General features: G+C 43.2%; 1 protein-coding gene and 1 long non-coding RNA gene across 5 annotated transcripts; both read left to right on the forward strand.

The window, feature by feature from the left end:
* The first annotated feature begins 4,195 nt into the window (after window positions 1-4,195).
* On the forward strand, window positions 4,196-14,249 carry LOC123726080 (uncharacterized). The gene is made up of 2 exons (XR_006758353.1): window positions 4,196-4,859; window positions 13,915-14,249. It is a non-coding gene; the product is annotated as an uncharacterized lncRNA (long non-coding RNA).
* Window positions 14,250-16,288: 2,039 nt separating this feature from the next.
* LOC106567946 (UV radiation resistance-associated protein) lies at window positions 16,289-189,169 on the forward strand. Of its 4 annotated transcripts, XM_014137861.2 has the most exons (16): window positions 16,580-16,713; window positions 24,351-24,468; window positions 25,065-25,099; window positions 31,313-31,347; window positions 34,454-34,615; window positions 34,764-34,838; window positions 34,953-35,038; window positions 59,364-59,469; window positions 78,053-78,179; window positions 83,203-83,287; window positions 86,474-86,573; window positions 86,993-87,053; window positions 90,307-90,472; window positions 104,455-104,530; window positions 158,190-158,281; window positions 178,048-179,323. In XM_014137861.2, the coding sequence occupies exons 4-16, from the start codon at window positions 31,321-31,323 to the stop codon at window positions 178,856-178,858; spliced, it is 1,974 nt and encodes a 657-aa protein (XP_013993336.2). In that variant the 5' UTR covers window positions 16,580-16,713; window positions 24,351-24,468; window positions 25,065-25,099; window positions 31,313-31,320; the 3' UTR covers window positions 178,859-179,323. The 4 variants fall into 4 exon arrangements, with proteins under 4 accessions (XP_013993335.2, XP_045548191.1, XP_013993336.2 ...); XM_014137860.2 differs by lacking the exon at window positions 31,313-31,347 and having other exon boundaries at window positions 16,289-16,713; XM_045692235.1 differs by lacking the exons at window positions 31,313-31,347; window positions 178,048-179,323 and adding an exon at window positions 189,036-189,169 and having other exon boundaries at window positions 16,303-16,713.
* The last annotated feature ends 89,292 nt before the right edge of the window (window positions 189,170-278,461 follow it).

Here is a 278,461-nt window from a genome sequence, read left to right on the forward strand (position 1 = left end):
ATTGAAATAAATTCATTAGTCACTAATCTATGGATTTCACATGACTGGGAATACAGATCATCCGCTGGTCACAGGTACTTTAAAAGAAAGGTAGAGGCGTGGATCAGTAAACCAGTCAGTATTTGGTATGATCACCATTTGCCTCATGTAGCACAACACATCTCCTTCACATAGAGTTGAGCAGGCTGTTGATTGTGGAATGTTGTCCCACTCCACAGGAGGTTGGTGGCACCTTAATTGGGGAGGACAGGCTCGTTCTAATGACTGGAGCAGAATTGGTGGAATGGTAACAAATACATGGGCTCCTGAGTGGCGCGGCGGTCTAAGGCACTACATCTCAGTGCAAGAGGCGTTGCTACAGACCCTGGTTCAAATCCAGGCTGTATCACAACCGGCCGTGATTGGGAGTCCCATAGGGCGGCACACAATTGACCCAGCGTCGTCCGGGTTAGGGTTTGGCCAGGGTAGGCCGTCATTGTAAATAAGAATTTGTTCTTAACTGACTTGGCTAGTTAAATAAAGGTTAAATAAATAAACATCAAACACATGATTTCTAGGTGTTTAATGCCATTCCATTAGCTCCGTTCCGGCCATTATTATGAGCCGCATCCTGTGTCCCATTCCTCTTCAATGGCTGTGCGAAGTTGTTGGATAATGGCGGGAACTGGAACACACTGTTGTACATGTCGATCTAGAGCATCCCAACATACTCAATGTCACCACATGTCTGGTGAGTATGCAGGCCATGGAAGAACTGGGAAATTGTCAGCTTCCAGAAATTGTGTACAGATCCTTGTGACATGGGGCCATGCATTATCATGAGGTGATTGTGGCGGATGAATGGCACAACAATGGGCCTCAGGATCTCGTCACGTTATCTCTGTGCATTCAAATTGCCATTGTTAAAATGCAATTATGTTCGTTGTCCGTAGCTTATGCCTACCCATACCATAGCTCCACTGCCACAATGGGGCACTTTGTTCACAACATCAAATCAAATCAAATTAAGCTTTATCCAGCCCATATCAGACATAGAATGTAATGCAATGTGCTTTACATGAAAAAAAACATAAAAAACTATGAAAATAAAAGCTGAAATATTTACTACACAACAAACATAAAATAATAAACAAAAGAATGACACAAACTGAACTAAAAAGCACCCTAAGGAAAAGCAAAGCTAAAAATATGTGTTTAAAGATCTTTTAAATATGTTCACAGTTTCAGCCCCCCCTCAGGTTCTCTGGCTATTCCAGAGGCGGGGGGCATAATAACTAAAGGCTGCCTTTCCCTGCCTCGTGGTCCTAGGCTTTGGGATAGTTAAAAGGCCAGTGCCAGAGGACCTGAGGGACCTACTGGGTACATAACTTAAAAGCATGTCTGACATGTATTGGGCTGCACAATTGTGGATTGATTTAAAAAACAATCTTAAAATGAATTCTAAAACTCACAAGCAGCCAGTGCAGAGACCTTAAAAGGGTGTAATGTGTGCTCTCCGTCTGGTCTTGGTCAGTAGCCGTGCTGCAGCATTCTGTATGTTTTTCAGTTGACCAATGGCTTTCTTGGGTAGACCAGACAGGAGAGGAGAGCATTACAGTAGTCTGCTTGTAATAAAAGCATGGATGAGTCTCTCTGTATCAGCCTGAGAGAGAAACGACCACACGTGGCAATGTTCCTCAGGTGGTAAAAAACTATTTTGGTCACATTCCTAATGTGTGATAAAAAAAAATGTTCAGAATCTAAAATAACACCTAGGTTTTTTTTACCTGGTGTTTTACCTTTATTGCCCGTGAATTAAAATGTGTAGCTAGATTCTCTCACTGTGCTTTGGCTCCAACAATAAGTACCTCGGTCTTGTCTTGATTTAGCTGGAGGAAGTTGTGAGCCATCCAAGTATTTAAATCACTAATACAGTCTAATAATTTATCCGTGGAGCTAAAATCATCTGGTGATACAGAAATGTAAGGTTGTGTATCGTCTGCGTAGCAGTGAAAACCAATGCTGTGGTTTCTGATAACGCTGCCAAGGGGTAACATATATAAACTGAACAGTACCGGACCCAAAATCGAACATTGTGGAACGCCACATGTGATATGGATTTTTTCTCAGTTATGTTCACCAAGGTTGACAAAAAACCCTCAACCGGTTAAATAGGTCCTAAACCAATTTAGAACCGGACCGGAGAGGCCAATCCACCTCTCCAGTCTGTCCAGAAGGACATCATGGTCAACAGTGTTGAATGCAGCACTTAAATTTAACAGTACAAGGACAGAGAGCTGTTTTGTAACTGGGTTGTCTCTAAGATAATTTACCTCTTTAACTAAGGATGTCTCTGTGCTGTGGTGGACACGAAAACCGGATCGGAATTTTTCTAAAACACAGTTGGCACTTAAAAAATCATTAAGCTGTTTGAACACCAATTTCTCCAGAATTTTGCTTAAGAATGGAAGGTTGGAGAATCCCCCAAAATTGCTAAGAGCTGAAGAATCTAGATAATTTTTCTTCAGAAGGGGTTTCACCATAGCAGTTTTTAGTGCAGTGGGAAAAGTGCCTGTGAACAGGGAGTGATTAATAATAGCTTGCACTTCTTCAGATATGCAATTAAAACTGTTAAGAAGAAGGTTGTGGGGATAGGATCGACAAGGCAGGTAGAAGGCTTAAGTTGTGATATCACCTTCCTGAGTATGTCTGTGTCAACCAGGGAAAATAATTCCATGATGTCTTTGCGTGGTAGGCTAGGGCACATATCATCAAACTTCTCATCAGGTCTTGCTTGACTGATACCCAGCCTAATGTTGGTTTATCTTATCTCTGAAATATGCAGCAAACTCATCACATTTAGAAAGTTCACATAGGTCTGCGTGTGTAGGATTTATCAGGCCATCAATGGTCGAGAAGAGCACTCTCAAATTATTCTGATTAATAGTTTGAAAAATTTGCCCGTCTGGCTAAATGCCTTGTTATATATACCAAATTGCTCTCTCAGAATATCATAATGGACCTGCAAAAAAAGTGGGTCAGTGCTTTGGTGGCCTATACAGGGTTATGGCCAGCACTGGTGGCTGACATTACAGCTGAGAGCATTAGTAAAAAATAGAGGATGTCCCCCCACCCTTTTCTGATAGAGTGTGAAAAGCTGTAGTCAATAAGAGCGGCAATACAGTCTGATGACAACCATGTTTCAGTGAGAAACATGCAATCAACTGCGCTGAGTAATGAGGTCATTCACAAGAAAGGTTTTACTTGTGATTGCTCTAACATTTAAAAGTGCCATATTCAATGAGTGTGGGCCACTCCGCCGCCGGAACATCTGCTTCAAGGTAACCATTACAATAACAACCAAATTATGAACGGTACAACCATGTTTTCTGTCTCCAATCTATCAGAATGGTAGGAGATGACAGTTTGTATAAACTCACTAGAAGGCGGAGTTAAAGGAACATACATTAGGTTACTCACAATCACCATAGTGCCATTTCTACCGGAATTGATATGCTTTCCATGTCCTCTGTTGCTTTTTCTGACAGGGAGAACTGGAGCACTACCAGACCTGTCTGTCAGTCTCTAAAAACAGTTTGCGATGTTGCTGGAAATAATAATGGAACCCCTTGCGGTTAGGGTAAATCCAGTCTCTTTTAAAAAGTACTGGTTGCTCCCACAGTAAATTAAAGTTGTCACAAAAAGAGACATTCCTGTCGTTGCAACCCTGATTCAAGACGAGACCAGAAAAATACAAGTCCAATTCAAGACCATGATTGTAATTTTGTCAAATTGCCACCATAATAACAGTTCAAAATGTCCAGTATTTCTGTGTTCATATTTCAGAAGAACATTTGGATTCATATGGACATTCAGAATGGTGAAGAAAATGCATGCTGAAGGCAAATAGAGCAACATTACAAGTTATTACTAACCCAAACACAGTGGGGAACAATTTGGGGCTTCTACGCTCTGAGAGAAAAGCTAAGGATTTATAAAATAATACAAATAGTAATAATTATATTATAATTTTCAATTATGTTCTGATTTAATCGCTCCCGTGTTTGTTAGAAAGGAAAGGGTTAACACTGAAGAGAAAAAAATATCCAATCAGGATTTTTCTTTGGTGGTCTCTGGGGAGATAAATCTAGCTATCTAAGTCAGCCATTGGCTAGGCCAGCAGACGCATCTGCCATTCAACTGTATTAGGGCAAAATGTTGGAGTGACAGTGGAATCAACCAATCACATTGACTTGTAATGGGTGAGACCGTTTTTACAAAAACGTATGGAAACTTCTGCGTTCTCAAAGGCCAATAGGCCACTGTGCAATAGCGAGCAGTAGTTTTCACACGGTCTAGCTAGCTAGCTTTTGTTGTAGACTAGTTTGTAGCGGCTGCAGCAGGTTTTGTCGAGGATGTTGTAGTAAGATGTCCCTTGGGGGTATCCGTACCTATGTATGACATGCGCAGACTAGGCTAGTAACATGCTGAAGCTAGAACGTCATTGTCGTGCCTCCTTATTTTAGATAATACTACATGGTGTCAGACGTGGTTTTAATAATCACATAAACGTGAAGGACATACCAAGTAAATCATACATTGAGGCTGTTTCAAAACAGGGAGGGCAGTGTTGGAGATAAACAGCGCAGATCATTATTGTGCTAGCTAACGAGCAGGGACTAAGTTACTGTTAAGCAACATGTTGCAAGAGGAAGAAACTGGCGGGATTTCAGGGTTTGCGACTCCAAGTTCAACTGGCTCTGGCGCAAACACGGACAGGCCAGTGGCTAGTGCTGACGGATTTCACATTAGTCCCTCTGGGATAATTTTGATTATATGGACATTCAAAACTGGCCGCAATGGATCGGGCGCTTTGAAAGGTACAGAGTAGCATCAGGCTTAAACGTGAAAAATTTGCTATTTCAAGTTAATACACTGATCTACTCTATGGGTGATGAAGCCGGGGATATATTAAATGCTTCACCGTTGACTGAGGAAGAAAAACTTAACTACAGTGCCATTAAAAACGGTTCTGAAATGAATTTAGTAGGGAGACAACATTATATTTGAGAGAGCTAGGTTTAATGTGCGCAAACAGGAGCAGGGTGAAACATCCGACAGTTTTATTACAGCTGTTCACAAGCTAGCAGAACATTGTCTGCACTCAGAGAAGAGCTGATCTGAGATCGGATTGTAATGGGAATAAGAAATATATCACTTTCTTAAAAGTTAGTTGGATTCCTAGTTTATCCTGTCCAAAGCTGTAAACCAGGTTAGGCAGAGTGAGACAGTATAAAGACAGCAGATGATGCTGCACGGCAGCAGCTCCTTGCAGAGTGAAGAGAGTGAGGAAATAAATGCCATACCTTGCTAAAAAAATGGAGGGGAACACAGAACAGAGACAGACTTGGAGAAAACAATCACAGACAGCACCAGTAGCTAGTTAAAGTGTTTACGCAAATGTGGGAAATTCCCTTTCCACAGCTGGAAAGATTGCCCAGCAAAGTATATGGAATGCAGGCAATGTCACAGGAGAGGACACTTTTCAGTTTGTCGATTAAAGCAAATGCATGAGGTCTCAGAGGAGATACAGCAGGACAGCATCTTTCTGGGAGAAGTAAGGGAAAACAATGCTGGCTGGCACTCAGACATTAAACTCAATGAGGAGGTTGTGTCATTTAAACTAGACACAGGGGCAGCAGTGACAGCAATCCCAACTAGGCTGTATAGCTATAGTCGAGATGGCCCTTTGCTCTCTACAAACAAAACACTTCTACGGGCCCAGTAATAAGATATTACCAGTGGTAGGGCAGTTGGTGATTAAAATGGAGAGTAAAGACAAAAGTACCATCCAGCCTGTCTTTGTCATTGACTCTCCGGCCAGACCGTTGCTGAGGCTGCCAGCAATTGAAGCATTGCAACTCATTGAGAGAATGAGCGAACTGGAGGACCCAGGTGAGGTATTCAAAAATAAATTCCCCAAAGTGTTTTCTGGCCTAGGAAGGATAGAAGGTGACTACAAAATAAGCCTGAAAGAGGATGCAGCCCCCTATGCCCACCACCCCCTGCCGTCTGCCTATCCCTTTATTGGCCAGAGTAAAGGAAGAGTTGGGGAGGACGGAAGAAATTGTGGCGGTGTCTAAAATAGAGAGTCCCACAGACTGGTGTGCAGGGATGATGGTGGTCCCAAATGCCAATGGGGACATAAGGATCTGTGTGGACATGACTACGTTGAATGAGGCACTCTGCAGAGAGAGACACATCTTACCATCAGTGGAGCAGTCACAGTTGGATGGTTCACAAGTCTTCACATAGCTGGCAGATACCGCTGTCACCAGAGAGTAGGGCGCTCACAACGTTTATAACACCGCTTGGCCGCTACTGTTTTAATGTTTTTCCATTTGGAATCGCTTCCGGTCCTGAGCATTTCCAAAGATGCATGTCCCAGCTGTTGGATGGTCTGAGTGGTGTCATAGTCCACGCGGATGACATGCTCGTGTGTGGATGGGACAGAGCAGAACATGATGTAAGGCTCACAGCAGTTCTGACCCGACTCCAGGAGACTGGCCTGACACTCAATGGAAAATGCACTTCTGCACAGTCAGAGGTCTTGTTCTTGGGACACAAAATCAGTGCAACTGGAATTTAGCCGGACCCGGAGAAGATCAGCGCCATCACAGATATACCCATCCCCCAGAACGTGGCTGAAGTCAGGACCTTCTTAGGCATGGCCACATGTGGGTAAGTTCCTCCCACAGTTTTCAGATACAACCAAACCCCTGTGAGTCTTACTAGCCAAAGAGAATGACTGGTCATGTGGTCACGTGCTACAGATGGCGTTTGACAAAATCAAAGGAGACCTGGCCTCACAGAGAGTGCTGGCCCAGTACCGTCCCCACGCTAAGACAAAAGGATCAGCAGATGCATCATCCTTTGGACTAGGGGCGGTCCTCACACAGATGCAGGACACCATGGAGTGGCGTCCAATAGCATACATTTCCCGAAACTTATCTGACACGGAACAAAGGTATGCACAAGGGGAGAAGGAGGCGTTGGCTGTCACATGGGCATGTGAAAGGCTCAGCCAATACCTTTTTGGCCTGCAGTTTACAGCAGAGACTGACCACAAACTACTGTTGGCTCTGTTAGCAACAAAAGCACTGGACGACTTGCCTCCCAGAGTTCTGCGCTTCCGCCTCAGATTACTGAGGTTCATCTACAAGATGGTGTATGTGCCAGGGAAGGCACTGATCACAGCAGATGCTCTCTCCAGGGCCCCAATTAAACGTCCATTATCAGAGGAGGAGCGATGTCTAGAGGGTGAGGTACAGGTGTCCATTAATGCAGTAAGAGACAGCCTACCTGCATCTCAGACCAAACTGCAGCAGATTGCATAGGAGCAACAACGAGACCCCATCTGCCGACAGATAGTGCAGCAGTGCGTAAAGGGATGGCCCAGGCAGGAGGAACTGCTGAAGCCCTATTGCGTGCACCAAAGTGACTTCCACTGTAATGGAGACCTTCTCATGAAAGGACAACGGATAGTTATCCCAGAGACTCTACAACCAGAAATGCTAGACAGAGTGCATGATGGACACATGGGGATAACCAAATCACACTGGGCCCCATAACCAAATCAACAGTCAGTGTGGTGGCTTGGTCTGAGTACTCAGATTGCCAAGCTGGTGGCCCAGTGTGAGGTCTGTACAAAATGTCAACCTTGTCATCCGGAGCCAATGATGGCAACAGAGCTGCCAAAACGGCCATGGCAAAAGGTAGGGGCAGATATGTTCTATTGGAAAAATAACACTTATCTGCTAGTGGTAGATTACTATTCAAGATACATTGAAATAGCAAAGACACCCATAACCACATCAGCTTGTGTTATCAATGGATTAAAGTACATTTTTTCCAGGCAAGGGGTTGCTGAGGTCCTGGTTACAGATAACGCTCCCCAGTTCTCTGCGAGCTCCTTTTCTGCTTTTGCCGCAGAATGTGACTTCACATATGTGACCAGTAGCCCCTACCATGCACATAGTAACAGTGAGGCAGAGAGAGCTGTGAAAACAGTCAAGGGACTGCTGAAAAAGAACAAGGATCCATACAGGGCTCTGTTAGCTTACAGAGTTACACCACTGCATCATGAGCTGCCTGTTGAGCTCCTGTTGGGCAGGAGGCTGCGCTCCCCATTGCCTTTCTCGCCGGCTCAGCTTAAACCCCAATAGCCTAACAGGAAGGACTAAGCTGAGAGCGACAAACGACTGAAACAAAACCAAACTGGAGACTTTAATCGGAGACACCGTGCTACGGAGAGACCAGAGCTGGCAGAAGGTCAACGTGTGTGGATTACAAACTCAAAGACACCAGCAATAGTGCTGAGAAAAGCGGATGCCCCACGCTCCTATGTGGTGGACACAGGCTCAGAGGAGGTACGGAGAAACAAAACACACCTCAGAGCTCTTCCAGATCTACCAGCCACACAGACAGAGGCCACAGACAACGCACAAAAAGAGGGGGAAGGAGAGAGAATGCTCCCAGAGCCACAAGCTCGCCCAAAAAGGGATGTGAAGCCACCAGGGTGGCTGAAAGACTATGTTATGCGAAGAGAATACATACTGTTGGGGACCATACCCAGCAAAAAGAGACTGTACCTAAGTTCATACTGTGTAATTGAATGCTTTCATACTATTTCAGGATGTGAAGTAGCATGCTAGAGAATAATACTGGTTTCCAAATTGCATTTCAGTTATGCTTCAGTGGTTATTTGCTAGGGACTCTTTTTGGAAGATGCTAGCTAGCTAACGAAGAACAACAAAGAATATCTAGTTAACAGAAGAAAAGAAAGAGAAAATCAGGACAGAAGAAAAAGGATATCAAAGTGAAACAGTTCTCTAAAGACACAGGAGACAATAATACAAGAAACAACACTTCTGTAGCTTGTCAACTATGTGTCTGTCTATCCCTGTTCTCTCCTCTCTGCACAGGCCATACAAACGCTTCACACCGCGTGGCCGCTGCCACTCTAACCTGGTGGTCCCAGCGCGCACGACCCACGTGGAGTTCCAGGTCTCCGGCAGCCTCTGGAACTGCCGGTCTGCAGCCAACAAGGCTGAGTTCATCTCAGCCTATGCTACCCTCCAGTCCCTAGACTTCCTGGCGCTGACGGAAACATGGATTACCACAGATAACACTGCTACTCCTACTGCTCTCTCTTCGTCTGCCCACGTGTTCTCGCATACCCCTAGAGCATCGAGCCAGCGGGGTGGTGGCACTGGAATCCTCATCTCTCCCAAGTGGACATTCTCTCTTTCTCCCCTGACCCATCTGTCTATCTCCTCATTTGAATTCCATGCTGTCACAGTTACCAGCCCTTTCAAGCTTAACATCCTTATCATTTATCGCCCTCCAGGTTCCCTTGGAGAGTTCATCAATGAGCTTGACGCCTTGATAAGTTCCTTTCCTGAAGATGGCTCACCTCTCACAGTTCTGGGTGACTTTAACCTCCCCACGTCTACCTTTGACTCATTCCCTCTCTGCCTCCTTCTTTCCACTCCTCTCCTCTTTTGACCTCACCCTCTCACCTTCCCCCCCTACTCACAAGGCAGGCAATACGCTTGACCTCATCTTTACTAGATGCTGTTCTTCCACTAATCTCATTGCAACTCCCCTCCAAATCTCCGACCACTACCTTGTATCCTTTTCCCTCTTGCTCTCATCCAACACTTCTCACTCTGCCCCTACTCGGATGGTATTGTGCCGTCCCAACCTTCGCTCTCTCTCTCCCGCTACTCTCTCCTCTTCCATCCTATCATCTCTTCCCTCTGCTCAAACCTTCTCCAACCTATCTCCTGATTCTGCCTCCTCAACCCTCCTCTCCTCCCTTTCTGCATCCTTTGACTTTTCTCTGTCCCCTATCCTCCAGGCCGGCTCGGTCCTCCCCTCCTGCTCCGTGGCTCGACGACTCACTACGAGCTCACAGAACAAGGCTCCGGGCAGCCGAGCGGAAATGGAGGAAAACTCGCCTCCCCTGCGGACCTGGCATCCTTTCACTCACTCCTCTCTACATTCTCCTCTTCTGTCTCTGCTGCTAAAGCCACTTTCTACCACTCTAAATTCCAAGCATCTGCCTCTAACCCTAGGAAGCTCTTTGCTACCTTCTCCTCCCTCCTGAATCCTCCTCCCCCCCCCCCTCCTCCCTCTCTGCGGATGACTTCGTCAACCATTTTGAAAAGAAGGTTGACGATATCCGATCCTCGTTTGCTAAGTCAAACGACACCGCTGGTCCTGCTCACACTGCCCTACCCTGTGCTTTGACCTCTTTCTCCCCTCTCTCTCCAGATGAAATCTCGCATCTTGTGACGGCCGGCCGCCCAACAACCTGCCCACTTGACCCTATCCCCTCCTCTCTTCTCCAGACCATTTCCGGAGACCTTCTCCCCTTCCTCACCTCGCTCATCAACTCATCCTTGACTGCTGGCTACGTCCCTTCCGTCTTCAAGAGAGCGAGACTTGCACCCCTTCTGAAAAAAACCTACACTCGATCCCTCCGATGTCAACAACTACAGACCAGTATCCCTTCTTTCTTTTCTCTCCAAAACTCTTGAACGTGCCGTCCTTGGCCAGCTCTCCTGCTATCTCTCTCAGAATGACCTTCTTGATCCTAATCAGTCAGGTTTCAAGACTGGGCATTCAACTGAGACTGCTCTTCTCTGTGTCACGGAGGCTCTCCGCACTGCTAAAGCTAACTCTCTCTCCTCTGCTCTCATCCTTCTAGACCTATCTGCTGCCTTTGATACTGTGAACCATCAGATCCTCCTCTCCACCCTCTCCGAGTTGGGCATCTCCGGCGCGGCCCACGCTTGGATTGCGTCCTACCTGACAGGTCGCTCCTACCAGGTGGCGTGGCGAGAATCTGTCTCCGCACCATGCGCTCTCACCACTGGTGTCCCCCAGGGCTCTGTTCTAGGCCCTCTCCTATTCTCGCTATACACCAAGTCACTTGGCTCTGTCATATCCTCACATGGTCTCTCCTATCATTGCTATGCAGACGACACACAATTAATCTTCTCCTTTCCCCCTTCTGATAACCAGGCGGCGAATCGCATCTCTGTATGTCTGTCAGACATATCAGTGTGGATGACGGATCACCAGCTCAAGCTGAACCTCGGCAAGACGGAGCTGCTCTTCCTCCCGGGGAAGGACTGCCCGTTCCATGATCTCGCCATCACGGTTGACAACTCCCTTGTGTCCTCCTCCCAGAGTGCTAAGAACCTTGGCGTGATCCTGGACAACACCCTGTCGTTCTCCACTAACATCAAGGCGGTGACCCGATCCTGTAGGTTCATGCTCTACAACATTCGCAGAGTACGACCCTGCCTCACACAGGAAGCGGCGCAGGTCCTAATCCAGGCACTTGTCATCTCCCGTCTGGATTACTGCAACTCGCTGTTGGCTGGGCTCCCTGCCTGTGCCATTAAACCCCTACAACTCATCCAGAACGCCGCAGCCCGTCTGGTGTTCAACCTTCCCAAGTTCTCTCACGTCACCCCGCTCCTCCGCTCTCTCCACTGGCTTCCAGTTGAAGCTCGCATCCGCTACAAGACCATGGTGATTGCCTACGGAGCTGTGAGGGGAACGGCACCTCCGTACCTTCAGGCTCTGATCAGGCCCTACACCCAAACAAGGGCACTGCGTTCATCCACCACTGGCCTGCTGGCCCCCCTACCTCTGAGGAAGCACAGTTCCCGCTCAGCCCAGTCAAAACTGTTCGCTGCTCTGGCACCCCAATGGTGGAACAAGCTCCCTCACGACGCCAGGACAGCGGAGTCAATCACCACCTTCCGGAGACACCTGAAACCCCACCTCTTTAAGGAATACCTAGGATAGGATAAAGTAATCCTTCTAACCCCCCCCCTTAAAAGATTTAGATGCACTATTGTAAAGTGGTTGTTCCACTGGATATCATAAGGTGAATGCACCATTTTGTAAGTCGCTCTGGATAAGAGCGTCTGCTAAATGACTTAAATGTAAATGTAAATGTTATGCATGTTGAGTTCTTGTTCATTGGAGAGGGGAAGATGTAGTAGGATGTCCCTTGGGGGTTTCCGTACCTATGTATGACATGCGCAGACTAGGCTAGTAAACATGCTGAAGCTAGAACCTCATTGTCGTGCCTCCTTATTTTAGATAATACCACAGATGTTGTTGCTAATTTGTTAGCTTTTCAAGAATAACTTTCAAATGATCATCATCTCGTGAGTGGAACTGTGTTTTTTATTGCAGTGCGCATGCTGTTGTATTTAAACTTTAGGTTACTTTGTGTGCTAAACGTTTAATGTTTTTTTGCAATGGGAAGTAATAGTTGTACATTTCGATAAGGAAATGCTTAGCCTAATGGTTGTGTTTTTGTATTCTTATGATTGGGACCTACTGGCTTATTTTGTCCAAGTGAATGGACTGCTTATCCTTTAATTAACATCATTCTGTGTGTGACTGCTGTCTTTCCATCGGCCCTATGCAGTGGTGTAGTGGTGCCTGGAGAAGTGGGTCCTGTGGGAAGGAAAGGCGCCCTGTGTGAAAAATCCTATGTTTTCCTAGAGACTTTTCAGATGTCATTCTCAAAACCACAACAACAACAAAAAGTTCTAAGTTCACAACAATCCTTAAACCACATCAGAAGACCATGTTTGAGATCTGGGAAAAATTGAAAAACTATATTTTTGGAGGGTGTAGGTGCCCTTTAATTCAAATGAGCAATACAAATGCTCTCACCATTTTTGGGAAAGCCATGAAATATTTATGCAAACAGTGTATGATTACTAAATTGCGCATCGCAAATAGCCTACTAACCAACACTACGGACCAAACATTTTCAATATCTGTTTTGCATACCCATTGTTGCCTTAGTTATCATTTACTGGTAGATATGTTAATGGTCTCCTACTTAAAAACTCTACACCCCCAAGGGCTTAATGAGGAATAGGACCTTGTATGTTTCTTGTAGTGTTGTCTACTCACACTAGGAGTCCCTCCCCATCCCCAAACTGTTGTCTCTTCCCAATTATATGTGACATATGAATGGTCCATTTTTGAAACTCTTCTATATATCCCTTGTTAATATGCATTGACTCCCTATTTTCCAGTCTCTAATTAACTATCTGCTTGCAACGGTTGTGCCTGTTACGCACAGCAGGTGTTTTAAGCACAGTACCTGTCAAAAGTTTGGACACACCTACTCATTCCAGTTGTTCTTTATTTTTTACTATTTTCTACATTGTAGAAGAATAGTGAAGACATCAAACCTATTAAATAACACATATGGAATCATGTAGTAACCAAAAAGGTGTTGGAGAGTGATGGAGTGCTGCATCAGATGTGCTGGCCTCCACAATCACCCAACCTCAACCCAATTGATATGGTTTGGGCTGAGTTGGACAGCAAAGTGAAGGAAAAGCAGCCAACAAGTGCTCAGCATATGTGGGAACTCCTTCAAGACTGTTGGAAAAGAATTCTAGGTGAAGCTGGTTGAGAGAATGCCAAGAGTGTGGAATGCTTTTATCAAGGCATTGATACTTTGATGAATATAAAATAGATTTTGATTTGTTGAACACTTTGTTGGTTACTACATGATTCCATATGTGTTATTTCATTGTTTTGATGTATTTACTATAATTCTACAATGTAGAAATAAAGAAAAAGTTTGTAATGAGTAGGTGTGTCCAAACTTTTGACTGGTACTGTATGTGTTGTTAATATGTTTGTACAGCGCTGATGACGGCATAAGTATGGCCTGTTTCTTTTTATTAGCACCTTGCACTTCCACTTTTTGTATTATTTTGAGCATGGATTGAATGAATTATATTATTTTTGCATCTCAGCCTCCCTGGGTTATTCCTCTTCATGGTTTTGAGTGTGACTACTTTTTTAAATCTACAGATATAAGCTGAAACATCTTTCCTACCTACCAGCTATCGATGCCATTCTTCTGTGAGCTGCTCCATGAGACAACCAGTTGAGAGCTGGACGCTTTTGCTGCCTGCAGATGATATTCCACTGAAACTAGGCTATGTGTGCTGTGCGCATGTTTATATACACTATATATACACAAGTGTGTGGACACCCCTTCAAATTAGTGTACTCTCTGACCTATGTGAGTGCGCTGATATTAGGGTTGCTGTCCTTTCAGTATCAAAGCCTGTCACATACTGAAGGCCCAATAGGCTCGACACTGCACAAACATGTCTATAATAAATAAAGACTGTTACAATTTCCCCCGGTCTCCGCGTAGTAATAATGAGCGTGCAAATTTCAAACACATTTCCCCACTCTTCCCTACCAGTGAGTCAAGGAAATAATGACAAAGTTTGAGGATATTTTTCAAAGATAATAGTAATGTTACAAGTAAAATAGAAATCCCAGGTTTCAATAGGCGATAACATAGGCTATTGATGTTTCAAGAAAGGAGTGTATATATTTGGCCTGGTGAAGTGGTTTTATGTGCTGACTTAATGGAAGCGGATAATTCTGAGTTTTTTTACTTTGCTGGTCTCTGGAAGAAATTACACGAGTCCTCACTGTCCAAGACGTAGTCAAGACCAAGTAAAAATGTATCCGACACCGAGACAAGACCGAGACACTCAATATGTGGTGTGTCTGCCGAACCCCTTCGGTAGCACGGGAGAGGGCCAGAGATAATTATTATCTTCCCTGTGCTAGCGAGGGTGTTTAAAAAAATGTTGTAGTTCTCCCTCAGATCGCCTAAAATGAAGGTTGTTAAAACCTACGGTGAGTGACGATGGTGTCAATATTGGATTAGTTGGCCAGAACCGTGGGCAGGAGGGAGTTGATGTCATGGACACGGGCTCCTGGGTGACAGTGGACCTTGGTCGGTCAACAGATCGTAGGCAGGACAAAATCTCACCATCGAGCTGCCAACAATGATGGTGGTCGTGATGGAATCCGATGGGGAAGCGACCTGCTGAACTTCAGTTGCTGTGGGGGACGGTCCCACTGGGCTGCCACCTGCTGGGACAAAACTGCACATTTTAGAGTGGCCTTTTATTGTCCCCAGCACAAGGTGCACCTGTGTAATGATCATGCCGTTTAATTAGCTTCTTGATATGCCATACCTGTCAAGTGTATGGATTATTTTAGCAAAAGAAAAATGCTCACAAACAGGGATGTAAATAATATTGTGCACAAAATTCGATAGAAATAAGCTTTTTGTATACATGCAACATTTCTGGGATCTTTTATTTCAACTCATGAAACATGGGACCTACACTTTATATGTTGTGTTTATATTTTTGTTTCTTGTACATTTGATGTATGGACACATAGGCCAAGTATGTGTTGATTTGGCTTGATTGATGTGAAAATATTTACACGTTTGTTGTAAATATGTTTGGCCTTGACCCATGTAATATGATTGTGTTCTAAACTTCAGTTGACAAAATTTATAAAATAAATGTTCTATCACCATTCAGTTAATTAGCCAATTAGGCAATCAAATGCTTAGGACACACAAAAAACACTCCTCACCAATTACTCTCCACTACTGTACTTGAGTGAATTGTCACCAGCAGGTCACGCGATAGATACATACATGCAGAAACATTCACTTCATCATATTTGGAGGAAGTCTCTTTCCACAAGAAAGCACAGCCACAAAGTCAAAATAGCCTTTTGGTCCTAATTTAAGATTAGGCATACGGTTAGCAGTGTGGATAAGGTTAGAGTTAAGGTTCGGTTTTAAATCACATTTGAAGAATATACATACAGATTTTGTCAAATTAACGTAACAATTACATTTTGGGGGAATTTTAGCTAACCCTAACCCTTTTCCTAACTTCAACCTAATTATCCTAACCTGCTACATTAATACTCCTAACCTGCTGTGAAAGGTCAAATCTGGCGTTTGTCGTAAAAATGCATGAAAACAAAAGGATACTTTTTGGTGTTGATTTAAGGTTAGGCATATGATTGGCAGTGTGGTTAGGTTCAAAATAAAAATGTAAGAAGATAAATCGGGCTCCCGCGTGGTGCAGCGACCTAAGACACTGCATATCAGTGCAAGAGGCGTCACTACAGTCCCTGTTTCGAATCGAGGCTGTATCACATCCAGCCGTGATTGGGAGTCCCATAGGGCGGCGCACAATTGGCCCAGCGTCGTTAGGGTTTGGCCGGGGTAGGCCGTCATTGTAAATAAGAATTTGTTCTAAAGTGACTTGCACAGTTAAATAAAGGTTACATTTAAAAAATATATACATTGTAGGAATAGGCGGGGTTTATGACTTTGTGTTTGTGCTAACTAGTGACGACACCTGAGCGGAGTCCCCATATTAGTTTTTTCAGTAGAAACGGAAGTTAGGTTGAAAACCGGAAACATCCGCTTTGTCTCGACCCCGCGTAGAGTGCCCTTTGACAGACGGATGATAGCTTCCTGAGCAAGTCCTACTTTGTTTATGTCACGTAGCTAGCTAGCTTGCTTGCTAACTGACGGCTAGAAAAGTGCTTTGTTTTCTTATTGAACGGATTACTGCACTGATACATACATTTCTGGCGTAGAAGGTTAATCTAGATTTACATGATCCGGGGTTGTTTGGTACGAACGCCTCTGGTGCCGTTAGGAGAATGAACTCCATCACCGGTCGGGATCACACTGTACCCGCCTCCTCTGTCAACTCTGGAGCCTCATCTTCTCGAGGCTTGCACGTTGAACTCACATCTCAGCAGGTAAGGACAAGGACCCTCAGCTCGGTGGAATGTTGACTATGATTGACTCTCATTCTGTAATTATGCTTTGTGTCACATGTCATAACTGCAAGATGAATAGAGCAGGCCTATTACAGCTCTCTTGGGTAGCGAGACAGTTATACATCGTCTATAATAGCTAGTTAGATACCTGTGCAAATGTTAGATATCATTGTTAGACATTTAGTTTGCAAGTAACAGACGAATATGCTAACTAGCCAGCTTAGTTAGCCCTAGCCTTGTCGCAAACACTGCTGGAAGCCTGGGGAAGTTCCATGGCAGAAATCATCTAAAGAGGGGTTGGAAGTCGGTGCAAATCAGTGACACGTCAAACCAATCAAATGCCTCGTTATGGCGGGGATTTTCTTTCAAAAACAATCATTTCTAAGTGACACCAAACTTTGTGTGTGTGTGTGTGTGTGTGTGTGTGTGTGTGTGTGTGTGTGTGTGTGTGTGTAAGGGTTGAATGTGTGGGTAATCAGTGCAAATCATTTCAAAATTGCATATAGTCTTTAAGGTTCATGTTTTCAAATCTGGAATTATTGAAGTTGCCTTTACTGGCTGCTGAGATATACAGTACTTCCTGCTTATTGTCATATTTTTAAACAACATCCTACATTGCTACTTTGGGAAGAAACCGTCTTTATGAATGACTTGACAGGTGTCCCGCCACAGGTCTGCCAGAACATTGAGCAGTATTGTTGGGAGGTAGCTAGCTGTGCTGGAAAACACCCAGTGTCAAGGACTCATTAACTCAGAATATGAGGAGAATATGGCTTGTGAATCTCTTCTCATTGCAGGCTTGTTAAAGTTTCACAAGATTCATAAGTGACTGCGGAAAGTAGGCCTTGTTAGATAATTACTGTTAACCAGGCCTCTCACCTAATGAGCAGAGACTGACACCGGACAGCCATGGATGTTGAAAGTAGTTGAAATTTGACTTCTGTTTCATAAGTTTGGACTGTACAGCACAGTATAGATCAGTAGGGTAGAGTACAGTATAATGTACTCTATTGTTCTGTACTGAACTATACTCTGTACTGTACTCTACTATATTGTGCTCTGCTCTACTGTACTGTGCTGTACTGTGATTTGGTCTATGATTGGTACAGATGTGGTCCGGACCAACGACATTTGGTCTTGTTTGGGGGCAGAGCTCATTAGAATAATAGCCAGTATTATTTTAGTTATGACTTTTCAAGCATGTAAAGTAGATTTTGGTGGAAAAGGACAAAGAAGCATATGATATACCTGGTTGTATTGATAGCATGCAATTTGGCGGAGGCCTATATGATCAACTACTCTCCTTTACTAGATAAGATTGAATCTGATGTTCAGAGATGGAAAACCTTCCTTATTTCTATGTTAGGAGGGTCAACATAATCAAAATGAATATATTACCATGGTTGATGTATTTATTCCAAGTTTTACCAGTTTCAATTCCATTCAACTTCTTTAAGAATAAATGACCTACTCTCCAACTTTATTTGGAATGGAAAGCCTTTAAGAGTCAAATTGAATGTTTTACACTTACCTTATGAAGCTGGACAATAACCACACCGTTAAGTCCTGGTTCCAAAGTGGCATCATTCATTTTTAGCATATGTATTATAATGGCTCTCTACTGTCATTAAATTAATTACAAGAAAAATGTGGGTTATCCAAAACCATTTTCTTTAAATTCTTACAACTCAGAAATCTTATTCAATCGCTTCAATAGAATCTGGATGAATCTAAAGCTTCTAGCTTTGATTTAATTTCTACCTAATAGCACAGAACTTTTATAAGGAAAAAATGGGAAACAGATCTCTAAGAAAATGTATGAGACTAATATTCACAGATATGTAAAAATTAGAGGTCGACCGATTATGATTTTTCAATACCGATACCGATTATTGGAGGACCAAAAGAAGTCGCTGCCGATTTTTAAATGTTTTTATTTTTATTTGTAATAATGACAATTACAACAATACTGAATGAACACTTATTTTAACTTAATATAATACATCAATAAAATTGATTTAGCCTCAAATAAATAATGAAACACATTCATTTTGGTTTAAATAAGGCAAAAACAAAGTGTTGGAGAAGAAAGTAAAAGTGCAATATGTGCCATGTAAAAAAGCTAACGTTTAAGTTCCTTGCTCAGAACATGAGAACATATGAAAGCTGGTGGTTCCTTTTAACATGAGTCTTCAATATTCCCAGGTAAGAAGTTTTAGGTTGTAGTTATTATAGGAATTATAGGACTATTTATCTCTATACGATTTGTATTTCATATACCTTTGACTATTGGATGTTCTTATAGGCACTTTAGTATTGCCAGTGTATCAGTATAGCTTCCGTCCCTCTCCTCGCTCCTACCTGGGCTCGAACCAGGAACACATCGACAACAGCCACCCTCGAAGCAGCGTTACCCATGCAGAGCAAGGGGAACAACTACTCCAAGTCTCAGAGCGAGTGACATTTGAAACGCTATTAGCGTGCACCCGCTAACTAGCTAGCCATTTCACATCGGTTACACCAGCCTAATCTTGGGAGTTGGCAGGCTTGAAGTCATAAACAGCGCAATGCATTGCGAAGGGCTGCTGGCAAACGCATGAAAGTGCTGTTTGAATGAACGCTTACGAGCCTGCTGCTGCCTACAACCGCTCAGTCAGACTGCTCTATCAAATATCAAATCATAGACTTAATTATAACATAATAACACACAGAAATATGAGCCTTAGGTCATTAAGATGGTCGAATCCGGAAACTATCATCTCGAAAACAAAACGTTTTTCTTGTCAGTGAAATACGGAACCGTTCCATATTTTATCTAACGGGTGGCATCCCTAAGTCTTAATATTCCTGTTACATTGCACAACCTTCAATGTTATGTCATAATTATGTAAAATTCTCGCAAATTAGTTCGCAACGAGCCAGGCGGCCCAAACTGTTGCATATACCCTGACTCTGCGTGCAATGAACGCAAAATGACACAATTTCACCTGGTTAATATTGCCTGCTAACCTGGATTTCTTTTAGCTAAATATGCATGTTTAAAAATATATACTTCTGTGTATTGATTTTAAGAAAGGCATTGATGTTTATGGTTAGATACAGTCGTGCAACGATTGTGCTTTTTTTGCAAATGCGCTTTTGTTAAATCATCCCCCGTTTGGCGAAGTTAGCTGTCTTTGTTAGGAAGAAATAGTCTTAACAGTTCGCAACGAGCCAGGCGGCCCAAACTGCTGCATATACCCTGACTCTGTTTGCAAGAGAAGTGACACATTTTCCCTAGTTAAAAGAAATTCATGTTAGCAGGCAATATTAACTAAATATGCAGGTTTAAAAATATATACTTGTGTATTGATTTTAAGAAAGGCATTGATGTTTATGATTGGAGCAATGTATAAAGTGCCTAAGCGATTATATGCAACGCAGGACAGGCTAGATAAACTAGTAATATCATCAACCATGTGTAGTTAACTAGTGATTATGATTGATTGTTTTTTATAAGATAAGTTTAATGCTAGCTAGCAACTTAACTTGGCTTCTTACTGCATTCGTGTAACATGCAGGCTCCTCGTGGAGTGCAATGTAAAGCAGGTGGTTAGAGCGTTGGACTTGTTAACCGTAAGGTTGCAAGATTGAATCCCCGAGCTGACATGGTAAAAATCTGTCGTTCTGAACAAGGCAGTTAATCCACTGTTCCTAGGCCGTCATTGAAAATAAGAATATGTTCTTAATCTCACTTGCCTAGTTAAATAAAGGTACAAAAAATAAAAAATAGGCCAAATCGGTGTCCAAAAATACCAATTTCCGATTGTTATGAAAACTTGAAATCGGCCCTAATTAATCAGCCATTCCGATTAATCGGTCGAGCTCTAGTAAAAATGTTCATATTTTCTCCTACAACCTTAGACGTAAATTATTGCAATTCAAGATAATCCGTTGGATTTACTACACTCCTGCCAGAATGCATGTAATGCACCCAGAAATGTTGGAGAAAAGGAAACCTATTACATATGCTGTGGTCCTGTGACAAACTGACACCATTTTGGGATCATGTCTGTGCTATCATATTATTGTGTTTAGGAATTTCTATCTATCGCCACAATTTATGTCTGTTGGGAAATGTAAATATTGATGACCAATATCATTTTTTTTTTTTAACCTAGGTATAATTGCTGCAATTGTTTTTAGAGCTATCAATTGGAAAGCATCATAATCACCATCAATAACGAACTGGAGGACTGAACTATGTAGTTACATTTCTTTAGATTGTGTTTTATGAAATTTAAGCAACAAAAAAAAAGGACATGTTTGATCAAATCTGGAAACCTTACATTGACCATCTTGAGGAGTGTGACTTTTCCCAACAGACATAATCGTGTTTGAATTTTACATGTACATTATATGTGTATTGAAAGGGGAGGCTGCTGTGTGTTCATGTACAGGTGTGGGCATGTTGTAGTGTGTATCGGGTGTGGTGCTTGTGTTTATAGAAAAATATACAATACCAGTCAAAGGTTTGGACACGCGTACTCATTCAAGGGTTTTTCTTTATTTGTTTTACAATTTTTTTTTTATTTGTAGAATAATATTGAAGACATGAAAACTATGAAATAACACATGGAATCATATTGTAACCAAAAAAGTGTTAAACAAATCAAAATATATTTTATATTTGAGATTCTTCAAAGTAGCCGCCTTGATGACAGCTTGCACACTCTTGGCATTCTGTCAACCAGCTTCATGAGGTAGTCACCTGGAATGCATTTCAATTAATAGGTGTGCCTTGTTAAAAGTTAATTTGTGGAATTTCTTTCCTTAATGTGTTTGAGCAATCAGTTGTGTTGTGACAAGGTATGTATGGGTGGTATACATAGCCCTATTTGGTAAAAGACCATGTCCATATTATGGCAAGAACAGCTCAAATAAGCAAAGAGAAATGACAGTCCATCATTACTTTAAGACATGAAGGCCAGTCAAAGCAGAACATTTCAAGAACTTTGTAGGTTTCTTCAAGTGCAGTCGCAAAAACCATCAAGCGCTATGATGAAACTGGCTCTCATGAGGACAGCCACAGGAAAGGAAGACCCAGAGTTACCTCTGCTGCAGAGGGTAAGTTCATTAGTTACCAGCCTCAGAAATTGCAGACCAAATAAATGCTTCACAGAGTTCAAGTAACAGACACATCTCAACATCAACTGTTCAGAGGAGACCGCATGAATCAGGCCTTCATGGTCGAATTTCTGCAACAAAACTACTATTAAAGGTCACCAATAAAAGGAAGAGACTTGCTTGGGCCAAGAAACATGAACAATGAACATTAGACCGGTGGAAATCTGTCCTTTGGTCTGATGAGTCTAAATTTGAAATATTTGGTTCCAACCACCGTGTCTTTGTGAGATGCAGAGTAGGTGAACGGATGATCTCCGCATGTGTAGTTCCCACCGTGAAGCATGGAGGGGGTGGTGTGGTGATGCTTTGCTGGTGACACTGTCTGTGATTTTATTTAGAATTCAAGGCACACTTAACCAGCATGGCTACCACCACATTCTGCAGCGATACGCCATCCCATCTGGTTGGCTCTTAGTCAAATCAAATTTGATTCATCACATGCGCCGAATACAACAGTACAGTAGACCTTACAGTGAAATGCTTACTTACAAGCCCTTAACCAACAATGCGTGATAAGTAACAAAATCAAATAAAAAATAACAAATAATTAAAAAGCAGCAGTGAGGGGTACTGGTGGACTATCATTTGTTTTTTTAACAGGACACTTTTTATTTATGTTATTTTACCTTTATTTAACTAGCCAAGTCAGTTAAGAACAAATTCTTATTTTCAATGACGGCCTAGGACCAGTGGGTTAACTGCCTTGTTTAGGGGCAGAACGACAGATATGTTTTACCTTGTCAGCTCGGGGATTCGATCTTGCAACCTTTCGGTTACTAGTCCAACGCTCTAACCACTAGGCTACCTGCCACCCCCAATGACCCAAAACACACCTCCAGGCTGTGTAAGGGCTATTTGACCAAGAAGGAGACTGATGGTGTGCTGCATCAGATGACCTGGCCTCCACAATCACCAGACCTCAACCCAATTGAGATGGTTTGGGATGAGTTGGACCGGAGAAAAGTCAGCTGACCTTTTCTGTGGGGGGAGGGGGGTTTTCTGAACAAGCTGGATTTTTGTTTCTGAGCAAACTTAATCTTGTTTAGGGAATCCCATGACTTAGATTTATCCCTAATGCCTGTGGTGGTGGAAGCTCAGTGTGGGCTGCTGGAGTTTGAAGAATGCAGATCAGGTGAGGGCCTTGCCCTGCCGTTGATATAGATAGTCCTACTGCTGCTCTGACACTGCTACACCTGAGGGGCGACTTCATTCAATGGCCCCTCTTTTCACAGGTCTCATGTCATGTCCCATTGTCTTTCTCTTGACTTACCCCCCCCACCACCCCACCAGCCCTCCCTCAATTATGAGTCATTTTCTTTGGACCCATTATTTTTTATAAATACAGTCCTCTGTAAAATAGTCTTATTCAGTTAGTCTACTCTTTTTTTTTTTTTTTGATTGGCTGTAACTGAGCATTTCTTTTCAAGCAGGTTCCTTTTATTTTATGCTACTTCTCCATTTTTTTGAAAGGTAGACTTCTGACTGATGTCCAACCATGGTTATGTTCTGTCGGTGGTGTGGAACACATTTTATAGAGCTGAGGCATCATGGGTTTTCTACTCTGAGACGTACTGTACAAATGCTTTTTGTGTGTCATTGGCATGCTGGCTTGGACTTTAGTTGATCAAACTGTGGTGCTCTTTTGTATGCAGAGCTTTTGTGAGAGAAACACAGTGAAGTCAACACATGAATTAACTCTGCTTTCAAATGAAACGCTTGTCTGCAAATTGTATTCTTTTTGGACAAATGTTGATAGTAGATGACTTGTGACTAACCACATACTAGGGTCTGGACGATAACAGTATCGCAATACTCGTTAGTGTCGTGGCAAGGAAACAAAACACGAAGCGGTTTTAACTTCTTTAGGAAAACTACCCAAATGTCAATTGTTGTCATCCAGTCACTTGTTTTCTTTCTCAAGCTATAGCACACAATATGTTACACATACAGCAGGTTTTTAAAGGACCACATCGTTTTTGTCCGCTTCGTGTTTTCATTTTTGCCATGAAAAAAACATTGCGATACCAAATACGCTAAGTTCTCTCCAACAGAGCTACTATATTCTAAAAGGACAGTTTATTTTTAACATGAGGATGTACTTGAGCCTAATGACTTTGCTATCTGAAATTGTGACTTCTGGTTGACTGCATTGTTTACTCCTGTGTGAATTAAACTAGCTCATTGGGTAACAGTCTTGTAAGTCGATCTGCATCGATTTGGATTGTGTAACAGGATGAAACTCTTGAAATCGATAATAAAATTGTAAAAGGCATTGAAGCTGACCCAGACAAGTACAAGCTGCATCGTACGTAATTTAGACTTAGGCTACCTCTGGTTGTGGGCAGTTCATTAGGCTAAATGCTGTCTCCTGCTCCCTGTCTCTGCTCCTGCTTCTATTTCTCGTTTCTTTTTCCTGACTATCTCACCATCTGTCTCTCTCTCCCTAACAGAGGCGGTTACGTCATCTCAGAAGCATCGCAGCCCGCAACATCGTCAACAAGAATGGCTCTCCACTGTTGGACACATATTTTACCCTTCATCTCTGCTTAGAGGACTGGATATCGAGAGGTCAGTACAGTACACCCTCTTCCAGCTGTCTCTGTATCACAGTGTTCCCGGGCCACTGCACTAATAGCCCTTTCACACTACTGAGCCCAGTCAGTCCACACTACAAGCATGTCTTTAGGCCTGAATCCTCTCTTGAGATCTGTGCACATAACTTGACAACAATGCAGGATTTACACAAAAGTCATGGAAAGATGCAGATATCTTAATTACGATTCAGCCCTTAGTGCTAGAGCCCACTTAGGACTAAATGTTCAGCACTAATGTGCACTGCATTAGGCTACTCTCACAAGTGGAAGAAATGTCAGAGTCCCATTACGCTGTGTAGTTAAATGCACAAGGGCTTGGTTTGTTAGGGGACGCTGATGCTCCAGTAAATGAGGTCTTTCACTTTTGGTTTCAGGACAAATCATTTCATTTTAAGTTAATATACAAAATGGCCCAGATCGAGCCAAAACCTCAGGGCCTTGGCTTGCTGTTGTCACGTAATCCTGACAGGTGTTGAATCTTCACAAGTGTTGTTTAAGCTTTTGTGTGTGTGTGTTTATTCAATGTCTGTTTGAGAAAGCTTTAAAATGTTTTTTTGCCTTCTCTTGCAGACTTTTACAAGAGTGAAGTCATCCGAGATTCATTGGTGAGTGTCATTTTTTTCAAAAGAACAAACATGTGTTGGACAGATTCTACACTAATTTGCCAAAGAAGGCTGCCTGGCCTCACACAAAATGACTATAGCACCAGCTATGGAATGTCATAGCAATCCATTTTGTGTGGATTTTGCAGTGTGATTTGTCTGCTCACATCTGTGGAAGCACACTACTGGTTATATGCTTAGTTCCATTCAGAGGGCATAAGAATAGAAACAAGTGACAGCACGGCCAGCCTATAGGCTTATCACTACCCCTGTCAAGGTTTACACACTCCCCCACGCCCACAACGTGTTTGTGTGAGAGAGTGAACAGTGGGCACTTTCTCCAGTGCTGCTGTGTGGAAAGAGGGCATGCTTCCTCCATTTCCCCATTGCAGAGGAGTAGTGTCTGCCAGCCAATACATGGACTCAGGTCAGCTGCCTTGGTGTTTGTTTCTAACACAATCAAGTCAAGTGGCCTACCTTTCACTTCCTCTGATCTGTCAAAACAGTTGCTGAAAGAACACCTAATATTACCTAAAGTAACTCAACCAAAAACGGCACTTGTTTGGTTCGGTTGAATTCAGACTTGGATGTATCGACGTTGCACGGGTTGGCCACACCAGGATGGTGTTGTGACCCTGACTATGACTGCTTGAAATGGGAGTCATCACTGATACACACAGTGTCAGCAAGCTCCCATCTCCTTGTCTCCATAGCTTCACAGAGGGCAAAGCACAGGGGTTTACTGTACTGTATGGTCTCATATTGACAGTTGCGTATGTGCAGTAAGGCCAAGAACAACAGTCCACGTCTCTGTTCTTGGCATGCACTAATCTCTTTCTTCATGTTGTACCCCAGTCATATAAACAACAGACAGGAAGGTGGAAAGCAGCCTTGTAGCAAAACACTGTATGAGACAAGGGGAAACTAACAGGCTTACATCATCAACATACTGTATGGATAAAATATGCACAAGCTTCCATTGTACTATTTCTCGCTCTCTTTCTCTCTCTCTCTCTCTCCTCACTGACAGTTGTTAGATTTGGTCCTACACCCTATGTGGAATAGCAGATGCTACTTGCTCCCTTCTCTGCATGGAGTCTGATGAATGCAGCCAAGTAGAGCAGCAGACCATTACTAACATGCCAAATGTAGAATCATGAGCTGGCCTAAGCTCTTTTCCAAGCCTAGCTTTCCTTTACTTTCCAGGGCCCTAGTCTGTAATGTACTGCAGATTAAGCTCAGGATTGTGTCTGGCAGAGATCTGAAATCTGCCTTTGTATTGAAAACGTCAGCATTCTTCCATGACCCTTGTTCTCTAGTGTTTTTGTCTGTTTCCGTTGTCTTCCCTAGTCTGTCAAAGGAGCCTGCTCCTTTCTGCCTCCCCTCCCACTGCTTTGTAGGGTGGCAGTTTGCGCAACTGCTTACTCTGTTTGCTACAAATATATATGATGTAACTTGTCACTCGTCACTGAGATCTTATAGGGATAGTGCAAGATTTTGGCAATCAAGCCTTTTTTCTACTTTCCCAGAGTCAGATTAACTAATGGATACCATTTTTATGTCTGTTTGAAGGAAGTTGAAGGTAATTTTGCAAGTCACTGCTAACTAGTGTTATTTTGGCTGCTGCATTGGAGTAGGGCTGGGGGATATGGCCAAAAAAAAAAAAAATATATATATATATATATATATATATATATATAATGAATCACCCGTCATAATATGGTCATAACACTGTCATGCTGAATATTTAGACCTATTGTGACATACTCTATATTGTGTTTTTTTTTATGGCTGGTTATGACATCTACATAAGCGGGTCAAAATCCACAAAACCTACCACGATAGTTATTTATGGGTGGTTAGGACATCTATATAAGAGTGCCAAAGCCCACAAATCCTACCACACAAGGCAAACCATTCCATTCTACTTGTAAATAATGTAACATTTCCTAAATTAGCAAGTTTCTATTACCATTGCAATTGTACAAACATTGATGTCAAACATGCATAGCCCAGTGTTCTGTCTCTGATGACTTGGATGAATGCAGGAGCAGGACAAAACACCCTTATTAGCCTTACAACAACAAAACATTTCCTGTGATGGTCTATAAATGTCCATATTTTGGAATCAAAGTTTGTTCACAACATTATTATTGTCCTCAATTGTTTTGCTTTAATATACATGTATACTTAGTGCTACCACTAGGGGGAGACATTTGAACAGTTAGCTGCAGGCGCTCACCTCATACGTTGGAAGAAAAGAAACAGGAAAAGAAGCTCAGTGAAAAAATGTAAATTGTCCATGTCTCCTTATTCATTCTGTTTTCAGGTTTGTAACATTTATAAGTATGGTTTCGTTTCAGAAATCTAAAGATAACATGTTTATCTACATTTTGATGTATAGCCAAGTCAATGAGACGTCTCAGATTAAATACATTTTCATTATAAACGTTTCGGTTCATATTTATTTTATTTTTTTTTACAAACTTTTTTTTACATGCTAATAATAAGTATTTTAGGTTACTTTTTATGAAATGTGAATCTAACTATTGCATGCTAAACGTTAGCTATCTCAGCGTTAGCTGTCCATGGTTTTTTGTTACAGTTAATAAACAGGCCTCTTCTATAATTCGTTAGTACAATTAGCATTGTATATAGATTGAATCATATGAACTGTTACCTCAACAATGCATGGGTTTATTTACTGTAGTTTTGTACACCACCACCATATTCAGTGATAGGGCAGCTAACGTTAGCTAAACAAACACTAACTAGATGGTAGCTAATAGAGGTCGACCAATTATGATTTTTCAACGCCGATACCGATTATTGGAGGACCAAAAAAGCCGATACCGATTAACCGTCCGATTTTTTTTTTTTTTTTTTTTATAATTTATATATATATATAATGTATATTATTTTTTTAATACATTTTTTTTTTTTTATTATTATAATTTTTTTCGATTTTTATTTATTTATTATTATTATAAATGTTTATTATTATTTATTTTTTAATATAAAAAAAATTCTAAAACATTTTAAAAAAAGATTTTAAAAAAAGATTATATATATCTTTTTTTTTTTAATCTTAAAAAAAAATGTTTTAGAATTTTTTTAATTAAAAAATAAATAATAATAATAAAAACATTTATAATAAGAATAAATAAATAAAAATCGAAAAAATAATTATAAAAACAAAAAAATGTATTAAAAAAATAATATACACTGCTCAAAAAATAAAGGGAACACTTAAACAACACATCCTAGATCTGAATGAAAGAAATAATCTTATTAAATACTTTTTTCTTTACATAGTTGAATGTGCTGACAACAAAATCACACAAAAATAATCAATGGAAATCCAATTTTTCAACCATTGGAGGTCTGGATTTGGAGTCACACTCAAAATTAAAGTGGAAAACCACACTACAGGCTGATCCAACTTTGATGTAATGTCCTTAAAACAAGTCAAAATGAGGCTCAGTAGTGTGTTGGCTCCATGTGCCTGTATGACCTCCCTACAACGCCTGGGCATGCTCCTGATGAGGTGGCGGATGGTCTCCTGAGGGATCTCCTCCCAGACCTGGACTAAAGCATCCGCCAACTCCTGGACAGTCTGTGGTGCAACGTGGCGTTGGTGGATGGAGCGAGACATGATGTCCCAGATGTGCTCAATTGGATTCAGGTCTGGGGAACGGGCGGGCCAGTCCATAGCATCAATGCCTTCCTCTTGCAGGAACTGCTGAGACACTCCAGCCACATGAGGTCTAGCATTGTCTTGCATTAGCAGGAACCCAGGGCCAACTCCACCAGCATATGGTCTCACAAGGGGTCTGAGGATCTCATCTCGGTACATAATGGCAGTCAGGCTACCTCTGGCGAGCACATGGAGGGCTGTGCGGCCCCCCCAAAGAAATGCCACCCCAAACCATGACTGACCCACCGCCAAACCGGTCATGCTGGAGGATGTTGCAGGCAGCAGAACGTTCTCCACGGTGTCTCCAGACTCTGTCACGTCTGTCACGTGCTCAGTGTGAACCTGCTTTCATCTGTGAAGAGCACAGGGCGCCAGTGGTGAATTTGCCAATCTTGGTGTTCTCTGGCAAATGCCAAACGTCCTGCACGGTGTTGGGCTGTAAGCACAACCCCCACCTGTGGACGTCGGGCCCTCATACCACCCTCATGGAGTCTGTTTCTGACCGTTTGAGCAGACACATGCACATTTGTGGCCTGCTGGAGGTCATTTTGCAGGGCTCTGGCAGTGCTCCTCCTGCTCCTCCTTGCACAAAGGCAGAGGTAGCGGTCCTGCTGCTGGGTTGTTGCCCTCCTACGGCCTCCTCCACGTCTCCTGATGTACTGGCCTGTCTCCTGGTAGCGCCTCCATGCTCTGGACACTACGCTGACAGACACAGCAAACCTTCTTGCCACAGCTCGCATTGATGTGCCATCCTGGATGAGTTGCACTACCTGAGCCACTTGTGTGGGTTGTAGACTCCGTCTCATGCTACCACTAGAGTGAAAGCACCGCCAGCATTCAAAAGTGACCAAAACATCAGCCAGGAAGCATAGGAACTGAGAAGTGGTCTGTGGTCACCACCTGCTGAACCACTCCTTTATTGGGGGTGTCTTGCTTATTGCCTATAATTTCCACCTGTTGTCTATTCCATTTGCACAACAGAATGTGACATTTATTGTCAATCAGTGTTGCTTCCTAAGTGGACAGTTTGATTTCACAGAAGTGTGATTGACTTGGAGTTACATTGTGTTGTTTAAGTGTTCCCTTTATTTTTTTGAGCAGTGTGTATATATATATATATTATTTTAACTTAATATAATACATCAAAATCTATTTAGTCTCAAATAAATAATGAAACATGTTCAATTTGGTTTAAATAATGCAAAAACAAAGTGTTGGAGAAGAAAGTAAAATTGCAATATTTGCCATGTAAAAAAGCTAACATTTAAGTTCCTTGCTCAGAGCATGAGAACATATGAAAGCTGGTGATTCCTTTTAACACGAGCCTTCAATATTCCCAGGTAAGTTTTAGGTTGTAGTTATTATAGGAATTATAGGACCATTTCTCGCTACACCATTTGTATTTCATATACCTTTGACTATTGGATTTTTTTATAGGCACTTTAGTATTGCCAGCCTAATCTCGGGAGTTGATAGGCAGGAAGTCATAAACAGCCCAATGCTTGAAGCACAGCGAAGAGCTGCTGGCAAATGCAGGAAAGTGCTGTTTGAATGAATGCTTATGAGCCTGCTGCTGCCTACCACCACTCAGTCAGACTGCTCTATCAAATCATAGACTTAATTATAATATAATAACACAGAAATACGAGCCTTAGGTCATTAATATGGTCAAATCCGGAAACGATCATTTCGAAAACAAAATGTTTATTCTTTACGTGAAATACGAAACAGTTCCGTATTTTATCCAACGGGTGGCATCCCTAAGTCTAAATATTGCTGTTACATTGCACAACCTTCAATGTTACGTCATAATTATGTACAATTATGTACATAAATTCATGTTAGCAGGCAGTATTAACTAAATATGCAGGTTTAAAAATATATACTTGTGTATTGATTTTAAGAAAGGCATTGATGTTTATGGTTAGGTACACATTGGTGCAACGACAGTGCTTTTTTCGCGAATGCGCTTGTTAAATCATCACCCGTTTGGCGAAGTAGGCTGTGATTCGATGGTAAATTAAAAGGCACCGCATCGATTATATGCAACGCAGGACAAGCTAGATCAACTAGTAATATCATCAACCATGTGTAGTTAACTAGTGATTATGTAAAGATAAGTTTAATGCTAGCTAGCAACTTACCCTGGCTCCTTGCTGCACTCAGTAACAGATAGTCAGCCTGCCACGCAGTCTCCTCGTGGAGTGCAACGTAATCGGCCATAATCGGTGTCCAAAAATGCAGGTTACCGAATGTTATGAAAACGTTAAATCGGCCCAAATTAATCGGCCGCTCCGATTTAATCAGTCGACCTCTAGTAGCTAATTAGCTAGCTACATGAATAGTTGAGAGCTAGTTAGCTATGTTATGAAAACATTGAGAACGTGATTGTAATGTATTTGAGAATGTGTGAAAGTGTTTTCTATTGCTATAATATATTTGGAATAATTCATTTTCAGCTTTCTTTAGCGGTGTCACTGCATTGTAGCATATTCTGATTTATTTTCTTTATTTTTCAGAGAAAGTAATGCATCTGCTGCGTCCAGGGGTGGAGGTAAAGACCTTGCTGCAGAAACAAACTTTCAAATGAAAGGAAACTTCTTGGCAGGGAAAAAACACATTTGAATAAATAATACGATTGAGAGATCCTTTGTAGTGACGAATTCTTTACAGTCATGTTTTTTTTAAATAACTTGTATAAAATACACTTTATGACACTGTCATGAAGCATTATGACCATCCTGTGTCACTTTACTTGGACTAAGAAAATGCACTTTGACACTGTCAAGCATTATGACCATCATAATTATATAAGCCAGATAGGCCGATCACATACATGCCCTTTATGTCAATCATCAGTCTAAAAGAGGGTGTCTTGTTCTGCTCCTGAAATCTTCTCCTGCGTTCATCCCAGTCATCAGCAACAGAGCACTGGAGTAGGTGCATGTCTGACATCAATGTGTGCACAATTACAATTATAATTTCATATGGTCAATTTCAGAAAATGTTATATGACAAACATACTGTTGACAAGTAGGCCTGGTCTAATGGAATGGTTTGCTTTGTGTGGTAGGTTTTGTGGGTTTTGACACTTTTATTTAGGTGTCATAATAACCAGCCATAGAATAACGCAGTATATGTCACAACAGGTCTAATGTATGTCATGACCGTGTTATGACCATATTATACAACGGGTGGGTTTAATCCTGAATACTGATTGGTTTCAACGAGTGGCGCGGCGGACTAAGTCACTGCATCTCAGTGCTTGAGGCATCACTACACTCTTGTTCGATTCCAGGCTGTATCACAACCGGCCGTGATTGGTAGTCCCATAGGGCAGCGCACAATTGGCCCAGCATCGTCTGGATTTGGCCGGTGTAGGCCGTCATTACGAATAAGAATTTGTACTTAACTGACTGGCCTTGTTAAAAATAAAAAAGCGCATTCCAGCGGTTGTCTATTCCACAAGTTACCACCTGCTAAATCTATTGACGTTAAATTCCACTGTCTCATCGTCCCAGGCAGGGAAGTTATAAACGTGAGCTCTACTATGGGACTATCACATTTTATTTTAGACTAACATTTAGTTTTCAACAGTGGAGATTTGTATAAATCTTAATGTCTGTATCTTCGACATTTGCAACATTATTTCAATATTCAAATTCGATCGCCAACTGTCCCATAGTAAGGAACGTATAGGAGTCGGGACGAGAGAGCGAGGCAGGCAGCGTTAATCAATCAGTCGAATACATGAATCAGCTGGCATTTTAATGGATATTACATTGAAATAAGGTCAAATGAAACGAAGTGCAGCTCGTTTGCAGTAATTGTGTTAGCTGTGTTGTTGGCTAGCTCCTGTGAACAAAAGTGTCCTGACGAGAGAGCATATTTTCTATGCCAGGCGAAATCGTGCCTCATTAACCATAGCTCATTGTTATGGATGTATCCAAATAAATGGCACTAGAAACCAGCTTAAACAAGTGCAGCTACTGTTGTTATTCTTTCTGCACTGTTTCACGTGACTAAGTTATTCGTAGTTGGCTAACTTGCAAGCAAAGGGATAAGAATGTTGCCAGCCAATATGGCAATGGAACATCTAGAACGAACGACTGGGTCGCGTCCATAGATGCAGAACAAAAATACTGAATGAATGGGTCTCTCGCAACCGAAACGACCAGCCGGCTTGGGTAGCAACCCTAGATTTGTTTTGTGACTATATATTGTGGAAGGATGAAATAGTTAGAATAAATTCATCAAACTAATTTTGATTTTTCATTAGTTGAATATGTTGGTAACAGGTTGTATGAAAGTGATAAAGCCGGCACTCGACTTGGTCTCGGGCCTAACAACACACATGCCAATATATCCTCCAAACACCAGCTTCTCGGGCATTAAAACTGTATTATGACAGGTTATGACAAGTTGTCAGCTGTTATGACATGGTTATGGTGTCAAGTAAAGTGTTACCTAGGTTTCCTTTAAATAAGCTTTGTTGTACAGTTTTAAAAGTCAAATATACTGCATTTCTAACAGTCAACAATAGTCTAATGAATTCAGGCCTTGTGAAATTATACCTAGGCTAAATGTAAGCCTTCCACAAACATAAAGACCCCAAAATAATGTAATTGTTGAATTGTTATGATCACACCCTTCTGTCCGTCTCCAACTGTTTGAACAGCATGCTAGCCTGTCTACTTTGTTAAGATGTTGAAATCAAATGGCCTACCTTGTTTCTCAGAATGAGAACGAGTTGTCAATTCCTTGTATAATTGTGTTTTATGGTTATTGCACATTTATAAAACAGACTAGACGGCTAGTGTCACAGTATTTGGCTAAAATGCTGCTAGCGGTACATGGTCCCGCAATAACACGTGCAACAAACTGAGCATTCATTTTCCAGAACCAATGTTCATTGATACTACCATTTTAGTAGTGTCTGTTCTGCGCGCAATTTGAGTAGTTAACCTTTAACTTCTCCTCTATTACAGTAAAATAATGTCTCAATGTGTTTTGGTGTGGCCGATTTCTGTTGTACCAAACCTGAAATGAAAATAGTGATTTGAAATCGCTTGTCAGAGGAAGAAGAGATCTCATCTTTGTGAGTGGCAGGGGGAGGGGCTTGGGGGGAGTGTCTGTGAGAGACAAATGGAAAGGTGCACAGAAGGAGCGAAGGAGACGAGACCAAAGAGACAACTCTCATGAAGAAAAAAAAAAAAAAAAGATTTTTGCCATACAGGCATTTGGAATGTCGCGCTAAAACATGCATTTGAATTAATTCGATATATCGCCGGCTCTAGGTTAGAGCAACCTAGAGCTCCGTCTGAAACCCTGGGAGATATGGTGTTTTGTTGGAGAAGCTAAGCCTTTATGATGACAAATTGCCTCGGGATATTGATGTTGGGTTTGTAAATATTTGTCCAGACTTTTGTAAGTGGGACAACAGTTACATGACAGTTAAATGAACATCCTGGTTCAGCACCATTTTGTGTGCTCGAGTCACTTTCACACACACAACTGACACACATTAGGATTTGTCATTTGAACAAATTAACACTTGGTTGTTTTCAGATGCAATATTACTTGAACTAATCAAAATGTTCCATCCCAGTGGGATCATTCATTCAGCTGTGTAATCCCTTGTCTTGGCCTGTCTTTGTCAGAATCCAACATGGCGGAGCCTGGACTTTGGCATGCTGCCGGACCTCCTTGACACGTCTGTGTCCTGCTTCGTGGTGAGGATCTGGGGCGGTTGGGAGGAACAGTTCACACTCCTCATAGAGTGGAAGGTCAACCTGGATGGGCTCAGATACACAGGGCAGCAGGTCAGTGTGTAAACACACACACGCTCATAAAATGTAGGCTACTTTGGCATGTATGCTGACTAGCATCCATGCAGTCATCTAGACAATAACAGCCTTTCTCTTGTTTTAATACAGACATACTAAATGCCACTGCTTTGTTCCTCCACAGATCCGCTCCAGGAATCCAAATGAAATTATATTTGGATTGAATGATGGCTACTATGCAAGTGACTTTGATCATAAGGTACTGCTGACTTTGATCCAGGAATTATGTCCCTAATATAGACCATGGACATTCTATAATACGTTTTTCTATATTTGGTTTTGTTATTGTAAGGTTTAAATGTGCCTGTTTCAGGACCACTCTGAAAGGAAGAAGAACAGTTTACTCCTTGTGGACCAGAGTTCAGTGAGGAACTCCTACAGTGTCTTCTCTCTGCTGAGGTGAAACAGACTGCACCCACCAAACACTCTCACACACAAGATGCTGGACACTTAACAGCATCTCCCATAGGACAATGTGTCCAGCTAGTATGGAGCGATTTCAGTGCCAACAGAAATTGTATTTGAATTCCATAATTTTGAATTGGTATTATGATATTGAATTTAAATTTCATATTTTTTAGTTTGTAATGCACAAATTGAATCATTTAATTAATAAATTGAACTTGTATTTCATGATTTGAAACTAAATTTAATGAATTTTGCATTCAGTTTTAAATAAATTAATTAATATATTCAATTAGCATTGAGCCCCACAGTGGAGATGTTATAATACCCATAAAATCTAGCGGTCAAGTAAGGAAATTGTTCCAATTGTTTTTCCATAATTCATTTTTTCCATAAGGGATTTTATAAACACTTAAAATAAGGGCTGTGTTTCATGTTGGCTTACCCTGGCTTGACGTTTTGATAACCATGTAAATCTGTTAAAAAAGCTATATCAATATAATTCAGCTCTATTTACTCTCAGATTTGAACATGCTAATTAGCATAAAAGTTGACATCATGCAAAACTACGAATCCCTGCAAGCTCCTGTATGCCATCTCTAGCTAACAGGTGTTGTGTCAATTGAAAACTTTTACAAGACAGTTCACAGAATTGTCAATTTAAGAAATTTAGACTATGTTCATTACTGCATTTAACTAACATTAGATAGTTAATCCAGAGATGATGCCGAATTGAGGTAAAGATAATTATCGTCCAGATCATGGCATTTGTAGTTCTTTATGATGGCCACATTAGCAGCTAATTAGCATGTACTTTTGGGGGGGTAAATACAGGCGAATACAGTGCCATCAGAAAGTATTCAGACCCCTTGACTTTTTCCACATTTTGTCACGTTACAGCCTTATTCTAAAATGGATAAAAATGTATCCCTCAGCAATATATACTCCACAATGACAAAGCAAAAACAGGTTTTTAGAAATGTTTGCAAATTTATTAGAAATAAAAAAATTGACCTTATTTACATACAGTTGAAGTCAGAAGTTTACATACACCTTAGCCAAATACATTTAAACTCAGTTTTTCACAATTCCTGACATTTAATCCTGTAAAATGTCCCTGTCTTAGGTCAGTTAGCATCACCACTTTATTTTAAGAATGTGAAATGTCAGAATAATAGTAGAGAGAATTTATCTCAGCTTTTATTTCTTTCATCACATTACCAGTGGGTCAGAAGTTTACATACACTCAATTACTATTTGGTAGCATTGCCTTTAAATTGTTTAACTTGGGTCAAATGTTTCAGGTAGCCATCCACAACTTCCCACAATAAGTTGGGTGAATTTTGGCCCATTCCTCCTGACAGAGCTGGTGTAACTGAATCAGGTTTGTAGGCCTCCTTGCTCGCACATGCTTTTTCAGTTCTGCCCACTAATTTTCTATAGGATTGAGGTCAGGGCTTTGTGATGGCCACTCTAATACCTTGACTTTGTTGTCCTGAAGCCATTTTGCCACAACTTTGGAAGTATGCTTGGGGTCATTGTCCATTTGGAAGACCCATTTACAACCAAGCTTTAACTTCCTGACTGATGTCTTGAGATGTTGCTTCAATATATCCACATAATTTTCCTACCTCATCATGCCATCTATTTTGTGAAGTGCACCAGTCCCTCCTGCAGCAAAGCACCACCACAACATGATGCTGCCACCCCGTGCTTCACGGTCGGGATGGTGTTCTTCGGCTTGCAAGCCTCCCCATTTTTCCTCCAAACTTAACGATGGTCATTATGGCCAAACAGTTCTATTTTTGTTTCATCAGACCAGAGGACATTTCTCCAAAAACTACGATCTTTGTTCCCATGTGCAGTTGCAAACCGTAGTCTGGCTTTTTTATGGCAGTTTTGGAGCAGTGGCTTCTTCCTTACCGAGCGGCCTTTCAGGTTATGTCGATATAGGACTTGTTTTACTGTGGATATAGATACTTTTGTACCTGTTTCCTACAGCATCTTCACAAGGTCCTTTGCTGTTGTTCTGGGATTGATTTGCACTTTTCGCACCAAAGTACATTCATCTCCAGGAGACATAACGTGTCTCCTTCCTGAGCGGTATGATGGCTGCATGGTCCCATGGTGTTTATACTTGCGTACTATTGTTTGTACAGATGAACGTGGTACCTTCAGGCGTTTGGAAATTGCTCCCAAGGATGAACCAGACTTGTGGAGGTCTACAATTTTGTTTTCTGAGGTCTTGGCTGATTTCTTTTGATTTTCCAATGATGTCAAGCAAAGAGGCACTGAGTTTGAAGTTAGGCCTTGAAATACATCCACAGGTACACCTCCAATTGACTCAAATGATGTCAATTAGCCTATCAGAAGCTTCTGAAGACATGACATACTTTTCTGTAATTTTCCAAGCTGTTTAAAGGCACAGTCAACTTAGTGTATGTAAACTTCTGACCCACTGGAATTGTGATACAGTGAATTATAAGTGAAATAATCTGTCTGTAAAGAATTGTTGGAAAGATTACTTTTGTCATGCACAATGTAGATGTCCTAACCGACTTGCCAAAACTATAGTTTGTTAACAAGAAATGTGTGGAGTGGTTGAAAAATGAGTTTTATTGACTCCAACCTAAGTGTATGTAAACTTCCGACTTCAACTGTAGGTATTCACACCCTTTGCTATGAGATTTCGAAATTGAGCTAAGCTGCATCCTGTTTACATTCATCATCCTTGAGATGTTTCTACAACTTGATTTAGGTCCACCTGTGGTAAATTCTATATAAGGTCCTACAGTTGACAGTGCATGTCAGAGCAAAAACCAAGCCACGAGGTCGAAGGAATTGTCTGTAGAGCGCCAAGACAGGATTGTGTCGAGGCACAGATTCTGGGCAGGGTACCAAAACATTTCTCCAGCATTGAAGGTCCCCAAGAACACAGTGGCCTCCATCATTCTTAAAAGGAAGAAGTTTGGAACCACCAAGACTCTTCGTAGAGCTTGCCGCCCGGCCAAACTGAGTAATCGGGGGAGAAGGGCCATGGTCAGAGAGGTGACCAAGAACCCGATGGTCACTCTGATAGAGCTCCAGAGTTCCTCTGTGGAGATGGGAGAACCTTCCAGAAGGACAACCATCTCTCCAGCACTCCACCAATCAGGCCTTTTATGGTAGAGTGGCCAGACGGAAGCCACTCCTCAGTAAAAGGCACATGACAGCCCGCTTGGAGTTTGCCAAAAGGCACCTGAAGACTTTCAGACCATGAGAAACGAGATTCTCTGGTCTGATGAAACCAAGGTTGAACTCTTTGGCCTGAATGCCAAGCATCACGTCTGGAGGAAAACTGGCACCATCCCTACTGTTAAGCATGGTGGTGGCAGCGTCATATTGTGGGGATGTTTTTCAGCGGCAGGGATTGGGAGACTAGTAAGAATCGAGGCAAAGATGAACGTAGCAAAGTACAGAGAGATCCTTGATGAAAACATGCTCCAGAGCGCTCAGGTCCTCAGATTGGGTCGAAGGGTTCACCTTTCAACAGGACAACGACCCTAAGCACACTGACAAGACAATGCAGGAGTTGCTTTGGGACAAGTCTCTGAATGTTCTTGAGTGGCCCAGCCAGAGCTTGGACCTGATCGAACATCTCTGGAGTGACCTGAAAATAGCTGTGCAGCAACGCTCCGCCTCCAACCTGACAGAGCTTGAGAGGATCTGCATAGAAGAATGTAAGAAACTTCCCAAATACAGGTGTGCCAAGCTTGTAGTGTCATACGCAAGAAGAATCGATGCTTTAATCGCTGCCAAAGGTGCTTGAACAAAGTACTGAGTAAAGGGTCTGAGTACTCATGTTAATGTAATATTTCATTTTTAAAATGATTAGCAAACGTAATTTTTTTTAAAAAATTGCGTCATCATTATGGGGTATTGTGTGTAGATTGATGGTTAAAAAAATATATTTAATAATTTTAGAATAAAGCTGTAAAGTAACAAAATGTGGAAAAAGTCAAAGGTTCTGAATACTTTACAAAGGCAAGTTAAAATCACCTTGTCCTTGAGTGATTTACACGATTATCAAAACGGGTCCCGTGTGGCTCAGTTGGTAGAGCATGGTGTTTGCAATGCCAGGGTTGTGAGTTCGATTCCCACGGGGGACCAGTACGGGGAAAAAGAATGTATGAAATGTATGCATTCACTACTGTAAGTCGCTCTGGATAAGAGCGTCTGCTGAATGACTAAAATGTAAAATGTCACTCCAGAGTAAGCCTGCACGAAACACCAGTTTCTAAAATCCCCTATGGGGAAAATGATTGGTGGAAAAACGATTGGAACCATTTCCCTGTTTGATGGCTAGGTATTATGGGTATGATGACTCATACTGTGGTACTCTATATGGTAAATATTGCATTCATTGTCTGTGTATCAAGTTTTCAAACTATAATTTCAGGTTTATCAAAGTTTTATATATATTCAACTTCTCAGATGCATCCAGAGACAACATCCTAGTACTTTGTCAGACAGGAAAGGTTTCTGGCAGTTTCTGAAGCCTTTGTGGCATGTTGAATTTATTTTCTTCCAATGAATTTGTCTATGAGCTATTATGAATATATTAAACTTTGATTAACTAAATAATGGTTTGTTAACTTGATACACAGACAATTAATGCAATATTTCCATTTTTAAATAATCAATTTTACTTTTACATTTAGAAACTGAATGCAATACTAATTCAATTCATTTTCAAATCATGAAATATGAGTTCAATGATTCCATTTGTGCATTAAACATTCCAAAATATGCCATTCAAATTCAATATCCTAATACAAGTTCAAAATTATGAAATTCAAATGCAATTTCTTTTGGCACTGAAATCACTCCATACGCTAGCCTCTTGGCAAGTACGCTGTTTGACTGCCCTACCAAGAGCATACTCTGCCTGTCTACAGGCCAGGGGCACAACTTCCTTTAGCTAACTGAAATGATTTTAATTGCAAAATATACTTATGGAAGCAGGAGGACATAAAACAGAAAATATCCTCAACACTGTCTGACCCCACTCATTACTTACTCATCGACATTCTTCTCTCAGTAACTATCACAACACTCACTTTCAACTGCAGTTTATTTTGTATTTTTTGTATTTCACCTTAATTTAACCAGGTAGGCTAGTTGAGAACAAGCTGGCCAAGATGAAGCAAATCAGTTAGACACAAACAACAACATAGAGTTACACATGGAATAAACAAACATACAATCAATAATACAGTAGAAAAATCTATATACAGCATGTGCAAATGAGGTAGGATAAGAGAGGTAAGGCGATAAATAGGCCATGGTGGCGAAGTATGACTTGTAGAGATGACTTGCAACCAGCTTTGCTGTTTTATCAAATTGTCACTCTAAACATTCCTCAGACTTTCTGTCATTATATATATTCCCCACATTGTCCATAAAATGGCGCCAGGAAACTGCCTCAAACGCCTTTATTATCATAGTCTGTTTTTGCTCCCAAGTCACTGAGAGCTGCCAAAATTCCTGTCTTTAGTGTTTCTTGGCCATAAAAGGACATACGTATTGAAAGCTATAATCAAGTTAGTTAAATAAAGGAACCTCATCATAATAAAGTAACAGATGGATAATTCCATTAGAATTATTGGGTTTAATATTGGAGATTAGTGGCCGTTTGTACTTCTTCATTCCACAAGGGGGTGCCAAACTATCACTTTCTGAGTTGGGAAAACACCAGGTAGTTTAGTAAGGACGAGGGAGGCAATGTTCCAATTGCTGTTTTTTCTATGTTGCAAAAACACAGCTCTGTTCTATATTTGAATGTGGGGTAATGTTAACACTACTTACAGGGTTTGAGTAGGGCTTGCCTTGGGGAACACCAGTTAATTAGAAGTTGGATCGAGCTACATTTAATTACACTTTTGCACTGCACTGTAAGGGGCACAATGTGTTGGACTGTTTATGATAAGTTCTTATAGTTAGGCTACATTCATTAGTGGAGTATCTGTCCTCTTCCTCAAGTTTTTACTATTTTTCTTGAGTCAGAGGATTCAAGAATAAGATGTATGCATTTCTTTATGTTATGTGTCACTCCTGGCCCCAGCTTGAGGTGAGCTGTACTGTGTCAGGCTGAAGATTCCTCGAGCCCTAGGGGCTTCCTCTGGCCGATTACTGTTTTGTGTCTTCGCCTGACTTGGGAATACAAAATGGCCTCCAGGGTGCGTGAGTGATCTACACATACCAAAGTTTCACACCAATGCTGGGCCAACAACACACACCATCATTTTTATTTGAATATCACTCACAATTTGTGCACAGGCTTTTTTATTTATTATTTAAGAGAAAATAGTGTCCCTACAGATTTGAGAGGGTTGAATCCTATTGCTTGATGGGCTCTGCTCAGTGCTGTTGAGTCCTACATTACTAAACTCCTTCCCCTGCTCTCTCCATCTCTTCATCCCGGTGGGGCTCTGAGGAATTTAAAGCAACTCCATTGTACCCCTCCCTCTCCTCTCCTCTCCTCTCCTCTCCTCTCCTCTCCTCTCCTCTCCTCTCCTCTCCTCTCCTCTCCTCTCCTCTCCTCTCCTTTCTGAGCCTGAGGCTCCTCTACAGGCCTGTAGCCAGGCTGATAGACGCTGATGTGATGTGGCTCGTTGACTCTAACATGGCCTAGGTGTCTCTCCTGCTCCCCTCTCTTTCTCTCTAGGGTAGACCTGGACAGGCTCTGGGTTGTGTCTTGGCTTCAGGCCGCGATGTGCTCACTGTTTAGGGCCTAGAGAGCCTTTTAACAGTGACTCATCAGATACACCCCTATAGAAGTAGTATGTATGTGTGTATGCAGACCAAAACCCCACCTCCATAGCATGGGATTGCATAGACACTTCTGGGTAGTTCTGAGTATGTTCATTTCTCTGAACTCTCATGTTCTGAGTTCTCACTGTGATCTCTGGACTGGAGAGATGCCACAGGATTTCGTTAGTTCAGGTGCATAGATAGCTGTTAATATGTACAGTATCAGTCAAAAGTTTGGACACATACTCGTTCCAGGGTTTTTCTTTACTTTTTACATCAAAACAAGGAAATAACACACATGGAATCATGTAGTAACCAAAAAGGTTTTAAACAAATCAAAATATATTTTTGTATTTGAGATTCTTCAAAGTAGCCACCCTTTGCCTTGATGACAGCTTTGCACACTCTTGGCATCCTCTCAACCAGTTTCATGAGGTAGTCACCTGGAATGCATTTCAATTAAGAGGTGTGCCTTGTTAAAAGTTAATTTGTGGAATTTCTTTCTTTCTTAATGCGTTTGAGCCAATCAGTTGTTGTGATAACTGACAGTCCATCATTACTTTAAGACATGAAGGTCAGTCAATCCGGAAAAGTGCAGTCGCAAAAACCTTCAAGCCCTATGATGAAAGGAAGACCCAGAGTTACCTCTGCTGCAGCGGATAAGTTCATTAGAATTACCAGCCTCAGAAATTTCAGCCCAAATAAATGCTTCACAGAGTTCAAGTAATAGACACATCTTAACATCAACTGTTCAGAGGAGACCGTGTGAATCAGGCCTTCATGGTCGAATTGCTGCAAAGAAACCACTACTAAAGTACACCAATTATAATAAGAAGAGACTTGCTTGGGCTAAGAAACACAAGCAATGTACATTAGACCAGTGGAAATCTGTCCTTTGGCCTGATGAGTCCAAATTTGAGATTTTTGTGGTTCCAACCGGGCTGTCTTTGTGAGACGCAGAGTAGGTGAACGGAAGATCTCTGCATGTGTTGTTCCCACCGTGAAGCATGGAGGTGTGATGGTGTGGGGGTGCTTTGCTGGTGACACTGTCAGTGATTATATTTAGAATTCAAGGCACACTTAACCAGCAATACGCCATCCCATCTGGTTTGTGCTTAGTGGGACTATCATTTATTTTTCAACAGGACAATGACCCAACACACCTCCAGGCTGTGTAAGGGCTATTTGACCAAGAAGGCGAGTAATGGGAGTGCTGCATCAGATGACCTGGCCTCCACAATCACCTGACCTCAACCCAATTGAGAGGGTCAGGGATGAGAGTTGGACCGCAGAGTGAAGGAAAAGCAACCAACAAGTGCTCAGCATATGTGGAACTCCTTCAAGACTGTTGGAAAAGCATTCCAGGTGAAGCTGGTTGAGATAATGCAAAGAGTGTGCAAAGTTGTCATCAAGGCAAAGTGTGGCTACTTCGAATAATCTAAAATGTTTTTTGATTTGTTTAACACTTTTTTTGGTTACTACATGATTCCGTATGTGTTATTTCATAGTTTTGATGTCTTCACTATTATTCTACAATGTAGGAAATAGTATAAATAAAGAATCCCTGAATGAGTTGGTGTGCCCAAATTTTCCACTGGGACTGTTTGCATCATGCATTTGAGCTTTTATGTAGTGCTATACGGGTGGTAAACCTTTTTATTCAAGTGTTTGGCATGGTAAATACTGTAAATAACCCATATAAACAGCTACTGCTGTTGTGCTCATCATAGATTTAGTGAGGTAGAAATTATGTTTGTCACTACATGTATAATAGGAGCATTGAAGCAGTGTGCAAGTGCTGTACACAACATGTATCCCTGCTGTCCCCAGTTAGCTATATATTTTCTCCAGAGTATATATACCAGACCGGTATACATCGTCCTCTGAAATAGTGATACACATACAGTCACAAAGGATCAACAACAGTCGCAACAAATACTGTAACTTGCCTCACCCATTTTGTCTCAGCGTGAGAGCTGCTCAGTGCCTGGCTATGACCGGAATGGCTCTGATTCCCCTTTCCAAGAACACTTGATTGATGATGCAAATTTGTCAGCGAGCGATTCACTGTCGACTTGGCCCCGGTTTGACGAGACCCCTAAGCCTAGGGAGTGTGAAAAACACAACATGGAATAGGGAACACGAGTTTGGATGGGCTGGCAGATGGAGGAGGCCTTACATAGAGTAAGATTTACTGAGAGGAGGGATGATATAGTGTACTGAGCCACTTCCAGTGTTTTCCGTAAGTACATGGCGTACGCAGCCAAGTAGAAAAAATAGCCAGCCAGGGAGTTCTGGGCCTCCTCCACACACACACTCAAAAAATGCAGAGCAAGCTCTCTTTTGGTGGCCTCTGGTACATTCTAATGCCTTGATTCCATCTAAATACAGCTAAATTATTTAGTACTTTAATGACTTTACCTCCCAGATTGGTAATATTAGTTTTGGTATTGAATAGAAAGACATGACTTTACAATTAAAATTACTTCAAATGTATGAATTCAGTGTGCTAGTTGTTTTAGATAACGCCTATGGCTGTTACAGTGACCGTATTACCGCCACACCGGCGGTCACGGGTCATAAAGGCAGTCAAATTACACATGACTGTTTCGTCACGGTAATTAGGCTTCTCCAAATTCTGATGCTGCTGATGGTCATTAGTAGTCTACCAAACTTGCTAACTGCCTGGTACCAGCACTCTATTGTCCCTCTAATTACTCTGACATCAATGCAAATGTAATCGAAAATCTACTCAAACACTTCATGAGAGCCCATGAGCTCATGTTGTGGAACATTTCTATAGGCTATGCAATTGCGCGAGAACAGAGTGATGGCCTCTATTAAAAAGAGGAGGCTCCCCTCAGCTTTCTATAGGCTAGGCGTACTATATTTACATCTAAACTTTCCTAATATTAAGCACATGGAGTATAGCCTACCTGGCTGGCATGAAAATGAACCATGTACATAGATGACATGTATTTTTTCCCCGCTGCCCCTGTTTTGAGACCGCTGCATGATAATGGTCCATTCTAAATCAAAATAAATTGTATATGTAAAGACAAGATTAAATCAAGAATAGTGAAAGATTAGTAGAATCTGTGTGGGTAGCTGGACAGGTAGGATGACTGACAGTGAAGGTGAACAGGTGCGATTTTCAAATACCTTAGAAATGCTATTACTTCAATTTCTCAAACATATGACTATTTTACACCATTTTAAAGACAAGACTCTCGTTAATCTAACCACACTGTCCGATTTCAAAAAGGCTTTACAACGAAAGCAAAACATTAGATTATGTCTGCAGAGTACCCAGCCAGAAATAATCAGACACCCATTTTTCAAGCTAGCATATAATGTCACAAAAACCCAGAAGACAGCTAAATGCAGCACTAACCTTTGATCTTCATCAGATGACACACCTAGGACATTATGTTATACAATACATGCATGTTTTGTTCAATCAAGTTCATATTTATATCAAAAACCAGCTTTTTACATTAGCATGTGACGTTCAGAACTAGCATACCCCCCGCAAACCTCCGGTGAATTTACTAAATTACTCACGATAAACGTTCACAAAAAACATAACAATTATTTTAAGAATTATAGATACAGAACTCCTTTGTGCAATCGAGGTGTCCGATTTTAAAATAGCTTTTCGGTGAAAGCACATTTTGCAATATTCTCAGTAGATAGCCCAGCCATCACGGCTAGCTATTTAGACACCCACCAAGTTTAGCCCTGACCAAAGTCAGATTTACTATTACAAAAGTTTGATTACCTTTGATGTTCTTCGTCAGAATGCACTCCCAGGACTGCTACTTCAATAACAAATGTTGGTTTGGTCCAAAATAATCCATCGTTATATCCAAATAGCGGCGTTTTGTTTGTGCGTTCAAGACACTATCCGAAGTGTAAATAAGGGTCACGAGCATGGCGCAATTCGTGACAAAATTTCGAAATATTCCATTACCGTACTTCGAAGCATGTCAAGCGCTGTTTAAAATCAATTTTTATGCCATTTTTCTCGTAAAAAAGCGATAATATTCCGACCGGGAATCTGCGTTTAGGTAAACAGAGGAAAGAAAACAAAGCATTCGGTCGACGCGGGCACGCGCCTGAATCTCACAGTACTGTAACCAGCCACTACCCAAACGCGCTACTTTTTTTCAACCAGAGCCTGCAAAGCCACGATTCAGCTTTTTGCCGCCTTCTGAGAGCCTATGGGAGCCGTAGGAAGTGTCACGTTATAGCAGAGATCCTCAGTCTTCAATAAACAGAGGCAAGAAGAAGGACACCTTGTCAGACAGGCCACTTCCTGCATGAAATCTTCTCAGGTCTTTGCCTGCCATATGAGTTCTGTTATACTCACAGACACCATTCAAACAGTTTTAGAAACTTTAGGGTGTTTTCTATCCAAAGCCAATAATTATATGCATATTCTAGTTACTGGGCAGGAGTAGTAACCAGATTAAATCGGGTACGTTTTTTTATCCAGCCGTGTCAATACTGCCCCCTATCCCTAACAGGTTAACCATATGTCGATGGCATAATTGGCCTGTTATGATCCGTAGGGCTGTGATCATTGACCATTCGCAATAGGTTTGAAGGCTGCGCTCCAAGCCGCGCTCCGTGGTGATAACTATAAACAATAACTGATGGCCCACTCTCTCGATCGCAACAGATAGTTCAGCTGAAAGGTAACAGATTCGGTGGATTTACGGGTATTCATGGACGCACAAAACTTCTGGATTAGACGGAGTTAAGGAAGAGAAAGCAGCGAGATCGGGCGATGGCGATTTCCTCCTTTTATGGAGTTGAGATCTGTCGGACATTCCCACCTGACCTAATTAAAGCGCCCCTGGCCCAGCTGAGCAAGTGGCCATGAATTAAAGGATTCTTCCACCAACTCCATGGCCCATATCTAAAAATAGTCTGATGGGTGCCAATATTAGCCTATCACTTGTGAATTATCACTTGTCCCTCTGCTGCAGACATATGGTGAGCAGTATGTTTGGAACATCGAATGGCAATCGAATCGCAATGCATATAGAATCGGAATACGTACAAGTATCGTGATATTATTCTGTATTGAGGTCCTTGGCAGTTCCCAGCCCTGCCTTCCAGTATGCAAATTAGGGAGCCAAATCAGGTTCTCGAACAACCATCACTTGGCTACACTGACGAGTCACTTTAGCGGTCTCTGACAAATCTCGACATGGGCTTTGAATCGTAGAAAAATACAAACAAGATCTTTGGTCTACTTGTCTCGATGCGATACCCTAGACATATAACTACATTGTATGATTTATGAATATCAAAGGGATATATGGGAGACTGACTTTATTCAGTCAGTTTGACATCTTTTATAAACTAGTCAACACTTGCTGTTCGGTCGTGAATAAAAGCACAGTAAATGGCCTATGCACCCCAACTCCGTGACTGTATAGGCCTATGAAACAAGCAAAAGAAAACAAGTATATGTGCCACAAAACAATAATTAAGTGGTTTTCAACTCATCATTACCACTTACAAGGGATGTGTACATTTACTCACAGGAGATAATGAAGAAGCATCATGTTCTCCCTCTGTGAAAATACATTTGACTGCAGCCAACCACAGCGTACAAAAATAACACCGGTACCGAGAGGTGCAGACAGACAAACTAACAGTTTCCCTGTCATCGTTCGCTTTGTGACTGTCCTATCAATAGATCAGTAGAAGATGCATATCTTTCGTTCTAGCGGGAGAAGGCTATACAGACTTTTCTGACTAGCGAATTGAAACTTTTAAATGAAAAGAAGCCTAGTTCGTTTATTAAGTGGAAAAAGTAGCCGGCTTACAATAAGTCCGTTATCGGCTATTTAGCCGACGGCCGGCGCTTATGGAAAACACTGCACTTCCTCTGAAGAGCTGGGCCTGGGGGAGCAGATGGAGTGGAAAGCCAAGGGAGAACAGTCAAGATGCACCATGGCATGTGGGGCAATACCTGCTCTGTTCCTTTCAAAATAACTTGAAATAACAGGCAAGGTGATCCCATCTCACCTCAGCTATTTTTGTCTATGGTGCTCCTGGCACAGGCAATTTGACAATCGAATGAAATTACACCGATATCTCTCAATTCTACCGATCACCATCTCATTATACGCCAACGATATCTCACTTTATCGAAACAATGTATCTCAATCCCTCTCAAAAGTTTTGAAGATAGACAAATTCAGCTCTCTCAAGTTCAAAAATAAATCTAACCAAATCTCCCATACTGCCTCTCAAGACCCCGATGGAGGACTTCATCTCTACTTATGGAGTCACAATCCTTTCCCATTTTAAATATTTGTGAATAGATATACAGTATTTACTTCCTTAGATAAAACCATTTCCAGAAACTAACAGAATGCTCAGATCAGTTAAATTCAACCTCAGTAGATGGACTAATATCCCAGTTGCTTTAACCGGACAAATAAACTCAGCTTACTGCCAACTGCATTTATTCTCAGCAAACATTTGCATGAACATAACAAGATTCAACAACTGAGACATAAACTGAACAAGTTCCACAGACATGTGACTCACAAAAATGGAATAATGTGTCTCTGAACAAATGGGGTGTCAAAATCAAAAGTAACAATCAGTATCTGGTGTGGCCACCAGCTGAATTAAGTACTGCAGTGCATCTCCTCCTCATAGACTGCACCAGATTTGCCAGTTCTTGCTGTGAGATGTTACCCCACCCTTCCACCAAGGCACCTGCAAGTTCCCGGACATTTCTGGGGGGGAAATGGCCCTAGCCCTCACCCTCCAATCCAACAGGTCCCAGACGTGCTCAATGGGATTGAGATCCGGGCTCTTCGCTGGCAATGGCAGAACACTGAAATTCCTGTCTAGCAGGAAATCATGCACAGAACGAGCAGTATGGCTGGTGGCATTGTCATGCTGGAGGGTCATGTCAGGATGAGCCTGCAGGAAGGGTACCACATGAGGAAGGAGGATGTCTTCCCTGTAACACACAGTGTTGAGATTGCCTGATGATGCTGTTACACACCGCCCCAGACCATGACGGACCCTCCACCTCCAAATTGATCCCGCTCCAGTGTACAGGCCTCGGTGTAATGCTCATTCCTTCGACGATAAACGAGAATCCGACCATCATCCTTGGTGAGACAAAACCACGACTCGTCAGTGAAAAGTACTTTTTGCCAGTCCTGTCTGGTCCAGCAATGGTGGGTTTGTGCCCATAGGCAACGTTGTTGCCTGTGATGTCTTGTGAGGACCTGCCTTACAACAGGCCTACAAGCCTTCCAGTCCAGCCTCTCTCAGCCTATTGCGGACAGTCTGAGCACTGATGGAGGGATTGTGCGTTCCTGGTGTAACTCGGGCAGTTGTTGTTGCCATCCTGTACCTGTCCCGGACGTACCGATCCTGTGCAGGTGTTGTTATTGTTACACATAGTCTACCACTGCAAGGACGATCAGCTCTCCATCCTGTCTCCCTGTAGCGCTGTCTTAGGTGTATCACAGTATGGACATTACAATTTATTGCCCTGGCCACATCTGCTGTCCTCATGCCTCCTTGCAGCATTCCTAAGGCACGTTCACGCAGATGAGCAGGGACCCTGGTAGTAGAAACGCCTCTTTAGTGTCCTAAGTTTTCATAACTGTGACCTTAATTGCCTACTGTCTGTAAGCTGTTAGTGTCATAACCTCTCTATGGGGTGTGGCACGCCACCGTCCCACCTGGCCAACATCCAGTGAAATTGCAGAGCGCCAAATTCAAAAACATACAAGTGTTATACATCGGTTTAAAGATTAACTTCTTGTTAATCCAACCACGGTGTCTGATTTCAAAAAGGCTTTACGGCGAAAGCATACCATGCGATTATCTGAGAACAGCGCCCAGCAGACAAATCATTACTAACAGTTACCAGCCAAGTAGAGGAGTTACACAAGTCAGAAATAGTGATAAAATTAATCACTTACCTTTGATTATCTTCGTATGGTTGCACTCACAAGACTCCCATTTAATCAATAAATGTTCGTTTTGTTCGATAAAGTCCCTCTTTATATCCAAAAACCTCTGTTTTGTTTGCGCGTTTTGTTCAGTAATCCACAGGCTCAAAGGCAGTCACAACAGACAGACGAAAAATCCGAAAAGTATCAGTAAAGATCGTAGAAACATGTCAAACAATGTTTTTAGTCATAATAATCAATAACATTTCAACCGGACAAAAGCTTCGTCAGTATAAAAGGAAAACAAGAAAGGCGTGCTCTCGGTCGCGCGCATGAAAAACCTCAGGGACACTGAATGGTCCACTCATTCAAAGTGGTCTTACTCCCTCATTTTTCAGAATACAAGCCTGAAACAATTTCTAAACACTGTTGACATCTATTGGAAGCCATAGGAAGTGCAATTTGAGTCCTAAGTCAGTGGATACTGTAATGGCATTCAATAGAAAACTACAAAAATAAAACAATCTCACTTCCTGGATGGATTTTTCTCAGGTTTTTGCCTGCCATATCAGTTCTGTTATACTCACAGACATTATTTTAACAGTTTTGGAAAATTTAGAGTGTTTTCTATCCAAATCTACCAATTATATGCATATCCTAGCTTCTGGGCCTGAGTAGCAGACAGTTTACTTTTGGCACGCTTTTCATCCGGAGGTGAAAATTGTGCCCCCTACCCTAATGAAGTTAATGACCGTTCCACAGGTGCATGTTCATTAGTTGTTTATGGTTCATTGAACAAGCATGGAAAACAGTGTTTAAACCCTTTACAATGAAGATCTGTGAAGTTATTTGGATTTCTACGAATTCTTTGAAAGACAGGGTCCTGAAAAAGGGCCGTTTTCTTTTTTTTGAGTTCATTTATTGTCAAAATGAATATATTGCAACAGCTGAATTTCTGTAGTTCAATTCTTCCCTTTGCTCCCCCTTCTAGCTATTGGGATAAAATCCATAGTGTGGTTTCAAATATGGCAAGGTAAAATTAACAAACTTGCTTAGAGGGAGAGACGTAGCAGGACTATTCATACCAAACATTTAAATTGTATGTCCAGGCATTTGCATTTTGTCCTAAATTGGTTTAGACATGATTATTCTGCCCCCTGGCTTAGTATAGAGAGAAATATCGTGTCTCCTATTGCCTTGGAAGAGGTGGTCTTTACTGATACATCCCTTAAACATTATAAACTACGCTTTGGTCCTATTGTTGTGCACACCATTTCTATTTGACGCAAAATTGAAAAACAATGCAACTGGGAATCAAAATTACATGGCAATACTCCAATATTTCACAATAACTCCCTGCTATATGGAAGGCGGCCTTTTGCAACCCCCAATGGTCCAAACGTTGAATCCGTACCCTTGCCGATATCACGAACAGCAGTGGTTTGAGAAAATTCAAAGATTTGAAAAACAAATACTCATTACAGGGCAAATCTTTTTTTCTATATTTAAAACTTAGGAGTTCCTTGGGAAACCAAACTACCGAACCATCCAATGATGGGATTTATAAATTAATTATTTGGGCTCCCGAAAGGACTGATCTCTATAATATATAAACAACTTTTGGAAAGCTTATATTCTGAGTTTGAACAACCCTTTAACTGGAACAGAATATGAACAAATATGACCTTGGCATCCCATAATCTAAATCATCAATTTAAATATTTGAAGTTTGTTCACAGACTGTATTAAACACCAATAAAGTGTTTTACGATGAGATTGCCCCCAACTGTTCACTGTGTTCCCTAAATCAGGTTGGCACATTCCTCCATATGATGTTGAAGTGGGCGCAATCTTAGTTGCTAGGGGGTGTGCGAAGGGGTGGTAAACATGGTTTCCAGGGGTGGGGGGTTTGGATGGAGACATGTTGGTTGGGGGAATGGGAGGTTGGTGGTGGAGGCCCACTTCTATTTTTTGTTTGATTTTCCTGAATGTATTATTAATGATTAAACTGTATATATTTCTTACTGTTTTTTTCTTTTGAGCTGCAGCCTACGGGTACAGGTTTTATAAACTTATAATTTGAAATGGATAATGTACCTTAGACTGGAAATGTAGGCCTAGTACTCGAGTGGCTCCAGGAATCTTATTCACAGTTGTAAAATGAAAGCGAATTACATCTGTGTATGCGCTGTAACTCTATGTATCATTTTAGCACAGGGTATATACACTGTGGCCAGTTTATTCGGTACACCACCCCGTTCACGAAAATGGTGAGCTCCTACAGATAGTCATGTGGCTTAATATATAAAGCAGGCAGACAGGCATTGAGGCATTCAGTTACTGTTTGATTGAACGTGAGAATGGGAAAAGGCGACTTTGAGCATGGTATGATCATCAGTGCCAGGCGTGCCCGTTCCAGTATCTGAGAAACGTCCATCCTCCTGAGCTTTTCACGTATGGCAAATAATGGCGCATTACAACAGTGGTGTGCAGAACGGCATCTTGGAACGCACAACTCGTTTGTCCTTGTCACGGATGGGCTATTGCTGCAGATGACCACACCGGGTTCCACTCCCATCAGCTAAAAACAAGAAGCGGCTCCAGTGGGCACTCGATCACCAACACTGGACAATTGAGGAGTGGAAAAACATGGGCTGATTCGCCGAATTCCAGTTTCTGGATGTCCTTTGGGTGGTGGACCATTCTTGATACACGCGGAAAACTGTTGAGCGTGAAACTCAGCCGCGTTGCAGTTCTTGACACACTCAAACCAGTGCTCCTGGCATGTACTACCATACCCCGTTCAAAGGCAATTAAATAGTTGGCCTTGCACATTCACCATCTGAATGGCACACATACACGATCCTTGTCTCAATTGTCTCAAGGTTTAAAAACCCATCTTTAACCTGTCTCCTCCCCTTCATCTACACTGATTTGAAGTGGATTTAACAAGTGACATCAATTAGGATCAATTCTTTCATCTGGTCAGTCTGTCATGGAAAGTGCAGGTGTTCCAAATGTTTGATACACTTCGTGTATATTGGCTGATAAAATGTTGAATCTATCGCAATACGATTGTTTCACTCAACCCATAGGCTCTACACATCATTTGTTGAACAAATGATCCACAGTATTCCACATTTGTAACACATTGTCAGATTAATCTTTTTCCCCTCTATCAATGCCACGTTGTTCTTTCTCTGTATTCTCAGATTATTTATTTTACTGACCTATGTGTGTGTGTGTTTGTGTGTTCAGTGTGTGAAAACGAAGGCTCGAGGGGGTCTGCCCTGACCCAGTGTCTAGGGGAGGTGATAAGCCTTTCCTGTAGTTAGTGCCTGGTCTCATAGCAGTCCTGTGGGTCGCCTGCCGGCTCTCAGCCACAGGATATTGTTCTGGGCCGGATTAAGGGGACCCATTTTAAACAGCTGGCCCACTCCAGGCCCAGAGAGCTGACCCCCAGGGTCCCAACGCCACCATTCAGACTACAGAAAACAAACTGGCTACTAAACCCCAAGTCACTTTGCATAATATGGACGTATCTCTGCTATTTTGCTATCACACCTCAGGAGTATACTTGGGCGGTATCAAAACAAGCCCAGTAGGTGCTGAGGAACTCCTGTTGTAAGAGGTGGTCCTCTGGGCCATTTTTTTTGCAGCTATTCACCCTAACATTCCTCTGAGCTCCAAACTTAGTGTGGAAATCTCTTTTTCTTTGATATCCCTAAAATCATGCGTTAGGCTACTATTTCATGTGTTCTATGAGTTAGTTACATTCTCACATTTTCATTATAGACATGTTTTTGTTTGTTTTTTATTTTCAAGGTGTATCAAATGGGAGAAACTAAGAGTCTCACACGCCATGCCAGTAGCCTGCATTCTTTGTTTGTTTCCAGCCACTAGGCCCATGTAGACTCCTGGGTCTTGTTAATTAATTAGTGCAAATTAACATAAATCACGCTTTTCTTATTGGACAATTTCATGTAGTTCCTCTGTAATTCGTTCTGTTTGGTGCCCATGTAGACTGAGTGTTCCAGCTCCTAGTTGTTTAGGCTGTATGTCTTTCTTTCTTCTGGGGCCAACATCGCTCGCTGGCGGTCAGCGAACACTGCTGTCAGGGGAGTAGGCACGCTAGGCCCTAACTTTGATCGTAATTGATGTAACAGTGGTGGTAAAAGGCAAGTCTTCGTGTGGTAACGATATTAGTTGTTTATTGTTGGGTTCATTACCCCCGGCAGCTTTAGTGACCTAGAAGGACACTTTGGGTTTAGGCTGGGGGGTGGGGGGAACCTCTAGTCTGTAATCAAGTGGGAGGGGCCTGGCCTCTCTGTGACCCTAGAAGACTAAAGTATCCTTTCTCAGGGTTGCTCATGGGGTTTCCCAGCATGCATTTCTCTCTTAAGTTGCCATGTATTGTAAACCATACTTGTTGACTTACAACATCTTGGAGGAAGTCAATAATGAGGCATCCATCCATCCACAGAGAGCAGGCGCACCAAAATATTTTCTGTGGGGGGGACAATCTTATCTCCCCTCCATGTACATAGGGGGGGACAATGGTGAAATTTGAGGTGAATAGCAACAGGGTAAAATGTGTTGACATTCTCTGCCCTGCTGTTGAGGTCCAGGTATGCGGCGGAATGGAAGGTGTTTATTTGGTTTTCCAACTATGTCACCCCTCTGCCTCTTTTCCCCTTCCTTTATGTTGTTTGGCCATTGTTGGGTACCTGTTACATATTTCTGTTATCTGTAAAACATACAATCTATTTTTGTGTTTATTTTATTTCTAAGATACAAATGACTAAGGGTGTGAATGTATTCTATTGGTTTCATTTGTAAGATCAAACAGTCATCATTATTTTATGATTGATTTAATCGATATGTTCCGATGAGTAGTTTTAAGCTGTTACTTTGAACTATTAGTCCGTTCAGTAAAAGTGCATGTCTGATCAAGTTGTCTCTCTTCCAGCCTATGTTCCAGGCCTGTTTGTAAGGTGTTTGTGTCTTTCTGTGTGTATGACCTATATCTGTAGACCGAGGAAGTGGAAGCGAAGGTGGAGAGAGGCCCCAATCTCTTGTCACCTGATATAAGAGCATTTCAGAAATGAAACCCATCGTATCACACAGCAGAAGAAAAGTGTTTTGTCAACCTCCTCTCCGTCATCCCCTCCCCCCTCTTATTATGTTTTCTTCGATACCAACTGCACCTCGCTTCCTCGCCTTTTCTCTCTAACACAAAAGATCCACAAAAAGTTTCCATGCCTGCGACGTCAAGCGGTCTCTCAAAACAAAAAGCACAGTGTCGGAACGATATGAGAGGAGGATGAAAAATCAATGATAACGAACAAAAACCGAGAACCGCTACAAGCCATTGTGGAAAGATGGAATGGACCCAGGCTTTAAGCTATCTCACCAACTGCTTTGTGATTGAGGAGAGCAAGACCCCAACCCCCAACGCTATAATAAGGCAATGAAATGTGTTTTGTTTAGATATGCCCCTACTCTATTCTCCAGAGGGACAGAGGATGGGATTTTTTCTTCTTCTTTCAATTCAATTTAAAAGGCTTTATTGGCATGGGAAACATTTGTTTAAATTGCCAAAGCAAATGAAATGGACAATAAACAAAAGTGAAATTAACAATAAAATGAACAGTAAACATTACACTCAAATGGTATATTATGGCTATGTACAGTGTTGTAAAAATGTGCAAATAGTTGAAGTACAAAATGAAAAATGAAGAATCCATTAATATGGTTTGTATTTACAATGCTGTTTGTACTTCACTGATTGCCCTTGTTCTCTTTCTCTCTTTTTCTCTCTATATATTTCTCTCTTCTCTTTTCTCTCTCTTTTGCCCTAGTTGTTTTCCTACCTTTATCTCTGTAAGCCAGATGATACAGCTGCCTTTGCTGTTGCTCGGCACTGATTGCAAGATTGGATTTGCTGGCCTGTTGTTCTATGTATAAACCATGGTAAATGTTTATTTGGAGATCATCAGTTGGGTAAATGAATCCATGAATGGTACAGGCCATCTGAGCCAGTGCTTTGGGGAGGCCACTCTGGAAGGAGTTACTACGTACTGGATGTGTATGAGGTTAGAAAGTCAATGCCATTTTGTATTTATTACAATGTTCATTGATTTTGCACCTCATAAATACATCAACCCTTACTTTTTTCCTCCTTTATTCTGCGAGACGCAGCATCGCAAACAACAATTTTTTAAAGATGGCTTCCAAGCAGCTGTCTGTTTAGGGCAAATGTTCCATTTGAAAGTTCAAAAACAGTGTTGTAATCAACATGCTTTTATCAGGCATTCACCCACCAGCTGATTTAGGGTTTTAAGCCAACAGATGTTATTATTTTCAGATGCCTATCGATCTTAAATCAAGGACTGAATGTCCTTTTGAAGCACATCTGAAATGCGTACTTATTTGAATTGTAACTCCAAGTAATCCCTAGTTGTCATTTTCACTAGTCCTGTTGTAGGGAAGTTGTTATCGTTCAGTGGGTTTTCTGGAGGGGTGTGTGCCAGCCTGGTGGTTGTACTGCCCCAGTGAGGGCATAGTTGCCTGGGACTTGTTCACCCCCCTCCCCCCTGTGGTCCAGGGGCCCTGGCCCTCCTAGCCTCAGACTGGTAGAGCTGATAAGGGTTTCAGACATGCGTGAAGGATTGGGGAGATAACAGCACTCACATAGGGGAAGTGGCCATATCAGATTCCTCCATCGCAATCACCTCGGACTGATAAAGCTGTCAAAATGGCTTTGCTCTGACGTTTTGTAGGACTATCTCCAACGGCTATCGTTGTCTTCCCAGGCAGGTTGAAATGGGAAGAAAAGTGAATGATTGTAGTAGAGGTTTTTTCCCTCCCTCCATTCTTAAAGTGTGAAATCATTAGAAGTTAGTGTCTGACCCCACTTACTGAAGATACAGGAGTGATGAATGATGGTCTGGGCTCCATCCTCCTACCACACACAGTAATATCCTGAGGTGTCTGAGGAACAGTGTTTTAATGAAAAAAACATGGAGGTGGCTGGAGGCACCCTAGATCTGTGGAAATATCTCAGAGCTGGATTAGTGTAAACCAATTTTATGGAGGGTCAGGCATAAAACCCACTAAAAGAGGCAGTTCCAGGAAGGCTCTGAGGGACTGCATACCTAAGCAAAACCCCTTTTCTCAACAGTCCCGTAAAGTTACTAAAATTCCCCACTTCCACTTCTTCCATGACCACAGGCCACATTCTCACTCTGCCATAACCACGTTCCCCACTGCAACCACTATGAACTCAACCACAAGTGGTTGTTGCATCATGAGAGGCGAGTGAATATAGTCCATGGACTAATACCCAGAGCTGCTGCTCACACATGGACCACATTCAAGCGCAAGCAGTGGGAAAGAGCTGCACCCGAGTAAACCCCCCCCACCCTTCACCACCCCGACCCCAAAAGGCCCATGATGTATGTAGCCTAGATGACTTATTGGCAGACAACTAGCTGCCTTGTTCAGCATGGATAGAGGAATGGAGTTTTTAGCCTCACTGATTTAGCCAATTACCTAATTTGAGAAAATTGTGGAACGAATGCAACGGATATGGGATACGTGAGTGAAAAGAGGGACGTTTATCTGAAAAGGCTGTGGCTCCACGCCACCCTGCTTAATGTAACCTTTACTGAGAGAGAGAGAGAGAGAGAGAGAGAGAGAGAGAGCATGTGTGGACCCAGGTGGTTGCAGTCACGTAGTGAAGAAAGATGTCCGTAGTCACAGAGACCAATTTTGTTAAATGTTTTTGATCAATTTTGAGATTGTGGTAAGTTGGGAAAGACCAAAAGGCTTCTTTTCAGATTTGTGCTCCGAAGTGAGGTGTTGAGAATATCTAAGAAAGAAGCATAGTGGGAATTTTAGAAGAAAGTTGTGGTTGAATATTCCCATTATGTTATAAGTACTAGAGGAAACCACCAGCCCTCAGTTTACCTGGACCCTGATGACAGTTTAAAAGGCCCCAGAAGTGGAGTATGAAAGATCGCAGAGTTTTGGCACCAGTACAGGATTATCCACAATCCTGGGCCCTTAAAATACTCATTGTGGCTTCCACCAAGTCCACTGATTCAGCCAAAAGCTGAAGAACTCTGCACTGGTTGTGGCGCATTGATTGACTGAAGACTATGCATAGTGGTTTGGAGCGGGAATCTGCCTTAGCATTATCTCGGTTAAATGCTGCGATATTACTATTAAACACAGGCCAGGCGTCACGTTCTTAGATCATCCTCAGGGTTCACTAGTAGCGAACAACAGACAGAAGGAGGGATTGTAGGATGGAGATGTGAGGAACAGCCTGCTTCAGAAAGAGGTGGAATGATGTGACTGGAAGAATTGTGGGTTGGAAAGTTGGGACAGGGGGGCTGAAAGATAACCGCATCTCTCCATCGGGAGCCCCCAGACCAGATGGTAGAACCATTCATAATGTAGATGAGAGAGAATGGGTCAGAAACTACCAGCCACACTGCCACATCTAACGCTTACCTCCTGTTGAGCGTGTCTGTAAATTAGACAAAACAAGGATGATCTCGAGTCTCTCTGACAATATTATTGCTAATGGCTGCCCTCCTGCGTGTGAGGAGGACCCTCATATCTCAGCCTGGTGTGATGGTTGTCTGTTCCTATTAGACGTGTCCCTGGGGCAGCTCTGTTGTGGGGAGCAGCTCAGTCTCCCTCTCTCACTCACTCCCCATGAGGCCTGGAGCTGTTGAAAGCATACTTGGAGAGTTAATCAAGTCTGTGATTGATAGCTGCAATAACGTTCATTGTTGTCTTTTGGCATTGTTGTTATTGTTCCCTCTCCAGAGAGGACAATGAATGAATGACTTCAGTACCCAAAAGTTTTGGGAATGTCTTCAGTGTTTGTGGTGAGGGTTTATTAAATGGCCCGTTGAGGTTTCTCTCAGTGGTCTGGATTTAGTATCTTTAGGTCCATAGGGCAACATTGAAGCCTTAAATTGTGGTTAGATATATTAGAAAATAAGTGACTAAAATACTGGTGGGTTATTTGTGGTTCTTGGGTATTTGAGAACCTGATATGTCCCCTGAATCTATAGGACTACATCTTAAGAGTCATTTTAATGAGCTTTGTTCTTTCGACGTTCTCAAAGCCTGCTTTGTCCTTTGTTCATTTGGAACTTTCATTAACTTTTGAGACATTTGGAGACAACACAGCACAACAATATAGATTAAACCCCAGTAAATTAGGAAAAGAAACAATGAGGGGAAACAAACTCTCGCCACAAATTAAGAACACACATGTGGTCCATCATAACTCATACCTCCTCCCTCTGTCCTCCAAACAAACCTATATAACATTAACAAATAGCGCAGCTAAAAAGATGGCTGACATTACGCTGTCCGGAGAGGAGAGTCTGACCTCTGTTCGTCTGTATAGTTATTTATTTACTCTCCTGCAGTTGCAATGTAAATCTGTCAGCATCACATATAAGCATCCTCTATTATACAGTACATGTCTGTTGAGTTCCTGTGGTAGAGAGCCTTTTGATTAATATCCTGATGTTCTTCATCCCTATACTTTCTAGGCTCCACACAGCACAGAGAGCCATCAAGCAGACCCAGGTGACGGTGCAGAAGATCGGGAAGGAGATTGAGGAGAAGCTGAGGACGACAGCGGCCTGCAACGAGCGGGTGAGTCAGCCAGCCACATACTGATCTCTGCTCATCCACAACTCATCCTCTTGCAAACCCATTATCTATGTTGTGCCAATATAATGTGCTTATGTGCTTACTATAATGATCGGTTTGTCAGATTAGACTTGGCTATGAGAACTGATGTCATTGTTATTTTTTATTTGACCAAAGATGATTATGCTCGTCCAGATGAGCAGCACTAGCAGCTACTCCTGTAGTCAGCCGAAACAACCACCTGGGATCATCCAGCAAGAATAATCTATGGACAGCACCAAGCTAGCACTAAGGCTAAATGCTCAGCACATTGTAGATAGTGATTTACACAGATCCTTATAAATATGTAATTAGACCCTCAGGCTTTTATCATATCTATTTGGACAGATTAAGCTGTCACCCTCTATCGCCCTCAAACTCAACTCTGGACAGGGTTGGGGAGTAACTGATTACATGTAATCTGTTACATGTGACGGATAAATGTAGTGATCAGATACATTTGAAAAACTAGATGATTACTTCTTGGATGATTTTTAAATTCATAAAGGATGTTTTGTGCCCAAAAATATTTAACACCTTTCTGCTTTCTCACTGACATTAACATCAGCATTGAAAAAAGGCGCAGGTTTAAGTTTGTTCCACCTGAGCGAGTCTGATTACAAGTCAGAGACCACTATGATGACACACCAGATGCGTTTGATGGATTGCGGGAAAAAAAGCAGGAATAGGCTTTTGTAGTCCAAGCTAAGTCTTCCAAAGATAATGCTGTCGGCATTATCCAACTTGAATAAACACTTGGAGGTAAGGATGACAGCAGTGGTGTAGCCTACGGGTAATACGGATATCACTTATTATTGATATCTAGGCTGCATAGCGCATTGATGTGATTCACACTGCTGCTCTCTCATTTAGCTATTTGCGCCTTATGCATTGTAGGTTTTTTGAATGTGGATGGCTGTTCACAAATGTATATGTGTTTTTTACCCCAATAATGGTTTAATTGAAGAAGTTTAAGCTGCCTATCAATCATTGTTTTGGCGACCAGGGGTATATTCATTAAGGAAACCGTTTACTGTTTAAGAACCAAATGGAAGCAAACAGAGTAAAACGGGAGTTTCTCTTGGACAAATTCAGGTAGAACTCTCTCCGTTTGCTTCCTTTTGCTTCCGTTTAAGAAAGGTTTTGCAACAGAATCGGCATAATGAGTATGCCCCAGTGGTCAGCTAGTATAAAATGTGCTCTTGCAACTAGAGGTCGACCGATTATTGGGGGACCAAAAAAGGCCGATACCGATTAATCGGACGATATATATATATATATATATTATTTATTTATTTATTTGTAATAATGACAATTACAACAATACTGAATGAACAATGAACACTTTTATTTTAACTTAATATAATACATAAATAAAATCTATTTAGTCTCAAATAAATAATGAAACATGTTCAATTTGGTTTAAATAATGCAAAAACAAAGTTTTGGAGAAGAAAGTAAAAGTGCAATATGTGCCATGTAAAAAAAGCTAACATTGGTGGTTCCTTTTAACATGAGTCTTCAATATTCCCAGGTAAGAAGTTTTAGGTTGTAGTTATTATAGGACTATTTCTCTCTACCATTTGTATTTCATATACCTTTGACTATTGGATGTTATAATAGGTACTTTATTATTGCCAGCCTAATCTCGGGAGTTGATAGGCTTGAAGTCATAAACAGCGCAATGCTTGAAGCATTGTGAAGAGCTGCTGGCAAATGCAGTAAAGTGCTGTTTGAATGAATGCTTACGAGCCTGCTGCTGCCTTGCACCGCTCAGTCAGACTGCTCTATCAAATCATAGACTTAATTATAATATAATAACACACAGAAATATGAGCCTTAGATCATTAATGTGGTCAAATCCGGAAACTATCATTTCGAAAACCAAACATTTATTCTTTATGTGAAATACAGAACCGTCCCGTATTTTATCTAACGGGTGGCATCCATAAGTCTAAATATTGCTGTTACATTGCACAACCTTCAATGTTATGTCATAATTACGTAAAATTCTGGCAAATTAGTTCGCAATGAGCCAGGCGGCCCAAAATGTTGCATATACCCTGACTCTGCGTGCAATGAACGCAAGTGAAGTGACACAATTTCCCTAGTTTAATATTGCCTGCTAACATGAATTTCTTTTAAATATGCAGGTTTAAAAACATTTACTTCTGTGTATTGACCTCTTACTTCTAGGCGTTCCGCCAGCGGAACCCCGTTCCGCCAGCGGAACCCCTAGCCAACAGCCAATGGAATCGCATGGCGCGAAATACAAAAACCCAAAAAAATCCTATAATTTCTATTTTTCAAACATACAACTATTTTACACCATTTGAAGGATAAACCTCTCCTGAATCCAACCACGTCGTCCGATTTCAAATAGGCTTTACAGCGAAAGCAAAACATTAGATTGTTAGGAGAGTACATAGACCAAAATAACCACACAGCCATTTTCCAAGCAAGCATATATGTCAATAAAACACAGCTAAATGAAGCACTAACCTTTGATGATCTTCATCAGATGACACTCCTAGGACATTATGTTATACAATACATTTATGTTTTGTTCAATCAAGTTCATATTTATATCCAAAAACAGCTTTTTACATTGGTGCGTGATGTTCAGAAAATGTATTCCCACCAAAAACTTCCGGTGAATTTACAAAAATACTCATCATAAACGTTGACAAAATACATAATTATTTTAAGAATTATAGATACAGAACTCCTTTATGCAATCGCTGTGTCAGATTTTAAAATAGCTTTTCGGCGAAAGCACAATTTTCAATATTCTGAGTACATAGCTCGCCATCACGGTGAGCTATTCAGACACCCGCCAAGTTCGGGGCAACCTAAACTCAGAATTAGTATTAGAAATATTGTATTACCTTTGCTGATCTTCGTCAGAATGCACTCCCAGGACTGCTACTTCCACAAGAAATGTTGTTTTTGTTCAAAATAATCCATAGTTATGTCCAAATACCTCCGTTTTGTTCGTGCATTCAAGTCTGTATCCAAACGGTAACGCGCGAGTGCAATTCGAGACACAAAAAGTCTAAATGTTCCATTACCGTACTTAGAAGCATGTCAAACGCTGTTTAAAATCAATTTTTATGGTATTTTTAAATTAAAATTGCGATAATATTCCAACCGGACAATAGAAAAAGAATAAACCAATCCCTTTGTCCTCAGGCAGACCACTCAGTAACTGAGCTCCTATACTCTGCCCAGAGACAGAAGGCTCAATCCACTTTCTGAAGGCTTTAGACAGCCAATGGAAGCCTTAAAAAGTGCAACGTAACAGCACAGATACTGTAGTTTTGATAGAGAATCAAAAGAAGAACTACAATTCTGACTTTCCACTTCCTGCTTGGAATGTTCTCAGGTTTTTGCCTGCCATATGAGTTCTGTTATACTCACAGACACCATTCAAACAGTTCTAGAAACTTCAGAGTGTTTTCTATCCAAATATACTATTAATATGCATATTCTCGTTTCTGGGCAAGAGTAGTAACCAGTTTAAATCGGGTACGTTTTTTCATCTGGCCGTGAAAATACTGCCCCCTATCCATATCAGGATAAGAAAGGCATTGATGTTTATGGTTAGGTACATTCGTACAACGATTGTGCTTTTTTCGCAAATGCGCTTTTGTTAAATTGGTGAAGTTGGCTGTCTTTTGTTAGGAAGAAATGGTCTTCACACAGTTCACAATGAGCCAGGATGCCCAAACTGCTGCATATACCCTGACTCTGCTTGCACAGAACGCAAGACAAGTGACACAATTTCCCTAGTTAAAATAAATTCATTTTAGCAGGCAATATTAACTAAATATGCAGGTTTAAAAATATATACTGTGTATTGATTTTAACCTCTATGGGCTAGGTGGGACGCTAGCGTCCCCCCCGTGGTGCACTCCATCAACAGCAGGTGCATTTCAAGAGCGGCAAATTTGAAACCAAATAAATGTCAAAATTCAAATTTTTCAAACATACAACTATCTTACACCCTTTGAAAGATAAACATCTCCTTAATCTAACCACGTTGTCCGATTTTCAAAAAGGTTTTACGGCGAAAGCATAAAGTTAGATTATGTTAGGAGAGTACATTGACAATAGCTGTGTGTAATGTTTTGTCAATTCAAAGACAGGGTCACCAAAACCATAAAACCAGCTAAAATGATGCACTAACCTTTTACAATCTCCATCAGATGACACTCCTAGGACATTATGTTAGACAATGCATGCATTTTTAGTTATATCAAGTTCATATTTATATCCAAAAACAGCGTTTTACTATGGCATTGATGTTGAGGAAATCGTTTCCCTCCAATAACCGGCAGTCAAGTCAGCACCACAAATTAAATAATTAAAATTAGAAAACATTGGTAAAATATTATATTGTCATTTAAAGAATTATAGATTTACATCTCTTGAACGCAATCAACTTGCCAGATTTAAAAATAACCTTACTGGGAAATCACACTTTGCAATAATCTGAGCACTGCGCCCAGAAAAATACGCGTTGCGATACAGACTAGCCGCCATGTTGGGGAGATCTAAAATCGAAAATACTATGTAAATAATCCATTACCTTTGATTCTCTTCATCAGATGTCACTTCCAGGTATCACAGGTCCATAACGAATGTAGTTTTGTTCAAAAAAGCTCATCATTTATGTCCAAAAATCTCCGTCTTGTTAGCACATGATCTAAGCCCGCCGGACTTCACTTCATGAACGAGGGGAAAAAATATATTTACGTTCGTTCAAACATGTCAAACGTTGTATAGCATAAATCATTAGGGCCTTTTTAACCAGAACATGAATAATATTCAAGGTGGACGAATGCATTCTCTTTTATAACGTATTGGAACGAGGGTACCCAACATGAACTCGCGCGCCAGAGTCTAATCGGCCATCACCGTTCCATGGCTCTTGTTCGGTCAGATCTCACAGTAAAAGACTCAAAACACATTGTAAAGGCTGGTGACATCTAGTGGAAGCAATAGGAAGTGCCAAAACATTAATCAACCCCTGTGTGTTTCAATGGCATAGGCTTAAAGGTAATTCAACACATCAGGTATCCACTTCCTGTCAGAAAATGTCTCAGGGTTTTGCCTGCCAAATGAGTTCTGTTATACTCACAGACACCATTCAAACTGTTTTAGAAACTTTAGGGTATTTTCTATCCATATATAATAAGTATATGCATATTCTAGTTACTGGGTAGGATTAGTAACCAGATTAAATCGGGTACGTTTTTTTATCCAGCCGTGAAAATACTGCCCCCTAGCCCCAACAGGTTAAGAAAGGCATTGATGTTTATGGTTAGCTACACATTGGTGCAACGACAGTGCTTTTTTCGTGAATGCGCTTGTTAAATCACCTGTTTGGCGAAGTAGGCTGTGATTCAATGATAAATTAACAGGCACCGCATCGATTATATGCAACGCAGGACACGTTAGATAACTACACATGGTTGATGATATTACTAGTTTAACTAGTGATTATTTTAAGATTGATTGTTTTTTAGAAGATAAGTTTAATGCTAGCTAGCACCTTACCTTGGCTCCTTGCTGCACTCGCATAACAGGTAGTCAGCCTGCCACGCAGTCTCCTCGTGAAGTGCAATGTAATCGGCCATGATCAATGTCCAAAAATGCCGATTACCGATTGTTTTGAAAACTTGAAATCGGCCCTAATTAATCAGCCATTCCGATTAATCGGTCGACCTCTACTTGCAACAGCGACATAGTGCGGCCTGTGGAATTAAAGTTTCAGCGAGTTTCTCCCTTCTAAACTCACCCATGGTATTGTGCTCCATACTGTCAAAAACAAGTTTCATTTAAGAAGACCATGAATGGGGCTTTTATTACTCAAAAACGGACACATACTCAAACCCACACACTTTTTATAGACTTAGACAGCTGCAAATTATCAACATATCAAAGTGTCACCAACAAATGTAAACAATAGGCAATTAGCAAATGCACTATATGGGGTTAATTTTCCAAATGCAAATAGACCCAACAGGTTAAGCAGGTTGACATTGGCGATATTGTTAAAATTAATGAAAACAAAAATGAGCTTTTTGGTCTTAATTGAAGGTTAGGGTTAGGCATTAGGGGTTAGCAGTGTGGTTAACGTTAGGGTTAAGGTTAGGTTTACGTTTAAAACCAGATTTTATGACTTTGTGGCTGTAATCCAATTACCTTACTGAGTTTGGGTAATCCAAAAGTTACGTTACTGAGTTTGGGTAATCCAAAAGTTACGTTACTGATTTACAATTTTGGACCGGTAACTAGTAACTGTAATGGATACATTTAGAAAGTAACCTACCCAACCCTGACTCTAGACTTCTAAACACATGCCACTGCATTTTTTGTATCGTTCCCCTCTAATCAGGGACTGATTTAGACGGGTGCAATTAATAATCAGGAAGAACAGAAAACCAGCAGGCTCTGGACCTCATAGGGTAAGAGTTGAATACCCCTGCATATCGCATTGGGAAATTTTAACAAAAAAAAGTGTAACTTTATTTCCACCCTCAAGTCAAATCAAAACCAATAAAAAGAAAGCATATTTAAAAATGTTGGAATTGGCTTCCAAACAGCTGTGAAAACGGAGCGGTAATCCTAGGTTTTAAACGTTGTGTTTATTGTAAACGTACACTTCAAAAGCTCCTGTTAAAAAAGCCCTGGGGCTCTGACACTTTCATGTTTTGGGGCTCAAGGTATAGGCTACACTGTTAAGTTAAAAGCTGATTTTTGCACATAAGATTTAGTCGCCCTCCCCGCTTTCCTCCACAGCTTTCTTTACTGTGTGTGTGCGTCTGTGTTCCTACAGTGCCTTCAGAAGGTATTCACACCCACTGACTTTTTCCACATTTTGTTTTGTTACAGCCAGAATTTAAAATGGATTAAATTGAGATTGTTGTCACTGGCCTACACATAATACCCTATAATGTCAGTGGAGTTTTTGAAAAATGTAACAAATTCATTAAAAATGAAAGCTGAAATGTCTTGAGTCAATAAGTAGTCAACCACTTTTGTTATGGCAAGCCTAAATAAGTTCAGGAGTAAAAATGTGCTTAACAAGTCACATAATAAGTTGTGTGTGCATGTGCAATAATTGTGTTAAATGTGATTTTTGAATGACTACCTCATCTCTGTACCCCACAGATACAATTTCAAACACACATTGAACCACAAAGACCAGGGAGGTTTTCCAATGCCTCGCAAAGAAGGGTGCCTATTTGTAGATGGGTAACAATAAATAAAAAAGAATATCCCTTTGAGCAATGTGGAATTATTAATTACACTTTGGATGGTGTATCAATACACTCAGTCACTACAAAGATACAGGCGTCCTTCCCAACTCAGTTGCCTTAGAGGAAGGAAACCGCTCAGGGATTTCACAATGAGGCCAATGGTGTCTTTAACAATTACAGAGTTTAATGGCTGCGATAGGAGAAAACTGAAAATGGCTCAACAACATTGTAGTTACTCCACAATACTAAGCCACTTAACAGAGTGAAAAGGAAGCCTGTACAGAATAAAACAAATATTCCAAAACATGCATCCTGTTTGCAGCAAGGCACTAAAGTAGTACTGCAAAGAAATTAACTGGATGTCCTGAATACAAAGTGTTATCTTTGGGGCAAATCCAATGCAACACATTACTGAGTACCACTCTCCATATTGTAAAGCATAGTGGTGGCTGCATGATGTTATGGGTATGCTTGTAATTGTTAATTTTTTCAGGGGTATTTCATGTTAAAAAAACAAAACAATTTGACAGAGCTTGAATAATTTTTAACAGAATAATTGGCAAATATTGTACAATCACTGCCAAATGTGATTCTACCATGTATTGACTCAGGAGTGGGAATACTTATGTAAATGGGATATTTCTGTTTTTCATTTTCAATTAATGTGCAAACATTTCTAAGAATATGTTTTCACTTTGTCATTATGGGGTATTATGTGTAGAAGGGTGAGAAAATTTTTTATTGAATCCATTTTGAATTCAGGCTGTAACACAACAAAATGGAATAAGTCAAGGGTTATGAATACTTTCTGAAGGCACTGTATGTGTGAGTGTATGAGTGTATTTGACTATGAATGTGTGTGCTCATGTATTCGTGTGTGTTCAGACACCCTGTCTGTAGGATATGAGTGTAGAGGCAGTCAGAGGAGACTGCTCCAACAGTTTCTTGTTGTTGTTCACCTACACACCTCAGTTAGTTGTCCCCTTCTCTCTCTCAGCCTGTTGCTATCTGAGTGCTGTGTTCTTTAACACTGAACTAAACTGACTACTTACTAGCACCTCAGTCAATCAGATGATGAAGACACACACACACACACACACACACACACACACACACACACACACACACACACACACACACACACACACACTACAGCACAATGTTCCCATTGAAAAGGCCTTTTGGCTGATACTTCCCCTCAATGAGACATTCCAAAGCTTTTTAGAGTTCACCTCAGCTAATAAATGATGTTCTATCTCCTTTAGATCAGCCACCGCTGCTCTCTCTGTGTACTGTAGCTGAGACAGATCCTTTTAAAATGATCCCACTGAGTTATTGGTTTTGAAAGAGGGGAGCATTGTGTGTGTCTTACTCTGGGTCTCCCTCTCTGTTTATGAGTGCTCTCCCTGTTAGTATCTCTCTCTCCCTCAGTCTGCCCACCCCACCTCACGTCTGTGTGGGATCAAAGGGTGTGGAGTGGAGCCCAGCACCACGGCCCAGCGTGGCCCTTTCACCCTCTCACCCACACTCTGCCATTGATCTCCAGGGTTACGGCCAGGTTATGCCTCTGTCGCTGTTGACTCAGCTGACCAACTGGCTGTTTGATGTCCGGGGACCTTCAGACAGGCAATACACAGCGCTGTGGCTGTAAGGCACACACACACACATACACACACGCACAGACACACCCACGCATGCATGCACGCAAACACACGCACCCGCGCAAGCACTACGTACATCACACACTGGCCACAGCCTACCTGTCAACTCTGGCATTTGGCAAAAGGCTAGAGGAGGGCGGTAGTTGGTGGTGGTTAACACGCGAGCTGCAGCATTCCTGCACTACATATGGGCTCTGACACTCCGGGAGATGGGGGCTCTATCTAGCCTGTCTGAGTGACTGACACCCTCTGTTTTCCTAAAAAAGCCTCAGAAGACCTTGATAAGAGGCGTATCAGCATTTACTGACCCTGCTGCGATCGCCATCTGTGTGTGTCCGTCCGTGTGCGTGCCTGCATTTGTGCCTGCGTGCGTGTTCATGCCTGCCTGTGTGTGTGTGTTGATACCACACACAGCTGCAGGCAACTGGCAAAATAAATGCTCTCTCTAAATAACAAGGTTAAAATTCCTGGTGGGTCAGAGGATGGAAGAATGCAGGACTGACTGGGATGATCATATCAAGCAGCCAGACTGGAAGAGGAGGGAGATGCTCAGTCAGCTTACTCTCTCTCTGGTCTTCATTAGCCTCCTTGGCGGTGGATTATGATACTGATCAGAGGAATCAAAATGGGTTTGAGTTGGAGGACAAGCTCTATCTCTCCATCCATCCTTCCATCCCTCTTTCTCCTCTAATCTTTCCAACTTTTTGCCCTGCGAAAGAGCAAGCGCTGTTCTTCATTTGGGGGGGGGGGTAGTACATCCAGGGCTGGAGGGGGCCTCCCAACAGGCCTTAAGTGAACCCCAGATAGAGTGAGATGTTAGGGGATGGTGTTGGGGCCTGATAGGGAGGCACCCTGTGGTGGCTGGAGATGTTGACTAATGACTTGCATATACTACTGGCTCTATCCAGGTATACCCAGGCGACGGGGCATGTGGTGAGCTAGATGTCATCTGGTGTTGATGCTAGCCCTGTGTGTGTGACCCTGCACCACCTTCTCCCCACCCCTAAAGGCTGCTATGCTGATGCTGTACTATTTCTGACATGGTAGCACATTTATCTTGTCACCCCCACACTAGTTTGAGAACCTCCAGTCCTCGCGTCTCTCATGATCATTTCTCATAATGCCCCTTCCTCCCCCTCTCCAAGCGAGACCATTTGGAAGCCATCTGGACACACACACACCTAAACACACAGCTCAGCTTCTCTCCTACTGCTCTGACAGTCTGAAGTGTTTGATATGGTGATAAACTGTGACTTCAGGCTGTGTGGTGAATACCACAGCAGGATTCAGTCTCTCTGTCCACTCCGATGTAATCAGAATCTAATGTTTCACTGGCGCAGCCCCCTCCGTCACCCCTGTGCCCCGCAGTCCCATGATCAATCTACAGCCAGCTGTCTGCCAGGGAAGAGAAGTGTTTAGTTCAGTTTAGCACTCATCATGGACTCATCGTCATCTACCTGGCCTGGCATGGCCTTGGATAGTTAGGACTGCAATATAATGGCTAACTCTACCCCACCCCCCCACCAACTCCATTGGCTCGTCTGAATAGGTGATGTTGGTGCTCTCTCATCTTCTCCTCGTACAGTACATGTTTGCCAAAACATGGATAACCTTTGTTTAACCAGCCAAATAGCTGCTATTAGCAAAAATGTGTTTTGAATTCCCTTTTTCAGATAATAGGCTATGTTAGTGTTTACACTTCCTCTTCCAATTACAATGTAGGGAGGTCAAAATAATGAAAACTATCTACCAAATCAAATCATTTAAAATGTTGATTACTTCCCCCTGCAATTATTATTAATTTAATGACAAGACAAGACGTGTGAACATATGATGGGGGTCCGTGGGTCTCCGGTTTGCCTGGGTGGAGGTCCATGGGCAAAAAAAGGTTGAAGACCCCTGGTCTGAGAGAAAAGGTTGAAGACCCCTGGTCTGAGAGAAAAGGTTGAAGACCCCTGGTCTGAGAGAAAAGGTTGAAGACCCCTGGTCTGAGAGAAAAGGTTGAAGACCCCTGGTCTGAGAGAAAAGGTTGAAGACCCCTGGTCTGAGAGAAAAGGTTGAAGACCCCTGGTCTGAGAGAAAAGGTTGAAGTCTGAGAGAAAAGGTTGAAGACCCCTGGTCTGAGAGAAAAGGTTGAAGACCCCTGGTCTGAGAGAAAAGGTTGAAGACCCCTGGTCTGAGAGAAAAGGGCAGAAGACCCCTGGTCTGAGAGAAAAGGGTTGAAGACCCCTGGTCTGAGAGAAAAGGGCAGAAGACCCCTGGTCTGAGAGAAAAGGGCAGAAGACCCCTGGTCTGAGAGAAAAGGTTGAAGACCCCTGGTCTGAGAGAAAAGGTTGAAGACCCCTGGTCTGAGAGAAAAGGGTAGAAGACCCCTGGTCCGAGAGAAAAGGGCAGAAGTGAGGAAGGTCCAGTCAAGACAAGGCAGCTAAAGGCCCGGCCTCGCCTCTCCTGGCTGTAGTGAGCCCCGCTCCAGGCCTTAGAGGGTTCAGCCACAATGTCAGTCCCAGAATAAACCCGTCACAAAGCCCACCCACTTCTATCAGATAACACTGCTACATAACACACTGGTCCTTTACGCCAGTTAGTGCGGTGTTCTCTCTCTCGCTTGGCAGTGACCTCAAACCCATTCACGTCCTTGAACTACAAATTCCATATGGTGTAATTGCATGACATTGGTGTCAACATAGTAGGTTAGTCCAAGTGTCAACACAGGCCACATTGAAGATTTTAAGATTGACACTGGAAGTATGATAGATAATGACAATCTAAGTTGGGATTTTGAGAAAATGCATGAATTGTTTTCTAAATGTGATCGACCGCCTTGGTTCTGTCTTATGTAGCAAAATTTGAAAGTGTTTTTTTTTTTTTACATTGGATAAAGAGGTACAAAATGGTATATAATACACTGAATTTGAGGAACAACTGGAAAGTAATTCTACTTTGAAAGTTGATCAATTTGTAACCTCACTTTTTAGAAAATGGCCTTTGAATGTTTTGGTACCTACTGGAGAGCTCTTCTTTGTCTACACCCATTCCGCATCGTTCACACCCTCTTAAGCTTTAGCCCCACCCATCTCTTTAAGAGTTTATCTGAGCATTCTGTCTAAACAACAACAGTCAAGCACCCAAGCAAACTGGTTAACGTTGGCAAGCTTGCTAGCTACTTCCAGACACAAATGAGAGAACAGCTCACTGACCATTTTCTCGCCCTAGCAGAGCTGATTAGGCTGTTTTTATGTTATCCCGAGTGTTGGTGACTGCAACTGTGCTGCTGCCAACAATTTACGTATTTTTTTGGCAACGTTTACTGACACCGGCCATATTCAGCGGGTGTTGAGCGTTAATTTGTCAGTTACTCTGCGCTCTGGCACACTCAGACGAGAGTGCTCTGAAATCGGAGTAGAGCAAATTTACCAGCTACGTCTATCAACAGTTGTCGCAGTGACATTCTATTGAAAAGGATACTTGCATAGTGGTCTTTTGTTAAGACATGTAGCTAGCTAGGTAAACACTGAACCATAATCCCAATTCCTGACATTACTACCCTGCATGAATATGCAGGTAGCTAACCAACCAGGTTCAATGTTAGCTAGCTAAAATTAGGATATAACTAGCAAAGCAAATGGCTCTGAGATGATACAAATTATAAGATCATACATGCAATATTAGCTAGCTAGCTAACAGTACACTTTAACTTGAAATGAAAAGTACTTTCTGTCAAAATTAGAAAAGAGTAATATCTGAAAATGTAGCGAGGTAGAATATCTTATCCATATACATCACAGATGGACGCTTCTTCCTGTCACGGATGTCATGGTTGTCCTTAGTTTGAAGATGGAATCCGGAGTCAGGTGTTTTCTCCATCTCCTTAGCTATCATACTGTAATTCCACTGATTTCAAAACTCGGTCCTCCAGAAAGTGGAGAGCAACACTTACACAGTTCTACTACACAATACATTTAAAAAAAGCTGCGTTAGACAGAATTACCTACACTTACTGACCAGCTCAAAGAGACAGAAGCGTGCTATATGGCAGACCAATCCGTACTCATCTCTCGGCATGTCCAGCCCACTCATTATCTCAGCCAATCATGGCGAGAGGGAAGGTTGCTGACTTTTTCTGTGGCTAAACCAACTAGGCTCGTAATTTAACAATTGTATTCGTATTTACAGATGTCATACAGGTCTGTTACTAAGGCACATGAAAGGTCACATGTTCCAGAAGGGATTTCTGCCAAAAAACGCATTTTGCTAAAAAAATAAAAGTTTACGTTCAAATGGCTCTCCTGTGAAGTAGTGACCCGCGACATACACCTAGTTTCCTGAAACGAGTCACATATGTATTTTGAAATGCATTTCAGAATTAAATTGTTTAAAAGCATATAATATTATTATTTGACCTGTTTCTGTATCGTACTATATTTAGTCTTTGGACATGTTTCATGATTCAAGTCATGGAAATACTTGTTTAAATGATATATACAAAGAAATCCACACATATTCTCTTTCACACACTCACCCCTAGACTACATGCAGTATTTGCAAATGCAAGTCAATGGATACTGGAGAGTGAGTCATTTCATAGTTTTCCCTCTTTCTCATATCTTACACATGTTCAGATCTTAATAATTGTTGGTATATACACTACCGTTCAAAAGTTTGGGGTCACTTAGAAATGTCCTTGTTTTGGAAATGGAAGGGAAAAGTTTTTGTCCATTTAAAAATAACATCAAATTGATCAGAAATACATTGTAGACATTATTTATGTTGTAAATGACTATTGTAGCTGGAAACGGCAGATTTCTTTTTTAATGGACAATCTCCATCGGCGTACAGAGGCCCATTATCAGCAACCATCACTCCTGTGTTCCAAAGGCACATTGTATTAGCCTTTTAAAATGCTAAACTTGGATTAGCTAATTGATCATTAGAAAACCCTTTTGCAATTATGTTAGCATAGCTGAAAACTGTTGTACTGATTAAAGAAGCAATAAAACTGGCCGCCTTTAGACTAGTTGAGTATCTGGAGCATCAGCATTTGTAGGTTAGATTACAGGCTCAAAATGGCCAGAAACAAAGACCTTTCTTCTGAAACTCGTCAGTCTATTCTTGTTCTGAGAAATGAAGGCTATTCCATGCGAGAAATTGCCAAGAAACTGAAGATCACGTACAACGCAGTGTACTACTCCCTTTACAGAACAGGGCAAACTGGCTCAAACCAGAATAGAAAAAGGAGTGGGAGGCCCCGGTGCACAACTGAGCAAGAGGACAAGTACATTAGAGTGTCTAGTTTGAGAAACAGACGCCTCACAAGTCCTCTACTGGCAGCTTCATTAAATAGTACCCGCAAAACACCAGTCTCAACGTCAACAGTGAAGAGGCGACTCCGAGATGCTGGCCTTCTAGACAGAGTTGCAAAGAAAAAGACATATCTCAGACTGGCCAAAAAAAAAAGATTAAGATGGGCAAAAGAACACAGACATTGGACAGATGAACTCTGGCTAGAAGCGCGCATAGAGGTCATTCACACGGCACTTCACCCCAGTCTGAGGTCCTGAGCGCTCTGGAGCAGGTTTTCATCAAGCATCTCTCTGTAGTTTGCTCCGTTGATCTTTCCCTCGATCCTGACTAGTCTCCCTGTCGCTGAAAAACATCCCTACAGCATGATGCTGCCACCACCATGCTTCACCGTAGGGATGGTGCCAGGTTTCCTCCAGACGTGACGCTTGGCATTCAGGCCAAAGAGTTCAATCTTGGTTTCATCAGACCAGAGAATCTTGTTTCTCATGGACTGTGGGTCCTTTAGGTGCCTTTTGGTAACTCCAAGCGGGTGGTCATGTTCCATTTACTTAGGTGTGGCTTCCGTCTGGCCACTCTACCATAAAAGCCTGATTGGTGGAGTGCTGCAGAGATGGTTGTCCTTCTGGAAGGTTCTCCCATCTCCACAGAGGAGCTCTGTCAGATCGACCATGGGGTTCTTGGTCACCTCCCTGATCAAGGCCCTTCTCCCCTGATTGCTCAGTTTGGACGGTGGCCAGCTCTAGGAAGAGTCTTAGTGGTTCCAAACTATTTCAATTTAAGGATTAAGAAGGCCACTGTGTTCTTGGGGACCTTCAATGCTGCAGGAATGTTTTGGTACCCTTCCCCAGATCTGTGCCTTGACACAATCCTATCTCGGAGCTCTACGGACAATTCCTTTGATCTCATAGCTTGGTATTTGCTCTGACATGCACTGTCAACTGTGGGACCTTGTATAGACAAGTGTGTGCCTTTCCAAATCATGTCCAATCAATTGATTTTACCACAGGTGGACCCTAATCAAATTGTGGAAACATCTCAAGAATGATCAATGGAAACAGAATGCACCTGAGCTCAATTTCAAGTCTCATAGCAAAGGTTCTGAATACTTATGTAAATCTGGTGTTTTTATTTTTAATACATTTGCAAAAATGTATATATAAAAATGTTGTTCCAGGCAATATATATACCAACAATTAAGATCTGAACATGTTTAAGATGCGAGAGAATTTTGTAAAATTACTCTCTCGCCAGTCTCTATTGACTTGCATTGGATTTGCTTATACTGGATATTCTCGAGTGGTGTGTGTGAGAGAGAGTGTGTGGATTTATTTAGATATTGTTGATATATACACTACCGGTCAAAAGTTTTTAGAACACTTACTCATTCAAGGGTTTTTCTTAATTTTTACTGTTTTCTACATTGTAGAATAGTAGTGAAGACATCAAAACTATGAAATAACACATTAAGTATTATGTAGTAGCCAAAAAACTGTTAAACAAATAAATATATTTTATATTTGAGATTCTTCAAATAGCCACCCTTTGCCCTGATGACAGCTTTGCACACGCTTGGCATTTTCTGAAGCAGCTTCACCTCGAATGCTTTTCCAACAGTCTTGAAGGAGTTCCCATACATACTAAGCACTTGTTGGCTGCTTTTCCTTCACTCTGCGGTCCAACTCATACCAAACCACCTCAGCACTCCATCACTCTCCTTCTTCGTCAAACAGCTCTGGATCCAGAGCTGAGCTCAAACAGCTCTGACAAAGACACTGCGATTGGAACCAAAAATGGCTTATTTGGACTAATCAGACCAATGGACAGATTTCCACTGATCTAATGTCCATTGCTCGTGTTTCTTGGCCCCAGCAAGTCTCTTCTTATTATTGGTGTCCTTTAGTAGTGGTTTCTTTGCAGCAATTCAACCATGAAGGCCTGATTCACACAGTCTCCTCTGAACAGTTGATGTTGAGATGTGTATGTTATTTGAACTCTGTGAAGTATTTATTTGGCCTGCAATCTGAGATGCAGTTAACTGTAATTAACTTGTCCTCTGCAGCAGAGGTAACTCTGGGTCTTCCTTTCCTGTGGCGGTCCTCGTGACAGCCAGTTTCATCATAACGGTTGATGGTTTTTGCGACTGAACTTTCAAAGTTCTTGACATTTTCTGTATTGACTGACCTTCATGTCTTAAAGTAATGATGGACTGTCATTTCTATTTGCTTATTTGAGCTGTTCTTGCCATAATATGGACTTGGTCTTTTACCAAATAGGGCTATCTTCTGTATACCACTCTTACCTTGTCACAACACAACTGATTGGCTCAAACGCATTCAGAAGGAAAGAAATTCCGCAAATGAACTTTTAACACGGCACACCTGTTAATTGAAATGCATTCCAGGTCACTACCTCATGAAGCTGGTTGAGAGAATGCCAAGAGCGTACAAAGCAAAGGGAGGCTACTTTGAAGATTCTCAAACATAAAATATATTTTGATTTGTTTAACAGTTTTTCTGGTTACTACTTGATTCCATATGTGTTATTTCATAGTTTTGATGCGCATGCATCACACACGCACACGCATACACAATACATGACCAGAAGTATGTGGACACCTGCTCGTCGAACATCTCATTCCAAAATCATGGGCGTTAATATGGAGTTGGTCCCCCCCACTCTTCTGGGAAGGCTTTCCACTGAATGTTGGAACATTGCAGCGGGGACTTCCATTCAGCCACAAGAGTATTAGGTCGGGCACTGATGTTGGGCGATTAGGCCTGGCTCGCAGTCGGCGTTTTGATTAATCCCAAAGGTGTTTGATTGGGTTGAGGTCAGGGCTCTGTGCAGGCCAGTCAAGTTCTTCCACACCGATCTCGACAAACTATTTCTGTATGGACCTCGCTTTGTGCACGGGGGCATTGTCTTGCTGAAACAGGAAAGGCCCTTCCGCAAACTGTTGCCACAAAGTTGGAAGCACAGAATCGCTAAAATGTAATTGTATGCTGGTGCATTAAGATTTCCCTTCACTGAAACTAAGGGGACCATCCCAAACCATGAATTACAGCCCCAGACCATTATTCCTACTCCACCAAACTTTACAGTTGCCACAATGCATTGCGGCAGTTAGCGTTCTTCTGGCATCCGCCAAACCGATTCCCTAGTCGGACTGTCAGATGGTGAAGCGTGATTCATCTCCAGAGAGAACGCATTGCCAAGTTCAATGGCGCCGAGCTTTACACCACTCCAGCCGACACTTGGCGTTGTGCATGGTGATCTTAGGTTTGTGTGCCGCTGCTTGGCCATGGAAACCCATTTCATGAAGCTCCTGATGAACAGTTCTTGTGCTGACGTTGCTTCCAGTGGCAGTTTGGAACTTGGTATTGAGTGGTGCAACCGAAGACAGATGATATTTACGTGCTTCAGCACTCGCCGGTCCCGTTCTGTGAGCTTGTGTCGCCTACCACTTCGCGGCTGAGCAGTTGTTGCTCCTATACGCTTCCACCTCACAATAACAGCACTTACAGTTGACCGGGGCAGCTCTAGCAGGGCAGAAATCTGACGAACTGACTTGTTGGAAAGGTGGCATCCTATTTCGGTACCATGTTGAAAGTCACTGAGCTCTTCATTAAGGCCATTCTACAGACAATGTTTGTCTATGGAGATGTCTATGTGCTCGATTTTTATACACCTGTCAGCAATGGGTGTGGCTGAAATAGCGAAATCCACTAATTTTGAAGGGTTGTCCACATACTTTTCTGTTTATACCACAAATTATTAAGATCTGATCATTTGAACATGTATTCACATGACTTGATTCATATAATGTGTCCAAAGACTAAATATAGTACAGTATCAAAAACTTGTATTGTAGACAAACACTTTGGCCAATTGAAGAATCATTTTTTCTGATTTGTCCATCAGTAAGCTCAGAGAACAAGTGTACCAAAGGAAATTATACATTTACGTTATGGACATGAAGGGGTTAACTCGTTTTTGCCCTCTGTATGAGGATCTCCAATTTCTTTCGTGAGGGCTTTTGGAAGGGTTATTTTGACAGACCTTGTTTGAGGCCCCACTTGGCTTCATCCATCAAGTATTGACAGTGTATAATGGGTTATGAGAGGCGTATTGAATGAGTTTGTTATGGGATTGGCCCTAGATTGTGTGGCTTGTTCTGAGAGACCTAATGGGGATATGGTGTTGAATAATGAAAAGCACTTGCTGTGGTGAAACATATATATATACTCTCTTTCTTTCTGTTTATTCTTCATTTTCTCCTCTCCACCTCTCTCCTTTCTTCGCTCTCTCTCTCTGCAGAAGAAGGAGCGGGAGTGTAAGCAGCTGCGTCTCGGGATGCTACGAGGTGAGCTGGAGAGACAGAGGAAGGTGCTGGGCCGGGAGACAGACCTGCGGCAGAAGGAGAGAGCACAGCTTCAGAAGAAAGGTAAGGTGTAATTTGGAGTTAGACACAATTGACTGGCATTTGTCCAAGCCACGAGATATTAAAATGTCAAATTGAGTATAGTGTGGGGACTGGGGTCCATATGGGATTGTACTCCTGTTATGTACCTTAAACGGCACCCTAGTATTCTCTGTAGTGCACTACCTTTGACAGATCCTGCGAGACTGGTATGCTGAAGGTCAGCCAACTGCTATTCTTGGACTACTTATTTTACTGCATGTTCCACTCCAGACCATTACAGTACAGTAGAGTACAGTACAGCACCTCACACACAGGAAACCTCTTTCACTGTTGACCGGCTGGAGTCTCTGAGTCACTCCACTACAGTGACAGTTTTCCCCCTGGCCGTGCGACACTCTCAGACAGAGACTTTTCTGTGCCGGCCAGCCAAGTTGTTCTACCAGGGCCGGTAATGTAACCTGTTAGCGTTTTATGGCGTCGTTGAGTCAATTATATGGGTTCAATAACAGAATAACTGTCGGCTGTATCATGTCTGGGATGGGTGGGTTTGTTTTACTGGCATGTTTACTGCTCCATATCCGTTATGTCCGCAGGGAAATAAAAAGCCATGCAGAGTTCGTATTCAACTCCACCACCATGATGCACAGACAGATGCACACGCACAGAACAGTACATACATACTTGTATGGCATTGATATTAATGTCTTGGCTCATATATTGTAGATATATGGGATTATCCAGGTGGCTTAGATAATGAAATTAAGTTAATCACATCTTGTAAGTACGTACACAGCTGTCCTGTACGTAGTATATGCATTCATACATTTTCTGACTGTGAGGTGTGTTATCAACCTTTCATAAAAAATGGCACCTGCTAGTCATAGGAGGAATATGAGCAATTAGGGAAGGCACATCGAATGAGCGTCCAGTTTTTTTGAGAGGTCGTGTCTCTGATGGACCTGGGGCCAGATCATGTTGACCCACCACTCCTTCTGGCAGACCCATCCGTGTCCCTCTCTCCGTCTCCCTCCTCCTTCCTCTCCTGGTATTGTATTTGTTTAACAGCAGGGTGGGGTGGGCAGTGTTGTTTAACAGCAGGTTATTGTAGGGTGTGTTCAAAGAAGACTGGGGGGACTACGTCTCTGATGGATCCAGGTTCTGTGTTTGGCCAAAGGGCAGGAAGCCATGGTGGCTTGGTTCTCCCTAAAATGACTTGTGTTATTGATTTCACTGGTCGTCTGCACTGCAGCCCAGCATCCCTGCACACACTGTGTTCATAACCTCCAGGCTCACACACAGTAGGACACTCACGCACACTCACGCACGCACACACACACACACACACACACACACACACACACACACACACACACACACACACACACACACACTACTAGGAGGGGTCAGGGTATGGTTGTCTTTGTGTCCCCGTCCTGACGAATGACCCTTAATCCTCTGTCACCACTCAGACCACTGCTGGACGGAATTCTTGCAGGCTCAGATTAAGAATGTCCTTTGCGCTGAGAGGACATGTGTTTATTTAAAGAGAGAAGGAAAAGTACCTGGTAGTGGACAAGATTAGGTTAGGTATGTATGGTTTCCATAGTAAGAGACCTGGTCACCTCAGTGAACAAGGAGGACCAGAGTCTCTGATCTCTTCCCACGTCCCCCCCAGGCTGCCCACTAGGCTAGATCACATTGAGCTTTACTGAAACACAGTCTGTGAATGCAGTCTTTAGGATCATATCACATTTGCTCTGTCTGTTTCCGGTCCTCATTCCTTTCTGTGAAGTGATGTTTTTTCAGACGATCCCCTTTACTGTCAAAACAAATGGGGGTCAAACCCAAATATACAGTACCTTCCAAGGGTGTTTGTGAGGGTGCAGGCATGTGAGGAATGCTAGGAAGCTGGCAGACGCCAGCCGGCTCTCACTGGGTGTGTGTGTGTGGGCTTTTGTGTGTGTGTGTGGGTGGGCTTTTGTGTGTGTGTGTGGGTGGGCTTTTGTGTGTGTGTGTGTGTGGGTGGGCGTTTGTGTGTGTGTGGGTGAGCGTTTGTGTGTGGGTGGGTGTTTGGGGGTGGGTGTGTTTGTGTGTGGGTGGGTGTGTGTGTGGGTGGGTGGGTTTTTGTGTGTGTGTGGATGTTTTTGTGTGGGTGTTTGTGGGTGGGTGGGTGGGTTTTTGTGTGTGTGTGGATGTTTGTGGGTGGGTGGGTGGGTGGGTGGGTGGGTGTTTGTGTGTGTGTGGATGTTTGTGGGTGGGTGTTTGTGTGGGTGGGTGTTTGTGTGTGTGGGTGTTTGTGTATGGGTAGATGTTTGTGTGTGGGTGGGTGGGTGTTTGTGGGTGTTTGTGTATGGGTAGATGTTTGTGTATGGGTAGATGTTTGTGTGTGGGTGGGTGTTTGTGGGTGTGTGTGTGTGTGTATGGGTAGATGTTTGTGGGTGTGTGGGTGTTTGTGGGTGTGTGTGCTACACTCTTGACAGTGTGTGAACTTCCAGCTGATAGGACAGCACCAGGGCCAGGGATCATCTGGATGACAGGTTAACGACGGGCTGTCCAATGGCCACTGATTTGCTATGATGGTGGACTGCATCCCTGGCCCTGTTGGCCCTGTGTTGGTTGTGTGTTTTTGCATGTTTGTGTGTATGCATATTCGTGTGAATGCCTGTGTTTGTGTGTGTTTGTGTAAGAGGCTTGAGGAGAGCTGTGATTCTTCACCGAGACAAAGCCCAGAGAAGACGGAGCGTTATTTTAACCTTAACCCCCACAGCCTCCTGCTTAATGTACAGTCATGGCGTCAACACTACTCTTCCTCTGGTTCGCTTTTTTCTTGTCACAATTTCCTCTCGCCTAATATTCCCCTCTACCACCTTGAGCAGACGTTATAAATTAGGGCAGTAAAAAGTCTTGGTTATTTACAGTTATTTTCACTCTCTGCCTCCCCACCGAGGCGACTGAAGGCCAATAAACGTCAGTGGCGGAGTTAGTAACCCAGAGTTAAGAGTCAAGGTTTTTTAAAGTGGCGAGAGATGTGGGGGTGTCTATCATATCAACACTGGACTTAGCTCAGCACTCTGGTCCCCACACTAAACCTAGCACCATTACACCCACAGTCACCAGCTCCCTCAGCTGCACAGTGGCCATGTTGAGTGAGTGAGGGCGACTATCTTACTAATGAGTGATGGAGTGGTATAACTGGACCTGGGCCTAGAGGAGATATAATAGGACCAACCAGAGGCAACTTTCTCACTGTCATTCATTGTCTTTCTCTCTCTCCCCCCCACATCTTATTATAGGGCAGACATCCTGTGATGTTTCATGGCTATCTGTCTCGTACCAACACGGGTCACAGCTCAGTCACTTCCTCCATCGTTACACAGTAACACAACCTGTCCTTGTTTCATGCTTTTATCCCCTTGTACCTTCAGCTTTCCTTTGCTCTCTCTCCCTCCCTTCCACTTTCTCTCTTTACTCTCCCTCTCCTCTCCTCTCTCACACACACACACACACACACACACACACACACACACACACACACACACACACACACACACACGTTCCTCTCACTCACTCTCTCTATTTCACTTTCCTTTCTACTGAGATGGAAAGAGGTAGCTCCTTATATTAGGACGTGTGGCCGTTTTTCCGCTTGTGACATGGAGGTGGTGAAGGTGGATATTATTATTCTGTCTCTGAGGAGAGAACACAACAACATTGGAGGGTGGTGAAAGAATAACATCTCTAAAGCTGTGTGACATAGCTAAACATGGCACCATAGCCTTCTACACACCCACACACACACACACACATTTTTACACACACGTGTCTCCATTTGTTTTAGTTTGGCGGCAGAGGCTTTGAAGCGTTGGCGAGAGGGATGGAGGGGGGGGTGTAGAGGCGGTTACATAAAAGCCTAGGAGAGCTCAGGGCCTATGCAGGCGAAGGGGGACCCAACCTTTTGAACACTGTTTTCGAGACATCGTTTAAACCAAACGGGCTGACTAATCTGCCCAATCACAAACAGTATCTTTCTTGTCATCCCTAATCTGATGAAGATTTGGCCCTGGCACCCGAACCTCCCCTTCTGTCTTTCTCCTTGCACCCCCTCCACCCCCTCTTTGGACTTTCTGTCTGGGCAGACCAGCTTTGACAGGTAACATGCAGTGGAAGAGAGGTTCATTTGAACCAGCTGGGTTTTAAAATGTGTGTAAAGACGAGTGTGTATTGGAGCCTCACTTATCCACTCTCCATTCAGCCTGTCAACAGCAAGGTACATGAGATGGGATGGTTGGGAGAAGTTGGGGTTGGTACTGATGTCTGATAGCCAGATCATATTTGTTCAGGTGAAGATGTGTTTGCCTTTTTGAATGTGGCGCTGCACGTGCTGTACCAAAGTCAAGTGTTTTCTATTAACACACAAAACCATGCTTGTTCATTTAGTCCAAAACTCTTTGTCCCATCGGACGTTGTTCCAGGTGCAGAGTTTGGACTGTGGTTTTAATATGCCTAGGTTCATCCGTATCGCTGTTACATTTGTAATCACTCGTCCTTATCTAAATGCTTTTATTTATTTGACTTTATTTGACTACAAAAGTCAAACAAATCCTACCATCATTATTCATGTGTAGTGGTTTTATATGATGTGTGTCGGAAGGAAATAGTTTTTTCCTGACCAAAGTAACCGTGTGATGTTTCCAGTGTTTAATGTGGAAGGCCTTAGATCAAGAAACACGCCCAGACACCTGTGTAAAGTTACCAGAACAGAACTCACCTGGTAATTTACCAGAACAGAACTCACCTGGTAATTTACCAGAACAGAACTCACCTGGTAATTTACCACCTAATTTTCTCTTTCTTTCTCTCTCCTCTTACTTTCATGTCTCTCGCTATCACTCTCTTTCTCGGTCATATTCATCTCTCCCTTTCTTTCCATCTCTGTCTTCTCATATTTCTCTCTCTCTCTCTCTCTCTCTCTCTCTCTCTCTCTCTCTCTCTCTCTCATCCCCCTTATCTCTCCCTCTCTCTCATCCCCCTTATCTCTCCCTAGAGGAAGCGTTCTCCACCAAACACCACAGTCTGGCGATGGAGAGGGAGTCGTTAACAGAGCAGCAGAAAGAATGCACTGCCAAAAGGTACGTGTCAACCTGTAATTGAAGCATTTATTTATCCATACACACACTCACACACACACTCGCACCCACGCTCCATCCCGTTGGTTCACCACGCCATCTGCTAGAAATTACCCAGGCCCCACAGAATGGTGTGTTCTAATATGCTGTCAATTGTTCTAAATGCTGTGGGGAGATTACATTCTGCTTACAAAGAGGGGGTGTTGGCTCGGCGCTGCCTATTTGTGTTTTTAGCCCTAGCGAGAATAAGCAGATTGTGTCAAAGACCAGTCTGATGTGTTTGCCTTGGCCTGCAGGGGTGCACCCTGGGTACAGAGTTTGTTTGGCTGGGTACCTGGCAGTGATGGGGGCCAAGGCAGAGCAGAAGCAACAGCACTGCTACAGTAAACACACTAGTTATAGCTGGCCGGCAAAGAAACCCACCAACGCATCATGTAACCAGGGAAATTTATTTTGACACTCATGCATCTGCCTAACGTTCATCCCTGGAAAAAAAGCGTATTTAAAGTTCATTGGGCAAAAAAGAAGTGTTTGTTAGGGAGAGTTGCTGAGTTCATGTAATAACCAGGTTTCTGGAAATGTGTCAGTCTTTGATGGTTTGGGTTTGATGTGGGTATTGAGGGTCTTGCGTCTGGGCTTAACCAGAACAGATAAGAGAAAGCCTGCTGGACTGAGATGTGAGGTTTCTATGAAGGAAGGATCAAATGATTAACATGGTAATCATCTGGATCTTCTGAATCTACAAAGCCACCACAGTAAGACCAGAGATTTTCAACTGTGTAATAATGGTGAGGGCCAAGGCAGGAGGCCGACCACAGGCAGAGCAGAATGGGGTGACGAGGAGCATGGAGGAAAGGCTGTTCATATCCAATGATCATTTTCTCCCAACACCTTTTCATCTGTCTGAATTGATGGGCCATTATCCACAAAACTCTACTCCCCAAGTGCTGGTTTAAATAGTTGAATGGGGGACACACACATAGTCACACATGTTCACACACAATGTACACATAGGCCATACTGTATATATTTACACACACACACACACACACACACACTTTTTCATTCTCTGACTTGTCCAGTAGCTGTCAAGAGGTGGACATAAGAAAGCAAACATTATTCCAGACGTTTCCTCTTCTCACCTAGGCAGGTCAGGCTCATGGGTTGTCGCCCCCCCCGCCAAGTCAGCTAATGGAACAGCCCAGGGCTGGTCTAAGGGGCCTGTGGTGATTTTTGGACCTGTCCCGGGGGGGAAAAGAGTGGCTGGTAATTTGGCAGTTATGATAATTGAGTTGCTATTACAATTACTGTGGAGATGATTCAGAGCTGAGCCATTACGTCTCCCTCATCCAGGTCTGGGCCAAGACAAACACACCCTTGCTGTTCTCTTCAACTTCAGTTTCCAATTAACGCACCGTCACCCCTCATTACTAACTGACACCCTAGCTACCCTCCATCCATCCCTCACCCCACCTCCCTATCCCCCTACCTGCACCCTTATTCTCTCCCTCTCTCTCTTCCTCCCAAGCTTTACTGAGATGTCAGGTCTCACCTCACATCTTTCCCCATCCACACTCTTGTTGTTTTTCTCTCTCATGTTATTCATATAGACTGAGTATACCAAACATTAAGAACACTTTCCTTGAGTTGCACCCCCCCTTTCGCCCTTGAACAGCCTCAGTTCGTCGGGGCATGGACTCTACAAGGCGTCAAGCGTTCCACAGGGATGCTGGCCCATGTTGACTCCAATGCTTCCCGCAGTTGTCAAGTTGGCTGGATGTCCTATTTTTGAAACACACGGGAAAACCCAGCAGCATTGCAGTTCTTGACACACTCAAACCGGTGTAACTGGCACCTACTACTACCATACCCTGTTCAAAGGCACTTTAAATATTTTGTCTTGCCCATTCAGCCTCTGAGTGGCACACATACTGTACACAATCCATGTCTCAATTGTGTTAGGTTAATTATGGATTTTTAAGCCTTGTCTCCTCACGTTCATCTACACTGATTTGAAGTGGATTTATAAGGGATCATATTGTAGCTTTCACCTGGATTCACCTGGTCAGTCTATGTCATGGAAAGAGCATGTGTTCCTAATGTTTGATACACTCAGTGTATATTACTGTATTGTACAGTACCTTCTCCCTCTCTCTCCCCATTCCCCCTTCCCCTCTTCATCACCTCCTCATCTTTCCCTTATACCCATTTTCTGTCATTTCCCCCTTTCTATCCTCCTGCCTTTCTATATCCCTGTCTATTTGATCCAGTTGCTTCTCTTCTCTGTCCCCAGTCCTCCCTCTGTTCTCTTCTCTTCTGTCCCCAGTCCTCCCTCTGTTCTCTTCTCTGTCCCCAGTCCTCCCTCTGCTCTCTTCTCTTCTCTGTCCCCAGTCCTCCCTCTGTTCTCTTCTCTTCTCTGTCCCCAGTCCTCCCTCTCTTCTCTTCTCTTCTCTGTCCCCAGTCCTCCCTCTGTTCTCTTCTTCTCTGTCCCCAGTCCTCCCTCTGTTCTCTTCTCTTCTCTGTCCCCAGTCCTCCCTCTGCTCTCTTCTCTTCTCTGTCCCCAGTCCTCCCTCTGTTCTCTTCTCTTCTCTGTCCCCAGTCCTCCCTCTGTTCTCTTCTCTTCTCAGTCCCCAGTCCTCCCTCTGTTCTCTTCTCTGTCCCCAGTCCTCCCTCTGTTCTCTTCTCTTCTCTGTCCCCAGTCCTCCCTCTGTTCTCTTCTCTGTCCCCAGTCCTCCCTCTGCTCTCTTCTCTTCTCAGTCCCCAGTCCTCCCTCTGTTCTCTTCTCTTCTCTGTCCCCAGTCCTCCCTCTGCTCTCTTCTCTTCTCTGTCCCCAGTCCTCCCTCTGTTCTCTTCTCTTCTCTGTCCCCAGTCCTCCCTCTGTTCTCTTCTCTTCTCTGTCCCCAGTCCTCCCTCTGTTCTCTTCTCTGTCCCCAGTCCTCCCTCTGTTCTCTTCTCTTCTCTGTCCCCAGTCCTCCCTCTGCTCTCTTCTCTTCTCTGTCCCCAGTCCTCCCTCTGTTCTCTTCTCTTCTCTGTCCCCAGTCCTCCCTCTGTTCTCTTCTCTTCTCTGTCCCCAGTCCTCCCTCTGTTCTCTTCCTCCTCCTCTGTTACTGTCCTTTTTGTGTTGCTCAGTAATAAGGCAGTGAGTCTGACTGAGTCATCAAGTGACTGTCTCTGTGTCTGTCTCCCCAGAGAGCTGTTCCTCAAGTCCAACGCTCAGCTCACCTTCCGCTGTCGTCAGCTTCTCTCTGAGCTGTCCTACATCTACCCCATCGACGTGGTCACCACGGCAGTGAGTAACCTCCTCCTGAGTAATGCTAGAAATGAGCCTGGTCCCATATACACAGTATAGGCTGTAGTCAGCTGTATGGCATGACAACGATGGCGAACAAGAGAGAAAACCTTGAGTGAGAGAAGAGAAAAGCTTGGGGAGAAATGTTTTCTCAGCCCTTATTAGTCTTTGGAGTGGCCAACCACTTACATTCCCTGTGTTTTGAAATCGGTTAAAGTTTCAATCTGAAATGTTCTGCGACGGAGCTGAACAGCTTAAATACTCAGTGGTCATTAAAATACCATTTCTAAGGAGAGGGCCCTTTTTGCTCCCGAAGCTTTTCCCTTTCCTCTCTCTCTGTTTTCTCTGTTGTTTTCTGAATATGGCATTGTTGGTTCTTGGATTCTCATTCTCATAAAACTTGTTTAATTTCCCTGCAGGCTAATCAATCCGATTATGTCATCTGTGGAGTGAAGCTGCCCAACTCTGAGGATTTCCAAGGTAACCTATCTATTTCAACGGGAAGCGGAAGGCTTTGGAGTGACACAGAGACACTCATAAAGCAGGGTGCATCTGCTTCCTTTTATTGAAGGTTCAAACTTCTGACCTCTCTTTTGGTTCCACATCACCATCTACATGTAGTAAATGTGAGCCAGTACTCCGTCTGAGGTTTGTGTGATATCAGTGGTTCCGTGGATCCGTTTAAGCTGATGCTCTGATCCTCTCCTGTAATTGGGACACTATAGTTCAGTCCCAAATGGCACCCTATTCCCTATGTATTGTGCACTATAATTTGTTGGGGGCACTTCAGCATATAGGGAATGGGGATAGAGTGCAATTGGGACACAGAACAATATCTGCTCTGAGGTACAATGACAATTGTTTTAGAAGTAGTGGCTGGTGGCGGAAACTCTGTGCAAGACAGCTGTGTTGTATGGGCTAGATGTAATACCTTGATATAGAGTCAGAGGAGTTACACCGGAAAGGTTTCGCCATACTCCCTGGTAGCAACCTTTTGTTAATGGAAGCAGGCCCAGGACCCACAGAGTGCTCCCCATCATCCAAGAATGTGGAAATTGCTTCCTGTGTATTTGACCTCTGGAGTCTGTGAATTCTGCTGCCCAGCTACTTTATAAGGACCGGACCCATGGGTGAGAGGGACTGGGAGGTAGTGGAGGGATGAGACTGAAAAAGGGACTCTCTCTCTGAGTTTGTCACACCACTCTGCTGGTCTGTAAGTTCAGCCCACCATTTCTGCGTATTTATGAATACTGAGTAGTATAATCTGCAAAGTACTATATGTCGTAAGTCTGTCTCATTTACTGTGGGTGTTTAAAGGCAGCAGATGAGGATTTGGCATTGTGTTTGTGCGCGTTTACACGGCAGAGATCTGAATAAGATGATGATTCAAGAGGGGCTTACATTTGGAAAGTGTTATTCATCTAATTCCCTCCATGTCACACCCGTATATTTTGTGGAAAATCTGATTTGGCTTTCTCAGCCAGGGAAGCACGACTTCAAAGACATGATGGAGGGGGAAGTGAAGTTGAGGGGCTTGAGGCAGGGGGACTAATGAGAGCCAGGTTTCACCAGTGTGCCTTCTTTTAATACCCCTCCTTTGCTATCCCCCGACCTACCCCAACACTGCCTCGATCTCCAGCCCCCCATTTCCTTGGATGCAGCAGCCTCCCCCTCATCCCCGTCCTGATGGCTCGCCGTTTGTATTTGCAGCGGTGAGTTGGTTCCCATCCCCTGTGGAGCTGTGCGGCTGCCTCACCCCGCGGGGGTGGTAGATATCTAGTGAGTAAACCACGCAGCATGTGGTGTGGCAGTGCAGTAGGAGATGGTGAGGCCTACAGGGGGAGTCCTAACCCACTCACAACCTCCCTCCAACCTGTCCTGTCCTCCCTTCCCTCTCAGCCTTGAGGGACTATGCATGTGGTGTGGCTGTGTAGTAGAACAGAGAGTGAGAGGGACAGAGGCCTATAGGAGGTGAGAAGGAGGGTCTACCTGGTCAGACGTTCCTGTCTAACACCACCTTAACCACTACACCTATACAGCAGCCCAGCCTGAAACTACCCCATCATAGAGGCCTGACCTTTGACACTTCACCCCTGCTCTGATTTCTGTGGGGCCCTCCCTGAGAGCTGGGCCAGCCCAGTATTAAGCCGATCATGTCTGGAACTGTGTTGTTGCTGGGTGACAGACAGGAGAGGGCTGCCTGCAGGGTAGGATGTGGTAGATTAGTGAGCCACTGGGGTCAGGGCTGCACAGCCTGATCCAACCAGCCTTGCCTGGGGAGACTGAGGGGAGAAGGTAGAGGGGTGATGCTGGAGGAGACAGTAGAGGAGAAGGGAGGGGAGGCTTGATAAGGTGAGGGGAGAGAAGAGAGGTAGGTTGGATGAGAGACTGGAGGAGACAGTAGAGGAGAAGGGAGGGGAGGCTGGAGAAGAAGAGGGGAGAGAAGAGAGAGGATAGGTTGGATGAGAGACTGGAGGAGACAGAAGAGGAGAAGGGAGGGGAGGCTGGAGAAGGTGAGGGGAGAGGGGACTTGCTGCTAAGAAGAAGGGGTCGTGGGGTGGAAACAAGCCCCCCAGTGCTTTCTCTCTCTCGGAGGTAACTAAGTCCTCATCTGAGACTACCTGACTTTGGATTTAAAAGGTTCTCCATTTGCCCCAGTACATGTCAGTTAGACTTATGATTCCTTTATCTGACATTCCTGTTGGATAGAACTAGTGTTATGGAAAGTATTGGCATTATAAAAGGTAGTCAGCTTCATGGCCTCTGCTGGTATCAGAGGTGCAGACACAAGAATTGTATAGTTCAGGGTCTTCTAGTTGTACACCAAAGCACTCCTAGTCAACTATTCACTGAGGCAGCGGTCTGTTATTCCAAAGCATTAAGACAAAAGCACTATGATTTGGGGATTTGGAAAGTATAAGCACTTTGCCCGAAGCAATGTCCTGTTGCTCGGCAGTTGAGAACTTGAAACAACTTAATGTGCTGTCAAAGAAAGCAGTTCCTTTACTTCAACGAGGTGGTGGACCTGTTTTCTAGTCAGAAATGTTCATGAAACCAGAACCGTCTAATTTTCCCCTAAAATGCAATTGAGCCCAGCAGGGATAGTTTTACGTGACTCTTTTGCTTTTCACGCACATTTCTGAAATAAATGAAGTATTTTTAAGTAAATTAGGTATTCTACAGCAGTTGAAGTTTTCTTGCGTGTTGCGTCGCCAAAAACCCACTCTATATAATTTCGAAAACACTTTGCCCATGTAAATGAGCCTGCTTTTCATCGGTGTGATTACTTGGTTACCAAAGTTTTTTCCAGTTTGTGACGTCTTTATTATATTACCACGTACCAATTATATTGCCACGTTACGATTTGATCTTTCATTTCAACATAATGAACTTATATGAAACACGTATGAAATACAGGAGTATTGCAGTCAGACTGTTGCTGATCACTTGCTTTCAAGTGGAGCTTCATGAAGCGTTAAAGAAGTTCTGAAACACTGAGACTGCTTAGCTCATTGTTGCCATTTTGACCAACTTTAGTTTCTAGTCGTAGCATTAAAATGTGTTGGATTAATAACCCATTAACCCACAGCCATTGAAGTGATTAACAGGCATGGCATTTCATTATCAGATCCGTTCAACAATGTTTCTTACTTTATAAAACCTTTGAGACCATTTCACAGTAAACCTGTCCAACAGAGACTGACTGACCTCTGTGTTGTGTTTTGTCCTGCAGCGAAGGATGATGGGAGCGTTGCGGTTGCCCTGGGTTACACGGCCCACTTGGTGCTGATGATCAGTTGCTTCCTGCAGATCCCTCTCAGGTATCCTGTCATCCACAAAGGCTCCCGCTCCTCCATCAAGGACACCATCACAGACAAGCTCAGTGAGAAGGAGCGAGAGTAAGGACCCTACACTCCGGTTATTTTCTTTCCTTTTCTTTCTTTTGTAGATGCACATTTTTTCATTGTTACTGTACAACAGTACAGGTTGAATTTCCTTTGTGATGATTAGCCACCACGTCAGTACTCCGATAGAGTAACTCTGTTATATAATGATCAAAATAATAGACCTTGGGAGACGATAAACCGTGATCCTGGTCATAAGAAAGGGCTTACAGGGGCCAAATAATGACAGTAGCTAAGCCTGCTGTAACCAGGTGATGGATGCCATGGATTCCGAGTAGCCAACGGTTTAGCGGTAGAGTAGAGAGGAACTCTAAAGTTCAACGCCTGGAGAGCTCATGTTGATCCTGGTCATAAGAAGAGCCAAATAAGGTCAACGTGTGTGTTCTCTCGTTTACTGTACTGTAGTTCGTTTGTGCAGAGGATTCCTAGTCACCCATGAAAGTAAGGATCAGAGGGAAGCATGTGACCTATCACACAACAACCCTTCCCTCCAATCCAGATCTGTTTGGACAGGTTAAGCCCACTGTAATGCAGCATATCAAATCGTGTGAGGTTCACTCACAGGCCTTTTTTTTTTACAGTCCTCCTCTTTACCTTTCCATAATCACAAACCCCAGACAGTAGACAGTATTATCTTTCATAATGACCAAGCAAATTGTTGGAAATTCCTCTAAAGCATCCAGTGTGTTTTACCCACCCTGGCCTGTGTAGTAGACAGTATTAATTTTGTACCCTGTGGGCTAACCTAGGCACTGTTCTATCAACACTGTATTTAGACAGATGTACATGAATGGAGCGAGGTATTTAAGATGTAGGGATATGTATGATAATATTGTTGCCATGGACACAAGGAGAGGATAACACTCTTGGGGCCTCGCCTCTGGGCTCTACCAGCCTGCTTGTTTAAATCCAGTTTAAAGTGTACTGGGCACCACAATTACAGTGTGAGGACACTTTATTAAAATTATTGTTTGGATCCGGTAACTATGCATCAAGCTTCCAACAAAACTCCTGCTGCCTTGTGATAATTGCATGTTTGGGAATGCACACACATGCTCCCAGGTATGCAATCGTATATTACTTTATATTCTTGTACATTCCGTGCACATTCCTGTACATTTCCCCTCAATCAGGAAAAATAAAGAATGGGTATCAAAATTAATAATTGATAGGATTTTCTAAAACCCAAAGACACTTTGAAAATGGGTATAATCAGTCACTGTAGTGATGGGTATGATAAGGATGTGGGCATATTTGATCCCTTTGGTGCTAGATTGATTAATAATAAATGTAAGTGCCAACTGCTAAGAAGGTAAAAAGTGTCTGGATTGCTTCTTGCCACGCTACATACAGTACAGTTGTAACCTGTGATCTCTGGTTCTGCACAGCTTGCTCACATTTAACTGCCTCTCGTCTCTCCACCGTGGCAGGAAGGCTCTCAACTGTTCATATCAGCAAAATACTTTTGTTTCCCCCCTCATATTCCATTGAGTGATATTCTTTGCTTGTAGCAGATGGAGATGGCCAGCGTTCCATAGACACACAGTATTATACGACGTGTGGTGTTCCCCTTACGAGGCCTCCTGTATAAGGAGCAGCTGTGAGTCCTGTGTTAGTGGTTGTTAATGGCCAGAGTGAGATGGGTAGAGAGTGGCCGTGTGTTTTCTGCTCTGTGCTGTTCAGGTGGTTGAGGGGGTAGCAGGCAGACTGGCCTTTGAAACGCTAATGCATGCAGCCTCGTTATACTCAATGAATGAATAAGAAAGAGAGAAGGGCCAGACCCGAGACCCCTTTATTAACTCATAGTAACTAACAGTTCCCTAGACAGGCAGCAAGCCCCTTGGACCCCAATTAGTACCTCAGTAACCCAGTAAGCCCTGACCAATGCTTCACCTAACTCTGTTGTCTGTTCTGGGCTTAAACTCTATCACCCTGTCAGGGTGAGATGTTCCCAGTGTGTTTATCTCTCCTCTCTTTCTCTCATACTTTCTCACACACACACACATATGGATGCTGCCCATCATTGTGTTAGTCAGACACAGGGGAAGTCATGTCAACAAATACATACATTCCTCCACACACCCATCCATATGGCATACATCCAAACCATTGAACATAAACAGGCAGATGGTGAGAGTGTGAGGCAGTATCAGAGACCACTACAGCTGGCAGCGACCTATCTTCTTCTTCTCCCTCTGAGTGATGTCATCATGGCAGCTGGAGGGGCTCACTGGGGGTCTCTCCTCCCCCGCTCTCCATCCAGCTCTACTCTCCCACTACGTCTACCTCTGTGGAGGGCCTGACTGCACTGTACGCATTCCCATTCCCAGGGCTTTAAAGCAGGATATTTACACCAGGCCCATCAGAGAAAATAAACCAGAAGAGGGGTGGAGGGAGGACCCAGCCCGGCCTCACCACATCACCCTCGGGTGTCCCTGAGCAGGGCCGAACGCTCCTTTCACTTTGACCTTTCACCCCCCCCCTACCTCCCCCTCCCCATGTTTACGAGCCTGCCGGTCCCAGAGGGCCCTACACACGGGGCCAAACGACGTGTGGGAAGATGGAAAGTAACCCGTCTGAGGCTGTGAGTGTACAAAAAGAGTGATTAAAGTGTCGGAAAGGGGCAGTGAATGGAGATAAGTGAGGTGGTACCTGAGCGGTACCTTTTAAAGCATGGCAGAATTAGCAGGTGGGTTTGCGATCGATCATTGCTGAAGGCACGCGTATAGAAACCCTCTGTTGTGATGATGATGGAGGAGCAGGCATGCAGGCAGCACACCGGCCATGCTCCTGGAGGGTCTGGGAAACGTTACTAGTCCACCACTCACTGTGCATCTCTGGTCCCCAGTTGGCTCTTGTGGTGTGTGACGTTCTCTCTCTGTGTATTACTCTCTATGAGTGGTGTGTTCCAGATGCTAGTGACGTCTCAGCACAGCTTGTTCCCAGCTAGATGGAGCGGAGTGTCCCCACTGTGGAGTTGGGGTGTGACTGATTCCTCTGTGGAGGCCAAACATGTGGTGTGTGGTGGATCTCCCATCGCACCCTGCCAGTCTAGTTAAAAATGTGAACGTTTAGCACCATCTACAGTTCATCATATAGTCGAGTAAGACATGTTTTTCCTATCCCTGGATTTATATATGTATATATATATTTTTTGTGCTTGTTAATTGGAGTCTAACAAGCATTTAGGTTCTCCTGACTGTGCCAGCCATATATAAATGTGTCTGACCTGTAGAACGAGGGCATTGCTGTTATATTCCACTCCACGTCGCGGTGGACCTGCGGTCTCCGATAATGACCTTGGCTTTTATATAGGCGGCCATTTTGCCACAGCAAGAGCAGGCAGACCTGTGTACAGCTGAACTGAAGTGCCCTCTAGAGACCTCTCAGTCAGTGTGGAATGAATGAATGGGGCCGCTTGGGGACTGCAAGGAGTTTTTAGGGAAAGGTGGTGAACAGCGATGACTCCACTTTGCCTGTTTGTTGGCACTACGCCTACCTTGAACGCACCGTTATTTGGAATCTCGGAAGCTTTCACCCCCTAAAAACATTCTCAGAATGCAATGTGCTGTAACGACACGTTGCACCCACATTGTGGAGAGCAGCAGCAGCAGGGAGAGCCCAGCATCAGCTCCACAGCTCTAGTGTGTCTGATTGCATGGGGGAGAATGGGGAGATGCGATCCAGATGTCCACTGACTGTATGATTGAGACCAGAGCCCGGCCGTTAAAAATCTAAGTGCTGCCTCATACAGCCTTTTTACTAGGACTATTAAGAGGGAATCCATTTTTTTGGTCTGAGTTTCGTTATGAAAGTGAAGGCTTAAGAAAGAAAAAAAAAAATGTCTAAGAAGGGATTGACACATCAATGCGTGGCTCAAGTGTAGTGTTGTGCGGCTGGGGTGGAACTATGACTGCCGGTGAATGGAGGGAGGGATTCTAAGAGAGGGCCTCGGCTCGGCAGGACCTGCAGCTCTAAAGAAGAAGGTTATTGTTACTGGATTTCAACGCTTTCACGTCCCTTAACATGGACCATGTGGGACCAGGGGAAGGAGTGGCCGAAGCTCCCTCAGTTTCACATAGCAGCCACAGGACAGGAGAGGAGAGAGAGGAGGGAGGGGGTAGAAGAGTTGCTCAATGACAGGACACAGACTAGAGACGGGCAGTCTTTCACACAACACACACCCAATCACGCAAATACTTTCTCACACTCTTTTACCCCCTCAAAGATGTAGTGCATTATAATGGTAAATACTGTAAAGGGTTAGTGAGTTTTGGATGGCCCAGGGGAAAGGGAAGGATTGTCTGGTGTGCCAGACGGGTCAGTTGCATAAGTGGTTGACTGGCCCTGTTACCCTGTAAAACCTTCCTGTGATCCAGAGAAGATGGGCTGAGTGGGCCAGTGAGACCAGGCTGCTCCCCATCCTCAGTGGTCCAATGCCCTGATGCCTCAGGCACCCACCCACCCAGCCTATACTCTTCCATCACTCTGTTAATGCCTCAGCCATTAGGATACATTCCCTTCTATTTTTAGCCCATTTAACAACCAATTGACAAATTTGTCTTTTTCAAGTAAAGCTGTTAATAATAAACATCTGCCTTAGTTGAACGCCTTTCAAAGTCATAACTATGATCGTTAACTCAAAGGAGTGGCTTAGTTGGCTCGGTTCATCTGTACATTATATTTTACACTGCTTTTTCATGGATGGGTAACCGTTGGCCTGACTTGTGTTGTCTTAATGCCAATAGCGGCCGGGTCTCACTCTACATTTACATTTGAGTCATTTAGCAGACGCTCTTGTCCAGAGCGACTTACAGTTAGTGCATTCATCTTAACAACCACATATCACAGTCGTAGGAAGTACATTTTTCCTCGATAAAGAAGTTAGCAGTAAAGTCAGTGCTCTCTCCCCCTCTCTCTCTCTCTCACATTAAGACTCATGGGAGTAGTCAGCTGTATATGGCCTGTGACTCCCTGCCACAAGATTGGGAACACAAATTCTAAATACCGTTCCATGTGTCCGTTTCACTTCAGGTCAGCATCTGGGAGGAAGTTTAGATTCCCTGTGATAAATAAAGAGGCACTTCTGCAGAGGGAGATCACCTAGCTAGCCCCATAGAGAAACCTGCTTAGATCCTGTCCTCTGGGTCCAGCTCTCTGTTTCTAATTAAAAGAATAGGAGGAAGGGAGGGGGGAGGGAGGGAGAGGGGGGATGGAGATCGAGGGAGGGGGGAGAAAGAGGGAGAAAGAGGGATGGAGGGAGGGGGGAGAAAGAGGGAGGGAGAGCAGGGCAGGTAGGGGGAGGGAGGGAGGGAGAGGGGGGAGGGTGATCGAGGGAGGGAGGGGGGAGAAAGAGGGAGGGAGAGCAGGGCAGGTAGGGGGAGAGGTAGGGAGAGGGAGGGAGGAGAGGGGGGAGGGTGATCGAGGGAGGGAGGGGGGAGAAAGAGGGAGGGAGAGCAGGGCATGTAGGGGAGGAGAGGGGGAGGGTGATCGAGGGAGGGAGGGGGAGAAAGAGGGAGGGAGAGCAGGGCAGGTAGGGAGAGGGAGGGAGAGAATCAAATCTTATTTTATTTGTCACATGCTTCGTAAACAACAGGTGTAGACTAACAGTGAAATGCTTACTTACGGGCCCTTCCCAACAATGTAGAGAGAGAGAAAACAGAGAAATAATAGAAAAGTAATAATAAATACCCAATGAGTAAGAACTTGGCTACATACACAGGGCACCAGTACTGGGAGGGAGACATTTTTACAGCAGTGCGTTCGCTCCAAGATGGTTCGTTACCCGAGATGTAAGTGGAGTAGTGCGGCAGTCATTAAAATAGCATTCACTGACATATGCTCAATGTAATCATTTCTCAGATATTGGAAATTACAGCTCGCTGTGATTTATATATTAACCGGTGCCATTAGCCGTGACAGTTGCGAGGCAGCAGGTGTTTTTTAAAAAGCAGGCCTCACATCATTTATGGTCCTGGTGTGTTTGAAATCTCACATTAAAGACGTTCTAGGGAACTTCTGGGGGAATTTTTTTCCCCATTAAAAAAATAAATAAATAAAATTATATATTTTTTTCGAGACGGCTGCGCATAGCTAAGTGTAAGTAATGGTTACGAGTGGCTAACTCCAAACTCCACTATGTGAACCAGAACTGTTGATTTGCACATTTGGTGTATTTAGATAACATACATTTAAATCTATTTATTAGACGTAAGAATGTTGAGTCAAGATGACTCCTCATTGGCCTGAAGGGAGGGCCAAGTGTTAAGGGGAAAGTAGTCCAAAAGTTACTGAAAGTAATCAGATTATGCTAGTGAGTTTAGGTAGTACAAAAGTTACGTTACTGATTACAATTCTGGACAGGTAAGGTAATTTAGTAAGTAACCTACCCAACTGTGATTTTAAAAAATATATATATTTTTTAGGGGGTAGATCAGTTTTAATATTGCAGAAAGATTGTGGCTTCCATCAATGTAATTGTCTGCATAATTTCCAATCCCCAATATATTTATTTAGTAATTTTATACATTACCCGTCAAAAGTTTGGACACACCTACTCATTCAAGGTTTTTTCTACGTTGTAAAATAATAGTGAAGACATCAAAACTATGAAATAACAGATATGCAATCATTTAGTAACCAAAAAAGTAAGGATGCACCGATATGATATTGTTGTCCGATACCGATAACCGATATTTAACATTTTTGCGGCCTTTTAAGCAGTCTAGTAAAGTTAAATAATTAACACAGTTAAATAAAGGTTACACCCACACACAAACCACAACACACTGACCAAAAAGTTATTTTGTTGACATATACATACAGTTGAAGTCAGAAGTTTACATACACCTTAGCCAAATACATTTAAACTCAGTTTTTCACAATTCCTGACATTTAATCCTAGTAAAAATTCCCTTTCTTAGGTCAGTTAGGATCACCACTTTATTTTAAGAATGTGAAATGTCAGAATAATAGTAGAGAGAATGATTTATTTCAGCTTTCATTTCTTTCATCACATTCCCAGTGGGTCAAAAGTTTACATACACTCAATTAGTATTTGGTAGCATTGCCTTTAAATTGTTTATCTTGGTTCAAACGTTTCAGGTAGCCTTCCACAAGCTTCCACGATAAGTTGGGTGAATTTTGGCCCATTCCTCCTGACAGAGTTGGTGTAACTGAGTCAGGTTTGTAGGCCTCCTTGCTTGCACACGCCTTTTCAGTTCTGCCCACACATTCTCTATAGGATTGAGGTCAGGGCTTTGTAATGGCCACTCCAATACCTGGACTTCGTTGGTCATTGTCCATTTGGAAGACCCATTTGTGACCAAGCTTTAACTTCCTCACTGATGTCTTGAGATGTTGCTTCAATATATCCAAATAATTTCCCTTCCTCATGATGCCATCTATTTTGTGAAATGCACCTGACCCTTCTGCAGCAAAGCACCCCCACAACATAATGCTGCCACTCCCGTGCTTCACGGTTGGGATGGTGTTCTTCAGCTTGCAAGTCTCCCCCTTTTTCCTCCAAACATAACGATGGTTATTATGGCCAAACAGTTCTATTTTTGTTTCATCAGACCAGAGGACATTTCTCCAAAAAGTACGATCTTTGTCCCCATGTGCAGTTGCAAACCGTAGTCTGGCTTTTTTATGGCGGTTTTGGAGCAGTGGCTTCTTCCTTGCTGAGCGGCCTTTCAGGTTATGTGGATATAGGACTCGTTTTACTGTGGATATAGATAATTTTGTACCTGTTTCCTCCAGCATCTTCACAAGGTCATTTGCTGTTGTTCTGGGATTGATTTGCACTTTTCGCACCAAAGTACGTTCATCTCAAGGAGACAGAATTTGTCTCCTTCCTCAGTGGTATGACGGCTGCGTGGTCCCATGGTGTTTATACTTGCGTACTATTGTTTGTACAGATGAACATGGTACCTTCAGGCATTTGGAAATTGCTCCCAAGGATGAACCAGACTTGTGGAGGTCTACAATTTTTTTTCTGATGTCTTGGCTGATTTCTTTTGATTTTCCCATGATGTCAAGCAAAGAGGCACTGAGTTTTAAGGTAGGCCTTGAAATACATCCACAGGTACACCTCCAATTGACTTAAATGATGTCAATTAGCCCACCAGAAGCTTCTAAAGCCATGACATAATTTTCAGGAATTTTCCAAGCTGTTTAAAAGCACAGTCAACTTAGTGTATGTGAACTTCTGACCCACTGTAATTGTGATACTGTGAATTATAAGTGAAATAATCTGTCTGTAAACAATTGTTGGAAAAATGACTTGTGTCATGCACAATGTAGATGTCCTAACCGACTTGCCAAAACTATAGTTTGTTAACAAGTAATTTGTGGAGTGGTTGAAAAACGAGTTTTAATGACTCCAACCTAAGTGTATGTAAACTTCCGACCTCAACTGTATGTCCCCATTACCTGTAAAATATAATCAAAACCTATTTCTTTCACTTACTTGCTGTGCTGTTTCGTTGTTCATTTGTTCAGTCTCAACCAGGATTTCATCATACATGTCAAGCAGTGAAGATTCAGCTCTTTCTGTCCGTGACCTCTCTTACTTGGTGCGCACTGTTACTGTGTCCGTTTCCCTCTTGTCCAGCTGCGTATGTAGCATTTCACATAAACGCTGTTTCTTGTCTGCATCGATGTAGCGGTCCTTGTACCTAGCATCGAGCATGGTGGCGACACAGTAAAGAGGCTCAGAAAGAATTCCACCTAATCTCTTGTTCGCCGCCTCGAGTACTTCAAAGTGTTATTTTCAAATGGTACCAAGAATATGCATATCCTTAATTCAGGTCCTGAGCTACAGGCAGTTCGTTTTGGGTATGTCTTTTTAGGTGAAAATTGGAAAAAAGGGGGCAGATCCTTTAAGACGAGGTTAGTCAATCCGGAAAATTAAGAATTTTGCAGGTTTCTTCAAGTGCAGTTGCAAAAACCATCAAACGCTATGATGAAACTAGCTCTCACGAGGACCACCACAGGAAAGGAGTTACCTCTGCAGCAGACGATGAGTTCATTAGAGTTACAAGCCTCAGAAATTGCAGCCCAAATAAATGCTTCAGAGTTCAAGTTACAGACGCATCTCAACATCAACTGTTCAGAGGAGAGTGCGTCAATCAGGCCTTCATGGTTGAATTGCTGCAAAGAAGCCACTGCTAAAGAAGACCAATAAGAAGAAGAGACTTGCTTGTGCCAAGAAACACGAACAATGGACATTAGACCAATGAAATCTGTCCTTTGAGATTTTTGGTTCCATCCCCTGTGTCTTTGTGAGACACAGATTAGGTGAACGGATGATCTCTGCATGTGTGGTTCCCACCGTGAAGCATGGAGGAGGAGGTGTGGTGGTGCTTTGCTGGTGACACTGTCAGATTTTATTTAGAATTCAAGGCACACTTAACCAGCATGGCTACCACAGTATTCTTCAGCGATACGCCATCCCATCTGGTTTGCGCTTAGTGGGACTCTCATTTGTTTTTCAACAGGACGATGACCCAACACACCTCCAGGCTTTGTAAGGGCTATTTGACCAAGAGGGAGAGTGATGGAGTGCTGCATTAGATGACCTGGCCTCCACAATCACCCGACCTCAACCCAATTGAGATGGTTAGGGATGAGTTGGACCGCAGAGTGAAGGAAGAGCAGCCAACAAGTGCTCAGCATATGTGGGAACTCCTTCAAGACTGTTGGAAAAGCATTCCAGGTGAAGCTGGTTGAGAGACTGCCAAGCGTGTGCAAAGCTGTCATCAAGGTAAAGGGTGGCTACTTTTAAGAATATCAAATAAAATATATATTTTTATTTGTTGAACAATTTACTACATGATTCCATATATGTTATTGGCTTCCTCTGCACTTCCCTTGCACTTCAGAGTATTTATTTATTTTCTCCTTTTTACGAGGGTCCCTTCCTGCTATCGTATTTTAGGGTTGTCTGTGAGGTATAGGCCTGGTGGGCTGATGAAACCGAGGGCTGTGTAAATACTCTAACCCTTTAAAGTGAAGGGGCTTTCTGTTAGAAGCTGCTTTTAAGACGTACCGAGTGTTCCCCACTCCGCTCCTTAATAATTACATATCTCTACCCGGCCGTCCGCACGACTCGCAGACAGCTCAGCTTAGACACTACAGGTCCTCCACACAGATTGGCGTGTGAGATAGGGAGGGAATGAGAGTTTTTGATCACATTAAGGAGATGTCAGTGTGGATGACAGTGTTGATCATGGTGCCTGTCAGTGTCGTATTTAGTTTGCCATGTGAGTGTAAAGAGCTGCCAGAGATGGGGTGTGGGAGAGGGTTGGGACATGGTAGTAATAGAAGTAAATCTATTTTAATGAAGGTGAGGAACGGAAGGCTGTGGTGTGTGTGCATACATTTGTGTGTGCATGTATATCTTTGTGTGTTTGTCTGACGAGAAAGGGATTAGAATTGAAACCAGAAAGGAGAGCAACATGTATGTATGTATGTATGTATGTATGTATGTATGTATGTATGTATGTATGTATGTATGTATGTATGTATGTATGTATGTATGTATGTATGTATGTATGTATGTATGTATGTATGTATGTATGTATGTATGTATGTATGTATGTATGTATGTATGTATGTATGTATGTATGTATGTATGTATGTATGTATGTATGTATGTATGTATGTATCTGTGCTCTGTGGATGGATGGAGGGCTCCTGTGGGCCTGAGAGCTGTTCCAAGGACGATTGTAATCCAGTTCATCCCACTTGTGCAACAGATCATTTCAGCACAGACGCCAAGAGAAGACCCATTGGTAAAAATGACTGCTTTCCACTCTAACTCCCCCTCATTTCTCTCTCCTTCCTTCCCTCTCTCTGTCAGTCCCTCTCACCTGTCTCTCTCTTCTTTTCTGTCTCTTCTACAACTGCTCTCTCTTCTTGTCTCTCTCTCTCACATGTTAAACCCTCCCTCTATTCTCTCTTCTCTCACTCCCATCCTCCCTCTCGCTCTATCCCTCTCCTGTCAGCTCTCTACCCCTCCTGTCCCCTCTCTCCTCCTCCCCCCCATCTCTTTGGGACCCCTGACTTCCTCTTCCCCTCCCTCCTGCTGGTGTGTAATAATATATTTAACTTTACTGGACGTTCCCGGGAGGAATTCCTGGTGTTTGGTGAACCGGAGTCCCTTCAGTGTGATTTCAGACGCACTGGACAGCACTCATTAATCACCTCACTGTGACGGCAAACCATGCGCGTGAGGGCGTGTGCACGTCTATGTATCTTCACGTGTTCCTTTGCTTTTCTATATGTGTGCTTATGTGCGCGTGTCAGCCTCTCTCTGATTTCCCCTTCACCAGCAAACGAATCGTATGTTGTCGGGAGAAAGTGATTGTTGCAATGCCTGCTATGAGACTTTGTGTGTTTGATGTGTTATTTCTCCCTCTGTTAGTTATTTCCTGGTCATGAGATATGACCTCTGGCATGCTGCTTCCTCTGGGGTTTGACTAGGCAGGGTATGTAGGAGTGAAACAAGTGTCTCAGGCTGTGTGGCCTATAGTGTTTCCCTCTCTGTCTGTGAAACCAACAGTGTTATTTGTCTACTTTATTTGGTAAAGAGTTTCTATGTAATGCACCTCACAAGAAACTGAATGAATTGTGTGTATGGATTGGGCCGAGGAGGAGAACTGCCCTACAGTCTGTACTAAGGCGTTAAAGCGCTATACCTCATGTCAACCAGATGCATCAAACTCTTTGCGTTCCGGCGGGAACGTTGTTAATGGTGCTGTCCGCAACGCTACGTTGGGGATGCCGCACTAGGCTGCTGTGTGTTCTGGGTACAGCATGCGTTCAATATTTTCAACTCGTGCGTTGCTTTACTGTGCCGTGGTACAAACAAAAGAACACGTGCAGACTGCAGCTTGCTAGCTTTTAGCTAGTTGAACAGCGAAGCACATGTGCATCAAGTACGGAAAATGCGGACTAGAGACATCCGGCAAAACAAACACATATGCATCTGGTGGACATCAGGCATTATAGATAACAGAGCTGCAGTAGCTAGGCTGTATCAGTTGAGGCTACGGTCATTGCCTCATGCACCTTGCCCTGTAACAGTGATGTACAGTACCAGTGGTGTGACAAGAGGGCCATCCCGACTCTTGCTCTGGGCCCCTGGCACCTGAGGGTCAGTTAGCGGGAAGAGGGCATGTCTCTTCTAACACAGGATTACCAGTAGAACCTGTCCTGGCTTCAGGGGCTCAGTCATGTCCACTGACAGGAAGGGGATAGGGAGGAGGGGAGGGAAGGGGGAGGAGGGCCGGATGTTCACTCGCACCTCCTGGCCTTACTGACCGCTGAGCCTGACAGTGGAGGAGTAGTCAGTAGTTGTACGTTCTTAACTCAAGCAGGGCTCTGTACGTGTGCGTGTGTGCGTGTGTGTGTGCAGAGTAAGACCGTGCCCTGGGCGCATCTCTTCAGTACGTCCTCTCAGTTGGGGAGCAGACATGAGCACATACTAACAGGGACTATCATAGGATAAGGCTGACTTGAGCCATAATGGGAGAGGAGAGCGTTGTTGTCACTAGGGGGGGTCAGCAGGCTCAGTCTGGGGCAGTCTCTCCATCTCCACATTAACACTTCCATCCAGGGGTTTTCAGCACTGTGTGTGTGTCTGCCTGCCCTGCCCTACTAGTTAGACATCTGACTGACACCTGAATGCTGGATGGGGCTTTTCCACCGAGCCTCTCCATCTGTCTGTCTGTCTTTGTTCCCTGAAGTGTAAAAGCAGGTCTACAGGCTGTTTGATAGGCCTACAGTATGCAGCCTGGACGGTTTGGAGCTGGGCTGATATTTCAGTTCAGTGTTTCCCCTCTCAGCTTCTGCTAAGATGTTTTATCCACCAAACCCCAACAGCTACAGACTATACTATAGTAATTCCTGGACTGTGACAACAGGGAAGCAATTGATTTCACAGCACTCAGTCTTGTTGGTGAATCTCTCAACGTTAAACCAACAAGGAATGAAAAAGTAATTTCAAGCACCACAGGGTTTATTCTAGCCATTTTCAATCGGCGATGTAGATATGTTATACAACTGAGGTATGTGTGAAATTGCACTCCTATTTTGTTATTACCCTCGTATACAAGTCTGGTTATTACTTTATTTACTGTAGTTAGGGTTACAAAGCTACCGGTAATTTACCAAAGTTACCGGAATACAGGTAATCTATGGCAATCTATAGTAACTTTGGTAAATTATACTTGAATAACTTAAAAAATAAATGTATTCATATATAGTATACATTTTTTATATATGTGCCCATATTGTCCATGACATTCTATTGGATAGACCATATGGTTCAAGAGAAAATTGCATAATTGATGAAAAAAGCATCTTATCAACAATGGCATTATTTTCAATTAACTCTGCAACTCTTCCAACGATTAACTTTTTTCAAAACCACCACCAGTATGGTGCCAAAACATTTACAACAAAGACATATTGACATAGTAAAAAAGAAAAGGAAAACATTTTATTGTTCGGTAGGTGCAGAAATGTTATTTTACAGGGTCAACCATTGAATATTTTTTATATTTTACATATAAATGATGAGGCCACAGAGACGGCCAGAGATACAAACAGAAACCTGTGATAATCGGCAGTATCCAAAAAGGCCTGTCTTGTGATCAATTAAATTAAATCCTTGAAAGTTACTTTAATTCTGGTAGTTTACTGTTAAACTTTCGAAGTTTCTAGTAATATACCCTCCTTTTGCAACCCTAACTGTGGTATTGTTATTACTGTAGTAGAGTCCCATGTCTCTCTGAAGAGCCCAGGAATTGTTTTGATGTTAGAGAGGAGGGAGGGCCTCTGCGCTCTCAACTCCTCAATTTATCAGGATTAGGTTTCTCTCTGCTGTTACCCACAGACTAACCCATGTGTACCACCTACTCCAGTACTGTACACTCATTATCACTGCTCTTCCTCTTCTTCTCACACAGATTCCCACTTTACCCTCGAGGAGAGCGTTTTCAGTTTGAGTACGGAGTCTACCTGATCAACAAGAACATTGCCCAGGTAAGACCGTGGACCACTGTCTGACACATACACACATATAATATATTGAATATATGCCATTTAGCAGACTTTTTATCCAAAGCGACTTAGTCATGCGTGTATACATTTTACATATGGGTGGTCGCGGGAATCGAACCCACTACCCTGGTGTTACAAGTGCCATGCTCTACCAACTGAGCTACAAAGCACCAGCATGTGTCAGGCCGACTCAGATGGTTTGAAGGTGTTAGGTCACTGAACGGTTCCTGTGTGGGGAACAGACATAGTGTTTGCAGTGGTCTGTTGGTTTTTACATATGTTTTGGATTGATCAAGTCATGTCCATTTGGACTGGAGCCTTGTTACTGTGTTCCTCTGATCCTGTTGTTTTGAAAGACCTGCAATCTCACAATACATATGGAGAAACTAGGATGCATGCAAACAGACTGGACTAGAGTGAGGCCCCAGTGTACATACTGACCCTCTGTATGTAATGGCTCAGGACACTGTGAGGGAGAAGGACACACACACACACACACACACACACACACACACACACACACACAGGGGTCAAACTCGATTAAAATGGGTCTAATATGTTGACCTGTGTGAGTCCCCCCTCTCTGCCCCCCTCCCTCCCTTAATCATTGAGCACCAAATATAACAGTTTGCATTCCATGGTGAGAATATGGAATGGGATCTCTCCAGTGTATTGAGCAGGGCAATTAACTGCAACAGGTGGCTGGGTTCAAATGACTGCACTTTGGGAGGTTTGGACTTTGACGCACTGCCGCTGCCGCAACCTGTTAGCTAGCTACTATCCAAACTGCTGCCATCCTCCATCCGCCTTGGTCCAACAACGAGAGAGAGAGATAGGGGGGAAACACTACACACTGCAAATTAAAATAAGCTTGGACTGAAAACCCAAGGAGGTCAAGGGTGCATGTTATGACTTGCATGAAAGAGCAGGACCATTATTTGTTCTGTACAGTATGTATGGAGACCCAGAAAATAATGTTACATGTTTCAAAATGATCGTATTCTGTTCTTTATGCAACCAAACTGAAATTGAGAAAGCTTTTTCTCCCAGTTTGTTTCATGTATTGTTCTGATTTTAATGATCTATGAGGGGTTCAGATAAGTAACATTTCCAGGGGGTTCTTAGAATTATAGACCATTGACCTTTTTACTGTGGTGTGAGTTGCTCTAACGTCAGATCTGATTTTCTTTCCCTCACTTCTGCCTGTCTGCTCTGCCAGGTTTAGAGGTGAAATACTATCCTGGAAGAAGTGTTGAGGATGGTGTCATTTGATTGACTTTACTGTACTGTAGTAACTGTCAGGTAGAAAGGGATATGAGTGTCTGTGTGTATGTCTGTGTGGGGCGAGAGCCAGATAATTCTCATCTCAGACATGTTCTTTTTATGACGTGGATCAACCTCTTAAATCCTCCATGCAGTCTTTACATTTTTTTGTTTTGTTTTATTATCACCGTATGTCTAATAAATCATTGTGTGTGTTTATTTCATGAAAATAACTTATTTCCCTGGGCGGCTGGTAGAGCATTGCTCCAGTAACCAAAAAGTTGTCGGCTCAAGTATTCGAACCAGCAAGGTGAAACATTTGTCTCTGGACCCTGGCTGTGACCCCACTCCCTGCAGGTATCTCAGGAGCAGTTAGGATATGCAAGAAACACATTTCCATTACACATTTGTGTCTAACATGACTAATATAAGCACCCCCAAAGTTATTGTGAGCCTCCTTTTGCCATTGAAATTCTCAGTCTAATGACGTGGGTGTGTAGATACAAATTTAGATATATTTACATACACTACATGACCAAAATATCTGGACACCTGCTCATCGATCATGGGCATTAATATGGAGTTGGTCCCCCCCCCTTTGCTGCTATAACAGCATCCACTCTTCTGGGAAGGCTTTCCAGTAGATGTTGGAACATTGCTGCAGGGACTTGCTTCCATTCAGCCACAAGCAATAGTGAGGTCGGGCACTGATGTTGGGCAATTAGGCCAGGCTCTCCGTCGGCGTTCCAATTCATCCCAAAGGTGTTCGATTGGGTTGAGGTCAGGGCTCTGTGCAGGCCAGTCAAGTTTTTCCACACCGATCTCAGCAAACCATTTCTGTATGGACCTCGCTTTGCACACGGGGGCATTGTCATGCTGAAACAGGAAAGGGCCTTTCCCAAATTGTTGCCACAAAGTTGGAAGCACAGAATCGTCTAGAATGTCATTGTATGCTGGTGCATTAAGATTTTCTTTCACTGGAACTTACGGGCCTGGCCCGAACCATGAAAAACAGCCCCAGACCATTATTCCTCCTCCACCAAACTTTACAGTTGGCACTATGCATTGGGGCATGTAGCATTCTCCTGGCATCCGCCAAACCCAGATTTGTCTGTCGGATTGTCAGATGGTGAATCGTGATTCATCACTCCAGAGAAGGCGTTTCCACTGGTCCAGAGTCCAATGGTGGCGAGATTTACACCACTCCAGCCGACGCATGGCATTGCTCATGGTGATCTTAGGCTTTTGTGCGGCTGCTTGGTCATGGAAACCCATTTCATGAAGCTCTCGACGAACAGTTATTGTGCTGACGTTGCTTCCAGAGGCAGTTTGGAACTCGGTAGTGAGTGTTGCAAATGAAGACAGGCAATTTTTATGTGCTTCAGCACTCAGTGGTCCCGTTCTGTGAGCTTGTGTGGCCTACCACTTCGCGGCTGAGCCGTTGTTGCTCCTAGACGTTTCCACTTCACAATAACAGCACTTACAGTTGCCTGGGGCAGCTCTAGCAGGGCAGAAATTTTACGAACTGACTTGTTGGAAAGGTGGCATCCTATGACGGTGCCACGTTGAAAGTAACTGAGCACTTCAGTAAGACCATTCTAATGTCAGTGTTTGTCTATGGAGATTGCATGGCTGTGTGCTCGATTTTATACACCTGTCAGCAATGTGTGTGGCTGAAATAGCCAAATCCACTAATTTGAAGGGGGGGTCAAAATACTTTTGTGTATATTTCAATTTTGGCAGATAAGATTGTCTAGACTCTAGAGCTTACCCTGCTTCAAAGTAGTTGGATACATATGCAAATAAAACATGATTGGTCATAATAATGCTGTGGGCCAAAAACTCCATCCCACCTGATCAGGCAGAAATTCAAGGTGTTCCTTTCACTCCAAAAAGCTTTGACACTAAAATAACATTATCATAATTTTCGCCATATCAGTGTTTTTTCATCCTCATAGTGTGGAAATACCATTAAAACAACAGGAAATCATGTTTTTGACTGAACTGCCCCTTTAAAAACCTGGCAAGTGCACAGCATATAGGCTCAAACAGCAATATATATTGAGTCTCAGACTTTACCAAACGTTACATTTGTGGGACCCCACCCCACCTCCTGGAATAGCGTATGGCATGTGACAGTGTGTCGGTAAAAAGTCAAATCCTCAGGTTGACTTGCGGTGAATCCTCAAGGTGAGCTCATGAGTTGTTGTCAGTCTAGCATCTTTATACATTCCATATGTGACTGGGGGGATATATCCATGTTGAGAATGAGTTATTGGGCCGACTCAAAATCAACCTATGTGCACCGCATGGATCAGCTCCCTCCAGCTGACAATGGTTGTGAAACGTTGTTGCAGAGCAGCGCAAGTGGTAAACATTTCATAGTAGATGTAGCGGAACCCACCACAAAGACAGCTCCCCCACCATCTATGGGGAATTGCTGTACCTCGCATGAAACTGTGCATTCCTGTGTCTGATCACTCGGTTCCGCCGCCATCACATGTGTTCTAGTAGTTTGGGGGAATGCATGAAGCGACCGACGCAACACTGTCACGCTTCATTTCCTCCTTTTTACAGTCGATACGGGTTTTCCACAACTCTGGCTGTTTCAGACCACTTTATCTGGGAGACCTGGATTGTGTCCCAGTGATGTTTGAGTAGAGACTACGGTATGGTTCTTGTTAATACTCTGAAGGCTTTATTAGGAAATGGCTGCTTCTATGACCCCCCCCCAACCGTATTAGAAACACTGAGCCTGGCTTTTCCACTCACTAGTATAATTGACCAATAGAGCCAGCGCTTTGCTTCACGGCCAGGTTGTTATTATTGTGTTTGTGTTTAGTTCTTTCTTTAGTGGTTTTTATGCGATCCTTAGGTTGAGCCCGGCCGGAGCTGGGCTGCCATGGTGTGTAGCGTCTTGCTGCTGACACAAAGCAGTGCTCTGGTTACACAGTGAAGTACACACTCATACTGGACCAGTGGTGGATGGAAGACATTATACAGGTAACTGTATAATAGGAAACACCAACATTGTCTTCAAAACTTGGACAGAACCCCATTTCCGCTCCTTTTTCCTTCCTTGTGCGCTCTGCAAATATCATGTTTCCACACAAACAACACCCAAATGGATGGTAGGATTGGAGTGGAGACATTTCCAAGTTCCTTAACATGCATCTTTGCACTCTGCTCCCCAGTTGCACCTCCGTAACACGATTTAAGCATTGCCACCCTCTGCTGGGTCGAATCAACCGGATGCATCCGGTTTTCGGAGGAAAAGGAAAGAGCCTGTGACGCGACTTCCGCTTTTGGAAGTTAACAAGGCAACTCCTCCACATTTACAGTGCAGAAGAGAACATTCCACGATAGTATTTTTTTTCTCATCAGGACCAGAAAGAAAGAAATGCTGCTCAGGTGTTTCTTTTACTCCTATGTTAGGTTAAAGCTTTGCTAATGCCTTGCACTTCTCACGGAGAGGCCTGTCCTATTCTAGCCCCTTGGAATGAGTGCACTATGTCATGACGTGCGGTCTGGCTGCTCCTTCTCTCCAGTGCAGGAGGCCACAGGTGAGGGTTTGTAACAGGGGCTGAAAGTCTCTGCAGGGGGCAGAAGAACTGAAGCCGCCAATCCTGCGTTTTAGCCAAGTTAGTGAGACTGGCTCTCAGGGAAAGTGAACGTATGCTCTGGAGCTGAAGCTTTGCCATGCGCTCTCTAGATCTCCGTTATCCGTATGCTCGTTGTGAAACAGGCATGTGAGCCTGATTAGATTGCAATAGACGCTAGATGTAGTTTTGAAGGGAGGTGGGTGAGGCGTTGGGGGGCCCAACAATTAGCAGTAGTGGAAAACTTACCCAATTGTTATACTTGAGTAGCAGAAAATATACCTTGATAGAAAATTACTCAAGTGAAAGTCACCCAATAAAATACTACTTGAGTAAAAGTGTATCAAAAGTAAATGTAATTGATCAAATCTACTTAAGTTTAAAAAGTAAAAGTATAAATCATTTAAAATTCCTAATATATTACGCAAACCAGACAGCACAATATTTTTACATTTTTTATTTATGATAGCCAGGGGCACACTAATTTACAAACGAAGAATTTGTCTTTTAGTTATTCCGCCAGATCAGAGGCTGTAGGGATGACCAGGGATGTTCTTTTGATAAGTGTGTGAATTGGACCATTTTCCTGTCCTGCTAAGCATTCAAAATGTAACGAGCACTTTTGGGTGTCAGGGAAAATGTAAAAAGTACATTTTTTTCTTTAGGAATGTACTGGAATAAAAGTTGTCAAAAATATAAATACAGATATACAGATACCCCAAAAAACTACTTTAGTACTTTAAAGTATTTTTACTTCAGTATTTTACACCATTGACAATTAGCTCTGAATCGCTAAGCCGGGGGTATTGTACAGTGAGGGAAAAAAGTATTTGATCCCCTGCTGATTTTGTACGTTTGCCCACTGACAAAGAAATGATCAGTCTATCATTTTAATGGTAGGTTTATTTGAACAGTGATAGACAGAATAACAACAAAAGAATCCAGAACAACGCATGTCAAAAAAATTATAAATTGATTTTCATTTTAATGAGGGAAATAAGTATTTGACCCCTCTGCAAAACATGACTTAGTACTTGGTGGCAAAACCCTTGTTGGCAATCACAGAGGTCCGACGTTTCTTGTAGTTGGCCACCAGGTTTGCACACATCTCAGGAGGGATTTTGTCCCACTCCTCTTTGCAGATATTCTCCAAGTCATTAAGGTTTCGAGGCTGACGTTTGGCAACTCGAACCTTCAGCTCCCTCCACAGATTTTATATGGGATTAAGGTCTGGAGACTGGCTAGGCCACTCCAGGACCTTAATTTGCTTCTTCTTGAGCCACTCCTTTGTTGCCTTGGCCGTGTGTTTTGGGTCATTGTCATGCTGGAATACCCATTTTCAATGCCCTGGCTGAGGGAAGGAGGTCCTCACCCAAGATTTGACGGTACATGGCCCCGTCCATCGTCCCTTTGATGCGGTGAAGTTGTCCTGTCCCCTTAGCAGAAAAATACCCCCAAAGCATAATGTTTCTACCTCCATGTTTGACGGTGGGGATGGTGTTCTTGGGGTCGTAGGCAGCATTCCTCCTCCTCCAAACACGGCGAGTTGTTGATGCCAAAGAGCTCCATTTTGGTCTCATCTGACCACAACACTTTCACCCAGTTGTCCTCTGAATCATTCAGATGTTCATTGGCAAACTTCAGACGGGCATGTATATGTGCTTTCTTGAGCAGAAGGACCTTGCGGGCGCTGCAGGATTTCAGTCCTTCACGGCGTAGTGTGTGACCAATTGTTTTCTTGGTGACTATGGTCCCAGCTGCCTTGAGATCATTGACAAGATCCTCCCGCGTAGTTCTGGGCTGATTCCTCACCGTTCTCATGATCATTGCAACTCCACGAGGTGAGATCTTGCATGGGGTCCCAGGCCGAGGGAGATTGACAGTTCTTTTGTGTTTCTTCCATTTGCGAATAATCGCACCAACTGTTGTCACCTCACCAAGCTCCTTGGCGATGGTCTTGTTTGTAGCCCATTCCAGCCTTGTGTAGGTCTACAATCTTGTCCCTGACATCCTTGGAGAGCTCTTTGGTCTTGGCCATTGTGGAGAGTTTGGAATCTGATTGATTGATTGCTTTTGTGGACAGGTGTCTTTTATTCAGGTAACAAACTGTGATTAGGAGCACTCCCTTTAAGAGTGTGCTCCTAATCTCAGCTCATTACCTGTATAAAAGACACCTGGGAGCCAGAAATCTTTCTGATTGAGAGGGGGTCAAATACTTTTTTTCCCTAATTTAAAATGCAAATCAATTCATAACATTTTTGACATGTGTTTTTCTGGATTTTTTGTTGATGTTATTCTGTCTCTCACTGTTCAAATAAACCTACCATTAAAATTATAGACTGATCATTTCTTTGTCAGTGTGCAAACGTACAAAATCAGCAGGGGATCAAATACTTCTTTCCCTCACTGTATTTGCCTGGTCTGGGAGCAGGAAGCTCAGTGTTGCACAGTTATTAAAGCAGGACCGACCCGGGGCTATCTAACTGAGGGAGGGGGAAGCAGAAGGCATGGGCAGACCACCGTGCCTAGCTCCGAGGCCCACAGAGAAAAACCTGCCACTCGCTCGGCTCTGTCAACCTACAAACCCCAGGGCCCTGGCTGAGCGCTAACACATTATCCACAATGCACCCCTGACGTTGACTCTGGCCATGCTGGTGGTCTGGAGCGTACATCAGAGTAATGCACCAGCCATTTAGAGAGAGTGTGGCAACTGTGGCTCCATAAAACCAAGCTATGACTCATGGGGGAGCCACTATGTTTAGTGGTTAGTGGAGGTGCCTGGCTGTGCTGCCAGCATACTGCGTATGGAACAGAAACAGGAGCTGGGACATAGCTAGCTATTATTGGTGGAGCTGGGCCTTAGGCGTGCTCTTATTGTTGGAGTCTAGCAGTTTGAGAGGCAGTAAGTGTTCTTGCCTGATTGGCAAGAACACTGAATGATAATGAATGATAATGATGATAATAATGGAGGTAGTTGTTATTGGTGGAGCCCAGCGGTTAGAAAAGGAGGCAGAAGGTGTTCTAGCTTGGCTAGCAGGATTCCCGATTGGAGAGTGATCTTAACCAATGAATGAGGATTATGAGAATGATGTGGCGATGCCGTCAGCTATTTTTGGTTGTTTATTTGTTTACGTGTCCTAGCCATCCATGTGTATAGTATGCACTAGTGTTACAACTGTCTCTTCCCTTCCTCTCACCCTCTCTCTCCACCCTCCTCTTTCCGCCATCCTCTACACCCGCTTCTCCACATTTTCTATCCTCCATGCTCAGAATATGAGTCTCTCTTCTTCACCTACCTTCCACTCCTCACCGCTCAGACAAAGCTCCTTGTGAACCCCAACAGGAGTGGTGTAAGAACTTCTTCTTGGCAGGAGAGTCTTCTGTGTCCATTATCTTACATGGTTATGTTCACTGTGAATAGAAACCAATGATGTGTATAAACCTTGGATTGCTGATGCTATGTATTGGCCATTGAGTTTTGAAGCCACCGGTCGGCCATATTGGCACTCCCCAGTAGGAGCAGTCCTCCATAGGAATGAATGGAATTCTACAGTGTTTCAATTACAAAATTACATATACAGTATTTAAGAAGTTTTGTTGTAGTGGAGACAGTAACATTAGTAATCTCAAAATTCTACTTTAAAGAAAATGTTTTTATTTTATTTTTATGTTTAGCTCAGAATATAATTTAAGTATGCATTAAGGTCTCTAGAAATGTGGCAAAAACGAATGTAGACATTAATAAATGCATTTCTATAGCTTCCAAAATATTTTGTACTAGAGGTCGACCGATTAATCGGAATGGCCGATTAATTAGGACCGATTTCAAGTTTTCATAACAATCGGTAATCGGTATTTTTGGCCACTGATTTGCCGATTTTTATTTTAATTTTTTTAATATAAAAAAAAAAAATGTTATTTATTATAATTTGTATTTTTTTATTTTTTTTATTTAGAAAAAAAAATTTAACATATTTTTTAACTAGGCAAGTCAGTTAAGAACACATTCTTATTTTCAATGACGGCCTAGGAACGGTGGGTTAACTGCCTTGTTCAGGGGCAGAACGACAGATTTTTACCTTGTCAGCTTGGGGATTCAATCTTGCAACCTTACGGTTAACTAGTCCAACGCTCTAACCACCTGCTTTACGTTGCACTCCACGAGGAGCCTGCCTCTTACGCAAATGTAGTAAGAAGCCAAGGTAAGTTGCTAGCTAGCATTAAACTTATCTTATAAAAAACAATCAATCAATCATAATCACTAGTTACTACACATGGTTGATGATATTACTAGTTTATCTAGCCTGTCTGCGTTGCATATAATCGATGCGGTACGCATTTGCGAAAAAGGACTGTCGTTGCTCCCACGTGTACCTAACCATAAACATCAATTTCTTTCTTAAAATCAATACACAAGTATATATTTTTAAACCTGCATATTTAGTTAATATTGCCTGCTAACATGAATTTCTTTTAACTAGGGAAAATGTGTCATCTCTGCAACAGAGTCAGGGTATATGTAGCAGTTTGGGCCACCTGGCTCGTTGCGAACTGTGTGAATACTATTTCTTCCTAACAAAGACAGCCAACTTCGCCAAACGGGGGATGATTTAACTTCTTACATCTAGGTGTTCCGCTAACGGAACCACTATCCAACAGCCAATGGAATCGCATGGCGCGAAATACAAAAACAACTAAAATACCACAATTCAATTTTCTCAAACAATCAACTATTTTACACCATTTTAAAGATAAGACTCTCGTTAATCTAACCACATTGTCTGATTTCAAAAAGGCTTTACAGCGAAAGCAAAACATTAGATTATGTTAGGAGAGTACATAGACACAAATAATCACACAGCCATTTTCCAAGCAAGGGTATATGTCACAGAAACCGAAAACACAGCTAAATTATGCACTAACCTTTGACGATCTTCATCAGATGACACTCCTAGGACATTATGTTACACAATACATGTATGTTTTGTTCGATAAAGTTCATATTTATGTCCAAAAACAGCATTTTACATTGGCGCTTGATGTTCAGAAAATGTATTTCCCACCAAAAACTTCCGGTGAATTTACAACAATACTCATCATAAACGTTGACAAAATACTAAACAATTATTTTAAGAATTATAGACAACTCCTTTATGCAACCGCTGTGTCAAATTTTAAAATAGCTTTACGGAGAAAGCACATTTTTCAATATTTTGACTACATAGCTCGCCATCCCAACTTCGGGGTCACCTAAACTCAGAATTAGTATTAGAAATATTGTATTACCTTTGCTGATCTTCATCAGAATGCACTCCCAGGACTGCTACTTCCACAAGAAATGTTGTTTTTGTTCAAAATAATCCATAGTTATGTCCAAATACCTCCGTTTTGTTCGTGCGTTCAGGTCACTATCCAAAGGGTAACGCGCGAGTGCAATTCGAGACACAAAAAGTCTAAATGTTCCATTACCGTACTTAGAAGCATGTCAAACGCTGTTTAAAATCATTTTTTATGGTGTTTTTAACATAAAATTGCGATAATATTCCAACCGGACAATAGTGTATTCATTCAAGGAGAAAAAGAAAAAACAGCGTGCTCGCGTTAATGCGCATATCCAATCCCTTTGTCCTCAGGCAGACCACTCAGTAACTGAGCTCCTATACTCTGCCCAGAGACAGGAGAAGGCTCAATCCACTTTCTGAAGGCTTTAGACAGCCAATGGAAGCCTTAGAAAGTGCAACGTAACAGCACAGATGCTGTCATTTCGAAAGGGACTAGAAAGAAGAACTACAATTCTCAGATCCTACACTTCCTGGTTGACTTTTTCTCAGGTTTTTGCCTGCCATATGAGTTCTGTTATACTCACAGACACCATTCAAACAGTTTTAGAAACGTCAGAGTGTTTTCTATCCAAATCTACTAATAATATGCATATTCTCGTTTCTGGGCAAGAGTAGTAACCAGTTTAAATCGGGTACGTTTTTTCATCCGGCCGTGAAAATACTGCCCCCTATCCATATCAGGTTAACAAAAGCGCATTTGCGAAAAAAGCACAATCGTTGCACTACTGTACCTAACCATAAACATCAATGTCTTTCTTAAAATCAATACACAGAAGTATATATTTTTAAACCTGCATATTTAGCTAAAAGAAATCCAGGTTAGCAGGCAATATTAAACAAGTGAAATTGTGTCATTTTGCGTTCATTGCACGCAGAGTCAGGGTATATGCAACAGTTTGGGCCGCCTGGCTCGTTGCGAACTAATTTGCCAGAATTTTACGTAATTATGACATAACATTGAAGGTTGTGCAATGTAACAGGAATATTTAGACTTAGGGATGCCACCCGTTAGATAAAATACGGAACGGTTCCGTATTTCACAGAAAAAATAAACGTTTTGTTTTTCGAGATGATAGTTTCCGGATTCGACCATATTAATGACCTAAGGCTCGTATTTCTGTGTGTTTATTATATTATAATTAAGTCTATGATTTGATATTTGATAGAGCAGTCTGACTGAGCGGTGGTAGGCACCAGCAGGCTTGTAAGCATTCATTCAAACAGCACCTTTGTGCGTTTTGCAAGTAGCTCTTCGCAATTCTTTAAGCATTGCGCAGTTTATGACTTCAAGCCTATCAACTCCCAAGATTAGGCTGGTGTAACCGATGTGAAATGGCTAGCTAGTTAGCCGGGTGCGCGCTAATAGCGTTTCAAACATCACTCGCTCTGAGACTTGGAGTAGTTGTCCCCCTTGCTCTGCATGGGTAACGCTGCTTCAATGGTGGCTGTTGTCGATGTGTTCCTGGTTTGAGCCCAGGTAGGAGCGAGGAGAGGGACAGAAGCTATACTGTTACACTGGCAATACTAAAGTGCCTATAATAACATCCAATAGTCAAAGGTATATGAAATACAAATCGTATAGAGAGAAATAGTCCTATAATTCCTATAATAACTACAACCTAAAACTTCTTACCTGGGAATATTAAAGACTCATGTTAAAAGAAACCACCAGCTTTCATATGTTCTCATGTTCTGAGCAAGGAACTTAAACGTTAGCTTTTTTACATGGCACATATTGCACTTTTACTTTCTTCTCCAACACTTTGTTTTTGCATTATTTAAACCAAATTGAACATGTTTCATTATTTATTTGAGGCTAAATTGATAGTATCTATGTTTTATATTAAGTTAAAATAAGTGTTCATTCAGTATTGTTGTAATTGTCATTATTACAAAAAAAGAAAAAGAAAATCGGCCGATTAATCGGTATCGGCTTTTTTGGTGCTCCAATAATAGGTACCGGCGTTGAAAAAAAATCATAATCGGTCGACCTCTATTTTGGTACAATGATGGGGGAGTGCCAAGATGGAGGCACGGTGGCTTCAACATAGCGTATATCAATGATTTATATACACACTAATTTACTGATAGGGGCTATTAGTCATTTAGTGTATATGTAAATCATTGATAGAAACCATATGAGCCTGACTCAGGTTAGCGTGCTAAAGAGGTAGAACACTACCCAGCCCCTGTCCTCCATATCGCCTTCCGTCTTTTTGGAACCCAGCCTGACCTGAATAGCATGTGCACTGCCTGCGCACAGTGCAAGTGAAGAATGTTCACAACGCCCCCATGAAAATGATCACCATATATTAACTTATTTCATTAGTCTGTTATTTTCTTTAATACGGACAGATCTCAGCCAGACCTACAATGGGGTTTTGTGACCAGAATAAACTGGCAGTGATATATCACAGAAATTAAGAGGACAGAACAGGATGGGTTACATTTTTCGCACGTTTTGTCACTGTTTCCATGTACGCATGTTGGCATTTACCTAAACAGTTGTGTGTTTACCCATGGTCAGTCATCGTTCAACCCACAAGGCTCCAGAATAACTCCCTGTACACCACACTGTGTCATGTACTGTTTCATAGGCCTATATAATGTCCTGGCTCAGACTGTAATATGTAATGTCCTGTAATGGTAAATTGGACATCCTCCACCAATTTACTGAATGACATGGTGCTCCCTCACTTCCTTTCAATGTAATTAATCACTATATAGAACTGGAACTATAATCCTCCACTTCCACACTCTGGTCCCAGAGCTGTTCCCATGCCTTCACCACTTTCATCTTATTTGAGTTCCTTCTGTAGGGGAAAGATCAACACAATATTGAATGAATGAATGAATGAGCTGCCTGTGATAACCATCATGGTGTTAGGTCATTTCCAGACAAAATTCCCAGGTTTAGGGATCCTGTTTACTCTTGTTTTAAATAGAAATCCTTGATCAGACGATGGGCCCAGCCCTCCTTGCCGAATCCCAACCTTTCCCAGGGCTGACAAAGATCTCCCATTCATTATTGAAACTAACAGTGTCCTTGAACTGAAGGCAACGCATTGAGCAGAAAAGGGCTGACTGGCCATAGATGGTACTGCTATGTTTACCATCCTTCAATTTAATTAAGATGAGGCAGGTAAATATGAGAGCGAGGAACATTGGTTCCCCTGAGCCATTCTCAGCTCAACCTTTCAGTGGAGAGGAGTAGATTTAGAAGGAACTATTCCAGGTGTCCCCTAGAAAACCTCTCTCCCTGACAGTCTGTCCCGTCACAGTGAAGGCTTGTGGTCAGTGACTCAACCCCACAGTGTGGTCCGGTCAGAGAGCATTCCTGAAAAAGCCATGTGATCACGTCACTCTGCACTCCGCATCGTCCCCTCTAAAACAACCAGTCTCCTTATTTTGTCCCGCCTGGCCCCCCCTGCAAAACCTCATCTCAGTAAACAGGCTTCTGTGTCCTCCCAAACCCTAAAGGCTAATATAGATAATGTGGAGCTTCAAGTGCAGACAGACAGACAGACACAACAACATTCGTTTTCCATTTCACAGGGATTGATATGGTAAACCTGTGGCATAATGGACGGGACAGACACGCCCAGAGATATAGCCTCTCGATGTTCTGTACTTTACTTTGCATTCCACCCTCTACCTCCTTACGTGGAGGGCAGGGGGGGGAGGGAGGGAACAAGTAGAGTTTTCTTTGAGACCGCAGGACAGGTCATGAACATGTGTCTGGTTTTGTTTTAGCCCGGTGGTGAAGAATAGCAGCGAGCCTCAAAGCAAAGTGCCTGCATGCGGAAGAATAAATGGCTGGGTAATTGTCCCTTTACAGTACATCTAATAAGAGGCCCATTCCGCACCCCTGCCTCTGACAATGTGGTTTATATTGTAATGCCATTAAGGTGCCACTTTAAAGTCGATCTCTAACGTCTCAGACTGTAAAAGGCACTTCATTAGCCGACTTGATTTGTCACATTTCAAGCAAGAAATTGTTTTTGGCAGAGTGTAAGTGGGTTAAGTAAACGGTTAAGGGAGAGAGGAGTGATACCGCTGGATTGAGAGATTGTTAACAGTCCAGGAATAACAGGACCAGAGAGGGAGACAGCTCTGACAGCTGTCTAACCTTCTCTCACATGATTTATGAGCCAGAGAGGGAGGGGGAACTCACCAGACCTGGGTTCAAATAGGATTTGGTTTCTTTCAAACACATTCAGCGTTTTATTGAGCCTGCCTGGAATCCCTAGACGGGTGGGATTTACACTTTTGGGACTGTTCCATTGGTTTCATTGTGCTTGGCAAGCTTAATCAATTACAAGTAAAGTATTTGAAAGAAAACGGATACTATTTGAAACCAGAGTCGCTCTGTTCTCAAAGAGCCCAGTCAGAAATGACATCTGTCAGTGTGTCAGACTTCAGTACCTCGGAGTGCTCTGGACATGCCAAGCCTTGTACACTATGTCGTGTACTTTTAAGTGTGTAAGTGCATGACTGTCCATGTTTTAGGAAATGTGCTCTTACTGTACTGTATGGGCAGACATAGAACTGTGCTGAGCTTGTAATTGAGTGGATAGCTGCTGTATTCTTGCTTGCAGTCATACCTCGTATTGTATCTCCTTTAGAATCCCTCCAACACTGTAAGGATGGTATCTTTCCTGCTGTATGTTATGCAGCAGCAACACACTGTATATATCACATAGTTCTGTTTTCTCTATATGAACCAGCCACCCATGGAGCTGGAAGAAATCAGGCACTTGCAGCAGGTCTTCCGTATCGCACCACTTCAGTATTTCATAGTTTAAATAAATGAATAACGTTTTCTTTCCTCAGTGAGTGTAGTGATGAATGTGTCCAGGCATGGAGGGTTATTGGGGGGGAGGAACAACCAGGGTCTCCCCCAGCTTCCCTCCCTCCCTCCCTCCCTCCCTCCCTCCCTCCCTCCCTCCCTCCCTCCCAGAGTTTAGTTTACTGTTCTCTGGCCAAGTCTGAGGAGCAGGAGATGTTTAGGGAGGAGGAGAGGGGAGGCCTGAGCGGCTGGCTGCCCATTTGCTACTAGAGGGAGGGAGTGTGGCTGCTTCTGCTGGGAAATCATGATGCTCTGGTCTGGATGGGCCTGGAGGTGGAAAAACATCCAGAAAGAAGCAGCAAGTAGCTCTGGCCTCTCGGGGCTGTGGGAAGGTTCCCACTGGGCCTCTGCAGCAGCAGTCTAGGGCCTGGGTTCAAATAGTATTGGACATTTTTCAAATACTTTAGCTGTGCTTTATTGAACTTGTCTGGTGCAATGGAAGAAATGGAGTAGCCCCAAAAGTGCAAACCCCACCCATTTGTCACTCCAGTCAGGCTCTAGTAAATGCACAGAATATTTAAAATACTTTTTTTTAACCCAGGCTGTGTTGGAGCTAAATGCAGTGCAAAAACACACACCTCTCTCCCAGGGCTTTTCATAGCCTCTCATTGTGTGGTCTAGTCCCGTTTTCCATCACAAACATTGTTGCTAGCTACGGTCGGTAGAAATCCAGAGCCACTTATTGGGTAGACTGGTTCTGTCTGTGGTAGAACCTTTTACGACCGGGACCAGAAGCACCTGTTTCCCTTAACTCCCTAAAAACATACATTTAAATATCGGATTATAAATGTCACCCAGTGCAGAAATGAGTGGTGTGTGGGTGGTAGTGTGCCCAATGCTACCGTCTTAAGTGTTATCTCTCTTCCCTGATATGGTGTTACATCAATTCACTTCATCATTTAAGGGAGTAGTGACCCTCAAAGCTGACACAGGTTGCCCATACCACCTTTTACTTTTTGTTGTTTTTAGTGTGTCTTCGTTTGTCCGTCCAGCTGAGGCGGGGTAGCACCAGTCAGTGGTCTCTGTTTGCATGACAGCCAGGTCCAGACCCAGACATATTATTTATTATTTAACTGGGACTGCAGTTACAGCGCTTTCAGAAAGTATTCACACCCCTTGAATTTTTCCACATTTTGTTGTGTTACAGTCTGAATTTAAAATGGATTAAATTTAAGATTTTGTGTCACTGGCCTACACACAATACCCAGTAATGTCAAAGTGGAATTATGTTTTTTGAAATGTTTACAAATTAATAAAAAATGAAAAGCTGAAATGTCTTTTAGTCAATAAGTAAGTATTCAACCCCTTTGTTAATGCAAGTCTAAATAAGTTCAGGAGTAAAAATGTGCTTAACAAGTCACATAATAAGTTGCATGGACTCATTCTCTGTGCAATTAGTGTTTATCATGATTTTTGAATGACTACCTCATCTCTGTACCCCACACATACAACTATCTGTATGGTCCCTCAGTTGAGCAGTGCATTTCAAACACAGATTCAACCACAAAGGAGGTTTTCCAATGCCTCGCAAAGAAGGGCACCAAAACATGCATCCTATTTGCAATAAGGCACTGAAGTAAAACTGCAAAAAATGTGGTGAAGAAATTAACTTTGTCCTGAATAAAAAGCGTTAAGTTTGGGGCAAATCCAACAAAACTCATCACTGAGTACCACTCTTCATATTTTCAAGCATGGTGGTGGCTGCATCATGTTATGGGTATGTTTGTGATTGGCAAGGACTATAAATAAACGTAATAGAGTTAAGCACAGGCAAAATCTTAGAGGAAAATCTGGTTCAGTCTGCTTCCCAACAGACACTGGGAGACACATTCACCTTTCAGCAGGACAATAACCTAAAACACAAGGCCAAATATACACTGGAGTTACTTACCAAGACAACATTGAATGTTCTTGAGTAGCCGAGTTACAGTTTTGAATAAAATTGGCTTGAAAATCTACAGCAAGACTAGAAAATGTCTGTCTAGCAATGATCAACTTGACAGAGCTTGAAGAATAAAAAAAAATATTATGTTAAAATATTGTACATTCCAGATGTGCAAAGCTCTTAGAGACTTACCCAGCAAGACTTGCAGCTATAATAGCTGCCAAATGTGATTCTAACATGTATTGACTCGGGGGTGTGAATACTTGTGTATATTAGATATTTCTGTATTTCATTTTGAACACGTTCGTTAAAGTTCCAAGGCATGTTTTCACTTTGGGGTATTGTGTGTAGATGGGTGAGAATAATATTTTTGAATTCAGACTGTAATACAACCGAATGCAGAATAAGTCAAGGGGTATGAATACTTTCTGAAGGCACTGTATACATATGTCACCGTCCTGTGGTTTCCAATTTAGAGCCTGTGAGGGGAGCCTGTGAGGGGAGCGTGGGCTGCCAGGTTTTTACAGGCATTCCTCTGGACAGCCTCCTACGGCTTTATGAAACACTTCAATTCCTCTTATTGAATTTCCACTGTTTGAGGTCAGTAGCTCAGGATCTGCCTATCACCGCAAAAAGGTGCCAGAGCAGCCCACTACACTTAATATATGGGTGGAAGAAGGCCTAATCCTGCTTACTGTTTCCCCATAGACACTTTCTCGCTCTCTTGCGCTCTCTCTCTCTTTCTCTCTCTGTCTCTGTCTCTCTGTCTCTCTGTCTCTGTCTGTGTGTGTGCTATTTGTTGTCTTTGCAAGGGAGACAGAAAGTCAATTGTTGCAAACTGGAAGTTAAAGACATAGATGAGGACAATTGGATCAGTGGGGAGAGTTGGTTCCTAGTCAAGCTCTACTTTTCTTGCCAATTGGAATTCCTACATCAAGGGGAATTTATGGAGAGCAGTCTATTCACAATTGGCCTGAAAATGTGTCATATTCTGTTGACACTGTTACAGTATGATGAGTTATGAAAGGTGTCATGTTGCATCCTCAGTGCAAAGTTGTAGTGAAATCATATCATTATCGAAGTTTTTAACTATGTTCTTTTGAGGATCCCTCCTTTTCTGTCCGATTCTGGCCTGTGGGCTCTGCTCTGTCATTTAACTTAATAGTGTGGCTGAAGTTTCCAGCTGCTTGAGATTTGTAGCTGAGGGTGTTTGTTTGCTGGAGTCTTGCTACAGAGAGTCCTGGGTTCAGATCATTTTTGAAATCTTGAAATTGTTCTGAGCATTTGATTTAGCCTGCCCCGGAGTGCCAGATGCCACAGCTAAAATATTATAGGTATCCTAAATACTATTTGAACCCCAGCCGCTAGGCTACATGTTGGGCCCCTCTAAGCATACAGCCATTTCAAAATGATAACTTCAACAAAAAACTCTCCCAGCCAGTCCCACATCAAAATGCATTTTCATAATATCTGAGGAATGATAGTGTGGTGGGGGGAGGGGCAGAGGGAAAGTAATAATACAACTGTATGATAGGTAGTAAAAGATGAAAAGACGTCACAGTCAGTGGCAATATTTTTTTCTCTGCGTCTGTTGGGATTAGATTGGTCATCTTATCAAAGCCATGTCATAACGTGTAAAACTGACCGTTCGGTTTTTCAGCCCAACATTATTTTTCATTACTTTTTTTGGGGAGTGAGGTCTTAAAAACAAAAGAGAAATTTTGTACTCGTGGGTGTTTGGGCCGGCCAAGCACGAGGCTCGTGTTTCTCCCCCTCGTCGTGTGAATCGGTGAGGAGCAGAGACCAAGTATATTTTATGTCAGCAAGTTTAGAAAACGTGTTGTTCTAGTTAATTCCTCAAACTGCTCTGTGCGCCTTGCCTTTACCGTGTGCGTTCTGGCTAAATGGCGTTCCTTCATCTACAAGGCCTATTCCACCTTAAAGAAATGAAACAGCTTTTGGAATAAAACAATGCTGGTCCCATCTGGTCGATATTTAAAAAAATTGTCAACCATCCTGGCTGGGTTGTGTCGAGCCTGTCTCTCTCTCTCGCTGTCTCTCTCTCTCTCTCGCTGTCTCTCTCTCTCTCTCTCTCGCTGTCTCTCTCGCTGTCTCTCTCTCTCGCTCTCTCTCTCGCCCTCTCTCTCTCTCTCCATCACTATTCACTCATCCTCTCCATGTGGATCTCATTAAGGTCTTTCTTACCTCTTCTCTCCTCAGAGCGGCAGTCTTTCATCCGATTTAACAGATCTGCTCCTCTAACTCTACTCATTGTGAAGGAAGGAACAAACCCCAGCAGAATTAGTCTGATTCTCTCTTAAACATGTATCCCACAAACACAGGCATTATGGGGATGTCAGACTCTCTCCACACTCCCCTTCCTCACTCTCCGTCAAATAAAATCCCACCCCATTAGAGAGTCTCCCTTCCCAGCACCCCTGATGTCAGGCTGCATTACTCTGGACGGGAGAGTGAGGGTTATGGATAGTGTCAGTCGGCCAGGCCTTACTGTCATGTCATCCCTCCGTATCAATCCAAACCCATTTCTCACTCTATTAACCTGTTAGGGCTAGGGGGCAGTATTTGCACGGCTGGATAAAAAAAATGTACCCGATTTAATCTGGTTACTAATCCTACCCAGTAACTAGAATATGCATATACTTATTATATATGGATAGAAAACACTCTAAAGTTTCTAAAACTGTTTGAATGGTGTCTGTGAGTATAACAGAACTCATTTGGCAGGCAAAACCCTGAGACATTTTCTGACAGGAAGTGGATACCTGATGTGTTGTATTACCTTTAAACCTATCCCATTGAAAAACACAGGGGCTGAGGAATATTTTGGCACTTCCTATTGCTTCCACTAGATGTCACCAGCCTTTACAAAGTGTTTTGAGTCTTCTGGAGGGAGATCTGACCGAACAAGAGCCATGGAACGATGATGGCCCATTAGACACCTGGCGCGAGTTCATGTTGGGTACCCTCGTTCCAATACGTTATAAAAGAGTATGCATTCGTCCACCTTGAATATTATTCATGTTCTGGTTAAAAAAGGCCCTAATGATTTATGCTATACAACGTTTGACATGTTTGAACGAACGTAAATATATTTTTCCCCTCGTTCATGAAGTGAAGTCCGGCGGGCTTAGATCATGTGCTAACAAGACGGAGATTTTGGACATAAATGATGAGCTTTTTTGAACAAAACTACATTCGTTATGGACCTGTGATACCTGGAAGTGACATCTGATGAAGAGAATCAAAGGTAATGGATTATTTACATAGTATTTTCGATTTTAGATCTCCCCAACATGACGACTAGTCTGTATCGCAACGCGTATTTTTCTGGGCGCAGTGCTCAGATTATTGCAAAGTGTGATTTCCCAGTAAGGTTATTTTTAAATCTGGCAAGTTGATTGTGTTCAAGAGATGTAAATCTATAATTCTTTAAATGACAATATAATATTTTACCAATGTTTTCTAATTTTAATTATTTAATTTGTGGTGCTGACTTGACTGCCGGTTATTGGAGGGAAACGATTTCCTCAACATCAATGGCGTAGTAAAACGCTGTTTTTGGATATAAATATGAACTTGATAGAACTAAAAATGCATGCATTGTCTAACATAATGTCCTAGGAGTGTCATCTGATGGAGATTGTAAAAGGTTAGTGCATCATTTTAGCTGGTTTTATGGTTTTGGTGACCCTGTCTTTGAATTGACAAAACATTACACACAACTCTTGTAAATGTACTGTCCTAACATACTCTAAATTTATGCTTTCGCCGTAAAACCTTTTTGAAATCGGAAAACGTGGTTAGATTAAGGAGATGTTTATCTTTCAAAGGGTGTAAAATAGTTGAATGTTTGAAAAATTTGAATTTTGACATTTATTTGGATTCAAATTTGCCGCTCTTGAAATGCACCTGCTGTTGATGGAGTGCACCACGGGGGGGGGACGCCTGCGTCCCACCTAGCCCATAGAGGTTAATGAAGCGTCTGTGATGAGCTGGGCTGTAGCTGGGGCAGAGGGCCCCTGACTGTCCCAGGGCCCACATAATAATTTCACAGTTGTTTGAGGAAGAGGATTTAAGTGGCTAATGAAAGAGCCTGTTAAATAAACACTGCCTAGCTTTAAAGGGGGTATAGAGGTGGAGGGATTCTTTCATTTGATTGTGGTTTGAGGGAAACTGCCTAATTGTCCTCGCCACCCTCCCTCCTTCACAACAATACTAATTGTTGTAGGCTGCCACTCAGGGTGCGGGCTGTAGGTCGCCATGGAAATGCCTCTCTTTGGTTTAAACACGTCTAAGCTTCGGTTGGTCGGTTGTTGGGCTCGCTATAGCTTGTCTGGTTGGAGAATAATTGTGCCCCTTGTCCCACAAGCTACGCGCAGCTCCCCGCACGGTGCCCAAAGGTGCCACCCACCCCAATACTTAACCAGACGTGGCTAAGTACAGTGTATTCGGAAAGTATTCAGACCCCTTGACATTTCCCACATTTTGTTACATTACAGCCTTACTCTAAAATGGATAAAATAGTTTTTTCCCCCCTCATCAATCTACACACATTACCCCATAATGACAAAGCAAAAACAGTTTTCTTATATCAAATGTATCAAATTTATATAATTATTCAGATCCTTTACTCAGTACTTTGTTGAAGCACTTTTGGCAGCGATTAAAGCCTCTAGTCTTCTTGGGTATGACACTACAAGGTTGGCACATCTGTATTTGGGGAGTTTCTCCAATTCTCTGCAGATCCTCTCAAGCTCTGTCAGGATGGATGGGGAGCGTTGCTGCAAAGCTATTTTCAGGTCTCACAAGAGATGTTCGATCGGGTTTAAGTCCGGGCTCTGGCTGGGCCACTCAAGGATTTTGAGACTTGTCCTGATGCCACTCCTGCGTTGTCTTGGCTGTGTGCTTAGGGTCTTTGTCCTGTTGGAAGGTGAACCTTCGCCCCATTCTGAGATCCTGAGCGCTCTGGAGCAGGGTTTCATCAAGGATCTTTCTGTACTTTGCTCTGTTCATCATTCCTTCAATCCTGACTCGTCTCTCAGTCCCTGCCGCTAAAAAACATCCCCACAGCATGATGCTGCCACCACCATGCTTCACCGTAGGGATTGTGCCAAGTTTCTCCAGATGTGACAATTGGCATTCAGGCCAAAGAGTTCAATCTTTGTTTCATCAGACCAGAGAATCTTGTTTCTCATGATCTCATGGCTTTTTCTCTTCCTAGAAGGCCAGCATCCCGGAATCGCCTCTTCACTGTTGGAGGCGGGTACTATTTAACTTCTTGGGGCTATGTGGGACGCTAGCGTGCCACCCGTGGTGCACCCTATCAACAGCAGGTGCATTTCAAGAGCGGCAAATTTGAAACCAAATAAATGTCAAAATTCACATTTTTCAAACATACAACTATCTTACACCCTTTGAAAGATAAACATCTCCTTAATCTAACCACGTTGTCCGATTTCAAAAAGGTTTTACGGCGAAAGCATAAAGTTAGATTATGTTAGGAGAGTACATTGACAATAGCTGTGTGTAATGTTTTGTCAATTCAAAGACGGGAGTCACCAAAACCATAAAACCAGCTAAAATGATGCACTAACCTTTTACAATCTCCATCAGATGACACTCCTAGGACATTATGTTAGACAATGCATGCATTTTTAGTTCTATCAAGTTCATATTTATATCCAAAAACAGCGTTTTACTATGGCATTGATGTTGAGGAAATCGTTTCCCTCCAATAACCGGCAGTCAAGTCAGCACCACAAATTAAATAATTAAAATTAGAAAACATTGGTAAAATATTATATTGTCATTTAAAGAATTATAGATTTACATCTCTTGAACGCAATCAACTTGCCAGATTTAAAAATAACCTTACTGGGAAATCACACTTTGCAATAATCTGAGCACTGCGCCCAGAAAAATATGCTTTGCTATACAGACAAACGGCCATGTTGGAGAGATCTAAAATCGAAAATACTATGTAAATAATCCATTACCTTTGATTCTCTTCATCAGATGTCACTTCCAGGAATCCCAGGTCCATAACAAATGTAGTTTTGTTCAAAAAAGCTCATCATTTATATCCAAAAAGCTCCGTGTTGTTAGCACATGATCTAAGCCAGCCGGACTTCTCGTCATGAACGAGGGGAAAAAATATATTTACGTTCGTTCAAACATGTCAAACGTTGTATAGCATAAATCATTAGTGCCTTTTTAACCAGAACATGAATAATATTCAAGGTGGACGAATGCATTCTCTTTTATAACGTATTGGAACGAGGGTACCCAACATGAACTCGCGCCAGAGTCTAATCGGCCATCACCGTTCCATGGCTCTTGTTCGGTCAGATCTCACAGTAAAGGACTCAAAACACTTTGTAAAGGCTGGTGACATCTAGTGGAAGCAATAGGAAGTGCCAAAACATTAATCAACCCCTGTGTGTTTCAATGGCATAGGCTTAAAGGTAATTCAACACATCAGGTATCCACTTCCTGTCAGAAAATGTCTCAGGGTTTTGCCTGCCAAATGAGTTCTGTTATACTCACAGACACCATTCAAACAGTTTTAGAAACTTTAGGGTGTTTTCTATCCATATATAATAAGTATATGCATATTCTAGTTACTGGGTAGGATTAGTAACCAGATGAAATCGGGTACGTTTTTTTATCCAGCCGTGAAAATACTGCCCCCTAGCCCCAACAGGTTAATGAAGCTGCCAATTGAGGACTTGTGAGGCGTCTGTTTCAGTTGTGCACCGGGGCCTCCCAATCCTCTTTCTAGTCTGGTTAGAGCCAGTTTGCGCTGTTCTGTGAAGGGAGTAGTACACAGCGTTGTTCGAGATCTTCAGTTTCTTGGCAATTTCTCACATGGAATAGCCTTCATTTTTCAGAACAAGAATAGACTGAAGAGTTTCAGAAGAGAGTTCTTTGTTTCGGGCCATTTTGAGCCTGTAATTGAACCCACAAATGCTGATGCTCCAGATACTCAACTATTCTAAAGAATGCCAGTTTTATTGCTTCTTTAATCAGTACAACAATTTTCAGCTGTGCTAACATAATTGCAAAAGGGTTTCTAATAATCAATTAGCCTTTTAAAATGAAAATTATGGATTAGCTAACACAACGTGTTAGCTAGGAGTGATGGTTGCTGATCATGGACCTCTGTACGCCTTTGTAGATATTCCATTAAAATAATCTACCGTTTCCAGCTACAATAGTCATTTACAACATTAACAATGTCTACACTGTATTTCTGATCAATTTGATGTTATTTTAATGGACCAAAATTGTGCTTTAATTTCAAAACAAGGTCATTTCTAAGTGACCCCAAACTTATCAACAGTAGTGTATGTAAGTAAGGTATTTGTTTTTTTATTTCTAATGCGTTTGCAAACATTTCTAAAAACCTGTTTTCACTTTGTAATTTTGGTGTATTGTGCAGATTGATGAGGGAAAATATTTTTTAAAATACATTTTAGGATAAGGCTGTAACATAAGAAAATGTGGAAAAAGGGAAGGGGTCTGAATACTTTCTGAATGCACTGTATGTACCTATTTACTTACTTTGTATGGAATAATCACCTGCATACTTACACACTTAAAAAAATATGAAATTAAAAGTCACATACTTTACTACAGTACTTAAAGGAAAACTCCACCCAAAAACTATCTTTTGGTATTTGTTTCATTAGTCCATTGTTGATATAGTCCCAAAATGTTTTGCATGTCAGCAATCAAGTTTTCAAGATATGAGAGACTCAGTCTGAGGAACACTCGACCTCATTCTCTATTCCCTCTATCAGAACAAATGGAACACACTGGAGAGGTTGGCCTCCAAAAAACATGCTGGATAATAGGTGAGGTTATCCTTAAGCAGTAAGGCATGAGAACCTGGGGATTATCGTGAGAATAATATCCGTCTAAGGGCTGTTCTTATGTCCGACACGAAGCGGAGGGCCAGGGAAACAGGCCTTAGGAGGGTGTTTTTCATGATAATCCCTGGGTTCGGGTGCCTTATTGCTTTTATGAAACGTTTGCCAAAATATATTAAAAAAAATATTAACCACGTTTTCATTCAACTTTATTTGAATGAGGAATTTTTATTTTATTTCACCTTCTACCAGACAACATACTCCAGGCAAAAACCAGTCATTAGTTCTGAGATTCTGAAGTTCCTAGCCAAGCGAGCTGGTCGTCGACTCTATTTGGCATGGTCGCTAGCTAAGCGATGTGTTGTCCGTTCCAAGCAAAAAAGGTTGTTATGCAAGATGGCAACTTCTCCTTGGCTTGCTAGCAAACTAAAGCTAATACGGATCAAGCAGCTGAAATGACACAAACTATGTGCATTTTTGTTTGTTTTACCTGTTTCCATTGCTATTTCTTTGCATATATCTATTATAATTATGTCCATTATAACTTATCCATTATAATGATCCTGATAAATGATAAATGAATTTGCCTGGCTCAGAGAAGCTGTCTGTCTCATCCGGATATGTTCATTCTGTATGGCACGGTGGAGATCGCAGGTCAGAGAGGCAGGCAGCAAGGTTTAAACAAACCCCAACTGTTGCAAACAAAATGCTAGGCTAGAAGCAAGGGGAAATAATGTCAAGACACTTTTTCCAGGGGAGATTAAGTTTATGAATTGCCTGGCTGGGCTGTGGAACAGTAGATGTACATTGATAATTCAAATGGAACTGTTAACATTACCCAAAGATTGTCGTGATCAACCCTGCTATCAACCATTCAGGATCCAAACAACCTATTTTATCATTTGTTTTTTGGACCGAACAACACCATTAAACCATTTTTTTTTATAATACTTTTTTGTTGTTGTAAGTATCCCTCTTGAAGTTTTGGCCAATAGCTCTGATAATGGTTGGCACCATTTGAAAGGCAGCCATTTACCTTAAAGGCCCAGACTCCAGACTTTCAACATTTGTGCTCTTCACTCATTTTCCAAAAGAGGACAGAGAGATGGGGTTTTGTATTAGAATCTTTTCCCCCTGTCTTTTCTCATAACATAAAGTGCCCCCCTGCCAATTGGCAGGGAGTTGAATCGCACACAGGGATAATGTGGACGTTCAAGTGTACACACACACACACACACACACACACACACACACACACACACACACACACACACACACACACAGCAGTGTTGATGAAAGAAATATCAAGGTTGTCTTTAATCTCTCTGTGAAGGCATTTGATACCCAGGATCAATGGTGTGATCTTGGTGGGAGACATTATACCAGTACACGTCTGATATGAAGTGTTTTGTGCCTGATTTTGGCCAGTGCGAATGAGGGTTGGTAGTGAGTGACTGGAGAGGAATTAGAGAGAGTGAACGTAATCGTTGTTGGATAGCTAGGCAAACAACTTAAAGTTATGAGTTATTACAAGTGGAGTTTAAAGGTTCAGAACAGGGTGAACTTTGGACAGGCTTTGATATAGAGCGAATATAATCAGTTTATTTGGATTTGCTCGTCTAGTCGAGGATTACTTCTCCCTTATCTGATATAAAACAAATAAGGCGGCAAACACAATTTTTGAGTTTAGCAACTAGAAATGTCTGCAGGGCCCTTGGAGTAAAATTCAATATTGTGCGAGTTTTCCGCAGAGGAACATCTGTTTGGAATTGTTTGATGGAATGCTTTGGTGATTAGGCATAGACCTCGATTCTTACAGTAGCGGTGCGTGGGTAAAATCACTGGGGAAGCCAGAAAAAAATCATTGCGTTGTTTGCTCTATATCCTGGAAAATTACTGAGGATAATAGCGGATGATATTGCCAATTCTATTTGCCATATCTTCATTTTAAGCCTACTAGAAAGTGTGTGACCTCAGGCCTAGAGGGAAGCAAAAGTTATTATCCTACCTAAGGATAGTAAAGCCCCCTTTACTGGCTCAAATAGCCAACCAATCAGCCTGTTACCAACCCTTTGTTAACTTTTGGGAAAAAATGGTGTTTCACCAGAGGCAATGCTATTTTATAGTAAACAAATTGACAACAGACTTTCAGCACGCTTATAGGGAAGACCATTCAACAAGCACAGCACTGACACAAATGAGTGATGATTGGCTGAGAGAAATTGATAATAAAAATATTGTGGGGGCGGGGCCTCCCGAGTGGCGCAGCGGTGTAAGGCACTGCGTCGCCGTGCTAGAGGCGTCACTACAGATCCGGGTTCGATCCCGGGCCGCGTCGCAGCCGGCCGCAACCGGGAGACCCATGAGGCGGCGCACAATTGGCCCAGCATTGTCCGGGTTTGGGGAGGGTTTGGTTGCCCGGGATGTCCTTGTCCCATCGCGCTCTAGCAACTCCTGTGGAGGGCCGGGCATGCACGCTGACACGGTCGCCAGTTGGACAGTGTTTCCTCCCGACACGTTGCGGCTACCACAGCGACTGAAATGACTGTAATACTTAACAAAGAGCTGCAGTTAGTTTCAGAATGGGTGGCAAGGAATAAGTTGGACCTAAATATTTCAAAAACGAAAAGCATTGTATTTGGGACAAATCATTCACTAAACCCTAAACCTCAACTAAATCGTGTAATGAATATTGTGGTGATTAAGCAAGTTGAGTAGCCTAAACTGCTAGGAGTAACCCTGGATTGTAAACTGTCATGTCAAAACATATTGAAACAACAGTAGCTAAGATGGGGAGAAGTCGGTCCATAATAAAGCGCTGCTCAAACCTCCTTAACAGCATTATCAACAAGGCAGGTCCTACAGGCTCTAGTTTTGTCACACCTGGACTACTGTTCAGTCATGTGGTCAGGTGCCACAAAGAGGGACTTAGGAAAATTGCAGTTGGCTCAGAACAGGGCAGCATGGCTGGCCCTTGGATGTACTCAGAGAGCTAACATTAATAATATGCATGCCAATCTTTCCTGGCTCAAAGTGGAGAAGAGATTGACTTCATCACTACTTGTATTTGTGAGAGGTATTGACATGTTGAATGCATGGAGCTGTCTGTTTGAACTACTGGCTCACAGCTCGGACACCCATGCATACCCCACAAGACATGCCACCAGAGGTCTCTTCACAGTCCCCAAGTCCAGAACAGACTATGGGAGGTGCACAGTACTACATAGAGCCTTGTGGAACAGCGGGGACTGTGAAGCAACACAAACAGGCACAGACGCATGCATACAAACACACGATAACATACACACTATACACACACGTACACATGGATTTTGTGTTGTAGATATGTGGTCGTAGAGTAAGGGCCTGAGGGCACACACTTTACATGTTGTGAATGTATTGAAATGTTTTAAAAATGTATAACTGCCTTAATTTTGCTGGACCCCAGGAAGAGTAGCTGCTGCCTTGGCAGCAGATAATGGGGATCCATTACAAATACAAACCTGTTAGCTCATATGCCTTGCGACCGTGATATATAGGCCTAAAGGCCCAGACAATAAGAAGAGACAGTGGCAGAATAAATTCAACTACACCTTTTGTTTCATCACAAAACCAGAGAGCAACCTCTGTCTGGTGAAGTCCACAAAGTATATTACATGTAACAGTTACAGTTACATGACCTACAGCATGGTCAACAAGTTCATGTTTCCGCCATTTTCAGACCACCAAACAACTATTGATTTTGAACCACCGCAAGTCGCAAAGGAAACAGGAGCTGCCCCCCACTACTTCAACATTTCATCATCAAATCACCTATGCTTAGTCTAATAGTGACAACTAAAAGATACCAAAAACTATTTAGTTCAATCAACGTAAGCTAGATATGACGTTGTGTGCGTTCGTGCAAGTAGAAAAAACATGTTGACTCACCCCACTTGTAGAGAAACGCCAATGCCACCCTCCGCTCTTTCTTGTTGACGAAATGGTCTATCACTCTGTCATACAGTACATGCTTTTTTTAGTGCTTGCTTGCTAGTCTAACGTCCTTTCATGTGCAACGTTAGCTTGTTAACATTAGCCTTCTACATCTAGCTACATATTGAACTTTAATCCTATCAGGCCAGGGGCACAATCAATGGTTGGGTCAGAAGGCCATTTTTAATCATTGGCCAGAACTGAGATTTAAGTAAAACCACAAGTCCAAATCCCTATCGCCATCCATGGCTAATTTAGGAAAGGGCCAATTTTAGCTAGCTGGCTAGCTAGCCACCGGAGGACAACAACACAACGAGATGCAACAATTCAAGTTGTTTCTGTCAGTGACGTATGCTCTCTGTGATTTGATAGGAGTGACGCCAAATCCAAACTGGCTTCCATTGACACTTTTTTTGGTGCGCCTGGACCATTCACAGTTGAACTCACTCAGTTTATCTCAATGCTGATTTCCTATTATTTTTTTTATTTTTTTATCAAGGGAGGGCAAATGCTCGCCGGTTTCCCCTGTATTCAATGCCACAGGCAGCAACAATGTCATACCCTTTTGGACCAGACCACATCAGATAGATGGCCTACACATACAGAGACAGAGGGGAGCTGTTTCGCTCGCTCAGATTTTTTATCTTGTGAGATACATTCAACCTCTTGCGAATTGAAGGAAAATTTAAATTAAGAACACCTATTCATTCAAGGGTTTTTCTTTATTTTTACTATTTTCTACATTGTAGAATAATAGTGAAGACATGAAAATTATGAAATAACACATATGGATTAATGTAGTAACCAAAAAAGTGTTCAACAAATCAAAATATATTTTATATTTGAGATTCATCGAATAGCCACTGTTTGCCTTGATGACAGCTTTGCGCACTGTTGACATTCTCTCAACCAGCTTCATGAGGTAGTCACCTGGAATACATTTCAATTAACAGGTGTTCCTTCTTAAAAGGTAATTTGTGGAATTTCTTTCCTTCATAATGTGTTTGAGCCAATCAGTTGTGTTGTGACAAGCTCGGTGGGTATACAGAAGATAGCCCTATTTGGTAAAAGACCAAGTCCATATTATGGCAAGAACAGCTCAAATAAGCAAAGAGAAACAACAGTCCATCATTACTTTAAGACATGAAGGTTAGTCAATACCGAAAATTTCAAGAGCTTTGAAAGTTTCTTCAAGTGCAGTTACAAAAACCATCAAGCACTATGATGAAACTGGTTCTCATGAGGACTGCCACAGGAATGGAAGACCCAGAGTTACCTCTGCTGCAGAGGATAAGTTCATTGGAGTTACCAGCCTCAGAAATTGCAGCCCAAATAAATGCTTCATAGAGTTCAAGTAACAGATTAATGTCAACATCAACTGTTCAGAGGAGACTGTGAATCAGGCCTTCATGGTTGAATTGCTGCAAAGAAACCACTTCTAAAGGAAGAGACTTGCTTGGGCCAAGAAACACGAGCAATGGACATTAGATCGGTGGAAATGTGTCCTTTTATCTGGAGTCCAAATGTCTTTGTGAGACGCGGTGTGGGTGAACAGATGATCTCTGCATGTGTATTTCCCACCGTAAAGCATGGAGGAAGAGGTGTTATGGTGTTGGGGTGCTTTGCTGGTGACACTCTGTGTGATTTATTTAGAATTCAAGATGCACTTAACCAGCATGGCTACCACAGCATTCTGCAGCGATACGCAATCCCAATTAGTTTGGGCTTAGTGGGACTATCATTTGTTTTTCAACAGGACAATGACTCACACCTTCAGACTGTGTAAGGGCTATCTGACCAAGAAGGAGAGTGATGGAGTGCTGCATCAGATGACCTGGCCTCCACAATCCCCCGACCTCAACCAAATTGACATGGTTTGGGATGAGTCGGGCCGCAGAGTGAAGGAAGAGCAGCCAACAAGTGCTCAGCATATGTGGGAACTCCTTCAAGACTGTTGGAAAAGCATTCCAGGTGAAGCTTGTTGAGAGAATGCCAAGAGTGTGCAAAGCTGTCATCAAGGCAAAGGGTGGCTTTTTGATTTGTTGAACACTTTTTTGCTTACTACATGATTGCATATGTGTTATTTCATAGTTTTGATGTCTTCACTGTTATTCTACAATGTAGAATATGGTGAAAATAAAGAAAAACCCTTGAATGAGTAGGTGTTCTAAAACTTTTGACCAGTAGTGTAAATACATATTTATTTTTTCTTGGTACATTTTTTTGGGCAAGCCTGGCTTCCCTTGGCATCCATGAATGCATATGTAATCACTGGATTCTTCTAGGATTATTCTTATAGGTTTGTATAATCCATTGTGAGAAATCACTCTTTGTTTAGACATATGTCTACCTGGTCTTTGGTTTCCCTGTCTCTCTCCCCTAGCCATGGCACAGTGTCGAGAGAGCTAATCCCTAATGTGGATTACATCTTTAACACTAGGCAGGGTAACTGTTGAAACAACCCAGGTGACGGGGGAATGTTCAGGACACTCCAAATTAAACTGGACACTGGCCATACTCCTTTCCCTAACACTGCATGGTCTAATTTTGATACTCAGCAAAAGCCAATGGAAGAGAAAGCTGAAGGATTTTTTTCTTAATTATAGTTGGGGTTTGGATTTATTTCCTTTCAAACTGTTATCTCTCACCCTCTCTTATGGCTATTGGCGAAGAGGTTTATTCGTTACTCTCCATTACCCTCCATCCAGTTTTCATCTACTTCTCTCTCTTTCTTTCTGTCTCTTTCGCCCCACTGTCTCTCTCCCTCAGTTTTTTCCTATTCTCTCGAGCTGCATTTGATCATTTGTAAGTTAAGGTGTGGGAAAATGTGATTTTAACTTGCAGTCCGGGATCTTAAGCACTTACAAATTCATAATGTATTGTACAAATTAGAGTTGGTAACATATCATACGAATTGCAATTTGTGACGTATCATACGAAATGGATGACGAAGTACACAATCGTGCAACATTTTTTGGAACCATTTTGGCTCGTTAACACTACATTCAAAACAACGAATGTAGGATCTTAATTTGAGCCAGTTTGCTACAGCAGGAAAATAATCTTGCGGAAACAGGAAATGTGGATCGTAATTAATGCACGTCTAACTTCAGAAGACTTTTTAAACCTCAAATACACTACAAGTTTTACATTTCCTGCATTGCAGGAAAGTTCTCCTTCAACCGGGTGATCAAATTAAGATCCTGCATCTGTACTGGCTGAAATTATACAAAACCTTTTGGAGAATCACTTTAAGTCCCACCTTATCCCTAGTATTCAACATTGAATCTGTGATGGTCGCTTAAGTTTGCTTCTCCAGCGCCTGCCCCTCTCTATCTACCACTGCTTTAGTGTATCCCAGTGTATATCATCAATGGAGGTATTTACTGTGGTTGGCCACATAATAATTCAGACTTTTACTATTGCATTAGGCATAATTGCTGAGTTTGTCCATTTTGCTCAGGAAAACATTGGAATGATATTCCTTTTCCCTATGTATACCTTCCTCTTCTTTTTTTTTATTTCTGATATAAAAACCTCTGGTGGTGTTATTCTTTCCGAGGCATAGTGTGGACTTTGTCTGTTTCACTGCCTGCCTAGCCCTTCAGAAGCTGACCACAATCTGAGGCTTTATGATACTGGAGCACAGGAGTGGGTTATCTTAGAGACGGCTTATGGCTTGAAGGCCTGCTAACACTTAATATGTTCACAACACTATCCTTTCGGTTCCATCCTGTCTCTTTCACACACACACACACACACACACACACACACACACACACACACACACACACACACACACACACACACACACACACCTACCTTTATATAGAAGTTAGACTTAAACGCAGTGTTTCCCCTAGGATTTACTTCAGTGGGTGTGGCAAATGGCGACGAATATGAAGCGAGACAGACATTATAACAAATTCAATGGGTTGCTCCTGCCATGACATTTTTACAATTTTAGATTCTCCCTGACTGTCTAGTTTCTATTTTGGCAATTGTTAGTTCTCAAAGATGATCTTATTTAAAAATATATAGCTCCGTTATATTTTATTAATACTTTCTATCTGGTTTTAGTCGTTTAAGGTTACACTGAAAACATTTTACCATCCAGAAAATGCAGCCGCTAAATGAATATAGGGGAAACACAACACACACTCTCCCTTAATCCTACTTGGTGTCGACTTGTAGTCAGATATGTGAGAGAAAAAAAAACACTTGTTTTTGAAGCGATTACCTTTTTACCTCACTGACCCAGATTTCTCCATGGAGGGGTTTGATGCTGCATATTTTACACTTCTAGAGTAGGTAAAGGGATTTAGGGACAAAATCGTAACAGTGGCTGTTATTATGTCAGTACAAAGTAATACATTGATGTTATCTAACTATAGGCTATACACACACAGTTAAATAAATCAATATTAAATAAATATCACACCAGATAATTATGTAGGGTTGAATAATACACGTAAACAGTACACAGTTGTGAACCTCTGTTTCTAAAGGAAAGCTCTAGCCAACTGTTGTCATCTAGTGTGTGAGAGAACTGGGCCCTTTCACATTTCACTCGTTTTTATTTTTGGCATGGTAGACACACTAATGATAAGGAACATAGAAAGTAATTCATAGGTTTTTGTTATAGCTTATTATTTTACTTGTAGTTTTCTTCAACCTCAATTCTATGACTTTCATCCATGAGATGCCGTGACTGTTTTCATTTCTTCCTCTTTTCTTCACTCAAACACCATAAATTGTTTGCTGGAATGGATTTCTATTATCTATACTCATTATTCTTAGTTTATTGTCTGAATCACATATGTTTTATGTTGACAGCTTCACAACAGACTGTCATAAATAAGGCTGTTTGACTAAAGCTCTTAGCTCTCACCATCCATAACTTAGAGCGGCAAAAAATCCCAGGTCCCTCGTTACCATGGGAGACTGTGATGGAATGTGGTCGTTGTAACGAGACAGGTTTTCACTGTGACCCCTGACCTGTAGTAAGGACCAATACAAAAAACCCTGGTCATAAAGCCCTCCATTAAAAAAAGAGAAAATAAAACAATTGACCCTTTGAGAGAGAGAGAGAGTCAGTGGAAGAGCATTAGAGGAGCTGTAGTTAGCCAGCAGGGATAGGATGGGCACCTGACCACAGACCCACTGTATATTCTCCCAGCTGCATGGCGCGCTGTTTTTACAGAGGCCCTGTGGAAACGCGCTACGGCCTAAAAAAGAAAGAAGTAAAATACCGCAACACTATTTCTCCCAAATAAAAAAAAATATGTAACCCAACCATACTAAAATGAAATGTTTGAATGGTTATATTTGGCAGTACCATATGAAAGGTGTACGCCACAACTGGGGGAAACGTTTGTTTTGTTTCTTGAGGAACAATTTCCTCCATTAATATATCTTTCCATGCTAAGCAGGAGACTAGACCCGTGGTGGCTCAAGCCAAAACTACCCACCCTTCCTCTTCATTTACCAGCCATAGTTAATGTGTTCCAAGCCACACCCCTGTTAGGTTCCATCTACCATTTAGCCTACAAAGGTTTGATGCTGCCCTCAAGGGTGGATCAAGAATCTTTTAAAAGTGGAATGTACTGTGACTGGGAGGTCAGCTTCGTCAAACTGTTTAAGAAGTTCCTTACGGAGTCACCATGAGAACTAGCCACCATATGCTTAACAAGGAGGAGAAATGACAGTCCTGCTAGTTTGCCTGCATTACTAACAGGAAGGTTTGACCCGTGTGTGTTCACTAAAAGGGGCAGTGTGGGTGTTGGGTTTCCCTGCTCTACTGTAACCTGGATCTAGCATTAGTGGATGAGAGTTCACCACTCCTCATCAAGGCCAGACCAGACAGACCCCCACCACCATGGACAGACAGACAGTGGCTCATCCAATAGGTGTCACTATAGCACAACATGTTGTTACTGTATAATAACAATCGGTTATTTCCACAAGTCTGCTTATTCATCCTCTCAAACACACACAAACAACCCCTTTTAGTTACAGAGGCTCTCGCCATGGCTGTATGTATGGGTATAGATGAGGTCTAGCCCTGCTCATACCCTCCAGTGATTGGGGTCAATGGGGAATAACCTAGCCCTCTTGTCACCGGTGGTTTCCTAACTGAATTTCCCATTCGTCTCACACATCCTTTCCCGTAATTATGTAAATCTGTTGACTGAATTTGGCGGCAAACTCAATAAAGTGTAACAACAAGTAATGCAAGGGAAGAGCCAGGCTGGTTTGAATTAGAGCTCCATGGAAGAGAGAAAGAGGAGGAGAAGGGGTGGCTCGGGCAGTGCAGTGAACGCAGCACACCTGGGATGAATTAGCACAGGGAAGAGAGGGGAAAGTGGAGGAGACGGAGTGCAGGAGGAGGACACATAATGTACATTTAGGACGGTAAAGGAAGTACAGAGGTGTACCCTATGGAATATTAAGTGCACTATGTTCCTGGGGTTGTTTAAAAGGGCTATGCGTACAGGAAATGCAAAAAATGCTTGGTCCAGGAGTTGTTTAAAGGAATGCCTATGGCCAAGTTTTATTTTCATTTGGCTAGTTTCATGATCTTCTAACTAAAGTCACTGCCAACATCAGTCATTTCATTTGAATGCTCATAAGTTTTTATCCAGCCTCCCAGCACCAAATCTCTCACTATGTAACCGTGTGCCATGAGGGTCAACATAATCTTTACCATATTTACCAAGCTAATCAAACAGAGGTGCAGAAGTGTCCATAAAATTGATGGACCACGTGGAGTTAATATTTTATTTGTATTTAATCATCAAGGGAGCCCAATTGAGACCAGGGTCTCATTGTCAATGGTGCCCCGAGACCACAAAGCAAAAGGTAAAAAATATAACAAGAAAAAAATGTGAAGTACACTACACCAGAACATCACCAACATCCCAACCGTCATAAATAAGTTACTAAATCAATCAATCAAAACAATTGCACACCTCAGTGAACTCATTTATCATCAGGGATTTAAAATGCCCTAGTGGCACCTGGTAATCCAAATGTAAGTGAGTGTAAAAACTAAAAACGGATTTACCTAATTCCGTGGAGACCAGAGGTATCTGACGAGTTAACCAACCCTGTGAGCGGGTTTGGTAGCTCATTATTTTATACGTTAGCAACAAAGTTAGGTAAGTTGGAAGCTTGTGTAGTAGGCATGGTAAACAAAAAGGGAATAATGAATTGATCTACGGGACTTTAATGAGGAACAGCCAACCTTTTGATGCAGTGGTGAGTATTAAAACTGTCACCAATGATAAAATGAATGGCGCTATGGTAGACGGCATCCAAAGGTTTAAGAGGAGTTGCTGCTGCAATCTGGTATATTGTGTCACCAAAATCAATAACTATTTAGGGAGAGGCAAGAACCATTTCTAAAAATAAGGCCTGGGAAACAAGGAAGGATGGAATCTGGAATCTGACTCATCTTTTAACCGCTACCATTGTTTTATCGTGGAGTGAAGACAGCGGGAATTCTGGTAACTCTTGAAATGTGGGGTGCTATCTCTTAAACAGAAACACTTGTGTTGTGTGGTTTATGTGCTGTAAAACTTCACTCCTCATTTTGTTGCGAGAATGTACCATCATAATGGTAATGGTATTTTCAACAGGACATCTTGTCTGATTTTAACAGAGCTTTTTATATATATATATATATAAGCTCAATCAAGCGGAGCTAAAGAATTTGAAAGAAAACCTATACTTTTTGAACCCCAGGTTTGATAATGTTCAGGGATGCATGTTTTTAGTCAGGAGAGAGCATTGCAGTCAGTCATGCTCTGTAGTAGTGAAGCACATATTACAATGCACCACTGATGAATCAAGCTGGACTTCATATCCCATGGTGCCTCACAGTGATTGATGAGGCTGCTGATGCTTGAGCGCCTCATAAAAACATTTCTGGGTGAAGACCTGTCAGTCCTCCTTGCTTCATACAGGTGTATGGTTTGGTTCGCCTAGAGTACTATTTACAAAACCTCAGAAAATGAGGTTTTGAGGGTTAGCCTAGCTTGGTTAAACCAAACTGAATGCTGTACTCTTCAGTCTGGTTTAACTATGCTTGAAGAAAGCTACTGCTGCTGTGTGAGAGAACATGTATAAAGAACACCAAACAGTATAATGAGCTGAGTAGGCTATGTTGTCCCCTGCTGCTCCCATGGTGGTGGGCCGGTCCAGATGAGAGCTGGCACCGTGCCCTGGCCCTGAAGAATGACTGTCGGGCATCTGTTGGCTTTTCAGATGTAATTAACTTTCCATCTCCGCCAGAGTGCTATTGACCGATGGCATATGTTCACTAGAAGTGGCCCTAGTTTGGTTAGCGTGAGCCGACAGACCGGGCTGTCACTGACCCAAAGGAATCTGGGGACTGTCTACAGTACAAACAAACTCCTTACAAGCTGAGAAATATATCCACAATCGAGTAAATATTCTGTAGTCGATTGAGTGTGTTATTGTTCTTTGAAAAATGTTGTTGCCTTGGAGTACCTTTTTATGTTTGGGTGGTGAAATATATCTAAAACAGAAAGCCACACCAAACTGACATCTGTGTGCTGTGATGGTGGGGACTCAGTAGCAGGACTTTGGTAGAAGCAGGCTCTGTTTCCAATGCATCATAAACTCTGCTTGGCCTATATACTGGAAGGTGCTATGTATGTGAAGGATGCCTAATGTAGCATCGTTTCTACTGTAATAACCCATGGTTGTTTCTGGTTATTCACTTTTACATAAGCAGGTCCATTCTCGTGTGCTAAGCAGTCTGGCCTGCGCCCGCACGTCTTTGAGATAGGCCTTGGCAGCGTCAACTGGAATCTAGAGGAAACGGGCTAATGATAGCGGTGGACACAGGCCCACTTATCAACACCACATGTGAACCTGATGTGGAGGAGTTATAAGGCCTAAAGATTAAGGACACTAGGATAAACCGCTTACTCATCCAAGCCTTGTTTCTTAGCATCATTGGGGTCATGTGCTAAACAGTGAGTAGTGTAGTAAAGATTAAGACTAAAAGTGGTAGTAGCCTACAATAAGGAAAAATTCCAGGTAATCAGAAAGTGTCCAGATAAATATTTAATAAATATTAGATGACGCTTACCCAGACACACTTGTCTAAATTGATGGGTCATGTGAAATAAATGCTATTACTCCCAGCCACATCTGGTGGTGGAAAAAGTACTGAATTTTTATACTTGAGTAAATGTAAAGAGAGCTTAATAGAGAATGACTGAAGTAAAAGTCACCCAGTAAAATACTACTTGAGTAAAAGTCTAAAAGTATTTGGTTTTAAAAATACTTAAGTATCAAAAGTAAATGGAATTGCTAAAATGTACTTAAGTATCAAAAGTAAAAGTATAAATTATTTCAAATTCTGTATATTAAACCAGACGGACCAATTTTCTTTTTCTTTTTTAATTTTGTTTCATTGACGGATAGCCAGGGGCATACTCCCAACACTCAGACATAATTTACAAACCAAGCATTTGTGTTTAGTGAGTCTGCCAGATCAAATGCAGTAGAGATGACTTTCGGGAATGTAGTGAAGTAAAAGTTGCCCAAAATATAAATAGTAAAGTCATGTACAGATAGCCCCAAAAAATACTTAAGTAGTACTTTAAAGTATTTTTGCTGAAGTACTTTCCACCACTGCCCAAATGCCTTCACACCGGTACATTAGCATACTTTATATACTGTTTGTCCCCATCTGACGTAGCATCTTTAAAAAAAGAGTCCCACCAGAGCCATGTCATCATGGTACTTAAAAAGGCTCACATTGTTTCTTTGGATTTTCATCTCGTCACTGAAGATGGAGAATAACAATGGTGAAAGGACACACCCCTGGGGCACCCCTGTGTTCAGGGTCAGTTCATCAGGGAGGGCCCCATTCTTGAGGACCCTCTGTGGGCGGTCAGTTAAAAAGTCCTTGATCCAACCTGCGAGGCATCCATTGACATTCAGGACCATTAGTCGTTTCAGCAGTGTGTGTACTTGCATTGTATTGAAAGCTGAACTAAAACCAATAAATAAAATGTGTGCATATGATTTTGCATGTTGAAGGTAACTAGTCACCATGTTCACCAAGGTCAGGGTAGCATCCTCAGTCCCCCTCTGTGCCTTATAGGCAAACTGTAACGGGCCCAGTTGATCTGCTATGGAAAGGGTAAGGTGCTTACTGTACTAACAACCCTTTCCATGCATTTGGCCAAAAGAGGTGTGAGGGCCACAGGTCGAAAGTCATTTGGGGATTTGGCCCCTGACTTCTTAGGCACCAGTACAATGGTCGACACCTTCCAGGATTTTGGCACTGTACAGGTGCTCAGCAGGAGTTGAAACAGTAGTGTGAGAACTCCCTTGAGCTGGTCGGCGCAGACCTTCAGTACTTTTCCCCGTAGTCCGTCTGGCCCAGTGCTTTGTGTGGCTTAATATTTAGCAAGCATGAGGCCACCTCGTTCTCTGTTATCTGGACAGGAGAGGATTTGGGGATAGTCTCACATATTTGTTTACATTCGTCTTTAAAATCGCAGGTATCAAATCTTCCATAAAAACAATTTATGTTGTTTACAAAGGATGAACAGTCTGCCATATTATTGTTCTCTCTTTTCCTTTCTCTTCCCATCATTGCATTAAGCCCTTCCCATGCTTGTCTTGGATTGCCTGTACAGAACCTATGCTCCACTTTATCCTTGAAGTCCTTTTCTGCTTTCCATATTTTTGACCTGAATTCATTTTCTTTCTCCTTTTCAGCATCAGTATCTGCCAATCAAGTAATGCCAAACATGTTGGAGGTCAATTAAATAATCAAAACGTGTTGTTTATGCTTTACATACCAAGTGTTGTCATCGATTTCTTGCTTTTGTCACATGGGATGGCAGCTGCTTTCCACCAAAGTGTTTGTGTCCTGGGTGGCGTCCTGGTAATACTATTGCATTATTCTCTGCGTAGTTGTTGAAGTTCACCACTCGCTGCAAGTCCTCATGCTTCAGGTGTAACCTGTGCTGGCTTGGGCCAGCTCTCTTTTTGATGGGAGGCATTAGACCATTCTCCTTGTATGACTGGTGGAGGAGAGTCAGGCGTGTTCTACTGATGCTGAAAGACAAATTCCAGATACAAATATTCTGGCATTATTATACAATTGATAGCCATAATCACTGTCAGACACCTGGCCAGTTTGATGGGTCATGTAATCATCTTGTGAAGTGGAGTCTTTTGTTTAGACATGCTAGCTAAACAATGAACCATAATCCTAATCCATAGAGTACTAGCAATACAAACCGATTGTCATTGCTAGCTAAAGTTGACCAAATAGGTTCAATGTTAGCTAGTTAGCTAGCTAACATTAGGCTATAACTAGCAATGTTAAATGGCATTCTAAGAACATTACTACACACAGATCATAAACGTAATGTTAGCTAGCGAGCCAGCCATCTAACGTGAGCTAGCTAGCTAACAGTCAGCTTTAAAACCTGTTAGGGCTAGGGGGCAGTATTGACACGGCTGGATAAAAAAACATACCCGATTTAATCTGGTTACCACTCCTACCCAGTAACTAGAATATGCATATACTTATTACATATGGATAGAAAACACCCTACATTTTCTAAAACTGTTTGAATGGTGTCTGTGAGTATAACAGAACTCATTTGGCAGGCAAAACCCTGAGACATTTTCTGACAGGAAGTGGATACCTGATGTGTTGTATTACCTTTAAACCTATCCCATTGAAAAACACAGGGGCTGAGGAATATTTTGGCACTTCCTATTGCTTCCACTAGATGTCACCAGCCTTTACAAAGTGTTTTGAGTCTTCTGGAGGGAGATCTGACCGAACAAGAGCCATGGAACGATGATGTCCCATTAGACACCTGGCGCGAGTTCATGTTGGGTACCCTCGTTCCAATACGTTATAAAAGAGTATGCATTCGTCCACCTTGAATATTATTCATGTTCTGGTTAAAAAAGGCCCTAATGATTTATGCTATACAACGTTTGACATGTTTGAACGAACGTAAATATATTTTTTCCCCTCGTTCATGATGAGAAGTCCGGCTGGCTTAGATCATGTGCTAACAAGACGGAGATTTTTGGACATAAATGATGAGCTTTTTTGAACAAAACTACATTCGTTATGGACCTGTGATACCTGGAAGTGACATCTGATGAAGAGAATCAAAGGTAATGGATTATTTACATAGTATTTTCGAGATCTCCCCAACATGACGTCTAGTCTGTATCGCAACGCGTATTTTTCTGGGCGCAGTGCTCAGATTATTGCAAAGTGTGATTTCCCAGTAAGGTTATTTTTAAATCTGGCAAGTTGATTGCGTTCAAGAGATGTAAATCTATAATTCTTTAAATGACAATATAATATTTTACCAATGTTTTCTAATTTTAATTATTTAATTTGTGACGCTGACTTGACTGCCGGTTATTGGAGGGAAACGATTTCCTCAACATCAATGCCATAGTAAAACGCTGTTTTTGGATATAAATATGAACTTGATAGAACTAAAAATGCATGCATTGTCTAACATAATGTCCTAGGAGTGTCATCTGATGGAGATTGTAAAAGGTTAGTGCATCATTTTAGCTGGTTTTATGGTTTTGGTGACCCTGTCTTTGAATTGACAAAACATTACACACAACTCTTGTAAATGTACTGTCCTAACATACTCTAAATTTATGCTTTCGCCGTAAAACCTTTTTGAAATCGTAAAACGTGGTTAGATTAAGGAGATGTTTATCTTTCAAAGGGTGTAAAATAGTTGTATGTTTGAAAAATTTGAATTTTGACATTTATTTGGATTCAAATTTGCCGCTCTTGAAATGCACCTGCTGTTGATGGAGTGCACCACGGGTGGCACGCTAGCGTCCCACCTAGCCCATAGAGGTTAAGGAGTATTTTGTTTATACATGAAGCTAGCTAGCTAAACAATGAAGCAGGATCCCAATCCATAGAGTACTAGCAATACAAACTGATTGTCATAGTTTACGTTCAGACTGCTCTCCTATGAAGTAGTGACCCGCGACATACCCCCTAGTTTCCTGAAACCGGTCACATATGTACTCACAAAGTGAGAGAACCGCTTTTTAAAATAACTCTGTTTCCCATCCAACTAGTCTTTGTAAATATTTTTGAAATGTTGATGAGAAATTAACATTTTGTCAATCTGGGACAGAATCACTTGGGCATTTGTTTTTCCAATGTGTTTACAGTATGTATTTGTATTTACAGTGCATTTGGAAAGTATTCAGACCCCTTGACTTTTTCCACATTTTGTTATGTTACAGCCTTATTCTAAAATGTATGAAATTGTTTTTTTCCCACATCAATCTACACACTATACCCCATAATGACAAAGCGAAAACAGGTTTTTAGAAATGTTATAAAAAAAAATGTAAACGTAAGTATTCAGAATCTTTGATATTAGACTCGAAATTGAGTTCATGTGCATCCTGTTTCCATTTATCATCCATGAGATGTTTCTACAACTTGATTGAGCAAAAACCAAGCCATGAGGTCGAAGGAATTGTCCGTAGAGCTCCAAGACGGGATTGTGTTGAGGCACAGATCTGGGGAAGGGTACCAAAAAATGTCTTCAGCATTGAATGTCCCCAAGAACACAGTGGCCTCCATCATTCTTAAATGGAAGAAGTTTGGAACCAGGAAGACTCTTCCTAGAGCTGGCCTCCTGGCCAAACTGAGCAATTGGGGGAGAAGGGCCTTGGTCTGGGAGGTGACCATGAACCTGATGGTCACTCTGACAGAGGTCCAGAGTTCCTCTGGGGAGTTGGGAGAACCTTCCAGATGGACAACCATCTCTGCAGCACTCCACCAATCAGGCCTTTGCAGTACAGTTGCCAGGCGGAAGACACTCTTCAGTAAAAGGCACATGACAGCCCGCTTGGAGTTTGCCAAAAGGCACCTGAAGACTCTCAGACCACGAGAAACAAGATTCTTTGGTCTGATGAAACCAAAATGTAACTTTTTGGCCTGAATGCCAAGCGTGGTGGTGGCAGCATCATGCTAGGGGATGTTTTTCAGCGGCAGGGACTGGGAGACTAGTCAGGATTGAGGGAAAGATGAACAGAGCAAAGTACAGCGAGATCCTTGATGAAAACCTGCTCAGGACTTCAGATTGGGGTGAAGGTTTTTTTTTTTTTTTCACCTTTATTTAACCAGGTAGGCCAGTTGAGAACAAGTTCTCATTTACAACTGCGACCTGGCCAAGATAAAGCAAAGCAGTGCGACAAAAACAACAACACAGAGTTACACATAAACAAACGTACAGTCAATAACACAAAAGAAAAGAAAAATAGACAAATCTATGTACAGTATGTGCAAATGTAGAAAGGAGGTAGGCAATAAATAGGCCATAGAGGTGAAAATAAATACAATTTAGCATTAATACTGGAGTGATAGATGTCAGATGATGATGAGCAAGTAGAGATACTGGGGTGCGAAAGAGCAAGAGTTCACCTTCCAACAGGACAATGACCCTAAGCACACAGCCAAGACAACACAGGAGTTGCTTTGGGACAAGTCTCTGAATGTCCTTGAGTGGCCCAGCAAGAGTCCGGACTTGAACCCGATCGAACATCTTTTTGAGAGATTTGAAAATAGCTGTGCAGCGACACTCCCCAACCAACCTGACAGAGCTTGAGAGAAGAATGGGAGAAACTCCCCAAATACAAGTGTTCCAAGCTTGTAGTGTCGTACCCAAAAAGACTCAAGGTTGTAATTGCTGCCAAAGATGCTTCAACAAAGTACCTTGTAAAGGGTCTGAATAATTAGGAAAATGTGATATTTCAACAAAAAAATAGCTTTGTCATTATGGGTTATTGTGTGTATATTGATGAGGGGGGAAAACAATTTAATACATTTTAGAATAAGGCTGTAACGTAACAAAATGTGGAAAAAGTCAAGGGGTCTGAATACTTTCCGAATGCACTGTATCTACAATACAAAATGTATGATACCACCATACATCTGAGCTGGGCTTGGGTCATTGATAAGACATTGTCTCAACACAACCTTATAATGCTGTGAAAGGATCCAGGAACCCAAATGATTTGGGTGGATCCCATCCTCCTAATAAAACGTGTTTTGTTTCCAAAAAGGTATCGAAATTGTCAACAAAAGGCAAACCCATTGAGCTGCGATAATCACGTAGCCAGTTGTGAAGAGAGAATCCTGCTGAAGCTTTCAATGCCACGATTCAGAGAGGGCAAAGGGCCAGATATGATGGCTTTTATTAGTGTCTAGCAGAGAATCAATCAGCTCTTTAAAATCCAATTTCAACTGTTCAGAGCTGCCCTTCATAATGTCATTAAAGCCCACATGGACTATGTTCTGGGTGGATCTTCTGCTGGACTGGGGTAACATATTTAGTAGGGGCATCCATCTGCAAGCTTGTCATGTTCTTTTTGTTTTTGATAGTCCAAGATTCTCCACTAACAAAAAGTATGTTGATGAATTTGATTATAATTCATGCAAAAATATTACATCCATAAAATGAAATGTTTTAAGAAAAAACCCTCCTATTCAATATTTTTAAAGGTAGATTTAAATAATTACTTTGCCACTTTGAATACTATTCTCTGTAAGAATAAGGTAATACAATCAATGGATGCTCTTAGGCTTTTCTAATTTCTTTGAATGTAAAAACCATGTATGTGTTTCTGTTTTCTGTTTGTTTTTGATGTTTTGTGTCACAGAAATCTATACATCCTTCTCACATTTGAATTTGTATTCTTCAAAATGTATCGAATTGTATTTTATCGTTAACACACATACCACAGTTTTATAATGAAAAAGCACTAAAAGTATAGATCATAGCCATAATATTCTTCCCGTAACAACCAGGGACCCTCATTAGAGACTGTATTATGGACCTATGGAGAAATATGGACCACCACTACAGATTGTCCTGACCTCTACTGGAGGCTTGTTATTGACCTGGAACTGGCCTGGTAGGCCACACCTGCTTAGGCCCCTCTAAAGTTGAAGTAGAGCCAGCAGAGGCCCCTTGATTGCCCTCCTTAGGGAGTTGGAAAGGACTAGGCCTACTCTCCCTGATGTATTATGAGAAACACTAATACTATTTATATTTTTACCATAGTGGACAGAACTGCAGCATTTACCATCAGGATTAGTATTTAGTACTGTTCTGATTGGAAATCAGGAGTAATTGTCGATGGTGGAGTTAACTGATATCCACAGGGCACTGATTTTAGTCTATATAATCCTGTGACGTGAAAAATAATCCTCCTGATGAAAACCTAACCACATTACAGGTTTCCTCTAGCGAGTCTGCGCCCCATCCCTGGTGGAAGTCTAGACACACCGCTTGTCAGGTGATGCTAATATTCCCCGCCGCTTGAACTGTTGTGACTTCTGTGCTGACAAACGGCTCTTCAAATGATCTCACAGCGAATACGGAGCGCTTCATTACGAAGGCTGGCCCTGCGGTTCTTGTACGGAAAGTCACCGGCAATTAACCTCAGAACGGACGAGAGGCCCTCACTGTGGCGTTTTCAGCTCTTAGGACGATTGGTTGTGACAAAAAGAAAGGAAACAATAATACATTGCATAAGCCGGGATGTTTACGTAGCTGCGTGGCAGAGCCTGAGTCGAAAACAAACAGCCCTTCACAGAGTTATGGGTGGCATGTAAACCAGCGGGTTGGGACGCTTTAGTCAGCTAATGTGTGTTTACGTGTTTGGCCCCGGTTGGATTGAAGGAGCTGAGCTGTACACAGATGCTGCATTCCTGTGGCTCTCTGGCCCTGCTATGGTGGATGGGACTGGGAGGTATCCTTGACTCCTCTAGTGGTGGTGAGAGCTCAGCGCTCTGTTCACACATCCTGCAACACACACACACATCCGGCCCTGAGGCGGTATCAAAAACACTAGCTCAGTGTCCTGTGTTCTACCAGTGCTCTGTACAGGGCCTGTGAAGTGGCTGAGTGCAAGTGTCTCAATGGGCGACATGGCAGGAAGGAGACAGACACAAAGGTGTGTGAGGAGGCCTGAAGAGAGGAGCTGTGCTGGATCTGTTTCAGTCAGGCCCAAAGCTAGCATCACGTCATGTGAAAGAACCCCCCCTCCTGTGGGTGCGGCCCCATCCAGGGCCTCTCGCCTTACAGCTGGCCTCATTGGGCCCCGGTAATTTCTCACCACGATCTGGTTAGCCTGATCACAAAGCACTCTGCACAGCCCAGGTTGGCTAGCCGTCGGCCAGGTGAAAGGGGACTTCCACACTGTGAGAGCTCCTCATAGACCCACCTGTACTCTCTGTTTTGAGGAATGACACGCTGACTTATGTTACTCATAAGCAAATTGTATTAATATTTGTATGACCTAGAAACTTGAAGGCTAGAAATGTTCATGTTTAGGATTATATTTATTTACTTTTTTTCCAAACAACTCTCTCAAATTCCAGGCCATGTGATTTGAATATCATAGGAGAACAAAATCAGAGTTTATTTCTTGCCTTGTCAGTTGTGACATATTACTAAACAACTGGTTTGTTTGAGAAGCCGGACCCGCCCTCCCTCTGGGCGGTTTGTTTCTCTCTCTTCAAGGCCGTGTTGTTGCTTTTAATTGAAAGCGACATCCAGCTTTATATCAGGCAAAGCTGTCACACATTTCTCTCTTTCACACTCACAGCTTCACTGTTGTTTCCTCAACGGTCTTTATGTGGCGGCACATTGAATGTTTCAGGAGGGGGAAAAGGAAAGGGCATTTTGCTGATAGTTTTGCTGATGACCAGACTTTGTTGTGTATTTGCTGGTGCCTTCGCTGTATTTTCGTGGTGACCAGTCTTCGCTGCATGTGTTTTTTCTGGTGACCAGCCTTCGCTGTCACAAAACCAGCGTCAAGTCACATCATGCCGCCTTGCAAAGTGATGTTTAATTCCTATTGGAATCCAGACAGTGGGGATATCCAACAATTTGATCTTTTATTCACCCACAATATGCATTCAGAATGACTGCCAGGGTTAGAAAGATGAATAAATGAGACTACCTGAACCATCTAAACTGAAACAACCATTTCAGTAACGGGTGCAATAAGTCCAGCTGGCAGATTTAATTAGTTTTGCAAAATGTATCTTATTTATCTTTGTGTAGCATAAGATTAATTAGTCAATCAATGTACGTGCAAAAACACAAAGATATTGAAACAAACAATTATAAAAATCAGCATGCTGGGAAATATGATAATGATGGGTGTGGTCAGACCATCATGGACTAGCTTGGTCACGAGTATACCACTGTCAACAGCATAAGCTGGTATGTATCCAAACACAGCAGAGTTTGGTAACCAGCATAACTAGCTAGACCATGCTGGTCAGACCAGCTAGACCAGGGATGGCCAACAGGTGGCCCGCGTTTTTGGGGAGGAACTCAGTCGGGAACTCAACTTTCTGTTGAGAGTTAGAATTGTACAATACACAAGGTGCAATTTCTAAATTTGCTTGTGCATCAGCAGTTTGTCTCTTGTTATGTCAGTCACTGACAGTCACTCAATTATCCCATTTTAAATTGGTAAATTAGTCTGGCAAGCTATCTATGCTTAGTCATTCTTACTCAGATATCATATTAAAAACTTAAAACAAATCTCTCCACCTTTTGGAAAATGTGTAGAATTGCAGGAAATTAACAAAACTTAACTTAGGGCCCCCAAAAGGCTAGGGCCGGCCCTGACTGCATGTGTGTGTATGGATGGAGGAATGCAGAACCGTGCGCCACTGAGGCCCCTCATGACGAGTTCATATTTTCCATAATATATACAAAATATTAGGGCTGGTGCCAAGTAGACATTTGTTGGTCCAACAAAGCACTTGTTGGTCATATGTTGTGTATTGCCCATTGGCAGAGAGTTGGTACACACCTGTGTGGCAATGATGGAACTCTTGTCAAGGTGTAGTGAGAAGTGCTACTGGAATAGACTCCCTATCTTGTATCTTTCCCAGAGGCTGCAGCAGTAAGACATGTGCCTTTGTCCAGGTTCCAGGAGAGTCATCTCTCAGTCCTCTCAGCATTCATACGCGTGCTACTCAGGAACATCCTCTCCTCTTTATCCCCCTAACACCCTAACAATTCCCCCAACAATAGTGTACTCGGAACAATCCAGTGTATCCCATTTCTATGCTCCACGCTTGGCAAGGTTTCAACACATAGCTTGGGAGGAAATAATAGCTGTCACAATCACATACATTTACACTGAGCTCCAAAAGTATTGGGACAGTGACATTTGTTGTTGTTGTTTTTGCTCTGTACTCCAGCACTTTGGATTTGAAATGATACAATGACTGAGGTTAAAGTGCAGACTGTCAGCTTCAATTTGAGGGTATTTTCATCCTTATCGGGGGAACCGTTTAGAAATTACTGCAGTTTTTGCTGTTTCTTTTGGTTGTGTATTTTGTGCCGAATAGAAATCAATGGTAAATATTGTAGTGTCATTTTAGAGTCACTTTCATTGTAAAAAAAACAATAGAATATGTTTCTACATGAATGTGGATGCTTTCATGATTACAGATAGTCCTGAATGAATCGTGAATAATGATTAGTCAAAGTTAGACGCTCAAATATCATACCTCCAAGACATGCTAACCTCTCACCTTTACAATAACAGGGGAGGTTAGCATTTTTTGGGGGGTATGATATTTATGCTTTTAACTTTTCATTCAGGATTATCCAGAATCTGTACGTTTTAGGTCATTTCATCACCAATATGGGTTTAGATCGAAGTACTGTGCGCCCCTGTCTCCGCCTGGCTCAATCTGATCTGCTTTTGATAAAACACAAAACCTACCACAGAGATCAGGAGGTCTATGCAGATGTGATTGATCTGTTCTAAATATTTTCTAAACATTGAATATAAATTACAGAAGACATCAGATCAAGTTGATTAATTATTTTGTTAGTCGAAAGCAGTAGGCCTACTATTTTCTAGTCTACAGCAGTACCTACAAATGTTTGTGTGTGTGAGATCTGTCTTACAAACATGTAAGCACGCAGGTGACCTTTGTCTGCTCATTAAGAAGGAAGACGCCAGTACTAATTAATGGAGTTTGAAAGAGTTTCTGCTCTTTCCTAGATCTTGAACATATTCTATATATTTATCTGTATCGTACAGGTTATAATATTCTCTAACATATCTAAAGTGTTATTGAGTGTTAGTCTTTGCTAAGTGTTTATTGGCTTAGTTTGACAAAGTGCTTTCTAATTACACAAGCGTTTCCTGTCACCTGGTCGCTGCCAGGAGAAATATAAATGCTCAGCTGTAGAGCTTTATTTTGAATTCAAAATGGCCACCTGTCTCTGCAAGGGTTAGTTGGGGCTTCTGTGAGTCCCAGGGACTAGTCATGACTGATTTTCAGTCTTTATCTTCTTTTGACTAGTTTTTTTCTTAGTTTATTATTTAATTTGAGCCTGGTCCAGCAATCTTGTTGGCTTTTGTATAATTTTGTAAATACCTGCACCTGTTCCAAATGCCTTAAATAAAAACCATGCACTGGATCTTCTGCTTCCTGCCTTTCCTTGATCACCAGCCTGACATCTCAAACCATCCAGGGCCAGAAGGGGGCCTACCATCCACCCTTACACACACACCCACATACCCTGCTGTACTGTGTGCTCTGGCAGTGGCAGCAAGGACCCATGTGTTAATGCTTATGCCACTCCTCATGCCATTAGTCAAACGTTACTAGAACCACCGCACAGCATTACAGACCTGACAGTATATTACAGAATAGGCTACAAAAAAATGGACTTGGAGGAATGGTGTTGAGATGACTGCTGATCCAAGAAAACCATTATTTTCCTCTAACTATAAACACAAACTGAGAAACGTGGCCTTTGGCCCCTGGGGCGCCAACATTTACTTCTCTGTAATTCCTCTGTTATCGTGGTACTTCTCCCCAACGTCTTCATATATATATATAGTCTATGGGGCATGCTCGGTAGGCAGTGGTATGTAATGGATGAGTGTAGCGCTGGTGGGAACAATACACTGGTACTGTGTCTGGCCTAATTAGAATCACATGTGGTTCATCACTCACTGTAGCGTATGTATGGCACTGAGCGAGTGATACCCAGGGAGGGAGAAAGGGATGGAACCGAGGAAGGCGGTTTGAGTGTAGAGAAGAATGGGTGTCGCAGTATAACAGTGCAGAGGAGAGAAAACAGATGTGGGTGTCAGTGACACAGGGCCTAGTGCAGTATACGTCTGAAGTGGCGCGTGATGCTGCTCTGCTGTGGGGTAGAGATATGAGACAAATTAGATTAAACTCAGAGGACAGAGTGGTGGTGATTAGGACTACTCTCCCTCCATAACTGTGTTGGTGGGATGCCGTTTTGTGTCATATATAAATATATAGTACCAGTCAAACGTTTGGACACATTTACTCATTCCAGGGTTTTTCTTTATTTTCACTATTTTCTACATTGTAGAATAATAGTGAAGACATCAAAACTATGAAATAACACATAGTAACCAAAAAAGTGTTAAACAAATCAAAATATTTTATATTTGAGATTCTTCAAAGTAGCCACCCTTTGCCTTGATGACAGCTTTGCACACTCTTGGCATTTTCTTTTTACTGAGGAGTGGCTTCCGTCTGGCCACCATAAAGGCCTGATTGGTGGAGTGCTACAGAGACGGTTGTCTTTCTGGAAGGTTCTCCCATCTCCACAGAGGATGCTTCAAGATGGCCACCATTGTTCCTGTACCCAAGAAGGCAAAGATAACTGAACTAAATGACTACCGCCCCGTAGCACTCACTTCTGTCATCATGAAGTGCTTTGAGAGACTAGTCAAGGACCATATCACCTCCTCCTTACCGGCCACCCTAGACCCACTTCAGTTTGCATACCACCCCAACAGGTCCCCAGACGATGCAATCGCCATCACACTGCCCTATCCCATCTGGACAAGAGGAATACCTATGTAAGAATGTTGTTCATTGAGGACAGCTCAGCATTCAACACCATAGTACCCTCCAAGCTCATCATCAAGCTGAAGGCCCTGGGTCTCAACCCTGCCCTGTGCAATTGGGTCCTGGACTTTCTGACGGGCTGCCCCCAGGTGGTGAAGGTAGGAAACATCTCCACTTCGCTGACCCCTAACACTGGGGCCCCACAAGGATGCATGCTCAGCCCCCTCCTGTACTCCCTGTTTACTCACGACTGCGTGGCCATGTACGCCTCCAACTCAATCATCAAGTTTGCAGACAACACAATAGTAGTGGGCTTGATTGCCAACAACGACGAAACCGTTTGCAGGGAGGAGGTTAGAGCACTCGGAGTGCGGTGTCAGGAAAACAACCTCTAACTCAACGTCAACAAAAAAAAGGAGATGATCGTGGACTTCAGGAAACAGCAGAGGGAGCACCCCCCTATCCACATCGAATGGACAGCAGTGGAGAAGGTGGAAAGTTTTAAGTTCCTCGGCGAACACATCACAGACAAAGTGAAATGGTCTACCCACACAGACAGTGTGGTGAAGAAGGCGTAACAGCGGAGGCTCAGGAGGCTGAAGAAATTTGGCTTGTCACCCAAAACCCTGACAAACTTTTACAGATGCACATTCGAGAGCATCCTGTCTTGCTGTATCACCGCCTGGTGCGGCAACTGCACCACCCTCAACAGCAAAGCTCTCCAGAGGGTGGTGCGGTCTGCACAACGCATCACTGTTGTACAAACTACCTGCCCTCCATGACACCTACAGCACCCGATGTCACAGGAAGGCCAAAAAGATCATCAAGGACAAGAACCACCCGAGCCACTGCCTGTTCACATCGCTACCATCCAGAAGGCGAGGTCAGTACAGGTGCATCAAAGCTTGGACCGATAGACTGAAAAACAGCTTCTTTCTCAAGGCCATCAGACTGCTAAACAGCAATCACTAACTCAGAGAGGCTACTGCCTACATTGAGACTCAATCACTTTCCACTTTAATAAATGGATCACTAGTCACTTTAAATAATGCCACTTTAATAATGTTACATATCTTACATTACCCATATCATATGTATATACTGTATTTTAAACCATCTGTCGCATCTTGCCTATGCCGCTTGGCCATCACTCATCCATATATTTATATGTACATATTCTCATTCACCCCTTTAGATTTGTGTGTATTAGGTAGTTGTTGGGGAATTGTTAGATTACTTGTTAGATATTACTTCACTGTTTGAACTAGAAGCACAAGTATTTCGCTACACTCACATTTAAATCTGCTAACCATGTGTATGTGATCAATAACATTTGATTTGATGAGGAACTCTGGAGATCTGTCAGAGTGACCATCAGGTTGTTGGTCACCTCCCTGAACAAGGCCTTTCTCCCCAGATTGCTCAGTTTGGTCGGGCGGCCAGCTCTAGGAAGTTCCAAACTTATTCTATTTAAGAATGATGGAGGCCACTGTGTTCTTGGGGACCTTCAATGTTACAGAAATGTTTTGGTACCCTTCCCCAGATCTGTGCCTCAACACAATCCTGTCTCGGACCTCTATGGACAATTCCTTCGACCTCGTGGCTTAGTTTTTGCTCTGACATGCACTGTCAGCTGTTTGGACCTTGTATAGACAAGAGTGTGCCTTTCCAAATCATGTCCAATCAATTGAATTTACCACAGGTGGACTCCAATCAAGTTGTCGAAACATCTCAAGGTTGATCTATGGAAACAGGATGCACCTGAGCTCAATTTCGAGTGTCATAACAAAGGGTCTGAATACTTTTGTAAATAACTTATTTCTGTTTTTAAAAATGTATGAAAATCTGATTTTGCTTTGTCAGTATGGGGTATTGTGTGTAGATTGATGAGGGGGAGAAAACTATTTAATACATTTTTGAATAAGGCTGTAATGTAACAGAATGTGGAAAAGTCAAGGGGTGTGAATACTTTCCGAATGCATTGTAGACTGGCCAGGTTAATCCAGGTTAAAGCTATCATCCCTTATTGATTTCTCTTGTTAAATCCACTTCAATCAGTGTAGATAAAGGGAGGAGACAAATGAGACATGGATTGTGTACGTGTGCCATTCTGAGGGTGAACGGGCAAGACAAAATATTTTGGTGCCTTTGAATGGGGTATGGTAGTAGGTGCCTGGTGCACTGGCTTGTGTCAAGAACTGCAATGCTACTGGGTTTTTCACGCTCAACAGTTTCCTGTGTGTATCAAGAATGGTCCACCACCCAAAGGACATCCAGCCAACTTCACACAACTGTGGGAAGCATTTGAGTCCACATGTGCCAGCATCCCTGTGGAACGCTTTGGCTCACTTCCCTGTCGGTCATAACTTGAGGTTGATTTTATGACTGATGGATGGAGGACTGGAGAGAGGGATTGTCATCAATCCAATGGGGATCTAGGTCACTTAGAGAGGGGGAAATGGATAAAGGGAGAGATTGCTCTGTGCGGTTTTACCCCATCTCTATTCCAGATGTTCGGCATTCTGACTTTTCTAATCGCCGCCCACGTCTCATCTCCCTCTACACACACCTTTCCACATTAGCACAGATGTCTGTTAGCATGACTGGAGGACCGGGTGCCCGTTGTATGTTGGGATGGATATTAGCCCAAAGGGAGAAGTTATGATTCTTCAGATAAGAAAAAATGGCAGGTTGCTTCGGTCTCCCTGTAGGGTAGTAATTGTCTGCCTTGTCCAGAGACATCAGAATCAGAACTAGAGAATCATGAGAATGTGTGAATTAAACTGATAGCTTAGGTTATGGTACGGTTCAATATGACATGTTACAGAAAGCTCTGGTCATTGCTAATGTATGCTTTCTTTTTCCTTCCCAGTTGAGATACCAGCATGGCCTGTCCACTCCAGACCTACGCCAGACCCTGCCCAACCTCAAGAACTTCTTGGAGCACGGCCTTCTGGTCCGATGGTGAGTACCTGTACTAGTCCACTCTCCCACTGTCTTAGTACTATTAAGCTACCCCACCTAGCATTTTTGCCCCCACTATCTCTACTCTATATCTTTTTCACTTCACAGTCCGGTTGCACCAGTTGGTCGTTAGTGCGTCAGTTACAACCCACTAACGACCAACTGGTGCAATTGGACTATGCCCGACGTAAAATGCGCTCTATGCCGGACCAAAAAGTTATACCTATTGCACCACCTGGGCGTAAACCCTTCAATGAGCTACAACTGGGCGTAGGGTGTTAAATTGGGACTATCTTCAGCATGATACCCACAAAAAATTATATAAATCTATATTTTCAAAAGGATGTGAGTCTCGTGTTCATATTTCACAGCCTCCGCAGGCTTCAAAAGCAAAATAATACACTTGATTGATGCTACATTATAGCATGTGTCTGATCAGTATTAGATGAGCAAACGAATAGATTAGCTACCCCTTATTTGCACAGCCAGAGATCAAATAACCTATAGCCTAACCGACATAACCGTAAAAACAAATAACCGTTTTTGGAATGAACAGCTGACTGAAGACGGGACGGCTGGGCATTCGTGCAGTTGAGTCCGTTTCTGGCTTAAGATGGACTTTTAACAACATAATGAAACTTTGTTTCTCCTTGCTTAAACAAGCAAGGTGTTGTTGCAAACGTTGAATGGGGCACTATCAATAAAATGTCACTACGGTGCAGAGCGTTCAATTTGGATGCTGGGGGACAAGGAGCGGGAAAAATCCATATATTAGCCGCGTCATTGTTTAAGCCGCGAGGTTCAAAGCCTGGGAAAAAAGTTGCGGCTTATAGTCCGGAATTTACGGTAGCCTTATTGACCTGATCTGTTGTTAGCTAGCTAGACTTGTCTGTCAGCAGCAATTGTGATTAAAAAACAATGTTGAAAAGGGGATGTTAGGTAACTTCGCTAGGTAGGCCTATATTGGTTGGAGAAAATAGTACATTAGGTTTACTTACCGCTGTATGTTTAGCCAACTGTACAAAGACAGTTTCAACAGGTAGCTTGCAAAGTAAACATTTTCAGCTAACAGTACATCGGCAAAGGATGTACAAAGGATGGGAAGTTAACCTAAACCACTTGTTTTATATCGATAAAATATCTAATGGTGGTAAATATTGAGAGGTATATTGTGAGGCTATCCTCATGTTTCTGAAATTATATGATCAATTGATGTTTACTGATGACAGTAAACAGTTACTGATCGGCAGACTCAACAGCCTTGGTTTCTCTAATGACTGCCTCACCTGGTTCACTAACTACTTCTCAGATAGAGTTCAGTGTGTCAAATCAAAGGGCCTGTTGTCCGGACCTCTGGAAGTCTCTATGGGGGTGCCACAGGGTTCAATTCTCGGGCCGACTCCTTTCTCTGTATATATCAATGATGTCGCTCTTGCTGCGGGTGATTCTTTGATCCACCTCTACGCAGACGACACCATTCTGTATACATCTGGCCCTTCTTTGGACACTGTGTTAACAAACCTCCAAACGAGTTTCAATGCCATGCAACTCTCCTTCTGTGGCCACCAACTGCCCTTAAATGCTAGTAAAACGAAATGCATGCTCTTCAACCGATCGCTGCCCGCACCTGCCTGCCCGACTAGCATCACTACTCTGGAGGGTTCTGACTTAGATTATGTGGACAACTATAAATACCTAGGTGTCTGGCTAGACTGTAAACTCTCCTTCCAGACTCACATTAAGCATCTCCAATCCAAAATTAAATCTAGAATTGGCTTCCTATTTCGCAGCAAAGCCTCCTTCACTCATGCTGCCAAACATACCCTCGTAAAACTGACTATCCTACCGAATCTTGACTTCGGCGATGTCATTTACAAAATAGCCTTCAACACTCTACTCAGCAAATTAGATAGTCTGTCACAGTGCCATCCGTTTTGCCATCAAAGCCCCATATACTACCCAGCACTGTGACCTGTATGCTCTCGTTGGCTGGTCCTACATATTTGTCGCCACACCCACTGGCTCTAGGTCATCTATAAGTCTTTGCTAGGTAAAGCTCTGCCTTATCTCAGCTCACTGGTCACCATAGCAACACCCAGCCGTAGCACGCGCTCCAGCAGGTATATTTCACTGGTCATCCCCAAAGCCAACACCTCCTTTGGCCGCCTTTCCTTCCAGTTCTCTGCTGCCAATGACTGGAACGAATTGCAAAAATCACTGAAGTTTGAGACTTATAGCTCCCTCACTAACTTTAAGCCTCAGCTGTCAGAGCAGCTTACCGATCGCTGCAGCTGTACACAACCCATCTGTAAATAGCCCGTCCAACCAACTACCTACCTCATCCCCATATTTGTTTTTGCTCTTTTGCACACCAGTATTTCTACTTGCACATCCTCATCTGCACATATATCACTCCAGTGTAAATTGCTAAATTGTAATTACTTCGCCACTATTGGCCTATTTATTGCCTTACCTCCTTACTTAATTTGCACACACTGTATATATATTTTTCTATTGTGTTATTGACTGTACTTTTGTTTATCTCATGTGTTACTCTGTGTTATTGTTTTTGTCGCACTGCTTTGATTCATCTTGGCCAGGTCACAGTTGTAAATGAGAACTTGTTCTCAACTGGTCTTACAGGTTTAATAAAGGTGAAATAAAAAAATGACTCTGATAGAGCTAAATGTGTGCAATTGTTTTGCATGGAATAATCTGAAATGTGTAGTTCTGACTATGCTCTTCAAGAGGTGATGGTATTACAACCAAATAGTTAACATTATTTAACAATTGCTTGAAAATAGCACACAGTTGTCAATGGTTTTAGCAGAACTAGTAATCTCCTTGCCCCCCATCAGGCAAATCGAACACTCTGTACCTTATTGTGACATTTTATTGATAATGACCTATAGAATGGCTTGGAACCTCTAACCCTGGCAACACTCACAATGGCTGCCTGGTATTGAGGCAATAATCTAACAGTGAAATGCTTACTTATGGGCCCTTCCCAAAAATGAAAAAAATATCCCTTGGCTGAGAAGCAACCCCACACATGAATGGTCTCAGGATGCTTTACTGTTGGCATGACACAGGTCTGATGGTAGCGCTCACCTTGTCTTCTCCGGACAAGCTTTTTTCCGGATGCCCCAAACAATCGGAAAGGGGATTCACCAGAGAAAATTACTTTACCCCAGTCCTCAGCAGTCCAATCCCTGTACCTTTTGCAGAATATCAGTCTGTCCCTGATGTTTTTCCTGGAGAGAAGTGGCTTCTTTGCTGCCCTTCTTGACACCAGGCCATCCTCAAAAAGTCTTCGCCTCACTGTGCGTGCAGATGCACTCACACCTTCCTGCTGCCATTCCTGAGCAACTACTGGTGGTGCCCCGATCCCGCAGCTGAATCAACTTTAGGAGACGGTCCTGGCACTTGCTGGACTTTCTTGGGCGCCCTGAAGTCTTCTTCACAACAATTGAACCGCTCTCCTTGAAGTTCTTGATGATCCGATAAATGGTTGATTTAGATGCAATCTTACTGGCAGCAATATCCTTGCCTGTGAAGCCCTTTTTGTGCAAAGCAATGATGACGGCACGTGTTTCCTTGCAGGTAACCATGGTTGACAGAGGAAGAACAATGATTCCAAGCACCACCCTCCTTTTGAAGCTTCCAGTCTGTTATTCGAACTTAATCAGCATGACAGAGTGATCTCCAGCCTTGTCCTCATCAACACTCACACCTATGTCAACGAGAGAATCACTGACATGATGTCAGCTGGTCCTTTTGTGGCAGGGCTGAAATGCAGTGGAAATGTTTTTTGGGGGATTCAGTTCATGTGCATGGCAAAGAGGGACTTTTCATTTCATCTGATCACTCTTCATAACATTCTGGAGTATATGCAAATTGCCATCATACAAACTGAGGCAGCAGACTTTGTGAAAATTAATATTTGTCTAATTCTCAAAACCTTTGGCCTTGACTGTACTACTCCCTTCATAGAACAGTGCAAACTGGCTCTAACCAGACTAGAAAGAAGAGTGGGAGGCCCCGGTGCACAACTGAGCAAGAGGACAAGTACATTAAAGTAGTCTAGTTTGAGAAACAGACGCCTCTCAAGTCCTCAACTGGAAGCTTCATTAAATAGTACCTCCAAAACACCAATCTCGATGTCAACAGTGAAGAGGAGACTCTGGGATGCTGGACTTCTAGGCAGAGTTCCTCTGTCCAGTGTCTGTGTTCTTTTGCCCATCTTAATTGACTTTTTATTGGCCAGTCTGGGATATGGCTTTTTCTTTGCAACTCTGCCTAGAAGGCCAGCATCCCGGAGTTGCCTCTTCACTTGTCGATAAGTATTCAACCCCTTTGTTATGCCAAGCCTAAATAAGTTCAGTAGTAAAAATTGAATTGTATTTGTCACATGCGCAGAATACAACAGGTGTAGAGCTTACCGTGAAAGCCTTTAACCTACAATGCAGTTTTAAGAAAATAAGAGTTAAGAAAATATTTACTAAATAAACTAAAGTAAAAAAAGTAACACAATAAAATAATAATGACGAGGCTATATACAGAGTGTACCGGTACCGAGTCAATGTGCGGGGGTACAGGTTAGTCGAGATAATTGAGGTAATATGTACATGTAGGTAGGGGTAAAGTGACTATGCGTAGATAATAAACAGCCGGTAGCAGCGTAATTGTTTAAATATTTTTATTAAATCAAAAATGCAAATAGTCCGTTTAGCCATTTGATTAATTGTTCAGAAGTCTTATGGCTTGGGGATAGAAGCTGTTAAGGAGCCTTTTGGACTTAGACCTGGCGCTCCAGTACCGCTTGCCGTGCAGTAGCAAAGAAAACAGTCTATGACTTGGGTGGCTGGAGTCTTTGACAATATTATGGGCCTTCTTCTGACACCGCCTAGTATAGAGGTCCTGGATGGTTGGAAGCTTGGCCCCAGTCATGTACTGGGCCGTACACACTTGCCTCTGTAGCACCTTACAGTCAGATGCCGAGCAGTTGTCATACCAGGCGGTGATGCAACCAGTCAGGATGCTCTTGATGGTGCAGCTGTATAACTTTTTGGAGAGCTGGGGACCCTTGCCAAATCATTTGTTGTGCCCTCTTCTCGACTGTCTTGGTGTGTTTGGACCATGATAGTTTGTTGGTGATGTGGACACCAAGTAACTTGAAGCTCTCTTGTGTCGTCGGCAAACTTAATGATGGTGTTGGAGTCGTGCGCGGCCACTTAGTCGTGGGTGAACAGGGAGTACAGGAGGGGACTAAGCACGCACCCATGAGGGCCCCCCCATGTTGATGATCAGTGTGGCAGATGTGTTGTTGCCTACCCTTACCACCTGGGGGCAGCCAATCAGGAAGTCCAGGATCCAGTTGCAGAGGGAGGTGTTTAGTCCCAAGGTCCTTCGCTTAATAATGACTTTGTGGGCACTATGGTGTTGAACGCTGAGCTACAGTCAATGAAAAGCATTCTCATATAGGTCTTCCTTTTGTCCAGGTGGGAATGGCAGTGTGGAGTGCAATTGAGATTGCGTCATCTGTGGATCTGTTGGGGTGGGATGCGAATTGGAGTGGGTCTAGGGTTTCCGGGATGATGGTGTTGATGTGAGCCATGGCCAGCCTTTCAAAACACTTCATGGCTACAGACATGAGTGCTACGGGACAATAGTCATTTAGTCAGGTTACCTTGGCGTTCTTGGACACAGGGACTGTGGTGTTCTGCTTGAAACATGTAAGTATTACAGACTCGGTCAGGGAGATGTTGAAAATGTCAGTGAAGACACTTGCCAGTTGGTCAGTGCATGCTTTGAGTACATGTCCTGGTAATCCATCTGGGCCCGCGGCCTTGTGAATGTTGACCTGTTTAAAGGTCTTATTCACATCGGCTACGGAGAGCTTGATCACAAAGTCGTCCAGAACAGCTGTTGATCTCATGCATAGTTCAGCGTTCTAGTCTCAAATCGCACATAGAAGGTATTTAGCTTGTCTGGTAAACTTGCGTTGCTGGACAGCTCGCGGCTGACTTTCCCTTTGTAATCCGTGATAGTTTGCAAGCCCTGCCACATCTGACAACGTCAGAGCCGGTGTGGTAGGATTCGATCTTAGTCCTGTATTGATACTTTGCCTGTTTGATGGTTTGTCGGGGGGCGTAGTGGGATTTCTTATAAGCATCCGGATTACTTTCCCACACATTGAAAGCGGCAGCTCTTGCCTTTACGTTAGTGAGGATGTTGCCTGTCATCCATGGCTTGTGGTTGGGATATGTACCATTGGTCACTGTCAATGCAGTTATTAATGAAGCCGGTGACTGATGTGGTAAACTCCTTAATGCCATCAGATGAATCCCGGAACATATTCCACTCTGTGCTAGCGAAACACTTCCTGTAGCTTAGCATCCGCTTCATCGGGCCACGTTCGTATTGAGGGCATCACTGGCACTTCCTGTTTGAGTATTTGCTTGCAAGCAGGAATCAGGAGCTTAGAGTTATGTTCAGATTTGCCAAATGGAGGGTGAGGGAGATCTTTCTATGTATCTCTGTGTGTGGAATAAAAGTGATCTATAGTTTTTTTCACCTCTAGTTGTTCAGGTGACATTAAAGTCACCAGCCACTAGGAGCGCCGCCTCTGGATGACCATTTTCTTGTTTGCTTATGGCCCAATACAGCTCATTGAGTGCAGTCTTAGTGTCAGCATCGGTTTCAAATCAAATCAAATTTATTTTTATATAGCCCTTCGTACATCAGCTGATATTCTCAAAGTGCTGTACAGAAACCCAGCCTAAAACCCCAAACAGCAAGCAAAGCATGTGAAAGAAGCACGGTGGCTAGGAAAAACTCCCTAGGAAAAACTCCCTAGAAAGGCCAAAAACCTAGGAAGAAACCTAGAGAGGAACCAGGCTATGAGGGGTGGCCAGTCCTCTTCTGGCTGTGCAGGGTGGATATTATAACAGAACATGGTCAAAATGTTAAAATGTTAAAATGTTCATAAATGACCAGCATGGTCAAATAATAATAATCATAGTAGTTGTCGAGGGTGCAACAAGCACGTCCGGTGAACAGGTCAGGGTTCCATAGCCGCAGGCAGAACAGTTGAAACTGGAGCAGCAGCACGGCCAGGTGGACTGGGGACAGCAAGGAGTCATCATACCAGGTAGTCCTGAGGCATGGTCCTAGGGCTCAGGTCCTCCGAGAGAAAGACAGAAAGAGAGAAAGAGAGAATTAGAGAGAGCATATTTAAATACACACAGGACACCGGATAAGACAAGAGAAATACTCCAGATGTAACAGACTGACCCTAGCCCCCGACACATAAACTACTGCAGCATAAATACTGGAGGATGAGACAGGAGGGATCAGAAGACACTGTGGCCCCATCCGATGATACCCCCGGACAGGGCCAAACAGGCAGGATATAACCCCACCCACTTTGCCAAAGCACAGCCCCCACACCACTAGAGGGATGTCTCCAACCACCAACTTACCGTCCTAAGACAAGGCCGAGTATAGCCCACAACGATCTCCGCCATGGCACAACCCAAGGGGGGGCGCCAACCCAGACAGGAAGACCACGTCAGTGACTCAACCCACTCAAGTGACGCACCCCTCCCATGGACGGCATGGAAGAACACCAGTAGGCCAGTGACTCAGCCTCTGTAAAAGGGTTAGAGGCAGAGAATCCCAGTGGAAAGAGAGGGAACCGGCAAGGCAGAGACAGCAAGGGCGGTTCGTTGCTCCAGCCTTTCCGTTCACCTTCACACTCCTGGGCCAGACTATACTTAATCATAGGACCTACTGAAGAGATAAGTCTTCAGTAAAGACTTAAAGGTTGAGACTGAGTCTGCGTCTCTCACATTGGTAGGCAGACCATTCCATAAAAATGGAGCTCTATAGGAGAAAGCCCTACCTCCAGCCGTTTGCTTAGAAATTCTAGGGACAATTAGGAGGCCTGCGTCTTGTGACCGTAGCGTACGTGTAGGTATGTACGGCAGGACCAAATCGGAAAGATAGGTAGGAGCAAGCCCATGTAATGCTTTGTAGGTTAGCAGTAAAACCTTGAAATCAGCCCTTGCCTTAACAGGAAGCCAGTTTGTGGTGGTAAAGAGACAGCTACAAAAAATACAGACAAACGCTCTTGGTAAATAGTGTGGTCTACAGCTCATAATGACTTATTCTAGCTCAGGTGAACAGAACCTTGAGACTTAAAATGAGAGATTGTACACCAGTTGATTTTAACAAAGAGACAGCCCCTCATCTGAGCCTCCCCGACGCAGTCGTTTTGTCCTGCCAATGTGTAGAAAAACTAGCCAGATTTACAGTACCAGTCAAAATTTTGGACACACCTACTCATTCAAGGGTTTTTCTTTATTTTACTATTTTCTACATTGTATAATAATAGTGAAGACACAAACTATGAAATGACACATATGAAATCATGTAGTAACCAAAAAAGTGTTAAACAAATCAAAACATATTTTATATTTGAGATTCTTCAAAATAGCCATCCTTTGCCTTGATGACAGCTTTGCACACGCTTGACATTCTCTCAACCAGCTTCATGAGGTAGTCACCTGGAATGCATTTCAATTAACAGGTGTGCCTTGTTAAAAGTTCATTTGTGGAATTTCTTTCCTTCTGACCAATCAGTTGTGTTGTGACAAGGTAGGTGTGGTATACAGAAGATATCCAAGTCCATATTATGTCAAGAACAGCTCAAATAAGCAAAGAGAAACAACAGTCCATCATTACTTTAAGACATGAAGGTCAGTCAATACGCAACGTTTCAAGAACTTTGTAGGTTTCTTCGAGTGCAGTTGCAAACACCATCAAGCGCTATGATGAAACTGGCACTCATCAGGACCGCCACAGGAAAGGAGGACACGAAGTTGCCTCTGCTGCAGAGGAAAGTTCATTAGAGTCACCAGCCTCAGAAATTTCAGCCCAAACAAATGCTTCACAGATTTCAAGTAACAGACACATCTCAACATCAACTATTCAGAGGAGACTGTGTGAATCAGGCCTTCATGGTCGAATTGCTGCAAAGAAGCCACTACTAAAGGACACCAATAAGAAGATGAGACTTGCTTGGGCCAAGAAACAAAAGCAATGGACATTAGACCGGTGGAAATGTGTCCTTTGGTTTGATGAGTCCAAATTTGAGGTTTTTGGTTCCAACCGCCATGTCTTTGTGAGACGCAGAGTAGGTGAACGGATTATCTCTGCATGTGGGGGTGCTTTGCTGGTGACACTGTCTGTGATTTATTTTGAATTCAAGGCAAACTTAACCAGCATGTCTACCACAGCATTCTGCAGCGATTCGTCATCCCATCTGGTTTGCGCTTAGTAGGACAATCATTTGTTTTGCAACAGGACAATGACCCAAAACATACCTCCAGGCTGTGTAAGGGCTATTTGACCAAGACGGAGAGTGATGGAGTCCTGCATCAGATGACCTGGCCTCCACAATCACCCGACCTCAACCCAATTGAGATGTTTTGGGATGAGTTGGAGCGCAGAGTGAAGGAAAAGCAGCCAACAAGTGCTCAGCATATGTGGGAACCCCTTGGTTGAGAGTATGCCAAGAGTGTTCAAAGCTGTCATCAAGGCAAAGGATGGCTACTTTGAAGAATATAAAATATAAATATATTTTGATTTGTTTAGCACTTTTTTGGTTACTACATGATTCCATATGTGTTATTTCAAAGTGTTGATGTCTTCACTATTATTCTGCAATGTATAAAATAGTACAACTAAAGAATAACCCTTGAATGAGTAGGTGTGTCCAAACTTTTGACTGGCATTGTATATGCTGAACAAAAATATAAACGTAACATGTAAAGTGTTGTTCCCATGTTTCATGAGCTGAAAGAAAAGATTCCAGAAATGTTCTGTACGCACAAAAAAAAGCTTACTTCTCTCAAATATTTTGTGTACAAATTTGTTTATATCCCTATTAATGAGCATTTCTCCTTTGCCAAGATAATCCACCCACCTGACAGGTGTGGCTTATAATGAAGGTAATTTAAACAGCATGGTCATTACACAGGGGAACCTTGTACTGGGGACATTAAAAGGCCACTCTATAATGTGCAGTTTGGTCACACAATGCAATGCCACAGATGTCTCAAGTTTTGAGGGAGCGTGCAGTTGGTATGCTGACTGCAGAAATTTCCACCAGAGCTGTTGCAAGAAAATGTAATGTTAATTTCTCTACTGTAAGCCGCATCCAGCATACCAGCCTGCATCCCACTGCTGGCTTTCCCCTGAAGCTAAGCAGGGTTGGTCCTTTTAGGTACCTGGATGGGAGACAAGATGCTGATGGAGGTGGTGTTGGAGGGCCAGTAGGAGGCACTCTTTCCAAGGGTCTGAAAAAAAATCCCAATTCCACAGGGCAGTGATTGGGGACATTTCCATGTGTAAGGTGCTGTCTTTCAGATGGGATGTTAAATGGGAGTCCTGACTCTCTGTGGTCACTAAAGATCCCATGGCACTCATCGTAAGAATAGGGCTGTTAACCCTGGTGTCCTGGCTAAATTCACAATCTGGCCCTCATACCATCATGGCCACCTAATCATTCCCAGCTTACAATTGGCTCATTCATCCCCCCTCCTCTCATCTGTAGCTATTCCCCAGGTCGTTGCTGTAAATGAGAATGTGTTCTCGTCAATTGAACTGCTGAAATAAGGGTAAAAAAATCAATAAATCCAACATCGTTTTGAAAATTTGGCAGTACGTCCAACCGGCCTCACGACCACAGACCACATGTAACCACGCCAGCCCAGGACCTCCACATCCAGCTTCTTAACCTGTGGGATCGTCTGAGACCAGCCACCCGGACAGGTGATGAAACTGTGGGTTTGCACAACCGAAGAATTTCTACAGAAACGGTCAGAAACCGTCTCAGGGATGCTCATCTGCTTTCTCGTCGTCCTCACCAGGGTCTTGACCTGACTGCAGTTCCGCGAAGTAAAACCAACCTCAGTGGGAAAATGCTCACCTTTGGTTGCCACTGGCACGCTGGAGAAGTGTGCTCTTCAAGGATGAATCCCGGTTTCAACTGTACCAGGCAGATGGCAGACAACTTATATGGCGTTGTGTGTGAGCGGTTTGCTGATGTCAACGTTGTGAACAGAGTGCCCCATGGTGGTGGTGGGGTTATGGAATGGGCAGGCATATGCTACAGACAACAAACACAATGGCAATTTGAATGCACAGAGATACCGTGACGAGATCCTGAGGCCCGTTGTCGTGCCATTCATTCGCTGCCATCACCTCATGTTTCAGCATGATAATGCACAGCCCCATGTCGCAATGATCTGTACACAATTCCTGGAAGCTGAAAATGTCCCAGTTGGCCTGCATATTCACCAGACATGTCACCCATTGAGCATGTTTGGGATGCTCTGGATCAACGTGTACGACAGTGTGTTCCAATTCCCACCAATATCCAGCACCTTTGCACAGCCATTGAAGAGGAGTGGGACAACATTCCACAGGCCGCAATCAACAGCCTTATCAACTTTATGTGAAGGAGATGTGTCATGCTGCATGAGCCAAATGGTGGTCACACCATTTGTCAGCAACGGGTGTGGCTGAAATAGCCGAATCAACTAATTTGAAGGGGTGTCCACATACTTCTGTATATATAGTGTATCTGTGACCAACCGATGCATATCTGTATTCACAGTCATGTGAAACCCATAGATGAGGGCCTAATACAAGACTGATTTCCTTATATGAACTGTAACTCAGTAAAATCTTTTAAATTGTTGCATGTTGCATTTATATTTTTGTTGAGGGAATTTACCATGTCCTTGGTCAACCAGACTCTGAGAAACATACAGTGCATTCAGAAAGTATTCAGATCACGTTGATTGAATAGTCTGGGCGAACGGAGCTCATCCAGTTTATTCTTCAGTGATTGCGCGTTCGCCAGTAGAACGGAGGGTATAGGCGATTTATCCACTCTGCGTTGTAGTCTCGTCAGGTATCCCGCACGCCGGCCTCTATAGTAGCCTCTCCTTCGAGTGAAGTAGAATTCTTCGTCCAATTGGAGGTTAGCTGTTCTGATGTCGAGAAGCTCTTTTCGGTTTTAGGAAACAATACCAGACAACGAGGCCGCAGGGGACGAAATAAGGAGTTTGAGAACCTTGCTGAGAGCCGTGAAAGTTCTGTTTCCGTCTCCGGAGCTGGCCTGGCCGTGTACACACACTCTGGCGCACTCACACACACACACAGGCGCTTACCCAACATGCACACATACTCTCACACGGTTTTGTTTCCGTCTCGAGAGCCTGCCTTACCGAACTGACACGTACTCACACACACACACACATACACACACACACAGGGCTATAATACTCGTCAGGGGACGGTGGCTGGCTGTTCACACAGCAGACTTACAGCACCTTGTGTGTGGGTGAGAATGTGCAGTAAGCCTGAACAGGCCATAAGTTACGTCCTCGTCACAGGACCCACATAGTTCTCCCCTCTAACTGACTCAGACAGCAGGTACTGGGGGACAGGAAGGTGGTCTGACTCTGGGGCTCCACACTGCCGTAGTGAAACACTGAAACAGGGAGGACATGCATTCATTCCTGCTCTCCTTTTGCATGGGACTTATTTTATTGCCCTTCCTCCCCACCGTATTACTTCCAGTTCCCCCCTGCCTGAAAAAGCCTAAATTCAGATACTATTTCCAGCGGAGGGGCCTAGTGTATGAAATATGGATGCATAAAAATGCTGTGCAGCAGCTGAAGGGAGTTAACTGGTAAATCTGTGAGAGGGAAAGGGGTTTGATATCTGTTCCCCTGCCCTCTCCTCCACTACTATACAGGGGTGGTGGTGGGGTGAGGGCATGTCCAAGGGAACCAAATCCATCCATGAACTGTGTAGACGTTTCCCCCTCCATATACGCTGACCAGAAGGGCTCTTCTCATGCATGGGAACATGGGCTTTATCCAGGGAACTTCATTGGGAAGTACAGTACACTGAGTGTACAAAACATTAAGAACACATGCTCTTTCCTTGACATAGACTGACCAGGTGAATCCAGGTGAAAGCTTTGATCCCTTATTGATTTCTCTTGTTAAATCCACTTCAACCAGTGTAGATAAAGGGAGGAGACAGGTTAAAGAAGGATATTTAAGCCTTGAGACAATTGAGACATGGATTGTGTGTGTATGCCATTCAGAGGTTGAATGGGCAAGACAAAAAATGTAGGTGCCTTTGAAAGCGGTATGGTAGTAGGTGCCACGCGCTCCGGTTTGAGTGTGTCAAGAACTGCAACACTGCTGGGTTTTCATGCTCAGCAGTTTCCCGTGTATCAAGAATGGTCCACCAACCAAAGGACATCCAGCCAACCTGACACAACTGTGGGAAGCATTGGAGTCAGCATGGGCCACCATCCCTGTGGAACGCTTTGTAGAGTCCATGCCCCGGCGAATTGAGGATGTTCTGGGGGCAAATGTTTTGTACACTCAGTGTATATGATTGTTTAAGGTTTGTACTGTATAGAAAGAGACTGTGTTTTGTTTAATGTTCCTACACTGATCCCTTCCTACTGAAACAGTTGCAAACAGAGTCAAGACGTATGTACATCTCAGTGGCACAGAATACACAGGTGTATAGAAGTGGAAGGACTTGTAAACCTGGCCCCTTTACTTTAAAGAGACCTAAAATGTTACAGAACCAAGCAAGTGGTTAAGGCAGCCAGAAACATTTGACTTGGAGGAACTTACCAAAGGCAGTTAGTTCTTCTTGCTTCTTAAACGGAACAGCTTGCCAAGTTCAAAACAAACCCGTTAAGCTCCTATTTGTGGCTCCACATCTGTGGAGGCCCTGGCATAGGTTCACAGGTCCTAAGCCCAGGCCGGTGCACCGAGTCTGGGGTGAGGGGGCTAGATGATTGAACACAGCCCCGGCACCGGCTGCTTCTCCAGCCGCCCGGAGGTTCTGAAGATTCCCCCCAAAACCCCTGGTGAGAGAACAGTGATAACGGCATTAAATCTGAACCCCTCCTTAACTGCTTTCAAACACACACAGTCCCAGAACACACAGGGGGAAATGTTTAGCCTGGCATGTGTATGTGTGTGCCTGCGTTCTGCGTGTCTCTATCCTCACTCCTGCAAATGTCCGCCTGTGACAACCAAGCAAGTTCAGCCTAAATGGCCGATAACACAGTCAGGAATATTGGTCCTGGTCTGTGTCAGTAAGTAACTGAACATGCATGGCAGGAAAGCTGGTAGCACACATCAAGCACAGTAGGTGTTTCATTATGTGGAGATTATTGTTCCAGTTAAGTCATAGGGATGGTAGGTGATGAGATGGTAAGGGTAGATGCCTGATGTTGTGGAGGAACTCATACAGTATAATCAATCAAATAAAGCAAATTTGTTTGGATGAGTTCGAGCATTCCTTCACAGACACACTTACAGACACACACACTCTTGATTGTGAGTTGCAGGGTGTGTGCCTGTGTTTGTCTGTGTGTCTCTGTGTGTGTTAGCTGTACAGTGGTCTCCATGGATGAGGCAGGAATGAGCTGACATCTGGAGGAATGCTCCCTACCACCAGGTCTCTATGAATCAAACAGCCCAGCACAGAACAGACCTGCTCTCCTCTATGTGTCAGAGTACTGAACTAACAGGCCCAGCTGATCTCATTAGTAATTGCCATTCGTTGAGGTACTGCATAGATCCCCACAGTTATGTCATTCTAACACAACATGTCGCAAATTAAAGGAATCTGTCTTACTGTGAGACGGTGTGGGGTACTGTAGTTCTCTGTGCAATACAAACTGCTGAGAATCAAGTCAAATACAACAGTGTGCAGTCACAATTGGCAGCAGTGTTAGTGTTCATACTATCGACTTGTTCAATATGTTTTACATGCTGTGGTGATTTTCATACGATGGTTACGTTCTCCGTCTTCAAAAGGCCAGACGTGGACAGAGGAGACTTGCTCTATTACAATATTTTCATTTAAACTCCCCTCCACCCCCTTAGTGTTTATTACAATATTTCAGTTATAGCATTTGGTTTAGTAGTTCCTGTGGGATTTTCGGTTGCCACGACATCAAAGCCTGAATCTTATCTGTCATTGTGTATTTTGGCTCTGATCACGGCTCCTTAGCAGGAATTGGAAATGAAGAGAGCTATGCCTTGAACCTGAAACAAGGCCTGTCTGAGGATAAGACAGCAGAAAATGTTTGGTTTAGTAAATTCCTAGCCTGCCTGGAATATCCAGGGCTGAGTCTGACACAGGCAGAGGAAGAAAGACCCCATTTAAAACAAACATGTTGGGAGGAGAAGTGGGCCTATCCGTCGCTGGGCCTGCCAAGTCTGGGCCTAATGGTTTAGGCAGAGGGCTCAGGTAGCTTTTATGTGGTGAAATCATTGACAAGGAAGTCCGCCGGGGCTTAGAGGACTAGTAAAACTTAATGATGAGTTAGAATGTCCAGAGTGAAGTACTTTGTCCCTTTGGTTGTAAATCACAGGTCGTCCAATGTCCGCCCTGAAAGAGACAGGGATGCCTACAGTACAGTATGCCTGGCTATACTACCCACGCCAACACCTACCATACTATACAACACTACTAGCCTCGATTTAAACTTGGTCCAAGTACAGTGCATTCGGAAAGTATTCAGACCCCTTGACTTTTTCAACATTTTGTTACGTTACAGCCTTATTCTAAAATTGATTAAATAAAAAAAATCCCTCATCATTCCACACACACTACCCCATAATGACAAATTGGTCATTAGTGGAATGCTACAGAGATGGTTGTCCTTCAGGAAGGTTCTTCTATCTCCACAGAGGAACTCTGGAGCTCTATCAGAGTGACCATTGGGTTCTTGGTCACCTCCCTGAACAAGGCCCTTCTCTCCTGATTGCTCAGTTTTGCCGGGCGGCCAGCTCTAGGAAGAGTCTTAGTGGTTCCAAACTTCTTCCATTTAAAAATGATGGCGGCCACTGTGTTCTTGGGGACCTTCAATGCTGCAGAATTGTTTTGGTACCCTTCCCCAGATCTGTGCCTCGACACAATCCTGACTCGGAGCTCTACGGACAATTCCTTTGACCTCATGGCTTGGTTTTTGCTCTGACATGCACTGTCAACTGTGGGACCTCATATAGATAGGTGTGTGTCTTTCCAAACTATGTCCAATCAATTGATTTTACCACAGGGGACTCCAATCCAGTTGTAGAAACATCTCAAGGATGATTAATGGAAACAGGATGCACCTGAGCACAATTTTGAGCCTCATAGTAAAGGGTCTAAATACTTATGGAAATAAGGTACTTCTGCTTTTAGTTTTAATACATTTGCAAACATTTCTAAAAACCTGTGTTCGCTTTGTTATTATGGGGTATTGTGTGTATATTGATGTTTAAACCAAAAAAAAAGGAGAAAGAAAACAAAAAAAAACATTTCTGAATAAGGCTGTAACGTAACAAAATGTGAAAAAAGTCAAGGGGTCTGAATACTTTCCAAATGAACTTTATGTATTGTTTATAGGCACAATGGGCTACTGTGTGAAAACTAGACCATTCATTGCTTCCCTCCAATGGAGAGTTCTTCTCCTGTAAATCTGCCAATATTCCCTCCATCCCTCACCGTCCCCCCGCTCTATGGGTTCCAGGTTTTTCAACAGTATTCAGGAAGTGTACTACTGCTCTCCCTTCCTCTGAGCAGAGCAATAATTACTGTATGGGGAGTGGTGCAAGGAGGGGGACAGCCTAATTGGTCTGAATAAAAAGCAATGTGTCAGGAGTCATACTGAGACAATGTGCTGCATAAAAAAATATTATGACAGCCCATTCAAGGAGATTTGTGGGGGTTAGCCTCCTCCCCCTCTCCTCCTGCCGCCACTCCTCAGACTCTTTACTACACTCTTGATTAAGGGACTTAACTTGACAGCTGTTTAAAGGAACCAATTTGGAGGGGAGCTTAATGTAACAAACAAACATGCTCCAAAACAAGAAATGCCTTATTATCCAGGCCTTATTATTGTGACATCTAATCACTCCCAGAAAAGAAGAAGTGGTCATATGTTTTACGCAGTCTGATTGTATATCATATCACTGTGTTTCGGGGCCAAAACACATGCAGGCATCTGTGTTGGCCAGCTTTCTCCTGGATCCTAACCTGGGTTCTCCTGAAGCTGAGATGGATTACTGTGTGGTAGGGGTACTGGGAGAGAGCCAGGGAGAAACTAGAAGGCTTGATATTTATTCAAATCCAAGATTGGATCGGTCTCAGAGCTCTTGCCACGAGGACGTCATTCAGTGAACAACAGACTGTAGGCAGTCATTAGCTTGTTATAAATGGTGCATTGAACGTTTCAAACTCCTGCTTAACAAACAGTCCAACCTGTCCTCTGTTTGATAGGGGCCCAACCTGGACCACGGTTTGGGTTTGCGCGCTGGAATGATAATTCAGTTCTCATGGAAGGTCTCTTTTTATTCCCGTCTTCCAAATCAGGTTTTGTTTTTTAGTTTTGGAGCGCGCTCAAAACACCATAATAATTTTGTTTAAGAGTTCACAGATACAAAGCATTAATGGCAAACCATTAAACTTTTGGCTTTTTCGAGAAAACTGATCAAGAGTTTTGAACAGCATGTTGTTTCTATTTAGCCTTGGTTTATGGGATACACTGTATAGTCGCTAAGGGCCAATGTGAAGGCAATTGCGTTAGATGATGTTTTCAGATAGACACGCACTGTGAATAAGTGCAGCACAGTGTATCCCCAGTTATTGCTCAGAAAGAAGAGCTCTCATGCCAGATTATCTCAACTCATTATCTTTATTTGTTTTACCTTGCATGAACGTTTGACCTCATCTTGTGTGTTCCTGTAAGCTGCTTATTAAATGCTGGCCGTGAGCTATAATTACGATCAGGTCTGCCATGGGCCGTCCACGTTGTGTGGGTTTCCTCTTTTATAGGGCAGGTTGAGGACACTCTGCTGTCTTGTGTCTGTGACTGACTCATCAGCAGTGAGCTGTGTGTATTTGTGTCAAATCAAAATCAAATTGTATTTGTCACATGCGCCGAATACAACAGGTGTAGACCTTACAGTGAAATGCTTACTTAAAAGTCCTTAACCAACAATGCAGTTTTAAGAAAAAAAGTGTTAAAGTATTTACCAAAATAAACTGAAGTAAAAAAATATATATATTATCTTCTGTGAGCTCAATGCAGAGTTTTTCTAGAGATAAATCCGATCAAGCCTGAACATTGCGATTTAGTAGGGAGTTGTCATTTCCAACAGGCCAATATTCTTTATAGTTTAGCGCAGAAAATGTGCTAATTAACTACAATTGCCATAATCCGTTGCCCGTCTACTTGTCCTGCCTGTGTGGGGCAGACACTGAGAGGGAGAGAATACACAGACGAGCGTACGATCGAGAGGGATAGAGAGAAGTTGCTTTGCGAGGTATCTACCTGAAAATACATTTTCTAAGTGATTGATAATTGGTATTCAGTCATCATGAAAGTATCCCTTATTTACTTTGAAGAACTACTAAAGTTGTGATTTTGTCAGACAACATAGGCAGCAGCTCTGTAGAGATGAGATGATGACTTGGAATGAAATAATAAAGACTATAAATTAAAACTTAAATATTTTATTAAAGTAAAGTAATCAGTAATGGGCAGCCACTACCATCATGGGACTTGTATGAATAGTTTTATTCAGTGTTGTTACAGCATTCAACCCACATAATGCATAGTGCATTTAATGTAAAAAAAAAAATATAGAAAAAAAATAATTGAAGCTAAAATCAAAAACGGTGATTATCTTTTAATCATTAAACTAAAACCGAACCGACCTCAAAAAACACTAATCGCTCAGCACTAGCATGCGTGTGTGTTTTTAAACCCTGTATGTGAACTGTTTTGTCAGTGCCCTGTGCTCTGCTGCCTCCACGGGGGGCAGGGGCCGCGGTTGGGACCCTCTTAACAAGCTACCATGTGTTGAGTCCTGAAGTACTCCATCAAACAGCTAGGCAAAGACCAGTCAGTCGCTGTGTGTTTGAAACATTCCCCTGGCATAGGCCTCTAGGTCCTCTCTGTGTGCGTCTTGCTGCCACACGCTAGACTAGACTGTCTGGCGTCTGATACAGGGACATCACCACCCAGTGACCTCACCACCCCTTTAACCTGTTTAACTAGCCAGGATCACTTACCCAGGCTCCTCTGCTCTCTAACCAGCCACAGGTGGACCTCTGACAGCACAGGGACCCAATTTCACCTTTGACCCCATGAGATATCCCCCCAATGTCTCCTCTCATACCTGAATGATCAGGTTAAGTATGGCTAAACAGCTATGGACCCCTTGTTTAAGTTAATTTACGGTTAGGGTTTGCATGGGACAGATGGGGGTTGCTCTGTCGTGTCTGTTATCTGTTATTCCACAAAAATGTCTCGCATACTTTCTAGGAGGCATGCTGTGAGCTTCCACTCTGCATAGCCCTGCCGTTGCATGAGCTGAGAAAATGTTTTTGAATGTAATAATGGGGAGTGATTTGCAGTGGACCAGCTGTCTGGGATCTGGATCAGGGGGGGAGAGATGAGATGCAGAACCATGTCTGATCAGAGAGGCCTGGGGGCTAGACAGGGGAGGGGAGCCTTCCTCCCTCTATCCTTCCCTCTCTCCATGACCCTTGGATGTGAAAGACTTATGAGCATATCCATCATATCCTCTTTCATTATTTCTTTCTTTCTCTCCCTACCTCCCTCTTTCTCCATCTCTCCTTCTCTCCCACAGTGACCGGCATCATGTCTCCAGCTCTATCCCGGTCCCGACAGGAGGCAAGTCTCAGATCAGTGTCTCGGCTGCGTCAGAGGTGGGATTCCCCACCGACACCAGCTCTCCAGACCGGGGCTCACTGAGGAAGAGGGCCAGCTCTGAGGCCGACAAGCAGAAGTACAAAGCCTCTCTTCCTCCCAGCTACAACACTGCCATGGCCATAGACCAGCCCCAGGGGGGCCTGCCGCCACCCTCCCCTTCCCTCAAACACTTGTCCTCCTCCCTGGACGCTAGCATCGACCTGGCCAAGACTCTGGAGGTCCAGGCACAGCAGACACCAGCCCCAGGAGAGGAGGATGGAGACGGAGAGGTAGAGGTGGTGGAGGAGGAGCAACTGCCTTCCACCACCACAAGAGGCTCAGATTGCCCCACTCCGGCTCGGGACAGCACCATTGAGGAACTGGAGGAGGTGACACTCACCAGCCAGCAGAATACCATGAACGGCTCAGTGGTGCCAGGCTACGGGCTGGCGGGGCCCACAACCGGGCTAACAGTGACCATGGCTTTGAACCCAGAGTTGTGCTGCTCGGTGGAGCAGGCAGAGGAGATCATGGGGACTGAGGCCACAGGCCTGGGACTGGGGGACGGGGCCAGGCTGGAGGACTACCCCTGCATCCCCGTGGAGCACGCCGTGGCCGTGGAGTGTGATGAGCAGGTGCTGGGCGAGCTGGATGCCGCCGGCTTCGAGGAGTTCTCCCGCCGCATCTATGCACTAAATGAGAACATGTCCAGCTTCCGCCGGCCACGCAAGAACTCCTCTGAGAAGTGACAACAGGAGAGCAGGACCTGAGGGGAGGGCTGGGCTGAGGGGTGAGGGCAGAACTGGAGTCACAGGACACATGAGTCAGGGACATGAACTTAGTGGAGAGGAGGGGGGTCCTGTGTGTTTTGGTGTGTGTGTCACTCTCCCTCTCTCCATGCATCAATAGAAATCAAACATAGGAGCTACGGTATCTGGAATGTGACCAATTTGCACTTCTTCTCGAAAAACATGTATATCAGAGGAGGCTGGTGAGAGGCGCTATAGGAAGACAGGCTCATTGTAATGACTGGAATGGAATTCATGGTACGGAGTCAAACACATCCAACATATGGAAACCACGTTTCACGCCGTTCCATTTTTTCCATTGCAGCCATTACAATGAGCCTGTCCTCCTATAGCTGTTCTTACCAGCCTCCTCTGATTTCTATAATCCTTTGAAATTAAATAAAGCAAATGTTTGTGGTTGAAACACTTCCGCAGCTTTCTTTTTTCAGGATGCATGGCAGTGCTGTGGGAGGGAGAAGGTGTTTGTGTTGTAACCACCTTTAAACACACAAAATGTATCCTTCCTCCCTTCCTTGAAGTAACCAGTAGTCTAACATAAGTGGCTTGATGAAAGCTATAGAGTCTTCACTTGTACCTGTCCAGCCCTTGTACCTGTCAGTAATGACTTCAAGGGAAGGAGAGATGAATTTGAACAGAGCCAGGGTCTTCAGCATGGCTGACAGAGGAAAGGAGGTACAGCAAAGACCTATCCCACCTATGACCTCTGACCTCTGTCACCTACCAGTCACAAGGCCAGGGCAGCTTAGACCTTTGGCCCAATCAGATACTCCGTTACTGTTACGACCTGCACCTCCAGGTCCAACAGCCATTGGACAGGGCTGCCCTGTCTCTATCCTAAGGGACCATGACATGTGGGAGGGAGGCTTGAGCTCATGGCACATGGCAGGGATACAGTGCAATTTCTCTGTCCTCTCCATACCTGTTTTTTCTTTTTTTACTATTTTAATAAGCCCCATTAATATAAGTATTAATATAAAGTCCAATAATTCACATATTATTCAATAGACCAAAAACATTTCTGGTGTGTACTTGGGGTTGCAAAGGGTCGGAAACTTTCCGGTAAATTTCAGGAATTTTCCATGGGGAATTAAGCCCTGGAATTTGGGGAATTTTGCCTAAATTCATCAAAAAAGTTAGCTTATAACAGTGAACCTTTTTTGTGGGATGCACATATGGCAATTCTAGGTCTTGTGGCATATTTTGGTTAAACTATCCCCAATTCAATGGAATTGCAACCCTCTGCATGCACAGTGCATTCTTCCATCACATGTACAGCTGATTCTCATGATCTTGCACACTAATGAGATGCTATTGAGCCCACACTACTACACTGTCTGAGCCAAGGACTACATGTTTTCTGGTAAGTTTTGATTACAATACTGGGTGGGGTGAATATATTTTATATGACATACATGATTCTTTGTTAACTAGTAAATAGTAGCCTACAGCAAAGTGTGTTTAAATAATTTCTAACTTGTTAACAATTTCTGCTAGTTAGTTTTTGCTACCATGTGGGTTTTAGCTTGCTTGAGCCTGCTAACTGAGGAGTATTAATTCACCTGTTTCCATACATGTTTCATTTTAAAACATGTATCTTACAAATAAGTTGTTTAATCTAACTGCTTAACTATTTATCTGTACACGTAATTGTATTTGTTTAGTTTTTTTTACAATTTCTTTCCTAATCTTTACAGGAAAATGCCACAGGCACTATCTGATGTGTGGAGACATTTCACTGCAGCTAATGTAGAAGGAAAAGCTGTGTCCAATTGCAAATACTGTGCCAAATCATATGTGAAGAATGCAGCAAAGATGCAGAATCATCTGGCCAAGTGCATAAAGTTCCCTCAACGTTCACAACAAGCAACCTTTGACAAAAGTCCCTCTACTTCTATTCGAGGTGAAAATGATGAATCAGACACCTTATCAATAGCAACAGCTCGTGGTCCTCCTGGAATCAGAAGGTTTTTTGACTCTATGGAGGAACGTAGTCAGAGAAATGCTGATGAATGTCTTGCTCAAGCTGTGTATTCAACTGGTTCACCTCTGAAGGTCACAGGCAATGTGTATCGGAAGAGATTTCTGAATGTTCTTCGCCCAGCATACACCCCTCCAACCAGACATGCTTTATCTACTCATTTGCAGGATGCAGAGTTCAATAGAGTTCAAGTGAAGGTCAAGCAAACCATAGAGAAAGCAGACTGTATTGCAATCATCTCTGATGGGTGGTCAAATGTTCATGGGCAAGGAATAATTAACTACATTATCTCCACCCCTCAACCAGTATTCTACAAGAGCACAGACACAAGGGACAACAGACACACTGGTCTCTACATTGCAGATGAGCTGAAGGCAGTCATCAATGACCTTAGACCACAGAAGGTATTTGCACTGGTGACAGACAATGCTGCGAACATGAAGGCTGCTTGGTCTAAAGTGGAGGAGTCCCTACCCTCACATCACACCCATTGGCTGTGCTGCTCATGCATTGAATCTGCTCCTCATGGCACTGAAAACAATGGATACAATCTATAAGAGATCCAAGGAAATGGTTAGGTATGTGAAGGGTCATCAAGTTAGAGTAGCAATCTACCTCACCAAGCAAAGTGAGAAGAATAGGAGCACCACATTGAAGCTGCCCAGCAACACCCGTTGGGGTGGTGTTGTCATCATGTTTGACAGTCTCCTGGAGGGGAAGGAGTCTCTCCAAGAAATGGGCATATCACAGTCTGCCGATATGGACAGCCCCATCAAGAGGATCCTCCTGGATGATGTATTTTGGGAGAGAGTGGTAAGCTGCCTGGAAATCCTGAAACCTATAGCAGTAGCCATTGCACGGATTAAGGGAGACAATGCCATCCTGTCTGATGTTCAGACTCTGCTTGCAGATGTAAGAGAATAAATCCGTACTGCCCTGCCCACTTCACTGTTGCTCCAAGCAGAGGAAACTGCAGTTCTGAAATACATCAAAATGTGTGAAGACTTCTGCCTGAAGCCCATACACGCCGCATCGTACATGTTGGACCCCAAGTATGCTGGCAAGAGCATCGTGTCTGGTGCAGAGATCAATAAGGCCTATGGTGTCATCACTACCGTGTTTCGCCACCTTGGCCTGGATGAAGGCAAGGTTCTTGGCATTCTGGTGAAGTACACTTCCAAGCAAGGGCTTTGGGATGGAGATGCAATATGGCAGTCGTGCCAACATATCTCATCAGCCACCTGGTGGAAGGGACTTTGTGGATCTGAGGCTCTTTCCCCTCGAAATCCCACCAACGTCAGCCGCCTCAGAGCACAACTGGTCCTTGTTTGGGAACCCACAACCACCAACGCACACAACAGGCTGACCAATTGGTTGAAAAATTGGTGGCCATCCGGGGAAATTTGAGGCTTTTTGAGCCTGACAACAGGCCATCCTCAACAAGGTTGGAAAGTGACAGTGAAGATGAGGCCTCAGAGTCTGATGTTCAAGAGGTGGACATTGAGGAGGTCCAGGGAGAAGACATGGAAGCCTGAGAGGAAGACAACCAAAGCTTTAGTTTCTAGACTGTCATTTTACAGATGTATGTTGAAAATGTTTTTGGGAGATGCGATGGATCATTGGGGATCATTCGATATTCCCTTTCTTTTGTTGTTCAGTGAAATCATCCCATGTGAAGAGTCAACTCATTTTATTAAAGTTAATTTTGTTACTAAATTGTTTTTAAACATTTTGTTGGAAGGATTTAATCATTTGCAATTATGTCTACTTATGATAAGGTAAAAGGTTTATGTTTCTGTCTCCATATGATATGGTAAATATATCCAATGCAAAAAAACATCTACATTTAAATGGTATTAATATTAATTTGCATATATTTCCGTTAATTCCCATATATTCCCGTTAATTCCCACGGAAAGTTTTCACCTCTGAATATTCCTCAAAATGTGCAAACCTATGTGTACTGTATTCTATTGGAATGTCTCACTCAGGCCTTACATGTTAATGAGACATATACTATCCACCTTTTAAATGTTAGTCCTCTTGTTTTTTTGTTTTCTTTCAATTTTTCTTCCATTTCCCTGTTGAACTACTTTGTTTTCTTGGACTGGTGTCCATTGGCAATGTGCGTTATTTATAATGTCTCAGTGAGTTTTTGTTTTAAAGGAATTCATGCTTTATTCTTTTCCCTCGTAGGCAGTCAGTCAGACATTGATAACATTGTAAAGTATGAGAACAGTCATCAGACCTTCGTTCAAATCTTTAAAATACTTACATACAATTTGGGTCTAACTGTGTCCCCTGTGTATTGCTCTGGGAAAGGACCACAGAGATCTCTGTAGACAGAAGCTGATATGGTCAACTGATGTTTTTTATTATGATCAAGTACTGTGGTGGATGACTGTTGAAATGTATTGTATTTATGATGAGAGATTGAACCATAGTAGATCATTTCCATATACAGTATGTGACAGTATGTGACCATATACAGTATGTGACCTTGTACATACAGTTGAAGTCGGAAGTTGACATACACCTTAGCCAAATACATTTAAACTCAGTTTTTCACAATTCCTGACATTTAATCCTAGTAAAAATTCCCTGTCTTCGGCTTGCAAGCCTCCCCCTTTTTCATCCAAACATAGCGATGGTCATTATGGCCAAACAGTTCTATTTTTGTTTCATCAGACCAGAGGACATTTCTCCAAAAAGTACAATCTTTTTTATGGTGGTTTTGGAGCAGTGGCTTCTTCCTTGCTGAGCGGCCTTTCAGGTTATGTGGATATAGGACTCATTTTACTGTGGATATAGTTACTTTTGTTTCCGTTTCCCAGCATCTTCACAAGGTCCTTTGCTGTTGTTATGGGATTGATTTGCACTTTACGCAACAAAGTACGTTCATCTCTAGGAGACAGAACACGTCTCCTTCCCGAGCGGTATGACGGCTGCGTGGTCCCATGGCGTTTATACTTGCGTACTATTGTTTGTACAGATGAACGTGGTACCTTCAGGTGTTTGGAAATTCCTCCCAAGGATGAACCAGACTTGTGGAGGTCTACAATTTATTTTCTGATTTATTGGCAGATTTCTTTAGATTTTCCCATGATGTCAAGCAAAGAGGCACTGGGTTTGAAGGTAGGCCTTGAAATACATCCATAAGTGCACCTCCAATTGACTCAAATGATGTCAATTAGCCTACCAGAAGCTTCTAAAGCCATGACATAATTTTGGGGAATTTTCCAAGCTGTTTAAAGGCACAGTCAACTTAGTGTATGTAAACTTCGGAACCACTGGAATTGTGATACAGTGATTATTAGGAAAATAATCTGTCTGTAAGCAATTGTTGGAAAAATTACTACTTTGTGTCATGCACAAAGTAGATGTCCTAACTGACTTGCCAAAACTTTAGTTTGTTAACAAGAAATTTGTGGAGTAGTTGAAAAAGCGAGTTTTAATGACTCCAACCTAAGTGTATGTAAACTTCCGACTTCAACTGTATAGTTTTGTATGGAGAGTGTTTAATAATAAAGACTTTCAGTCCAATAGCATGGATGTATGTAGCCCCCTGTACATTGGTCTACCTGTGTTTGTTTCGGAAGTGTGAATGGAAGTGTGAAGTGTGTTTGCATTTTATTTAACCTGTATTTATCCAGGTTATAGCCTGGTTTCAGACCTGTTTGGCATGATAAGTAGTAGGATGATGGCACAAACAGATCTGGGACCATGCTATCCAGGTAAGTCTCGCTGAGATTTTTTAAATTGATTTGACCTTTATTTAATCAGGGAGTCATACTGAGACCAAGGTCTCTTTTACAGATGAGCCCTAAATTACATAAAATACACGTATCGAAATAAATACAAATTGCAACCAGAAAGAAAAACACGATCATAAAAAACCAACACATTCATCAGTAATAAGGTCCTCAATCAGCTTTCTGAATTGCCCTAGATGCACCAAAACATTTTGAAGATTGTTCCACAAGGAAGGTGCAAGAAAACTAAAAGCTGATTTACCTAACTCAGTAGAGACCAAAGGAATTTCCAGGGTTAGCCATCCCTGAGGCCAACTGTGGTCAAATCGCTTTTGCACAAGAGACCTATGGGTCTGTGTGTCCACATGTTGTGTGGGTGTGTGCATTATGTAAATAGACATATCGAGTCAGGGATGATGTGCTTGATGATGTGTATGTTTGAGTGTAAATGAATGAGTGAGGTGTAGTTCTGTCAGCAGGCTAATGCTGCAGTCAGGCCAGGCGGTCTAGTCCCCAGCCCCTGTCCTCTGGCTCCCCTTCAGCCCCCCTTCTGGATGACACACACATACCTCATTAGCTAGAATTCAAGCTGCAAACACTCATTATAAACGAAAGACTACTCAATCTGCTTCATAGATTACATTTTTCTTAATCTCAGTTTATTTTATTTAATCACCAGATGTCCAAACCTCTACCTTACGCTTTAACTGAAATAGAGACCATGCTTTATTAACTTTGTGTTTCAGTAGCCAGGTGTCTTCAGAATGGTCTGTAAAGCCATGTAGATCAGTGGAGGCTGCTGAGGGGAGGACGGCTTATAGTAATGGCTGGAATGGAGTCAATGGAGTGGTATCAACCACATGGAAACCACATGTTTGATACCATTCCATTGACTCCATTTCAGCCATTTTTACGAGCCGTCCTCCCCTCAGCATCCTCCACTGATTTAGATTTGTCTTTATTAGGTAACGGTATCATCATAGCTACCAGATAGCAGTTGGTTGGTTGCAGCTGTGAAGTGAAGAGACGACCAGTAAGCTCCTTCATTTCCAACCATTCTAGACATCCTCACCACAGCATAAAAGACAGTGTTTGTCTTCTCCATAGCTGACATACCTTCATAATGATGCCATAAAAGTATTTTTAAGAAGGAACGAAAAACAAATGAAAGGACTGTTGTCACATATTAACTAAATTGACATTCCTTCAGCCTATTGGATGGTTTCAGTGTGGAGGGAGGAGCTTCCAGGTTCTGCCTGCTTGTTCTTAGAAAGCCTTTCATCTCTAATTGAGTTAAATGACCAGAAAGAGGAGGAGGATAAGAGTAGAGGGCTTGTTCTAGAGACATGGCACTGTGGAGGTGCATTAAGACCTCAGGCAGTTTTACATTTCCCTCCCATCTCCTATATCTCTATGATTTGGTTAACAATTCAAGACCTGACTTCATACTGAAACAGTATACCTCTACCCACCTTCCTTCTCTTTATTCTATATTTAGTGTTTAGGGCATTAAGGAACTAGACGACAATGAGTTCCCTCCATTTTGTACAACCCAAGTCATGTCCCTGTCCTATACTGAGGTTATCCTCAGCCAGTTGTGCCATGCACTTCTGGTCCATTCCATCCTGACAAACAGCATGGCCAACAAATAATGTCCTCTTGTCATCTTGTGCGTGATATTATAACAGCATGTTCTTTTAACAAGTTACATGCCTGACAAGAAAATGCAGCAGCATTTCCTGGGGCATTTGTTATGCAATGAGTCTATCCTGCCTGTTTGAGGCCCTTGGTTACCACTGTAGGAGATAACCCAATAGCCTGAGTAACCTAATATCCCAACTCAAAGAGCTGCATTGGCTCGCTCAAATTGGGTTACAAACCACTGGATTCACTTGTGCCAAACATTCTGGGAGCCAAATCCATCTGTGAGGTATGTCAATGGATTACAGACAACATTATATATAGACTTTTTCTACTGTATTATTGACCGTATGTTTGTTTATTCCATGTGTAACTCTGTGTTGTTGTATGTGTCGAACTGCTTTGCTTTATCTTGGCCAGGTCGCAGTTGTAAATGAGAACTTGTTCTCAACTAGCCTACCTGGTTAAATAAAGGTGAAATAAAAAAAACATCGGCACCGGGCAAAAGGCTAGAGATGCCACATTCAAGGAGCGGGACACTAATCCAGACGCTTATAAGAAATCCCGCTATACCTTCAGACAAACAATCAAACAGGCAAAGCGTCAATACAGGACTAAGATTGAATCCTACTACACTGGCTCTGACGCTCGTTGGATGTGGCAGGGCTTGCAAACTATTACAGACTTCAAAGGGAAACCCAGCCGCGAGCTGACCAGTGACACGAGCGTACCAGACAAGCGAAATGCCTTTTATGCTCGCTTCGAGGCAAGCAACACTGAAGCATGCATGAGAGCACCAGCTGTTCCAGATGACTGTGTGATCACGCTCTCCGTAGCCGATGTGAGCAAGACCTTTTAACAGGTCAACATCCACAAGGCTGTTGAATTTGTACCAGATCTTCAACGTCAGATCTTCAACGTTATATCCACTATCAGAAAAACACTATAGGTTGGGCAGCACCTTCTACTAGAGTTGATCCATCTACAGCTCATCCAGGGTTTTAACCAAGCCTAGCCCTGCGCAGCATTAATATTTTTAACTACTACCAATGTGTTATCATGAGAGTGATTATTGAGAGATCTCTTAATTACTCAATATAATCACTGTCATTCCGAAGGGTAGGTTTTAAAATTAGATGTAACCATACTTTATAACTCATATATCATCAATTATATTATTTAGGCCAATATAGCATTTGCATAGTCATCAGCAGCACTTGTTTCCAGTAAAAAGCCTAGGGTTTCAAGCTTTGGTTGACTTCAAATTTGTCTACAAATTAATATTTGATATGTTGGATTCAAGTCTCCATCTCAACCAAAAATCAAGTTAAAGAATAGGACTAAATCAAATTTGATTAGAATTAGTCCTTAGATTTTTGGTTGAGATGGAGATGTGAATCCAATATATGATATCCAGTTTGTCTACAAATGACTAATTGATATGTTGGATTCACGTCTCCATCCTATTCTTTAACTTTAACTTAACAGTGTAGGTTCCGTCCCTCTCTTCACCCCAACCTGGGCTCGAACCAGGGACCCTTGCACACATCAACAACTGACACCCACGAAGCATCGTTACCCATCGCGCCACAAAAGCCGCGGCCCTTGCAACGCAAGGGGAAACCCTACTTCCAAGTCTCAGAGCGAGTGACGTCGCTGATTGAAACGCTATTAGCGCGCACCACCGCTAACTAACTAGCCATTTCACATCGGTTACACTAACATATCAATTGTTAATTTGTAGACAAACTGTAATTAAAGACAAACAAAATATGCATATCCTTCAAATGTTGATATTTGGTTGCATTGTATACCAAACACAATTCAATAATACTTTTGTAATACAGTAAATAGCCTAAAGTTTCCAATCTGATGTAACAGTATTTATTCAACCTTAAAATTAGTAACACATCCCGGACCACATTGTGAGGTTAACCTACTGTAACTATAAATGCCTTCTTATGTAATCATAGAAAGTGTATTCAAGATAGCATGCAAAGGTTGCAACTGTGGAGATCTTCACAATTGCTATAATAATCTGTGCAGAATCTTGAACTGCATTCATCACTTGCACTATGTACTTTTAATGTAATCTCAACTGCAATCCAGGTCATGTGGTTGTGCTATTAGATTAAGCACAGTGATACCACATTAAGTTGTTGCATAAATACAAATATCTGACATTGTGTTCCCATTTGAACTTTGTTGTTTTTTAAATGGTTGAAGGAGCAGTAATAACACATTGGGAATTCAACAAACTTCTGGTTGTCTTTTTGAGTGGGTGAATAAAGGTTGAAATCTCATTGATCAACATCTCAGCCAAATATTACCAAAATTTCCACGTTGAAATGACGTGTCGTGCCCAGTGGGTGTAGTCCTTGACAAGGATCAGATCAAATGAGGCTTAAATGATAAATCCTTCAGTGTCACGGAGGTTCACTGTCCTTCAACGCAGACACTCAGGACCAGATTTACGTAGGCTTTGCATTAGTTTATATTTTATATTTGTTTAATACCAACCACAGCTATAATGCGGAACTGTCTTTTTTACATTGTACATTCAACTCATCTATTTTATTTGTAACCTTTTATTGTACCTTTCATGGTTTATAGTTTATTGCACTAATGCAAGCACTACATCTGTCCCTGAGTTTTTTCAATCTCCAGGTCTACATAAGGCTGTTTCCTGCTTCCACAATCCTATAAGCTCTCTCTCTCTCTCTGTGCACTGTGTCTGTCTTCTCAGCCCTAATCCTGTACAGGTGCCTTAGACTCTGAGTCCTGGGATGGAACACAGACCCAGCCCCACTGCCTGCTGGGAGTGCCACCTTAGCCAATCACAGCGACAGCAGAGAGAGAGATGATGTCACCTATCGCCTTAGAAACCCAGGTAAGGAGTTGTGATATGGTGTATATATGTACAGGTCTATGCTCTGTTTCAGGGGGAATTTGGTATGCATACAGCAAAGGCCTCTACTCAGTAATGTAGAAATCTTTATCGGGAGAGTGAGCAGGCCTTATTCATTCTATGCTCCCATGCGTAAACCCATCTCGGTATGTGTGAGACGCGGTGCACAGCTTGAGAGTTCATAATGGCCATTGTGTCAGGCCTGCTGGCCTGTTCACCATCAGCGCCACCTCGCAAAATACACACCGGCCAAATCAGTGCACAGCTCGCAGTGTGATTGAGCCCCCAGCTTTATAGCTGCGAGTGAGTGAGAGTTTGTATGTATGTGTGTCTATATATGGATTAATAAGAGAATACTCCTTCCCACCAGGGTGTTTCCTACACATACATTACCAACACACACACAGCACCTTGCCTTATTAAAAACAACGGCAAGTTGTGGGACCATCTATAGAAAACTCCATTCCAGCAGCATTATTTCACTGTAATTGAGTTCAATGCAATGCAGGCAGAGTGTAGCCTACTGTATGAGTGTGTGTAGTGATTGTATGAGTAATGCTACTCGCCTCGCCCCATCAACAGTCCATTTAAGGCTCATGAGAGGTGATGAGAATGAGACGAGCTTGAGTCAAAAATCAGATCTGGCACGTGTTCAACAGTGTGGGTTTAAGTCAACAGAGAGAGAGAGGGAAGTGGAGTTTTTAATTCATTAGTGAGCAGAGACCTCATACTGTGACCATAATTCTTTATAGCTGGATTATAGTCATAATACAAGGATAAGGGGAATAGGTTACGAGCATGGAGGGAAACTGCTCTGCTCTGGTCCCCATGTCTGAATGAGAAATGGCTGAGCCATGGCGTGTCATATCCCAGCCTGGTCTCCTCTACTCTCCTCTCATGGGCTCTGGTCCTGTGACTGTGGACTGGGAGATCATGTCCAGGCCATGCCACGCTGCATTGCAGCCCAGTCGTTTCAACCATCTCAGCCGCCCAATCCAGTCTGGTCCATCTGCCTGGAATCTTCCGGCCTGGCCTGGCGTTCCCCAATCTCTCCAGTAGTAACGCCTCATTCCTAAAAAACACCCCTCCAGTGTTTTCTTTTAAAAGCCCAAATATTTCCCTCTCTCCACAAACCTGACTTTTATGGGGCTGACTCTCTTCTCTCCACAGCCACATGTTGAGCCTCATGAAACGCATTTGTGTGGAACTGATTTCATTGGAGAGATATCAATATTGGGATTGGAGAGATGTCAGTGGAATATACTGGGCAAAGAATAACATCGCAGTGACCATGACGATTCCTTTTTGGGCTTTTGTGAAATGAAAACCATAGGGCACAATCGCTTAGGGCTGACGTCAGCGCACTGAGAAGCGAGCTAACAAGCTCATATGAACACTGTGTGTTAAATTAGCACTTGAACACTTTGTGGCGTTCTATAATTACCTTTACAAGCTATGAATGATGTAGCTGACACCCGACATGGATGGGGAGAGGGGAATACTCCCCAAGCACACAATACATTTTTTAACAGCAGTCCCCTTCGGCTAACAATAGATAACAATATTGCGAAAGCCCTCTCACTACACTAAAGGAAAGATCCATTTTTTTTACTGGATGATCAGTTGGTTGAACAGCAACATAATATGGCTACGTGTTTCTGTAAAATGTGTAGTGTTGGACTCATTCATTCTTTATTTTCCCTTTGAGGGACAGCCATGCATTAGTAGATGATGTGTACATTGTGACTGGTAGGATGAGTGACCATCCTCTCACCATACTACTCTTCACAACATTGGCACCCTATAGACCTTTTTATCAATTCTGATAGAATATGCATGAGGAGAGGAGAGGGCAGATGTACGTTGACAGGTGCTCTTCCAGCCATGTATACCCAGATACATTTAGCAGGCAGCAGACCTGACTGGGAGGATTAGTAGACCTACTGCAAATGTTCTGTTAAAAGATACATGGAGAGAGGAGGGGCAGCTACAGTATGTTGACACTTTCAGCCATCTATACCCACCCATATGTCCTTTGTAAGTGTCTATCAACATTCTAAAGCCCCTGTTTTCTGCTTTACTGCAGAGTTCCTCAGCTGCTTAGACAGAGCAGTTACAACTGTTATCTGGTCAGCCTCTCCCCTAGGCCCAACTGTTCCTCTAGAGGTCTGCAGATATTTGGCCGATTCGAACCTGACTTGACTCTGATTAGAATCTGAATGTTGACTCATACCGTGACAATCCTGTTCCATTGTGGTTCTGTGCCTTAACACCTGGTTGTTGATAATCAGAGCTCATCTTTTAATGAGACACACGTGAACACTGTCAGCAAGGATGTATTGAGAAGCGAATCATATATTTTACCAGAGAAGACTGTTTTACCATTATATAAGAAGACCCAGGAGGTTGTCTCACTGTTAATTGTCTCGTCATGTTGCCCAGGTGTATTGAAGCCTTTAGATCAGAAGCCATTCCTGACCACAGGACTCATGCTAGTAGATTTACTCTGTTCTGTGGGCTGTTTGTCAGAGTATAAAGGCTGTTCACTATGAAGGCGAGAATGGCTTCCATCCTGCAGTGATGCTTTGATATCAGAGGCAATAGCTCAATTGAAACACTGACTGAATCAAACAGGGCCCTCTGAAGTACAGTACATTATGTGCAGATGTATCGGCCTGGATAACTTTTCACCCAGTTTTCTTTTCTATTCTTCTTCTGTTAAATCTGTGGTGACATTTTTTGCCTCTGAGCTCCCGATTGCTATGCATACCTATGGGCAGCAGTGGACCGCCCTAGATGGCCGAATCCGACAGTTGGTTTTAGGTATGTAGCTGGGGTTATTATTTTCAGCAAACCATTCATCAATGTGTCAGCTTAATTTCTTACAAACCTCTCTGGTGTTCTTTCAGACTTGTCAAACGTCTCCGTGAAAACAATTCTGTGGCCAAGTCATCCTGGGACATGCTCTCTGTATTCAACCTGCAACTCTGAAAGCTTGCTGTATTATTTGAGATGCCACTGCTGCTTTAAAAGAAGAGATTGAGACTTAAGTAGATAACGGAAGAAACATTGTCATCGCTAATGTCTTCATCGGCGTTCTCAATGCACACACAAATTAAGCAGATACAGGCAGCCCAGAGTTTTCAACTTCCACATGGTGTTCAGCCAGTATCCGCTATGCCGCAGAGTGCAGTTAGATCTGAAAGGGCTCCGTTAACAGTTCTCAGGCACCCAATCAGATCAGGCTTGTGGTCTTATGAAGGGAAACATGCTATGTAGGAGCCAGGGTCCGCAAAATATAATATTTTATAGACAAATATTTGATTTACACTAAAATACTGTTCTATTTAATTATGTGAGGTTCATCAGGCTCACATTACAGCTCATTCATTGGTCATCCTCTTCCAACATAGTAATTTCAGTGTCAGCCAGGCCCGACGTAGCAGTTCTCTGCCTGCCGTTTGTCCTTTAGCCTAGTGCCCTTTTCCCTCCATTCTTCCTTAGTTGTCATGTTTTCTGTGGATTGTTTCCATTCATTTGCTTCCTGCTGAATTTGGGCACTCTGCAGAATACATAAACATCTTGGATCAAATCTAGTACATCAGACCTAGAGATGGAAGGAAACATATCATTTTGTATTGTATTGATTCAGCTTTGAGTAATGGTGCATAACAGTACATTTTAGGCTCACTAAGCATCCAGCAAAGAGAATCCTGTGATCTTCAATGTACAGAGTATTTTACAAGGCATTTGAGCAAGCAAAGGAAAGTTGTGTAATCCACATTGTTACCCTTCAGTTGCAACTTTCATGGCAGTCTGTATGAAAGCCTTGTTGTATTTTCCCTCATTTATATCAATCATATATTCATTATTTGCCCCCCCCCCCCCACCCCCTGTACACACACACACACTACACACACATGCTACACACCCTCTGTTGGGTGCTAGAGAGGTTGAGAAGTTGCTGTTCCATGCATTCCATGTCAATCTCTAGGCCCGTATGGCCTAGTTTCCATCAGGGGGAGGAACATGCCATGGCTCTGTAACTCAGGACCCTTCCAACGATCTACTCCTTGGCTTCTGCTCTGCGGCCGTTCTGGCAAACACCACTCATTCCTTACGTTATGTTCACCCTCACTTCTCTGACCAATTTTCAGAGAGACGAACCCCGACAAATTGTTGTTATTCAAGAACTTATGAAATTCAGTATCATTGCATAATGGGAACGAGCCAGCAGTCAGGGCCTCCGTGGTACAAAGATGGAAAGAGAGAGAGAGATGGAAAGAGAGTGAGAGAGAGAGAGAGAGAGAGAGAGAGAGAGAGAGAGAGAGATGGAAAGACACCCCCGATGTAATGAAACAAAATAAGGGAAGAAAGGAGTTTTCAACCTTTTGAAGAGTAATGAGAAATACTTGCTCCTGTCTGTCACTATGTGGCTCCTCTTTAAAGGACAGGCCTGTCTCTCACTGCTGAAAGATGTGCCAATCACAGCTAGTCGCAGACAAGATTCCCACATCCTCCTTTCTAATGTATAGACAGGGAGTCTGACCTGCTCTTATTGTATGGCTGGGTTTCCTCCTTCTCCCATTGTCATGTTTTTATTTTTGCTCCACCATAAAGAATGCAACGCTTTTGTTTAGGAGCAATGTAAAATCTCAAGGTTGTAAATGAAACCTATAACATTCTACAACATTCCTGGGTTTAATGCTGTCCTTGTCACATCAGTGGTCCATTAGAAGCCCTTGACATTGATATTATTTGTCCTTCCTTTAATCATAAAATAGTACTATTATGCCATTAACGTCACTCTTATTGCCGGTTTTACACTGAAATTGAACACAGTATGAAAGTCTGCAGAGATGTGAGCATTGACATATCATACTGTATCGTTTATCGGATTATCGGCGCAAAGAATTACTAGTTCTCGGTAGGATGCTATTATATCATTGTTGTTTTCAGTAAAGATGTTTGATAGTAGGCTATTACTGTATTCCATAGAATGTCCTCACAGCTGCCTTTGATAGGGATAATGGACGATGAAATGTGTGTTTGTAATCTAGATCTTCTGGAAACATTTTGCTCTCTTTTTTGGTGTTAGTTATAGCACTTCCTCTTTGTACATCTTGGGGAAGCAATCATATCGAGAGATACGGCTTAAACTGGGGAATTACTTCTGACACAAATATGATAATGAGAGATGTAGCCTTCTTCGTACCAGCAAAACAGGATGGGTTAACTTATTTGTTCTAGTAGAAATGAAGGGCTAAAAGACATACATTGTGGTCCTGACATAACAGGATGGGTTAACATTATGCAATAGGCATGCCAATGACATCCACTCCGACTCAATGGATTCATGCTATCCATAACTGACAGCCTGGGCAACTTATCTACATTCATCATGTTTTACAACAACACATTCTGTCCACAGAGAGCAGACAAACAGACCTGTTGTTGACAAACCACAATGGCATGCGTAACTATGGCAACCGAGAGGTTACCAGGAAACTGATTATGGTAGACAGACAGAGCCTCCAAAACAGGAACATGTAGAGGAGTGTGTGTGAGAACCTAATGGACCACTGCACCTTTAATGATCCCCTGGAGGGAGCGTGTGGGGAAACGTTGTGGACCACAGTGGACTACACCTTTAAAGATTAGACTCTGGGAGTTGTTTTTGCAATCAGAGGTGACTTCAGAGCTCAGGTTAACACTGGGAAGCATGCAGGCACTCCATAATTTATATTATTATATTCAGTGATTTACTGTACCAGATATCAGCCCCAGCCATGGGCATCAGCTCCAGCTTACCTCTGCTGTTATGCTGCAAAGCCCTACTGAAAGGGAGACATCTCCCTGGGATTAAGAGACCACACTTTCACAGATGCAGAAATACAAAGCAGAGGGCTCCACACCTGTAGTCTGTACCCACCCCCGGCTCTGCCCACCTTTCAACCTGCCCCCACTACGCTCTGCCCCTGCCCAGATTCTTCACCAGTGCAGTGCAGGTGGGAAATAGGTTTAGCAATCACAGCCCCAGTGAAGTGTCTTAACAATGTGAGGGTATTTCTTTATGGACTTGTTCCTGGACACATCTTCCATTCTCGTTACTGTACATCCACAGACAGACAGCATGCAATGTATCTTGAGCGACAGCGTGAAAATACCAAACCAGGCCACATTTGGTGGTCTCACACGGGGGGGTCGGCATCAAAGCCTGACGACTGACATCCAAGGTGAGGTGTGAGTGTAGAAGTCAAAGCCTTTCCCAACTGTGATTGACAGCTAGTCTCCCTAGGAGACCCTACAGCAGTCTCATGGGCCTTCCCTTTCCTTCTTTTCCCTACTACCTCTGGTCCTGGCTGCCCTCGGCTCTCCCACCTCTCCATCATATCCTCCAGAAGGCCTAAAGATAAGCCAAACAGGTATGGGTGTTGAAAGCAAGGCCTCTGTTGGCTCCTGGTCTGGCCCACGTTAAGAGCAGAGCATCAGAGCATCCATCTGCTAAGCAGGCAGCAGCAACTCCTGAAGCTCCACTAACCACATGTGTTTCCAGTCTTCCCCTACCGTGGAATCCCTACCGATACAGAACAGGGGTCTAAATTGAAACGGCTTGGCTTGCTACAGACATAGCCAGACATTATTGGACAAAATGTACTTCTTTGTGCACTGTCAGGAGTGTCTCGTTCCATGATAAGTTGAATAAACGTTGTCTTAAATCGTAACAGGGTTACGTTCCCTTTTCATTGGCTGTATGTATCAATGGGCAGATGACCTCCTAATAGTGATTGATGCATCTAATCAAATGTTAAAAAAAAAAAAAATGCCTCTAACTAGGCAAGTCAGTTAAGAACAAATTCTTATTTACAATGACGGCCTAGGAACAGTGGGTTAACTGCCTTATTCAGGGGCAGAACGACAGATCTTTACCTTGTCAGCTCGGGGATTCGATCTAGCAACCTTTCGGTTACTGGCCCAACGCTCTAACCACTGGGCTACCAGCCGCCCCGCCTTTGTCTGCCTTAGAATGGTGCTGCCCTCCAAAGCAGCACATACACACTGCCTGTCTGAACATTTATTTTGCAATGGTTATTATAACAATAAAGTCAATGTTTTAACCAGGGAAAGGGAAGAGAGGGGGAAGAGTGATTCCAAACTATCAGAGAACATTTTAAGTGCTGCGACTAGCCACAACACACCCTTTAAAACAACAGTTACAATACTTAATGCTAGTGGTTTTGGGACAGAAATTAGAAATTGTTCTCTTGTTTTGTCAGTTTTTGTATTACTGTAGCTTGTGACGTCTTAACCCAATCACACACACTCGGCGGTGACCTCTGCCCCCCTACAGAGGGCAGAGAACAGTGAGACAGTGGACCAGAGCTGCCCTTCTGACTGACTGTTGAGCAGAGAAGAACAGGAGGAGATCAGGAGTGGTGGAGGGAAGGGTGGAGCGGTAGGGGACATTAAAAGGCACCCATCCTTCAACCGAGTCCAAGCAGGACAGGAGGCGGGATGGTTTGGAGATTAGAGAGAATGTGGCTGATCAAGACAGAGCTCTGAGTCAGCCAGGTCCCAGGCAGACCAGGGGGAGATTTATGAAGAAGCGGTCATTAGCTGCCTGAGTTGTTCTTGTGACAAACACAAAGCATAAAGCCTCTTTAATCCCAGCTTGGCTACCACTGGGGACCTTTATCACTGAGGGGTATAGGAGAGGCCTCTTGGGGTTACTGCCCAACATTATCATATGTGAGTAGCTGTCGGGAAGGTCTGACTACCCAGGCCCCAGTCTATGGGATGATTAGGGAAATGTCTGAAAGGAATCAATTACCAGTGTTGTGGTTTAACATTGGGTTGTACTAACTGCAGCAGGTCACATAGTGATCGTAAATTGTGCCTTTATTTCTTTGGATGGCCGACAGCAGTCTTCGTCTTCTAGACTTGCTGCTGGTTTATTTATGCACAACTGTTATGTGGCACATCATGCTTCTTTGAGGCCTGCCAAGACCGAGCTACTATTAATGTACCAGTGTAACTACTACAGTAAATACTAAGCATTATCTTATTACAAAGAAATAGAATAAAGATGATAGTACATATCACTATGTTTAACCTCATTTGACATTCACAGAAAGTTTAATCAAAATAATTTATCATAGTCAAACAGTATCACGTTTGTCGCGTATCAAAATGAATGTGATTCTCATTCACAACACCTCGAGGAAGATGAGACGTTCCAACAGGATGACTGTTGGAAAACCCTTCCAGGTAAAGCTGGTTGAGAGAGTGCCAAGAATGTGCAAAGCTGTCAAGCCAAAGGGTGGCTACTTTGAAGAATCTAAAATATATAATATATTTTGATTTGTTTAACACTTTTTTGGTTACTACATAATTCCAAATGTGTTATTTCATAGTTTTGATGTCTTCACTATATTTCTACAATGAAGAAAATTGTAAAAATAAAGAAAGACCCTTGAATGAGTAGGTATGTACAAACTTTTAACTGGTACTGTGTATGTATATATATATATATATATATATAAACACAGTTGAAGTCGGAAGTTTACATACACCTTAGCCAAATACATTTAAACTCAGTTTTTCACAATTCCTGACATTTAATCCTACTAAAAAAATCCCTGTTTTAGGTCAGTTAGGATCAAATCAAATCAAATTTATTTATATAGCCCTTCGTACATCAGCTGATATCTCAAAGTGCTGTACAGAAACCCAGCCTAAAACCCCAAACAGCAAGCAATGCATGTGAAAGAAGCACGGTGGCTAGGAAAAACTCCCTAGGAAAAACTCCCATGAAAGGCCAAAACCTAGGAAGAAACCTAGAGGAACCAGGCTATGAGGGGTGGCCAGTCATCTTCTGGCTGTGCCGGGTGGATATTATAACAGAACATGGTCAAGATGTTAAAATGTTCATAAATGACCAGCATGGTCAAATAATAATAATCATAGTAGTTGTCGAGGGTGCAACAAGCACGTCCGGTGAACAGGTCAGGGTTCCATAGCCGCAGGCAGAACAGTTGAAACTGGAGCAGCAGCATGGCCAGGTGGACTGGGGACAGCAAGGAGTCATCATGCCAGGTAGTCCTCCGAGAGAAAGAAAGAAAGAGAGAAAGAGAGAATTAGAGAGAGCATATTTAAATTCACACAGGACACCGGATAAGACAAGAGAAATACTCCAGATGTAACAGACTGACCCTAGCCCCCCGACACATAAACTACTGAAGCATAAATACTGGAGGTTGAGACAGGAGGGATCAGAAGACACTGTGGCCCCATCCGATGACACCCCCGGACAGGGCCAAACAGGCAGGATATAACCCCACCCACTTTGCCAAAGCACAGCCCCCACACCACTAGAGGGATGTCTCCAACCACCAACTTACCGTCCTAAGACAAGGCTGAGTATAGCCCACAGAGATCACCACTTTATTTTAAGAATGTGAAATGTCAGAATAATAGTAGAGAGAATGATTTATTTCAACTTTTATTTCTTTCATCACATTCCCAGTGGGTCCAAAGTTTACACTCAATTAGTATTTGGTAGCATTGCCTTTAAATTGTTTAACTTGGGTCAAACGTTTCGGGTAGCCTTCCACAAGCTTCCCACAATAAGTTGGGTGAATTCTGGCCCATTCCTCCTGACAGAGCTGATGTAACTGAGTCAGGTTTGTAGGCCCCCTTGCTCACACACGCTTTTTCAGTTCTACCCACAAATTTTCTATAGGATTGAGGTCAGGGCTTTGTGATGGCCAATCCAATACCTTGACTTTGTTGTCCTTAAGCCATTTTGCCACAACTTTGGACGTATGCGTGGGGTCATTGTCCATTTGGAAGACCCATTTGCGACCAAGCTTTAACTTCCTGCCTGATGTCTTGAGATGTTGCTTCAATATATCCACATCATTTTACTTCCTCATGTTGCCATCTATTTTGTGAAGTGCACCTGACGCTCCTGCAGCAAAGCACCCCCACAACATGATGCTGCCATCCCCATGCTTCACGGTTGGGATGGTGTTCTTCGGCATGCAAGCCTCCCCCTTTTTCCTCCAAACATAACGATGTTCATTATGGCCAATCAGTTCTATTTTTGTTTCGTCAGACTAGAGGACATTTCTCCAAAAAGTACGATCTTTGTCCCCATGTGCAGTTGCAAACCGTAGTCTGGTTTAATGGGGCTAGGGGGCAGCATTGACACGGCTGGATAAAAAACATACCCGATTTAATCTGGTTACCACTCCTACCCAGTAACTAGAATATGCATATACTTATTACATATGGATAGAAAACACCCTAAATTTTCTAAAACTGTTTGAATGGTGTCTGTGAGTATAACAGAACTCAAATGGCAGGTCAAAACCTGAGAGATTCCTTTACAGGAAGTGGCCTGTCTGACCATTTGTTGAACTTCTTTTCCATCTCTATCATTTACTAAGGATCTCTGCTCTAACGTGACACTTCCCACGTCGTCCATAGGCGCTCAGAGCCCGGGAAAAAACAGAATGTCGTCATTCCAGCCCCAGGCTGAAACACATTATCGCCTTTCTCAAGTGGCCGATCAAGAGACACTAGCTTATGCGCGTGACCCCGACCGCCCCGCCTTTGGGATTTTTTTCCTCTGTTTGCCGAAAAGGAGATTCCCTGTCGGAATATTATCGCTTTCTACGAGAAAAATGTCGTAAAAATTGATTTTAAACAGCGGTTGACATGCTTCGAAGTACGGTAATGGAATACTTAGAATTTTATTGTCACGAATTGCGCCATGCGCGTGACACTTCTTTACTATTTCGGATAGTGTCTGGAACGCACGAACAAAACGCCGCTATTCGGATATAACGATGGATTATTTTGGACCAAACCAACATTTGTTATTGAAGTAGCAGTCCTGGGTGTGTATTCTGACGAAGACAACAAAAGGTAATGAAATTTTATAATAGTAAATATGATTATGGTGAGTGCTAAACTTGCCGGGTGTCTAAATAGCGAGCCCGTGATGCCTGGGCTATGTACTTAGAATATTGCAAAATGTGCTTTCACCAAAAAGCTATTTTAAAATCGGACATATCGAGTGCATAGAGGAGGTCTGTATCTATAATTCTTAAAATAATTGTTATGCTTTTTGTGAACGTTTATCGTGAGTAATTTAGTAAAATGTTAGCGAATTCCCCGGAAGTTTGCGGGGGTATGCTAGTTCTGAACGTCACATGCTAATGTAAAAAGCTGGTTTTTGATATAAATATGAACTTGATTGAACAAAACATGCATGTATTGTATAACATAATGTCCTAGGGTTGTCATCTGATGAAGATCATCAAAGGTGAGTGCTGCATTTAGCTGTCTTCTGGGTTTTGGTGACATTATATGCTGGCTTGAAAAATGGGTGTCTGATTATTTCTGGCTTGGTACTCTGCTGACATAATCTAATGTTTTGCTTTCGTTGTAAAGCCTTTTTGAAATCGGACAGTGTGGTTAGATTAACGAGAGTCTTGTCTTTAAATGGCTGTAAAATAGTCATATGTTTGAGAAATTGAAGTAATAGGATTTTTAAGGTTTTGAAAATCGCGCCACAGGATAGCAGTGGCTGTTACGTAGGTGGGACGAATTCGTCCCGCCTAGCCTAGAGAGGTTAATGGCAGCTTTGGAGCAGTGGCTTCTTCCTTGCTGAGCGGCCTTTCAGGTTATGTCGATATAGGACTTGTTTTACTGTGGATATAGATACTTTTGTTTCCGTTTCCTCCAGCATCTTCACAAGGTCCTTTGCTGTTGTTCAGGGATTGATTTGCACTTTTTGCACCAAAGTACGTTCATCTCTAGGAGACAGAATGCGTCTCCTTCCTGAGCGGTATGACGGCTGTGTGGTACCATGGTATTTATACTTGCGTACTATTGTTTGTACAGATGCACGTGGTGCCTTCAGGCATTTGGAAATTGCTCCCAAGGATGAACCAGACTTGTGGAGGTCTAAATTTCTTTTGCTGAGGTCTTGGCTGATTTCTTTAGTTTTTCACATGATGTCAAGCAAAGAGGCACTGCGTTTGAAGGTAGTCCTTGAAATACATCCACAGGTACACCTCCAATTGACTCAAATGATGTCAATTAGCCCATCAGAAGCTCCTAAAGCCTTGACATCATTTTCTGGAAAAGTTTCCAAGCTGTTTAAAGGCACAGTCAACTTAGTGTATGTGAACTTCTGACCCACTGGAATTGTGATACAGTGAATGATATGTGAAATAATCTGTCTGTAAACAATTGTTGGAAAAATTACTTGTGTCATGCACAAAGTAGACTTGTCAAAACTATAGTTTGTTAACAAGAAATTTGTGGAGTGGTTGAAAAACGAGTTTTAATGATTCCAACCTAAGTGTATGTGAACTTCCGACTTCATCTGTATGTGTATGTGTGTGTATATATATATATATATATATATATATATATATATATATATATATATATATATATATATATATATATATATACTGAACAAAAATATAAACGCAACATGTAAAGTGTTGGTCCCAGGTTTCATGAGCTGAAATAGAAGATCACCGAAATGTTCCATGAGCACAAAAAGCTTATTTCTGTCAAATGTTGTGCACAAATGTGTTTACATCCCTGTTAGTGAACATTTCTCCTTTGCCAAGATAATCCATCCCCCTGACAGGTGTGTCACACAACACAATGCCACAGATATCTCAAGTTTTGAGGGACTGTGCAATTGGCATACTGACTGCAGGAATGTCCACAAGAGCTGTTGCCAAAGAATTGAATGTTGATTTCTCTACCATAAGCCGCCTCCAACGTCATTTTGCAGAATGTGTGTGTGTGTGTGTGTGTGTGTGTGTGTGTGTGTGTGTGTGTGTGTGTGTGTGTCATTCGGAAAGTAATCAGACCTCTTGACTTTTTCCACATTTTGTTACTTTACATCCTTATTCTAAAATGGATTAAATCAATCTAAACACAATACCCCATATCGACAAAGCAAAAACAGAATTTTTGAATTTTTGGAAAATGTATTACTAATAAAAAAAAATGTATATAAAATGTACAAGTATTCAGACCCTTTACTCAGTACTTTGTTGAAGCACCTTTGGCAGCGATTATAGCCTTGAGTCTTCTTGGGTATGACACTACAAGTTTGGCACACCTGTATTTGGGGAGTTTCTCCCATTCTTCTCTGCAGATCCTCCAAACTCTGTCAGATTGGATGGGGAATATCGCTGCACAGCTATTTTCAGGTCTCTCCAGAGATGTTCGATCGGGTTCAAGTCCGGCCTCTGGCTGGCCCAATCAAGGACATTCAGAGACTTGTCCCGAAGCCACTCCTGCTTTGTCTTGGCTGTGTGCTTAGGGTCGTTGTCCTGTTGGAAGATGAACCTTCGATCCAGTCTGGAGCAGGTTTTCATCAAGGATCTCTCTGTACTTTGCTCCTTTTATCTTTCCCTCGATCATGACTAGTCTCCCACTTCTTGCCGCTGAAAAACATGGGATGGTGCCAGGTTTCAGGCCAAAGTGTTCAATCTTGGTTTTGTCAGACCAGAGAATCTTGTTTCTCATGGTCTGAGAGTCCTTTATGTGCCTTTTGGCCAACTCCAAGGAGGCTGTCATGTGCCTTTTACTGAGGAGTGGCTTCCGTCTGGTCACTCTACCATAAAGGCCTGATTGGTAGAGTGCTGCAGAGATGGTTGTCCTTCTGGAAAGTTCTCCCATCTCCACAAAGGAACTCTGGAGCTTTGTCAGAGTGACCATTGGGTTCTTGGTCACCTCCCAGACCAAGGCCCTTCTCCCCTGATTGCTCAGTTTGGCCGGGCGGCCAGCTCTAGGAAGAGTCTTAGTGGTTCCAGACTTCTTCCATTTAAGAATGATGGAGGCCACTGTGTTCTTGGGGACCTTCAATGCTACAGAAATGTTTTGGTACCCTTCACCAGATGTGTACCTCGACGCAATCCTGTCTCGGAGCTCTAGGACAATTCCTTCGACCTCATGGCTTGGTTTTTGCTCTGACGTTCACTGTAAACTATGGGACCTTATATAGACAGGTGTTTGTCTTTCCAAATCATGTCCAATCAGTTGAATTTACCACAGGTAGAGTCCAATCAAGATATAGAAACATCTTAAGGATGATCAATGGAAACAGGATGTACCTGAACTCAATTTTGAGTCTCATAACGAAGGTTTGAATACTTATGTAAATAAGGTATTTCTGTTTTTTTATTTGTTATAAATTTGCGCAAATTTATAAAAAAAACTGTTTTCACTTTGTCATTATGGGATATTGTGTGTAGATTGATGAGGACCTTTTTTATTCAATCCATTTTAGAATAAGCCTGTAATGTAACAAAATTTGTAAAAAGTAATGTGGTCTGAATACTTTCCGAATGCACTGTATATGTGTATATATCTGTGACCAACAGAGGTATATCTTTATTCCCAGTCATGTGAAATCTGTAGATTAGGGCCTAATGAATTCATTTAAATTGACTGATTTGCTTATATGAACTGTAACTCAGTAAAATCTTAGAAATTGTTGCATGTTGCGTTTATATTTTGGTCCCGTTTATATACACTACACGACCAAAAGTATGTGGACACCTGCTCGTTGAACATCTCATTCCTAAATCATGGGCATTAATATGCAGTTGGTTCACCCTTTGCTGCTATAACAGCCTCCACTCTCGCAGTCAGCGTTCCAATTCATCCCAAAGGTGTTAGATGGTGTTGAGACCAGGGCTCATTTCTGTAAAGGTCCTCACAGACAAACTGAAATGGTCAACCCACACAGACAGTGTGGTGAAGAAGGTGCAACAGCGCCACTTCAACCTCAGGAGGCTGAAGAAATTTGTCTTGTCACCCAAAACCCTGACAAACTTTTACAGATGCAAAATCGAGAGCATCCTGTCAGGCTGTATCACAGCCTGGTACGGCAACTGCACCGCCTACAACCGCAAGGCTCTCCAGAGGGTGGTGCGGTCTGCACAACGCAAACTACCTGCCCTCCATGACACTTACAGCACCCGATGTCACAGGAGTGCCAAAAACATCGTCAAGGGCAACAACCTCCCGAGCCACTGCCTGTTCACACCGCTACCATCCAGAAGGCAATGTCAGTACAGGTGCATCAAAGCTGGAACCAAGAGACTGAAAAACAGTTTCTATCTCAAGGACATCAGACTGCTAAACAAAAATCACTAACTCAGAGAGGTTGCTGCCTACATTGAGACTCAATCACTGGCCACTTGAATAAATTAATCACTAGTCACTTTAAACAATGGAACTTTAAATAATGCCACTTTAATAATGTCTACAAATCTTACATTACTCATAGCATATGTATGTATATACTGTATTTTATACCATCTATTGCACCTTGCCTATGCCGCTCGGCCATCGCTCATCCATATATTTATATGTACATATTCTCATTCACCCCTTTAGAGTTGTGTTAGGTAGCTGTTAGGAAATTGTTAGATTACTTGTTAGATATTACTTCACTGTCAGAACTAGAAGCACAAGCATTTCGCAGCACTCGCATTAACATCTGCCAACCGTGTGACCAATAACATTTTCTAGGATTTAATTTGATATGGACCTCGCTTTGTGCACGGGGGGCATTGTCAAGCTGAAACAAGAAAGGGCCTTCACCAAACTGTTGCCACAAAGTTGGAAGCACAGAATCGTCTAGAATGTCATTGTGTGCTGTAGCACACAATGAAAAGCAGCCCCAGACCATTATTCCTCCTCCACCAAACATTACAGTTGGCAATATGCATTGGGGCAGTTAGCGTTCTCCTGGTATCTGCCAAACCCAGATTTGTCCATTGGACTGCCAGATGGTGAAGCATGATTCATCCCTCCAGAGTCCAATGGCAGTGAGCTTTATACAACTCCAGCATTGCGCATGGTGATCTTAGGCTTGTGTGTGGCTGCTCGGCCATGGAAACCCATATCATGAAGCTCCCGACGAACAGTTCTTGTGCTGACGTTGCTTCCAGAGACAGTTTGGAACTCGGTAGTGAGTGTTGCAACCGAGGACAGACGATTTTTACGCACTTCAGCACTCGGCGGTCCCGTTCTGTGAGCTTGTGTGTCCTATCACTTCGCGGCTGAGCCATTGTTGCTCCTAGATGTGTCCCCTTCACAAAAACAGTACTTACAGTTGACCGGGACAGCTCTAACGGCAGAAATTTGACGAACTGACTTTTTGGTAATGTGGCATCAAGCTCTTCAGTAAGGCCATTCTACTGCCAATGTTTGTCTAAGGAGATTGCATGACTGTTTGCTCGATTTTATACACCTGTCAGCAATGGGTGTGTCTACAATAGCCAAATCCACTCATTTGAAGGTGGCGTGTCCATATACTTTTCTATGTATGTAATATATATATTACATATATTATTTATCCCTTACTTTACCAGGTAAGTTCACTGAGAACACATTCTCATTTACAGCAACGACCTGGGGAATAGTTACAGGGGAGAGGAGGGGGATAAATGAGCCGATTGTAAGCTGGGGATGATTAGGTGACCATGATGGTATGAGAGCCAGATTGGGAATTTAGCCAGGACACCGGGGTTAACACCCCTAATCTTACGATTAGTGCCATGGGATCTTTTATTGACTACATAGAGTCAGGACACCCATTTAACGTCCCATCCGAAGACGAATATATACACTGTATATATAAAAAAAAAATCTGAAAGTTTAGGGGGCCAAATAAAATCACAGAGGGCCGCCAGTTGGGTAACCTTGTTGTAGAAGCTGCTGGGTGTGGATCAGAGAGCAACACCACGGAGCATGGTCCAAACAGGATTGGTCTAAATGAGATGGATGAGATAAAGGAGTGATCCAGTCCTGGGGGTGAGGGGGGATCCAGAGCTGAGCTCAATCCCCAAGGGGGTACTGTAATGGTCTGTGGAGACATGCTGTCACATTCTCCTCTTTGAAAGGTCTCATTTATCCTTCTTATCTGACTAATATTGCCTTTGCCAGATTGATATCTCCAACCTCAGATGTTTTATTGGTCTTAGCAGCCTCAACTTTGACCCCTCATTTGATTGGATGCATATGTGTGTGTTGCTCTATCGAAATTGGTCCCTCCTTCCTGATAGGAAACGCAACAGCTGTTTCAGTTGTGTTCCTACCCGGTCTAATTTAGCCTAACCTGATTAGCGTGAAAATTCACGTGACATGACTTCTGTTCAGATTGACTTCAAATACATTGATTATTTAGCTGTTCCACTGTAACCACAACAACCACATGCCACATCTCATGCTGTCTCCTCTCTACCTCTATCTTTATCCTCCCATCAGGGACACTGGAGTCCACTGGAATAGTGGATCAAGATGTTCTTCGTTAGTGGATGTACTGTATATTAACAGTTTCTCTATTATCTAGCTAGCCTTCATCTTCTCAGGAAGTCTCGTAGAGTTCACAATTTGGTAATATACATTGAGTGTACAAAACATTAGGAAAAACTGTCCTTTCCATGACATAGACTGGACCAGGTGAATCCAGGTGAAAGCTATGATCCCTTATTGATGTCACTTATTAAATCCACTTCAATCAGTGTATATGAAGGGGGGAGGCAGGTTAAAGAAGGATTTTTAAGCATTGAGACAATTGAGACATATATTGTGTATGTGTGCCTTTCAGAGGGTGAATCACTAAGACAAAAGATTTAAGTGCCTTTTAAGTGTGTCAAGAACTGCAACTCTGCTGGGTTTTTGACGCTCAACAGTTTCCCTTTTGTATCAAGAATGGTTCACCACCCAAAGGACATCCAGCCAACTTCACACAACTGTGGGAAGCATTGGAATCAACATGAGCCAGCATATCTGTGGAACACTTTCGATACCTTATCTTTCCACTGGGATTCTCTGCCTCTAACCCTTTTACAGGGGCTGAGTCACTGGCCTACTGGTGTTCTTCCATGCCGTCCATGGGAGGGGTGCGTCACTTGAGTGGGTTGAGTCACTGACGTGGTCTTCCTGTCTGGGTTGGCGCCCCCCCCTTGGGTTGTGCCATGGCGGAGATCGTTGTGGGCTATACTCGGCCTTGTCTTAGGACGGTAAGTTGGTGGTTGGAGACATCCTGCCTGTTTGGCCCTGTCCGGGGGTATCATCGGATGGGGCCACAGTGTCTTCTGATCCCTCCTGTCTCAGCCTCCAGTATTTATGCTGCAGTAGTTTATGTGTTGGGGGGCTAGGGTCAGTCTGTTACATCTGGAGTATTTCTTTTGTCTTATCCGGTGTCCTGTGTGAATTTAAATATGCTCTCTCTAATTCTCCCTTTCTCTCTTTCTGTCTTTCTCTCGGAGGACCTGAGCCCTAGGACCATGCCTCAGGACTACCTGGTATGATGACTCCTTGCTGTCCCCAGTCCACCTGGCCGTGCTGCTGCTCCAGTTTCAACTGTTCTGCCTGCGGCTATGGAACCCTGACCTGTTCACCGGACGTGCTTGTTGCACCCTCGACAACTACATTTTACATTTACATTTTAGCCATTTAGCAGACGCTCTTATCCAGAGCGACTTACAAATTGGTGCATTCACCTATAATATCCAGTGGAACAACCACTTTACAATAGTGCATCTAAATCTTTTAAGGGGGGGGGTTCGAAGGATTACCTTATCCTAACCCAGGTATTCCTTGAAGAGGTGGGGTTTCAGGTGTCTCCGGAAGGTGGTGATTGACTCCGCTGTCCTGGCGTCGTGAGGGAGCTTGTTCCACCATTGGGGTGCCAGAGCAGCGAACAGTTTTGACTGGGCTGAGCGGGAACTGTGCTTCCTCAGAGGTAGGGAGGCGAGCAGGCCAGAGGTGGATGAACGGAGTGCCCTTGTTTGGGTGTAGGGCCTGATCAGAGCCTGAAGGTACGGAGGTGCCGTTCCCCTAACAGCTCCGTAGGCAAGCACCATGGTCTTGTAGCGGATGCGAGCTTCGACTGGAAGCCAGTGGAGAGAGCGGAGGAGCGGGGTGGCGTGAGAGAACTTGGGAAGGTTGAACACCAGACGGGCTGCGGCGTTCTGGATGAGTTGTAGGGGTTTAATGGCACAGGCAGGGAGCCCAGCCAACAGCGAGTTGCAGTAATCCAGACGGGAGATGACAAGTGCCTGGATTAGGACCTGCGCCGCTTCCTGTGTGAGGCAGGGTCGTACTCTGCGAATGTTGTAGAGCATGAACCTGCAGGATCGGGTCACCGCCTTGATGTTGGTGGAGAACGACAGGGTGTTGTCCAGGGTCACGCCAAGGCTCTTAGCACTCTGGGAGGAGGACACAAGGGAGTTGTCAACCGTGATGGCGAGATCATGGAACGGGCAGTCCTTCCCCGGGAGGAAGAGCAGCTCCGTCTTGCCGAGGTTCAGCTTGAGGTGGTGATCCGTCATCCACACTGATATGTCTGCCAGACATGCAGAGATGCGATTCGCCACCTGGTTGTCAGAAGGGGGAAAGGAGAAGATTAATTGTGTGTCATCTGCATAGCAATGATATGAGAGACCATGTGAGGATATGACAGAGCCAAGTGACTTGGTGTATAGCGAGAATAGGAGTGGGCCAAGAACAGAGCCCTGGGGGACACCAGTGGTGAGAGCACGTGGTGCGGAGACAGATTCTCGCCACGCCACCTGGTAGGAGCGACCTGTCAGGTAGGACGCAATCCAAGCGTGCGCGGTGCCAGAGATGCCCAGCTCGGAGAGGGTGGAGAGGAGGATCTGATGGTTCACGGTATCAAAGGCAGCAGATAGGTCTAGAAGGATGAGAGCAGAGGAGAGAGAGTTAGCTTCAGCAGTGCGGAGAGCCTCCGTGACACAGAGAAGAGCAGTCTCAGTTGAATGCCCAGTCTTGAAACCTGACTGATTAGGATCAAGAAGGTCATTCTGAGAGAGATAGCAAGAGAGCTGGCCAAGCACGGCGCGTTCAAGAGTTTTGGAGAGAAAGGAAAGAAGGGATACTGGCCTGTAGTTGTTGACATCGGAGGGGTCGAGTGTAGGTTTTTTTCAGAAGGGGTGCAACTCTCGCTCTCTTGAAGACGGAAGGGACGTAGCCAGCGGTCAAGGATGCGTTGATGAGCGAGGTGAGGTAGGGGGAGAAGGTCTCCGGAAATGGTCTGGAGAAGAGAGGAGGGGATAGGGTCAAGTGGGCAGGTTGTTGGGCGGCCGGCCGTCACAAGACGCGAGATTTCATCTGGAGAGAGAGGGGAGAAAGAGGTCAAAGCACAGGGTAGGGCAGTGTGAGCAGGACCAGCAGTGTCGTTTGACTTAGCAAACGAGGATCGGATGTCGTCAACCTTCTTTTCAAAATGGTTGACGAAGTCATCCGCAGAGAGGGAGGAGGGGGGGAGGGGGAGGAGGATTCAGGAGGGAGGAGAAGGTAGCAAAGAGCTTCCTAGGGTTAGAGGCAGATGCTTGGAGTTTAGAGTGGTAGAAAGTGGCTTTAGCAGCAGAGACAGAAGAGGAAAATGTAGAGAGGAGGGAGTGAAAGGATGCCAGGTCCGCAGGGAGGCGAGTTTTCCTCCATTTCCGCTCGGCTGCCCGGAGCCCTGTTCTGTGAGCTCGCAGTGAGTCGTCGAGCCACGGAGCAGGAGGGGAGGACCGAGCCGGCCTGGAGGATAGGGGGACAGAGGAGATCAAAGGATGCAGAGAGGGAGGAGAGGAGGGTTGAGGAGGCAGAATCAGGAGATAGGTTGGAGAAGGTTTGAGCAGAGGGAAGAGATGATAGGATGGAAGAGGAGAGAGTAGCGGGAGAGAGAGAGCGAAGGTTGGGACGGCGCAATACCATCCAAGTAGGGGGAGAGTGAGAAGTGTTGGATGAGAGCGAGAGGGAAAAGGATACAAGGTAGTGGTCGGAGACTTGGAGGGGAGTTGCAATGAGATTAGTGGAAGAACAGCATCTAGTAAAGATGAGGTCAAGCGTATTGCCTGCCTTGTGAGTAGGGGGGGAAGGTGAGAGGGTGAGGTCGAAAGAGGAGAGGAGTGGAAAGAAGGAGGCAGAGAGGAATGAGTCAAAGGTAGACGTGGGGAGGTTAAAGTCACCCAGAACTGTGAGAGGTGAGCCATCCTCAGGAAAGGAACTTATCAAGGACTACTATGATTATTATTATTTGACCATGCTGGTCATTTATGAACATTTTAACATTTTAACATTTTGACCATGTTCTGTTATAATATCCACCCTGCACAGCCAGAAGAGGACTGGCCACCCCTCATAGGGAGTTTTTCCTAGGGAGTTTTTCCTAGCCACCGTGCTTCTTTCACATGCTTTGCTTGCTGTTTGGGGTTTTAGGCTGGGTTTCTGTACAGCACTTTGAGAATATCAGCTGATGTACGAAGGGCTATATAAAAATAAATTTGATTTGAAATTTGATAGAGTCCATGCCCTGAATTATTGAGGCTATTTTGAGGGCAAAAAGGTGTGCAACTCAATAGTAGGAAGGTGTTCCTAATGTGTTGTACATTCAGTGTATGGGCTGATACATTCAAGGACAAATAAATGAAAAAAGGTTGTTGATTATCAGCAATTGCTGCAGTAAATGACAGCTGTTATCTTTTTCTAAAGAGTCTGACAACTTCAAGATTACCCTTGATTGTCACTGGAAAACACCAGGTAATCCTGTGAACACTGTGCCAGTAAGTAGGGTACACATCCAGCATAAAGCTAAGTAGGAGATATATAGCGTTGCAGTGTTAGAGCAGTGTTAGATAGTAGTAGGTAGATCACGTTGCACTGGATGACCACTAGTTACCTGGCGGCGACGGCACTGCTGTAGCAGTGATAAAATAAAACGTCACCGTAATCCCACAGACAATAGAACTAAGAATAGACACAAAGTGGATACTGGATACAGGGATGTACAATAGAAAAGTAGGATATAAATACATTTCAATTGGAACAATCACTATTTTGGAGTCGTGACAAGGCTGTTACTTCCTGATTGTTGCCCTTTCTAAGGATCCTGATACGTCCTACAGATTTGTCTTTCTAGTTTCAAGTTATGAAGAATTATAGTGAGATTTTACCAAGGCAGATGCTGAGTTTTGACATACACTGTCAGACAGTTATTGACTATACTGATTGTTTGTCTAGTACTTGGCATTAGTGTGACGTGTCACCATAATGGCGAAGATGGCACTGACAGAGGGTGCCTCGCCTCGGGCTCCGATAAAACATTTCAGGTTTCAACTTTTTTCTACTTGTTTTTCTCAAATGTTCTTAATTAGTTTGTTTCGTGCATTACTACACACACCCGGGTAGAACTATTGGAATACGAATCGCTAGGAACTCACCGTCCACCCGACCTTCCCGAATTCCCTGAGACGGCAGAACAATGGACTAGCTTCTTCGACGAGGCGCCGAGCTGCTTGGGATTCCTGCCGGATAATAGGAAGCAAAGATGCCAATGGAGAGGCAGATGTGGAAGGATCTTAGTGAGATTAATTAAGACACCTGGCAACCCATCCTCCGAGCATACTATTTGCCAATGTTCAATCCTTAATGAACAAACTTGACAAACTTAGAGTGAAGATCTCCTTCCAGAGGGATATAAGATCTTGGCTTTCCTCTGACATCCGTACGGATTATATACAGCCAGCGGGTTTAACAGTTTTTCGAGTGGATAGGAAGCAGGCTCTCTCTGGCAAGAACAAGGGTGGTGGGCTTTGCTTTATGACCAACAAGACATGGTGCAACGAGGGAAACATGCAGGAACCTGTGAGCCACCTGCCCCACCTGTTTAGAGCCCCACATTTATAGCAAGAAAATATTTTTTTTGTTTTTTTTTTGGGGGGGGGGCTTGCCTGTTTTGCATGTTATTTTGCCATTAATACGTGTCACATATCAGTTTGCAAACAATGTAAAAAAAAATATATCATTGAGTTAATGAATCCGCATACGAACATGGTCTCTTTTCTTGAGTAAGGCAGCTTCAAAGGATAGGTGTTTCAGCCTAGCTCAGTGCTTTCTGTGGTGGTGGGGCAAGCCAGCAGAAAATACGTAGCATTGTGCCGTGATTGGCTCAGTGTTCTGTAACTCATGAGGAGACTACGTCACCGCGAAGTCTAAGGGTAGAAAATTCAAGCCCCTTGGGTGCTGCCATAGAGTTACATTCGAAGTGCCCATCCAAGAAGGCTCAAGGTCATTGGCCACAGATAAAATGTCAAATCACGTTATATGTACAGTAGCTTTGATTGGACATGTCAACGTCATACTTTCAAAATCTTAGCTAGCAGTCATCATCATGAATCAAGTCGACAATCTACTGGCAAATCCTTGTCATATGAAGATAAATTATAGATAAAATGTATCGGTGCTCATCGGCCATTGGACATAAACATTACACAACAAGTTGGAAGTCGCAAATTCAACAATGAGTGGTTTGGAAGGAATCAGTGACAGTGGCTGACTGCTATTCAGTGGGGTGGCTGTGGGGTCCCAAATCTGGGATTAAGGGGCTCTTTTCCAAGTTTAAAATGATAAACATTCGACATTGGTCATGCTGTCAATGAAGCATGATTTATGCCGCGCTCAAGACTGAACTCAACTGTTAACTCGGAACTGCGAAAACTTGAGTTCATTGAGTTCAAGACAACTGGGAAAATACGTTTTGAACGGTCATCCAACTCGGAATTGTAAATCCGGCGACTTTCTAGAGGTATGACCTGAAGATTAATAACGTCATCATGATTCTACCTTGTTTTTTTTCCGAGTTGCCAGTTGTTTTGAAAGCACCATAAATCCTGAGAATGCCAGACTTTGATGACAAAAGTTTCCCACAAAGGACCACCCCGCCACCTTCCTGTTTAGGTGAGCACAGCACAATAAGGTGAGTCCAAAAATGTATTGTATGCTGCTGCATAAATTATGTAATATGCCAGGGGGATATGTATACTGTAGCTAAGAAAGTAATACTAAGTGTATGTTGTGTAGTAAGATGTTAGTAGCCCGTGTGCCTCACCCTAATAATTTGGTCTATTTACTTTTTCCTACTCTTCTGACTTCTTGGCGCACAATTATCCTATAACCTGTTTTAGAGAAATGTAATCATTGAATATTGTAAGAGCTTTCATTGTGTGCTTATATGCCCCCTTTATTCATCCTACGGTTCTGACTGTGTGCAGGGAGAACACTGTAAGAACGGCCCATGTTCTGAATTGTAATAAAGCAGCTGTCAGTCGGGAAGCAGGTGCAAGTGAAAAGTTTAATAAAAACAACAAAACCAGTAACGAGTCAATTCTATAAGGCTACATGCTGGTAAACAAGAACAATACCAACTGGTGAGAAAACATAAAGGAGTGACATATAAATGGGAGGAAATGATGAAGGTAATGAAGTCCAAGTGTGAATCATAATGATTAACAGGTGCTCGTAATGATGAGTATCAGGTGTGCGTAATGATGAATCCCAGGACCGGTGGTTAGTATTCTGGCGACGTCGTAAGCCGGAAGGGAGGAGCAGGAGAAGATGTGACATGAATTCTGTCGCCGTACATTTCAAAAGTGCTAAACAAATAGTTATATTGACTACGTCCATCCTAGCTCGCTCATTAATGTCTTAATTAAAATTACGGATGCTCTTATCCACTTGTTGTCCCCTTATGCCATAGTTTGTACATCTTTTTCATTAGAAATTGTCAATAGAAACCACTTTTGTTTTAGTAAGTCAGCCATATCAACTATGTTTTTTTAAAGCATTAAATGAGGCTGAATGAACTGTTTCGCTGCTAGACAAGGGTCCGCTGATAGCCAGTTTGTGGGAACCGTTTGTCACCGTTATAGTGCAATTCACATCAAGTCAAACTTTATTTGTCACATGCTTACTTACAGGCCCTTAACCAACAATGTAGTTCAAGAAAAAGTTAAGAAAATATTTACCAAATAAACTAAAAATATATATATAAAAAGTAACACGATAAAATAACGAGGCTATATACAGGGGGTACTGTTACCGAGTCAATGTGCGGGGGTACAGCGTTATTTGTACATGTAGGTAGGGGTAAAGTGACTATGAATAGATAATAAACAGTGAGTAGCAGCAGTGTAAAAACAATTGGAGGGTCAATGTAAATAGTCCAGGTGGCCATTTGATTAATTGTTCAGCAGTCTTATGGCTTGGGGGTAGAAGCTGTTAAGGAGCCTTTTGGTCCTAGACTTGGCGCTCCGGTACCGCTTGCCGTGCGGTAGCAGAGAGAACAGTCTATGACTTGGGTGGCTGACACCGCTTAGTGTATAGGTCCTGGATGGCAGGAAGCTTGGCCCCAGTGATGTACTGGGCCTTACGTACTACCCTCTGTAGCGACTTACGGTCAGATGCCGAGCAGTTGCCATACCAGGCGGTGATGCAACCAGTCAGGATGCTCTTGATGGTGCAGCTGTATAACTTTTTGAGGATCTGGGGACCCATGCCAACTCTTTTCAGTCTCCTAAGGGAGAAAAGGTGTTGCCGTGCCCTGTTCACGACTGTCTTGGTGTGTTTGGACCATGATAGTTCATTACTGATGTGGACACCAAGGAACTTGAAACTCTCGACCCGCTCCACTACGGCCCCGTCGATGTTAATGGGGGCCTGTTTGGCCCGCCTTTTCCTGTAGTCCACAATCAGCTCCTTTGTCTCGCTCACATTGAGGGAGAGGTTGTTGTCCTGGCACCACAGTGCCAAGTCTCTGACCTCCTCCCTATATGCTGTCTCATCGTTGTTGGTAATCAGGCCTACCACTGTTGTGTCGTCAGCAAACTTAATCATGGTGTTGGAGTCATGTTTGGCAACACAGTCGTGGGTGAACAGGGAGTACAGGAGGGGACAAAGCACACACCCTTGAGGGGCCCCAGTGTTGAGGATCAGTGTGGTAGACGTGTTGTTGCTTAACCTTACCACCTGGGGACGGCCCGTCAGGAAGTCCAGGATCCAGTTGCAGAGGGAGGTGTTTAGTCCCAGGGTCCTTAGCTTAGTGATGAGCATTGTGGGCACTATGGTGTTGAACGCTGAGCTGTAGTCAATGAACAGCATTCTCACATAGGTGTGCCTTTTGTCCAGGTGGGAAATGGCAGTGTGGAGTGCAATTGAGATTGCATCATCTGTGGATCTGCTGGGGCGATATGCGAATTGGAGTGGGTCTAGGGTATCCGGGATGATGCTGTTGTGAGCCATGACCAGCCTTTCAAAGCACTTCATGGCTACCGACGTGAGTGCTACGGGGCGGTAATCATTTAGGCAGGTTACCTTTGCTTCCTTGGGCACAGGAACTATGGTGTTCTGCTTGAAACATGTAGGTATTACAGACTCGGTCAGGGAGAGGTTGAAAATGTCAATGAAGACACTTGCCAGTTGGTCCGCGCATGCTTTGAGTGCACGTCCTGGAAATCCATCTGGCCCCGCGGCTTTGAATGTTGACCTGTTTAAAATTCTTGCTCACATCGGTTACCGAGAGCGTTATCACACAGTGGTCCAGAACAACTGGTGCTCTCATGCATGCTTCTGTGTTGCTTGCCTCGAAGCGAGCATAAAATACATTTAGCTCATCTGGTAGACTCACGTCACTGGGCAGCTTGTGGCTGGGTTTCTCTTTGTAGTCCATAATAGTTTTCAAGCCCTGCCACATCCGACGAGCGTCAGAGCCGGTGTGGTAGGATTCAATCTTAATCCTGTAATGACACATAAGATACATGAGATACATGAAACATAAGATATTACTGTTTTTAATGTCCCGTTGGTAGTATAGTCTTGATCGTATATCATCCATTTTGTATTCCAATGATTGCACGTTGGGCAATAGAACGGATGATAGTGGAGTTTTACTCACTCGCCTAGGAATTCTCAGAAGGCTGACCTCCGCCCCCTTTTCTCTGTCTTTTCTTCACGCAAGTTTCTTCCTCTATTACTTAGTGTTGTGTAGTGGCTTTGCTGGCATGCATCCCACTTGTTTTTTTGTTTTTTTTGCCCCAACAAGATTTACATGCTAAAATCGCCACTGCCTATAGTATTTTTAAAAGCATACCCATATCAAAAACTGTGGATTGGTAGCAGACTTGTCGGAAAACTGAAAGAGAGAGATGCTGCTTATAAACAGGGCAAGGTGACCGGGGACAATAGTTTGGTTAAACAATACAAATATGTCTTACACAGATTGATCAAGATTGTGAAACACAAGTATAGGGATAAAGTAGAGGAGCAATTCAGTGTGTCAGACACAAGGCGAATGTGGCAGGGGCTCCTTACAAACACTGGTTACAAAAAGAAAGCCACCCACATCACGGTCTCCACTAAGGACGTATGTAAGTCATTCAAATGTGTTAACCCTCGCAAGGCTGCCTGCCCTGACGGCATCCCTAGCCGTGTCCTCAGAGCATGTGCAGACCATCTCGCATTTTCAATCTCTCCCTAGCTCAGGCCGCTATACCCACCTGTTTCAAGATGTCCATTATCATCCCTGTGCCCAAGAGAGGGGAAGTAATTGAACTGAATGACTGCCGAACAGTTGCACTCACTAGCATCATCATATAGTGCTTTGAGAGGCTAGTCAAAGACTATATCACCTCCTCCCTCCCCGACATACTCGACCCTCTCCAATTCGCCTACCACCCTGACAGATCCACAGGCGCAATCGCCATTGTACTACACACTGCCCTTACCCACCTGGACAAAAGGAATGCATATGTGAGGATGCTGTTCATCAAAAACAGCTCAGCCTTCAATACCATAGTGCCCTAAATGTTCCTTACAAAGCTCACAGACTTGTGTCTAAACTCCTCCCTATGCAACTGGGTCCTGGACTTCCTGATGGGCCACCCCCAGGGGGTGAAGGTAGGCCACATTACCTCCTCGACACTGATTCTCAACACGGGGGCCACACAAGGGTGCGTCCTCAGTCCCCTCCTGTATTTCCTGTACACCCACGACTGCGTGATCTCACACAGTTCCAACTCCATCATCAAGTTCGCTGACAATACAACAGTAGTAGGCCTGAATACCAACTACGATGAGACAGCCTACAGGGAGGAGGTAGGCACTCTGACGGTGTGGTGCCAGGTAACAACCTCTCCCTCAACATTAGTAAAACAAAGGAGCTGATTGTGGACTTCAGAAGGAACCAGGCTGGACACCCCACCATCCTCGTCAATGGGGCCACCGTGGAGATGGTCAATAACTCGGAATTCCTTGGTATACACATCTCAGAGAAGCTGAAATGGTCTAACCACACGGACACCATAGTGAAGAAGGCACGACAGTGACTCTTTAACCTCAGCATGCTGAAGAAATTAGGCTTGTCCCCAAGTGTTCTACAGGAGCATCATCGAGAGCATACTGTCAGGCTGCATCACAGCCTGGTACGGAAACTTCCCCGCCTCAGACCGCAAGGCTCTTCAGAGGGTGATACGTGCAGCTGAACGCACCATTGTTTGCACACTGCCTGCCCTACAGGACACCTACAACACCAGGTGTCGCAAGAAGGCCAAGAAGATCATCAGGGACCCCAGCCACCCAAGCCATGCCCTGTTCTCCCCGCTTCAATCACTCAGACGTGGGCAGTACAGGAGCATCATTGCAAAAACTGAGACTGGCCAATAGTTTCTACCCTTAGACCATCAGGCTGCTGAATAGCTACTACTAGTCAACCCTGTTGCAGGTGTGGCTATTAAACACTCACATCTGTAATGTGGGAGATATGAAAAGCTTCAATGCTGTACCTGTCTGTGTACAGTACAAGGGTTGGCAGACCACTGGAGGGGCCCCCCAATTCCCCTTCACTTCCTAACAAATGACTCCTATGGCATAGGGGCAGCAGTCATATCCGATATGCTGTTATGTCCATGCAAAACACATGTGCTACAACTTAAGTCTGCGGAATAAATCTCATTGTATGAGCAAAATGAGGAGGATTTCCCATTAACCGCAGAATGCCTTGTGCTCACTGGGGATCTCCCTCAGGCTAGCAGGCATAAATAACCTCCATGGCCTGGAGCAGGAGCTGGAGCTATACAAGCCTGACAACTCACACTAAATTCTTTCGCTGCTCTGTTGTTCCCTACATTTTTTAGTATGAAGTCGTTTGTGGTGATGAGGGGCACAAGGGGCTTTCTACAGCGATTGGATCGTCTCTAACCAATCAGAGTATCCACTTTACCCACGTGTGTTCTTACTCTGGCCCAACCCATCGGTTTCTGGGCCAATCAGACGGCCCCGAATGTGTTCGCATTCGATGAAGGGTCGGGGGAGGTACTCAGATCCAGACTAATTGTGGAGAAGAAACTAACATCCGTGGGAGTAGTGTAGCGTTTGTCCAGAGCAAGGGTCTAGGTAGCAAGGCAAAGCTTATACAGCCTTGCCCTTTACACACAGGACCAGATTGTTTTTTCTCTGTGTCAGGCTGGTGATGCAATCATCCATTTTGAAGGGCAAAGTGTGGGTATGGATGTCAACAGTGACGTCAGGGCTACGAGGTGACAATGTGGACCACAAGGTGTGTAGTGCAGGGTAGGAGCCAGGCTGTGTGGTTTACACAGTAATACAGTGACAATCTCCCCACTGAAGAGGCGAATACACATATCCCCTCTCCTCGTATGGGAAACATGGGCCCCTGTCCGCCTGTGGCCATGACAGCTCGGAGGTGTTGAATGGCGGAGAGGGGAGGGAGGTGTAGCTTGTCGCTGAGGGGAGAGAGAGAGCGAGAAAAAATTTTATTGTTTATTTCACTTTTGTTTATTATCTACTTCACTTGCTTTGGCAATGTTAACATATGTTTCCCAAGCCAATAAAGCCCTTCTATTGAGAGAGAGAGAGAAAGAGAGAGAGGGGGGGATATGTTCAGGGCTAAAATATTGTGGGCTTTGTTTTTAAAATATGTAACTGTACAATATAGCTGCTGAGCCAAAAACACTGCTACATTAGGGGCATGTGAACTTAAGAGTGCTGCTTTGCTTTTGTAACGTTTTTCCATCTGTTGCTGCTCCTGCTGTAACTTTAACTGTGTCCCCATCAACCAGTGCTCAACAGCCCTTCAGTGGAGGAGAGGCAGCATTTAAAACCTGTCACAGGGTAGACAGATGTAACTAAAACTCCTCGGCGTGCTTGCCTGTTTATCAAAGGTATGAGGGCAGATGTGAATGGTGTTTGTCTGGGCTCCTGACTCTTAGTTAGACAGGCCAGGCCAGTCATGGGAATGAGAAAAGGCAGCTCTCCGCTCCTCCTCTTCTCTCCTCTCCTCCTCCGATTGAATGCCTCTTTATGTCGGAGTGGAGACTCGTTGCGTTGCTAGGGCCCGTCTCCAAGGGATGTGTTTATCTTCCCTGATTTAATCACCTCCTCAGTCTTAAATGAAAACATTAAGAAGTTCTGGTGCTCTGCTCTCCCTTTCTCTCGTGACCTATAGTTTGGGTGCAAGCTGCTCCTTCCATAATAGAACCGTCATTTTCTATCCACGTTCCCTTCTCATTGAAGCCTGCCGAAGGCCGAGCGCCACCGTTAACTCTAACAGCTTTTGGCATCTCGAGACAGGATTTCATTTTTGCCTCCTGTGATGGCGGCGAGCTGAGGTTTCAACACGGTGGTAGCTACAAAAGGCTGTATTATTATTATTATTATTATTATTATTCTTAAAGAAGCATAGCTTTGCACTCCCCACTTCATCCTGTCCCGCTTTACTTGTCCTGACTGAGATGAAATGTTTGGCTTACTGATCCCAGTCTGAAACCGTTTATCTAACATAAATGCATAAACAGTATCAGAGACAAGAGGCGGATCAGGTGTCTGCAATCCACAGCCCTCCCACACGGTACAGTAAACTACAGTACATCACACTAAGAGCTCTGAACATTCTGGAACTTTTCCGCATTCAGCACATGGGTGTGTCCATTCATGTGTGCGTTTACGTGTGTTGGTATATGCATGCGTATGTGTTGGCATATGCGTGTGTATAGTGTGTCAGAGGCCCCGTGTGTGTGTGTGTGTGTGTGTGTGTGTGTGTGTGTGTGTGTGTGTGTTGTGTGTGTGTGTGTGTGTGTGTGTGTGTGTGTGTGTGTGTGTGTGTGTGTGAAAGACTAATGAGGCATGGAGGATAAGGTCACAGTCGGGGGTCCCAAGATGAGCCACGTCTATATGAGGAGTGTATGTCCTGGCGGACTTTTCTTCACACCCCAGCCCACTGTCATTGCCATGCAGCTCTACTGGTCCTTGGAAGGTGACCATGGGCTTATTAAAGAATTCACCCCTGACTTACTTTCCTCCACGACGTCCATGTCCCAGGTGGGTCACAGCTGTTGAGTGAGACACTCTGAGTTTGCTCTAAAAATAACAGTGTTGACACCGAGAGAAAAACAAAAACGAATGAATGAACCTGTGACGCTATTGATTTAGTACCTCCTGTCTCTGCTATGCTGCTGGAGGTTCTTTAGTCCCAAGAGGTTATATTTGTTCTCAGAATATATCACTTTTCTTTTCACTTCTGAGTGGACGTGGAGACTGCCATTTCTCAAGCCGCCGCCAGCCGAGTTGAGGCTACTTCTACCTTCAGTGAGCTGAGCGATGTGGCACCCAACCCTCTGACAGCCCCCACCTCATAGATCATAGGAAGAGGAATTCCATCCATCCACCATCCAGGTGGCATCTTCTCACCACCCTGGGTGTTTTCAGTGTTTTTGTGAAAGTCTGGGATGGGTGGTTATTAATGGCCGGGGGGGAATTAACGGTTTCCAGTCTGTTCCTAAGAGAAAACAGTAGATATATGGAGACGACATAAAGGGTGTGACCATTGAGGAAGATAAACTCCTAGGTATAATATTGGATGGTCAATTATCATGGTCAAGTCATACTGACAAAGTTGTTGTGAAGATGAGGAGGGGTATGTCTGTTATAAAAAGATGTTCTGCATTTTTGACACAAATCAAATGTACTAGTTGTTGAGGCTCTGGTCTTGTACCATCTTGATTACTGTCCAGTAATATGGTCAAGTGCAGCATAGAAAGACCTAGCAAAGCTGCAGCTGGCTCTAAACAGAGCAGCATGTCTTGCCCTGAACTGCACACACAGAGCTAACATCAACATGCATGCCAGTCTTTCCTGGTTGAGTGTTGACGAGAGATTAACTGCTTCTCTTCTAGTTTTTCTGAGAAATAGTACTGTGATGAAAATTCCAGATTGTCTGCATAATCAAATAACATTCACCTCAGACACCCATACATACCCCACAAGACATGCCACCAGGGGTCTCTTCACAGTCCCCAAGTACAAAACGCAAATTACTAATGAAAACAGCAAAATGACCTTTAAAAAACGGATGAAACAGCAACTCACCCATATTGTTTAGTTGTATTATTTTTTATTTATATTGTTTGTATATCGTTTTATAAAAACTTTGTGTGACTGTCCTTGTGCATCAGTGTTTTGTTACTGTTTTTTGTGGACCTCAGGAAGAGTAGCTGCTGCTTCTGCAAAAGCTAATGGGGATCCAAATAAACAAATATAGTGGGCTTTAGAAGCTAATACAGTGTAATGAGATCTGAGTGGTCTGCTCAGTGAGAACGGGATGTCCCCTCCACAGCACAGGACCTGGGAAGGGCACACCTTTCTCACCCCAGCCAGCCCTGTAGTAAATACAAATAAACCAGCCTCTCTGACCCAGAGGTTTTATGTGCTGAGAGTGGGTGTTTTGCATGCACGTACACACACACACACACACACACACACACACACACACACAATCACAGCTGAGAGCCAGGGTGTGCTCTGCATATAAACCCTACTCCATGCTCATGGGTATTTATTAGGTTAGGTAGAGAGTCAAACCTGGACACACACGCACACACGCAGGTCATGTTTACATGAGGAGATTAAGCCTGGAGCTCAACTGCATGACTCTCGGCAGTCCTGTGAGCTTATCATAGCTGGTACAGTTCATAGTATGGCTGTGGCAAGGGAACGATTGTTAGTGATAAAGCAATTATTTGTCATTGAAATTAGGGGAGGTTCTGTACATGCTGAGAAGTTGTTTCTCAGTCATCACTTTATTTCTTAGCCAACTGCTTTATTAAGGAGGAATTCAGTGTGCAGCAGCTAGAATATCAACCATGCAACTAGATTTCCACCAAAACAAAATAATGCCAAAGTGAATACCTTCACATTGGCATGTCGTTTCTTTTCAATTTTGTGTTCTCTGTGGAAAATCATTCATAGCTATTATAAAGTTAAAAAAATGTGAGATAAATCTCAGGAATTTAATGTTTCAGACGAAATATTCCTCATTGTTTTCATCTCTAGAATGAACTGTCAACCAGTCTTCATTTGGGGATAAATTGATGGATCCTATTGGCAAAATCTCTTTTACCATTCCATTCTGCTACCATCAAGTCATGTTGGAAAGATCTGGAAGTGGTGTGCAGCTGAACATGGTGTATTGAATTGGAATTTATGATTTTGCTCAGTATGGGTGACGGAGAGTATTGGTAAAAATCATCACACACAGCTAATAGATCATCGTATCTACTGAGATTGAGCCTGACTATCACATTGCCTCAGCCAGAAACACACCCAAGCAGAAGCACACAAAGTTGTAGAACTGAATAAAATAAAATAAAAATTGGGATTGCTCTCGTCTGAGGCAGAGCATTTTCTTTTGACATTCTGGTTGGAAGAGACCAAACTTTTCATGTAACTCATTTCTTAATCATCAAAAGTGTACACAATGGTATTTCATGCATAATGCCATTCACAGAATCCTCACAAATAAGGAACCATTCCTCTAGTACTCTGCCAGACAGAGCAGAGTAGGTCAGGTTAAATTAAAAGAATGCTTGTCTGGTCACAGGGCTGCTGGGCTCTCCAGCAGAGGAAGTGCTGTCTCTGTGATGTGTCTCAGGTGGCCTATAGGGAGAGGCTGTGAGGAGAGCTCTATGTCCCCCCTGGGTCCTGTTCCCCAACTCAGCTCAGAACAGCCCTGGGCCTGGGCCCCAACACAGAAAACATGTCAGACAGAGTAGACCCCCCGGATCTAACACACCCATCACCCCCCCCCCCCCCACCACCACCACCACCACCACCACCACCACACACACACACACACCTCCTCTGCTGTCTCACCCCCTCCCTCCACCTCCAGAGAGTTATATATAAACTGTGGCATTATTAGTTGCGTTACGCCAGCCACACAAGCCACTCGAGCAGCACACTTTGGAGAGAAAAAAGGACCAATGCTTTTTGCAGTCTGTAAAAGGTTCACATTTAGCCTCACTCAGAACCTGACGTTTTCCAGCCTAATGCATCCCTGCTTTTAATATGGGACCATTCAACTGTTTTTCTTATTTTTTCACCATCTCCTTTTCCTCTTCAGCAGAAAGAGGTATCAGCTAACACCTGACATGGCGTTCATTTGCAGGCAGGCCCATGCAGCAACAGGAAATAGAAGGGGTCACATGTACCTTCTGGAGGAGTTGAGATAGAGCAGCCTGCTAGTGGAGGGAGGGAGAGCGATGGAGAGGGAGAGAGATGATGGAGAGAGAACAGAAGAAATAGAGAGAACAGTAGAGAGCGAAAGCGGGAGAGAGAGGGCTTTCTCCCCCAAGCACCTAGACAGGCCCATCAGGGGAACCCTGGGAAATGTCTGTCTTTCTGTCTGTCCATGAAACGCCATCAACCATTGTTTTCCTCCAGATTAATGTTAGCCCACACTTATGACCACTGCTCATGTTCTTTTGAAGAGATCAGGCTTTCCTCCTCAAGCCTCCTGACAGGCCCAGGAAACGATGGGAAGAGATGAGCTCAGTCTTATAGACACTGTATGTCCCATTCACTGTTCTACGAAGAGAGAATGGCCTCCTTTGTTTACATGTGATAAGGACATGGCATCTCTTTTTCAAACATATGGAATATTAATTTAACAAAAATGTGTTTTGTTATATTTCTTTTTTATTTTATTTAACCTTTATTTAACCAGGAAAAAGCCCATTGAGACACAGCATCTATTTTACAAGGGAGACCTGGCCAAGAAGGCAGCAGTAGGCAATACATTACAACATTTAAAACATACAATAGAATTAGCACAACCACAAAATCAGGCCTACAGGAAACATTTACATTCCTTTATAATGAAGTATAAATACAATGTTTCATGTGTCAGAATTAAAGCAAGGAGATTTTCCTGACTATGAACAAATCTGGGCCCTGGTCAGAATCATAAAGGATTGTGGTCGTATTACTGCTTCAGTGAATGGCTCTGTTCCATAGAAAGCCTCAGCTGTGTGTGTGTGTCCAGAGGGAATAAGCAGGTTTAGGTTTAAATCATGTGGGATTTTCTGGGTTGAGTCGAGCTGTCCTCTCCTCCAGTGAAGTCTGTGTACACTTGGCCTGGGATGAATTAAACCATTATTAATTACCTTACATGCAGTTCAGCCCCATAAATAACTGGTAAAAAAGGGACAGATACGGTAGACTGCTAGACCCCTACCAGGGATACACTGACTGTGTGAATAGAAGCTTGATTGGGGAAAATTGGTGCTTCAGACTCTGAATGTAAATGTCATTAAATAAAAAAATGGTACAGTTGTAATGACCATTAACCTGGTTAAACTGTAGCTTATATAAATAAGCAACAAAAATGTCCAGACCTCCACTACCTCCACTAAGCTTGTTTATCTTAATACGATACATGGAGATATAAAGAATTTGATGCGTCAGCTACCTCTGCAAATCTATGTGACCGCCATGAAGATATTTTTAACTTGTTTACCCAAACAGTAATAAGACGTTCAAAAGATTTTAATTTTGTTCATCAAGGGCTGACCAAGAAAGGGTTAGACCTATAATTTCATATTTCTGAGTCCAGTGCTGGGAATAAATTAGGACAAACTTATTAAACCACATATTTAATGTAAATAGTGATGGATCCTCTCATGTAAGAGGGCTGTTGTACTGATTTATTTCCCTCCCCCCAGCTTTGGTTTCTGTTCTTGTTTCTCCCACCAACCCACCCAGGCTCACAGAGAAGATGTGTGTGGCATTGAATGGCCAAGAGACATTCAGGCACCAAGGAGCCAAAGACCGTCATTCTGAACAGGTTTACATTGTTTTTATGTTATATTCTGTAACTGTATCTGTAGCTGTTATATTTGTCCAAAACGATCGGCTCATTTTCATTCAACTTTCTCAACTTTATTATCATCCTCATAATCAACATCACTATTATCATTGTCACTATTTCAATCAGTCTGTAGAACAGTGAGTTATGGAGTTCCTGCATGCTCATATACACACCCTCATAATGGGATCTTCTCTAAAAACTGTGAATACACACAGTGTGTTCGGAAGGTATTCAGAGCCATTGACTTTTTACACATTTTGTTACATTCCAGTCTTGTTCTAAAATTGATCCAGCTAAAAACAGAAATTACTTATTTACATAATTATTCAGACCCTTTGCTATGAAACTCGAAATTCAGATCAGGTGCTTCCTGTTTCCATTGATCATCCTTGAGATGTTTCTACAACTTGATTGGACTCCCCCTGTGGTAAATTCAATTGATTGGACATGATTTGGAAAGGCACACACCTGTCTATATAAGGTCCCACAGTTGACAGTGCAAGTCAGAGCAAAAACCAAGCCATGAGGTCGAAGGAATTGTCCATAGAGCTCTGAGACAGAATTGTGTCGAGGCACAGATCTGGGGAAGGGTACCAAAACATTTCTGCAGCATTGAAGGTCCCCAAGAACACAGTGGCCTCCATCGATCTTAAATGGAAGAAGTTTGGAACCACCAAAACTCTTCCTAGAGCTGGCCGCCTGGCCAAACTGAGCAATCGGGGGAGAAGGGCCTTGGTCAGGGAGGTGACCAAGAACCAGATGGTCACTCTAACAGAGCTTCAGAGTTCCTCTGTGGAGATGGGAGAACCTTCCAGAAGGACAACCATCTCTGCAGCACTCCACTAATCAGGCCTTTATGGTAGAGTGGCAAGACGGAAGCCACTCCTCAGTAAAAGGCACACAGCAACACATGGTGCCGACAGAGAGGGTTGCCTCGCTTCTAGTCCTTAGGAAACTTTGTAGTATTTAGTTTTTTTATGTATTATTTCTTACATTGTTGGCCCAGAAAATATTGTGTTATTACATACTGCCGGGAAAAACTATTGGATATCAGAGTGGCATCAACTTACCAGCACTACGACCAGGAATACGACTTCCCCGAAGCGGATCCATTGTTCGCACCACCCAGGGCATTTGAACTGATTCCAGAGGCTGACCCAAAACAACGCCACCGGAGAAGAGGAAGCTGGAGCGGTCTTCTAGTCAGTCTAAGTATATTACTCGCCAATGTCCAGTCCCTAGATAACAAAGTGGACGAGATCAGGGCAAGGGTTGCTTTCCAGAGAGACATCAGGAATTGTAACATACTCTGTTTCACGGAAACATGGCTCGCTCGGGATATACTGTCGGAGTTGGTCCAGCCACCTGGATTCTCAGTGCATCGTGCCGACAGGAATAAACATCTCTCCGGGAAAAAGAAGGGCAGGGGTGTATGTTTCATGAATAACGACTCATGGTGTAATTGTAATAACATACAGGAAGTCAAGTCCTTTTGTTCACCTGACCTAGAATACCTCACAATCAAATACCGACTGTATTATCTCCCAAGATAATTATTTTCGGTTATTGTCACAGCCGTGTATATCCCCCTCAAGCCGATACAACAACGGCCCTCAAGGAACTTCACTGGACTTTATGCAAGCTGGAAACCATATATCCTGAGGCTGCATTTATTGTAGCTGGGGATTTTAACAAAGAAAATATGAGGAAAAGGCTACCTAAATTCTATCAGCATATTGACTGTAGCACTTGCGCTGGAAAAACACTGGACCATTGTTACTCTAACTTCCGGGATGCATTCAAGGCCCTCCCCCACACCCCTTTCGGCAAATCTGACCACGACTCCATAGGCAGAAACTCAAACAGGAAGCACCCGTGGAAAGGACTATTCAATGCTGGTCTGACCAATCGGAATCCACACTTCAAGATTGTTTTGATCACGCAGACTGAGATATGTTCCGGGTAGCTTCTGGGAATAATATGGACGTGTACACCGAAACAGTCACTAAGTTTATCAAGAAATGTACAGGAGATGTTGTACCCACTGTGACTATTATCACCTACCCTAACCAGAGACCGTGGATAGATGGCAGCATTTCACACAAAACTAAAAGCACGAACCACCGCATTTAACCATGGCAAGGTGACGGGGAATATGGCAGAATACAAACAGTGTAGTCGTTCCCTCCGCAAGTAATCAAACAGGCAAAATGTCAATACCGCGAGATAAAGTGGAGTCACAATTCAACGGCTCAGACACAAGACATATGTGGCAGGGTCTACAGACAATCACGGACTACAAAAGGAAAACCAGCCACATCGCGGACACCGATGTCTTGCTGCCAGACATGCTAAACACGTTCTTTGCCCGCTTTGAGGATAACACAGTGCCACCGACGCGGCCAGCTACCAAGGGCTGTGGGCTCTCCTTCTCCGTGGCCAACGTGATTAAGACATTTAAACGTGTTAACCCTTCCAAGGCTGCCAGTCCAGACGGCATTCCTAGCCGCGTCCTCAGAGCATGCGCAGACCAACTGGCTGGTGTGTTTATGGACATATTGAATCTCTCCCTATCCCAGTCTGTTGTCCCCACATGCTTCAAGATAGCCACCATTGTTCCTGTACCCAAGAATGCAAAGGTAACTGTACTAAATGACTATCTGTCATCATGAAGTGCTTTGGGAGACTAGTCAAGGATCATAGCACCTCCACCTTACTTGTCACCCTAGACCCACTTCAATTTGCTTGCCACCCCAATAGGTCCACAGATGATGCAATCGCCATCACACCACACACTGCCCTATCCCATCTGGACAAGAGGAATACCTATGTTAGAATGCTGTTATTTGACTATAGCTCAGCATTCAACTCCATAGTACCCTCCAAGCTCATCATTAAGCTTGAGGCCCTGGGTCTCAACACCGCCCTGTGCAATTGGGTCCTGGACTTCCTGATGGCCGCCCCCAGGTGGTGAAGGTAGGAAACTAAATCTCCACATCGCTGATCTTCAACACTGGGGCCCCACAAGGGTGCGTGCTCAGCCCCCTCCTGTACTCACTGTTCACCCATGACTGCGTGACCATGCACACCTACAACTCAGTCATCAAGTTTTCAGACGACACAACAGTAGTAGGCTGGATTACCAACAACAATGAGTCAGCCTACAGGGAGGAGATGAGGGCTCTCAGAGTGTGGTGTCAGGAAAATAACCTCTCACTCAACGTCAACAAAACAAAGGAGATGATCGTGGACTTCAGGAAACAGCAGAAGGAGCACTCCCCTATCCACATCAACGGGACAGCAGTGAAGGTGAAAGGTTTCAAGTTCCTCGGCGTACATATCACTGACAAGGGTGAAATTGTCCACCCACACAGACAGTGTGGTGAAGAAGGCGCAATGGCGCCTCTTCAACCTCAGCAGGCTGAAGAAATCTGGTTTGTCGCCTAAAACCCCCACGAACGTTTACAGATGCACAATTGAGCATCCTGTCGGGCTGTATTACCGCCTGGTACGGCAACTGCACCGCCCACAACTGCAGGGCTCTCGCGGTCTGCACAACACATCACCGGGGGTAAACTACCTGCCCTCCAGGACACCTACAGCACTCGATGTCATCTAGGACAAGAACCACCCGAGCCACTGCCTGTTCACCCCGCTACCATCCAGAAGGCGAGGTCAGTACAGGTGCATCAAAGCTGGGACCGAGAGATTGAAAAACAGCTTCTATCTCAAGGCCATCAGACTGTTAAACAACCATCACTAACACAGAGTGGCTGCTGCCAACATACAGACTTGAAATCATTGGCCACTTTAACAAATGGAACACTAGTAAATCAAATCAAATTGTATTTGTCACATGCGCCAAATACAACAGGTAGACAGACCTTAGAGTGAAATGCTTACTTACAATCCCTTAACCAACATTGCAGTTTTAAGAAAAATACAACAAAAAACAAAAAAAAGTTACAAACAATTAAAGAGCAGCAGTCATTAGATACAGTAGCAGCAACATTATGTACAAAATAAGTTTCAAACAATGCGAAAAACTAAACAAAATTGCACGGTTTGTTAAGAACCCATAAAACAGCAGCCATCCCCTCCAGCTCCCTCTTCATGAAATTGTCACTTTAATAATTTTTACATATCTTGTATTACTCATCTCATATGTATATACTGTATTCTATGCTATCTATTGCATTTTAGCCTATACCGCTCTGACATTGCTCATCCATATATTTATATATTCTTATTCCATTCCTTTACATAGATTTGTGTGTATTAGGTATTTGTTGTGGAATTGTTAGATATTGCTGCACTGTCGGAACTAGAAGCACAAGCATTTCGCTTCACTCGCAATAACATCTGCTAACCATGTGTATGTGACCAATAAAATTTGATATGATTTGACAGCCCGATTCTCTGATCTGATGAAACCAAGATTGAACTCTTTTAACTGAAAGCCAAGCGGCAAGTCTGGAGGAAACCTGGCACCATCCCTACGATGAAGCATGGTGGTGACAGCATCATGCTAGGGGATGTTTTTCAGCGGCAGGGACTAGGAGACTAGACTGGATCGAGGGAAAGATGAACGTAGGCAAAGTACAGAGAGATCCTTGATGAAAACGTGTTCCAGAGCGCTCAGGACATCAGACTGGGGCGAAGGTTCACCTTCCAACTGGACAACAACCCTAAGCACACAGCCAAGACAATGGAGGAGTGGCTTCAGGACAAGTCTCTGAATATCCTTGAGTGGCCCAGCCAGAGCCCGGACTTGAACCCGATCTAACATCTCTGGAGAGACCTGAAAATAGCTGTGCAGTGACACTCCTCATCCAACCTAACAGATCTTGAGAGGTTCTGCAGAGAAGATTGTGAGAAACTCCCCAAATACAGGTGTGCCAAGCTTGTAGAGTCATACCCAAGAAGACTTGAGGCTGTAATCGCTGCCAATGGTGCTTCAACAATGTACTGAGTAAAGGGTCTGAATACTTTTGTAAATGTAATATTTAAGATTTACATTTTATACATTTCTAAACATTTCTAAAACCAGTTTTTGCTTTGTCATTATGGGGTATTGTGTGTAGATTTTATGAGGGGAAAAAACTATTTAATACATTTTAGAATAAGGTTGTAGTGTAATAAAATGTGGAAAAAGTCAAGGGGTCTGAGTACTTTCTGAATACACTGTACAGTAGGTACATATAAACCAGGATATGTATTTGTTGATTCTATTCATGCCATAATTTCAAGCCCCGTACTTGGCCAGCTCAAGTAAAATATGAGGTCAGTTTATTTTAAAACAGCCTCCGTTTCAATCTCGTTTCAGCCGTCACAAGGCTCGAGCTCACCCCACCACATTCTGCAACAGCAACCAGATAAACAAATAACATTCCCCATCCTCTCCGTTTCGCCCTGAGCAAGTCCTCATTCAAATATAAACCCAACCTATTTATTGAAGGCGATTAGAGTTTTAATAACCATGAGAGGAGAAAGATTGTGGATTGCCTAGTCAAAACATTTATACTGCTCTCAGAAAAATTGGGTTGGTTTTTGCTAGAGGTCAGTGGAGACAGCAAAGCTTTATTTTTGTCGACAGCCAGCCACCCCTGTTGCTCCAACTCCTCCCTATCCTAGCCCAGAGCAGAGGTTGTACAGAACAAGCATTTAGCTGAAGTCCATTTGGACTGACCCTGTGGTTGAGTGACTGACTCATACACACAACCAAATGGACAGGAGTGTTTGTGCTGGGTGATGCTGATGCGTATTGGTGGGAGGCAGAGAGGGTACCTGGACAATGTCATCCTTGTGTACCACCTTGCTGGCCCGAACGGGCCTGGTGCAAAATCCCACCTGAGTCCTTAAGCTTATCATCTTAATATTGTAAATCATTCCGTATAGGAGCAAGCATCACTTTCTTTATTTACAGACAAGGACACTAACTATCAAGCTACAGTAACCCTGTGTGGAACAGATTACATAAAGTAGATGCTTGCCAGCTGTGGGGGACACATGATAGGATCTTCTGTGGTGTTAAATGTGTGTGAATGTTTTCACTTACTTTTGATGTTTTGTGTCATATAATGATGTAATCATTTAAATAACCATTCATCGTCATTACAATGGCAATATGGTCATTACTTATGAAACTCTTAGATAAGTTGATGGATGGCTAATTGGCAATGAACGAATACAGAATGGCTTCACTGTAATGTTCTTCACGGTTCAAATACATTGCACAATATCAAATAAATGTTGCCCTGGGAAAATGTCTTTGTCAATAATGGTAATGCACTCTACACATGGAAAATACTACATGATGAAAAGAGTTGGACCACACTGATCACATTTTGAATATGGAACAAAGCACACAACATTTTTTGGTTTTTCTATTATAAAACAAGGAATATACACTTAGTGTACAAAACATTATGAACACCTGGTCTTTCCATGACATAGACTGACCAGGTGAATCCAGGTGATATCTATGATCCTTTATTGATGTCAGTTGTTAAATCCACTTCAATCAGTGTAGATGAAGGGGAGGAGACAGGTTAAAGAAGGATTTTTACACCTTGAGACAACTGAGACATGTATTGTGTATGTGTGCCATTCAGAAGGTCAATGGCTAAGACAAAATATTTAAGTACCTTTGAACGGGGTATGGTAGTAGGTGCTAGGCACACTGGTTTGTGTCAAGAACTGCAACGCTGCTGGGTTTTTCACACTCAGTTTCCTGTGTGTATCAAGAATGGTCCACCACCCAAAGGACATCCAGCCAACTTGACACAACTGTGGGAAGCATTGGAGTCAACATGGGCCAGCATTCTTGTGGAATGCTTTTGACACCTTGTAGAGTCCACGCCCCAATGAATTGAGGCTGTGCAACTAAATATATATATATTTTTAATTGAACCTTTATTTAACTAGGCAAGTCAGTTAAGAACAAATTCTTATACACAATGACAGCCTATCAGGGAACAGTGTGTTAACTGCCTTGTTCAGGGGCAGAACAACAGATTTTTACCTTGTGAGCTCGGGGATTCGATCCAGCAACCTTTCAGTTACTGGACCAACACCCTAACCACTAGGCTACCTGCCACCCCTTACTGGGAAGGTGTTCTTAATGTGTTGTACACTCAGTGTAATGTAATGTATTTTGTTATTCACCACAGTTCCTATGAACAGTATCTGTAACTGTTCATATGTTTTCCATTGTTTAAGCTTTGATTGTTTGAATGTGCCATAGAGCCATGCTTCTACTGGCCATATTGTGTTCGGTATCAGTGGTGACGCTGGTCAGACAAAAGGAGAGAATGACGTGTTGTGTTGACAGGAAATACAGTAGCTGGTTCTTCTGGCCTTTAGCTGAGCGCCTGCTGCTATGCTGCTATTGGTCACTGTGACAGGGAAGATGGAGAGCCAGTTCTGTTGACTAAGTGATAAGGATCTTGCTATTAGCCACATTGCTGTTCAGACCTGTTGCACCATGTGAAGGAGACCCAAAAAGGAAAGATTGTACAGATTTTTATGGAGGATTTTACACAGAACTTTTTGTATAGCAATTGATCTGAATGTGTTTTGGCTTTTCATGTTGATTAAAGGTTTGCCAGTATACAGAACCAGTCAAAGGTTTGGACACACCTACACATTCAAGGGTTTTTATTTATTTGTATTATTTTCTACATTGTATAATATAGTATAATTGTATAATGATATAACATATATGGAATCATGTAGGAAGCAAAAAAGTTTTAAATGAATCAAAATATATTTTATATTTTAGATTCTTCAAAGTAGCCACCCTTTGCCTTGATGACAGCTTTGCACACTCTTAGCATTCTCTCAACCAGCTTCACGAGGTAGTCACCTAGAATGCATTTCAATTAACAGGTGTGCCTTGTTAAGGAGAAGAGAAGCAGGTACAGGGAGTGAAGGTTTAATAACTGACGGACATAAAACAGAACAGGAACAGCGTCTGGACAAGAACACATAACAACAATTAATGCGGACGCAGGGAACACCACCGAGGAACAGACAGATATACAGGGGCAATCAACCACGTGAAGGAGTCCAGGTAAGTCCAATGAGCGCTGCTGCGCATAATGATGGAGACAGGTGCGTATAAAGACGGATAGCCTGGCGCCCTCGAGCGCCAGGAAGGGGGAGCGGGAGCAGGCATGACAAATGTGTATTTGAGCCAATCAGTTATGTTGTGACAAGGTATGAGTGGTATACAGAAGATAGCCCTATTTGGTAAAAGACCAAGTCCATATTATGGCAAGAACAGCTCAAATAATCAAAGAGAAACGACAGTCCATCATTACTTTACGACATGAAGGTCAGTCAATATGGAACATTTCGAGAACCTTCAAAGTTTCTTCAAAGTGCAGTCGCAAAAACCATCAAGCGCCATGATGACACTGGCTCTCATGAGTTCCGCCACAGGAAAAGATGACCAAGAGTTACCTCTGCTGCGGTTCATTAGAGTTACTAGCCTCAGAAATTGCAGCTGACATAAATGCTTCACAAAGTTCAAGTAACAGACACATCTCAAGATCAACTGTTCAGAGGAGAATGCGTGAATCAGGCCTTCATAGTTGAATTGCTGCAAAGAAACCACTACTAAAAGACACCAATAAGAAGAAGCGACTTGCTTGGGCCAAGAAACACGAGCAATGGACATTAGACCGGTGGAAATCTGTCCTTTGGTCTGATGAGTCCAAATTTCTGATTTTTGGTTCCAACCGGGCTGTCTTTGTGAGACGCAGAGCAGGTGAACGGATGATCTCCGCATGTGTGGTTCCCACCGTGAAGCGTGGAGGAGGAGGTGTGATGGGGGGGGGGGGGCTTTGCTGGTGACACTGTCTGTGATTTATTTATACTTCATGGTACACTTAACCAGCATGGCTACCACAGCATTATGCTGTCATCCCATCTGGTTTGCGCTTAGTGAGACTATCATTTGTTTTTCAACAGGACAATGACCCAACACACCTCCAGGCTGTGTAAGGGCTATTTGACTTAGAAGGAGAGTGATGGAGTGCTGCATCAGATGACCTGGCCTCCACAATCCCCCGACCTCAACCCAATTGAGATGTTTAGGGATGAGTTGGACCGCAGAGTGAAGGAAAAGCAGCCAACAAGTACTCAGCATATGTGGGAACTCCTTCAAGACTGTAGGAAAAGCATTCCAGGTGAAGCTGGTTGAGAGTATGCCAAGAGTGGGCAAATAGTGGCTATTTTGAAGAATCTATATTTTGATTTGTTTAACACTTTTTTGCTTACTACGTGATTCCATATGTGTTATCTCATAGTTTTGATGTCTCCACTATTATTCTACAATGTAGAAGATAGTAAAAATAAAGAAAAACCCTTGAATGAGTTGGTGTGTCCAAACTTTTGACTGGTCCTGTATATACAAAAGTATGTGGACAAACCTTCAAATTAGTGGATTTGGCAATTTCAGCCACACCCGTTGCTGACAGGTGTATAAAATCAATCACACAGCCATGCAATCTTCATAGACAAACATTGGCAGTAGAATGGCCTTACTGAAGAGCTCAGAGACGTTCAACGTGGCACTGTCATTGGATGCCACCTTTCCAACAAGTCAGTTCGTCAAAGTTCTGACCTGCTAGAGCTGCCCTGGGCAACTGTAAGTGCTGTTATTGTGAAGTGGAAACGTGTAGGAGCAACAACGGCCACACAAGGTCACAGAATGGGACCGCCGAGTGCTGAAGCGTGTAGCGTGTAAAAATTGCTTGTCCTTGGTTGCAACACTCACTATCGAGTTCCAAACTGCCTTTGGAAGCAAGCGACAGCACAAGAACTGTTTGTCGTGAGCTTCATGAAATTGGTTTCCATGGCCCAGCAGCCACACACAAGCCTAAGATCACCATGCGCAATGCCAAGCGTTGGCTAGAGTGATGAATCACTCTACACCATCCAGGTTTGGCGGACGCCAGGAGAACGCTACCTGCCTCAATGCATAGTTCCAACTGTAAAGTTTGGTGGAGGAGGAATAACGGTCTAAGGCTTTTTTCGTGGTTCGGGCTAGGCCCCTTAGTTCCAGTGAAGGGAAATCTTAACACATTCTAGACAATTCTGTGCTTCTTTGTGGCAACAGTTTGGGGAAGGGCCTTTCCTGTTTCAGCATAACAATGCCCCCGTGCACAAAGTGAGGTCCATACATAAATGGTTTGTCAAGATCGGTGTGGAAAAATGTAACTGGCCTGCACAGAGCCCTGACCTCAACCCAATCAAACACCTTTGGGATGAATTGGAGCGCCAACTGCGAGCCAGGCTTAATTGCCAAACATCAGTGCCCGACCTCACCAATGCACTTGTGGCTGAATGGAAGCAAGTCCCCACAGCAATGTTCCAACATCTAGTGGAAAGCCTTTCAAGAAGATTGGCTGCTGTTATAGCAGCAAAGGAGGGACCAACTCCATAACAATGCACATGATATTGTAATGAGATGTTTGATGTGCATGTGTCCACATACTTTTGGTCATGTAGTGTGTGTTTGTGTGTATATATACACTGCTCAAAAAAATAAAGGGAACACTTAAACAACACAATGTAACTCCAAGTCAATCACACTTCTGTGAAATCAAACTGTCCACTTAGGAAGCAACACTGATTGACAATAAATGTCACATGCTGTTGTGCAAATGGAATAGACAACAGGTGGAAAATATAGGCAATTAGCAAGACACCCCAAATAAAGCAGTGGTTCTGCAGGTGGGGACCACAGACCACTTCTCAGTTCCTATGCTTCCTGGCTGATGTTTTGGTCACATTTGAATGCTGGCGGTGCTTTCACTCTAGTGGTAGCATGAGACGGAGTCTACAACCCACACAAGTGGCTCAGGTACTGCAGCTCATCCAGGATGGCACATCAATGCGAGCTGTGGCAAGAAGGTTTGCTGTGTCTGTCAGCGTACTGTTCAGAGCATGGAGGCGCTACCAGGAGACAGGCCAGTACATCAGGAGATGTGGAGGAGGCCGTAGGAGGGCAACAACCCAGCAGCATGACCGCTACCTCCGCCTTTGTGCAAGGAGGAGCAGGAGAAGCACTGCCAGAGCCCTGCAAAATGACCTCCAGCAGGCCACAAATGTGCATGTGTCTGCTCAAACGGTCAGAAACAGACTCCAAGAGGGTGGTATGAGGGCCCGACGCCCACAGGTGGGGGTTGTGCTTACAGCCCAACACCATGCAGGACGTTTGGCATTTGCCAGAGAACACTAAGATTGGCAAATTCGCCACTGGCGCCCTGTGCTCTTCACAGATGAAAGCAGGTTCACACTGAGCACGTGACAGACGTGACAGAGTCTGGAGACGCCGTGGAGAATGTTCTGCTGCCTGCAACATCCTCCAGCATGACCGGTTTGGCGGTGGGTCAGTCATGGTGTGGGGTGGCATTTCTTAGTGGGGCCGCACAGCCCTCCATGTGCTCGCCAGAGGTAGCCTGACTGCCATTAGGTACCGAGATGAGATCCTCAGACCCCTTGTGAGACCATATGCTGGTGCGGTTGGCCCTGGGTTCCTCCTAATGCAAGACAATGCTAGACCTCATGTGGCTGGAGTGTGTCAGCAGTTCCTGCAAGAGGAAGGCATTGATGCTATGGACTGGCCCGCCCGTTCCCCAGACCTGAATCCAATTGAGCACATCTGGGACATCATGTCTCGCTCCATCCACCAACGCCACGTTGCACCACAGACTGTCCAGGAGTTGGCGGATGCTTTAGTCCAGGTCTGGGAGGAGATCCCTCAGGAGACCATCCGCCACCTCATCAGGAGCATGCCCAGGCGTTGTAGGGAGGTCATATAGGCACGTGGAGGCCACACACACTACGGAGCCTCATTTTGACTTGTTTTAAGGACATTACATCAAAGTTGGATCAGCCTGTAGTGTGGTTTTCCACTTTAATTTTGAGTGTGACTCCAAATCCAGACCTCCATGGGTTGATAAATTGGATTTCCATTGATTATTTTTATGTGATTTTGTTGTCAGCACATTCAACTATGTAAAGAAAAAAGTATTTAATAACATTATTTCTTTCATTCAGATCTAGGATGTGTTGTTTAAGTGTTCCCTTTATTTTTTTGAGCACTATATATCTATTTTTTTTTAAATATTATTTATTTATATTTATATATTCCATCGTGGCCACTTCATCCCCACTTTGCTCAATAGGCTGCAGTATGTCCGAAAGATAATGTAAGAAGAGGCCAATTTTGTGCTCTAGTTATTGTTTCCAGTGGTGTAATGTACTTAAGTAAAAATACTTTAAAGTACTGCTTAAGTCGTTTTTTGGGGTATCTGTACTTTACTGTATTATTGACTACTTTTATTCCACTACATTCCTAAAAAAAATAACGTACTTTCTACTCTATACATTTTCCCTGCCCCTAAAAGTACTCGTTACATTTTGAATGCTTAAAGAGAAAATCCCTGGTCATACATACTGTATCTGATCTGGTGGACTCACTAAACACAAATGCTTTGTTTGTAAATTATGTCTGAGTGTTGTAGTGTGCCCCTGGCTATCCGTAAATTGCAAAAACAAGAAAATCGTGCTGTCTGGTTTGCTTAATAAAGGAATTTGAAATGATCTATACTTTTACTTTTGCTTTTAATACTTAAGTATATTTTAGCAATTACATTTACTTTTGATACTTAAGTATTTTTAAAACCAAATACTTTTTTACTTTTACTCAAGTAGGATTTTACTGGGTGACTTTCACTTTTACTTGAGTCATTTTCTATTAAGGTATCTTGACTTTTACTTAAGCACGACAATTTGGTATTTTTTCTACCACTGATTGTGAGCGTTTGAAACGGTTGGCCACACAAGCGATTTGCTGCCTATAAATGTTTGTCTTTAACCCTTTTATTGATCAGAGCTATCTCCTTTGTTGTATGAGATTGCGTGATCCACACTTCCACATCAAATACATGTTTTTTGGAATTATTCAATTTATGCTGCATTTAAAGCTCAATAGTGGAATGTTTGTGAAATCAAATGCCCCTATCTGCTCCATCAAAGAACTGGAGTGCCATGGTTTCATGGCTCTGCATTCTTGCTTTGGTGATTTATTATTGTACGTCATGTAAATTATTAACAGATCCTGTAACATGGGGGGGGGTTGGTTATGTTGAGTGAGAACAAAGCAGTTTCTCCTTGAGGTCAAGTGGTTGGATGAATGCCTGCTTGTTAGGGGAATGTAATGACAAGTCACAAAGTTGACATGTTCGGACATTTACATTTTAGTCATTTAGCAGATGCTCTTATCCAGAGCAACTTACAGTAGTGAAGGCATACATTTCATTTCATGCATTTTTTATTTTTTGTACTGGCCCCCCGTGGGAATCGAACCCACAAACCTGGCGTTGCAAACACCATGCTCTACCAACTGAGCCACAGGGAAAGCGGACTTTAAGAGCAGCACCATGTTCGTTACAGATGTAGGATCTTAATTTGATCACTCACATTTCTCAAGGACTTCCATTCAAAGAAGTATCATTACCAGGCTTAATGTGAGACTGAACATTTCAAAGTGTTTCAAAACAGGTTTTCTTCAAAGCGTTTTGTTTAATACAGTTGAGGCCAGTTCTCACTTATGCATGACAACTGTGAGGCTCAATTGCTTCAGTTGATCAGTTTCACATTGTGTTGTTGTGGAACACAGGGGATAAAGTTAATGTTTTTTAATGATGAGTTACAGACAAGCTTTAAATGTGACCAGACAATTCACTTTGACTGTTGTGGTCTTGTTTCAGTAGAAACCATTTTGAAGCTGTTCCAAGGTCATCTCATTATTTCATTTTCAGAATATTGACATGAATGGGAATTCCTTTTCTAGTAATTACATTTCTAAGCTCTCCTCTCAGCCAGCAGGGAGCTGAGAGAAGGCAAGGCAAGGCAGCAGGGTGAAGACAAGAGGCCGTCAGGACAGGATTGTATGACGGGAGATGTCAGGGTCCACAGTAGTTGAGGCCAAATTAAGTCAAGGTAGATAAGGCTGTAGATCATTGCTTGTGTGTTTTCATTTGCTGAAAGCATGTCAGAAACGTACAGTATGTGGATAAATAGTTATATAAATATTTTACATATATTTGTTGATGGTTTGATGGACTTTTTAAGTAGATTTCAGTTCCGAACTGCCTCCATTCCCTGCATGTTCGTATCTCTGGGGTCCTAGTACTGTACCAGGCGGAGCTCCTTCTGGGGTGTGGCCGGTGCTTGATGCCAGAGATATGGGCTAGTAAGTTGAGGTGTTTCAAGGGTCAAGGAGGGGAGGTCACATGACAGCATTGATGTGGTTGACCTCTGACCCCTGGGCTCTTGAGGCGGGCGGGGAGCCTATCAGCCCCCTGCAGTATATGTCCATACAGGGCTGTGACCTGAAACCAAAGACCCGCAATGGCCGACAGTCTTCATCAAGCTCCTCCATAAATGTCCGTCCACACACACATGGGGTCTCTTGTTCAAACAACGGAGCTTAACAGAGCCCAGCTCCTCTCAAGACATAACATACTACCATGGATTGAAACCATTCTCCTTCTGACAAAAACAAACTTAACAGCTTTTTGAAGTAAAGGATTAAGCAAGACAAGGCAGCCTATGTGGCAGACACACAAAAGTAGTGTACTTTGCATTTTGAGACATAGCTAGGTCCTGAATACCATCTGAAGTGTAGGGCACATCTTTCTTGAGAAATGGTACACTCATTATGATGAATACCATGGAAACTGTTAAATATCATCCTCATCATCCTGTCCGAGCAGTGTTATAACTAAAACAGGCTTATTTTACTGTGCCTTAGGTCAACACACAATGACATGGCCCATACTTTACAGGATGCAGGATTTACACTGATTTACAGTGTTTAAAGTGCACAACTAGATGCTAGAAATACATGTAATTTTATTTTTAAAGTCTTTATTAATTTGATCCAGATTCTCAGACTTATTAGAAAACCATTGTTATTCCTAAAATTCCAGTTTCTTTCACACCCGATTTATGTATAGATTTAACAGTTTAGCCCACAAAGAGATGTTTTTTTTTATTTTGTCTATAAAATATTCAGTAGATTTCACATTTACATAAATGTGGGTAGACAGGGTATGTTATTAATAATGTACTTAATACACCATTTTACCCACCAATGGACTCCCCTCAAACAGACACGTTTGTACACTGACTCTAGCCAGTTGACTATAACTACACAACCACACAATCACACTGACTATAGCCAAAGGGGTGGAAGCTCTTTCCATAACAGCTTTCAGAAAATAAACTCTTGTCTGCAAAAAGTGCTTCTTGTGAATCACACATGCACACTCAACTCAAACAAACATCAAACCAATTTTACAGTGGAATGATGTCATTCAGGTTGCGGTTTCCAAAGTTCCACTCGAAAACCTTGTGAATATTCTAAACGGCTACCATGTCATGCAGGGAGTTATTCTTCTCCTCTTCACCCTGCCTGATTTATGACACATCATTTCTACCATACCATTAGGACCTATATATTTGGTTTGATGACACTAAATAGCTGTGTCTTGAACAACACAACAGGCCCCAGGCAACAGAGCAGCAGAGCACAACTCCGTGAACGCAGGCCGCTTTTAAATTCCCCCAGTGACCAAGGCTCTGTTCTGTTCCCCCAGTGACCAAGGCTCTGTTCTGTTCCCCCAGCGACCAAGGCTTTGTTCTGTTCCCCCAGTGACCAAGGCTCTGTTCTGTTCCCCCAGCGACCAATGCTCTGTTCAATTCCCCCAGTGACCAATGCTCTGGTCAGTTCCCCCAGCGACCAAGGCTCTGTTCAATTCCCCCAGTGACCAAGGCTCTGGTCAGTTCCCCCAGCGACCAAGGCTCTGTTCAGTTCCCCCAGCGACCAAGGCTCTGTTCAGTTCCCCCAGTGACCAAGGCTCTGTTCTGTTCCCCCAGTGACCAAGGCTCTGTTCTGTTCCCCCAGCGACCAAGGCTCTGTTCAGTTCCCCCAGTGACTAAGGCTCTGTTCAGTTCCCCCAGTGACCAAGGCTCTGTTCAGTTACTCCAGTCACCAAGGCTCTGTTCAGTTCCCCCAATGACCAAGGCTCTGTTCTGTTCCCCCAGTGACCAAGGCTCTGTTCTGTTCCCCCAGCGACCAAGGCTCTGTTCAGTTCCCCCAGCGACCAAGGCTCTGTTCTGTTCCCCCAGTGACCAAGGCTCTGTTCTGTTCCCCCAGCGACCAAGGCTCTGTTCAGTTCCCCCAGTGACCAAGGCTCTGTTCAGTTCCCCCAGTGACCAAGGCTCTGTTCAGTTACTCCAGTCACCAAGGCTCTGTTCAGTTCCCCCAGTGAACAAGACTCTGTTCCAGAAAAACGGCTAACTTTGATGAACAGTCTGATATAGCTTGAGATTTTCTGGATCCTTAAGAAAGCTAAACTTGAATATGGGCTGTTGGTTGTCGGTTCAATAACAACACAACACAGCTCTCCAGGCCCTCACTCTCCCAATTGGGGATTCATGCCAAATTGCCCCCAGGGAGGGAAGGGTCAACCTAGGGGAGTGTACAGGGAATTTACCCCTGGTGTGCAGTTTTAGCCAAGCTAGATAGCATAGCCAAGGGGACATTTTTGTATAACAATTGATCTGACTGTGTTTTGGCTTTTCATGTTGATTAAAGGTTTGCCAGTATACAGTACCAGTCAAAAGTTTGGACACACCTAGTCATTCAAGGGTTTTTCTTTATTTATACTATTTTCTACATTGCAGAATAATACTGAAAACATCAAAACTATGAAATAACACAAATGGAATCATGTGGTAACCAAAAAAGTTTTAAACAAATCAAAATAGATTTTATATTTGAGATCCTTCAAAGTAGCCACCCGTTGCCTTGATGACAGCTTTGCACACTCTTGGCATTCTCTCAACCAGCTTCATGAGGTAGTCACCTGGAATGCATTTCAATCAACGTGTGCCTTGTAAAAAAATAATTTGTGAAATTGATTTCCTTCTTAATGTGTTTGACCAATCAGATGTGTTGTGACAAGGTAGGGGTGGAATACAGAAGATAGTCCGGAAAATGTCAAGAACTTTGACATTTTCTTCAAGTGCAGTGGCAAAAACCATCAAGCGCTGTGATGAAACTGGCTCTCATGAGGACCGCCACAGGAAAGGAAGACCCAGAGTTACCACTGCTGCAGAGGATAAGTTCATTAGAGTTACCAGCCTCAGAAATTGCAGCCAAAATAAATGCTTCACTGAATTCAAGTAACAGATACATCTCAACATCAACTGTTCAGAGGAGACTAAGTGAATCAGGTCTTCATGGTCGAAACCACTACTAAAGGACACCAATAAGAAGAACCAACTTGCTTGGGCCAAGAAACATGAGCAATGGACATTAGACCGATGGAAATCTGTCCTTTGGTCTGATGAGTCCAAATTTGAGATTTTTGGTTCCAACCGCCGTGTCTTTGTGACACTGTCAATGATTTATTTAGAATTCAAGGCACACCTAATCAGCATGGCTACCACAGCATTCTGCAGCAATACGCCATCCCATATGGTTTGCGCTTAGTGGGACAATCATTTGTTTTTCAACAGGACAATGACCCAACACACCTCCAGGCTGTGTGAGAGCTATTTGACCAAGAAGGAGAGTAATGGAGTGCTGCATCAGATGACCTGGCCTCCACAATCACCTGACCTCAACCCAATTGAGATGGTTTAGGATGAGTTGGACCGCAGATTGATGGAAAAGCAGCCAACAAGTACTCTGCATATGTTGGAACTCCTTCAAGACAGTTGGAAAAGCATTCCAGGTGAAGCTGGTGGAGAGAATGCCAAGAGTGTGCAAAGTTATCATCAAGGCAAAGGGTGACTACTTTGAAGAATCTAAAATCTAAAATATATTTTGATGTTTAACACTTTTTTGCTTACTATATGATTCCATATGTGTTATTTCATAGTTTTGATGTCTTCACTATTATTCTACAGTGTAGAAAATAAACAAAAACCCTTGAACGAGTAGGTGTGCCCAAACTTTTGACTGGTCCTGTACATATATGTGCGCTACCACAGGAGGCTAGTTAAACGATTGCTGTAGGACTATTCAGCCCCTCTGGCTTTCCATCTGACCAACAGGTCAACCTTGTCTCTATGCCCAGACACCCAGGGTCTGCTGAGCTCTCCCAGGCCCCCTGGATGGACACACAGCCCCCAGCCCCTAGCCCCTGGCCTGGTGAGAGAGAGGTAATGCAAAGTCACTGATCAAAACAGAGCTCTGGTGTGGTTTGGGTATCCTCCACACAGAACAGAGCAGCAGAGGGGAAGGGCCTTCTGCAGCCATCCTGACTTGCTGTCTCTGGCCTTGGGCCAGGATTCACTTAAAAGACCCACAAAAATGAGAAGAACAAAATTAACAAAGGACGATACATTTGTGTTCTTGTAACCAACTTCACAAGCTTGCTGCTCAGTTTAGAGGAGATACAGTATATACTAAATAAAAATATAAACGCAACATGCAACGATTTCAAAGATTTTAATGAGTTACAGTTCATATAAGGAAATCAGTCAATTGGAGTAAATAAATTAGGCCCTAATCTATGGATTTCACATGACTGGGAATACAGATATGCATCTGTTTGTCACAGATACAGTACCTTAAAAAAAAGGTAGGGGCGTGTATCAGAAAACCAGTCAGTAACTGGTGTGACCACCATTTGCCTCATGCAGCGTGACACATCTCCTTAGCATAAAGTTAATCAGGCTGTTGATTGTGGCTTGTGGTATGTTGTCCCACTCCTCTTCAGGAATGTTGTCCCACTCCTCTTCAATGGCTGTGCGAAGTTTCTGGATGTTGGCGGGAACAGGAACATTGTCGTACACGTCAATCCAAAGCGTCCCAAACATGCTCAGTGGGTGGCATGTCTGGTGAGTGTGCAGACAATGAAAGAACTGGGACATTTTTAGCTTCCAGGAATTGTGTACAGAACCTTGCGACATGGGCCCATGCATTATCATGCTGAAACATAAAGTGATGGTGGTGGATGAATGTCACGACAATGGGCCTCAGGATCTCATCACGGGATCTATGTGCAATCAAATTGCCATTGATAAAATGCAATTGTGTTTGTTGTCTGTAGCTTATGCCTGCCCATACCATAACCCCACTGCCACCATGGGGCACTCTGTTCATAACGCTGACATCAGCAAACCGCTCGCACGCAAAACACCGTACACATGGTCTGAGGTTGTGAGGCAGGTTGGACGTACTGCCAAATTCTCCAAAATGAAATTGGAGGCGACTTCTGGTAAAGAAATTAACATTACATGATCTGGCAACAGCTCTGGTGGACATTTCTGCAGTCAGCATGCCAATTGCACACTCCCTAAAAACTTGAGACATCTGTGGCATTGTGCTGTGTGACAAAACTTCACATTTTAGAGTGACCTTTTATTGTCACCAGCACATGGTGCACCTGTGTAATGATCATGCTGTTTAGTCAGCTTCTTGATATGCCGCACTTGTCAGGTGGATGGATTATCTTGGCAAAAGAAAAATGCTCACTAACAGGGATGTAAACAATTTGTGCACAAAATGTGACAGAAATAAGCTTTTTGGTGTGTGAAACATTTCTGGGATCTTTTATTTCAGCTCATAAACATGGAAACCAACACTTTACATGTTGCATTTATATTTTTGTTTAGTGTAGTTAAATCACCTGTTGTTACTGCTGAATACCACATGTGGGTAAAGTGACTACAATGTTTCACTGTATTGAGTATGTGGGATGGCCTTGATGTGACCTGTGATCAGAGTTAACCAGAGGCGACAGCTAAATGTCAGGACTGATTGTGGCTGTCTGTCTGACTCTGAGACTGGATCTCCTCCCTGTAACTAATAATAAGTCACGGAAGGACTGTGCATGATGTAACACGGTAGTCAAGGGCTGTCAGAGAGACTAAAATTAAATGAAGGCTTTTTTTAATAATGCCCTTGACCAAAATATCAAGAAGTCTCTGATCTGCTGCCTGTTTCACTGTCTGGTAGTCACTCACTCACTCAGTCCCCCCCCCACACACACACACACACACACAAACACGCACACACATGCTGTGTTTCTTTCAAACAAATCTGTAATTAGCTGACAAATTCAGGGACACCCTGGGCTTTTCTGAGCATCTCAGTGTGACACTATTGCCTCTGTCCTGCTGTGTGCCATGGACAGGCCTGGCTGGGGACCAGACCTGGCTTTGATCAGTAACCAGAGATGGGCCACAGCCACATCCCCAGCCCATAGAACCCAACCTGGAGGAATGTGTTGGCCTGCCACTGTGCCACCCTGCTGAGTAGGACTGACCCAACAGAGCCTGTTGGGTTAGGGTAAGGTTAGCAGAGCAGCCCTCACCTTGTAACCCCGCCAGGACAAGAGGACAGTGTCCAGGCCAGGCCAGTTCAGCTCTTCCACTATAAAATGAGAAACTCCCTACAGGGAGGTGACTGTAATAAAACCTCTGTTGTAGGGGACCACAAGGCTAAGGCTACATCTCAGGCCCACTCTGGGTCACAGGGAAACAAACCCCCCTGTTGCTGGTTGATATACCATCGCTGTTAGGAAGGAAAGAGAAAATGAGACAGACAAAATTCAGTTTTATTGGGGTGTTTGTGGATGAGAGTATATTATTGGGAAATATCGCTTTGATGAAAATGATTTTGCGAACTGACTCAGAAATGAGGCCTTATCCTTTAAATTCCAGTGAAGTCCACAAACACTTGAAAGGAAACTCTTTAGAAGAAGAAGTGATATGGAGTGTTATGTTTTGCTCAGAAGTAGATGAGATTTCTGTTTTGTTCAGGATTGTCCCACCAGTATAATTCTTCTTGGCATTTAATAATCCCATTGTGCTCTTTACAATCTTTGATGTAGGCTACATTCATCTAGATATTTCTTGAATTGAGTCCAGTAGCACATTCAAATTGAGATGAATGGAGAGGCATTTTAGAATAGGGTTAGTGTAAATGGTTCTTCAACAATTGTCACACTTGAAAATGCCAGAATAGTCTATTTTTTTCCCTGTGTTCGCTGCAATATTTGATGGCAGTAATGTCCTCTGATGTCATTTTATTTAGTGCCCAGCTTTCAAAGCAGCCTCTCCAGGACAGGGCCTTTGAGGAGAGGTGGTCATGTCAGGTCATGTGATTATGGACAAGTGTGAATTCTTCTCACAGAGTGGCCATCTTGAAGTGTTTCTGTTGCCATGGAGATGAAAGACTAGTTTTGTATGTGGCCCTACCAACAGTCTGGGGTTTTCTATCAAAACGTTGTCTCTTTTGGGAAAACAAGTCACAACTCTTCCAATTAGCATTTGTGCAATACTTGGAAACAGATGTAATAGTTGGAAAATGGAGAAGAATTTGATTTTCTGAGATGAATTACGCAATAACATTTCTCCCCTCAGTTAAACTGCTTTATTCTATTATGCCAACTATCTCAAACCGTTGTGAGATTTTATGTATGCATGCATGCATGTGTGACGATTCTGAACTGATAACCACAGCAATACACAGTTTTAGCATAAACACCATTGAACTGGAAGTACAGTAATAAGAGGTGACATGACAGAAAGGGACTAAAAAGACAAGGAAAGTAGTCGAGCAAGCGCTCTTGCCAAATAATACTTTTTAATGGTTCCTGAAATGAACACATTGGCTCCTGCTGAGAGAGAATCAGAGGAGAGGAGGTCACCATGAGGAACAATAAGGAGAGTAAATATTTAGTTTGTATTTGTGCTATGCTGAGTCTAGCTGTCACAGCAGATGGATGAAGAGACGGGGGAAATTGCATGGCTTGGTGTGTGACTCTAGCATTACCCGGCATAAACAACTGTATGAAATGAAATATGGTTTTAATTGACGGTATAAATGCTTACAGAATAGGCTATATCAACGCCTCCATCGAATCTCTCTGTGTACATAAATGTGGATACTATTAGAAGGACAACAAAGTTTACACTGAAATGTTGATTCTTTGATAATTAATTGTTTTGTTTCACACGCAAACAAACATCTCTTTGACCTTGCATCTCTTTTGAGACTTAACATCCTCTTTTCATTGATCAGCTCCCCAAAGCAAACGAACCAGCTGAACCAGAATGGACGTGTGTCGGCTCTAGGCACCTGACACCAGCCCAATGCATTACAGTAGAGGAAATCTGACACTGCTGACCAGTGGGTGAAAACAGAACATTGTCAGTGTTCTTTCATATTGAGGATGATGAGATAGAGTGAGGAGAGGGACGGGAAGGGGGGGGTTAGGGTGCGTCCCAGACCCCCTTGAGTCTCTCTCAGAGCTCTGCACCACATTAGGGTGGCAGTAAATCAGGAATTGTACCGCACCCCGCCTCCTCACGCTGGGGAAACTTTCTCTCACTGAGAGGGGAGGGAGCTGCTGTGGCGTTAACATGTCACTATGGATTAGCCTTTACAGAGTTCATCTGTCTATCAGACCTCTCTACTGGGTTATATGGTTTGTATTTACTAGTCATCTGTCTATCAGACCTCTCTACTGGGTTATATGGTTTGTATTTACTAGTCATCTGTCTATCAGACCTCTCTACTGGGTTATATGGTTTGTATTTACTAGTCATCTGTCTATCAGACCTCTCTACTGGGTTATATGGTTTGTATTTACTAGTCATCTGTCTATCAGACCTCTCTACTGGGTTATATGGTTTGTATTTACTAGTCATCTGTCTATCAGACCTCTCTACTGGGTTATATGGTTTGTATTTACTAGTCATCTGTCTATCAGACCTCTCTACTGGGTTATATGGTTTGTATTTACTAGTCATCTGTCTATCAGACCTCTCTACTGGGTTATATGGTTTGTATTTACTAGTCATCTGTCTATCAGACCTCTCTACTGGGTTATATGGTTTGTATTTACTAGTCATCTGTCTATCAGACCTCTCTACTGGGTTATATGGTTTGTATTTACTAGTCATCTGTCTATCAGACCTCTCTACTGGGTTATATGGTTTGTATTTACTAGTCATCTGTCTATCAGACCTCTCTACTGGGTTATATGGTTTGTATTTACTATTCAACTGTGTATCAGATCACTATGGGTTAGACAGTGAGTTCTCTGCATCGCAGTCTCGTGAGACAATATTTTGTGCCTTGGGGTAAGGTCTTGTTCCAGTGTTTGCCGACTTGGCAAAAGCTAGTTGAATCAATGTTGTTTCTACACCATTTCAACCCCAAAAATCAATGCGATGACATTGCATCAACGTGGGAAAACTAATTGGTTTGCAAAAAAGTAATCAACTTAAGGGCATAAATGTTTTTCACCCAACTGTGAACCTAAATCAAATAACCTTAATTTATTCTATCCCTTTCACACACATTTACATACACACATGTCAGTACCACATCGCTCTGCGCACATTTTTCCTGCTCTCCCAGTGTTGGGTTGATGTGGGCCGGGTGTAGGCAGTGGTTATTCCGAGCTGGAGAGTAATGTGAATACCTGGCATAGGGGGCTGGGGCAGCACCGGCTGGGGCAGAGTGATTGGGCCGGCACTGGAGCTGCAGTGAGAAGTAGTATGCAGCCAGAGGGATTAGAGGCACTGTCAGACAGAGAAAGGGCAGAGGGGGCCACAGGAAATCATCTATGTGCAGAAAGGCAGGAGGCAGTGCGGCGAGCCCAGCTGCAATACCAACCCAGCACTGGAAAAAAAGAGGAAAGTGCAAGGTCAGTAGTGCATTGAGAGCAGGACCACAAAGAAATGAGAGAGAAAGAGATAGCAGAGGCCATCACATGGGGAGGAAAGGAAACAACTGTTCTAGGTAGAAAACAAAATAAACTACCATCTTTGAAAATAAACACATGGATTACTTATTTTTTTCCTACACTACCTTTTTAATGTCCCGGCTCAGTTCTCCTCCCTCTAGGGTATTTTCATTGAGAGAGACGAGGAAAGCCTGTGGATTTGATGTCTGTCAGACATATCCTCTTGACTGTGTTTAGCAGGCAGGGGGTGGAGGGCAGTGGGGCCAGTTGTTGGGTGGAGGGGAGATGCGCCTGGATGATCATTAGCCATATGTGCTTCTGGAGGAAAGACAGCTCAGACATGCGTTGGATGAAGTGCAGAAGGCCCATCCTGTCCCGTGAAGTCAGAGTTTGAAAAAGTGTTTTCGAATCATTGCGCTTTATTAGCGACACCAGTCATTAGTCTGGTAATTGGTTCTGGCAGGAGAGATTTGCCTCACAATTAGACAAAGTTTTTAACCAAAACAAATGGAGTCTGCCACGGCCTGCGAACCATCAGTAATACATACCTGATACTGGTTATGTAAAGGATCAGTGTCACTCCAATAATAGAGAACTTAAGAGACTTACTCCAGATGTATGCCTGTATCTTATTCTTCATACAGTCCAATCTAAACATTCCATTCAAACACGTCATGCATGTCGAGTGAGGAGAGAGATGAGAAATAATACAAACAGCCACAAGCCAAACCAGCTATCAGCATCAAAACACAAGCCAAGAAACAAACAAATAAACAAGGGCGGACATCAAAAGGGGCATTCTGAGAGAGTGGACGATGATAGAAGCGATAATCAGATCCTTTCATGTAGGACCAGGACCCTCATGCCCTCTGCAGCTTCAAGGCTAAACTAGTCTCTCTCTCTATTTATCTCTCTCTCGCTCTGACGGCAGAGGTTCAAATGCACAATGCTCTATCCTTTCTCTACACGCCCATCAATACCCTGTCTCAAAGTAGTCCATCCAAAGCTCTGAGAATCATTACAAAATATGACTCTCTCCTTTGTGCAGGTGGTGCCCCCTGCAAAGCTCAGCATTGTAGCCATGTGCCCTCAGTCTCTCTCAGTGCACTCAATAACCTGCCTGCACTCCTCTGGGGGGTTGGAGAGAGACAACATTCTGTGAGCAATTGAACCCTTGCCGCTTGACTATCGCCGTGGAGGAACATTGTCTACCTATCAGAGTTTGGTTTGCTTTTATTTTCCTCCAGGCTGAAGTTAAGCTAATTTTCAACCGCAGTCCCTGGGCAGGTTATTAAAAACAATTACTATAACAATACAGACAATCAATGAGCAGTGAACACATGCAGAGCAACATAGGACAAGCAACACATAGCATGCAGACTGAGCAATAGTGCAAAAAGCAACAAAACAAAATACATAAAAGCAACAAAGTGCTTCCACACCACAAGCTACAGACAACAGATAACATGGAAAGTGGCAATACACAGCAGGGGATTATGTTCACAAGTCTGATTGGCCTTTAGCTGTGTCTTCATGTTTTTTGTGAAAGTGTGAAAGGTGGTACAGTTGTGTCTGATGGCAGTGTATTCCAGACATGAGATGCTCTCACAGAGAAAGCAGATTGACTAAAGGTGCTTTTTCTTAAGGGAACTATACAGTCACCTCTCATGGCAGACCTTGTGTATCTGCTGCCATGGGTTTGGGTTTTCTGTTTAACAAAAGTACTGAGTGGAGGAGGAGCCAGGCCATTTAGGATCTTGAATACAAGACATGCGTCGGTGTATTGCACAAGATTTTTCCAACTCAGGAGCTCATGTTTTCTGAGGATGTAACAATGATGATGGCTATTGGGCTTCCTATCAAGCACTTTGAGTGCCTGTTTGTAGACATACTGAATGGGTTTTAATGTTGTACAGCAAGCTTGGGCCCAACTAGTCAAGCAGTATGTTAAGTGGGGGAGTATCATAGATTTGAAGTACAGTTTCGCTACCTCTGTAGTCAAACAATTTCTAATTAATCCAAAATTAGTTAGGTTGAATTTGGTTATTTGAGTTACCTTTTTTACCTGGTTTTTAAAAGAGAGGTTGGAATCCAGTATGATGCCAAGGTACTTCAAATGGAATACCACCTGGAGCTTCGTGATTTCTTTGGCATTTCTAAACAAAATGAAGCGTAGTCATACATTTCCCTAATCCCTAGACAGACAGAATAATCTCTGATTCTTGAAATGTAGAACAAAATTCATATTCACCCAGCACCAGCGGAGAAGTGAGTGTGGATATATTCCTAGAACAACACAGCAGCTACAACTCCATTAGCTTTCCTATATGGAAGACCGTACCATTGAAAAGAGATCTTTGTGGACTGTGCTGGACTGAGCGTGTAGGCTTTGAAATGTATTCATGAATGCAGCCCAGGATTACTCCCCCTCGTTCTATCAACAGGATCCAAATAATCTCCAAACCCCTTTTTTTCCATTGCTAATCAGGCTTTCTTAAGACCATTTAACTGGCATCTGTGCTCTGACCCCCACCCAATACAAACCAGGTGACAGAATAGAGAGAGAGGATAGAGAGAAGTGTGTGTGTTTGGGAGTATGCAAATGTGTGTGAGAGAGAGACTCATATATACACACAACCAGAGCGAGAGAGAAAAAAACGGGTGATGAGAGTGAGTGAGAGATAGATATCCCTGCTATCTGTGCAAAATCAGTATACGCCACCAAGCATAAATCAGTATACGCCACCAAGCACAGCACATTCCATTCTGTGTAACACCCTCCAACAACCTCCTCCAAAATACCACAGAGGACAATAACACAAACAACCATTTGAAATGTCTGGCAGAGAGCTCATATCTGATCAAACATTATTTTGCAAAGAAAACATTTAAGTATTTCTTAAATATCTGTCCTCACTCAGTCTGCAAACTTTAATATTTTTACCAGTCCCTTATGTTAACCCAGATAGAATCCTACCCTAGATATTATCTCTGTCAGTCTCTGTTGACCTCCCTTTAACAGGTCCTTTCTGGAAGCAGCACTACATCTCCCTCATAGATCAGTCTGACCTGAGCAGCAGCCGGTCATTACCAGTGCTGTCTCCCTGTCCTCTCAGATAGGCTTTAACCCAGTCGGATTCCTAACCAAGATAAAGGCCAGACACGCAGCTGCATTTCATTGTAGAGTTGATGTAGACGTTCTAAACATTCTAAACATGATCTAATTTCCTAATGAGGCCCTTGTGTGGTCAAAGATGTGCAGCTAAACTTCAGACGATCACACGTATCTCAAAGCTTTGGCCCCTACGTACAGTATCTAACAGGGCTGAGCACGACATCTACAAGTGTCACTTTATGTAATTGCTTGATAGCTGTGATCTCAATTTTGTTTTATTTAGACTACAGTGAACTGGCTGTAGAGCCAGGGCCAATGGGAGTCCTCCTGATGCTCAGCATCCTGTAGTCTAGTCAGTGAAATCTGCTTTTGTCTCTCTGATTTTTTTATCTGCTTTCCCTCACTCCTTGATAGGGCCAAAAATGTATCCATAATAATTTGGTTAAACAAAGGTTGTCCCCAAAAATTCAAAGTCTATGTGCGGAAACAGGTGGCACTTTATAGTGATTGACCGTAGGGAGGCGAGTGGAGTGGTATGTGAAAGCCAGGTTAGAACAGCCATTGTTTGGCAGGGACATTTCTGGAATGCCCCTGGTCTTTTCCACCTGTCATGGGCAGTGATTACAGAGGCAGCGCAGCAGTAATTGTGGATCACAAGTGCCACGCTGGCATGAAAGCCTTCAGGAAATCCATCCAACAAAATGACCACTAGGCTGGAATGTTGGCCCCAAGCCACCGGTCCCCGAATCCTTCTGCCCAGAACAGCACCATCGGGCGGGGGCGGGGCGGGGCGGGGGGGGTGCAGGAGCCGAGGCTGTAATGATAATTTCCAGTTGGCAGGCTGAAGAGAAGTGTGAGCGCCTACGTGCTGAGGCCGTCCATCACGGACTGAAGTGCTCTGAGTCTGCTCTGTCAAACTCATTTTAAAGGGCCATGGAACCTTGGGTCCAGTCTCAAGGATCTTTCACAATAACTTTATGGTCAAGCTAGTTCAGTGTTTCTTAAACCTCATTTCTTTGATGTACCTGACCGGTCCCTCAGATACCTGACAGCAAACTATTGCATTTCTAAATGTAGTTTTAATCAAAGCTGTCCTCCCTCCAAAGAGGATAATCATAGTTTGGCGCCAGACACTGGTACAAAAATAGGTAGATAAACACTGAGCAAGGTACTTTAATGTCATTTTAGAGGTTGGCATTTATAAGGGAAAAACTCTGAAACTGAGTTATATCCTCATCAGTGCCAACGCCAAAAATAATATTCTAGTAAGTCTCAATCATGTTATAAAACTGTCGTTTCAAATCTTTGTACACAAGTCAAAACACTTTTATGGTCTGCTGGGAATGCAGTTCATCTCTCGTGTCTCTCTGGATGCAGCAAAGCCATGAATCTTATTGCGAACATGACACTGTTTCTGTGAGTATTGATGTAAATTCCAAAGGGAAAAGGAGTTAATGTCGGAATGCACTGTGCGCCAGGATAAAAACTCCCTGGCGATGGGACACAACAGTTTGCAAAAATCTGGTTCCGACACAGATTAAAACAAAGATGGAGAGATGTGAAAAGAAATAGAGGGAAAGAAAAAGTAAAATCCTTCCTTGGCCTTAAGTAATTGAACAGTTTCATTCCAAAACACTATAAATCCATTTTCAGAAATGTTATCAAATTCACTTTTTTCTTTAAAGAACCTATGAAAGAGATGTGTTTTTCCCCCATCTAATCATGGCATGGGGTTGTTAAATGACAGACATGTATTTGTTTGAAACCTATCACGACATGGTTTCATGTCCAAGAGACAAGCAATCACATTTTGTTGCAAACTAGATATATCTGCCCCTCTCTTAGAGAAAAAAGTAGCACTGAAAGGTTTTACACAAACAAATGTGACAAATAGTTTTTTTTTTTTATTCAAGAATTGTACAAACATTTGTGACGTCTATATTTAAATATATATTTAAAAAAGAATCAATACACTAATATGAGATCTGGGCTGTGGTCAAAAGTACTCCACTATATAGGGAATAGGGTGCCATTTGGGATGAGATCTAACTCTAACCAAACACTATAGCATGAGGCTAGATTCATGATGTGTTGAATTTATATGTTAAATATACAGTATACGAACATTCCATTTCAGCTACACAATGGATATACACTGAGTATACCAAACATTAGGAACACCTTCCTAATATAGGGTTGCACCCCACTCTTTTGCCCTCAGAACAGCCTCAATTCGTCGGGCATGGACACTAAAAGGTGTTGAAAGCTTCCACAGCGAATATAGACTCCAATGCTTCCCACAGTTGTGTCAAGTTGGCTGGCTGTCCTTTGGGCGGTGGACCTCTCTTGATACGCACGTGAAAATGTTGAGTGTGAAAAATCCAGCAGCGTTGCAGTTCTTGACATAAACCGGTGCGCCTGGCACATACTTTCATACCCCGTTCAAAGGCACTTAAATCTTTTGTCGTCACCCTCTGAATGGCACACATACACAATCCTTGTCTCAAGGCTTAAAAATCCTTCTTTAACCTGTCTCCTCCCCTTCATCTACACTGATTGATGTGGATTTAACAAGTGAGATCAATAAGGGATCATAGCTTTCACGTGGATTCACCTGGTCAGTCCATGTCATGGAAAGACCAGGTGTTCTTAATGTTTTATATACTCAGTGTATAGCGTTTTGCAACAAAACCAATTCTAATACACATCAAAAATGTATGATTTAAAAATCTGAGGACAGTAATATTATCTACACACATAAAGGTCCCCATAAGCAATAATTTCTGATGAAAAAAACACAAATGTGAAAAATTTGTGGATATACCGTTTTGGAAATAAACTCTTTAATGAATCCTATGTCAAAGTCTTCATCTGTCTAACTTAACTGCAGTAAAGGGGGGTATGGCAGTATCTCAGAGCCTGCTTATATATACACACAGAACACTGCCTCCGCCTGCCCAATCAGGCCCATGCCTGGTTCCTTCATGCTGCTCTACCACCGAGGACCACTTTGAAAATGGGTTTTATGTGCTATCCTCTGGGTTCAAATACTTGTCTTGTTGATGTATGTATTATTTTTACCCATATAAAATCCAATCCAACAGCCTCTGTAGAGTTGCCTTCCGCTGTACTACCATCGATCACTCTAGTCTGACCTATTGAACACAGCAGATGTCTTTTGTATTGCCTGTGTTTATTTAATAGCTATTGGATACAGTCACACAGCCTTGGCTGCAGCTGACAGCCGACTGAAACCAGCCTTTTGAAGACTAGAGTTTTCTTTAATCATTGACTGTCTTTAAACAAAGCTAGTGTGTCATCCAATGCCACACACACAAACTGGGTCAGTGGCTGGAGTTGGTGTGATAATCATATCCAATTGATTTAGATGACTACCACACAGACATATCAGTATATATTACTAGTAGTCCCGTATGTGTGACCGGTATTCACACACATATTTGTACATATGCACAGTATTAAGTTTGGTCCCACCATTGGTGTTTTGTGCAACAGTCCCTGGCACTCTCTCTCTCTCTCTTTGTAAGCACAGAGAGCTGAGCTGAGGGTGCTCAATCACACAAAAAAAGAACCTGGCCAATGAGCCTGCCGCTGTCAATCCACAGCTCCCCCCAATCTCCCTCCTCCTCCCCTCCCTCCCTCCCCCTCAGCAAAGTCACACAGGCCCTGAATGGAGAAATGTTTGTTTCCAGCAACAGAATAAATGAGAGCATCAATTTCTCTCCTCAACAAACTGACTGCACCAGGCTGGCTCCTACTCTGCCTGGGCTTGAAAGGGGAAGTAAATATTAGGACGTGCTATTTAGAACAGGCAGGAAACGTGCAGGCCATGATGGGGGCATGAGAGGGACAGATAGGCAGCATCCAGACTTGTTACACAGAGATGGGGGATTAAAAGGCATGACCATTTGCAGGAATATATTTGCTTGTTGTAATGAGATGTTGATCCAAAATGGGGGAAAATATTTGCTTGTTGTAATGAGAGGTCAAGACAAAATGGCTTCCATGCTTTCCTGGGAGCGCCGAGTTGCTGGGAAATATTAGGAGCCCAGAGCGGAGAGGGTTGTGCAGGTCTAATCAGCCAAGGACTGGGTATGGAAACAAAAAGCCTTGCTCAGAATGAAGCCCCTCAGAATGAAGCCCCTGATTTCATCTCACAGTCTCCCCTTAAGCCCCCTGGCTTGTTCCATCCACTCCCTAGTCTCTCCTTATTCCCCACCCCCCTCAGCAAAGACAGACCCCCTCTAGAATAACATATAGGGCCAAATTAAGATGGAGCAGCACATTTGTCATCTAGGCCCTAGTGTTCTCCTCCCAAATAAAGACAAATACTCCTCCATTACATATTGTGTTGTACTTTATCCATACCCATCCTCACCAGAGGACAAATGTCTTTCATTTGTATCTGTGCGATGTTGTTACATTGGGCGATTCAACTGTTCAGACACAGAAAGAAAGAGAAGGGGGGGGGGGGGGTGCTGTGCGATCATAGGCACCTCTCTGTTAGGGCAGCTTAAAAGATCTGCCTGGAGTAGACAAAGAGCCAGTGTTTGGTTGGACCCAAACAAGATTTTAATCTTGGGCCATTGTGAGGGCAGTGAACGGAGTAATGAGAGTGTGTGCTAGCTGCTTGGTGTGCATCCAGCGTAACCAGTATATTTGGGTTTCATTTCTAAACACTTGAAGGCATTTTAATGGACCTTAACAGTCTATTGATGCACCCATGCGTCAATCTAAGTAACATAATGAAAAAATCCCCATCAATATCCGTCAGTTTAAACTAGCGATATCTGTTTTTTTGTATGGGCTGCGTCTCAATCCATCACATCCGCCGATATCGGCCTTTCGCATCTGCGGTGGAAGGTGGAGGAGCTACAGCAGTATTTGTCAGAACATGAGACATCCTGAAAATCTGTGTTCTCACGAAAACGTCTGTAGCATCCAAACTGTTTGGGCTACAAACTAACATGTCCCCGTGGTGGTAAGGGGAGACTCTCACGAACATGATGGTCTGAAGGTAACCCATACAAATGAATGGAAGTATGGAGGTAGTTTGTGCCAACAAAAGTAAAGGGTTAAATATGTGTCCAAAAAAAATTGAATATATATCTCCTAGACACAGTGCCTTCGGAAAGGATTCAGACCGGGGAAAATGGCCCAATCCAACAAAAAAAATTCCCCCTGGCCTGTCAGCGTATTCACGTGTGAAGATGATGGGTGATTTTTGATGGCTGATAGGCAGTACAATGAGTAGAAATCAATCTCATTTGCCAACAAAAATAACATGTGAAACAATTTCCAAATGTTTTTGGAAACAAGAGAAAGTCAAACAGTAACTTCGAATCAGCAAAGCATATGAGAATTCCCACAGCAGCGGCAGTTCACCATGACTGAAGTGGTAGCAGGGAAGAGTGTGGCAAGCACTGAAAGAATCAAGGTGACTGGCATTTTATTCCAACTTTTACTCTGTTAACCTTGGCTTTAGTAGGATGGTTGGCACTCTGCTCTCCCCAGTCTGTCTATGGAGAGCGCTGCTCAAAGCACTGAGTGGAATTTGTCAGCTTTGCCGTTTTAAACTCTATAAAACTTAATACGGATCACGAAAGCACAATCTTTCTGGATAAAAAAAATGGTAATACTGTTTTAAAAGAACATATCAACCACAATGCACAATTTTTACGTTTTCTGTTTTTTATCTCCCTTACGACCCTTTCAGAAAAAAATTAATAAAAATCACAATCTCAAGTATTTTAAAGACTATTTCTTTCACGTAAATTTCGATCCTCAAATGGAACGCGATAGATCAGCTTTGAATCTATTTGGGTTTTTTTAGAGAGAGAGTGTGAGTGGGAGGTGCATCTCATGTTGATATCAAGCCCCAAGCCTGATGGAGAGGTGTGTGTGAGTGGATTATGACAGAGCGGTTTGTTCAGGAAAATAAACAAAGTTCAGCACTTTAGATGTTTCTAATTGTTTTTGTATTATGTATTCTGCTTAAAATCGTCCTAAAACTGAGCACATTACTTATTGCTTTATATGAAATTAACGTGATAAAAAACATTGCTAAATGTATCGCAGAATTTCAGAAAAGCTAAGTTATTTAGCTCGTCTGGTAGGACTCTGGGCCTCTGCCTCTGGATGAGCGTTTTCCTGTTTGTTTATGGCGATATACAGCTCAATGAGTGCGGTATTAGTGCCAGCATCGGTCTGTGGTGGTATGTAGACAGCTATGAAAAATACAGATGAAAACTCTCTAGGTAGATAGTGTGGTCTACAGCATATCATGAGATACTCTACCTCAGGCGAGCAAAACCTTGAGAGACTTCCTTAGATATCGTGCACCAGCTTTTTACAAATATACATAGTCCACCACCCCTTGACTTACCAGAGGCTGCTGTTCTATCCTGCCGATAGAGTGTATAACCCGCCAGCTGTATGTTATTAATGTCTTCATTCAGCACAACTCGGTGAAACATAAGATATTATTTTTTAATGTCCCGTTGGTAGGATATACGTGCTTTTAGTTCGTCCCATTTATGTTCCAGCGATTGGACATTGGCTAACAGTACAGATGGCAAAGGCAGATTATACTGTATAAGGGCACAATGCGAGACCCAAACAGACACAGGAGGCAGATGGTTAGAGTCCAAGATGTTGATTAACAATCCACAAGGGGTAGGCAAGAGAATGGTCGGGGACAGGCAAAAGGTAAAAACAGTTCAGAGTTCCAGAGGTACAGAATGGCAGGCAGGCTCGAGGTCGGGGCAGGCAGAATGGTCAGACAGACGGGAATGGAGTCCAGAAAAACAGGCAAAGGTCAAAACCGGGAGGACTAGTAAAAGAGAATAGAAAAGCAGGCGCATGGGAAAAACACGCTGGTTGACGTGAACATACAAGACGAACTGGCACAGAGAGACAGGAAACACAGGGATAAATACACCAGGGAAATAAGCAACACCTGGAGGGGGTGGAGACAATCACAAGGACAGATAAAACAGATCAGGGCGTGACAGATTGACTTGTTTATTGTGTTATAGGCTTGTTTATTGTTTACTCCATGTGTAACTCTGTGTTGTTGTCTGTGTCACACTGCTTTGCTTTATCTTGGCCAGGTCGCAGTTGTAAATGAGAACTTGTTCTCAACTAGCCTACCTGGTTAAATAAAGGTTAAAAAAAAAGATGTAAAAAAAAGATTAGCCACTCATTGGCTGATCCTCACAATGCACCCCGATCTCCTCCTGCGAAGTCTACATATTTTTCTCCTGCGAATGACGAGGATGAAGGCCTGTTCGGGTGTTTGGAGTAAATCCCTCTCATCCGACTCATTAAAGAAAAATTAGAAGTCCAATTCAAGGTGAGTTATCGCTTTGCGGTCATAAGTGACAAAATAAGTTACAAGCAATACAAAAAACAAACAAAATAGCATGGTTGGGAGCCAAAAGGAACCTAAAAGACTCTCAGACCATGAGAAACAAGATTCTCTGGTCTGATGAAACCAATATTCAACTCTTTGGCCTGAATGACAAACGTCACGTCTGGAGGAAACCTGGCACCATCCCTACGGTGAAGCATGGTGGTGGCAGCGTCGTGCTGTTGGGATGTTTTCAGCGGCAGGGACTGGGAGACTAATCAGGATCGAGGCAAAGATTAAACAGAGAAAAGTACAGAGAGATCCTTGATGAAAACCTGCTCCAGAGTGCTCAGGATCCCAGACTGGGGCGAAGGTTCACCTTCCAACTGGACAACGACCCTAAGCACACAGCCAAGACAACGCAGGAGTGGCTTCGGGACAAGTCTCTGAATGTCCTTGAGTGGCCCAGCCAGAGCCTGGACTTGAACCCGATCAAACATCTCCGGAGAAACCTGAAAATAGCTGTGCAGCAACACTCCCCATCCAACCTAACAGAGCTTGACAGGATCTGCAGAGAAGAATGGGAGAAACTCCCCAAATACATGTGTGCCAAGGTTGTAGAGTCATACCCAAGAAGACAAGGCTGTAGTCGCTGCCAAAGGTGCTTCAACAAAGTATTGCTTTGTCATTATGGAGTATTGTGTGTAGATTGATGAGGGGGAAAAACAATATAATCAGTTTTAGAATAAGGCTGTAACATAACAAAATGTGGAAAAAGTCAAGGGGTCTGAATCCTTTCTGAAGGCACTGTATAGGACAGACCCTTCAAAACCTTATTCCTTATGATACAATTTTTGACTATCTTTTTGGCAATTTATATGAATGTGTTATTCAATGCATTTCAATGGGCTATAGTAGTAAAGGCCAAAATCAATATTATATAAAATAATTGTTTTATAAAAAAAAATATCTATAATTTAAAAAAAAAAGCTAAATGATCCATGGTATGACCATCTTAAAACAATTCCATATATTAGCTTAGTAGAACCCCCTCCCCCATCAGCTTAGACTTGTAGAGGTTAATGGAGAACGCCCAAGCCATGTTTACAGCTACTACAACTCTTACATGACAATACACTGCTATTAATAAGAGTTATGATATCAGGGAGGCCGGTGTTAACCTAAAGGCTATGGAACAGGTTTGCAAAGAGCGGGAGAGAGTTGCGTGTGTGTGTGCCAAGAGTTTGGGAGAGACAGAGCCAGAGAGTGAAACCTTTTAGAGAGGCAGGTAGGCAGCATTGCATCAATTCCTCTCGGCCTAGCCAAAGTGTAGATTTAACAACACAGTCAGGGGTTGAGCCCATTCCAGCACTCTAATAGGGCCCAGTAAATCACAGTCACATCAGACACATGTATGATATAGTAGACCTGTGGCCTGTGAATGGGATCAGTGGCAGTAGGAGTGATGGGCTGCTCCTGCAGAAATCCCCTCAGTCACAACTGTAGTCACTCTCAAATGAGCTGGAGAGGTAGCCTACACAGCTGTTGAATTGAGAGTTGCTCCTAGATACTGATTTAAGGTCAGTTTAGCATTTTCCGCTTTCCAATGGTTAAGGTTAGAATCTGTGCCAAAGGGCAACTTCCCTCTACTGCAAGCTTGGGAGTCAGAGAAAATGGGTGATTTCAGCACCTTCACTAGAAGGTTGATGGTATGGTTGATTATCAGATGATTGATATTAATATTAACTTACCAAATAAAGAAATCTATGCTGAAAGATGTGTATTTTTTTTCCTGGAAAAAAATAAGAATCACCTTCTGTTACTAGTGGGCGTGTCTCTAATCAGACGATTTACAAGATCCTCAGTAGAAACTACTGCAAAAACTCATAATTACACATAATGGCTTCACGGACTGCCATTCCTACTCAGTCTTTACTAACTAGATGGCATTACCTCATCCACTGAAACAAATATGGAAGCAATTAAAGTAGGAGGGAAATCTGGCTACCACTCAAACTTACCCATATGTTGGAATGGAAGATAGATTGAAATAAATATGCATGTATATATATTTAATTTCTCCCCCTAATCACGTAAAATCCTCAATTTTTCTTTCTCTACAAAATGTTATGAAAACGGAGCACAAGTTGAAAGATTTGGAGGGCCGGTTGATTGATTTACTGTGCTGCGCTTGAGTTGCAGTAAGGAGGGGGGACGTCTGAATTCTATACCTCAGCCATTCATTTGGGAACTGGAGAAAGTGGCCACATATAACCTGATCGGAGAGGACTCTGACTGACTGGGGCATATAGTAAACTCACAAGGGTAACCCACTCTTAGTCTGGGCAATACGTCACCTGGCACTATGTACTGTACACTGCTAGAAGAAATGGTGCTATATAAAACCAAAAGGGGTTTAATAGCTCGGTTCATATATGGCCTTCAAAATGGTTCTTAGAACCGCAAAGCACCCTTATTGTTTAGCAGTGTACAGGATTTCTACCAAGGCAGTGGCAGTTACAGTATGTTTCCTACTATTCAATTAGCTACTCCAGACAGTAAAATCCCTATCATGCAATACGAAGTTGTTAGCCCGATGAAGTCTTATATGAACATGGCAACGTCTAAGGGAAAAAACTGTGGTCAGTTAAACATCTGTGATTAAGCCCAATAATGATATGCGTCAGATTCCTGAGAGCAGTAGGCTTGTGCCAGTCTTAACATTAAAGGGCCAGTCCAGCTGTATATTACATTATAATACCATCAGGAAATATATATCACATGGTCCTGAAACGCCAGGGCATCCTGCCCACGCCTCCACTACTCTGTGGTCAGTTTCAGAGGCACCACCACTCCATTTATCTTTTCTCCAGTACTGATCCCAGGCCTGTTGGCCGAGTGCTGAGCAAACGTCCATCATCGTGGGCCTACTCTGGGCCAGCTTACTTTGGCCTCTGACAGCGGGAGAGTTTGCGACTACTGTCAGGAAGGGGATGAAATTGTCCATTATTCAGATTATATAAAGTGGATAAAAGTGAGCAGCTGGTTAAAACAATTTTCCCAGAAATATGGGAAAATTAACTGAGCAGAACGAAGTGGAATGTAACTAAAGAGGAGAAGAAGCACAGATTGAAAATGTGGTGAACATAAGCTAGACTGACACCCAGTCTATTTTGTGTGTGTGTGTGTGTGTGTGTGTGTGTGTGTGTGTGTGTGTGTGTGTGTGTGTGTGTGTCCTCAACCCTGCTCAGTAATGTCAATTAGTTAGCCATTTTCCCCCTGGGTTTGTTGACTTGTCTCCTCAGGGTGCAGACTTCTCTGTAGGCCCTCTGTTCAGATCCACTGTGATTACATGGCCCGCTGTTTACTTTTCCCAGAGTACTTAGCTCTCTATACCTCCTTTCATCCTTTACTCCCTTGCTCCCTCTCTTTCATCTTGCTCTTTCTCTCTTCTTCGCTCTGTTTTGGTAATACAACATTGACTTTTTATTTTTTCAATATATTTAACTTCACGTAAAATATATTTCAAATACATGTACAGACATTTGCATCTATGCTAAAATGAATGTAATGCCTTAAAATGTATTCAAGAGATGCATGAACATACATTTGCAGCTTTGCTCAAATGCATGTAAGACCTGACAATTCCAGAAATGCATGGCTATGACATCTAGTCTAGAGGGTGGCCAAAGTGGTTCCTAATTCAGCATATGACATAGTTTGGCCCTTCAGAGGATTCTTATATTATGCTTTACGTATTAGTCAATGCAGATTTTTGGGCCACCAAGTCAAAACTTTGGCAGTGATATAATATACATTGTTGTTATGAGTAAAAACAAATCTGTTTTGATTTCACCAAATTGAAACATTCTGTCATAAAGAGCACATGTTTAACTTAATAAAAAACAAGTTTTCCAATCTCAAAAAGCTGTATTTTTTTATGACTATATGTAAGGGCTGTCTTCAGGAATGGACCAAAATGCAGCGGAGTTAGTATTCATCTTTCAATTTAATTAGAAAGAACACTATAACAAACAAAACAAGGAAACTGACAGCCAACAGTCCTGTCAGGTGCAAACACACTAAACAAGAAACAATTACCCACAAAACCCAAAGGAAAAACATGCTCCTTATGTGTGACTCCCAATCAACCACAACCCTCTACAGCTGTGCTTGATTGGAAGTCACACGGCCAAAATCAATGAAACAATAAAAAACACACACTCCCTTCTGCCACGTCCTGACCCAACTACACCCTCTACTGGTAGGACGTGACAGTACCCCCCCCTCAAGGTACAGACCCCGGGATGCACCTAAAAAAAGAACACACAAGAAAATCCCCAACAAAAAGGAACACCTAAACAATAAGGGAGGGAAGGGAGGGTGGCTGCCATCACCGACGGCACTGTGCTACACCCTCCCTCCCCAACCCACCTATCCTGGAGGTGGCTCAGGTGCAGGACGTGGAGCTCGCTCCACCTTCGGCGTCGCCCACTTTGGTGGCGCCGATAGCTGCGCCGGGCAGCCGGGCCACTCGGGCTGACCCTGGCAGACAGACCACTCGGGCTGGGCCGGAGGACTGGAGGGCCCCTCGGGCTGGGCCGGAGGGCAGGAGGGCCCCTCGGGCTGGGCCGGAGGGCAGGAGGGCCACTCGGGCTGGGCCGGAGGACAGGCAGGGCACCCTGGCAGATCCTGGCAGTCTGGCCACTCCGGCAGCTCCGGGCAGTCTGGCCACTCCGGCAGCTCCGGGCAGTCTGGCCACTCCGGCAGCTCCGGGCAGTCTGGCCACTCCGGCAGCTCCGGGCAGTCTGGCCACTCCGGCAGCTCCGGGCAGTCTGGCCACTCCGGCAGCTCCGGGCAGTCTGGCCACTCCGGCAGTTCAGGGCAGCTCTGACGACTGTTGACTGGCGGGCAGCTCTGACGACTGTTGACTGGCGGGCAGCTCTGACGACTGTTGACTGGCGGGCAGCTCTGACGACTGTTGACTGGCGGGCAGCTCTGACGACTGTTGACTGGCGGGCAGCTCTGACGACTGTTGACTGGCGGGCAGCTCTGACGACTGTTGACTGGCGAGGCTGGGTTGACACACTAGACTCCTGATGCGTGGGGCTGGTATAGGACGTGCCAGCCTGGAGACACGCACCTCCATGCTAGTGCGTCTGGCGGGAAACACCGGACTGAAAGGGCGCGCTGGCGGTCTTGATTGCAGGGTTGGCATCCCCCCTTCCGGCTCGATGCTCACCTTGCACTGGCACCTGCGGGGCGCTGGTACTGGGCGAACTGGGCTGTGCGTCCTTATAGGCGAGATGGTGCATACCTCAGCGTAACATGACGCCCTCCACCTCCTATGCACCTCCCTGTAGTCACGGGTAGCTGGCTTACGGCTCTTCCCTGGCCTGGCCAAGCTACCCGTGTGCCCCCCCCCAAAAAAAAAATCTTGGGGCTGCCTCTCGGGTTTCCTAGCCAACCGTGTTCCAGCGTAACAATCCCGATGGTTCCTCTGTCCAGCTGCCTCCACTCTCCTGAGTGCCTCCACCTGTTCCCATGGGAGGCGATCCCTTCCGGCCAGGATCTCTTCCCAGGTGTAGGCTCCCTTGCCATCCAGGACGTCCTCCCATGTCCATTCCTCCCTTTTTCTCTCCTGTCGCTGCTCCTTCCTCTTCCGCTGCTTGGTCCTTGTTTGGTGGGTAATTCTGTAAGGGCTGTCTTCAGGAATGGACCAAAATGCAGCGGAGTTAGTATTCATCTTTCAATTTAATTAGAAAGAACACTATAACAAACAAAACAAGGAAACTGACAGCCAACAGTCCTGTCAGGTGCAAACACACTAAACAAGAAACAATTACCCACAAAACCCAAAGGAAAAACATGCTCCTTATGTGTGACTCCCAATCAACCACAACCCTCTACAGCTGTGCTTGATTGGAAGTCACACGGCCAAAATCAATGAAACAATAAAAAACACACACTCCCTTCTGCCACGTCCTGACCCAACTACACCCTCTACTGGTCAGGACGTGACACTATAGTAAGCGCCTCTCTTCAGCTTAATTAAATAATGAAAAAATCATGACCGATAATATATGTTTGTATTCATTTTTGTATTCATTTAAATGCATTTAAATACATTTTAGTGCTTTTTGTATGCTTTTGATATGTGTCAAGTACAATAAAAATACATTTTGACAAAATATACTGCTCAAAAAAATTAAGGGAACACTTAACACAATGTAACTCCAAGTCAATCACACTTCTGTGAAATCAAACTGTCTACTTAGGAAGCAACACTGATTGACAATACATTTCACATGCTGTTGTGCAAATGGAATAGACAACAGGTGGAAATTATAGGCAATAAGCAAGACACCCCCAATAAAGGAGTGGTTCAGCAGGTGGTGACCACAGACCACTTCTCAGTTCCTATGCTTCCTGGCTGATGTTTTGGTCACTTTTGAATGCTGGCGGTGCTTTCACTCTAGTGGAGGCCGTAGGAGGGCAACAACCCAGCAGCAGGACCGCTACCTCCGCCTTTGTGCAAGGAGGAGCAGGAGAAGCACTGCCAGAGCCCTGCAAAATGACCTCCAGCAGGCCACAAATGTGCATGTGTCTGCTAAAACGGTCAGAAACAGACTCCATGAGGGTGGTATGAGGGCCCGACGTCCACAGGTGGGGGTTGTGCTTACAGCCCAACACCGTGCAGGACGTTTGGCATTTGCCAGAGAACACCAAGATTGGCAAATTCGCCACTGGCGCCCTGTGCTCTTCACAGATGAAAGCAGGTTCACACTGAGCACGTGACAGACGTGACAGAGTCTGGAGACGCCGTGGAGAATGTTCTGCTGCCTGCAACATCCTCCAGCATGACCGGTTTGGCGGTGGGTCAGTCATGGTGTGGGGTGGCATTTCTTAGTGGGGCCGCACAGCCCTCCATGTGCTCGCCAGAGGTAGCCTGACTGCCATTAGGTACCGAGATGAGATCCTCAGACCCCTTGTGAGACCATATGCTGGTGCGGTTGGCCCTGGGTTCCTCCTAATGCAAGACAATGCTAGACCTCATGTGGCTGGAGTGTGTCAGCAGTTCCTGCAAGAGGAAGGCATTGATGCTATGGACTGGCCCGCCCGTTCCCCAGACCTGAATCCAATTGAGCACATCTGGGACATCATGTCTCACTCCATCCACCAACGCCACGTTGCACCACAGACTGTCCAGGAGTTGGTGGATGCTTTAGTCCAGGTCTGGGAGGAGATCCCTCAGGAGACCATCCGCCACCTCATCAGGAGCATGCCCAAGCGTTGTAGGGAGGTCATACAGGCACGTGGAGGCCACACACACTACTGAGCGTCATTTTGACTTGTTTTAAGGACATTACATCAAAGTTGGATCAGCCTGTAGTGTGGTTTTCCACTTTAATTTTGAGTGTGACTCCAAATCCAGACCTCCATGGGTTGATAAATTGGATTTCCATTGATTATTTTTGTGTGATTTTGTTGTCAGCACATTCAACTATGTAAAGAAAAAAGTATTTAATAAGATTATTTCTTTCATTCAGATCTAGGATGTGTTGTTTAAGTGTTCCCTTTATTTTTTTGAGCAGTGTATATTGTAGCTGCAGCAGCCAATAAGAGGATCTGGAGGCGTGACTTGTTGGAGGCGTGGCCTTATGGTAGCTCTCTTTAGCCACCCATGGGAGAAAGTCTCAAGCCAGTTCATAAGCTATGTTTTGCTCTGTTAAATAAATCAAATGTAGTCCAACACTGTCAATTCCACAATCTTAATGAGGCTAAGGCATAAGACAATTTGTCATAAACGTCGTAGTGAGTGGACCAAAATGCAGTATGCTCATTTTCTTCTTTTATTGAACAAAACCAAAACACTTATCCTAAACAAACGACGGAAAAACAGTCCTGTAAGGTTCACTGACAACTACCCACAAAACCCATGGAAAAACACCGTTACTAAATAGGACTTTCAATTAGGGGCAACGAGGAACAGCTGCCTCCAATTGAAGGTCAACCCAACAAACTTAAACATAGAAATAGACACACTAGAACAAACATAGAAATATACTAACATAGAACATAAACCAAAAACCCCGAAACACATAAAACAAACACCCCCTGCCACGCCCTGACCAAACTACAATAACAAATAACCCTCTTTACTGGTCAGGACGTGACACAATTCTTATACTGAGGAGCTTCATTGTTAAGACAGTCACCATTTCATTACAATATGATTTGGTGAATATCTTATATTTGCCAAAGGTTTTAATGTGAGCACATATATTTTTTTAAATACAGTCAAATGTTCTTTTAAAAAATATATTTACCAAAGATATTGATAAATACAGGTGAGAATATATTTTCAAACATTTGTTTTGATGTATTTCAAATCAAATGTTATTTGTCACATACTAGGTAAACAACAGGTGTGGACTAACAGTGAAATTATTAGTTTGGGGTCCTTCCCAAGAATGCAGAGAGAAAGAAATAGACAAATAATAGAAAAGGAAAACACGTAATAATAAAAGTAATAATAATTACACAGTGAGTAACGATAACTTGGCTATATACAAGGGGTACCGAGTCAATGTGCAGGGTACGAGGTAATTGAGGTAGATATGCAGATATAAGTGGGAATAAAATGACCGATAGTTAACAGTGGCAGCAGCGTATGTGATGAGTAAAAAAAAGTTAGTGCAAAAGGGGTCAATGTAGATAGTCCGGGTAGCTACTTGGTTAACTATTTAAAGAGCCACCGAACACGCCGATTGGCACCTGTTTTTTTTCTGTTGCTCATTCGAAAAACAAGATTTCTGTCTGGAGGTGTTTCCTGACTGATTCCGTTGTGGATGTGGAGAGATGTCTAAATCCTGTCATTTTATCCCTCTCTCTGGTCTCCCTACTGCTCTCCAGGTCGTTGGGGCACTCCTCCAGCAGGTCTTCTGGCACTATGGCCTTCCGGAGGATATCGTCAATGACTGTGGCCCCCAATTCCTGTCACGAATATGGAAAGCCTTCATGGAGAAGCTGAGGGTCATGGTCAGTCTCACTTCCGTGTACTGGCCTCAGTCCAATGGGCAGGTGGATAGGATGAAACAGAAGCTGGGGAGGTTCCTTAGGAGTCACTGACAGGACCGGCAGAGGGTGTGGGCCAAGTTACTTCCCTGGGTGGAGTACGCCCAGAATTCCCTGCATCACTCCTCCACTGGGCTGACCCCCATCCAGTGTGTCCTGCGGTATCAGCTAGCCCTGGATCCGTGAACCCCGAGCCAGACCGAAGCTTCTGCGGTGGACGAGTGGTTCAGGCACACAGAGGAGGTTTGGAAAGATGCACACGTGAGGCTCCTGCATGCTGTCCGCCGCCAGAAAGATCAGACGGACCGCCACCTCAGTGAGGCTCCCATGTTCCATCCTGGGGATCGCATCTGGCTCTCCACCAGGAACCTCTCCCTCTGCCTGCCCTGTAGGAAGATGAGCTTCCGGTTTGTGGGGGCCTTCAAGGTCCTCCTGGAGGGTGAACGAGGTAACCTATAAATTACAACTCCCCACTAACTACCAAATCTCACCCTCTTTTCATGTTTTCCTCCTCCTTTCATGGTCCACCGCGACACCCCTCCAACTCCCCTGGATATCGATGGGAGGCGACGTCGTGGGGGTCGGTTTCAGTACCTGGTGGACTGGAAGGGGTATGGTCCAGAGGAGCGCTGTTGGGTCTCGGTGGACGACATCCTGGATCCCAACATTGTCCGGGATTTCTACCCCTCAGACCGGCCCGCTCCTCGCCCTCCAGGCGTCGTCCTGCGCCTGGAGTTGCAAGCAGGATGGGGGTACTGTTGCGCCTACTCCCCCTCTCCCACTCCGGCACACGACGTCGCCGGTCTACTAACCACCGGTCCTGACGACCCACATTACGCACACCTGGTAACCATCATTGCGCACACCTTCTCCCCATCGTTAAGCACACCTGTACTTCATCATCACCCTGATTACTCTCCCTTTATTTAGCCCTCAGGAGCCTCAGTCTTCAGGCAGTATTGGTTTTGTTTACTGTAGTAACTTGACAAGGAATTCCCACACGCATTTCAATATTACTTTCCTTTACTTTCAACCCAATAACTAAAAGGTGTACAGCCAGGTACAAACGGTACAAATATAGCAGAACTAGATAGCCCACTCAACCGGTGGTAGAATCACATTGCGCAGATCTCACTCTAGTGATGACATCATCAAAGGGGAAAGGTCACAGTCAATGCCAATAATAACCATGTCATTATTTATATAGTGTACACACTATAACATTTACGTTCAGTACGCCACTCCTGTTTTGATTATCTTTCCGTTTCTAGTTATTAAACTCACCTTCTGCACCTGCGTCCTAACTCCCTGCGTATACGTTACACATTAATTTGTGAATACAATTTCCAAAATGGAATGGTTTAGACCTATTTATTGTTTATGCTCATTTCTTTAAGCCTCCCTCTAATGTCAATATTCCTTGTCTACTGTTGTTTCGGTTAGTTCTTATTGTTTTATTTCACTGTAGACCCCCCAGTCCCGCTCAACATGCCTTAGATAGCTCTTTTGCCTCATGCATGAGAAGACCTCACCTGGCTTAACTAGTGCCTGCAGAGATGCAACCTCTCTCATTGTTACTCAATGCCTAGGTTTACCTCCACTGTACTCACATCCTAGCATACCCTTGTCTATACATTATGCCCTGAATCTATTCTACCACGCCCAGAAATTTGCTCCTTTGATTCTCTGTTCCCAACGCACTAGACGACCAGTTCTTATAGCCTTTAGCCGTACCCTTATCCTCCTCTGTTCCTCTGGTGATGTAGAGGTTAACCCAGGCCCTGTAGCCCTCAGTACTACACCTATTCCCCAGGAGCTCTCATTTGTTGACTTCTGTAATCATAAATGCCTTGGTTTCATGCATGTTAACATCAGAAGCCGCCAACCCTGCTGCAGAGATAGCCTGCAGAGTTCTGTCTTACAATCCAGGTCTGTGCCCAAACAGTTCGAGCTTCTACTTTTAAAAATCCACCTTTCCAGAAATAAGTGTCACTGTTGCCGCTTGTTATAGACCCCCCTCAGCCCCCAGCTGTGCCCTGGACACCATATGTGAATTGATTGCCCCCCATCTATCTTCAGAGTTCGTACTGTTAGGTGACCTAAACTGGGATATGCTTAACACCCCGACCGTCCTACAATCTAAGCTAGATGACCTCAATCTCACACAAATTATCAAGGAACCTACCAGGTACAACCCTAAATCCGTAAACATGGGCACCCTCATAAATATCCGTAATGGGTCTGCGGTCAAACGACCACCCCTCCTCACTGTTAAACGCTCCCTAAAATACTTCAGTGGGCAGGCCTTTCTAATCGACCTGCCCCGGGTATCCTGGAAGGATATTGACCTCATCCCGTCAGTAGAGGATGCCTGGTTGCTCTTTAAAAGTGCTCTCCTCGCCATCTTAAATAAGCATGCCCCATTACATTTTTTTAAAACTCAGAACAGATATAGCCCCTGGTTCACTCCTGACTTGACTACGCTTGACCAACACAAAACATCCTGTGGTATACTGCATTAGCATCGAATAGCCCCCGCGATATGCAACTTTTCAGGGAAGTCAATATACACAGTCAGTTAGGAAAGCAAAGGCTAGCTTTTTCAAACAGAAATTTGCACCCTGTAGCACTAATTCCCAAAAGGTTTGGGACACTGTAAAATCCATGGAGAATAAGAGCACCTCATCCCAGCTGCCCACTGCAATGAGGCTAGGAAACACTGTCACCACCGATAATTCTACGATAGTCGAGATAGTCGCTCTTGCTGCTAGTGATTGTCTGATCCACCTCTACGCAGACGACACCATTCTGTATACATCTGGCCCTTCTTTGGACACTGTGTTAACAAACCTCCAAATGAGCTTCAATGCCATACAACACTCCTTCCATGGCCTCCAACTGCTCTTAAATGCTAGTAAAACTAAATGCATGCTCTTCAACCGATCGCTGCCCGCACCCGCCCACCTGACTAGCATCACTACTCTGGACAGTTCTGACTTAGAATATGTGGACAACTACAAATACCTAGGTGTCTGGTTAGACTGTAAACTCTCCTTCCAGACTCACATTAAGCATCTCCAATTCAAAATTAATCTAGAATTGGCTACCAATTTCACAACAAAGCCTCCTTCACTCATGCTGCCAAACATATCCCCGTAAAACTGACTATGCTATCGATCCTTGACTTCGGCAATGTCATTTACAAAATAGCCTCGAACACTCTACTCAGCAAATTGGATGCAGTCTATCACAGTGACCTCCGTTTTGTCACTAAAGCCCCATATACTACCCACAACTGCGACCTGTATGCACTCGTTGGCTGGCTCTCGCTACATATCCGTCGCCAAACCCACTGGCTCCAGGTCATCTATAAGTCTTTGCTAGGTAAAGCCCCGCCTTATCTCAGCTCACTGGTCACCATAGCAACACCCAGCCGTAGCACACGCTCCAGCAGGAATATTTCACTGGTCATCCCCAAACCAACACCTCCTTGGCCCCCTTTCCTTCCAGTTCTTTGCTGCCAATGACTGGAACGAATTGCATAAGTCACTGAAGCCAGAGACTTATATCTCCCTCACTAACTATAAGCATTAGCTGTCAGAGCAGCTTACCGATCACTGCAAGTGTACACAGCCCATCTGTAAATAGCCCACCCAACTACCTCATCCCCATATTGTTATTTTTTGCTCTTTTGCACCCCAGTATCTCTACTTGCACGTCATCATCTGCATATCTGTCACTCCAGTGTTAATGCTAAATTGTAATTATTTTGCCATTATGGCCTATTTATTGCTTTACCTCCCTAATCTTACTACATTTACACACACTGTACATAGATTTTTCTATTGTGTTATTGACTGTATGTTTGTTTATCCCATGTGTAACTCTGTGTTGTTGTTTTTGTCGCACTGCTTTGCTTTATCTTGGCCAGGTCGCAGTTGCAAATGAAAACTTGTTCTCAACTGGCCTACGTACATGCACTACTGTTCAAAAGTTTGGGGTCACTTTCCTTGTTTTTGAAAGAAAAACCAATTTTTTCCATTAAAATAACATTAAATTGATCAGAAATACAGTGTAGACATTGTTAATGTTGTAAATGACTATTGTAGCTGGAAACGGCAGGTTTTCTTTAAAATTGAATATCTACGTAGGCGTACAGAGGCCCATTTTCAGAAACCATCACCCCTGTGTTCCAATGGCACATTGTGTTAGCTAATCCAAGTTTGATCATTAGAAAACCCTTTTGCAATTATGTTAGCACAGCTGAAAACTGTTGTCCTGATTAAAGAAGCAATAAAACTGGCCTTCTTTAGACTAGTTGAGTATCTGGAGCATCAGCATTTGTGGGTTTGATTACAGGCTCAAAATGGCCAGAAACAAAGTACTTTCTTCTTAAACTCGTCAGTCTATTCTTGTTCTGAGAAATGAAGGCTATTCCATGCGAGAAATTGCCAAGAAACTGAAGATCTTTTTACAACGCTGTGTACTACTCCCTTCACAGAACAGCGCAAACTGGCTCTAACCAGAATAGAAAGGGGTGGGAGGCCCAGGTGCACATCTGAGCAAGAGGACAAGTACATTAAAGTAGTCTAGTTTGAGAAACAGACGCCTCACAAGTCCTCAACTGGCAGCTTCACTAAATAGTACCCGCAAAACACCAGTCTCGACGTCAACAGTGAAGAGGCGACTCCGGGATGCTGGCCTTCTAGGCAGAGTTCCCCTGTCCAGTGTCTGTGTTCTTTTACTCATCTTGATCTTTTCTTTTTATTGGCCGGTCTGAGATATGGCTTTTATTTTGCAACTCTTTCTAGAAAGCCAGCATCCTGGAGTCGCCTCTTTAAATCAAATCAAATCAAAGTTTATTTGTCACGTGTGCTGAATACAACAGAAATTAAGTATATTACAGTGAAATGCTTACTTAAGGCTCTAACCAATAGTGCAAAAAAGGTATTAGGTGAACAATAGGTAGGTAAAGAAATAAAACAACAGTAAAAAGACAGGCTATATACAGTAGCGAGGCTATAAAAGTAGCGAGGCTACATACAGACACCGGTTAATTGAGGTATTATGTACATGTTGATATGGTTAAAGTGACTATGCATCTATGATGAACAGAGAGTAGCAGTAGCGTACAAGAGGGGTTGGTGGGTGGGTGGGAAACAATGCAGATAGCCCGGATAGCCACAGTGCGGGAGCACTGGTTGGTTGGCCCAATTGAGGTAGTATGTACGTGAATGTATTGTTAAAGTGACTATGCATATATGATAAACATAGAGTAGCAGCAGTGTAAAAATAGGGGTTGGGGAGGCGCACAATGCAAATAGTCCGGGTAGCCATTTGATTACCTGTTCAGGAGTCTTATGGCTTGGGGGTAAAAACTGTTGAGAAGCCTTTTTGTCCTAGACTTGGCACACCGGTACCGCTTGCCATGCGGTAGTAGAGAGAACAGTCTATGACTGGGGTGGCTGGGGTCTTTGACAATTTTTACAGCCTTCCTCTGACACCGCCTGTTGTAGAGGTCCTGGAAGGCAGGCAGCTTAGCCCCAGTGATGTACTGGGCTGTACGCACTACCCTCTGTAGTGCCTTGCGGTCAGAGGCCGAGCAGTTGTCGTACCAGGCAGTGATGCAACCAGTCAGGATGCTCTCGATGCTGCAGCTGTAGAACCTTTTGAGGATCTCAGGACCCATGCCAAATCTTTTTAGTTTCCTGAGGGGGAATAGACTTTGTCGTGCCCTCTTCATGACTGTCTTGGTGTGTTTGGACCATTCTAATTTGTTGTTGATGTGGACACCAAGGAACTTGAAGCTCTCAACCTGCTCCGCTACAGCCCCATCGATGAGAATGGGGGTGTGCTCGGTCCTCCTTTTCCTGTAGTCCACAATAATCTCCTTAGTCTTGGTTACATTGAGGGATAGGTTGTTATTCAGGAACCACCCGGCCAGGTCTCTGACTTCCTCCCTATAGGCTGTCTCGTTGTTGTCGGTGATCAGGCCTACCACTGTTGTGTCATCTGCTAACTTAATGATGGTGTTGGAGTCATGCCTGGCCATGCAGTCATGGGTGAACAGGGAGTACAGGAGGGGACTGAGCACGCACCCCTGGGGAGCTCCAGTGTTGAGGATCAGTGTGGCAGATGTGTTGCTACCTACCCTCACCACCTGGGGGCGGCCCATCAGGAAGTCCAGGATCCAGTTGCTGAGGGAGGTGTTTAGCCCCAGGATCCTTAGCTTAGTGATGAGCTTTGAGGGTACTATGGTGTTGAACGCTGAGCTGTAGTCAATGAATAGCATTCTCACGTAAGTGTTTCTTTTGTCCAGAAGGGAAAGGGCAGTGTGGAGTGCAATAGAGATTGCATCATCTGTGGATCTGTTTGGGCGGTATGAAAATTGGAGTGGGTCTAGTGTTTCTGGGATAATGGTTTTGATGTGAGCCATTACCAACCTTTCAAAGCACTTTATGGCTACAGACGTGAGTGCTACTGGTCTGTAGTCATTTAGGCAGGTTGCCTTTGTATACTTGGGCACAGGGACTATGGTGTTCTGCTTAAAACATGTTGGTATTACAGACTTAATCAGGGACATGGTGAAAATGTCAGTGAAGACACCTGCCAGTTGGTCAGCACATGCCCTGAGCACACGTCCTGGTAATCCGTCTGGCCCCGCAACCTTGTGTATGTTGACCTGTTTAAAGGTCTTACTAACGTCGGCTACGGAGAGCGTGATCACACAGTCGCCTGGAACAGCTGATGCTCTCATGCATGCCTCAGTGTTGCTTGCCTCGAAGCGAGCATAGAAGTGATTTAGCTCGTCTGGTAGGCTAGTGTCACTGGGCAGCTCGCAGCTGTGCTTCCCTTTGAAGTCTGTAATAGTTTGCAAGCCCTGCCACATAAGACGAGCATCGGAGCCGGTGTAGTACGATTCAATCTTAGCCCTATATTGACGCTTTGCCTGTTTGATGGTTCGTCGCAGGGCATAGCAGGATTTCTTGTAAGCTTCTGGGTTAGAGTCCCGCACGTTGAAAGCGGCAGCTCTACCCTTTAGCTCAGTGCGAATGTTGCCTTTAATCCATGGCTTCTGGTTGGGGTATATACGTACAGTCACTGTGGGGACGACGTCCTCAATGCACTTATTGATAAAGCCAGTGACTGATGTGGTGTACTCCTCAATGCCATCGGGAGAATCCCGGAACATGTTCCAGTCTGTGATAGCAAAACAGCAGTCCTGTAGTTAAGCATCTGCTTCATCTGACCACTTTTTTATAGACCGAGTCACTGGTGCTTCCTGCTTTAATTTTTGCTTGTAAGCAGGATTCAGGAGGATAGAGTTGTGGTCGGATTTACCAAATGGAGAGTGAGCTTTGTACGCATCTCTGTGTGTGGAGTACGGGTGATCTAGAATTTTTTTCCTTCTGGTTGCACATTTAACATTTTGATGGAAATTTGGTAGAACTAATTTAAGTTTCTCTGCATTAAAGTCTCCAGCCACTAGGAGCGCCGCCTCTGGGTGAGTGGTTTCCTGTTTGCTTATTTCCTTATACAGCTGACTGAGTGCGGTCTTAGTGCCAGCATCTGTCTGTGATGGTAAATAAACAGTCACGAAAGTATAGCTGAAAACTCTCTAGGCAAGTAGTGTGGCCTGCAATTTATCACAATATACTCTACTTCAGGCAAGCAAAATCTAGAGACTTCCTTAGATTTCGTGCACCAGCTGTTGTTTACGAATATGCACAGACCCCCCCCTCCGTCTTACTGTGTGCTGTTCTATCTTGCTGGTGCAGCGTATAATGAATATCCATGTCATCATTCAGCCACGATTCCGTGAAACATAGGATATTACAGTTTTGATGTCCCGTTGGTAGGATATTTGGGATCGTACCTCGTCTAGTTTATTGTCCAATGATTGCACGTTGGCGAGTAGTAGTAGCTTTCCCACTCAAGTTCCCTTTTTCGGGTCCTGACCAGGCATCCGGCTCTTTGTCCTCTGTACCTGCGTCGCTTCCTCTTGCACATAACGTGGATGTCGGCCCTGCCGGGTGTTTGGAGGATGTCTTGTGCGTCTTGTTTGTTGAAGAAAAAATCTTAGTCTAATCCGAGGTGAGTGACCGCTGTCCTGATATCCAGAAGCAATTTTTTGCTGTAAGATACGGTTGCAGAAACATTATGTACAAAATAAGGCAGTTATAAAAAACATAAAAATATATTCATAACAGATTTCACAACACACTGTGTGCCCTCAGGCCCCTACTCCACTACCACATTTCTACAACACAAAATCCATGTGTATATGTGTGTATAGTGCGTATGTTATCATGCGTGTTTGCATGTGTCTGTGCCTATGTTTGTGTGCTTCACAGTCTCCGCTGTTCCATAGGGTGTATTTTATCTGTTTTTTAAATCTGATTCTATTGCTTGCATCAGTTACCTGATGTGGAATAGAGTTCCATGTAGTCATGGCTCTATGTAGTACTGTGCACCTCCCATAGTCTGTTCTGGACTTGGGGACTGTGAAGAGACCTCTGGTGACATGTCTTGTGGGGTATGCATGGGTGTCTGAGCTGTGTGCTGGTCGTTTAAACAGACTGCTCGGTACTTTCAACATGTCAATACCTCTCACAAATAGAAGTAGTGATGAAGTCAATCTCTCCTCCACTTTGAGCCAGGAGAGATTGACATGCATATTATTTATGTTTTCTCTCTGTGTACATCCAAGGGCCAGCCATGATGTCCTGTTTTGAGCCAATTACAATTGTCCTAAGTCCCTCTTTGTGGCACCTGATCACATGACTGAACAGTAGTCCAGGTGTGACAAAACTAGAGCCTGTAGGACCTGCCTTGTTGATAATGCTGTTAAGAAGGTTTGAGCAGCGCTTTATTATGGACCGACTTCTCCCCATCTTAGCTACTGTTGTATCAATATGTTTTGACCATGACAGTTTACAATCCAGGGTTACTTCAAGCAGTTTAGTCACCTCAACTTGTTTAATTTCCACATAATGTATTACAATATTTAGTTGAGGTTTAGGGTTTAGTGAATGATTTGTCACAAATACAATTTTGTATTTCTGAAATATTTAGGACTAAGTTATTCCTTGCCACCCATTCTGAAACTAACTGCAGCTCTTTGTTAAGTGTTGCAGTCATTTCAGTCGCTGTAGTAGCTGACGTGTATAGTTTTGAGTCATCCGCTAACATAGACATACTGGCATTCCTCAAAGCCAGTGTTGATATAAAATGGCCCGGAAGAGGATGGCTGACGTTTTACATGCCCCTAACCAATTGTGCTATTTTGATCGTTCTTTTGCATTGTTTGTAACTTATTTTTTTACTTATTTTGTACATAATGTTGCTGCTACTGTCTCTTATGACTGAAAATAACTTCTGGATATCAAAACTGGGATTACTCATCAAGAACTGGAAGAAGCTTTTTTCTTTAACATCTCCGACGAGAAAGATATACTGCTTTCCCGGGAACAGGCCCAGATCCCCATCATTTGCGTGAAGAAAAGATGGAGGTAAAGAGGACGCAGATCAGGCTGCCTTTAGAGAATCTGTAGGCGAGCGAGTAAACTCCCAGTGCCATCAATTCTACTTGCTAACATGCAATCATTGGAAAATAAAATTGATGACCTACAATTACAATTATCCTACCAACAGGACATTAATAACTGTAATATCTTATGTTTCATCGAGTCGTGGCCGAACGACAACACGGATAATATAGAGCTGGAGGGATTTTCAATGCCCCGGCAGATCAGAGAAGCTACATCTGGTAAGACAAGGGGTTGGGGTGTGTGTCTTTTTGTCAATAACAGCTGGTGCGCGATGTTTAATATTAAA

This window comes from Salmo salar, chromosome ssa13 (genome assembly GCF_905237065.1).
Source record: "Salmo salar chromosome ssa13, Ssal_v3.1, whole genome shotgun sequence".
Classification (NCBI taxonomy): domain Eukaryota; kingdom Metazoa; phylum Chordata; class Actinopteri; order Salmoniformes; family Salmonidae; genus Salmo; species Salmo salar.

Coding starts and splice junctions, on each gene's coding strand:
- LOC106567946 (XM_014137860.2), top strand. CDS start 16,612: ATGAACTCCATCACCGGTCGGGATCACACTGTACCCGCCTCCTCTGTC. Junction 16,714..24,350: donor TTGAACTCACATCTCAGCAG/GTAAGGACAAGG, acceptor TCTCCCTAACAG/AGGCGGTTACGTCATCTCAG. Junction 25,100..34,453: donor AAGTCATCCGAGATTCATTG/GTGAGTGTCATT, acceptor TGTCTTTGTCAG/AATCCAACATGGCGGAGCCT.